At 37.5% G+C, this 288,358-nt stretch overlaps 2 protein-coding genes, 1 long non-coding RNA gene and 2 pseudogenes across 8 annotated transcripts; 2 read left to right on the top strand and 3 right to left on the bottom strand.

Moving 5' to 3' along the window:
* Positions 1-7,267: 7,267 nt before the first annotated feature.
* On the bottom strand, positions 7,268-17,903 carry LOC132013788 (uncharacterized). The gene is made up of 3 exons (XR_009403103.1): positions 17,673-17,903; positions 8,171-8,360; positions 7,268-7,860 (listed from the first exon to the last, which is right to left on the bottom strand). It is a non-coding gene; the product is annotated as an uncharacterized LOC132013788 (long non-coding RNA).
* DPP4 (dipeptidyl peptidase 4) lies at positions 17,145-96,381 on the top strand. Of its 2 annotated transcripts, none has more exons than XM_059394079.1 (26): positions 17,145-17,392; positions 17,920-18,007; positions 39,952-40,047; positions 40,452-40,543; positions 41,881-41,961; positions 48,505-48,557; positions 48,674-48,746; positions 49,781-49,901; positions 53,910-54,070; positions 55,529-55,641; positions 63,840-63,975; positions 65,755-65,799; positions 68,229-68,336; positions 68,604-68,671; positions 69,779-69,832; positions 70,207-70,328; positions 72,274-72,321; positions 72,589-72,687; positions 75,063-75,132; positions 77,492-77,686; positions 80,226-80,280; positions 80,866-80,965; positions 84,130-84,194; positions 93,266-93,338; positions 93,601-93,674; positions 95,247-96,381. In XM_059394079.1, exons 1-26 carry the CDS (start codon positions 17,387-17,389, stop codon positions 95,346-95,348), a joined length of 2,298 nt encoding a protein of 765 aa, XP_059250062.1. In that variant the 5' UTR covers positions 17,145-17,386; the 3' UTR covers positions 95,349-96,381. The 2 variants fall into 2 exon arrangements, with proteins under 2 accessions (XP_059250062.1, XP_059250061.1); XM_059394078.1 differs by having other exon boundaries at positions 17,920-18,031.
* A 5,388-nt stretch (positions 96,382-101,769) lies between these two features.
* On the bottom strand, positions 101,770-263,286 carry SLC4A10 (solute carrier family 4 member 10). 5 transcript variants are annotated; one of them, XM_059394075.1, is made up of 25 exons: positions 263,142-263,286; positions 246,531-246,669; positions 237,880-238,040; positions 222,450-222,638; positions 212,125-212,213; positions 211,056-211,145; positions 206,126-206,283; positions 202,596-202,683; positions 193,975-194,121; positions 185,320-185,420; positions 182,109-182,283; positions 181,358-181,491; positions 180,717-180,962; positions 145,369-145,474; positions 139,798-139,959; positions 137,879-137,992; positions 136,667-136,828; positions 129,106-129,357; positions 127,800-127,868; positions 122,175-122,348; positions 121,289-121,411; positions 112,155-112,222; positions 109,509-109,625; positions 108,650-108,688; positions 101,770-103,880 (listed from the first exon to the last, which is right to left on the bottom strand). In XM_059394075.1, the coding sequence occupies exons 3-24, from the start codon at positions 237,908-237,910 to the stop codon at positions 108,676-108,678; spliced, it is 2,808 nt and encodes a 935-aa protein (XP_059250058.1). In that variant the 5' UTR covers positions 237,911-238,040; positions 246,531-246,669; positions 263,142-263,286; the 3' UTR covers positions 101,770-103,880; positions 108,650-108,675. The 5 variants fall into 5 exon arrangements, with proteins under 5 accessions (XP_059250058.1, XP_059250059.1, XP_059250060.1 ...); XM_059394074.1 differs by having other exon boundaries at positions 101,771-103,880; positions 212,125-212,216; XM_059394076.1 differs by lacking the exon at positions 211,056-211,145 and having other exon boundaries at positions 212,125-212,216.
* On the top strand, positions 158,474-160,395 carry LOC132013329 (ribulose-phosphate 3-epimerase-like; annotated as a pseudogene).
* LOC132013328 (UBX domain-containing protein 8-like) lies at positions 192,263-193,315 on the bottom strand (annotated as a pseudogene).
* Positions 263,287-288,358: the final 25,072 nt, after the last annotated feature.

Raw genomic sequence — 288,358 nt, 5'->3', positions numbered from 1 at the left:
CTTCACAAGCAAGCAGGGGTCGTCTGGGTGCAGGAAACCAGGGATGCTACTGGAGAGAGGTCCCGGAGGAGCGTACTGAACAAGCAAAGGTCTGGAATGAAGAAAAGGGCCACACTGAGAAGGAGCAGGGTTGGCAGGGGGGTGGAGCGGTGTTACAAAGGAATTTATAGACAATGTTCAAAGGATTGGAAACAATGGGATCGCACTTGCATTTGAGGACAATCTCTCCGAGCAGAGTCTAGAGACCCAACAGAGGGGTGGGGGTGACGGGGTGAGGAGCTCGGAGGGACTAAGAGTTGGAGGAGGTGAAGGGTTGGGGGCCGGCCCTACCGAGTGGTGCTGGGGGCCGGGAAGTGGAAAGGCTGAGTCTGGAGACTGATGTGAGGGAGAAGAGCACACTCTGGACTGTCCACAAAGGTGTGTCCAGTTTCTCAAGAATACTGAGAACAAGCCTGAAAACAACGGATAGAGGTCAAATCGCATCACACAGAACTCCATGGGAAATGGCTATAATTGAATGCTCCCCGTTAATGAAAATGGAGACATCTACGAAATATTATGTAGTCATAAAGAATATGAGATGTTGCCATTTACAACACGGATGGACCTAGAGAATATAATGTTAAGTGAAACAAGTCAATCAGAGAAGAACAAATACCATATGATTTGACCCATATGTGGAATTTAAGAAACAAGACAACTGAACAAAGGGGGAAAAGAGAGACAAAAAACCAGTGTCTTCAATGCAGAGAACAAACTGGTGGTTGCCAGAGGGGAGGTGGGTAAGGGAAAGTAGATTAAGGAGATTAGGAGTACACTGACCTTCCTGAGCACTGAAAAATGTATAGCATTGTTGAATCATTATATTGCACACCTGAAACTGATATAACAGTGTATATAATTATACTTACATAAAAAAATAAATTTTAAAAAGAAGAGACTTCTCATGAGTTCTAAAGTATAACTATTCCTGGGTTGCTGGGGGGAGAAGGGTCGGGACAGGAAGGTGGGGTTATGGACATTGGGGAGGGTATGTTCTATGGTGAGTGCTGTGAAGTGTGTAAACCTGGCGATTCACAGACCTGTACCCCTGGGGATTAAAATACATTATATGTTTATTAAAAAATATATTTTTAATTAAAAAAAAAAGAAAAGAAATCTTTAAGGTTATCACAAGAAAACAAACAAAAAAAAGTCTTGAACTGCAGCATCCAGAGGGAATGGCTCTGGTAAAAAAAAAAAAAAAGTACTCAAGCATTTGAAGGTATTTATCTCTTATAAGATTAGAGGTCTTCATCTAACTTCCTGGAATTGATAGGAGAGAAGGGATTCTTTCCCTTGAGTCAAGATGCAATCATTCTATGATTTTGCATGTCCTTGCTTTCCATGGAAAAAGATTTGCTCCATGATTGGTGAGTCTATTATTTTCCTCCTTAAGTTTACGTGGCACAGTGCTGTCAGGTACAACTTCTTTATCAACACTGTCTAGTAGATGAAAAACGATGTAAATCTTTTTCCATGGAAAGCAAGGACATGCAAAATCATAGAATGACTGCATCTTGACTCAAGGGAAAAAATTCCTTTTCTCCTATCAAGACTGTCTATTATTAGATGCACACAAACTAAAAAAGAACATTTGATCTTTGGCATAATTTAGATTTTGAACTATTACTGTTAAAATACAAGGGAGGGGGTTATGTTTGGACCTAAGTCAGAATTTTTTCAATGCCAAAATGTTTCATATATTTCTTGGAATTATCATTATAATGGTGAATTAAAATTTTTACTGATCACTTTTTATTAATTTTGTGCTAGCACTGTTCATACAGAGTACTTAAAAAATGTCAAGCATTTCTTGTTGAACTACATAGTCTTCAGTGAGATAAAGGAATATTTCCTGCATCTCTTCAATACAACTCACCTCTGATTCAAAGAACACAATAAAGAGTCATTTCATAAAATGTTATTGACATTAGGGTTGACAGCAAATTAACATATTTTTGTAAACTGTAAGACTGATATTTAATTACAGGGTACAAAATAAAATAGTGTCTTCTCTTATCAAGTACTGGTTTATTATAGCGTGGAACATGGTATTATGTTTCTATTTTGCTACTATATTTAAAACAATATTTGGACTTATCTTCTTAAATTTTTCTTAATAACACTATGTTACTATTCCAATGTCAATTTTATATTTGACACAGTCTAGGATGTATTATTTTATGGATAGAGCTTAGACATATTGGGTAATAACAAATAACAAATTTGTTATTTGTTATACTGTAGATCACAAATAGTCAAGGATCAGCAATGCCACATGGCTCAAATCTAATCTTTACACACCTGTTTTTTTTATCCCTTTGCATCATCAGGAAGGATCAGCAATGGTCGCCCAATCATTAAGTGAATGCCTAAGAGAAATAACATCCATATGGCATCTATTCCATTAACTCTAGTTAAAAGTACTTCCCCCGTACACAAGCATTAACTTCCTACATGGGGGGTCTGCATAGAAAAGAGGTCCAGAAAACTGATCTTAACGTGTGTGTGAGTTAAGTTCATAATTTCCACTAAAATAAGAAGAGTCGTTTGTTTTTCCAGTAAATTCTGTGTTTGATTAAAACTTCAAAGGGAAGTTACTAAACAAATGACCTACTTACTTAGCATCGCCTTTCAGAACAACAGGGAGGATAGTCACTGAGCACTGTCCACCAGCAATGCTTTCAGTCGAGTATAGGAAAAAAACAGAGGCTCTTCTCGGGAAAACAGGAAGATCCATGGACTTTAATTGGAAAACCTGGTTTGTCTGGGCGGCTTTATTTCACTCCCCTCACAAGTGAGAATGCCTTGGTCACTCCTCTTTCAAAGCAGCTGTCTGGCCGAGAGAGGACGGCAGGACACTGGGGGCAGAGATGCAGACACCGTGCATTCTTGAGCCTCTGAGATCCAGCAAGGAGCAGACAGCTGTCAGGTGGAGGTCTCCGTAGGGCCAAGGACTGTCATGGTTTGCACCAGAACTAGCATGTCAGGAGTTGCACAAAATCATTGGGTAAAAAGAAACTTGCCACTTATACCTTTTATGAACTGTATTTATCTAAAATTCCACACATATTGAGTGATATAAGTATCTTAAATTTTTGCATGGGTTTTGTCCCCATGTACATTCTTAGTTCCTGAAAACCCTGAGAAAGAAATAGAAGGGTTATAAATAGCATTTCAAAGATATGTTCCCTGACTGTAAAGTTTGTGCATTCTTGGGCAGAAGAGATGAACCTGCGAGAAAGAATGAGAGATTACATCTCTGTGCACCGTCATCCTCTGGCCCCAGGCCATTCATCCCTACAACACACTTAGATAGCACCTCCCTTCCAAGTCCCCAGCACCGCCTGCGGGACAAACTGCCGAAAAGGACATTCCTCGAAGTCCCTCCTAGCCAGTGACTCCCACTGGCAAAGCAATCTAGTCCCTTCTTTCTAATCATCAGCTCCTCTGACTTTGGGATCTACTTTAACCTTTGTCATGGCAGGGTAATTCCCCAGAAATCCTAGAGGGAAAATTAAAATAATACTAGTGAAAAACAATTTTCTTAAGATTTACTTATTGGTTAGAGAGAGAGCACAAGTAGGGGAAGCAGCAGGCTGGCTGGGGGAGAAGCCGGCTCCCTGCTGAGCAAGGAGCAGGATGCGGGACTTGATCCCAGGACACTGGGATCATAGGCTGAGCTGAAGGCAGACACTTAACTGACTGAGCAACCCAGGCATTCTGTGAAGAATAATTTTAATGACAACTCCACTCCCATTTGTGGAGACTACCATGAGCTTTTTGGAAATATTTTACTTATTCCCCCTACCTCTTTAATCCTTAAATACTGGTTGTAAAATACTGCTTCAAAAAGACAATGAGGCTGAGCCTGAGTGGGCAACCCACCCACACTCTCTCTACTGTACCAATGTGTGTGTCTGTCCAGTGTTAGCTACCATAGAACCCCGCGATGGCAACAAAGAACGTTTGTTCGCATGACCACAAATTTCTGTCCTGCCCCCATCCTCCATCCTACCCAAAGTTTCCAAAGTTTCTAGAGAAATTCTGCAATGCATTGTAAAAATCTATTGGGATTTAAATCTAAGGGAAAAGAAAACTGCCAGATAGACTACTACCCGGAAAACACCATCATTACTCGTGGACCCCCTTCCCTTCTTCCTGGGTCACGTGCCACTCAAGGATATTCTTTAATAAGGGTTCGCTGAAGCCCAGGCTGTCTTTCCCCTAGAAAAGTTGTCCTCTCCCCTCTGTCTCAGATCCTCAAAGGGCAGCTAAGATTATTTCATGTGCATCATGTGCATTCCTTTCTTCCTGCGAACATCTGTTCAACATCCTTCAGACTGAAACCTGTTCACGCACGGATCTTTGGGGCACTGGAAGACTGACCCACAGCTTTTTCCTCTCACAACTATTTTTAACCTTGTAGACTGTGTTTTTCAACCTTTCAGTAATTTTCATGTCTCTGCTTATTCTCCTCATTTCTCCATGTTGTGTAATATTCCTTTGAGTTCTCTTTTTCCAAGGAACGCGAAGAACTCGATGATTCAGCCCTCTGCCCACATATCCGCTTGAGGCAGGAGGCTCTCCTCCCTGCTTATCTGAGCTACAGAATCGTTTGGCTCCAGTGCAGCTCTGTTTTTCCAGCTGTCAAGCAGCAGCTGACCAGATTTTTTTTTATACACACTGAAAACTGACATGCAGCAAAGTGTGTTATGGAGTGGTAGGCTGGATGCAGGGTCTCAAAAAAGCACAGAGGCAAAATAGCATCTTAGAACTCAGAGTGGCAATGAACCTACGCAGAAAGACAAGCTTGACAATTTCATTATGTGCCAGGTACCAGGCCAGCTGCTGAAAATAAACAGAATAAAACCCAGTCCCTGGCCCTTCAGAAGGGAGGGACAAAAATGAATTAGCATTTATTCATTCAGTGAGTCTGTAAACACATTATGAGCTGCTATTACGTGCCAGAATTTATTCTAGGCCCTGAGAGTATATCAGTGAACAACATAGACAAAATCCTTGGAGATCACTGGATACAAAAATGCATAGTAGATAATTATGTGGATTGGAGTTAAACCTCTTGGGTGCAAATGCTGGCTGTGTGATACTGAGAGGAATGTTTGCCTCTCTGTGTGTCACCTGTAAAGTAGAGATGGTCACAGTCCCTACTGCATAGGGTTGTTGGGAAGATTACATGAGTTAATACAAGTAAAGAACTTGGAAGAATCTCCAGTACATAACATGGGATCTGTAGCCTTAGCTGTTACTACATTAGATAATGTGAAAATTAATAAAAAGAAGTCTTATTTATTTTTTCTTTTTTAAATTTAATTTAATTTAATTTTTTCGGTGTTCCAAAAGCCATTATTTAGGCACCACACCCAGTGCTCCATGCAATACGTGCCCTCCTTAATACCTACCACCAGGCTCACCCAACCTCCCACTCCCCTCCCCTCCAAAACCCTCAGATTGTTTCTCAGAGTCCACAGTCTCCCACGGTTTGTCTCCTCCTTCAGTTTCCCCCAACTCACTTCTCCTCTCCATCTCCCAATGTTCTCCATGTTATTCTTATGCTCCACAAGTAAGTGAAACCATATGATAACTGACTCTCTCTGCTTGACTTATTTCACTCAGCATAATCTCCTCCAGTGCCATTAATGCTGATACCAAAGTTGGGTATTCATCCTTTCTGATGGAGGCATAACACTCCATTGTTTATGTGGACCATACCTTCTTTATTCATTCATCTGTTCAAGGGCACCTTGGCTCTTTCCACAGTTTGGTGACTGTGGCCATTGCTGCTATGAACATTGGGGTACACATGGCCCTTCTTTTCACTACATCTGTATCTTTGGGGTAAATACTCAGTAGTGCAATTACAGGGTCATAGGGTAGCTCTATTTGTAATTTCTTAGCATAATAATAGGAATCTCCTCTTACGAAGTCTTTTTGGATTGGAGTGGGAAGATTGGCGAGCTTCCATGAGCAGCATTCCTCATCACTAGCAGACAGAAAAGGAAGAGATGTACCCTGCACTTAGAGGGACACTACTTCACTATCCCAGCAAGAGGAAGAAAGTCTCCCGCCACACCCTCAACAGCCCAACCAATGAGAGACTGTTACAACTCAGCCAATAGAGGGCCACTGTACTTCCAACTCCCAGTTTACTCCAATAGATTTTTTTGTTTGTTCATTAAACCCCCTCATAATATTCCCCTTTCCTCTATAAAACAGTGTCTCCTTTGTTCTGAAGACTTGCCTATGGTTTTGCCATAGCTAGTGTGTCTCCAATGGCCATTCTCTGCTATTCCCAAAGAAACCCATTTTTGCTGGTGAAGTAACCAACAGGGTTTTGTATTTTTTTCTTAAGTTTAACAATAATTACATTACAGAGTAAATGCATTTCATTAAAAGAAGCGAGGCATGAGGTTTTCTCGGAGCACAGAGGCAGAGCCCCTCACCTGGCGGGGTGGTGGACAGAGCTTCTCAGAGGAGCTAAGACTGCAGTCCAGAAGGTTAAGTAGTATTTAGCCCGATTAAAAAATGGGGAATGGAGTACTGGGCAGAGGAAGCATCATGGCTGAAGATCTGGAAGGAAAGCAGAGAGCAGCAATGCTTAGAAGTGCCCCTAACTTAGCGTAGGTGGTGGAGGTGGGGAGAAGTGGTAAGAAGGAGGGTTAAGCAGAGATCAGACCGTGTAAAGGAACTCCAGCTTTGTCCTTCAGCAGGCGACGCCATTAACTGTAGACGGGAAGGTTTACAGAGGCTGCACTGGAGTGAAAGTGCAAGAGGAGAAGCCAGTCAGCGACTAGGATGGAAAGAGAAGGCCCGAGCTCACATGAAGGTCTTGAGCTTAGCGGGGTGTGGACAAATAACAGAGATATTAAAGAGGCTGATGTGTAAGGTCAGGAAAGAGCAGACGTCAGGGAGGACTCCTGGGTTTCTGGCTTGGGCAATGTGGCAGGAGATACCTCTCCCTGAGATGGGGCCCGATGGACAAGGATCGAGCTTGGCATCTGGGGGGGCCGTTGGGGAGTGAGTATGGGTGATGCCGGCAATAATGAATGATTAGCTTACTGCTGGCTACATTTTCTCTGATAGGCTCCTGAGTGACCCAGGCTGGGACATCCTAGAGCTCAGGACCCAGCAAGCAGATCCCAACTGGAGATATATGTGCAGCAATCATCAACATGGAAAGCTTCTGAGAGTAGCTGAAATTACTCATTTATTATCTCATTAAATCTCCACAACTCTGTGAAGTAGCTTTAAAAAAAAGACCCACGGGCATATAATAATTAGATGACAGACCCAGGCTTGTCTGACTTTCAAATCTTCACTCTTTCCTCTTCTTCACTCTGCCTTCTGGGTGGTATGTTTAGTGCTGGGAAGAAGGAGTTGTTTCCGTGTTCTCCTTCTGTTCTGCGTCTGTATCATTTCCATATAGTAAAGGCAGTGACAGAGGTATGCACGGGGTTTATGTACCACCAATTTTGAGATTCCAGAAGGACGCTGGCCTCAAAAGTCTTGTTAAAAGTGTAGGTCCAACCAGGTCTGTTCATCAGAATAAATGGAGTTTGAGAGTGGAGAGAGGGGTGGAGTAGTGGGGCCTTTGCCTGAGAGAACTCACTTGGAGGAAGATTACGCAAGGGGATACTTGGCACAGAAGGGACAAGGAGAAGAGAAGATAGCAAGGCCCGGGAGAGTGGGGGGATGGGAGGAAGGGCCCCCAGGGGACTGTCCCACTCTGACACATCAGACCGTAGCTCAGTGCCTTCACGTGGCCTCCGGAAAATCTAATATTCTTCCTCAGATTCCCTGCAAAAAAAAAAAAAAATGCTTTTGGGGGGCCAATAAAGCTCAGTCATCTCTGGAATTTGGTCTTGGATTTTGCTAGCAAGTTTGGATGGGTTAGCAATTGTAAACTCATTTATAAACATTGTGATCTCCGTGATGGGCCTCACTTGTTCACCATGAGATTCCCAGTATCTCATACTGCCTGGCAACGTAGCATTTCAGTAAGTACGAACCTTGATTGAGTTAAAGCTAAACGTAAATAAACAGTTATACAGAGAATGTTAAAAAGCTTTTCTAAAATACATATTGTAAATCTATATAGTAGATTCACCATGTTGAAGTTTTTTGGTCTTCCTAATAGAAGCCAGAACGCTGAGTTGCCCATTGAGGACCTCTGATGGCAGTACTCCTGGCCATCATCTAGTTTCTACCCAAAAGACTTCGGGTGGTCTTTGCAATGTTACTCATAACCACATGATCTGATTTAGAATCAATCTTCTGTTGAAAAGAACGCCACAGACCTAAAATGAAACCACATAAACCAAGTTACCAAGTTACCACATTAACCAAGACTTTGTATCTAATCTAATTGCTGTTCCAACCTCCTCCAGAAATGTAGTCTTCATGAGACAGTGGGGAATCTTCTGATCAGCACCAAGAAGGTAATCTGTCCCATGGACTCACCATCCTTGAAAGGAAAAAGAGGGGATCCACTTCAAAGACCCCCTACCCTTCCCTGTATGGGGAGGTTATCTTACCTGGAATAGTCCTCTCTTTTTCTTTTGTTAATAAATTCCTTGTCCCACCCTCCGTTCTAGAAAGACCCTTCATCATGTACAGTTTCTCAGAGCTTCCTTCTATCTGCTAGATGGGATGCTGCTGGATTGATGAATTAATTAATAAAGCCAATTAGATTTCCACTTTACTCAGTTGAATTTTATTTTTTAATACTTCTTATCAAGTTCATAATCCACTGTTTCTTGTGAAATATTTTATAGTTTGGCCACCAACATAATAATGCTAACACACTGGTGGATGTGACAGAAAGTCTTAACTAGAAAGAGATAAATGTTTGGTTTTTTGTTTTTGTTTTTGTTTTAAGAGAGAAATGTTTGTAATGGAATCCTCAAGAAGTACTCACTTGAGTCCTGAAACTTTTCCTGGGTGCCGTTCAAAGTCAAAGTCAAAGGTAAGTATTCAACAAACTCAGTAGTCAGGTATTTTTCTGTATAAGATTCCTGTCAAGTGACTTACATGTATTTTTTAGGTCTTGCCTCTATTTCCAAGCATCTTTGAATATTATATGGCCACAAAACTAAATGGTCACAAAATGCGGACATGTCATTTAAATTATTAAGATACTGTGGTGGATAGAGGACAAAACAAATGATGTTGTAACAGCCTTTGGGGTGCTCGAAGAAAACAAAGACCAATGAATAAGGTGTGCTTGCTGCTGAAATACTGGAATAGAGAAATGAGACGATTATTATTTATGGCGTCTTTTTAAACATGTAAGGTCTTCCATGACTACACCTTCATTCCATATTATGGAAATAAACAAAGACCACCCAAATAAGAACGATCAAAAGCTATTTTTTTAGAACTTAATATAGTAAGGGAATTAACCACCATCAGTTGGCATTTGGATTCAAAGGCAGACAGGGGAGTGGGAGTGCTTTATAGGTTAACAGAAAAAAAAAAAAAAAGAAGGCAGGGGGATTTCAAGTATGCTCTGATTAGAAATTATTGACATGGGAAAACAGTAGGCAGGCTAACTAGAAGTGAAATATTCTGCAAGATTGGATTGGGGAGCATATTAATCTTTTTTTGCTTAGTTCCAAGTCAGAACTGGCCACTCTGGGCAGGTTACTGTAAAGGTTGTGCATCAGAATCCAATTGTCATATATGGCATGGCCACTCTCTGTGTGCGTATGCAGCTTCTCAGAGTTGAGATTTCAGAGGTTAGCTTTCCTGGAAAGAGCCCAGTGTAACTAGCACATGCTGGAACCAGCGCTCTAAAGGAGTCATAACAGTCTGCTGATTCTGAGTATTTGCCACATTCGTCTTGGAACGGTGCATTAACCTTACAGCAAGCATTCTTCAGTATCACCCCAAAGGAGTGGTTCTTGGGGGCAAAAAAAAAAAATTGTTACTCTTCTTATATATAAAGCTCAGATATATAGAGAACATATAGTACATAAAGACATGTACAGTGTATCTGTGCTCTTCAAGTTTCCTAGGGAGTTCGTTAAAAAAAAAAAAAAACTAAAGTAGTAAAACCAGGGATGCCTGGGTGGCTCAGTCAGTTAGGCATCTGCCTTTGGCTCAGGTCATGATCCCAGGGTCCTGGGATCAAGTCCCACATCGGCTCCTTGCACAGCGGGGAGCCTGCTTCTCCCTCTGCCTGCTGCTGTTCCCGTTGGTTATGCTCTCCTTCTCTGACAAATAAATGAATAAAATCTTTTAAAAAAAAATAGTAAAACTGGTCTGGAGTGGGGAGGGTAAAGAAATATATATATTTTCCCAGTTGGTGTAGTTTCTGTCTGAAATACTACAACTACTGTCCATTCTTCTCTCAAAACATGGGGAATATCACCAGAATAAAGCTCTCTGCATACATCCATAGCAAAGACTCCATGTGGTATCCTTAAGAAGATCCAGTCTTCCTCGGAGTGTTATTTTCCATGCCATATTGCCTTTATTAAGAGCACTGAGCTCAAGTCACAGAAACCAGATGCCTGTCCAGAAAGTACATGATGAGAGGAATGAAGTTGAACTCCACCATCTTGGCAAGACCAAGGAGAGTCATAAATGAAGAATTTTAAGCTGTATGCTTAACCTGCTAAAATTACATGATAAATTAGGGCTCCTGGGTGAATCAATTGGTTAAGCCTCTGACTCTTGATTTCAGATGATGTCATGATCTCCAGGTCTTGGATTCCAGTCCCATGTTGGGCTCCTCTCAGCAGGGAGTCGGCTTCTCCCTGTCCCTCTGCCCCATCTCCCACTCACTCATGCAGAGGCACTCTCTCTCTCTCAATAAATAAATAAATAAAATCTTTAAAATAAATAAGTAAATAAAATTATATGATAAACTTTGAACTATTCTAGATGAAAATAAATGACTGTCCACTTAAAAACAGTTAAGATGATAAATTTTGTGTTATATATATTTTACCACAATTTAAAAAAAAAAAAAGAGATGATGTCTTATTTTCCATGCTAGTCCAATACAAGCATGAACTCTTTGCTCCCCACTTATTATTGTGATCTAGAAAACAATACACAACAAAATCAGGAAGCCTTCTGACATAGGACTTTCTGATTATGTGATTTACCACTCAGAAGAGAATAGGTGGTCTCTCCCATGGCCAATGACATCTCTCCTTTAGTTTACTGCTGTAAACAAAAATGATGTTCTACTGATCCTTGCTACTTCTTCCTTTCCATGACAGCAACCACGAACCCCTGGCCGCTCCACTCCACTGCTAACTCAGCAGCACCCTCACCACAGGTTTAAAGTTTGGGAAACCCTAAGGAGGAGAGGTCATCACAGCCACAGCCACTGAGTGAGAACACGGTTCTAAGGATCTTAAACACGTTTGCTCATAAAGTCATAGAATTATTTGTTAGGGACTAAAATAAGCAAATTCTCCAAATTAAAACAAGACAAAACAAACAAACAAAAGCACAGACTAGCCAAAGGACACCAACAAACAGAAGAGCACAGAAGTGTCCTCCTGTTTTGGCTGGTGTCTGGTCTAACAGGCAGCAAAAGGCCTTTCATGACCACCAAGTGGTCACCACCACCAAGAATGCCTTATTTAGCATTATTGATAACTGGGGCAAGGAAAACACACCAAACCACAGCTGAGAAACAGGTTTTAGAGAGTTACCGTTAAGTACAAATCAACATGATGAAATTCTTTCATGAGAAGCTTCACAAAGAGAAGCATCTGGCCAGTTCATTTTGCAACGTGGAGATAGTTGACCTTTATCCCTTCTCTAGCTGTTCTCTCTCTCACCCACCTAACATATAGTACTGCCTGATTCTCACAGCTGAAGTTCAAGTAGGAGCTGGTTCCTTTCCTTTTCCTTCGTGGCTCCCTAGTACATACAAAATATTGAATTTCAGACTGAAGAAAGTTCCACAGCTGACCTTTATCTCCAACACTCTTAAACACCCCCAGATTCTGGTTAAACTAACAAGCATGAACTCTTTGCTCCCCACTTATATAGATATTCCCTGAACATCCTCCCATTTTCTCATTCAACCTTTGCATGCAGTTATTCCTTTGGCCCCAAATTTCTTCTTTCCTTACATCTAAGTCCATAGAGTTACCCAACTAGCTATCTATTTTTTTTATATAACTCTTGGTAGATATTTTGTTGTAAATTTTGTTGCAAATAGGTTTCATCTAGAACACAAGCAGAATAATCTTCCAAACTGTAGTTGGTAGGAAAAGCAGAAAATTGAACAGAAACAGATGGGGTCAGTGTTGAAGGTAACTGGTAAAGTGAGTTTTAATCTGGATTTTAAAAGAGGTGAGATGTGAGATTTGGCTTGGGCAGCAGGAGTCCATCCCCAGATAAGTGGGGCAAATTATGGGGAGGGTAGGTGTCCACTGAGCAAAAGAACAAATAAAAACCTTTGAACTTGGGACACCTGGGTGGCTCAGTGGGTTAAGCCTTCACCTTCAGCTTGGGTCACAATCCCGGGGTCCTGGGTTCAAGTCCCACATCTGGCTCCCTGCTCACCAGGGAGCTGTCTCTCTGTCTGCTGCTCCTCCTGATTGTGCACAGGGTCTCTCTCTCCTTCTCTCTCTCTCTCTCTCTCTGACAAATAAATAATAAAATCTTTAAAAGAAAGGTTAAAAAAAAAACCCAAAACCTTAGTACTTACTTTACTTCTTCTCCAGAACCAAGGCCAAGGAAGAAAGTCTATTCCGTTCCCTTACCACTCCCTCTGCCCTCACTAACCTCCTTCTCTCCCTTCTTTCTACATGTGCGATCCCATTTCTTCCAGGCCTCTGGTTCCAACCCCCAAGAACACACAAAAAGATTTAAGACATTTTTTCTTCACTTATCATTTCTTGTTTTCATTTTTTTTCAACTCTTGGTCATTGGAAATGTCCCATTTATTCTTCTCATTTTCTTCCACCCTTCATTCTCCAGGGCCTAGGGAAATGGTCAGAACACATCGGTAGTCAATAAATGTTGAAACATTTGGATCTTAATGACCTAGCAGACACAACAGTTATTAGACATGTCTGTGGCAGCTGGAGATACTGCACAAAGTCTCTGGCAACCCCCAAGAAGAGAATCACAGAGTATATGCCTAGGAGTTTTAGCACAAAGTCATGTCCTCTTTGCCAATTGATTAGTTATCTATTCATGTATAATAAAATACCCCCAAAACTTTGGGGCCTATCTTAGACTTTGGCTACAGTAGTCTACAATTATTCACTATGTGAAAATCAACTCCTCTCTTTCTAGAGGGTCCTGGTAGAGACAGAAAGCATGATCATGGAACTCCAAGCATATTAGTGTGCTAGGGCTGCTGCTGTACCAAAGTAAGACAAACTGGCTATTTACACAACAGCAGTGTATTGTCTCACGGTTCTGGAGGCTGCAAGTCCCAGATTGAGGGACCAGCACGGTTGGCCCCTTCTGAGCTTGTGAGAGAAGAACTTCGTCTGAGTTTCTTTCCTTGGCTTGGAGATGATCATGAACTTGTGTCTTTTTACCTCCTCTTCTTTGTGTGAATGTCTGTCTCTGTGTTCAAATTTCCCCTTCTTATAACCTCTCATGTTAGATTAGAGCCCCCCCCCAACAAGTACTTCTTTTTAACCCCATGACTTTTGTGAAGACCCTATTTCCAAATAAGACCACTTTCTGAAATACTGGGGATTAGGACTCCAACATGACTTTTCACTTCATCCCATTATGAAATGAAAATAGTATTTTATAAGATATGGCAGCAGAGGGGCGCCTGGGTGGCTCAGTAGGTTAAAGCCTCTGCCTTTGGCTCAGGTCATGATCCTGGGGTCCTGGGATCGAGCCCTGCATTGGCCTCTCCGCTCAGCGGGGAGCCTGCTTCTCTCTCTCTCTCTCTCTGCCTGCCTCTCTGCCTACTTGTGATCTGTCTGTAAAAAAAAAAAAAAAAAAATCTAAAAAAAAAAAAAAAAAAAAGATATGTCAGGAGAGCCTGAATGGTAGAGCAAGCACAAGAGAAACACATGAGCAGAGAGCTTAGTCTTCATGATGGCTTTCTGGATGCTTCCATGTCTCTTATGACACACCTGAAGCTTCACGGGAAGTGCTGGAGGGCCAGGTAACAGTAGGGAAGAGCAAGCCTTGTGCGAAATGAGCTGGCACCAGTCCTAAGTGGATGGCTGCTCCCATCACAGCCCCACCCAGGGATGCCCAGAAATACAATAGAAGAGAAATCTTCCTAAGGGACGAACTTTTATTACAGCTGTTTTTCCATTTTGTCTGGGAAGAGAGATGGCCTGATAGAACATCAACACTGACTCACATGTGGTAGCGAATGTGGTGGCCAGCTGGCTCCTTAGGGACTTGAAAAAACAAGACTGGAAGACTGGTGATAGAGAAGTTGGGGTAGGGGAGATTTGGGAAAGAATACCTTGAAATGGGAAGAGTGGGAAGGTACTTGTGTCTCATCCGAGTCTCCCCTCCAGAGAACAAGTTTACCTGTCCCGTGGATGTCAGCCTTCCTCCCTCCAGCTTCCCCTTGCTGAACGTACAGTGTGCTGGGACAGTCATGGAGGTTAAGCAAGGGCTCAGCTATATTGCCTTCCCTCCCCAAGGCTGGTATGACTTGTGGCTTTCCTCCCCCACTGCTTTGTGTACAAACCGGCGAGAGAGCAGAGGTGAACACTGAGCTCCCAACATGGCACCATTCCCTGTAGTCTTTGCTGAACTTTTTTTTTTTTTTTAAAGAGTCTTAAATATCGGTGATACCTTATTTGCTTCCACTTTCGCCTTTAAGAGAAAACTGGAGAAAGCAACAGTGTTTTGTGTTTACAAAGATAAACGGCCTCTTTACCCAGAGAAGATCAAAACCTCAAACAACAGAGAAGACAAGAGGACCATCCCCACATCTCTTGAGCTGCCCTTGTCATCTTAGACAAAGTCTTCAGTCCACTGGCCTAGGACTCTGGGTGTGGCCAATTCAAGATTGAGGGCCAAGAAATCAGACCAATCTGTTCCTGTGATATAAAGTTGAACAGAAGCTACACCAAGGGTCAAGTGCCTGTATTTCACAGGACTCAGGAACCAGGCAGCTACTTATAAAACAACAACAACAACAAACAAAATTCATTTCAGGCACAACTTTTTTTGTTTGTTTTGTTTTTAAATCAGTGAAAGAAAATGGGCCTTAGAAGCTGTGGTGATCTGTGCAGCAGCAAGTGTGTGCATTAGTCTTTGTTTTGTTTTGGTTTTGTTTAAATTACCACAATGCTGGCACATCTCATTTGCATGAAATTCTACACCATACATACTCATTGTAGTAAAATTACCCCCCTCCCCAGTCCCAGGAGAAAAGAAACTACTCAGTAGGAAAATTTTCACTGAAATCTAACCACACTTCATTAAGTGGACTGTGACAAGATTATAAATGGTATGAAAAATAACATTTTAACATTTGGCCATCAACTTAAGGGCACACGTTTATACAGATTTTTATGATTTTTGTAGTTTTACTATATTCTACCTTCAAAGGTCCTCAGAATTAGCATAATTACCAGGAGAGACAAAGAAAAGAACACCACTGAGGGCGAAGGCAGTCCTTGCTGGACGGCTCTTTTCACAGCGCCAGCTCACAGGTTCCAGAAGCCGTTGTGACTCACCTTGTGAGCAGGTAGGAAAGCGAAGAGTGGATGGATTTGAGACACACTTGTAAAGGCAGATTTGAGAAGAAGTGGTAGCCGGGTGAATGTAGTAGAATAGAGAAGAAAACCTGAGGTGACTGAAGTTTTCAGTTTTTGTGAATGGTGAACAGGAACGCTTTTAATGAAGACCCAGATGACTCCAGAAGGGCAGGGAGAAACTGACACAGGAGTTCAGTTTGAGCCTCTGGAGGTGGGTGTGGGCGAGCCTAGGTATCTGTGGTGAGCAGCCAGTGGTCAAAACAGGAAAAGATCCCTGAGATGGAAAGCAAAGTCCGCACTTGAGATAAAGGATGAAAACTTGAATGTATTCATAAACCTGTGTTAATGTCCCACAGGACTTTGCATGTTTAATCTTTTACCTCTATGGGGACAGAAGCTTTGCTTTTCCAGTGCAGTGAACCCAAGCTGAAGAGGCCCTTAAAGGGTGGGAGTACTTATCCTCAAGAAAGGAAGTAAGCCTCACGAGACCCTAAAGGCAAATGTTTACCAGAGTATTTTATCCTGAAAGTGCCAAATGCACAGGCCTCATGTATCTTGTTCCACTTCTCTCTCCAGCAACTAGAAGAGGGTCTGGCACCCAGCAGCCGCTCCAGTATTTGGGGGAGTGGGCAGAATAAATAATAATAAATGCCACAGAGGATAGGAGGGAAGGAAGGAAGGAAGGGAGGAATCCAGGAAGGAAGGGAGGAATCCACAGGGCATAGTGGGAACTGAGGAAGGGAGAAGCCACGTGCAACCACTTTCTCCTCCCTAAACTCTCCTTGCAAGACCGAAAGATGGGAAGCCTTGTGAAGCGACGGTTAACAACCCCGGACTCTGTATTTAGGCTCCACGAAGTCCTAGCTGAGTGCCTCGGACTGGAGTGACTTAACCTTTCTGTGCCTAGGCTTTCTCCCTGTAAAATAAACACAGTAAATCCTTAGAGTAGCTCCCAGGGGGGAAAGTAAGTTCCACATAAGTGTTATTGTTATTTTTGGCATCTTATGAGAAGGTAAACCTGTAAGACAAGCTGGAAATACCCTACGGAGGGCGAATTCAGCTACTTAGCCTTTAAGCGCCATTCACAAAGGAACAATCACCTTTCTCTCCCTTTGCCTTCCAGAAGGTTGGAACACCCCCACTACCTCCCAACAGACTTTCACTAGCACAAGACAGAGACCTGGGTTTTAGCTGGGCTGCCAGCAGTGAGCCCTGAGTTTGCAGACCCCATGGGAGGGCAGCGCCAAGGTCCCTTTCTGCTCGGGCGGACCACCTTGTGCGCGCCGGCGGCAGGCGCTGGCTCTCCCCGGCTCCGGCTCTCGCAGCCCCGCCCGCGCGTCCCGGGGGCCCTGCACCCTGCGCGCCCCGGCTGCCGCCCCGCGCCCGGCACACGGGGGAGGCGCCTCTCGGGCGCCCTCCGGCCGGGATGCCAGTGCCCCGCGCCCGGCGCGCCTTCGCCCGCAGCCTGCCCGCGCGCGGCCTTTATACCGAGCGGGCGGGACGCTCACTAATGTTTAACTCGGGGCAGAAACTTGGGAGCGCCGAGTGACTCCGCGGCCCGGAGCGGCGGAGCTGGACGCGCGTCCCTGCGGGTCGCCTGACTTCTGCCTGCGCTCCTGCTCCCGGCACTCAGTTCCGGGCACACGCCGACGATGAAGGTGAGTGAACAGCGCCTTTCCTAACCCCAGGGTTGAATCGTAGGGGCTTCCTCACCAGAGTCTCCCCAAATGGACCCCGAAGCTGGAGGAACGCGACCAGGAGCTCCTCTTCGGTGGAAGCTCCAGGGCCGCCCCCTGTCAGGTGAAGGGACGTCTCAGAGCCCCCGCCTGGCGCTCGGCCCCCCGGGGTTTCTGCTAGAACCAGGCAGCCGAGCCTGGGAGGACGCTGAGAGCCGCCCATAAATCGCCCGCTCGCACCCTCACTTGGCTTCTCTCTTACTTGGCTTCTGACATGCAGGAGGCCGTAGAGAAGCAAACGCCAATGGACTCAGCTGCCACAAGTTCAGGGGCAGCCACTCTTGCAACCTCCGCACTCCAAACCCCTCTCAACCACTGTGCCCCTCTTCCGATGTTAGCCCATGGGCAAATCCCGCTGCCTAAGGTGCAGCGCGGGCCCCGAGCCTCTACCTCTACCAGACTGGGGCAGAGGGCTCGCTCTAACTGGGTATGATCTGACCGGCTTGCAGACGCCGTGGAAGGTGCTCCTGGGACTGCTGGGGCTTGCTGCGCTTGTCACCGTCATCACCGTGCCAGCGGTTCTGCTGAACAAAGGCAGTAAGTTTGAAACATTTGCAAATGGTAAGAGAGTCGAGACCAGTATAGGTTCTATCTTACCACGCTAAGCACACGGAGGAGAGCTAAGGATCTCGCTAGAGGCTTGTACGAGTGCACCAGGTTGTAACTGAGGCTTCCCTGTTGTTGTGGCTGCTTCTATGGAGTGGCTAGATGCCCTTGTTGGGGTCTTCAGTGTTTAGGCTGGGACAGCTTTGTATCATAAATACATACTTCCTGAAATCAAGGAGAAGTCTTAAGATTTCTTTTTATTAAATTCAAGTTTAAATTTTAAATTTAATATGATTTAAAGTAGAAAAAACCCAAACCTTTGTAGTTGTGATCTTCAAGGGAAAAGATACGGTGTTTAAAGTTTTCAAACAGTAGTAAAGATATCATAAGAGGAGGGAAAAAATAACAGAAGGAAAAGCCCCAAAAGACAGTTTTGAGAAGACACTTCGTGGGGAACCCAGTTTCTTTTCCTTCCAGGATGATGAAAATCCGTTAATCAGAGAGTTAAGATGCAAAGAAATAACTGCTTCACCATTTACAGGAATATGTCACAGTAAATCATAAAGCCGGTGTACACAGTAATATTCAGAGGTGGGTGGGATCAGTGATGTTTGGTGGATTCTTTCATTTAAAGCTGCCTTCATTTTTTTTTTTTTTAGCTTGCCTGATGCAGTTCAGCTCTAGCTCTTACTATAAAACCTTCATGTAATGGGATACACATTATTGGATGCAAACAAGTTGAGAACATCTAGTTTGGGTTTCTTCTGGCCTTACTTTCCTTTTAAGTAAATATTTACTTTCGTTTCAGTATTACACATTCTAGTCAGCCAACTGAAGCATTCTCTCTGGATGGTCTAGTCAGCCAGGAAATGTGCAGACAGTGCTCACATACTGAGGGGTCTTCTGTGAATTGCAAGGGGACGGTTCAGAATTAGTTTGTGAAGCTGTCAAGAGCTGTTTGCCTGGCAGTTTCAGGGCCAGGCAAAGATGCCAAAGGTTAAGTACCTGAGAGTGCTGACCTACTGATAATGACTTTTAGTTAAGAAAGCAATGGTTAGCATCTGCGTTCAGCTCAGGTCATGATTCCAGGGTTCTGGGATCGAGTCCCGTATCAGGCTCCCTGCTCAGCAGAGAGCCTGCGTCTCCCTTTCTCTCTGCTGCTGCCCCTGCTGGTACTCTCTCTGTGTCTGTCTGTCTGTCTCTCTCTCTGTCAAATACATTAAAAACAAAAAAAAATCCTTAAAGAAAGCAATGGTTGCCACCATTTAAGACAATTCAATGGCAGACATTAGTTCCCTTACATTTGACTTTGTTGTGTTAAAATGTAACTGTTTTCATAAAGTGATACTTCGTATTTTGAAACAACCACATACACAAAGCTTAGTTGTAAGAATGAGTCATTCAGGGTGCCTGGGTGGCTCAGTTGGTTAAACATCTGCCTTTGGCTCAGGTCATGATCTCAGGGTCCTGGGATTGAGTCCCATGTCAGACTCCCTACTTAGTGGGGAGTCTCCTCCCTCTACACCCCACCCTTGCTCATGATCTCTCTCTCTCAAATAAAGAAATAAAATCTTTTTTAAAAAGGGGTCATCCATACCATCAACAAATATTCACAGGACTGACAGTACGTGCCAGGCACTGTGCTACTTGTTGCAAATACAAAGATTAAAGTTTATAAAGATTATAAAGATCTCTGACCTCAAGAAGTTTATATCTACTGGGAGACAAATATGCAAAAACAAACAAACAAACAACAAAGTAACCTGGATAGTGCATTTTTCTCCAGACCATCACTGAGGCAGCACAGCGTCACAAGGAAGGATGGGTATAAAACTGTAATTATCAGCACGTTCCTTAGGGAAAGTTGGAAGGAACACTGACCTTCAATAAGCCACTTGAAATAGGCAGTGAAATGTTCTAGGGGCCTGAGTCATACAACTGCCTTCTAGGGGGTTTGGTCAAGTTGACTCCGGAGGGATTTTGCTTTACCAGGTGGGGTATGCAGACTGGGGAGGGGCTGTTTTGCCATTTCCCTTAAACACCTAGTCTCTTCCCTAAATGAAATTTGGACAGATATTTCAAGAACATTCTTTTGATGAGGATTTCTCCAGAGATTCATGTGTCTCCATCTAAGCATCGGGATTCAATAAAATAATTTAGAGAGACTTGAGCAAACTTACCTGTAGATTAGAAGGATTACTTCTGGGAATGTCAAGGAAGTCTTCTCAGGGAAGTTTCTTCTGTGGGGATACTCAAATAGTTAATGTCAGTGTCTGGAGATAAGATTTTCCAGAAAATGTAAATGCCTTATAAGTCAAAGAGACACAGATCATTATCTATCCTCTAATTGGATCATAAAAGGACTCCTGGCAGAAGAGCAGGGTGGGCAGCAGCTAAAAGAGTTGATTTTAACTTGCAGATAATGAGAACTACTCAGAATTTTGCATATGCCTGGACTGTTGGGCATGACGATGGGAATGTGGGTTTAGGGGGAGGCAAAGCTAGAGAGGAAACAGGGAAGTATCCCAGAAGACTGGTGCAGAGCAGAATTTAGAGGCTATCATGCTTCTCAGAAATGTGAACAATTAGGCTTCAGTAATTGATTAAACATAAAAGGAATGGGAAGGCAGCTCAGGGTGCTTCTTGGGCAACTGGGTGAATATGTGGTTTCATTGTGTGCTTTCTTTACGCTTAAAAAATAACACCCAAGTTATTTTTTTCTCATATTTCTTAGTTTATATATATATATATATATATATATATATATATATATATATATATTTTAGCAGAAAAGAGAAAAGAGAAATCATCTTATTTCAACTGTTGCTTTATTGTAGATGAAAACTTAGGAATGTGGCATTTTCACTAAATCAACAACCTCATTCCTGGGCTGTGTCACAACGAAGGACAGCATTCTTACAAAGAATCCAGAGTCACCACCCAAGAAATGTTCTCCATATTGTCCATCTATGTTTGAAGTTAAAAAAAAAAAAACACACGAAGGAAAGGAGAATAGGAGGTGGGAGAAAGGAAAGCTGAATGGAAAGAAAAGGAAGGAAGAAAAGAAGGGGAGGGAGGGAAGACGAGTTTGATAGAAAAGCAAAGTCCATGATCCAGTGGAGAGCTAAGAAATAAACAGCCAGAAGGAAAGAGGAAGAAATGAGCAAACCCAAGTTCATATCCCTGAGAGGTTGGTTTAAGAGAAGGTTAAGTGTTTCCATATGAAACAATGTCTTAAGCAGAACTAAACACACCCAGAAGAGAGAGAGAGGAGAGAGAACCGGCAGAGAACCATGAGCTCAATACTACTGTTTTTTGGGGTTTTTTTTTTGTTTGTTTTTTTTTAGAATAAAAACTCCCTGAGGTCAAGAATTATGCATTTTGTCCAGCAAAATTAAAAGTTCACCCCTTTCCGTGTGTATAATAAAAGATGGTATGTTTGTTTTGAAATCTTCAGATATCCTATTATAGAAGGATATTAAATTTAAACATTCAATTTCCTAGTCATCAGTAAAATAGATAAATACACTTTACTTTTAATGAAAGTATAGCAGTCCTAATGGTTTGCAGGTAATAAAACCTCTGACTCAGTATTTGTGATCCCTTTACTTCCCGTTTCATCTCATATTACAGTGTATGCTTTTGAAATATTTGTCAGATAATTTTATTATTGAGCTGTCATTCATCAAATAGTTTTATTATTGAGCTGTTATTTGTCAAATAGTTTTATTATTGAGTTTTATTATGGGACAAAAACGTCTCTGGTTCTTTTGTTCTTTTCACCGCTTTAGCAGTAAATTTCCTCTGCATCATTTTTTCAGTTAATAGGAAATTTGACTGCTCACCCATCCAGCAGTAATAAAAGGAAACCCAAATGTGAAGGAGACAGGAATAATCAGAGAAAGAAAAGATAGCATCTATGAAGTTTGCCTGATCTATTCTAGGTTTAAAAGCCCATAAGTGAGGCTGAATGAAAGCTTTGTGTATTTCAGAGGTCAGTTTCTAAGCAGTGAGCTCTGTAAAAGCTCAAGTTGACTTCAGCTGGCTCAGCTGACTATTGTCTACCTTTGTCAAGTGCTCATGAGGTCAGTGGGTTGGTCTTCTTCAGGTCAGCGATTGTGGTTCCCTAGCCCCAGTATGTGCCTTAAATTTCTCTCGTAAGCATCTCGCATCTCATCCCAAAAGGGATCAGAGAGGAAAAAGGGAAGACTGTTTGCCTGGTTGATGGATAAAGAAAGACAGTGTAAAATGACTGACTAGAGCCAGATCTGTGTACTTAACAAAGTGCTGGGGAAAAAAGCCCTTGGGAAAAGTAACTGGAAGCACATGCAGGACCACTTGCTTATGGAAAACAAGGCATGTGGACCTGTAATAACAGTTAACATGTGTTCACTCTGTGCCAGGTACTGGGCTGAGGGCTTTCAATGTAATTCTCCTTTGATCCCTAAGACAACCCTTTGAGAGAGGTTCTATTATCATCTCCATTTGTACAGAAATGTAAATTTTACTTTGAGAGGCTGCTTTTGGGATTTACTACTACATCATGAATTCCCCCAATACCTGAAACGACAGACATTTGTCATCTCACACTTTCTTCCAGTCAGGAATTAGGCGGTGGCTTAGCTGGGAGGTTCTAGCTCTAGGTTTCTCATGAGGTTTTAATCAAGATGTCATCTGAAAGTTTGACTGGGGCTGGTGGATCCAAGTCCAAGCTCCGTCCTGTGGCTGTTAGCTAGACATCTCGGTTCCCCACTGTGTGGGCCTTTCCATGGGGTGGAAAGAAGGAGCCAAGAGAGCGACCAGGTAGAAAGCCACAGAGCCTTTTGTGACCCAGCTTCAGGAGCGATACACCATCACTTCTGCTGTATTCTGTTGCTCACCCAAGCCAGCCTTGATACCATGCGAGAGGGCATGACACAAGGGCATGAGTGCTGGTAGCTGAGATCCCTGGGGATCCCTCGGGATCTTCGTAGAAGCTGGCCACCCAAGAAGTTAAGGAACTTGCTCAAAGCTCCACAGAGTTGAGATTCACATGCAGGCAATGTGACTCTAGAGCTGGTGCTCTTAAACTCCAAATCATTCTGCTGGTTTTGATCAAGTATAAATTTATGTGGCTATATTAGCATAAAGTTACAATTTCCCATGTATCTGCCGAGATATCCTGAAGATGCCAACAGTCCTGAAGAAAAATTCCTGCTGCTTTTGACTCCATTCCTGTATAAAGCTGTAGACAGGGAGTGACTTCCTGCTCAGGGCTGATATCCCATTCTTTGGACTGGTCTTACTACATATTTTTCATAGGTAGTAGGTCCAGATTTGCTTCTTGAGCTCAGTTACACCACTTTGTTTCTAATGCATATTATAGTATTTTATTTTACCTTCACAGAACAACCCATTAAGGTATTAATATCTTGACTTGTTACATTGAAGAAATGGAGGCATAGAAGTTTAGGGCTTTGTGAGTAAGTCCTACAACTTGGAAATCCAAACCTTTTGACTTTTAGCCTTTCCTGAGTCTGCTAATTTCCATCCATAGCTGTTTTAAAGAAGTGCTTTGGTGGAAATTTTTGTAAGTCAATGATTAATCATAGCTTTATGGTTTGACGCTAACCCATCATTGTTATAAATCAATTATCTTGTAAATATTTTTACCTTTAGTCTACATAGCTCCACTATGACCTTCAAAGGAGGGTGTGTCTCTCAATCTAAGAGTAAACTGAAATGACAAAATCAAACTCCTGAGTTAGCTGTATTATTTTTGCCAAGTACCGTTTTCAGCTTTATATTTTACTTCAAAATTCTAACTTCCTATGAAGTTTTTTAAACTTAATGATAAACTCTTGGCTCTAGTTACCTGTATCCATTCATGTGCACGTTTCTTCATTATTTGGTTCACGGGGGAAGCAAGTGGATGCATGAGCTTGGGACACATATTTCAGCATCGAAGTCCCTAGAAGCACAGTAATTCCAGGCAGAGCCAAAGCCTGTTGTGACCTTGTTCCTTGCACCCTGAGGACTATGGAAGGAAGAGGGAGCAGGAGGGGTATCAAGTGGGAACCCCCACATACCCCATCCCTGACTTTACACTGGGTCCTCCAAAACTGGTTGGGAGGCCCCAGTGGCCTTGACAGCATCTCTGTGGGGCTGAGACTGCCTCTTCTTATCGTCCCCAATTTTTTTAAAGCCTGACCTGCTCAAGCTCAGGTCCATGAATTTCACGGATGGCTCTATTCCCCTGTTTTTTTCCTTTTTTCTTTTATTTTGGATAGAAAACTTGTACTATAAGACTTAAAACCTCATCAGAGCTGTGGTCCTGTGGTGGCCAGATTCAGGATTTGATAACTCACCAAAATGTCTGGAACAGTTACTGCATGTCGGGGGTTATCGTGGGTCTGGGGAGCTGGCCCTAAACAGTAGAAGGGAGCTGCCTGCTTCCATAGACCATTACCATCTGTGGGGAAGCAGGGGGGAGGCAAGCACCTGACTGACTTTAAACAAGAATAGTACTAGAACAAAAATGAAGGGTGACAGAGAAGGCAGAGGGACACAGAAAGGAGTTTCTCTTTATTCCATGCAAGAATGTGGATGATCTCAATTCTACTTTTAAAACATGTCTCTGACTTTCTTCATACATAATAGAAGCAGGTTGGGAAGGAGCATTTGTGAGATGACAGCAGACTGGAGAGGGGGGTAGTATTGGAGAAGTTAAAAAAAAGAGAGAGAGAGAGAGAGAGAAAAAAAAAAACAACAACAACAGGATGGACTTTGGAGGTAGAGTGTGGTGGAAAGCAAAGAGGGAAGGAAGGCACCCAGATAAGGATGATTCTTGAATTGTTGTCTGCGTAGTCCAAGTGGAGAACTTTCTTGTGCTCTCAGGGCTCTGTCTTTCCCACGAGAGCTAATCTGCAGTGGTTCCTCTGAACTAATTCCTTTGTCCTGGTGCCTTTGCTTCAGGGATCAGGAGGAAGTGCTCAGGGACGCCTTCTCCACTGTGCACCAAGCACATACTTGGCAACAGATGGTGATTCTCCAGTTCAGCAAATATTTATGGAACATCTTCTACATACCAGGCACTTTGTTACCCACAAGAGATATAAAAATGATAGGTACGGCCCTTATCCTCGAGCAATTCCCAATATTAAAGGAAGCATAAACAGTAACTATAGTAAAAAGGGCTCAGTATCCTTCTAGTAAAAGATCAAAGTACTAGGGAAGCACTAAAGGGCAGTGATAAATGTTGTCCGGGGAAGTCTGTGTAAAAACTAACCAGGCATAACCGTTTAATAATTAATGGGCCCAAATACACTCTTTCCAATACCGGAGCCACCAGACCAAGTCCCAGGTACACCGTTCACCACCGTGTTTTGCCCTCAGCAATTACGGCCCCTGATTCTGTAGGAGGACTATGTCAGAGTGTTTCTGGCTGCAGGTAACAGAGTACCTGCCCAAAACTTGTTTAAACTATAAAGTTTCAGGGCGCCTGGGTGGCTCAGTGGGTTAAGCATCTGCCTTCAGCTCAGGTCATGATCTCAGGGTCCTGGAATGGAGCCCTGCCTCCAGCTGGCTCCCTGCTCAGTGGGGAGTCTACTTCTCCCTTTCCGTCTGCCCCTGGGGCTTTCCCCCACCAATGCATACTGGCTCTCTCTCAAATAAAATCTTAAAAAAAAAAAAAAATTGTTAACTATAGAGTGTTACTATTGTCCTATTGTTAGCCTCTAACATAACTGGATGCGTAGAAGTGGGGCAGTTCTTGAGTTTAACGTAGTGGTCCAACAACGTCCTCAAGGGCCTGGCATCTTTCTGTCTTTTTAGCTGCACCCCTCCTCAGACTGTTGGCTGATCTTCTCAAGCTTGCCTCTCAGGGTCGAGTATGGGTGTCACAGAAGCGCATCATTTGTTCACACAACTATTTCCCAGGACAGAAGATGATACTTCCTCATTCACAGTCTGTACTATCAGGGAGAGATAGCCTTTCCAGAAGTCCCTAGGCCTAAGGCAGACCTTCCCTCACATCTCATTGGCCAGCTTTGTGTCACTCATCCATTCTAATCTAGTCACCAGCATGGGGAAGGAAGGTTGGTCTCTGGATTTGTGTGTGTGTGTGTGTGTGTGTGTGTGTGTGTGTGTGTACTGGATTAATCGAGACTCATATTTCTGGGATGAGGAGGAAACTTCTTCCTTAACACATGGAAGGGGAAGGAGAATTACCTAAGGAGCTGGGAATTCCAAAAGAAAGAAATGGGTGGGGCAGAGGGTTTATGCAGGCATATCGTATATTTTATCATTGTTTTCTTTTCATTAGATTGAAAGATTTAATTAGCTAAAAAAGAAAATATATGCCAAGTGCACTCTGATCTCTGAAGTATCTGATCATATAACTTTCCTTCCCCCTTTCCCACTTGCTTTCCTAATCACCTAAATTTATTGCAGAGCATACTGTTTCGATGTTGTTTTCTATCCTAAAGGCATTTTGGGCCCCGTACCCGCTCTAATTTAGCATCTAACATGATTAAGAACAGGGAGGAATTGATTTGAAATATTTAAGATACAAGTCTGAGACAGTAGAGCAGATCAGAAATATCTGAGGGGAGTTACTCTCAATTTTTTCATTAAAAACCCATATAAATTGTCACATTTTATCCAATTAATAATGCGAAAAGGTAGTAGAAACAGTCAACAAAAAATAAAAAGAGGATTGTTTTAAAATACATGGTAAGCATTAGACCTGCAACAGTTGACCCGGGAAAGTAGGATTTGAAATAACTAATGGCCATAAAAACAAAATACAATCAGTAAATAAAAGCAAACAAAATAAATTCACTGGGTCTGGATTTGATGACCCAAATCTTTATTGTTAAATCTCTGGGTTTGGTGGGGGCATCATTACTACATGGTAATGATTTTTTGCAGATGAAAGTGGTTTGACTGTGCTGAAAAGAAAATCTAGAACCTGGTATCAGTGGCTTCTCGTGAGGCCTGGCAATCCCAGGCTCCCTACCTGCTCCCTTACTCATGCTGCTAGTGGGCTGTCATACGTCTTCCTGCCCCAAGCCCCCAGCATCCCCTCAGCTGACAATCTGGCTTCCTATTTTAATGAGAAAAGAAAGGCCCTCCCAAGAGAGACTAGCCTCCATTCCCACCAGCCCCTCTGAGCCCTCACCTGCCTTGGCCCCTCCTAGGGCATTAGGCAACTTTTCCAGCACCTGCTAGAGGCCAGATCCTCCTTTGAGCGCGGGTTCTACCCTTTATGCTTTGCATAGAGATAGGGCTCTGGCTATTTCTCCTGCTGTCTGCATCATCAATTTCTCCTCTCCATCTAATTGTGCTATAACCTCTCACGAAAGGAAAGGAAAAGAGGGAGCAGGGAGGAAAGGAGAATCCTCTCAGAATCGCACATCCTGCCAACATCTCAGTCCTTCTCCCTGCTCTTTCTACCACAGAACTCCTCAAAGAGCTTTGTCTTATCTCTGTCTACAGTTCCTCTTCCCATTCTCTCTTAAACCCACTAGAATGAGGCTGACCCCCACCCCGCCACTGAAACAGCTCAGTTCTCCTCAAGCTCCCTAACCTGTGTGTGGCTAAGTTCAAAGCCCAGTTCTCTCTCTGTGACTCACTGTCCTGTCACTTGGTCTTCCTTCCTTTCCCCCTCCCTCTGGGTTTCTACTCTTCTCCTGGTGTTCCTTTTACCTCACTGCATGCCCCCCCTCCCCATTCTCCTTAGAAGTTTCTCTTCACGTCTGACTTCTAACCTTGAACCCAGCAGGGCTGCACTCTGGAACTTCTTCCTTCCTTCTTCCTTCCTTCCACTGGGTGATCTCAGGGAATCCCATGGCCTTAAACACTATCTATAACCCGACAAAGCCCCAATCATCAGACCAGACCTCTTTCCAAAACTCTACATGTATATCTGAGCAGGCATCTCCATTTGGATGTTACTGGCATCTCAAAGCAACATCTCCCCAAAGTCCTGTCAAACCTATTCCTCCCTTATGGCACCTTGTCTCAGCACATAGCAATGCCGTTTCTCTAGTTGCCAAGCCCAAGATCCGTGAAGCTTTTCTCAATTCCACAGACTCATTTATATTCAATATCCAGTTGGTCAGCAAAATCCCATCACTTCTGTTCGCATGTTCTTTGAAAATTTGACCATATCTCACCACCTCCATTGCAACGCCCCAGTCCCAGGTGCCCATCACCTTTTCCTTGAATTCTTGCAAAAAACCTCCCAATTTCCTTAAGCTTCCACAGTGTGTTCTCACCACAACAGGAAGGTGACCAAGGGGACCAGAATTCTAAAATGACTCCCCAGGGATGCCTGAATGCTTCAGTTGATTAAGTGGTTAAGCGTCTGACTTCAGCTCAGGTCATGATCTCAGGTTCCTGGGATCATACCCCAACACTGGACTTCATGCTTCACAAGGAGTCTGCTTGCCCCTCTCCCTCTGCCCCTCCCCCTGCTCATGCGCGCTCGTGCTCTCTCTCTCTCTCTCTCAAATAAACAAATAAAATCTTTAAAATAAAATAAAATAAAATGACTCTCCAAATTTCCTCCTTTCCCCCACGTACAAGCTATGAGATCATGGATATGATGGATTTAATTATGGTCATTAGGTTGTGTTCTGTGACACAGTCCACTTCAAGAAAGGGAGATTACCTACATGGGCCCGACTTGATCACATGAGCCTTAAAAAAAAAAAAAAAAAAAAAGTAGAGTTTTTCTGGCTGCTCACAGAAGGGGTAGTCAGAGATTTTTGAGGCACAAAAAAGATTTTTCACACCATTGCTGATTTGGAGGGGCCCATGTGACAAGGGATGTGAGAGGCCTCTCCGAAGTGATAGCAGACTTTGGCTGGTAGCCAGCAAGGAAACAGTGACATCGCTCCTACAACCGTGCAAAACTGAATTCTGCCAACAACCTGCATGAGCTGGGAAGCAGCTTCCCCCTCACCATACCCTTCCCACCCCCACCCCCAAACCTGGAGCCTCCAAATCAGGGTGAGGGCTCAGTGTGGCCAAAGCCTGGATTTCTGCCTTGGGAGACCCTGGGCGGGGAAGCCAGCCATGCCAGGCTACAAGTCCCACCCACTGAACTCTGAGCTAATAGGAGGTGTTGTATTAAACTACTGTGTGTGTGTCATTTGTGAAGCAGCAACAGAAAACTGATACAGTGACCACTTTGAAACAGAGGTCTGATCACATTTTTCTCTGCTCCGAAGCATTCGATGACTCCCCATCTTTCAGAGCAAAAACCACAATCCCCACAAGGGCCTAAAAGGCCCCTGTGACCTGACCCTCCTCGCTGCCCCTCTGAGTTCCTCCCCTGCTCCTTCCTCATCATTGTTCACCCATCCGGCCTCTGAGGTTCCAAACCTGCAGATATTCTGCCAGGATCCCTCTTCCCTGGGACTGTCTGTTGCTTACCCCCTTACCTCCTTCAGGTCTCTGCTAAAATACCACCTTATGCTTAGGGCCTCGCCTCACCAAATTACTGAATACAGCCCTCTCTCCAAACCTGACACTCCTTTCCCCCCTCCTAGCTTTACTTTCTCCACGGCACCTATGACCACCTAACCTATGGCATTAGGTACTTAGACTTTGTTCCTGTACCTCCCACCGTTGGAATGTAGGCTTCCTGGGAGTAAAAGGTTTCTTGTTTTGTTCATGTTTTCCATATTTTGTGTCTCTAGGGCCCAAGAATATTTTTTGATTAACATTTTAATGTTGCCCGAATCTGATTAAAATAATTATATTCATAAATATGGAGTCAAGTCACCCATTTGTCTAGTACTTCCTGTGTGTAGAGTCCAATGCTGGCTGCTGTCTAATGAAGATAAAATAAGTCATCCTTCCAGCTAGCTTACAACTTGTTTAGTTAAGACATGATTGTCCAGATTAAATATTCAAATAATGATATAAAATTACCTGATTAATTGGCCAAACATATTGTCCAGAAAATAAACCCCCATAAAGACCAGGAAGGAGAAATGGGTGTGTTGTAAGTAGCGAGGGCTAGACCCAGAGACATGAGGAGGAACAGTGACAAGATGAAGACCACAGATGTGGATTGGCGATTTCAGACTTTGCTGATAAGATAAACACAGGCAGAGAAATGAGGAGATGGCAGCACAGTCAGATAAACCTTTTGTTCTGATCGCTGCACCCTGTGTCTGCTTAAGGGCAGGGCAGAGGGAGCAGCAAAAAGACACTGGATCCTGAGGGAGGAGAAAAGAAAACATGTCCCTTAGGATGAAGAAGACAAGGATTGGAGGCGCAGGTTGGGCCCACTTCTACCTCCAAGTGTCGAGGAAAGGGTGGAGGCGTGGTGGGAGGGGCATGGCACAGACGCGGGGAGCGTGGTGGGGAAGAAGCTCCTCAGGGTGGCTTTCGCTGTAAAGGAAATATCATTGTATCTTTTTATTGGATGACTTCATACTCATGAAAATGGTCACTGCAGGGCCCAAGTTATTCAGGATTGTGTTATGTCTTACATCTGGAAACCATGAAAAGAAAGGAAGAAAAGAAATTTATTGAAGTTCCTACCTTTGGAAGAGAGAGTGGGGGTGGTCCAACCTCCTTTCCAGGAAGTCACAAAGTTGCCTTTTTTTTTTTTTTTTTTTTTTTAAGATTTATTTATTCATTTTAGGGAGGTGGGGAGGGGTAGGAGAGGGACAGAGATTCCTCAGGCAGACTCCCTGCTGAGCATGGAGCCAGACTCAGGGCTAGGTCCCATGACCCTGAGATCATGACCTGAGCCTGAAATAAGAATCAGACGCTAAACCAACTGAGCTCCGTGGACACCTCACAAAGTGGCCATTTTTAATAACGGTCTGGAGAGAAAACACTGGGGTTTTCTAAAAAATAAATGGTACCCCTTAGATTTTGCAGCACTAGGACCAATGATGTTCTGATACAACCTACCAACCCCACAAGTCCAAATGATACCCCCAACCCATCTGTCTGGATTCATTGTGAACATTGATTTTGAACACTTCCCTAATGCCTAATGTATCCACAGCAGTTCACAGAAACTGCCTGGACAGCTTCTACCATGTGCAGCGACCCTCCCAAACACTCGGGTTGATTAGAAGAGTGGTTGTAACCACAGGGTTCTGAGCAATGCTGCTTCTTCAGGTGTAGCTTCTTGGGGCTTAGTAGTCACGGACTTGAGTTTGCTTACCCTCTAGGCCTGTCTGCACCTCAGTTTCCTTACTTGTAAAACTGAGATGAGAATAACTTACTAAGTGTACAATGCCTGGAACAACCCAGCACCCCGGAATAAGTCTGTAGTTATGATTCTTTATGTATTTTTAACTTTTTTGTTCCTTTAACAGTCCAGAGACTAGCACTCTAATTACACTTGTCTCACACTCTTGAAAGTTTTGCCTGAAGAATTCTGGGAAGGGCAATTTTTGTGGCAGTTTTGTTTTCCATTGAGCATCTTTCCTCGTATCCTAGAAGACAAGCACTTATCACAGAGTCACCTTGTTGATTATGCCCATAAATCTTTCTGAAAAGTTCTTCAGCGATTCAGTATTAGAGCTTGCAGCATCACCAAAGGCTGATGTCCTTTAATCGGTTTTTCTTTCTAGCACAAACTAGTCATTCTCGGTTTACATGGTAATACCTTTTTTTGATGTCCCACTACAACTACTTCTAAGTATTTTTCAAGGGAAAACAGCCCTTTGCTACAAGGGCTGAATGTTTCATGGGCTTGTGAATCATTTATCCACGTAGTTCATAGATTTTCACCTTTCACCTCTTTCTCGTCACTTGGGATTACACTGGCTTAATGTCAGTCAACATCTTGGGACGTAAAAGCCTTTATAAATATGAATGTCGGCCATTATCCTACCTGTCTTATTTATTCCCAGAAAAATCCTAACAGGGAGAGAGGAAGTGACTATAGATAATAAACAAACAAATAAATAAATAAATCCCTTTCCATTTCAAAGAGGAATAAAGCCACTCAGATGTTCTGTTTGGTTCAGGCTTCCGGTGTGGGCTATACTTCCTGACTCATTCCTGGGGTCAAGGCAGAGTGAGTAGGGCAGTGTAAGCTGGGTTTAGACCAGGAAGTCCCTCTGACCTTGCACTTCTTGCACAGTGGCTGCAAATCTTTTCACCTCGTCCTGAATTTTGCAGCATGAATATTCTGCCCACTTTTGCTTTTCTGCATATATATTGGAGTCTTATGCTGATGTTCTTACTGTTTCAAGGCAATTAGAGTTTCAACCTCAATCTTTCAAAATCAATCTTGGGAGCAGTTATGTTTTGTATTTTTTTTTCTTACAATTCCTGAGGAATGTCTACCCGGTGTCATCAAAGAAAAGCTAAGTGTGGCCACTGTTGTTTCTAAATAAAGTTTTATTGGAACATAGCCATGTCCATTCAATTACATGTTGTCTGTGGCTATTTTCAAGCTACAGGCAGACTAGAGTAGTTGCAACAAAGATGCATAACCCACAAAACCTGAAACATTTACGGTCCGGCTCCTTAAGGAGAGGTTGCCAAACCAAGGTCTAGATATTGGATATTTGGAGCCAGAGAAGACCATATTTGATAGGCAAAATGTGTAAGGTTTTATATTGCTAAATTATGGTGGTGTGAAAAAATACAGAAACCACACTCGGTTTCTCGGAAGAGGGATTTAATATAAAAAGCGGTTGCACAGGGGTGCCTGGGTGGCTCAGTGAGTTAAGTCTCTGCCTTCGGGACAGGTCATGATCTTGGGGTCCTGGGATCGAGCCCCGCATCAGGCTCTCTGCTCAGCGGGGAGCCTGCTTCCCCCACTCTCTCTATCTGCCTCTCTGTCTACTTGTGATCTCTGTCAAATAAATAAACAAAATCTTAAAAAAAAAAAAAAGGCGGTTGCACAGAGTAGAGAGCAGAAGAGAAATTCTGAAGTAACTCAGAGACAGAAGCTGCAGCAATGGCTTATCTTTGGGGTTGGGAACAAAGATGAAGGACACAGAGCGTCTGGGCTCAAAAAACTGAGGGGTGTGAGGCACCCAGCTGCTTTTGCCACCACTGGGAGGCATGATGAGGAAGGTTTGGGTACTCCAAAGGAGCTAGAGGCTGAGCCAGGTGCTACTTCTGGGCACATGCTAAATGGATCAGCAGGAGGAACAAAGTTCTTTTTCTTCTACTGGCCAGTCCTCTAACTAGACCTGCCTGACCAGTGCACTGCTCTTCCTACTACCACAGTCACTTGGAGTTCACAGTGTTGGTATTTGGAACCATGTTCCTGTGCTAGTAGTATCTGTTTTTTATTTTTTCTTTCAACAAATACTTAGGAATCATCTTTATATGCTGAGCACTGTTCTAAGCTGTGGTGTTATAATAGTAAATGAAACCAAACACAACAAAATTAGTGCCCCTGTGGAGTTTACATTCAATCAAATGAGGCAAGCAGTAAACAAGATAAAGTAAAATATAGATAGATAGTATCACTGTTAAGGGGAAAAAAAAATATATATATGTATATATATGTGTGTGTGTGTGTATGTATGAATAAAGTAAGAAGGGTTCTAGAGAATGCCATGGGGGATCAGGTCTCAAAAAAAGACCTGGAGATGGTAAGGAAAAATAAGCCTTGGGCATATTCGAGGTCAAGAACTTTCCAGAAGTAGGATACAGAAAACTCAAAGTCCCTGAGGCAGCAGTGGGAGGAATGTGTCTAGTGAACAGCCCGAAGGCCATTATGGAAAGAGAGGAGAGATACAAGGGGAAGAGGAGGAGGTGAGCCTAGAGTTGTGACAGACAGCCTTCTACTCTGTTGTTCCATTTATCCCAAACTGTTGCTGTTCTGGGAGATATGCATGGTACCATTTGGTTGGCCTTTCAAAGTAGACTTTTGGGAAAGACAGCAGAGTGATTCTGTCTCTAACAAAAGTTTGGTCATCTGACACTCTGACCTTACAAGTAAGTGCATGGAGGAAGCAGTCCCAGGCTCCCTGGGCTCCAGCTTTGCAGGCATGCATTTATCAGGCGTCATCACTTGATGGACATGGGGTGGTCCTCTTCTTGAGGTGAATCTGGCAATCGTGATTATGGTCTAATGCCTCCTGCGTTGATAATCAGAAAAACATCCCTCCTCACAAATCCTATCTAAGTCCACCAAGTTCAGCGTTTTCCCTCCATGCTACGAACTGCTGATGCCCGCTGTGGATGGGAGGGAGGGCATGAGAGACCCGTTCAAGGGAGAGAGTGCCACTCACTGGCACTGAGCAAATGACTAGACTGTGCTTATCCTAGATGTTTTCTCAGCGTAATGTTCCTATGCTCTCTTATTAGGATCATTTGGGATATGAACAACCTGAAACTTGTTGTTTTAATCATTATTTTATTGCAAATCAATCTTAATCTCAACATTCCTGCTCAGTACTTGAGAGGAGAGACTCCTCTGTTCATGTTTGTAACCTGATTGCCTAGCACACGCTTGGAACAAAACAACAATAAATAGTGTGACATATCAGGCGCCTGGGTGGCTCAGTGGGTTAAGCTGCTGCCTTCAGCTCAGGTCATGATCTCAGAGTCCTGGGATCGAGTCCCACATCAGGCTCTCTGCTCAGCTCTCAGCTCTCTCTCTCTGCCTGCCTCTCCATCTACTTGTGATTTCTCTCTGTGAAATAAATAAATAAATAAAATCTTTAAAAAAAAAATAGTGTGACATATCTGGAGAGCTTTCTGAATTCTATGTCCTAAGCTAAGCATTTTACATGCTTTATCCCACTTAACTATGGCAAGTCCCCATAGGCTACGTAATGCTATATTCTGGTTTTATAGATGAAAAAGTTGAAGTTTTGAAAGATTCAGAAATTTTCCCAAGGCTTCACTGCAAGAATTAGACCTAGGCTGAAATCCAGACTCTCTGATTTCAAAGCCACCAGGGACCCAACACTTTATTGGTATTTGTTGGATCAATTCAGATGGGTGGTAGCCTGCCCACATACGCTACTGGGCGATACAGGGTATGCAGTGTCTTCCAGTCAATTTCTTCTTCTGCCTTCTTGATTTTGCTTCTTCTGTCCCCATGTCAAGGCTGCTATTTTGCTGTGGCAAATTCTGAAGCAACACACATTTCATTTCTTTAGCATCAGTACAAAATGTTAACTAATTACCATATGGAAACCAAGAGCTCTATAACCAGATATCTTTTTTCTGTGTTTAACAACTTAATAAGTTTATGAGCCATAAAGAGCACATTTCTTTTTAGTGGCATTTCATTAGCTACTTATTTACCAAAACAATTTATTTTTGTGAAGTAGAAATATTACATATCCCAGCCCAACACAGACAAAAAAGTGTATCATTGGGCTGCCTGGGCAGCTCAGTTGGTTAAGCGACTGCCTTCGGCTCCGGTCATGATCCCAGAGTCCCAGGATTGAGTCCCACATTGGGCTCCCAGCTCTATGGGGAATCTGCTTCTCCCTCTGACCTTCTTGTCTTTCATGCTCTCTCTCACTCTCTCTCTCTCAAATAAATAAATAAAATCTTCTTTAAAAAAAGGTTATTATTAATGTATACAAAATAGTCAAAATATTCTGCAATCATAAGGTAACAAGTGGTCAAGGCAAGATGATTCCATGAAACTACACTACGTCTTTAATTGGATCTTACTATTTTGGAAATACTTTTATTCAGAAATTATTTTGATCCTACAAAAAGAAGGCTTTGAGATCCCATACACTTTGATAAGAATCTATTATTAGGTTAAATCATTTTAAATACTGCTATTCTACCATTTTTAACTGAAAAAAATGACATTTTCAGATGGTCCAACCCAATAGCTATTCTCAACAGAAAAGTAAAATCTAAAGTTGTTAACATTTTCTTTTCTTTTTTGATTTTGAAATTCAAGAAGACAGGAATCTAAGAGTTTCTATAAAAGCTGATGGGTAACATATGATTAACTGCTTTACTTGGCGAGCACAATGCTTTGAACCGATAAGTCAAATGAACGACATGTCCCAGGCCCACCAGGAAAACCACACGAGCAGCCAAAGACCTTCATCTGTTGCCACAGCAGTGCCCTGTCAGTGAGCAAGGAGACAAGGGGAAAGAAACATGAGCGTGTCCTGTAAGTGTTTGACAGAATAGGTTGTAACTTGGCAACAAACTAGGAACTTGCTAAAGGTCAAAACCTGGACTTGGCACTCAACGTTTTACAGAGCTCGCTTATCTAGATGTTTCAAACGTATCTTCCAGTGTGCACTGCTTATCAAATGGCAAGGCAAAAAACAAGGAACATTTGTTGCTTGGTTTGCTCCAATTCAGCAGCGTTGTTCTGGGACCGGGTAGCCAGGATATGGAAGGGAGCTCGCGGGGTCATCGTTGAGTGGGTGAGCGAGCCTGACACAAACCAGAGGCACCCCGGGGTCTTCATAGATGTCCTGCGCCATAGCAGGAGTAGTAGCACCAGTGTTGATATCTGGTACATCAACGGATGGAATAAAATTATCCTGGGCTCATTACAAGCAAACATGGTAGGAGCCCAAATATGGTAGACTTGATGGGTCTATGAACACTATGGTCTGAGGAGAGAATGAGCTCAGCCTTGTCTGAGATGGGGGAGAGATTAAGTGCTCAGTGAATCATGCATCATGAATGTGAAGGGTGGTGCCATGGGCAGCAGGTGACGTCACAGGGAATTTTGCCTCAATGATTTTAATAGTCCAGATTTTAGTGTGTTATCCTAATAGTCCAGATTTAAGTGTGTTATCCTAAAAAGCCAGGGTGAATACCCTTACATGAGATAGCGTTTAAAGGAGATAACAATGTATGTTATCTGTTATAAGTACTCGGTTAATTCTCTCCTTACAAAATCAAGAGGCTGTGGGAGATGTTCTAAGTTGATATGTCTGTTTTATTAGAGATATATGTTTTAGGTTGTTCAGGCAATGCTGCATTTAAAAAAACACCATAGACTGAGTGGCTTAAACAACAAGTGTTTTTATCTCACAGTTTTGGAGTCTGGGAAGTCTCAGTCACTGGCAGATTATGTGTCTGGCATCTAGTGAGGGCCAGTTTCCTGTGTCCTCGCACGGAAAGGACAAGAGATCCTTCTGGGCACTAATTCATAAGGGTAATAATTTCATTTATGAGTGCTCTACCTCCATGACCTAATCACCTCCCAAAAGCCCCATCTCCTAATACCATCACATTGTGGGTTAGGATTTCAACATATGAATTTTGGAGGACATAAACATTTAGGTCATTGCAATGAAGTGTGTTTGCATGTGTATGTGTAAATTTTCAATATCAATAGGTCTATCCAGACATTGATATCAGCAGGTGATACAGGACTATGAATGTCTATAACCATTTATATCTTGAGTTGTACTAATTTTGGAATGTCTTTTGTGTCCATTTTAGACAATAGCTCTTGATAACATCTTGATATTATATATAGATAGATAAATAGATATCTGCAACAGTATTTTTCAAATAGTACTTACTGTTCAGTGCATCAAAGAACAATTAGATGAATATAAACAACTAAGGGTATTTAGTGAATAAATCTACAGATATGTAGAGTTTCAAATATTTTCTGTAGCATAGGGCTTGACAATTGGCAAGTTCAAGGGCTGGTTTTACCCATTTGCTCTATCTCTGCTAACAAATAGAAATATCTTTCTAATTTTCTGGGGTGAAATGCAGGCCTGAATGGAAAAAAAAAAAAAAAAACAGGTTGGGTTTTTTTGGTTTTGTTTTGTTTTCAACTTATTTAGCAAACTAGGCTTAAACAAAATCAATAAATTAATAACATGTAACAATTTATCTACTGAAGCTGAAAGTTTTATAGGCAGAACCAAGGCTATTTATCAGATAAGATCCAAAGAAATAAAATCTTGAGAACATCTCCTGAAAGAGCATTTCCTGTGAGAGAATCACCTTTCTACAGACCGTAAAAAATTAACAAGAGAAGCTGCTATTGACTTTTCAATCTCTGAAAGAGTAAGAACAGTTCTTGAAAACTTACAATGGTGCTGCTTTTATGCGCGTATGTTTGCAAGTAGGTGGAAAGAATATAGTATATGGAAGATCTTTCTAGGCTGCTTGTCACCAGTGGGGGTTCTGTGATTGGGGAATCACGCTGGCCTCATCAGCCTTGGAGAATGATATCCCATGTCATCAACAAAAGCTGTGTGTACCTACTATGGCATAGAACTGGGCTAGGTACTAAGTTGATGAAAAAGAAACAATCAACCATCCCAAGACCCTTTCTTCAATGAATAGATAGCCTAGCTCAGTCCACCACAGTGGTAGGCATGGAAAAATAGCTATCACCAGAAGTTCTTAATTAGAAAAACCAAATGAGTAGTCTGGGGGCAAAAGTCAGAGAAGGCAGCACTGACGTCTTGATGAGAGAAGAGGGAGCTGGCAGGTGGAGGACTGTGACAGCCCGGGAAGCAGTTGGAGATGCTGCAGGGGAGAGGCTTAGGACAAGGAGCAAAGTCAGAAAAGCCAAAAAAGAGGGCTTACTGGGTCCAGTAGGCAATCAGTGTGAATGGGTTAGAGGGTTCGTACATGAAGTGAGTGTAAATGAGCCTGGAGAGTCTCATGCCAGACTGTGGAGGCCATGCTTGTGGCGCTGAGGAGTTGGAATCTTTCTGTAGGCAATGGTGAATCAGGGGAGGCTTTTGAGGAAAAGGTCACTGGGATGAAAGTGGCATTTTGGAAAAATCTTTCCAGGGGTTGTACAGTGGAGGGATTGGACTGGGGAAAGACTAAGGGCAAGATACCCAGAGGAACGATGTCATAGGAAGAATCAAACGGGGTTAACCAGATATCGGTGGTAGTAAAAGAGAGGAAGACATCAGAAATGATTTTTAGACTTTGAATATGGATTTCTGGTAACAGAATCTAAAACCACACAAATTCGCTAAGGAAAAGTATTTTGGAAGGAAGGCGTTAATTTAGATACGGGAAGTCTAGGGTTAATATGGGGCAAGTCAACTAAGAAGGGCCAAGTCAGCACTAGAAATATGAGTTTGAGGTGTGAAAGGCTAAGGTAATGAGTATAGGTTTTGTCATGAATTTAAATGGAAAATACGCCTGACTTCTCTGGAGTCCTGTAGGAGGAAAAATGAAGGGAGACAAGAGCAAAAAGCTGAAGATTGAGTATTAGGGCATTACTGCCTTGGAGGTCAATAGAGAAAAATAAAGAGATAGAAAATGAATGATCAGAGGTTAGAAGGAGAAGTGAGGTGTCACTGAGTCCATGGGAGGGTTTCATGAAACCCTCCCCCAAATGCAAGGAAAGGTCACCATAGAAACAAAGATCAATGCATTAGACAATCACCCTGTCTTAAAGGTCCATGCAAAGCAAGAGAGTGTGGAAAGGCACCTTCAGGCCTCTAAAAAAGACAGCCTAGCCTTGTGCCATCTGCTGCATGACCACCGATAGCTACTGACCAGGAATGTGTCTAGTCAAATTGGGACATGCTGTAATCATAGACGACATACTGGATTTCAAAGAAGTAGTATAAAAACAAAGAATGTGAAAGATCTCCTTAATAAAATTTAAATATTGATTCCATGTTGAAATGATAATATTTTGAATATATTGGGCTAAATAAAATATGCTACTAAAATTATTTTCACCTTACCAATCTTTGCATATGGCTACTAGAAAATGGACTCACGTCATATTTCCCTTGGATTTGGGGGATCTGGACCTTCATGAGGAATTTCACTAACGTGGGCACTAATACAGCTCAGGGAGACACACCACTCACTTGTGCTCTACCAATTAAGTGGATTTCCACTCCATCCATCCAGCCTGAAATCCTTCAGAATGTGTTTTGCATTTTGTGAGTGTAATTCCTATAGTTTGCGACCAGTGTGTTTTGCAGTGATCCATTTGTTTATTTTATCCCAAACTTAGGTTATTACATCTTACTGAACATTTGGCTCTTTTCTTTAATCAACAGATGATGCTACAGCTGACAGTCGCAGAACTTACACTCTAACTGATTATTTAAAAAATACTTTTAGGATGAAATTCTATTCCTTGAGTTGGATTTCAGGTAAGAACTTTTCTGGGGGAGGGGACAGATTTTTAAGCCTGTGCTCTTTCTAATTAGGTTGTGGGACACTTTTGTGGCCCTGAGAAGATACCCTTGTTTTGTTAAGCCATATGGGAAAATATTTTTCTCTATTTACAGGTACAAAGGAAAATAAACCTATATTTCTTTGTTACGGGCTATGAAAACTTAAAAGTGAATTGAAACTTTGACAATAATGATGGAAAAATGGATGCATACTAGTGTAATATTCATCACTTAATGTTTTTCCAACTTCAAAATGCTTATTTAGTACTAGTGTGAGCTTAAACCTTCAGTTTTGTTTTTTTTTTTTCTGTTTCATTTTTAGCTTATGGAGATTTTTAATTGCAACTTGAAATACTGATCCAGCCATTTTCTTTCTTTAGATCAGGAGTACCTCTACAAACAAGAAAATAATATCTTGCTATTCAATGCTGAATACGGAAACAGCTCCATTTTCTTGGAAAACAGTACATTTGTATGTTTGATTGCATAATTCATTTATACTTTAAGGAAATTCTGAGGATTTTTTTTTTCATAACCTTTCAAATCATGAGTACTATCATTTCTCATCCTGTTGAACTCTCTCTGCAGCATATGGCACAGTGGATCTTTCTCTCCTTCTTGGAATGCTCCCTGCCTTGGCTACCTTTTAGTCTCCCTTGACGATTCCTCCTCCTCTGCCCATACTCCTAAGCGTAAGTGCCCATCAGGGCTCTGTCTTCCCTTGCTGGCCTCTCTCCACAGTTTGCCTGCTCTCCTTCAGTGAATTTCATGCCCTTCCCCAGCAAGGGGGCTCTCCTGTCTGGCCTTGACTCTCGAATGCACATTTTCAACACTAACCTTCTGCCAAGATCAAAGTCTCTATTTCTCATAGCTGGCTTGCTCCTGCCCACCCTTGACCTGCAGGTATTTTAAGCTCAGTATCCCAAGCTCAACTCATTATTTCCCCTTCACTCTGCTCTCAAGCTGAAAGCACCTTATTCCTTTTCCTGAGCTCCCAATCTTGGTAAATTATGCTCCCCTCCAAGTCACGTAGGCTAAAAAGTGAAATTCTACTCCCTGAATCCTCAGAATCTTCCTTGATTCCTCTGCCATCCCTTGTATTTGGCCATTTAACAAACCCTATCACTTCTTTCTCTACAATGTCGTGTCCCTCGGATTCCTATCTCCACCATAGAGCCCTGGCTCAAGGCCTTTTTAATCTGTGTTAGTACTCCAGTCTTGTGTCCCTGTCTCCATTCCGTAGATGAGACCATTGCATTGCCCAAGGCCAGGGCTGATGCAGACCCTCTCATCTCATGTCTGCCACCATGTCCTAGAGCATCTCTGTAAAGAGAGATAAGACTCTATCACATCCATGTATAAAAAGCGGCTTAGAGTTCCACTTCTTATATTTGAGGCCCTGCTGCTTTTCTAATTCTATGTCTTCTTTTATATGTTGTCTGATGTACCCTATACTGTACTCAGTTTACACCAAACCTCTGGGCACTCTTAACATGCATGCTCTCTCCTACATTTGGTTTTTTGCTCATGCTCTTCCCCCTGCTGGGAAATTTCTCTCTCTCTTCCTGATCCTTACCCTCATGGCGGTCTTCCCTTGGTTAGATTAAATTCTTCCCTGCCTGGTTCTCTAACCCTGATCACCATACACCTTGCATCATGATCATTTGTGGGGGGGATTGTGCCATTTCTAAGAGCTCCCAAGGCATGAGCTACATGTCTGTCTAGAACTATACCCTCTATGTAGTAAGTGCTCAGTAATGATTGTTAAGTGCAATTGTTCAATTGTTCTTTTTTCAACTTGTTTGACAGGAGGAATTTGAACATACTATAAATGATTATTTGGTATCTCCTGATGGACAGTTTATTCTCTTAGAGTACAACTATATGAAGGTAAAAGAAATGCTTTCTTACTGTGACATTTAAAGAATCTTATGGGTATGTTATTTTATAACTGATTCCCAGTCTGTGAATATTTAAGGTTGACGCCTAAGTACAGAGAACAAACTGAGGGTTGATTGGAGGGAGGTGGGTGATGTGCATTAAGGAGGTACTTATGATGGGCACTGGGTGTTGCATATAGGTGATGAATACCTGACTTCTGCTCCAGGAACTAATATAGTACTATATGCTGACTCACAACATTTAAATTAAAAAAAAGAGATTGACACCTAGGTAATATAATAGGCACTAAAACCTCACTAATTCAGTATCAAAAGAAGAAATAGCCATTCTCATTCATAAAAGGTAGGTCCAACAACTATTTTAAAAGAAATTCATTTTAGTGTTTTTAAATGCTAAGAAGTATAAATAATGTATTATAGATACTAAAAGCATAAGTTAACAAAGGAAACTTGTAATTTAAAAGCAAGCTTCCATGTCTGATTTGCACAGCCAGTAATAGAACCCCTTATTTCCTTTGTCTCAACTTTACATAAAGTAAAACTCTCAATAAGTATTTACCTCAAAAAGAGTTGTACTTCTTATCCTCCAGAAGAGACTGTGCAAGGTGACTCAGACCACCTTGCAGCCTTCAGGTGCCACCATATACAAACCATTCTCAAGGGGGAGCCTCAGCCCAACATCAGATTCTCCCATGTCAGGAAAGTTTAATCACGTATCCTCTTCATGGTCAGGCTGGCTGCAGATCGCCAGTACCTTTAACTGCAGCTTTTTAGTTATTCCTGAATTTGACAACTGTCACCAAATACAGGAAGTTTTGAGATTTGTAGGAAACATTAAGGCAGTGGGGGGAGGTTGTTGGATGTAGGCAAGGAAATAATGAAACAAGATGGGATCAGGAGGGAGACAAATCATAAGAGACTCTTAATCTCAGGAAAAAAATTGAGGGTTTCGGGGGGGGGGGGAGGGAGGGGGGAGGGGGAGGGGGGAAAGGTAGAGGGTGGGGGGGAGAGGGTGGGAGGGTGGTTGGATGATGGACATTGGGGAGGGTGTGTGCTATGGTGAGTGCTGTGAAATGTGTAAGCTTGATGATTCATAGACTGTACCCCTGGGCCAAATAATATATCATATGTTAATAAAAATAATTTAAAAAAATTTTTAAAAACCCTGTAGGGATATTCTGCTTTGAAAACAAAATACAACGCTGGGAATCCCCACCTTTGCCCTTCTATTCTAGAATAAATAACAAATACTGAGAGGCTTTATCTCATACCCCAATGCTTCTTTACTCAGGCAAAGCAAACCATTTCCTACTCCATTTCCCATTCCAATGTGGTAACTTTGAATCATAGTATTTACCCTGAGCTCACAGTGTCTTGCTCCATTTCCTGGACATGAAGACTCTCGGATTATACTACTAACCCTATCAGCTGGGAGCCGATCAGAATCCTAGGCCAACTTCAACACATCTGTTTCCAATTAATGGATTATTTATTTAATTCAGTGGTTTTTATTGGTGTCTGAAGATTAAAATAACTTGATTAGCTTCTAAAAATTCCCAGTGGGCAGGTCCAATCCCCAGATTAATAAATTATAACCTCTGGAGTGAAGCGGACATCATTTTTTTTTTTTTTTAATGGGTAGATTCTGAATGAGCAACCAGGGTGGAGAACCACTGAATAGCCATTGCCCATGTTCAGGACAAACATATAAAGACAATGAGGTGAAGGTAGAAACAGAAAGGTAAATACCAGCTCAATTTACTGTTTAGCCAAGTTCAGTAAGTGTCATATGTTGCATTTCACTGGTAGACCTCAGTTGGAGAACCATCACTGGTAGTTTGTATTTATGGAATCACTGGAGTTTCCATGTGCATTTAGCTGCTTTTGCTGTTTTTCTCATCCCACGTTGCTATATTCCTTCATCCCACTGCCATGCATGCATTTCAGGCAGTCCCTACGTGCTCCTTTTAAAACCTACGGTGGGTTATGTCATGCCTGTGCCTAACCCCTCATGACCAGTGGTTTCCCATCACTTTCAGAATAAAACACAAACTCTAACCACAGCATCCTCAGAAGCCTGTGTGACTGGACCTCATTCCGCCCTTGCTAACCCATCATCTGTTACCCTCTCTAGACTCACCGTGGTTGGCCAGTGCTTCTCACCCCTGTCTGAACCTTGCAGTCACCTCTAGAGGTTTTTAAAAATGCAAATGCCTGCAACCTACCCCACACCAACTAGTTCAGTGTGGTGATGGGGGGCAACAGCAGACAAGGGTTCTCCTATGACTTAAGGGCTCCCAGGTGATTTAGTGGTCCGAGAACCTTTAGGGGCACTCTTCAATTTTCTCAAGCATCATTCATTCCCATCTAAGGGCCAAAGTATTTGCTATTGTTTCCTCCTGGAGCCTCCTTCTGCTGATTATCTAACAGTGATTCCTTTTTTAGTAATTCAGGTTTAGGCTTTCTTAGACTGCTACACCTAACTTTGCCCCCTGCCACTCTGTTCTCCCACACTCCACCATTCACTCTCTATCACATTAGCTTATTTTACTCTCTATATACCTTTGATTGCAGAGCACTAAATTGTAAGATTATTGAAAGTAGAGCACTCTATCTTCTATTTTATTTCTTAAAATATCCACTAGAGTTTTCTGTACAGCATGCATGTGCAACTTAGAATAATTTCCAGTCATTGCCTCATGCTCCAGAATGAGTCACAGTTGCAACCCCTAGCGCATGCGGACAATATTCCAGTTGACTAATCAGTTCTCAATAAATTTACCCAAAATAAAGAAAAGTCAGTTTTATGCTCTTTCCTTGGAGGTCTGCTGTGCAAAGTTCTTTAGATTCTACTCCATGGCTTTTCCATGATAGAGTTAGTGCATTCAGAAAGAGCAGTATTGCTTCTATGTTGTACCCTACAGCCTGCTATGGATGTTCCCCCAGCATCTCCATTCACTGCTGAGTGCTCCAGAGGTAATAGTTGCAACAACTATGATATGTTGACAATATTCTAAGGCTCTACTCAGACTTCACATGTATTCTTACGACCCTCTCATGAGATTGTGGCTGACATCACCCGCATTTTCCTAGAGAGAACATTGAAGCTTAGAAAAAAATTTGCCTGATATTACACAGCAGAGGCTGGCCTTGGTCCATTTAAGCTGCTCTAACAGAGTACCATATACTGGGTGGGTTAATAACCCATCTATTTCTCATAGTTCGGAAGTTAAGAAAGAAGTCCAAGGTCAAGGTGCTAGCCATTTCAGTGTCTGGTGACATCTCACTTGATGGAACATAGTTGACCGTCTTCTCCATGTCCTCAAATGGAGAAAGGGCATGAAATATTTTTGGAGTCTCTTTTATAAAGGAACTAATCCCATACATGAGGGACCTACCCTCATGAGCTTGTTACTTCCCAAAGGCTCACTTCCAACATCATCACACGTGGCGGGGGGGTTTAGGATCAACATATGAATGACAGAGGGTGGGCAACAAACATTCAGTGTATAGACAGACTTGAATCCAGATTAGAAGCTCCAAATCTTGAACTCTTAAACGTAATCTTTCCCAACTTTGTGCTTCAACATCTTTCTGCTACGATGCTTTTTTAACCCCTTCCCTTTGTGGCAGTTCTCTGTTTTGAGACTCAGTCTAAGGATCAACTTTTCTTTCTCTCCAAGGCCTGATTTATGATTCTGCTTCTCCCCACCTACCTCTGTTAGATGTCCTGTGGTTCTTTCCTTGTGTTTACTTGCCCATATGTATCCCCCATTCAACTAGGAGCTCCTCAAGGAGATTGAGCCTGTCTTATCCAGTAATGCCTGATAGAGGAGAATTGCCAAAGTTTCTAACCTTAATAGAAGGATGAGTCTGTTTCAAAAGATGAAGTGAACATTCCAAACTTTTTGGGTTTCCTTTTGCATCTCATGATGGATCTGTCATCCTGAGTGATCTCAAACCTTCTTAAACCTCTTCATATTTTTAGCCTGTAATATACACCTTTTGGCTCTTTTAAGTAGAGTATTCAAAGGTTTCCCAGGAACAAGCATGGATTGTGTCAAAATAATCCAGGATTTTTAAAAAAGTATGACTTGCAAAAAGTAAGGTCTTAATACATAATTGTTGACATGAGAGGATAGAAGGATGATAAATGATAAGTGGGAAATACTCTTCAAGGTTAGAACCTTTGGCTTGTATCGGCCCTGTCTTATACAAGCTGGGTATCCATGGAATACTCATTTCTTTGACTTCATTTTCATGGGTAAAATTTTATTTTTTTGTTAGTTTAGCTTATTTTTTGAACAGAGACTATGTGACTTGCACTAGATGAGACTTCAGATTTAAAGATGAATAAGACACAATTTCTTACATCTAGGATTATGGTAGGGCAGACAGACATAAAGCCATGTTATTTCTTTTAAAATATCTTTAATGTATAAATGCATCCACATATAAATATAATTTTTCATAAATGCAAATCTGTGTGCATGTGTATGTGTATGTGTGTGTATATATACATTATCTATATATATATTCTTCAGTCTTATCTTTTTTCCTCTTATGTCTGTCTCCTTACTCCTCATCTCTCCCCCACCTTTTCTCCAAGTACCACATGGTAAGAACCTAGTATATCTCTATCTCCATATTTTATATTTTCCCCTTATTCAAATAATTCTATGAAGATAGATATTATTTTAGTCATTGCTTATTCTATAAAAAATAAAATCCTATTTTCCATACTTTTCTGTAATTTGCATTTCTCAATGATTCTGTGTGGAACTTCTTCCAAGTTATCTGGCGTAGCTCGAATTCGTTTATTTTTAAATTAATAGACTTAATTCTTTTAGAACAGCTATAGGCTTAGAGAATATGAGTGGAAAATACAGAGTTCCCACATACGTCCTCATCATCTCCCCCCAACCTCTGTCCCAGTTTCCGATATCATTAACATTTTGCATTAGTATGATACATTCATTACAATTGATGAGCCATTATTGATACATTATAACCAACTAAAGTCCATAGTTCTCATTAGGGTTCATTATGTTGTACATTCTATAGGTTTTGGCAGATCTATAAGTTATAATGACATGTATTCACCATCCTGGTATCATAGAGGATATTTTGCTTCAGCTCTTCATCCCTCCTTTCCTCCAAACCCTTAGCAACAACTGATCTTTTGATTGTCTCCATAATTTTGCCTTTTCCAAAATGTCATATGGTTGGAATCATACAATATGTAATGTTTTCAGATTGGTTTTTCTCACAGGAAAATATGCATTTGAGTTTCTTCCATGGCTTTTTGTGATGTAATAGCCCATTTCTTTTTGTTGGTAAATAATATTCCAATGTCTGGATGGACCATAGTTTGTTTACCCATCACTTATTGAAGGACATCTTGGTTCTTCTAAGTTTTGGCAATTATGAACAAAACTAAAAATTTGTGTGGAGGGTTTTTGTATATGTGTAAGTTTTTAATTCCTTTGGTTAAATAACAAGGAGTTTGCTGCTAAAGGTATTTGGGTTTGGAGTTTTTTTTGTGCACATGTTTTTACTTATTGATTCAATATTTTTTTAGGTATTAGACTATACAGATTTTCCATTTTTTGTCTCAGTTTTGATAACTTGTTTTCCAAGGAATTTGTCCCTTTCTAAACTTCTACATTTATTGGCAAAACAATGTTTATAAAAGGTCTTAATCCCATTTTAATCCCATTTTAAAATTTAAGAATTTTAATTCTTGAGATGGCAGTTTAAAATATCAATGGTATATATGTTTCAATGTTAACAGATACTGCCAGGTGGCTTTCCCGCCCCCCCCCCAGGTGACTTTCAAAAAATCTGTAGCCTTTTATATTTTCATGATCAAAGTAGGAAAGTATTTCTCCACATCACCAGCAATAGGATTATAGATCTTTTAAGTATTTTGTCAGTAAGATGGTTGAAAAGTAAAACTATTGGGGCGCCTGGGTGGCTCAGTGGGTTAAAATCTCTGCCTTAGGCTCAGGTCATGATCCCAGGGTTCTGCGATTGAGCCCTGCATTGGGCTCTCTGCTCGGTAGGGAAACTGTCCCCCCACAAGCCTGCTTCCCCCTCTTTCTCTGCCTGCTTCTCTGCCTACTTGTGATCTCTGTCTGCCAAATAAATAAATAAATAAATCTTAAAAAAAAAAAAAGGTAAAAACTTGTATTTTCTTGGACAGGTAGACTTCCCATGCTATGGTTAATGTTAGGAGTGATGTTTGCCGTGAAGCAATACTTCAGCCCACTGTGATCTTGAGAAGTTTCCTTGGCAGGGGTGATGCCAGAGCTAGGTTACAGATGCAGTCCAGAGGAATTTATACTAGATGTTTTCTAAGAATCTCTTCCTAATTCCAAAATTGTAAGGATTGAGCTAGGAATTATAAGACATGATAAAATGTGAGATTTATCCAATGTCATATTACTTTACATGTCATCTTATGCTCGTATAGCAAGTGGCTGAACTGTCAAGAATCACAGAAGTCTGAGATGTCTGTTTTCTTTTGTAGCAATGGAGGCATTCTTACACGGCTTCATATGACATCTATGACTTAGCTAAAAGGTCAGTGACTTCCTTACAAAATCTGTAAGCTTCTTTAGTGCAATAACATTTTTTTAAAAAAGGAAATCCCACTGTGATTTATTCATTTGGTAATGTTGCCTTTTCTCTTTTTTCAGGAGGCTGATTACAGAAGATAAAATTCCAGACAACACACAGTGGATCACATGGTCACCAGAGGGTCATAAATTGGTTAGTGAGTCTCTTCTGTTTTCGGGAAAAAATAATGACTCAACGCTCTCATATGCAGAAGCTACATAACCTGACACAGAGCAGACACTTAGGAAGCAAATACTTCAACATCAAAGATAGTGTTATTGCCTAAAATAGCATTTTACTAGTCTAACACAGTAAATAGGATTCCTGAAAGTTTCTGAACTACTACTGGAGAATTTATTATTGACTGGGAAAATACCCATTAAAATTTTAATTTCTCTTGTATTCAGTTTGCTGTTGTTTGCTTATTTGTTTGTTTTGGGGGGTGTACCTCCTTCCTGCTGGTTCTGTGACCTTCTCTGTGTCCCTATAGATATACTTTCATGTTCTTAATGCTAGGAGAATGTCAGAAGTGCAAAAGAATTTGAATAGGAAGACAGGATGTTCATTTGTAGACAGAATTCTCCCTCCCAACATCGAATACACTCCCTCAACTCACCTCTCCCAGAATGCAATGGGAAGCCGACATTATTCTGTAGAAATGATCAGGCTCCTGAGTCTTCACAGGCACTCCAGCATTCAAACAGTGGGGTTTGTGAGCTGAGCTGCTTCTTTTTAATATATTGAGTGTCCTTAGAATTATTTGGAGTTATAGCTTGTATACTTAATGATTTTTAAAATGTGAAGGGTGGGTCATCTGGGTGGCTCATTCAGTTAAGCGTCTGCCTTTGGCTTACGTGGTGATCCTAGGGTCCTAGGATCCAGTCCCGCACCAGACTCCCTGCTAGGTGGGGAGCCTGCTCCTCCCTCTCCTTCTTCTCCTCCCCGTGCTTGTGCTCTCTCTCTCTCTAATAAATAAATAAGTAAAATCTTTTAAAGAAATAAATTAATTAAATAAATAAATGTGAGGGGGTAGTGAATGACTTTATCTTGCTGAAATTGACTAACCCAAGGTAATCATTACATTGACATGTCAATATTATTTGAGGATAAAACAGTTGATAGATATCTTTTAACTCCAGAATAAGATATGTTATAACAGGTTATTACTCACCAATCTGTTTTTCTAGGCATACGTTTGGAACAATGATATTTATGTTAAAAATGAACCAAATTCAACAAGTCAGAGGATCACATGGACTGGAGAAGAAAATGTAATATCCAATGGAATAACTGACTGGGTTTATGAAGGTAGAGATTTTAAAGCTTTTTCAAATTAGAAAATTTGTAAGTTTTTTTTTAATAGTTAAACATTTCTCTTAAAATGGAGAAATTCAATGGCATTCAAAATAAGTTGCATTTTTTAAAAATGTCATCAAATCTCTTTAGCACTCACAATACCAGGTGTCTCCCAGAACAAGGATTTCTTAACAGTGGCTAGTTTCCCTGATGTCCTCATTGTCTCTCAATGCCTCTATTGTCTTTAGTCTCCTCCTACAAAGGGCCTTTCTGTATAGGTAGCTTTTCTGCTTTACTGGGGCATAAAAGCTTGCAGATTAACATCAGATGTTTCTCTAACTGGGCCTACCTAACCCAGAGTTACTAAGGAAAGCTAAATACTCCCACAGCATTCCAAGAGCTGACAAAATATTGTCTGGAGGCTGGGGAATAGAGGGGGAAGAAAGCATCTGTTTTACAGAGAATTTGTGTTCATTTGAACTTGGACAAATCATAATTTCCTGTTTTTAAAGCAGGAAAAAATAATTAGAAAGTCTTCTGAGGGAAAATCAGTAAAAATAAAAAGAACTAAAATTATTAAAAAGGATTTTCTCTTTTAGGATAGAGTTTAAGACAATATTAGAAAAACATTTTTCGCATCTATAGCTGCCAAGGTAAAAGGCATTTTGAGGCTATTCCAGACTGTTCACAAAGTTGCCTAATGCTTATTAAGTTCTCATCCTATTTCATCTTCTTATTTCTTCCTCATAGTTTAAAAAAGAAAAAAAAGAGTTTTTCTTCATGACTTAATTTTGGCTCTTACCCAGTGCAAGTCAAGTTCAGTTAAATGACTAATATTATAACAACAACAACAACAACAATCACTTTAAAAGAAAGATAAATCCCCATGACCCAGAAAAAATTTATAATGAAATTTGCTAGCACTTGTCACTTAGCAATTAAAAAACACTTGCTGGACAGCACAGCACAACCTGCAGGACCCCCAAAACAACCTGGATAAGGCTTCTTCCCAAAGCTGCAACTAGACCCTTCCTCGAAACATCTGAGTATCTCTAGGATGAGAACACACCTAACACTATTAGTCCTTTCTTAGGTAGATAAGAGCTGGAAAGATCTCATTTTGTGTGTTGATGACAAACAGAAGAATGGCTTCCCAGTTCCAGTGTGGGTCTGTTGCTAAAAAAATATAGGACTTTGGTTCCTCTGGGGAACTTCCTATAATTGGTTTTATATACTTATGAATGATCCATATTTGGAAAGAGCACACTTGTGTCTCCATATATGAGTTCTATCTTCCCATGGAGCATCTCCACTGCAGCCATGAATACTTGTTGAGTATAAGCTGAATGAGTAGATTTTGAGAAATTATAGGTTCATAAGTAAAAGAAGAAAGAAAGTTGCAAAGGCCAGATGGGGCTTTCTGCCACATCCTGGAAGGACACTCACACAGCAGCCTACCCTCTGGGACATGTGTCCCCTGCCCTGCCCCAGAATCCCAAATTACTTTCTTTCTCAGTGTCTTAACATTTTCTTTGTTTTCTTTCATGATTTTTAAATTATTACTTTAGTTAACAAGTGTCTTCTTTTGTAAAAAATAAGAATACTTTATCTCCTGGTTTGAAGTGAATCCCATGACATTCACTCGAAAGTATGAGTATAGTTTATCTAACAAGAAATGAGAATGAGAATTTTGAGAGGGAGGATGAGGAGGGTTAGAGAAAGAAATAAGCTTGGAAGATGGAGCACTCCTCGCCCTATGGTAGCTGGGCTGACAGTGGGGGTGTGGGTAATTCAGAGGGTGCCAACTACCTATGAAGGTGCTATGTCAGGTTCTAGAGACACAGGGAAAAAAAGCTATCCAATAGCTGCTCTCAGGGAATTCAGCCCCGAGCGGGAGACACAGAGGTCAATGGGTAATTCTCATAGAGTGAATCAAGGGACCTATTCAAGGGCAGACACTAAGTCCAAGGGAAGGTCAGAATAGCCGGACTGGCAGGTATCACAGGCTATCGCAGGTGAGGGAGGATCAGGGTGTGGGGGAGGGGGTGCCACAGACACTTGTGCTCACAACCAGCTTTGTATCAGAAAGCACTGGAAATCTCTTCCCCCCCTTTGTTTTTCTCCCTTCTCCCTACTATTCGTTCTCGGAATTTGGAGTTTGACTAGAAGTACTTTTATAATAATGGTTTTAATACATTCCTGTATGGAAGGATATGTTCTATGTATAATTATAAAACAATATGTTCTATATTACCATTACCAATCAAAACATAGATATTACCTGCTACCTTTACTTAGAAGCAATTTTAAAAACCATAATCTTGCTGTAATTGTATTCATTTTATGTAATTTGCATCTTGATCTTAGACTGGAAACCAATGGGTAGAAGCCACAGGAAAGAGACATCCACTCATTATCTGAAGAAGTTCTCGGTAGAAACCCCTAGACTCAGAGTCATGGGCCTGTGTCATGTCTTATCTCTGGCAATTCATTCTCTTTCTCTCTAAGCCCGTCAGTTGCCTTGTCTGTAAAATGGGATATAAATAGAATAGACTCATCTAGGCATCTTTGTAAAGACTAAATTAGATAAGTGTTTTGTAAATTCTAAATTACTACACAGATGAAACTATGACATAGGTAGAAAACAGATAAAGCCAGAACAGGCTGCCTTTCCCAGTAGGTTTTCTGTTACCGGAAGAACTAAAATAGGCATGGAAAGACGTAGAGCATGGAGGTGAGAAGCATGGATTCAAACCAGACAAGTCTAGATTCATTCTTGAGTCAGTCAATTATTGGCCATGTGACTCTGGGCAATGACTTCTCCTTAAGCCCACTGCCCCTTTCTCACCAGAGGATTACCAGAGATCATAGATGTTGGTTGCATATCAAATCTACCTCATGGTGGTTAGCACTCTTTAAATGTTGGGTGCTCATCATAGTAATTATTACGCTGTGTTACTGTTGTTATCATTGTTACTGTTACTGCCACTACAATTACCGTTATCATTATTATTATTGAAAACCAGCATTTGGAAGACACTTGTAAAGAGGCCTCAGGAATCAGAAAAGTGATGGGGACAGATGATTTCCTAACTCTAAGACTCAAGTTTCTTTACTTCTGCTTCTACCTTCCCCCCTCCTCCCCGACAACAGAACATGAGGTTCTGTAGATTAAATCTGCATAAAGGACTAGGAGTATCCATTTGGTCTGCCTGAACCCTCCATGAAAGAGATTTTGGCATTTTAAGAGCCAAAAAATGGAAGTCCCATGAGGAGATGCCATAATAAACATGGGAAAGAACTACATTTGCCAGAGAATGAGAACGAGTCCAACACCCTTCTGGAGAGCAAGACCTCTCCTTCCATTTGCCTCTCTCTTTGACCCTCTTCCCTCACTGTCACTGTAGGCAGCAGAGGAGTACGCTAACCCGCTAGAGTCTTTAGTTTCAAGGCTAAGCGAAGGAGATGTTTTTCAATTGGGGTCTCACGGAGTGCCTTGTCATTCTAAATCCATCCTTCCCACACCCTGTTTGTGCCAAGAGTAGTAAACTGTGGGCACCATATTAGTTCGATAGTCTGGAACCACACACCACCCACCAGTACCCTGTGGGCACAGTACAAACGGAGCCCAGTTGGGGAGAGTATGCTGGCATGTTGACTGTTTGAAAATTAGAAAGGAGAATCAGCCCCTTGTGTGAAATTTACTTTTAGTATGTTTTGCGGCATAAATTTAGAGGATTATAAGATAAAGAAAAAAATGTAGAGCTTATATTAAATATTGTGTGCTAAAATATTCTAAAATGGTCCAACGGGTTACTTATTTTTACAATCCAGATCTATCCTTGAAGATTTTATTTTTATTCATTTGTATTACTCTGAATTTGGAAGCCCAGCAAATGCAAAATGGTTCATTAGTTGAACTCTACTGTAATTACTAAAGCTAATGAGAACAATATTTTGAATGCCAAAGCCAATTTATCAGCTACTTCTTGTAACAGAACAATTTATGTCTTTTTTCAGAGGAAATCTTCAGTGCCTACTCTGCTCTGTGGTGGTCTCCAAAAGGCACTTTTTTAGCATATGCCCAATTTAACGACACAGAAGTCCCACTTATTGAATACTCCTTCTACTCTGACGAGTCGCTGCAGTACCCAAAGACTGTGCGGATTCCATACCCTAAGGTCTGTGCTCCTGTTCACGTAGTGGTTCCGTGATTTGATAGGAAGAGAATGGTTTCATTTAATCCTTTCCTGCTAATGAAAATATTGTCAGTCTCTCTTCAACAGCTTGCTATGATTACTCTTGCTGAAGTCAACAGCATCTGGCAATTTTAAAGTATTTTTATTATCCCAGGAAAGAGTGTGATTTAAGGTTTTGTAATTTCTCCAAAAACTTTGAGGAATGACAAGCCGAAAAAGATGGGGAAAATGCTTTTGAAAGAGGTAGGGGAATAAGAATGTTTCAGTGGAGGAAAAGAGAAGCTGTCCTTGAATCACAAGCTCCTCTTATTTGTAGAAGTTGGAATGTACCCTGGATGAGGTTGAAAAGCTCGGTTACATATCCGGTTGTATTGCTAATTAACCGATTCATAACTAGTTTCAGGGATTCTGGTATAGATTTGGCACCAATGTGAATTTCACACGTCCTGCGTTTGGAATAATGGTCTCACATCTTGGTTTGCAAGGCTGTTCTCCCCCTACGGGATGCATATTTATGAAAATCCAACAGCTTTGTTAAGCAGTATAAACCGAGGAAGAGGGGGATTTAGAAGGCAACCGGGATTCTTCACTAGTATCATAATATTAATGGCCACAGAATCATCTATAGGAAAATCTAATAGTAAATGTTTCTGCTGTAAGCAACTTGGGAAAAGGGATTTTTATTTTTACCAACTCACTCAATTTGCCTCATGGAAGAGCTGCCATTTTAGGAAGACAGAGGAAGTAAAAAGAAAAAAAAGGATCCGAGACTAAATATAGAGATGTATTTTCAGTGGAATGTTATTTTTTGATGAGTGAAACTGGCAAAAAAAAAAAAAAAAAACATGAAATGCTCTCCCTAAAAATATATTATTTCTAACTAATTTGTCAATTGAAGGTCTGTGTGTATATATAAAAAAGTTTTGTAGATTTCTGTCATCATATTGATTGTAAAGCTCAAATGTAGTGAACTTGAATTTGGAGTGCAAATGATGGCTTCCTAATTAGCGTTATTGGCTCTTGGCTCAGGTAAACTCATTTTCCTGGTGGATTGTGTCTTTGGCTGAACCCAGCGTATTCTTCCTAGTTGTCAGCCATTAGACTTTTTGCCTTCTGGAGTCAGAGTATATTTGCAAAATAATAAAATTGATTTTTTAAAAGTTTGTCCTTGTTTGCACAAAACACATTGAGTTATGAACATTCATGATTTAAACAGGAGTGCTAGGAGCTGACATGTTTCTGCCTGAACATGAAAAAGTTGCATTTCATTACTCTCTTTTATGTTCATTTTATCTGTGTTAGATTTATCTATATAGATTTTTAATGTGTCTTGTGATTATAATTTTATTGCTCTAATGCAGACACTTTTGTACAATTGTAAACCTGTGCAAAGATGTGGTATTTTTTGTTCATATCAATTCTGTTACTGTTTTTTCCTAGGCAGGAGCTGTAAATCCAACCGTAAAGCTCTTTGTTGTAAAAATCAACAATCTCGACCCAAACACCAATGCAACTTCAGTAGAAATCACTCCTCCTGATGCTATTTCAACAGGGTAAGTGTCTTGATCAGAACGTGTGGGTTGTACAGTTTCACAGATCTCAGGGAGAACATTTTAAAAATGAATGGCAGAATCAGGGGTAGTGTCCCGTGGTGTCCCCCCGCGCCCAGAAGCCCTTCATCAGCCACTCTTTGGTGAGCCCTCACTTTGTGTCTTCATGCTAAGCACAGTTACCATGATGGGGTCGCACAGTGACTAGAGCTGCCAGAGTCCCGGGAATCATGGAGCCTGCATTCAAGGTGGGGGAGGCAGACAACAACCAGGTGGACAGAAAATTGTGAAAACCATCAAAGCAGGCAAGGGGTTAGTGATGGTGGCGGGAGGACAGGCAAGGAAGCCTTCTCTCACAGGATGGCCTGTGGGCAGTGACATAAGACAGAGGGCCAGCTAGCCACCTCAGTAGCTGGGGGTTCGGCATCCATGCAGAGGAAGAGCAGGTGCAAAGGCCCCACAGGGAGGCTGGGTCTGGTGTGTGAGAGGACCTGCAGGAGGCCAAGCAAACAGAGCAGTGTGAGTGAAGCGGTGAGTGATAGGAATGAGGTCAGATCACAAGGGCTGTGCAGGTCCCCATGAGAACCGGAGAAATTTAGGGATCCTCATGACACTGACATGCCTCAGGATGTCACTTGCTTAAATAATCGTTGGTGGTTTGAAAGTCTGCCACCGCACACCCTCAGCCCCCTGTGCTTTTCCTGTAAAGATAACCACCTGGCATTGCATGCAATTTATGGCTGTGAGTTGCTTTCTATTCATTTCTGTTCATTATGTTGGTTTTCTTGTTGCTTTAAAATAATAACTAGTAGATACTGAGCACTCACTATGTGCCAGACTCGGGGCATTACTACAGGCTTTGTATTAGTCTTAGTCTTTAAAGTAACTCTTTCCAACAACTATAATTATATGCCTCTTTTACAAATAAGGAAATGAGGCCTAGAAGTTAAGAAAATGACCAAGTAGGAGTCTGTATTCAAACCTGTCTGACTTAGAAACAAGAGCTTACAAGTACTCTGCTAGCTGCCCTTCTCTGTGTGAATTCAACCGCTGCCCTCAGCTTCCTGGAGTTACCATCAGAGCAACATGGAAGCAGCCTTGTCAGGGTTGAATGCACCACATCCCGAATGCTGTAGGCTCTGCTCTGTAGTCATTACTTCATTGACTTGATTAGAAATATCTTTTTAACCTAATCATTTGGAGGAAAAAAATAAATTATCAGTAAATTTTTAAAAATTGCTTTTTCTGAGTTTGTCCAAAGGTATAAACATTTACCTGAAGGTTTTAAAATCTGCTGTGTGGCACCATCCATTCATCTCGTCTATCAATATTGACTGAGCACCTGCTGTTTACGTAACAGATGTCCATAGGGCTGAGCTACTATCTTTTTAGCACTTATGACCAAGCAGAGGATAGAATATATTCCGATAAATGACCCCAAAGGCAAATACTTCGGAGGCGTAAACAGAAGGGCAGAAACATTTTGAGGAGGGGGAGATGGGTTTTGATGACCCCAGGGATGAGAGAAAGTATCCTGGGGCATATGTGGCTTGAGCAGGAAAGAACCACAGGGCACAGCCCAGGGGGATGGCCCTGAAGGGGAAGGTAACCCATGTGTGGGGAGTACAGGCTGTCCAGGGAAAGAGCAGCAGGGCCTGGAGGGAATTCTTGGTCTAAGACCAACATCTCTCTGCTGGGAGAATGAGCCATAAGCCCCTACTCTAAAGAACCTTAGATCTGGAAGGGGCTTTAGACCTCACTCGTGGTCTACAAACTTTTGTAAGGATCCAAAGGCTTTTTTTCAAGTGAGACAGTACACAGGAGTGCAGGTCCAGAAACCAACCAGACCATTACCACTCAGGTTGCAGGCACAGGCCTTCTCCCCATCTGCTTCCTCCAGGAGTCAGGATCTTAGACAGAACCTGCAGGCTTCTAGAACACACTGAGAACAGTGCTGTGGGACACAGATAAGCTAACTAAGGCTTAGAGAGGGAAACTCTTTTGCTCAAGGTTTCACGCAGTCAGCATGGGATCTGGGAATAGGACAGAGGTCTGCACCTGCCAGACCAGACTCATCAAATAATGGGGTTTCTATGCATCGAGTGTTTCCTGTGGGTGGCGACTATGCCTGATGTCCCGCTCACATCTCACTCAATACACCGCCTACCGTGTCATTGTCATGGCCATTTCACAGGTCTCCATCTGTGGGCTCTACCCTCCTTAGAAGCCTCATCCAGGAGCTGAGCTTAGGAAACGTGCGCAAGTTCACGGACTTCATTTTGGCCCCGTACAAATGAACCCTTAAGTCATTGTTTGCGGTTCTTTATGCTGCATTCCTGGTGAGAACTGCCTCACTCACTGGGGATATTTTGTGTGAGATGTACTTTACTGAGGAGTCGTTTCTGGAAATGCCTCAGGAATGTGTTATATAGGGAATTATAAATCCAGCTCTGGTCTCTATTAACACCAGGGAGGCCGCAGTTTATGTAAAACCAGGTTCGAGCTCCTCTCTGGGGAAAATCTTCTAGCAGGCGGTGATGCCCCACTTTCTGGCCTCACGCAAACCTCCAGCGGGGCCAGGTTAATGCAAGCAAATTGTGCCTCTTCAGAAACGGCCCAGCACCTTCTGCCGTGTTTTCTAGCCATCCACGAGCTCCTGGAGTGTAGGATCGCCTGGAGTGTAGCCCCAGGAGAGTGGGGCGTGTATCTCCCCTCCTCTGCCCCCATGTGCCCATCACTCATTTTCCTCTGAGGCCACGTCCTTGCTCCACACAGCTTTGAGCAGGTAAAGTCCTACCAGAGGCAGGGAGCCTCGCGGCTGCCGTCCCTGAGTTAGAGGTCAAGAGGTCAAGATTGATTGGGCCGCTCATTTGTCTTGATGACTATGAGAGGAATTGGTGAGCTCAAAATCCTTGAGAGAAAACAACATATATTATAAAATCATAAACTCCCTACCTGCTTTATTTAGAGCCTGGCTTCACAATATTTATATTTATATTCATATTTATATTTTATATCTGGTGCCTCTCGTGCAGGACCTGAGACACAGCAAGTGCTCAATGAATATGTGTAGAATCAATGAATAAGCTTCTGTGCGGAGGGATGAGGGTGACTTTATGTGTGTGGAATGGTTTACACAGCCAGGACTGAAGACGACCCTCCAAGTGACCCTGCCTAGCAGTCCCTCTTTTCTGCCTCCTCCCAGCCATCTGCACATTCCCTGGCCTGAGCTAGAGGACTGGGAAGGGCACGTTCTACTGAGGTGACCCCACCCAACATCTGCTGATCGGCTCCGGGGACCCATCACACCCAGCGCATGACCTGCCCCACCCTATTTTTTCTGCTCCTGAGTGATGTGATAGATTAATGCCTCCTCCGAACAGTTGATAATCCTTGATCTATAAAGTAGAGATGTCAGGGTGTGGGCTTGTCCTACAGGAGATGAAGGAACCGGACTGAAACAGCCAGGAAACTAGAGACACCTCAAGACAGGAAGCCCTTCAGGACCCCATGTGCTATGGGTGCTGCCCTCTGTGACGGGCTCCCCCTCACCCCACCTATCCTTCTCCTCAGCGATCTGCAGCAGCCCCAGGAGGGCTGGCATCCCCATCAGAGCAGAGAGTGGCATGGAGCCCGGGGCCAGTACTGGCAGAACGCCCGCTTCCTTGGGTGATTCACCGAATTAATCACTCCACCGTCTGCGGTTGCTCTGAGGAGCGATTTCTCTCCAATATTCTTCTCAGTCAGTAATGCCGACCTGATGTTAAGTACCCTTAACACACCAAAAGAAACATTTACACAAATTAGGGGAATTAATGCAACGCAACAGACATTTATTACACGCCTACTGTTTACAAGGCAACGGTCACTTTGCAAAAAGAGTCTCTGAAATATGCTTGAAATATGCTTCAAGAGCAGGTCTGTCCCAGCACTATCACATATAATTTGCTTTATAGAATTCAGCTATTTAGTTTACACACATGCTGTGGGAATACATAGACCTCATAGAGTAAGGAATTTTACCCTAAAAAAAAGGCAAGAGGGTGAAGCTAGCCGACCGCATTTCCCAGAGGGACGGGTGGAGGTTCTGTATAGAAGGAGCTACTAGGAACAGAAAATCCAAAGCCAACTGGCTTAGTTTGAATCATGCCTCCCAACACTTCCCAGTGTGTGACCTTGGGCAAGTTACTTAACCTCTCTACACTTCCCTTTCCTTGTCTGCAAAACACGAACCCTAGCATTCCGACCATGTAGGGTGCCACAAGCTTTATGGTTTTATGTCGAGCACATGGTACAGTTTCTGGCACATAGTAAACTGCTCATGGGTGTGAACTCTGGTTATTATGTCCAGAAATCACTCCATTGCTTTAGTATTAAAGTCAACCTCACTCTCCTTAAAAACAACATTGTCCCAGAAATTAGAAGAGCTTATTGAATCGCTATGCCTGTCAGGAGAGGCGGTCTCTGGCTCAAGGAAGGCCAGGCTGCCTGACATTCCCTCTTCCACCCCTTCCCACCATTACATAACAATCTGTTCAGTAGAGCCTCTCTGTTTTTACAGAATAAAATCAGCATGGAGGGGCACCTGGGTGGCTCAGCTCCTGATCTCAGGGTCATGAGATCCAGCCCCAGCTGGGCTTGGCCTCCAGGCTGGGTAAGGAGTCAGCGGACTTGAGATTCTCTGCCCCTCCCCCACTTGCTCCTGCATGCATTCTTTTTAAAAAATCGGCATATAGTGCAAAGTATAGTTGATAAACCTGCTTGTTGGATTTTTCTGGTCCTAAGTAGGACTTAATTAAACCTTTCAATAAAAAGTACAATTGGGCCATTGGTTCCCTTATATAGTTTTTATGATTCACTGACATCTTAGACCGGCACGATCTTGGCTCAGGGTGGTGTCTGCAGCGCCGCTCTGTCTCCCTTTAATTCCAAACCCTAAAGAGAAGCTGTGATTAAACAGGGGTGTGTTTACACGAGGATGCAAAATGTCCTGTCCGCGGGCTGGCGAGCAGCCCATACGGAGGGTGCAGAGTACACCTGGGGCTACAGAGAGTGACAGAGAGTGTGGAAGACACAGGCTCGTGAACCTTTGATCTAGAAATGGGCAGAGCAAGTGCCAGATGCATGTGAGTTCCCTGGCAGGCTTCCCAAATTCCATTACTCTATAATTTCGAATGGGAAAGAAGTTACTTTTCTACTGCTGATTTCTGAACCTGGAGTATTGTGTATGGTTTTTATAGATAAAGCCCTTAGTAAAGGTGACCCACTAATTGTGCTAATGAGTTTTCTTCTCCCTTTGCCTGTCCTTTCCCCTGACCATGCCACTTTAGAAAAGTTTCCCATTTCTGGAGCCTGTGATCCTAATCGAGGCCATGGAGCTCTGGGCAATGTGTGCACGTATGTAAGGAGACTCCCCCCACCCCCACCCGGGAGAGAGGTACCTGATTTCCATCTGATTTACAAAGGAATTTGATCTGTGAATAAGAACCACGGGCATAGAGCAGGGATCAGCACACCAGGGCCCACTGGCAAATCCAGCCCCAGGCCTGTTTTTGTATGATCTACAACTAAGAAAGATTTTTTTTTTTTAAGATTTTATTTATTTATTTGACAGAGAGAAAGAGATCACAAGTAGGCGGAGAGGCAGGCAGAGAGAGAGGGGGAAGCAGGCTCCCTGCTGAGCAGAGAGCCCGATGCGGGACTCGATCCCAGGACCCTGAGATCATGACCTGAGCCGAAGGCAGAGGCTTAACCCACTGAGCCACCCAGGCGCCCCAAGAAAGATTGTTACAATTTTGAGTGGTTGGGAAGGAAAATCACCAGAAGAATAACATTTTGTGACATGTGAAAATTATGTGAACTTCAGATCTCCGGGTTTTGCTGGAACTCATCTACAGATGTTCGTTGATGATATATTGCCTCTGGCTGCTTTTGTGCTGCAAAGGTGGAGATAAGTAATTGTCACAGAGCACATGTGACCCGCAAAACTTAAAATATTTACTATCTGGCTCTTGACTGAAAAAGTCTTCAGACCCCTAGTCAAGAAAGTTAATCTCAAAAAGTTTTGTTTTCTCCCTTGCATGTCATAGTTCCATCCACTTTTGCAATGATTTATTCCTATCCCCAGCAAGATTCGTTAATGCCTGTGGCTTGGGCACAGGGCAGAAGCATTGAACTCTGAGAGGCACCGTTGGTCCTGTGCGTGCAAAGAGGGGTTTGCACTCTTAGGCCCTGCAGCGTGGTGGTCGTTAGAGATGAGCACCTTAAGAATGCTGATGTTGGTGCTGAAGGAGAGACTTTCCAAGAAGGCATAGTGGATATTTGAGGAAGACCTAAGGAAGTTAGAGTATAGCAGTGGTTTTAGACTGAGGGCAGGTTGAACAAACTGGGGGCAGGGTGAACAAAGTGAGGGCAGCTGGGAAATCTCAGAAGGTGTTCATGGAATACCAGACACGCAGACTGGATGGTATACAGGTTTCTCCTTTCCTCCTCCTCCTCCACCTCCTCCTCCTCCTTCTTTTTTAATATTCTATTTATTTACTTGAGAGAGAGAGCACAAGCCGGAGGCTGTGGGGGAGAGAAAGGAGCAGAGGGAGAGGGAGAAGCAGGCTCCCCGCTGAGCAGGGAGGCTAACACAGGCTCTATTCCAGAACCCTGGGATCATGACCTGAGCCGAAGGCAGACGCTTAAATGACTGAGCCACCCAGATGCCCCAGTGTATGGGTTCTTACTAAGCAAGAGAAAGGCCTGAAACGGCGAGGAGACCTTTTTATGGGAAGGTGGTTCTTTGCTGCTGGGTGAAGGGGTTTGAATCTTCTTTCAGTACTTGCCACCGGCAACGGGGACAGCCAGGAGGGGACCCTGGAGGACCCAGGAGGGGACCTTAACACAGGAGGTATCCCCACCTATAGAAGGGCGATAGTGAAGCGGTGATCCATCCTAAGTGCTCAATAAATATTAGCCGTTTGGTTTCGTGTCTGTGGAGGGAGTGCAGACAGGACGGGGTCTGTGAATGCCAAGGAAGGACAGAGCTGTTCAGGCCACAGAGAACACAACAGGACTTTCCCCTTCCACAGAATTTCAGTGTCGATTTGGTGCCGGTTACTCATTCCATTGGAGCCCGGGACGCCCTGTGAACAAGAAAGCTGCGGCCGGTGCCTCAGAGAGCTTGTGGTCAAGCAAGGAGAGCCAAGAGACAGAGGAGGGGTTGGGCACAGCCTGTGAAGAGAAGAGAGAAGGAGCATTTTAGAGCATTCAGCGTTGATGAGGAGGCTACGGCCATGGGGCCAGTCAGAAAGAAAGAGGAGAAAAGAGTCTCTTGGAATTTTTCTGACAAAAGGAAACAAAGCTTTGATCAGACAGTGGGAAAAAAAGGATTTAAGAATGATCACTCAAGATCATCGCACGGGGGGTGGGGGACTAGAGGAGCAAATCAAATAAAATAGACAATCCAGAGCAAATATTTAGGTAGGCTAGCAGAAAAGTAAATTGAGAATTCCATGCATCTCACTATAAATCAAAAGGTAGCTCCAAAAATGTTTAAAGGTATGTGTTGGAGGAAGACATACTGCTAGTGATATCTCCGTTAACATGAATTTCGTGTTAAGGTTCCTTGATTTTTTTCACATGGTTCATGTTTTGACTTTTGAGAAAAGATTTTTACAGTATAATTATTTGATTTTCAAAATTCATAGAGATGTGAGTCAGTTTTTTTCTCCTTTGAAAAACGAAGTTGAGAAAAGGGTCAGTTATAATTTCACCAGAAATTACCAGAAAATATTCGAATCTCAGCCAGTGTGTCTGGCCTCACTGTAATGTTCTCTCAATACAGCAGAAAAGAGATGGGAAAAATGTCACCCTTGACTTCCTGGCACCACCAAAGGCCAAATTAAGGACTTGAAAAAATCCTGAGCGGTGGTGTGAGTCACGTTTGCTAAGCCACTATATAATGTTAGCTGCTGTTTTTCCTGTCAGGTATATTTTAATTTCCATTCAAAACTAAATTACACTTCAAGCTTTCAGAAAAAGGTAAAATATTGTGGTATTAAATGGTTTCAACAACCATTTAAAATTATATGCCTATTAAGATTGATTTCACTGAGTAAAATATCTCTCTGTACCAAGGTCTGGAAATAGTTATTCTCTCTCTCTCTCTCTTCTTCCTTCCTTCCTTCCTTCCTTCCTTCCTTCCTTCCTTCCAGGGATTACTACTTGTGTGACGTGACATGGGTAAATGAAGAAAGGATTTCTTTGCAGTGGCTCCGAAGGATTCAGAACTATTCAGTCATGAATATCTGTGACTATAATAATGACACCAACAGTTGGAGAAAACCAGAGGTAAGGTTTAATGGTGATGCTCTGCTTCTAAAGCTACATGTGATCCAAGGATTCCACAAAAACGGGGAGAGTGAATGGTTGGGAATCAGCAAATAAAGTTTGAGCTTCTTGTCTTTCTGAGTCTGTCAGATCCTGAGGCAGTGAGTGAGTCTTGACTAACTTTTAGAGAGAATCTGATATTTGATGGTACTTCCATTTCATCTCTGCTCACTAGTCATACGGTTTCAGTTATGGATATTATCACTTAGGGAGGGGATGGTGATTGGAAACCCAAAAGATAGAATTTGATGTCAAAATTCAGACAGCCCAAGAAGGCCAGCAGCTGCAAGGTCAACAGAGAAAATATGGGGAGCAGAGAATGACTGACTGAGAATATGTGAAACAAAACTAGTATCAAAAGGCCACAAATCTCCTACCACCCTGTGACTATACTTCAGCAGTCAACAACTTTAGACTATAAATAGATAACAACCAGGCAGAGAGGGTGGCAACATTAAGACAAAGGCAAGTGTTATTTCATCCTTGAGGTGCTGGGGACGGGGGCAGGGCATTCCCCACAAGAAACCACAAGGTTCAGCCAAGCTAGTGAATCCGGATTAAAGCCCCTTTGGGAACGGCAGCCTCAGGAGGGGCAATGTCCAGGGAAGGGTTAGTGACATATGTGAAGGGCACCTCTCCAAACCCTTTTCTGGTAATGGGTTCTGTGCCAAGTGCCTCCCCCTCTACACACTTCCCACCTGGTTGGGCATAGTGAAGATTCTTGCTTCAGAAAGCTTGGGCACCCCTTGTCTTGATTTGTCAATTCATTTATTTATACAGCAAACAATGGATACCTACGCCCCAAGTTCTGTGCACAGCTCTGGATTTAAAACAAACAGAAACAAACCAATGAGACAACATGCTGGTCCCTAAAACGTGGTTATTTTAGTAGGGAATACCATTAGGATAATCCATAATAATAGTCTCCGTTTCTTGAACACTCAGGGTAGCCAGACACTGTGGAGACAGGGGTTCTGAGAGGTTCAGAAGGTCACGTGACAGCCGGACTCCAAACTAGGAAACCTAAGCTCTTTGCTGGTGAGAACTGAGGGTGGAGGTAGGCTGAGGCTCAGGTGCCGCTCTGAGGGGTTCGGACTTACTTGTAAGACACGGAGAGCTATTTCTAGGTGTTAAATAGGACAGGATCCTAATGAGCTAGAACTGTCGTCTGTGGCCACTAGAGGTCAGTGGGGGTTGAGCAGACTGGAAGAGGAGAAGAGAGGCAGGGTCTCTCCAACTGGGAGGTCAGGGCAGTGGACCAAGGGAAACCTGATGAGAACAGAAGCTAAGGCAGTAACGGTGGAGAAGGATGAGGGGAGTCAAAGAACCAGGAGGCAGGGGCTGAGGAGGTGGCTCTGAGGAGAGGAGGCATCTAGAGTGACTCCCAAGTCTCTGGCTCGGGTGAGCAGTGGCACCAAACAGAAGAACAAAGGCATCAGAACAAGCCGGTGGGAATGAGGCAAGATAAAGGACATCATCTTCTGTGCCGTGCGTGTTGAATTGAAAATGCCAGGGGAGCTTCCAGGGCCACATATGGAAGACAGAGCTCTAGGCAAGAGAGGGAACGGTCCTGATGCAATCCTATAAACAATCTGAGCACAAATACAATTATATAAATGGAGATAGTTTTCAATTATTTTAAGTACAATTTTGCTTCTGTTACCACGAGTTGCAGATAAAAAATAGAATTAATACCTCACTTCTCTCTGAAATGCTGCCCTTGTATTTTTCCCTCTCTAGGCACAAGAACACACTGAAATGAGTACCACTGGCTGGGTTGGAAGAGTAAGTGCTTTGAGTTATTTGTTTTTTGTGGTCTGGATCAGATACTCAGAGCTATTTGATACGCATATATTCCAAAGTAGGGCCCTGTGTTATTTGCTATTAATAGAGATATTACCTGACCCATTTCTCAAAATATTTAAATGCTCCCTGCGGAGATGTCTTTTCTTTTCTTTTCTTTTTTTTTTAAGATTTTATTTATTTATTTGACAGAGAGAGAGACCACAAGTAGACAGAGAGAGGGGGAAGCAGAGAGCACGATGCGGGGCTCTATCCCAGGACCCTGAGATCATGACCTGAGCCGAAGGCAGAGGCTTAACCCACTGAGCCACCCAGGTGCCCCAGAGATGTCTTTTCATGGGGAATACAGATCACACTCAGTGGGAAAAAGGAACAGGACAGATGAAAAGTTGAGAGCAGACAAAACAGAAGACATACTCTAGGCAGACGGTAGCTCCTGAAAAGTTAAAAAGCAACCACTGCTGAAAAGCAGCTAAGATGCTGAAGATGCCCACTGAGCTCACCTCTAAAGGCCTGTGCTCTGGAGGCAGCAAACATGGCTTCCACCCACAGTCTACACAGATGAGGAAGAAGCCATGGCTCTATGTGGCGGCAACTCAGCAGCGACTGCATCCATCCAGCAACCCTGCTGTGCACACCCCTTTGGAGGAACTCATACTCATGTGGCTTCACGCTTTACTAGGCCCCAGATGCAGAGTGGTATCCAAGAAATCACAGTGACCTGCAGAGACTTGTCACGCTTCTCATTTGTGCTGCGAGCGCTATGCCTTGGGCAGAATCACCAACCGTGAGGCCACCGGACCAGGGAAGCAAACACGTTATGGAAGGATCTCTAGCCGTTGTGGGCCCTCACAGAAAGACGATGAATAAATCTCACCTAATTCTTGTGACCACTTCTATTAAGCCCCCTTTAAGAGAGAAACAAAGGGACCGAAAGAAAAAGAAAATGTGAAGATTTCCTTCACATCTCTTGGGGCAGAGAGGGGAGGCCCGTGGTCCAGAAACAGGACCCCTTCCAGCTGGGCTCAGAGCTCCGATAGCATTCACACGTCCCTTTTCTTCAGGCTTTGATTGGGCAGAGGGGAGAGGTTTGCCAACATGAAAAGTGGTTTCCTCCATGGCAAGAGACACGCTACACTTCCTCACGACTCTTTGAAAAAAATATGTTTTTTCCTCTCTGTATTTAACCAGACAGATGCCACTTTTCACACATTTCTACTAGGCACAACTCCATCCAGGGGAAACAGGGAAATGTATTAAAAAGATAAGGCTGTGAACACAGGTCTAGAGAGGGGAATGTGTTTCAGAGCTCTGTAATGAGAACACCAAGTGTACTGCACGCTTCAGTTTGCTCCATAAATGAATCCACTTTGAATCACTAAATAGAAGAGGGAAGCATTTTTCTTCCTTTCCAAAATGGGAGCTGATAAGAGAGGAAACATCGAGGGTAAAGTGAACCAACAATTTTAAAAGACCATCTCCTACCTGCTCGCAAATGTAGTAAGGAAATCGAAGTCGTAAAGCGACATATTCCTTTCAGGCTGGGGTAGATATTCTTCTGCTGAAACTACATTATGTTCTGAGAACGATCTTTTATTGAACCGTGAAAAATGGAAATTTTATACTGTATTTCCATACAACTACTTTTTTGGTAAATTGTTGATCCTATTTAACAAAATGAAAAGGCATACAATAAAAATGGTAACTATAAGAATGTTTCCACGTGAAATACACAACAGACATTCCTTACAGTATCCAGTCCAGAAATGGTTAAAGAGATTTTGGCTTTCAAAAAGAAATATGTATTTAAAAAGGAGGAAACGAATCCCTCAAATTAAAAACCACCTCTTATCTGAAACAGTAAAAATAATAGTCTGTTTGAAACAAACAAACCAAACAGAAAGCAATCGCTCACGGATGCCAGGAGGGAAGGGGCGAGGGGAATGGGCAAAATAGGTGAGGGAAATTAAGATGTACGAACTCCCAGTTATAACAGAAATAATAATAGTCTGTTTCAAGAAAGCACATCTGTGACACTGAGGAAATTTACTTCTTAAAAATGAAAGACAAATGCTAAGTTTTGCACATTTATAGCCAGAAGTCATAGAGTCATCCTTCACAGAGAGATGTCCAGAGATAACAATACCACAGCTACGTGCGTAAGCCTCTTTATGTGCTTTATGTGCTTTCTCTCGTTTACTCCACGTAAAGAATTCTCTGAGAGATCTTTTTGTCTGCATTTTCTAGAGTGTCTTTTGAGACACTCTGGTTTCACTTGGCAAGTAAATGAAGCATGGGTTTTGGGCAGGGGTGTTGAGAGGACTTTCAAAAACTAAAGTTGGTGCTGAGATGAGACTGATGTGCCCTCATCTGTTTTTTTGTTTGTTTGTTTGTTTTCTATTATTCTGTAGTTCAGGCCTTCAGAACCTCATTTTACCTCTGATGGGAAGAGCTTCTACAAGATCATCAGCAACCAAGATGGCTACAAACACATTTGCCTATTCCAAATAGATAAGCAAGTAAGTATTCTTACATAATTTATTTCGGGTTGATCTCTTTTTTAATGAGACTAAGTTGAAGGGGAAATCATTTAGTAAAGTCAGTCAGTATGTATCAATAATCCAGCTGGTTGAACTTCTGGAGTGGTGTCTGGAGGATGATGGGATAGTGAGGAGAAACCCAAGGAGAGTAAGATCATCTAAATTGCTGCTATAAAAGATTCAACCCTCCACTTCAATTAGAGAGTTTAATAAACATCTTTTCTTAAAAAAAAAAAATCCCATCAGGATTGCACGTTCATTACAAAAGGAGCTTGGGAAGTCATCGGAATAGAAGCTCTCACCAGTGATTACCTGTGAGTATTCTAATAATGGATAGGAGGCAAACATACTCGTTGCAATCACACCCTCTATGCCCAGAAATAGGGGAAAATCTCCTACAAATAAAGAATAGTCTATTTGGAATGTGTTCAGTACTTTTTTCTTTTAACATACGGAAGCCTTAATGATTTTCACATATGCTTAGCAGACTTGATACCCTGCCACCAAGCAGCTCTACCTCTTGCTCTTACCTGCTTTACATTAGCAGAGCTGCAGCCTCTTTTTCTTAAGCGTCTTGCAGCACCGCACCAGCATAGGGGCATTTCGTTACATTTTAACTGGCACTGGATTTTTGGAAGGCTTAGAGAGGCTATTTCATTTTATCTGTCCACATCTCGGCCTTTCTCTGGAAAACGGAAAGCTTTGCCGAGGCTGTCAACTACCATGCACGAGTTGGTGGAAAGGGACTGTTATTTTCCATTAGAATCTAAGGCATTTCTAGAATTCATTATCGGGTCTCACTAGGGACTATTGATGCCACTGCCCAAAGCAGTTTTTGAAAGACATCCTTAGAAGGGGCTCTGCTCCTGTCAGAAAGATGGGGTTCCTGCCTTCCAGTAGCTTGGGCTAGAAAAACAGAAAATACGGAAAACAATGTAGGTACGTGGTTGTCCAGCCTTACTTTTCTCACAAAAGACCTTTTTTGAGTTTTTACTTGCCACTTGAATGACGGGATCAATCCCTGCATCCAGATATTTTAGTCTGCTTTAAAAATGGAATCTCTGGGGGCACCTGTGTGGCTTGGTGGGTTAAAGCCTCTGTCTTCATCGGCTCAGGTCCTGGGATCGAGCCCCGCATCAGGCTCTCTGCTCAGCGGGAAGCCTGCTTCCTCCTCTCTCTCTGCCTGCCTCTCCGCTTACTTATGATCTCTCTTTCTGTCAAATAAATAAATAAAATTTTTTAAAACAAAAAGTGAAATCTCTTATTTAGAGATGACGGGAAACATGACTTCTGGGGCAGAGCGGGCAGGGAAAAATGATATGATAAGGGCCAGCATGAATGTTTGGTGTTGAGTCAAATAGAGTGTACTTGACTTTTTTAAAAAACATAATTAATATATATTTCATTTGTTTTCTTTCCAGATACTACATTAGTAATGAATATAAAGGAATGCCAGGAGGAAGAAATCTTTATAAGTAAGAACTGAATCAAATTGTTGACTTGAGTCTTTCTAGCTGAAGAGCAATTTCTGATTTTGTTTTTGTTTTTGCTTTTTTCCGTGCCTTAAGTAACTGAAGTTGTAACTGAGCACTTTCATTCCCTTATAAATCAAACTCTGGGTGTCAACAAAAGAGAATGACTTTATTAGATGTTTTGTGTTATTCCCAAACAATGGAAAGTTTGAGGTTATTATGAATTAATTCATGTATTTGTTGCACATTAAAAAAGAAAATGTTTTGAGCATTGCCTTAGCATTCTGGTACCTTTAAAACTAAAATATGGCATTATTCAATTCTGTCTTTTCGTTTATTCTTTCATCAAACACTTAATTTCCACCATTGGTTTACAGAATCCAACTGAGCAACTACACAAAGGTGACATGCCTGAGTTGTGAACTGAATCCAGAAAGATGTCAGTACTATTCTGTATCATTTAGTAAAGAGGCAAAGTACTATCAGCTGAGGTGTTCGGGTAAGTGTGAACTGCCAAGGGGAGAGCAGCACAGGTACTACCATGTCTGTCTGTCTATCTGAAGTGGTTCCTTGCATTCCCTGCATGCTTTTCCCGCTTTCCAAAGGCAACCAACTGAGCCACCCAGGCATCCCTCTCCTGGCTCATCCTGCCCATCTTTCCCTTTCTGTGTCCAGTCTGGGAAACACTCTTTCTGCCCTGCTTAGTTTTCTCCTCTTGAATCTGAGGAGCTTTTGAAATCACCTGCCTCCTTCTCTTCAAGCACATCTAAGTGGTACGTTAACCACCTTTCCTCCCATTCTAACCAAGAGAGTTGCATGGCTTGCTTTTGACTGAACATACAACAAATATACACACACTGGAGACTATGTAGAGCTGAGGTACTTCACTTTACACACACACACACACAAACACACATTTTTATTGTATTTTTTTCATTATTATTTTGTGTACTTGCCCCTTTAGATGAGAAAAATGTATGTGAGTAGTGTCTATCACCCATCCTGCTCATGGCTCCATCTTCTGTTGCTTTTTTATTATTGTTTTCTTTATTGTTAATGAAGAACTTGGCAAGGACGGACCACGGCACCTCCACAGGTCACACAGCTAATAAGAGGCACAACAGGATTCAAGCACAGGTCTCTACCTCCTGAGCCCTCCTGAGCCCTCCAATAAGCCCTCTGCTAGATGACTTCTCAAAGTGAAAGAATCTGGGTATTCTGAAAAAGAATTATCCCTTACGGGAAAGAGACCTCCAAACCACCTATCGGAACCTTTATGTACAAGCACATTTTCTTTATTATTACATCTTTCTCTCTCTCTCTTTCTTTCTTTCTTTTTTTTTTTTTCCTATGATTGTTTTTAGTCACCATTTTTTGGGCAGACACTTTATACTAGGAACTGTGCTAAAAGTTTTATATTTGTAGTCTTGTTTGATTCTTAAGAAAACTCTATAAAGTAGATATTATTCTCCTTTTATATGTAAAAAGATCAAAACATAGATATATTGTCATACAGCAGGTAAGCCAGGGTTCAAACCCAGGTCTTTCTAATGCCTTCACTGTGGTTCTGATCAAGAGTAAAACATTAATATTATCTAAATGCATCAAAATTAAATAGCTCACCAAATAGCTTTTCTATACATTACCTTCTAGTCTGCAACTACCACAGTTGGGATAAATAGTGAAGATATGTTCATGCGAGAAAAACACTTTTGCATGCCAGAAAGGAATCGCTTATCCAAGTGAGGCACTGTGCAGATGTGCCCCCTGGCTCACGACTCCGTGGGGTGGAGGCAGTGGGAGGGAAATCCGCCCCTCCCCCTGGCTGAGGCTGGCTCCAGAGCTCCGCCCTAAAGGGGCGGGGCCGGAGAGCAGCGTGGTCATCGCCAGACTGTCCCTTTAGGGCTGGGAAAGAAAAATAGCAGTGTCAAGGGTCCTTTGGCTTAGTTCACAGTTGAGGAAACGGAGGCAGCATGCCCAAGGCACTCAACCCGGCCAGAGGTTCATTTTCTGCTTCATTCTACTGAGCCCTGTAGCTTTTCGGTAATCCTTCTTAATCTCAAATTGCATCTATTTTGGGCCCCTGGGTGGCTCAGTTGGTTAAGTGATTGTCTTCGGCTCAGGTCATGTTCCTGGGGTCACAGGATCGAGTTCCGTTCTGCCATGCAGGGAGCCTGCTTCTCCCTCTGACCCTTCCTCTTCTCATGGGCTCTCTCAAATAAATAAATAAAATCTTAAAAAAAAAAAAACCTGCCCCTATTTCAAAGAATAGGAAAAACAGCTAACTTAGTAAGTCCCTCTTCTACAGTGATATTTATTCTATCACAGTTATTTGGTATTAAAATCATATCAAAGTTAAGTGGTATCAAATGGCCATTTTTGAAAAAAATATGTTATTTTCTTTTCTTAAAAAGCCTCACCTAAAACATTTTTCCTGTTAACAGGCCCTGGTCTGCCCCTCTATACTCTGCATAGGAGCAGTGACGATAAAGGTATTTTCTAGCATTTTACTTTTCCTTTGCTTCTTAGTGTGTGTGAATAGGATCAACATGTACTTAGAATAGTGAGGTGTGTGTTCTGTGTTTTTGTTTTGTTTTATTTTGTTTTTTGCTTTTAGTGTTTAAACAATGATTTGAACTCAAGGTTTATAATCTAATGTATAGTCCCATCAGTGAATTGCCACTTGTTCATTAGCTCTTTGCACAATCCGATTTCTTCACATTGTTAATGAATTACTGCCGTCTGAAATATTTGTTTAGAATTGAGAGTCCTGGAAGACAATTCAGCTTTGAATAAAATGCTGCAGGATGTCCAGATGCCCTCAAAAAAACTGGATTTCATTATTTTGAATCAAACAAGTAAGTTGAATTTCTTTAGGAATAGAACTGTTCCTGGAAACACCAATAAAAATATAACTAAATGTGATAATTTGATCTGAAAATACACATTTTATGTTATATGTACTTCTAATTTGAGGTTATTTTTCCTATGAAAAATTTTGTTATGAGAACTGCTAGTTTTTCATTCTTTTTGTTTTAAAATAGAATACCACTCTATGTAAAAGTTATTCTGTTAAAAGGAAAACATTTGGAAAAAAAAAATACACACTATTGCTACTTTGGTTTCATTCTGTTAGTAACTCGGTTCTACTATAAAGTATTAATTGAGTGTTTAACTTAGTGTTATCCTGATATATTTTACCTACAACCCAAAGAGTTAAAAAAAAATCTGAAGTGATTGTATAAAAAAATTAAGGTTGGCTGTAAAATGTTAAAACTTCAATCTCAGGAGAGAAATCTTGAATTTTTCCTGACCTTCTCCCTGCCACAGTTAGCCTGGTCCCTGTGCTGGATGCCTGAACAGGAATGGTGTGCAGGAACCACTGAGAAAGGGGGTGAAGAGAGGTGATCTTTGAGTAGGAAAGTTTGTAGTTTATTCATTTGTATTTGTTTGCTGTTTTTCCCATTAAGAGCTAATTACTCATGGGAGATGGGGGGATCCTTCAAGATTGATTTAAGGTTTTTTTTTGTTTTGTTTTGTTTTTTAATATAGGATAATAATAAAAAAGATGCAAAAAGATCCAGTAGTAAAGATCCATCCAATTTTAAATGGCAGGAAAAGCGCTGAGGAGTAGAGGGTACTTGGGAAGAAGAGCTTAGAGCAGGGCTACTCAAACTCAACATGTGTATGAATCACCGGGAGCCTTTTTAAGGATCTGTGATCCAACAAGGCAGGGTGAGCCCAGGGTTTGTAATTCGCTCGTAGGTGATGCCGGTGATGCTGGCATGATGGCCAAGGACTTAGAGTTCGGGAGAGCCACCTGGGCTGCTAGGACAGAAGGTGCTGCTTACTGAGATTTGAAAGACAGTGGGGGACCCGGGAGGTTTTGGCTCAGGGAAACCAGGGTTGGATGGACAAACTGATAGAGAGGAGAGTGAGGTTGGGTCTGCCGGAGCTGGACAGTCCAGCTGGGGGGTGGTTGTACGTTCAAACTCCAGGAAGTGGGGTAGGGGGTCGTTGAGGAGGGGCAGAAGGAGGTGAAACTGGGGATTATAGAGAACCTCGCACCCCACCCAAAGCAGGGTGGGGACAGTATCTTCAGAGAGATGGAACTAAAACCCTTCTAATCAACTAGGACAAATTCAAAAGAGAGAGCAAATGGTGGGTTTGGCATATTTATTTAAAACATCATGATCAACACATAGTTTGACATTCTACTGCAAAAGAAGAAAGACTTAAATTTTTGTTCTTATAAGCACATTTAGTCAGAAGGGATATATTTAAAATATAAAATCCAAATTGAAGAGAAATCTATCTATTGAAGAGAAATCTGTCTATATAAAGATCTTACTCTTAAACCTTTCTTTTTTCCTCAACTAAAATAATTTTAACAACAACAAAAAAAAAATAAAAGAAAGAAAGAAAAGAAAGATAAACATAAAGAAGAAGCAGCTCTAGAGATATGAATTTTTTTCCCCTATAGGTTAAATCTACTGAAGCTAGAAATAATCTGATTAAAATATAGGACATCTCTCGATCTCTCTCTAAGATTTATTAATCTAACTCATCATCTTAACTTGGGAGCAAAGGAAACCAATTCATTATTTATGGACAAATTTTATTAAACTGATGCTAAATCAAGCACAGAGAATTAAACAGATCTGCAGATCATACAGAACGTACACAGCAGTCTGCTCCATGTAAACCTGATTTCATCTGTGAAACACAGAGCTGAAAATGGGAACTCAGCTTTGCGGTCTGGGATGGCAATAAGAATTACAAAAATGTTATTAAATCAGAATTTTAAAATAGAATTAGGGCCAACTAAAAATCCTAAACATCTTCAAGGAAATTCAAGAAGAGGAAAACATTTTGGAGGAAAACTTAGAACATAAGCCATAAACAAACTAGATAAGTAGATCAGATGCCAAAGAACAGAATCATAAAAACAAAACATTAGCAATTCTAAGATGCACTTTTATTTTACAAGGCACCAATATATTTAATATATATATTAAAAACAACTTTATTGCTTTCATCTTAACTAGTATTCTAACCTGAAAGAGAGTATTTTCATATTTTAAAGACATACTGAATCCAAGCAGTTCATTTTCTTTTTCTATCATAATTTAACAAATTGTTGAATACTAGCTATGATTTATTACCGCACAGACACTAGATCATGTGCTAATAATTACTCATAATTTACTAATGAATCTTTCTGTTTGTTTAGAATTCTGGTATCAGATGATCTTGCCTCCTCATTTTGATACATCCAAGAAATATCCTCTACTAATAGATGTGTAAGTATTCAAGAGGAGGGAATACATTAGAAGTTAACTATTAGACATCTTTTACTCAGTGCAGCCTACAGAAAATTAAAGCCAAATGCATCCTTTGTCTCTTCCTGAATCGCTGTGAAGCAATTTGACTATGTCCTTCCATTTTGCAATCACATACCCAAACCTTTGTTTTCTACCATCTTTCGAATGAAGAAAGACACCCTTCTGTCGTAATGACATATGGTTCTTTAGTTTTGATTTTTTTCTCTGAACTACAAGGGAATTCCAAAGGAATTTTCAGGTCACCAGTTTTATCTTTACCTTATAAACATTTTAACATGAGAGATGGGTATTAATAGCCTTCACAACTTTTTTACCCCTAAACTTGCCCAAATGTCACCATTAGTGGCTTTTGATGCATTAAGACATCAAGTTTCTCTGCCTTTAGTTCCTGAAATACCACTGCCTGGTAGCTTTCATTCCCCTCCTTGGTGAAGATATGATGTGATATAGGAAATTGTTCATTACAATCCAGACTTCTTCAAGTCTCAGAAAAAGTTCTGAAGTCACACATCTTTGAACAGTAAATGTAAACTCATGCAAACTCTAAATGTGGCATCTTCGTAAAATGTTTTTGATAATGACTGGGAATACATTTTACTTTAATCCTTCTAATATTGCCCAGACCTCACACATAATGCCACAACACTGCTCCTCCTGCCCTAGATTGTCTCATTTCCTTATATAAAAATAAGACAAAAACAAACCCAACAAATGTGCCCGCTGTGGGCTGCCTGCCAGGTGATTTGCAAACAGATGTGAGGAGTTCTGTTGGGCCCATTATACAGAAAAGGAAACTGAGACTCGAGAACATCACTTTTCCGTGTAACCACCACCACCAAAAACAGAAGAGAGGTGTTAGCATCCAACACAGCCTTGTTGTCCTGTATTTACAGTTCCATGTAAACAAAACATAAAACCTCAGAGAAAGAGAAAAAGGTATTTTAAACTTCCAGATGTGCTGTTTGATTTTCAGTAAGCCTAGCTTTGACTACAGTGACATTAATTTGCTTTGGGTGTTAGCCCCAATAAAGGAAACCGATATTTTAGGAAAGAGTGAGACTTTTATCCTCTTCAGCTCCCCAGTGAGGAAAAAACATGGCAAATTTACTGCCTGTTTCTTTTTAATTGTTTTCCTCTTACCATCCTTAGATGTCCAAATCTTTGTTTTCTGTTTTTAAAAATAATGTTGTTTAATCTTAGGGGGTAGAGTAACTTGACACATAACTAATATTAAGGGAATTTATTACCCTACACAATCTAAAATCATTGAAAGGACCAAGGCATTTCACACGTTGTTAAACAATGTTTACTCTCCCAAGAAATGCATGAATGCATTCTTCTTTTTAAATTTAGAATGTTACAATATTTAGTTTACAGTGAAAGTAATACAATGTTTGTTTAAAACCAAAGTTCTTTTGGCTTCCATCCCTAAGAAGAACAAAGGCATGCAAATGGAGGGGACAGTGAGCAGACCAGTAGGAGAGTTGGGGTGGGAGGAAGAGGTACTGGAGAAGGTCTGCGTCCAGGAGCCCCAGAGATCATGCAAACGTGACATGTTTAAGTGAGATGCAAGGAGCTATTGGGAAATTGTCTTGATTAACACATGGCAATGACAGGGCTTGTTGGAGATTGTGCACCCAGCTGTGTGGGAGTGGGGTCTAACCTGTCCAGATTGCAGATAGCAGGGAGTTAAGCTCGTTGATAAATAGAATGCAGTTGTCAATATCGCCTACTTCTTTCTGCTTTGAAGTTTTGAGGAATAGTGGTCATTCATACCTTGGCTCAGTCCACAGTGATTTGTGAAGCCTTGGTGTGCAACCTCGTGCTGGAACTTGATGGGGGTGGTATGCAGTGCATATCACGCAGCAGTCAAGCCCTCTTTTGGGAAGTTCCAGCCTAGGAAATACACATGTAGTGTAGGAGTGCTTGCAAGCCAGGGGGGAAAGGATATAGTCAAAGCTGCATTTATTGTCATCCTCATTAATTTTTCATAACACATCCCTATCCCAATTATTAAGTATTTATTTCTTTGATTTCTAAGAAATATATGACTTAGAAAATGTTGGTCTATGAAGTCTGTGTTTGATACTGATCTTCAAAGGTAAAACTGATGGGCATCTTTGAAGGAAACACACAGCCATTATAGTCATGTTGCCAAGTTTTAGAGGAACCATGTTGAACACCCTGGTGGCTGGCACAATTTCAGCCTCATGGTCGGGAAAGACGCATACTTCTTGTCCACAGGGACTAGAAACACAGGCACTCCTCATTTGATTCAGAAAAACCACAAAGGCTAACAATTTGGGATTTTTCACAGATATGCAGGCCCGTGTAGTCAAAAAGCAGACGCTATCTTCAGACTCAACTGGGCTACTTACCTTGCAAGCACAGAAAACATTATCATAGCTAGCTTTGATGGCAGAGGAAGTGGTTACCAAGGAGATAAGATCATGCATGCAGTCAACAGAAGACTGGGAACATTTGAAGTTGAAGATCAAATTGAAGCAGCCAGGTGAGTGACTAGGAGATGAATCCGAAGGTCATCTGATTCTTCCCTCTCAATTTATATTTTAAAGTTGTAAAGTGGAAAGAATGTCAGGTGTCCTAGGGGAAGTCATTTGTGTTTGGTGTACATTTTTAGTGAAGATATAACACTTAGATAAAAATATATGTCATTAGAGACTTATATAAAGGTTAAAAAAGACTTATTTCTTAAATTCCTCTCTGTGACTCTAGAAAGGAGTTGGTGTACGTGTTAGCACCTTCTGGGAACAGAGACTCAAAATTCATCAAGCACATGGGCAAACTGAGGAATAAATGCTTCCCTGGGGTAAAAATCTAACTAAACAAGTGGACCATCCCTGTAGTCAATGGCAAGTGAAGGAGTCCAGTGTACTTGCACAGCATAGGAAGCTACATTACATGTGACAGCTATCTGTCCTAGGAGTGGCTCCTACAGTCGGGATGAAGGTTACTCTGCCACTTGGGGAGAATTGTGGGGCACCGCCATCTTTGCTCACAATTATGAGAGCTTCAGTAAGTATGAGTCACATCTCATTCTGGTGCTTTCTAGTCATGAGTTCACAGATAAATGTTGTGGTCTGGCTTGGGAGAGATGTTACTGATGAATAATGGTTCCCACGTAGCACACGTGTACATGGGCAGTGTTTTACCTGTATTGTCATGGGAACTGCACAGCACCCCTAGGAGGTGGGGATCTGTGTCCCATGCTTCAAGAAGAAAATGCAGGCTCTTAGTTTTGGTAATTTGCCAGGGGAAGTCATAATCTAAATCAAGGTCTCCCAACTCAACTCAGAATGCTTTCTCCAGTTCAACCGTGCTCAACTGGCAAATAGGAAATGCAGTCTTTGAGTTTCTATAACCAAGTGCCTGGATGTCTGGGGAAGCATGACAAGTGGTTGATTTAAAATAATGTTAAGAAATCATAAACTAGGAAATGCAGAAAAATTATGAATGGTGAGATGGGTGGAGGAAAATGCCTTTAAAAACCAGAAACAACCAAAGAGAAGAGAAGAGGACAACTGATTTAAGTGTCCCTAAGTCTCTTACACCATCGTTGACGATGAGATATTTTCCTTCAAAGCCAAATAGAGAAGTTTAGATTCAAGAGAGACGATAAACGGTTCAGGAGTAGGGCTGTCATATTTTAAAACTAAAATTGTATTTATCCAGACTGATCCTCTCTGAGAGAGGGTGGAGTGTCGGGGCTTCTCAAATCCAAAATTACATAATTGGGTATCCACAATATACATCTCCAGTTTAAAAAGTTAATGAGATGTAGTGTATTTATACAGTAGAATGCTAATTCAGCAACTAAAGAGAGGTGTATACTGCAGTGTAGATGAATCTTACAGGCTGTTGAATGAGAGAAGCCAGGCATGAAAGTGTATCTCCTGTATGACCTATTTTATATAAAGTCCAAAACCAAGCACAAATTGGAATCATATAAAAGGAAAACATTTCTTTTTTTTTTTTTCTTTTTTCTTTTTGCAAAGGGAAAATGACCCAGAGGCTTCTGGGGCATGATAGTGCACTCTCTCTCAGTTCAAGGATATGCTTGTTCTGTAAGGTTTATCAACTTGTACACTCCTGCTTTGGTGCACATTTCTATACATATATGTATACTAAGTTTTGAAAGTTTACAGGGAGAAGATAATGAGTTGAAAATGACGTACTTCTAATACTGTTTAACTTGGGGCCGCCTAAGCCATATCTATAATTGAGAACACAAAAATTCCCAAAGTCACGTATAGGTCAATGCAAGGGTCCTCACCCCCCATCAGTACTACAAAGGTTAAAGGGCCGCATTTGCTAGATTGCTTCTTAAAGCAAACAAATTACCTTTTGATGTAAAAGATTTTAAAATGTGCGTGCACAAAACATTTTTCTTATTTCTTTAACGGGGTACAAATCCTGAGCACAGTTTAATGGCAAAAAGACTTCTTAATCCATCAAGGAAAGATTGGTTTCTACTTAACGGTGCTCAGCTAACTAATCAACACCCAGCAGAAGAAGGGATTTATTTAGAGAATGGTGTTTAAGTTCTCAGGTAGGGGGCCCAGAGACCTTCCTAAGCCCTGCCCAGATGTTCTCTGTGCCCCTCTACTTCTCCATTGCGGGGGCAGCCTCTCTTCAACTGAAAAACATCTGGAGAGATTTAAATTCAATTATGTAAAGAAAAGTGCATCTGGGCTGCAAATTTTTATATAAAGCTGTGAAAAAAACTGCCAGGATTTGTTTTCTGCGAATGATACACACACACACACACACACACACACACACAGTCACACAGTCAAAATTTTTATGGACTCCAACAAAAGTAAACCTTGTTCATCTGGCTCTTAAGTTAAAAAAAAAAAAAGTAGACATCCATCTCAAGTGCTTATTTGATTGTTGGCCATAATTAATCTTAGGTTCCATCAGGAACAAACAGCAAATGGCAGGGTTTCACATTTGTGTCTTTATGTACTTATGCTAGTTTTCTATATACAATGCAATACTAATTCGTGGACTTTTTGCATGTATTTTAGACAATTTTCAAAAATGGGATTTGTGGATGACAAGCGGATTGCAATTTGGGGCTGGGTGAGTATTTGTTTGGCTATGAATCTGTGTCCATATAGTTAGTGATTATAACCCAGAGCATGATAATGTATCTTTGGCATGTAAATATTTAGAGATGAAAATCAGGCGTTTTTAATCTAAGAAGTCCCCGATAAAATGTCTTAGAACTCTAGGTGGTGAGTCCCTGCTAGTCAGGTGTGTATCTCCGCTTACTATGATTAAGGAGGAGGGTTTGGGAGGTAAGGAAGGTAGAGAAAGAGGGAGAGAGGTTGGAAAGGTGAGCAGGAGAGAGTGAAGGAGGGGGATTTTCTCGTGAGTCAAAGTCAGTAAAGATCTAGTGTAGACTGATCTTTTCTCTTTAAGTACTGCCCGGCAATTTTTTGATGCTTTTCCCACTTAGACCTATCAAGCAAAGGGACCAGGGCTCTGAAAGTGTAGTCTTTAGATATTGTCCAATTAAGGCCAATTTAAGCCCTTCTCTACCATGCTTTCTATCTCTAAAGAGGCACAGTATATAAAGATGTGAGAAATATGGAAACTGCGACTCGCTTACCATATGTCCTGAATTCCTTTACCTCTATAAAAATAACCATTTCCATTCCTTAGTCATATGGAGGGTACGTAACCTCCATGGTCCTGGGAGCCGGCAGTGGCGTGTTCAAGTGTGGAATAGCTGTGGCACCTGTCTCACGGTGGGAGTACTATGGTATGTCATTACTTTCAGGTACAAAAAGATACAGAGTGTTGACCTTAAAGTTTCAAGGACAAAACCATTCCTTTTTGAGTTTCACTGTTTCTATAGGAAATAAGCTTATTCATTGTAGATGCGCCTTCTAGATATCTATAATCAAATGATCTCTCTTATTCTGCTATTGTGAAAGTCTAGGTGGTATTGTTATCTATTACTTAGTTATCAACAAATTCTGTTTTCTAAACGTCAAAATATCCATAATGCTACATTTCGGCAGATAAGCCCTTCCTTATCTTATTTTAGTTTGGGTTTTGGGGCTTCATATATTAACTGAATAAAAGAAGCATGTATTTTTTTTTTTTCTTCCAGTAAAGGTCAAATAAAGAAGGGTTTGGATGGAAAGACGGGAGTAAGGATTGGGGCAATTCCTGGGCTGTCTGTTTTATTTCCCCCACTGTCTCTAAGTTAGTGAAAACCACTCTAGGATCTCTTCTTCATCACTGAGAAATAATTCTATAAGGCATCATACACACATAAGACTTTAATTCCCCAGGGAGAGAGAGTAAACATTGGAACACTAGGTAGGGGTAAAGAGTCAGAAGTGGTGAGAAGATGAATTATTTTCCTGTATCTTTTCAGAACCCATCTCAAGTACTTTATGTGATAGACTCATTGAAACAAATATGCTCATTACATAGTTTCCCCCCATTGTATGGCAGTACCAATCTTGTAGGAAACCCTTTCTTAAAGGCCAAGAACATCCAATGTAATAAATAAATAAATAAATAAATAAATAAATATTTCTATCTTTCTGTTAAAAAAAAAATGGAAATCATACTTCTGATTCAGTCCACACAGGATGGATTTGTTTTCGTAATACTTTCCTGCTTCCTACTAATTATGCTGTTGGATAGCTTGTTTTTGGAGACCTCTGGTGGTCAATAAAATAATAGAAGCCATCTTTGTGAGTTTAGAAGTGTAATGATTAAAAAAAAAAGATAAAATTATGGGGCGCCTGGGTGGCTCAGTGGGTTAAAAAAAAAAAAGATAAAATTTTAAAAAGAAGTGTAATGATAAAAGAACTTCATAAAATATATTTAGATCAAGTTAACTTTCTAGACATAAGCACTTTCTAGAGATCTTACATATGTATTAATTTGAGAAATTTTACTCACAGATCAGATAGAAGGAATACATAACTGGTATTTCAAAGGTGCATTTGTAATTATAGCACCTATATTATGTATTTTTAAAATACTCTTATTAAAATTTCGGGGGTGCCTGGGTGGCTCAGCCATTAGGCATTTGATTTCAGTTTAGGGTTGTGAGATCTAGCCCTGCGCTGGTCTGGGGTGGAGACTGCTTAAGAGTCTCTCTTTCCTTCTCCCTCCGCCTCCTCCTCCCCTCGTCACTCATGCACATACACTTGCGTGCTCTCTCTCTCTCTCTCTCGCTCTCTCTAAAAAAGAAAAAATATATTTCAGCTCTTCTCACAAATGTAAACCTGATTAACATAATAAAAAAGAGGTATAATGTTCTAGGACAAGAACTGAAGTCTGCTGTTGTTTCAGGAAAAATTTATTCTGCCCTTAAAGGCTATTTTCAAACCTCCTTTCACATGTCCAACCTATATTATTCATATTTAAATGTTGAAAGATATGAACATTTTATGAAGATCTTGTATTTTTAAATGTCCCTTAAAATATTGTATTTTCTGTATTAGTGTCCTCTAGATATGTAAAATTACATATATTCTGTATTCCTTTTAATCAAAAGGATAAAATGTTGAGGTTACTCATTTTGAAAGATGTATTTTGATTTCCATAGAACAGGCATAAAGGATACATACATTTGAGATAACTAACACTCATTATCAGTGTAGTTCTTAATGATGCCAGTCGTTCAGAAAGGGTTACAGTGTTGCTTAAGGTTGTTGTTTAGATGATATATTCATTTAAAGAATTAATGAGATCAGTACTGAACTACCTGTACAATTTGCAGTGAAATTCATCATTAACATAAACAGCACAATGACAGCATATTATTTTATATTTAATCTGTTTACTATAATCTGGTCACTGGAGGGGGCACCTTTCAAAGCAATTACTTCAGATTTTTAAAGTTATTTTGGAATTCAGCCACAGAAAATCATAAAATTTTCTCATGTATATTTTAGGATATATCTATAAAATTTTTAAAAATAGGGCAAAAACATGTTTCATTATCCAAAATAACCAAACCAATTATGTATCTTGTTTTTAGCCATACTTATAGATAAAAGAGCTTACTTCATTTCAGCAGATATTAGTGTGATTTATTTCATAATACAAAATTGTTATAATCCCAAAATTGAGGGCTTGCCACAAAATGGGCAAAACAAATGTTTGACTTGCACTGTGATGGAGTAACTGAGCTAATACGGGGATCTTCAGTGAATAAGTGATAACTTAACTCTTTGTTTTCATTATAATGAATTTTAAACTGCCAAAAAAATATGATTTAAATAAGCAACTAGTAATTGAACATTAAGGGATTTCCAAAAGAAAATTAGGGTATATGCTTGTGTCAGGACCAAAAATTCAAGAAAGTTGAGGCATTAAGTGACTTCCTAATTAAGATTCTTGGAAAGGATCAGATGATAATGGTAAAAGCCCTTACGTTTCAGCTCTTAACATATGAATTTTCTGCAGATGGATTTTTTTTTAAAGATTTATTTATTTATCTATTTGAGACAGTGCCATGAGTGAGAGAGCAGAGCAAGGGGAAGAGGGAGGGACCAAGGGGGAGGGAGAAGCTGACTCCCTGCTGAGCCCAAAGTGGGGCTTGATCCCAGAATCCCCGGATCCTGACCTGAGATGCTTAACCAACTGAGCCGCCCAGATACCCTCAGTAGATGGATTATTGACTGGGTTTAAATCATCTAGTTTGATCTCCCTCTACTTTCATTCATTCCAGCTGAGCATGGAAAGGCATGAGTCTGAGCTGGTGTCCAGCTGCATTCACAAGCCAAAACAAACAAACAAACAAACAAAAAAACCTGATCTTGAGGAGACACTCCTGAGGGAGATGCTACAAAACCACACAAAAGTAATGACATATGAAAGCACATAAAGTCACCCAGTAAGAAAAAGAAAAGTTTATTATATGAATTAACTATTTTTACATTTTTTTCGTCACAGACTCAGTATATACAGAACGTTACATGGGGCTCCCAACTCCCGAGGACAATCTTGACTATTACAGGGTAAGAGATAAGAAACTAGATCTATTTTATAACCTATTTATAAGTTTGTTTAAGAACATTTTTAAGTGTATCTATTCTAGAATATATATATTTTTTATTTCCAACAAAATTCTTGTTAAAAAGAAATAACACAGGTGGTTTAGAGATACTCCACTAGCTTCCCCTACTATATTCTGCATTAATTAAAGACTTTATCGTATGCTATATAGGTCACAATATGCATTCATTTGGAAATACAAAGCAACACCAGATAATTACTTTAATTATAAAAATTTCATTTAGAAAACATGTCAAATTCGACATATTCCTTTAAAGCCCAGAAGACTCCTTAAACCTTTAGCTATATATGAGATTTTCTATGGTATTATAATTAAGATGTATGTACAAGCTTTTAATTTTCCAATTCATAGCCAACTATGTAGTTTGCTCAAACAAGATTGGAGTAAAGCAGGTGAAGAGTATGGTTGGGCAGTGCCCTGAAGAGCTCTGGAAGCCACAGTGCATAACCTCCAGCAGGGTTGGCTGACGGGGAACCCGTGGCAGGTTGTTCTCAGGCTACAGCTTTTGAAATGTGGCCTGGAAGTCACCATGGTTGGCAGCCACGTGTGCTAGTGTGGAGGCCACTGCTGAGCCAGAGCACGGTCTCTGGTGTCACACTGAGGTAGCCGCAAGTGCCAGCCTAACTCTTAGAGACCCTTGTAGCACTTTGGCCCTTCCAGAACTTTCCCGAGTTGCTCTGTCATGGTTGTCGAAAACAACGAGGTCAGTCGTCTCGTGGTTTACATTCTCCAATGGAAAGTTAAAACGCTTTTTGGGACAATGAATTAAAAAGTAAGAAAAACAAGAATAAGTTAACACAATTTCTTATCTGGGCCACAACTCTCAATACACGGGCTTCGTATGAGTGCCTTGCTTTGAGCAGTATGGGTGCATTTTCCTAAGATGCCACCATTCCTATAGATTCTGAAGCTATTTGATCAAAACCCAGTAAAACTCAAAATTTCTAGCTTTCCAATGTAAGTATACACAGTTTGATTTTATTTCTCCTAGTTTTGTTTAGGAAGGCTTAGGCAGAGGGGTGCGGGGAGGAGTACTTGGCTTGGTCCGTGTCTGCCTGTGTGTTTTCCAGTCAAGATAGAAAAGCAGCTCACTTTAAAGTGAGATGCACCGATCAACTTCTGCTACCATGCAGCCCCGAATCAGGTTGTCCCCATTTCTGCCAGTTGTCCTCCATAATACTTTGGACTCAATTCTTCCCATTCTTTCTCTTCCACGTCCAGTAAGCTTGCCTTAAACGGCTAGTTTGTTCTTCATCAGTCTCTGCATTACCACTGTCGCATGACTGTGTGCTTTTCTAATAATAACCCCGTTGGTGTCCCCTTAGCTTGTCTTTCTCTGCCCCCGTCTTTACCACAACGGGGCATGAGATCAATCCCCACGGCTCCACATACAACGCTTTCATGGATCTTCCCTGTGACTACTGGAATTCTTTGACCAGAGGCTTAGCATCCCTCTTACAACAGTCCAGTCTGCTTATAATATAGTCACTGTCCTCTGACTGTTTCTGGGCCTTTCCCTTTTATGCCCTTGTCTTCTGTTCCCGCTGCCTGCAATGTCATTTCCCCTATATCTCCATTTAATAGCAAATTGGTGCTGCTCTTCTGGAGGGCTGGCATCCCCTCTCAACTCTCATGACATTCTCCTGTATCTTAATCTTCAGTTTCTCTTTCTTGGACCCATGGTTCTTTTGAACCCCCATTTCTCTTCTGCGTGATGATTAGCTGTTCACATCTCTACTCAACACTGAATTCTTTAGATGACCCAGTATGAAGTATAACTCTTAAAAACCTTTCATGGTTGAATTTTTTAAGGAAAATGTTGTTTTAAAAATTGCCTGTCTCCCTCAATTCTCTCATCTTACATCTAGAATTTTCTTGTCCCTAACCTGACCAGGATGCTGATCTTTGAAAGCCATCCCTCTTGTGGTATGCTGTATTTGCTGAGTTGCTGAAGGGCTTTCTCAAGTACCCCAAATCCTAAAATTCTCAAATCAGAGATGTACTTACTGTCCAGGACCCCAGCCCTGGCTCTAGAACAGAGTGGATGTCGAGTCAAAAGTTCATTTCTAAAATCCCATCCCGAAAAGTCTTTGAACCTAGAGGCACAGGGTCAGGTCCAAGCCCTGACATCGAGGGATGTCCACAGCACCTGCCCTGATTCTCTACTTCTCTCGGTGCACATCAGCAGACAGCCAGCAAGGTCTTTCCTTTTCAGACGGCCCTTCCCTCTGTAGGATGATTCGTTCTAATCTACCCTTTCATCCTGAGTCTTTTTCCAGATTTCCCCAGAGGCTCCTCATCCCTGCATTGAGCCCCCCCCCCCCCCCCCCCCCCGCCCCAATCCCCACCCGCCCGGAGGTGGCCATGTTCGTCTCTCCCCTTAGGTGTTCGCTGCATGAGGTAGTCATGTAAATAGAAGTCACTTCCCACTGCCAATGGCAACACACGCACACTGGGTGCACCGAGTCACTCTTCCACTTCACTGCACAGATGGCACCCGAGGACTGTTTAATCCTTCCACGCCAGGAGTCGAGTTTTCTTGGCACCAGATTCAGTGCTGGCAATGGACACATTAAAACTGCCAGTACCAGGGAGCTAAAGGTTCCCAATGTGTTACTCGGAGGAACGATTTGGGCGGGCGAGAGTTAAGGTGTGGAGGGAGAGGGCGGCGACGAAGGCTCATTGAATTGTTTCCACCCTGGTAAGTTGCTTCCTCCGAGTGTGGAGAGCCGAATCTAAGTGCCTATATTTGGTGCACAGCAGGCTTTAGAATAAAGCTGCCCTCCTTTGTTTTTTAAATAAGCCTGTGCTTTTGTCTCTGGCAAGAATACATTCAAAGATTCTATTTTCCTCCAAGGCCCCAGCTGCCCCTCTGGACCCCATCTTTTACTTTTCTTTCCCAGGTTGTTTTTATTTCTCTCTCTCTCTCCTTCTCTCCCTCTCTCCCCCCCTCCTCCCACCCTTTTGGAAAAGACAAAGAAGACAATTCCTGAGAGGCTTTCAGTACCCTGTGCCTGTCTGTGGGTCAGAAGGAAATATTTTGAAAATGATTCCCATTTCATTTGGCCCACTGACTCTCTGCAGGACATCCAGGACAGGAAGGACCAAAACGTAGAATAAGCAAGGCCCTGATCTTTGTCTACATTTGCAGCTAATGAATCGTCGATACCAGAATTATAGCCTTTCTAAGAAAAGACAGTCTTTAATTTAAAAAAAAAAAAAAAATGAGAAAAACGATTCATTATTAGGTCATTGATGACCCAGATTTGGAAGAATTTGGAGAAACCCACATCATCAAACGAAGCACATTTTAGGAAAGAGAGGTCCTACTTATGATTTAGGAAAGAAATTCCAGAAACCATTTGTATACACCAGTGGAACAGGGAGGGATGCCATGTATAGTTGTTCAGCTTGTGCACTGCTGAAAACTAGTCCATGTTTCACTCACTAAGGCATGGAAGTCTGAGGCTGCACACAACCAAAAGGAATGCTTTTTCCTATTCTTACAAAGATACCATATAGATTAGCAGACCCAGGATTAAGGCTCAGACCCAGTGCAGTGACATGAGCAGTGACCCTATGAGATCCTTTGTAGATAATCACCCCCCACTGCCAAGTGAAAGAAACACTTTCAAAGGCAATGGAGCTCTGTGGAAACATCTTTTCTGCAGTGAGTCTCAGCCCACAGCAGACCAAAATGGCAGCACAGGTTTAAGCAAAGGAATTAGATAGGCTACGAGAAAACCCTTACCCCCAATAGCAAAAAGCAAATAACAACCGCAGCTACACCTTGATTTAGTGGTACTCACTAACATTGACACGTGGTCCTTCGTGTGGTCAACCGTAGGTCTTTTAGTCAAACCTATTTGAAAAATGAACAAATAGTAAACTGACACTCACCTATTCAAGGTGCCTGGTATTTTCATTGTTCAAAAGTTGATTGCCTTGTTGGTGAGCGAAGACATGCATGCAAAATTATCGAAGAGAAATAAAAGAGAGTAGGTAGGGAAGCACAAACTCAGATATGACAGAGTGCCCCCTATGTATGGAAAAGAGAAGTTGTTCCCTAATTCTGACAAGCCTCAGGGATTTTGTCCTTTGGGAGCATGTAGGACAGGGTAGGGAAGTGGCCAAGAAGTCTGTGTTTCACCTCCCTCCACCCCCCCCCCCCAGCTCCTCTCAACTCCTGGCGGGGAGGAATCCAGTTTCATTTATTTCATTCATTTTTTTTTTCATTTATTCCTTAAGTGCTTGCTTCTACGGGCAGACATGATTCTAAGCTATTTACTCAGATTATTAGGTTCGGTTCTCCCTCAGATTCTCTGGGATAAGTGCTCTAATGATCTTCATTTTATTGACACTGAAACTGAGGCACAAAAATGTTACATAACATGTAGACGCTGAGGGGTAGGAGTGGGAGGGGCACTTGTGTGAAGCCAATAAAGAAAGACTTCGGAAATAAAGAGGGAGAGCGTAGACACTCTCCGTGGGTTGCAGAGAGGGGCAAGGCAGAGCAGCACAACCACACATGAGTAGCAGGTACAGCTGGTTTTCTGGGGATCTGTGAAGCAGGTTGGATGAACCGACGGATAACATGGAAGCGAGGCTGTGGGAAGAGCAGGCCAAATGGTGGCCTATAAGGCAGGACGTAGACTGGGCTGGGAATGGATTTATGGATCCGCGGAGAAGCAGAAGATCAAGGGCAGGAGAAATGGGGCCCAAGTCCTGAGCCTTGTTGCCAAGAGAAGAGGGCAGCCTGGAACACACAGAAGGGACTGATTTAACTTGTAGAGGAGATTTATTTTGCATTTTGCTCAAAATTTGATAGGCTTTTGGCAAGTGTATGAAACAGTCATAGATTTGGCAGTCTTCTGCTAGCAGATTTGAAATGTTCAATCCTTAAGAACTGCTGCATCGTTAGGTTATGCAAAACAGGGTGCAATTTTGTAAATATGCCATCTTGTACTGATTTGACATTTGTTCTATTATCCCAGAATATGCCAAAGGGAGAGAGACCTTCAGATTTAAGCCAAACCTTAACTTGTTTGTTGAGTGCTGATAAAATGTTGACTGCTGTGTGATCTTTAAAGAAGCCAGTGTTGCTTGGTGAGGACTGAGGTAGAGCCCCCTGTCGGGTTGACGGGCTCTCTCTTCCCTTGGCATCTCCCGGATACAGTTGTTTGATAGATGTAAACAAGGAAAACATCCGATATATTGGGTTGAAATAATTTTTTTCTTAAAAATGTTCTCTGGCCTCTGTTTTCTGCAGCATTAATGGTGCTTCCCAAAATAGCATCACTTAATGCTGTTTGTGAGGTTTTGGTTGCAAGCGGGAGACGGCACAGAGGAAGTCAGCGCACCCGTGGTATCTCACTGACGTGCTGGGTTGTCCGTTAGACCAGTGGCCGTTTGCCGTTTCCATGAAAGCCTGGAAATGGTGATGAGTTAGTTGTTGGCTGGGCCGTGAAGGGACACAGGGACGTAAGGTTAAGGGGAACGGACGTCGGAGCTGGACCTCTACTCAAATTTGGTTTCCACCATTGACTAGCAGTGTGAGCTCGGGGAAGTGACCTAAGCTCTCTGAACCTCAGTCTCCTCTTCTGGATAACGGGGATCATCAAGCTGACCTCACAGGTTATTGAAAGGATTAAATGGGACCCCTGTGCCTGCCCTGAGAGAAGCTTTCGAAACCCGGCACCTGCCGCCATCATCGTCCTCAGGAAGCCGGTTGTCCTTACGGTTCCTCGATGGCACAGGGGTGGCTTAAAAATTGTTAGAACTTCTGTTCCTTACAGTACTTCCCCGCTCTTATCAGCTCTCTCTTTATTTCAAAAATACAAAGATTTATTTGCTGGAAGGTAACTGAGGAACCAGCGTGATCCAACAAGCAGCTACAGATGGTTCTTCTCAGGGCTTGAAGGAAAAGCTCCTCACAGAGATGCTGTGGAATCGGCACTGCCACTGGACCAATCCTTCCCACTTCGTTTTGCCAGACTGTTGCTGACAGCGGGGCTCTCCGGAAGTTTCTAGCCTCGGGAGAGTGCCAACTGCACCACCATTGCATCCTTGCCCATTTATCACTCTGAGCTTCCTTTTTAGTAGCTGGTGATAGACTATTCGGCTTCTAACTTAGTCATCCATTTCCTTTTCTATTTCTGTTTCCATCGATAGGCAAATGGGGATTATCCTATTTTCCTGGGTTAAAATAGCATGGTGATATTATTTCCGATTATTAACCACATCTTCAGTTAAGGCACGCATCTCTTTCTCTGGCTCCGGGGGTCGCCTTCCACACCGCAGACCACCGAGGGTCTCTCTTGATGGAGAAGCCAGGATTCTCGGTCCAGTAGGGAATGATGGGTGGTGCCAGACACACGGTGCCACAGCCGCATCTTTGGGGTAGTGGGGGGATGCTGCCTGCCGCCTGAGAGCCCAAGAGCGGGTGTGCACCTCCAGGCTGCCCATCCGCCTGGCCACCTTGTGCCAGGAGGCCCCTCTGGAAGCTTCTCCCGGGGAGCAGGGGGAAGCGTGCATGGAAAGGGCACACCTAGCTCACCATTGCAGGGGAGGCTTTTGTTTTATTTTTCTCGTGCTGCATTAAAGTATTTGTCTTTCTTTCTTTGTAGTGTAATATTGTTAATGTAAAACAATTTGCATCATGACACTTTTATCACAGTTTTCGTCTTTTTCTCAGTATGTTGCATTTCTCACCATGTCTAGTTCATCACAGCTACAGTGTGTACATCACAACATTTATCTTAGGCTCAGGGTTTTACTTGTTTATAAAAATTGTCTTCTTTCAGCCTGTATTCACTCCATTTAAGAAAAAAAAAAGGCAGCCAGAAACTGTTTTGGTCCAAACTCCAGTAGTTATCACATTCCTTGCTAACTGTCCTGCGTATTTATATGTCTCCTAACTATTACTCTATGTTTCAATGACATTTCTCAGTTTTATGGCTCGTGGAGGTTGTAGGAGCAGCTTTCGCTGTTCAAGCTGCCAAGCCAGGAAGGCCCGTGGGGCTTCTGGAGGTGAGGCGTCGGGACAGAGCTGCCCGCATGGGTCGGGTCTCCGTGTGGTAGTTGTGTATGTTGGGGGAGCAGAGCGCTAGGTTCAGGGTTGGGGGGGACAACGGCAGAGCGAGTGGCAGTTGGGGGGCAAGGCTGTGAGCAGGACTGGCCAGAGGATGGCCGGGGTGGGGGGCCTGTGGCTCACATGATGGGTGTTTGCTGGCGGTGGGGGAGCCCCAGCGTCTGGCAGCTCAAGCTCAAAATCCTCCTCTCTGTCTTTGGGGGAGATTGATTTTGACCCTTTCCTCTCTGGAGAGCAGACACTGCTCAAGGTTCTGGCTGCTGCATTGGGGTCTGCGGAAGCTGTACAATGGGAAAAACCTGCCTTGCAAATCTCGGGGGCTGGGGGGCCTTGCAGACTCGCTCTCTTTTGATTCGTTCAGTCTACGCAGGCATGGGAACCCTGCACAGGGATACCCAGAGTACTCGTGCGGGGCAGATTCTGGGCCCGTTAAGTTACTTCTCACTGTTCCTTTGCTGGAAGATCACATCATGAGCAGTTTGGAATTTTCGTGGCCTCGGGGCAACATAGGAAGTAAAAAGAGGTTCTGCCATCAGACGTTGTGTCCAGCTCTGACACTTCCTACAGATGTAACCTAGTGTGAGTTCCTGCTTCTGAATCTTGGGGTCTCCATGGAGAAAGCAGGATTGCTGTAGACCTACCTCAGAGGAATATTGGCAGGGTGAAACAGAGCAGTGCTTCTTACAAACACTCCTGTTCTACAGAAGACCAGACTCAGGGAGCAGCATGCCTCCGGGCGCACAGCTCACCGATGTTGAAGCTGGGGCTAGACTCCACATCCACACCTTAGCCCTGTCCCCTTCCTGCCAGACCATCCGTGTTCCCATCAAAAAACACCAAGCTGGTGTTAGCTACAAAGGAATCTGTAAAATACATACCTTGGCACTTGTAAAGTTGACTTTGATTTACCGAGGTGCTAAAGGATTAATCGCTGGATGAACTTTAAACCTATAGGAAAACTGCTGGGCCCTCCTTCTGCCCAAACCCTAAGAAGACTACAGGAGCGAACTCCAGCTTGCCCCCTCCCAAAGGCCCTACGATGCCTCTGTGACACTTTTGCCTTCCTCCCAACTTGATAAACATCCCCAAATCAAGATCAGATGACCAGTTCCGTGTTTCCAAGTTTCCAACGGCTTTCTCATCCAAGGCCCCACCCCGGTTCTAGAAGTCCTGCCTCCCTGAGGCCAGTCTTTCGAAAAGCTTATCTCCCAATTTGTTGCCCTATTCTCTGGTTGATTTGGAAATGACTTGATCCAATCACAAGATTTTCCCTGATACGGAATGAGGCAGACAACAACCCACCGATTTTCTAAGGCCATGCTTGATCTTTTGCTCCCCTTTCCCCTCCCATATGTTACATTTGCCTGGGTTTTAAACATCTGTTCCAAAAGAGGTAATACTTGCTTCTCATTCATTGCCTAGCAATGTGGACCAAAGTTCATATGACATATTGCAGAGTATGTTTAGTTGCAAATGCTATGTACAGGCTCTTTGAAATGTAGCATGTATGGCACCATGTGACACACGGTTGCCATGGCAATACACTTTTTGGCTGAACTACAGCATAAGCCCATGGAACATACATTGCTAATATGAGACTCTGCCCTGTGCTAATGCATAGGACACAGCCAATCTGGGATCTGGGACTCAAGGGGCTTTGCGTGCAGCCCTGGTGGCAGGTGCCCTCTGCCTGCGTGTGCAAAGAAGATGTGGCATCCTCCCTTTGCAGTCCTGTCTCCCAGGCACAGGGCATGCTGTGCATTCTGCCATGCATGGAGACAGCATTTGCTTAAATATCGGTTTGCTATATTTTGTATCAAAGGGGGCCCCAGCTGAAAACATTTTATTTTGTAAACTGAAGTGAAAAATCAGTTTATGGCAGATCTTTTTTTGAATAATGACATTCTTTTTCCCAATTCCAGAATTCAACAGTCATGAGCAGAGCTGAAAATTTTAAACAAGTTGAGTACCTCCTTATTCATGGAACAGCAGATGGTGAGTTTCAGTTAATTAGACTTTTTAGTATCACAGACAGGTTTGCAATTTCACTACTGACAAAACAAAAGCATGAGGGGCAAGACTGTTACATTTACTTCAATAAAACAGTGTTGCTTTCCACAACTCACTTGTCTTGGGCTAAATGGGATGCTAAGTCCTAGAACTTCAAATAGTCCCTTTCTTCTTGTGCCTTTCCCACCCTTCCCATCAGAAAAGGAGCGGCTATTAGTTACTTTGTGTTTCCTTTCTCTCCTTGCAGATAACGTTCACTTTCAGCAGTCAGCTCAGATCTCCAAAGCCCTGGTGGATGCTGGAGTGGATTTCCAAGCAATGGTATCACAAAACTTGGTGCCAAAGGGAGAACTTGCTGGTGGGGTCTTGGTTTCCCCTGTCCCGGCTCCTTCTCGTCAAACAGTGCCAGGAGACAGGGACAGAATTGAAAGGGGTTTTATTTGTCCAATGAGAAGTCAGAAGTGGTATCCTTAAGCCATAGGCAGAGTAATGTTCAAAACGATTAGAGAACTGGGGGTTGAGAAGCACAATATTGCATATCTTGGGAGTGTCAAAACAGTGCTCTCCTACCCATGTGGTTCTTCAGTCTCTTCCTATTTGGATTCAAAAGTAATCATTTACTCAGTAAATGTGTGGCAGAGTAATTCTAAAGTGAAACCAGCATGATAATAGCTCAGCTCCAATATGAAAATCCATTTTTGTCTAGTATGTATTACTAGCCATTCTAACAACAGTGGGACATTAATAATTGGCATGCTTCAGTTTTTGCAATTGCAACATTATCTTTTGTTGAACAACCACAGGCAATAGACAATTAGGCTTGTTTTATAGAGTTGGAAATAGAGCTATTGTTGCCTATAGAGTAAGCTGTTTCTAGGTATTAAGTCAGATTCATTTTCAGATCAAGAAGAAAAAAGAAAAGATGTTTTGTGTGTGTGTGTGTGTGTATAACATATATATAAATGTGTGTTTGTATATTTATATATATATACGCGTGTGTGTGGTGCACTAAATATTTTTGTATAAAATGCTTTCTTGCCATTATTAGGTAGAAAACCTGTTTTTCCTCACTCCTTTCTCTCTCTCTCTCTCACACACACACACAGACACACACACACACACACACCTCTTTACTCTGTGATCAGTTCAAATGGTGCCCACTGAATCAGAGTGGGGCAGTTAATACGAAAAAAACAAAACAAAACAAAAAACAAAACCCACCCGTTTATATGTCTTTTGGGGTCAGATTCTTCTAAGAGGTCGAGGTTTCATTTTCTACAACTCAAAGAAAAGATGATACTTTAATTCGGCAATTTTTTATAAAAGTTTATTTATGTCTCCATAATATATGTTTGCCTGGCAGTGACCTCCCACTTGTTTAATGTGGGACTGATGCATTGATAAATTTTTGTCTCAGATCATCCACTCTTTCATAAATGTCAGACATCCAGATAGCTAATTCGAGTGAAAAATCAAAGTGTTTGCAAATAATACATTTGACTTTTGACCTTATGTTAAACATATATATGAAACATTGGAATAGATTTTTCTAGTTCCTTGGTAACCTACATTAGGAAAAAGTGCTTTTGAAAAACTCATTTCTCTTCCTGCAGTGTAGGAGAAATCTGACACTTGATAACACTTAATTAAAACTAGTGTGCTTAATGGGATAAACATTCTCTTCTATGCATGATGTGGTTCTAAGTGTCCTTTAATCAAATCTGAAAATACACTTGGATAGTTTCATTAGAAGATGTACACACACACACACACGCACACACACCCTTAAAACAATGTTTTAATTCTATGTATGCTTGTGAGAGCTTATTTGAATTATTTTTTAAAAAAGAAGACAACTGACTTCCTTCTTCTGACCTTTGTCTTTCTCTGCAGTGGTATACAGATGAAGACCACGGAATTGCTAGCAGCACAGCCCACCAGCATATATACACCCACATGAGTCACTTCATAAAACAATGCTTCTCTTTACCTTAGCGCCCTGGAACAGCATGCCTGACCTATTGAAAGCCATTTTTGTTCTGTCTGAAAACTGCACTGTTAAGATGATGATCTTTAAAAAAAAAAAAAAAAAAAAAAAAAACACTCAAATCAAGAAATTCAAGGTTACCTTTGTTCCCAAAATTCATGTCTGTAACCTTAAGTTGGGACTTCTGTCTTCGCACCAGATTATTACCTTACTGAAGTTTGAATTATTCCGTCTGGTTTTGTTTATTATTTAAAATCATTTCCACATCCGTTGCTGAAACAACAAATATGAATTGTTTTTATGGGAGCTCTGCATAGGTTCCCTGGGAAGCATTTCATTCTTTTCTAACTGGACCAGTACAAATCTTGTTCTCTTCTTTAAAGGGATGGCAAGATGTGGGTGGTGATGTCACTGAGGCAGGGGTAAGGAGGGAAGGGGTAGGGGAAGAAGCGAGGAGGCCTGGCTGGGAACCCACGGCCGAGCACAATGACCTGACCAGGCTCCTGTCAGCAACTCTTGGAGAAGAGCTGTTCACAGCCAGACTGGCACGGTTTTCTGAGAAAGACTATTCAGTCTCAGGAAATCATATATGCAAAAAGCACTGACTTCTGAGTAAAACCACAGTAGTTGAATAGACTCCAAAGAAATGAGAGGGAATCTGCCAACAATGCAAGGCCCCCAGGTGCCAACTATGGCTATAGGTGCTACAAACACACAGTGAGGGGGAGGGGAAAGCACTGTAAATGTGCCTTAAAAACCACTGATGTTTCCTAGTGAAAGAGGCAGTTTGGAACTGAGATGTGAACACATCAGCTTGCCCTGTTAAAAGATGAAAATATTTGTATCACAAATTCGAACTTGAAGGAGTCCTTGCATCAATTTTTCTTAGTTCATTTCTTTGAGCATCTTAATGAAAAGAATATTTTAACTTCCTTGGACTTGTTTTTAAAAATAAAAATAAACTACAAAGTTGTGTATTGTTATTCCCATACTGTGGAATTTCTCCCGGTCATTTAATAAATGTTCCTTCATTTTTTCGGAGGTAATGCGTTTTGTGTCTTGAATGAGACCTAAACCACATTGGCATATGGACACGCTTATCCAGAAAGGCTCTTGTTTATTTTGCTCGCTACCCCAGACTGCCTCGTAAACATGGAGAGAGTTCAGTTTTTGTTAAAAAAAAAAAAAAAATACATAAAAATGTGTTAAATTAAGCAGTTCGTATGGGTTTTTATGTAATAACATACACAATTTGTTATCACACACATATATAGCTTTTGAAACACCCAAATAATTTTTATTTTTTATGTAATACATAATTTATAATTTTATTTCAGGAAAACTGTGATGAGGTTCATGTTATAAGAACAAATAATATCAACAACATCATCTCAGTCTAAGTCAAGAAAAAAAATCAGTTACTCAAGTGTTTGACTATTTTTGGCTGGCATATCTATATTAACGGAAGCATAGATTTCAGATGCTGAATTTAGTCTAGCAAACAACAGAGGAAACATGATTTTTTTGTTCAATTGTTTGTAAAATGGCCTCATTTTTTTTTTTTAAATTGATTCTCTGTAACTCAAACTTAGCTTCCAGCCATTTACTGGAAAAAGTTATCACAGAGTGAGCTCCAGCACAAAAATCTAAAAATAGAAGAAATGAAAAAAATCTATCAATTCAATATGAGACTGGTGAGTCATGCATAGGAATGGACAGAGCGTTGTGAAATTCAGCTTTGATTGTAATTTGCAAGCATGCCATTGAGTAGCTTCATCTTACACCCCAAACTCCACTCATCCATTGGAGCTATAAATCGACCTGCAAACCGGTAGGGCTCTTGTCATAATTCTATTCCTTATAATAGAGTTCAGTCATCGTGAGTAACTGGACAATCTTTGCCGAGTTCTATATCCAGGAACAGTAGTCATAGATCATATGTACACATCCTGGACTGAGTTAATAGTCATAAGAGCAAATTAAATAGAAATTCTTCTTTTATTTTAGTTGGAACCAAATATTGTGCGATATCAGATGCTCTACAGATATTAAAACCATTTGGCAATATCAGATGTTACCAATATCAGACATTGCACAATACCAGCTATTTCACAGATATCAATAAGATGATTGTACAATAGTAGATACTGCACAATATCCAATACTATATAGATATTAAGACCATCGTATAATAGCTGGTATTGTAAAACTATTGTACAATATCAAAACTATACAATTCATTGTTCCTTTGATTTCTAAACATGTTTTTCTGGAATCCAGAGGTTAAAAGAAAAAAAAATCCTAGCACCTCACGTAGTGAGAGTTACAAATGGTAACGATGTGGTTGAATGTTTCATTCAACCCTCACAGGACAAGTTTTCTTCTCCAATAGGAATATGAAATTGGCTGATTGGAAAAGGAAGGGCAAGACGTTAACAACCTTGAGAGACACTTAGTCTGAGGCTAAGCTGGAAACACACAGAAATGAATCCTAGCATGAAGATGGGCAGACATGCCCACCATTGACAGTCACAGCCTCAGCAGGCCCAGAGATGGGAAGGTTCCCATCAGATACAACTTGTGGGAGAGCATGGCAAAGAGGGGGATGGTGCAGAGACACACACGCCAATGGAGCGATGTTCACATCTCTTCTATGGATGCAGAGCTTCAGTTTGGCTCAAGATCTTTAGAACATCACTTTAAAAGTTATTTTTGAACATGTTTTTTGGAAATCTTGCTAAAAATGATTCCATACCTCCACATTTCCTTAAATAGAAGGCATAAAACACAATTCAGTACATCCTTAATGACTCAAAGCCACCACCACAAAGATCAATGATCACATCAGGCTGTGTGTCGTTTCGGGTGTTTTCCTTCTTGTTCCCATGTGGTCACTGAAGCTACCAGTTCTACGACATGGTATTTGCCGTTTGCTCTAAGATGGTGTGAGAATCCCAGTTTATAAAACTACTAGATTTGTACAATCTAGTACTGAATCTAGTTCTAAATGAAAAACATACCAAAACACCAGGATGGCTTTTTTCATAAAGTCAGAGAACTTGTTCTGCCAGTTCTGAGCAGTTCTTTCGGCAGTGTCCAAGAACCTTTTTACGTATATCCTGAATGATCCAGCGTGTGCATTCAGGATGGCTGAAGGATCCATGATCATGGATCATCTCATTCTCATGGATTGAGAATAATAAAGCATAATGTCACTGCCCACCAGAAAAGTTCAGAGAATGATATTATTAATAAGACCAATTCCATGCTCAATAGAAACATCATCTTTCTGCATGTTACCTTCCTGTGACAGTATGAACATTTAAACTTGAGAATTTGAATTAACAAAAGGAAAGTTCATTTCCTTACTGCTAAAGCAACAGGGGTATATTTCTAGTGTTACAGACTTTAATTTCAACCAACCCAATTAAGTTTTTTTGTTGTGGTTCTTCATAATCTTTCATCTGAACAATTCACCCCAAGTTTGTCAGATCACTTAAAACACATATTTGGTGAAAAGAGTGACCCATCAAATGACCAAAACCCTGATTATTTCAGGAAGTTTCTTCTATCCAGAGTCATGATACTTGTGACTTGTGAGCAAAGTATTTCCTTGGCTAAGTCTAGTTTCCAATCTTGATCACAGAAATATGAGTCACGGAGAAAATGTAACATCCTGAGAAGAAACATTATTCATCATAACCTGATTGTGGTTGTATGACCCAGAATGAGGAGCCTGTTAAGAACGAAGCCAGTCATACATCGCCTCCTGTGGGAGACTCCGTGCACTGCAGCCTAGATAAGGGCAACATGGGTCAGAATCTCACCATCATCACTCACAGTGAGAAACATTTTAAAGAACATTTACTCAGCCTCTTTGAGCCTCAGTTTCTTAACTTGAAAGAAGTACAAAAACACCTACTTCAAAGAGTTGTGCCATTTCTGTGAAGATTAGTGTATATACTCTGCCGGCATCATATCTGCCTTCCTCTCTCCCTTCTCCCCCTATTTACAGCTACTTAACTTTTTATCCGGGTGTGATGACTCCACTGATGACTCCATAGCTTGCATAGGTCCCCACCTTAGGTGTCTGTGTCTACCTCCAGGAGTTGGGCACATGAAGTTCTCAAGAAGCATTTGCTTTTGTTTCCATTTTAACATGCAAGTGAGAATTCTTTTTGGATCTTTCATCATTCTTCATAAACTGAAAAGCAGCATCTTGTGATATATTTTACTTAGGGTTCTATCCACGACTTTCTCAGCTGGATAAATAGCCAAGCACAGACCTAGGCTCTGAAGAGTTACAAAGAAGGGATAAAACACTATTCCTATCTTTAAGAAGCTTATAAACAAATAGGAGAAATAAGTCACATGGCAGAAATCTGTAATCTCTAACTACACACACCTGAAGGCAAGAAGTCTATGGTAAGAATGAGGAGATGAGCAGGGTGAAAATGTGGGTGACGGAAGGTGCTTTCTGGATTCCTAAGTGCTTCCATTGGCTGAATTTGGTCCTACGTTTAGATTTCTTTAATAGTCTCAGGATTACTGTTGATACCATGCTTTTCAGAACACTTTTTTTTTTTCAAATACAACTCAAAACATACTATCTATCTATCCATCTGTCTTGTTCTACATGAAATTATTTATAATAAAGCTATTTGTGTCTGGAGTTATTTAAGTACCTAAGGAGCAGGCTCAAGCCTATTTGGTTTCAGAAACAATAAAAGTTTATAGACCATTCACAGAGAATTTGGTTTAAGCCTCAGAGTCATCCTGCTCAGGATCTCTAAGGAAATGATTCCACTTTTTTGCCACTATATTCTCTACTGTGCTGCTAGACTAATCTTTCCAAAATTCATGTCTCTCCGCTCCTCAAAACTTTTAAGGCAGGAAGTTCAAATACCCTAATATAGACTTCAACATCATTTATAATATGATTGACTCGTATTTCTACCTTTTCTTACAGGTCTTCAGAGCTCTCCTAACAGTCCAACACAATGGGCTGTTTGCTTGGTTCCAAACATGCCATACCTCCATTATGTCAGGCTCCAGTTACACCATATATCTTTACTTTTTTATTTCATTTTTATTTCAATACAGGCATGTGTTTGAGAATCTTTGCAGCTCTTGGAGTAGGCTTCCTTCCCCACTTCCATCCTAATTCATATGCTACCTCTTATATAACATTATCCTCAAACTCCACCCTACTCAAAAATCCATCTTTGGGTTATTCACTGCTTTTCTTATACAGCCAACCCAGTACATATCACATTGTGTTGTGGTTATGTGTCTACCGTGCTCTTAGGAGCAAGGACCGCAGTTCTATTTTCAATGTTCCAGCTCAAAAGGTAATGGCCCTACACCAACAGAAGCTGAAGCGGAGTGACGGTTCTATCAGTGAGTTGCAGCTTTCTGTGGAAAACATCCCAGGAGATCTAGAAAATAAAGCATTACCAGTAACCTTTGAATATCAGGCTTCTTCAAGGGGATGATGGCAAGTACCCTTTCCAAATAGATAGTTAGAGAACCATTATATCCAAATTACTCTCATCAAATCTTCAAGTGCTTGTAAATTTTATTTCATTTCAATGAATGAATGTACAAGACACTTATTAGAACATTTGGGTATCAATCTTGAAATAATCATAAAATGGTCAAGTGACCAGGAGTGAACAGCTAAAGTTAAACAGGAATGGAGGTCCAGACAGGAAAAAGGAAGGAAGGAAGGAGCCACACTTTTAAGAGCCAAGAAAAATCCTAACAGATCTAGGGATAGCGTTGAAAGACAAGTTGCTTGTGAATTGTCAGTGGCAAGTTTCTATTAAGCTGTGGATTTTAAAAATACCAAGGAGATATTCAGATTAAATTTAGGAAGAAGCTTCCCAATATCAAAGGCTGTTAAATGGTAGGAATTATAAAGCAAACACATGGGGCAAAAGAAAAAATTCTAACCTGTACATTAGAGTTCTGAATGTAATTACCTCCATAACGTACTGCTAGATGTCTATAAAAGAATATTTATGGGTCCCATGTGACCCAGAGTAACAAAGAAGGAGTAGAAAAATTTTAGGAAATGCTTTTCCCATGATGGGTGATGGGGTAGGGCAGTAAAACAAAAGTCTAAGGAGTTCTACTTATGGGAAATCCTACTAATGACCTTGGAAGATTTTGCTAGTCTTAGGAGCAATGCCATTTGCACCCAAGTCGCTAATTTCCTGAGAAAATGAAGAGATATATACTACTATACCTCTCATAATATTCTTTTCATAAACTTCAAATTGTCTGAGTACTCTTGAAACATTACATCACCAAATTTTCGTAACAGGGGTGTTTAAATATAAATATTACGTTCAGTTAAAATGTTCTACATTGACTTACTGATTAACACTAAAGAGAAGAAAGACAAGACACTTTGCATCACAATTTAAAATGTGCAAGGAAATTAATTAGGATAAATATTTATTTCCACATAACATTTCTTAGTTGTGAAAAACACAATATCCTAGTCACATTTACACATTACTTGAACTTTGCAATAAATTACATTCAAGATATTCAGTAATTTTGACCAGGAATCTGAAATTAGGAGGAAATATATAACACTACATTTTTTTCTTATATTTTATATGATTTCAAAATATTAGGATTAACATAGAGATAGCATTAAAATTCACACAAGAACAAAATGACTATAAAAATACTCAGAAATACAGAATTTCATTGGGTATGATTGCTTATTCAAATAAGTGATCATGTGAAGGTTTTAATTCACTATGATCATTTGTAACAGAACAGTTATTAATATATTAAAACACTAGGAGGCTGCTTTGGGGACTGACTGGCTGTACAGCTAGTCTAAATCATACAACAATGGAGTTGTCTACAATATGGTATCTGTATTATAAAACACACAAAGGCAACACACTTGGAATGGAAAGCTTCTGTATTTTTCCTTGGCATTTATAAACACAAACTATATTAGCTGCAAATTATTATATAGTTTTTAGGTTTACATTCCATGAAAGAAATGGCTCCTTAAAAGATTGTCAGGGGAGTTTTCAGAAATATCAAAATATGAGTCTAATGGAGGCTTTGTTGGGGTTTTTTATTTCCCTCATAAGCTTGATCACAAGAGAATTTTTTTTTCACTTTTCATGTGCACTTACACACAAAATAGGTACTTAATAGTTTAGAGAAGCCATGGGGCTCTGAATCATTGTAAAATTGGACACTGCAGATCATAAGATCGATGATCACCGGTCATACTTAGGAAATGAGAGCACTACAAGATTCCATCTTTATTAACTTCACATTATCTAAAATGAAATGAAATACCATATTTTTAGTAATGCCCAAAAATTCTTAACTTTCCTTCCTCTTGTGCAAGCTTAGTAAAAATGGATGTTTTCATATGGACTGAAATATCTACAGAATCTTCTCGAACAGAATCTGAAATATTCATTGAAAAGACTATTTTTCTACAACATGCATTCAATTAAAAAGTGGAAAAGAGCTTTGCAGAAGAGAAAAATATAGTTGGAGACCTGTCAGCCTAACGTTAGAACATGATTCAGAAGCAGCATTAAGCAGTACTGGACCTTGAGCAGCAGAAAAACTACACAGAAGTGAAATTTCATGTACAAAGACTCCCCATGTGGCCTTCCACAGCTGTGTATAGATTAAGTTTATTTGGGAAACATTTGTTTTAAATGGGAGAGAAATTTAACGGGATATTTCTGATAAAGGTTTATAATGAAAATCTCACAAAACTTACAAAGGTTTCCTGAAGCATTTCCTACGAGCCTAGTGTTTGATGGTATAAATCACAACTTGAATTGTTAAGCAGACACTACCTGACTCTGCGTTAGTTTCTGATTCTTTTCAACAAATTGTGAACAGGTTTCTATATATTTTTTTCAAATGACTTTAAGTTTTAGTTACATATAAACTCTTAAGTATTAAATGTATCATAGTAAATCAAGGATATGCATAAATACAATTATTAAAAAATATTTCCAAACTAACTTTTTGATTTGGGTCTTTTGAAATAAGTCACTAATGCTAAGCTATAAAAAATAAAAAGGAGTAAGTCTACCTTTCAAAATTCTTCTGAATGAAATTATCAGGTAGCTTCAGGTCACTAAAGTAGGAAAATACAAACTAGGTAAATATGACATCTCTTTAAGAAAGCTATTGCTCTCATAAAACTAACCATGAGAATCCAGTGTTGACAAATGTCTAACATACAGCAAGGAACACAGAGATTCTTGCATTAACTAGTGTATATGCTCACGAGGGTGTCTCACTGTTCAGAAGTTTAAACACAGAAATGAAACAAGTATTGCACTACTTACAGTATGAAGGCGGATTTGGGATGAGAGACAGAATTTACAATACATGATCAAAGCAGTTTTATTAATAATTGTGGCACTCTTCTCATATATATGTAAAAAATAAATTGAAGATCAAGTCATAGACAAGTCTCCCTGTCAACACCTTTCCCTGAGTCAGCTTTCTTCTCTTTTCGGCTTTCAAGGCTACAGTGGGGGAGAAAAGGAGACATTTATTACTGCAATCCTGCGCGGCTACTGTGAGATCTGCTTGCTCACACACAAAACCCATCAACCCCAAAGCACCACACGGGCCCTTAGCATTGCACTTTCATGCTGCGAAGCGTGGATAGATAGCAACAATTAAAAACCTCTGCACTCCGTGAGGTAGAAACCAAGAACTGCAGGAAGGGGGAAATTCAAAATAAAGCAAAACAAAAAAACCAGGAACTAAGAAACAAAAACCAGACATTTTAAAACAGTTCCAGAAGCATGCAGAATCGATGCCATCGTCCTCATTTGGCCAGAAGAATTAGTGATGGTGGCTGAAAATGCCAGTGCGGAAATGAGAAAGCACTGACCATGGGAACACCAATGAGATGCTGTGGGACGAAGCTCAGGGCTCGCTGCGAGGGGTTCATTCTTTGTGCCCACGCTGGGTCCTGATCTCTGGTGAACTCTGTGTTGTGGTCAGCAGGACAGACATATCTCCGCTGCTTGAGAGGACGTGCCCGTCCCCACACCCCACCCTCCAAACACCTGCGCAGACTAACCCTCATCCTGGCCTCCCTCATCACCTCACTCCCTCCAGAATCAACTCGTTCCCAAGTGACTTCCGTTTTGTCTGTTCTCCAATTAACCTTAGGGGATGGGTAAGCTGGTGATAAGACCCTACCATCTTTGTCTATGCTTTTTTTCAATAGCTGTCCAATGAACACTCTTCTTACTCTCGTGTTAACACTTTTCGTGGAGAAGTCTAATAACATGCTCACAAGCGAGAAGCTCCCAGCAAGAAATACACGCTTCCCGAGGGGCAGACCCGCTCACTCCCCAATGACTCCCAGCACCCGGCAGAGCCCGCCATGCCTGCGGCCTCCTGTGTCCCTCCCTGCCACCTAGAGCCCTGAGCCAGAAGAGCCCACCCGTTTTTACCGCTAACTTTGTCCCTAAATATAAATTTATGAAATAGTTGGTGGTGGGGAAACCCTCGGTTTTCTAACTCTTCTCAAAGTAATCAAGTGACAGTTAAAACCTTTTTTTTTTTTTCCACGCGGCCTCCTGCACAGCTTTCTTAGTGGTCAATAACTTAGACACATTCTACGAGTGTGTTTTTAAAATTGTTTTTCCTCCAATTCAAGCTAGAAACAGCCCTTCTCAGTTGTCACCGCCACCCGGCACCATCAGGTAAGACGTGCCCGAGCTTCTGCCATCTGTGGCACGCCGCCAGCGCTGAGAGCTGGTGTGAGCGAGTGTCTATGGCACCCGCGTGTACGCCTGCCACACTTCTCAGCACACACTACTTACAGGTCAGAGCAAAGCAACTTTTCTCCCTTTTCTTTTCTCCTTCCACGAGAAGAGATGACAGTGTGCACATGATGTGTTGAGAGCCTTAACTCTGTATTTTTAACTCCCCTATCTGCATGACTCACTTTCTTCTACTTTAAGTGCCTTTCATATGACAAGTGTCTGCTACCCTACTTTCCAAATTAACTTTCCCTTGGGCTTTACCTGGCTCCCACACAAAGCTAGCGAGAAAGGGCAGCATGGGGGCAGCTGAGGAAGCCCGAAATGGAAACTGGTAGGTTCCGTTCAGGTCCCAGAAGCCAAGGAAGAGCTGTGGGACCTTGGACTGGTTATTTAATCTCTCTGGGACTTGGTTTCCTCATCTGTAAATTAGTTTGGGACTATGTGGTCCCTAAATTCTCTTACATCTCAAATGCCAGAATTCTGAGGCTGGTGTTCTCAATTATAATGAAAATAGAATAAAAGATCATCTCTGTAGGAGACTGTAGAGATGGAGACATACAGGACTCTCCACACAGACACGGCTCCTGTGAGCACGATGTTCTGCTCCAACACTTTTTTAGAAACCAGCACATTCCCAATGGCACTCACTATTAGTCACCGAGCAGTGAGAAAAGATTCAGAATGTTGACTTAATTCACAGATTTGCTTTGTCCCGATGTCCTGCTTTGGTCATGCTGGTTATTTGGTTATAAAACAATAATCAATGAAATGATCAGCGTGGGGGTTTTCCCCCCTCTTTAAAACCAGTGGTTTGGGTATCAGATTAGATTTCAACAAACTACCAAGCAGAAATTTTATAGCCAGGTCAAGATTTCCATGAAAAATATGATTGACTTGAATCTACCTTCTTACTGTATGCCTATTCCTCTCTTTATTTCTAGTGATGTTCATTTTTCAGGATTCCAATCCATTCTAAATTTTCATTGTAACAAACATACTACTTCTTTTTATCAACTTTGTGTCATATCTATGATAGCTATGACAATAGACATATATAACATATCTATTACATACTAGCTCCTCTGCAAAACCTAGGGATAAAAGGTAGATGAGACAGTGCCCTGCCCTTCAAGGAGTTACAATTTAAAATATAAGGAAATAATATTTCAGGAGACAGCAGAACATGACCTGTTACCTTCATGTTGCCAAGCATCCATGAAACTGTTATGTTTCAATCACACCAAAATAGATGAACAACATTTACCAAGCAGTCACGAGAGGGCATCAGCCTAGGAAATCAGAGCAAAGAAGGAGAATCTGGGATATAAGAAGTGGGTAGCTAGAGGAGAGCAGAAAAGGTGGCCGCAGAGCCTAGCCTCAGCCTCCGCCAGGGCAAAAATCAAGGGCTGTTTTTCCCAATGTTGCCGGCTACCTTCCCAAGAAATGTCAATCTTGTGTGTCAGTTTTATAAAACATAGCAATTCTATTCTCATGCAATGTGGTTTTTAATGAGACCTATTTCTGCCAATCCAATTCAATAAGCCACAGAGGAGCTTGTCACATGTATGCATTACACTGTTGAACAAGGATCAAATTAGACATCCTACAGATGTGGTCAAATTTGCAATTAGTTCTTAGATCCTTCTTTCGGTCAGAGTGGATAAGACATTTTTAGCAGTGAGAAGTGAATGAAATGATGGAGAAAATACAACTGCTGTTCCAAACTCCACTAAGGAAAAATACCTAGGCTTCTCTGATGCTCTGACAGGCATGCAGGACCAATAGCAAGGGACAGGATGGATTACGGGGTGGGGGTCAGGAGCCAAAAACTGTCAGGTTTCTGAGCTTAGGTCTCAAGAGATACAGACCCTGGTAACCTGGTCTTTAGGTTTTTGTTTTGTTTTTATTTTGTTTGCCAACAGATACTCTAGCAGGCAGAAAATTTTTAGAGTTCCTGGTCATCACATTTCAATGCATTCAACAAACACACTATGAGAAAGCAATGGCTTTGGGAGGGTATTGTCATTAGTGTGGGTGGTTTTAGGATTTGTGGAAGCCACACTTTTTCTGCCAGCTTCCACTGTCACGAAGATAAAAGACATTAGCCATGAACCAATAGATATTTTCACATGGAAAGCTACAGATTTCATCACATCTAAGGTAAACATCCATGCACAATAGTTTGAGTCTCATGTTAATGGTAACATATGTTCAAAGAGTAAGAAACGAATGATTATATCAAATTATAAACGATGGTCTTAACAAAACTGGACCTGCTTAAGGCATATTGTGTTTCTTAAAAACAGCTAAGGATTTCTGATGAAAAGCATCACTTGACTTTACTATTTACTTTAAGGAGTACCTAAAATATCATGACATAAAATTTTTTGCTTGAAACAACAGAAAACCAAGAAAGTGTTTGTACTCTGGATCCATTTAGTGCAGGAAGAACAGTATCTGTAAGTTTGGTTTTCTCAAACTGTCCACATATTCCCATGGCTGGCTGACAGTTTATTTGGAGCTCATAAACCTGGATTTCCCATTTTTTAAAGAATCAGAGAAATGCCCTATCTTTAACGTGAAAGAGTCCACAAACACATATTCCAATGGGTTTGAGAAATTACCCTTCTCCTAACTCTGATTTTCTTCCAAGACTTCTACCAAAACAGAGTTACTGTGAGGATGACTCTATCAGACTGTGGAAAGGATCTTTGGGAAAGTAATATAAAGAATGATTTAGAATAAAATATTATTTCTGCTTGAACCAAGCAAAGAAATACACGAAGAATTTAAAGCCCTGTTAAAGATAGAAGACATCGATCAAAAGTCCGAGGGAGCCTACTAACTTTAACTAACCTCTGGTGTGTTAGAGGTAGTTGTCTATGGGGTCGGGGCGGGGGGTGGGAAGAAGAGAAGAAGAGAGAGAGAGAGAGAGATGACTAATTCCCAGCTTTCTGAAGACTCTGCACGTCTACTGTTTGTCTTTTTGGGACAGAGATGACACTGAAACAGCATGCCATTTTGGGGTGACAAAAATCAGCAACAAGAGATTCTGTAAGTCTAATGTAATATCTTTTCTGAGCCCTCATTTCCAAATATTTCTCGTGAAGCCAGATAAGGTTTAAAGGTTTGGAAGCATGGGGTGCAGAGATGGAAGCTCCCAGCTTTGCAATTTCTTAATTCAAAGGATAAATTTTCTTTTTTCCAATATAGAAATTTGATGTCATTACTAATATAGTTCTATGAGATTTGTTGATTTATATAGGATGCATTTGTATAAATCATGTGGGGAAAAAAGTTCACTCAAGTTTCAAACTTTCTTAGAGAGTTGAGTAGTTCTAGGAATACCATAAACACTCAGTCTGATACTAGATCTAAGCCCAAGACTCTCCATGCCTTTTGCCTCCCCAAAACTCACATAGAGAACATAGGCTGACCAGGTTTCCAGGAAACACCATTTAACATAAGGAAATACAACCAAGGAATAGGTATGAGGGAGAGGGTCTTACCTTTGGGGAATCAGCTTCTAGAGTGATTAGGAAGGGGAGCTTATGACAAAAATGTAATATAAAAATTAAGTAGAAAAAGTTAATTTAAGGTCATGAAAATAAAGGAAGTTAATAGTTAAACACTGTCCCAAATCCCTCAATCACTCTTATGCTATTAACATAACACAGAGATTTTTCTTCAGATCAGCAACTAAGAAGCCTGGGTGGTTTGAACCCTTATTTACTAATTCTGGAAAATTCCATGGAAATCATGTGATGACTCTTGATATTTAAGGACACACTCCTCCCCCAGCATGCATTTAAAACTTAGCATCTACAACTATGGGAGTTGCTTGTATACAGAGAAATAAGAATCCATAGAACTTTCTGGAGCTGAAAGTTTCAGAATAAGGAATTTAGGCAAGATTTTCAGGGGGTTGGAATAGGGGCCTGGAAATATACTAAATAAGAAATAACCATTCACATGCACATAGGGTTTCAGAAAGGACAAGGGGGAGTGCAAAATGAGGTCAGACATCTAAGAGGGTCCTGGAAGGTGGGTGATGAAGGAATGTAATGGAATCTTACTGCAAAAGAGTAGACCAACTGAATGTCCAAAAATGCCATGCATTGGGAGTCATTTATAACATTGTTTTCCCCACTGTCATAGTTTTGGAGTGAGCTTTTAATTTGAAAGGGAGATGTTGAAAAACAAACTAACAAATGTACCTATTATAATTTTTGCCTACTTTTAAAAAAGAACTTCCTGAAATATATTAGACCTGAATTCAATGTTAACAATTACTATTCTTTTGCTAATGGATTCATGTCATAAAAGGGTTGGGATCAATACAAATTCACATCACTTTGGAATCCAAACCTTTTAGAAGGAAAGCTTGACTCCTTATCTTTCGAGTTATCAGCTGTCATCAGAAGGTTCCTCCACAAGGCAGTCTTTGACATTTCATCAGAAATATTGATCACAGATGGATCATCTCTAGATAGTTTACCCAAAATGAAATTTAAAAAATTAAATAAGTAACTGCAGTTGTCTAGAAACAGATACTATATATAGGACAGTCTTGTGCCTTAGTACAGTGTTTTTTGATAGTTAAAAAGATAAGGAATATTCTCATAATTACTTTTAAAAATCTATGAAAAATCAAAATCAAATCAACAGTGCCTCTCACTCACTCAGAAAGAGCCTAGTAGATGGACCATAGGCTCTGACCCCGTCCTCACCGTCCAACTCCATCTCCTGCCATCACAACCCTGCTCCTTCCTCTCCAGCCACAATGCAAAGGTCTCCTGACTGTTCTGGAATACTACAGGCTAGCTACTGCCTCAGGGCCTTGTACTTGTTCTTCCTTCTACTCATGACGATCCTTTACATGGTACAACTCTTTCTCTCCTTTGTTTAAATGTCACTTACTCAGAGAGGTCTTTGCTGACGACTCTATTTAAAATTTCTATTTCTATCCCCTCAGAATACACTTACCCTTTTTTGCTTTTTGTTTTCACTGCACTTTTCACCATCTAAAGTACCGTACTCTATTCCTTGTTCATTTGGTCATTTTCTGCCTCCCCTATCTCCATCTATTCCACTTGAACATAAGTCTTATGAGAAAAGGTTTCTTGACCATTCATCTGTGACTGTTTGCCTAAGACTCAAACAGGGCCTGACACTTGGTACCCACTCAACAAGTATTTGTTGAATAAATGAAGGCAGTCTGTGTATTTGGCAGAAGTCTTTCCAAATGACTAGGGGAGCCTACAATATCAGGACATGTACAATGTCGGGTGCTTTTCTTGCATTTTAAAATGACACCAATTATAGGTGACATTCAGAACTCTCTAAAATATTCCCAGGGCTAGAAACACAACCAAATAGCAGCAGAGATAAATCACAGGCCAAGTCGAAAAAAGTTTCTAGTGAGAAAACAGCACTCTTCTTACTACACGTGGAAAAGATAGCCTGCTATGAAGGGGGGAAAAAAATACATGTTCTAGAGAAATCCTAGGCTGACCTCACATGACCCTCACTGGTGGCTGTTCACAGAGGGAAACAAGTAAGACTTTTAAGAGGGACACCAAAGGTCTGGAGCAAACCCTAGCATCTCACAGGCTCCCTCCCTTTCCAGTCTAGAAATACATTCTTTAGTTCCTCAAATCCAGCAGCCCTTAGTGACTCAAAGCATGAGATCAACCAGTTTCCCAAAAATGTTGTATGAACACATGTTTTTCATGATATTATATGACAATGAGTCTTGTAAGCAAAAGAGTTTAGAAAGTTATAGACTCTGAAAAACAATCTGAGGGTTTTGAAGGGGCAAGGGGTGGGAAGTTGGGTGAGCATGGTGGTGGGTATTATGGAAGGCACGTACTGCATGGAACATTGGGTGTGGTACATAGACAATGAATACTGGCACATTGAAAAGAAATTTAAAAAAAATTTTTTTTAGAAAGAAAGTGCTGGATTAAATAAAATTACACTTTAAAAAAATGCAGCACCCCTTAGATTCTTTAATATGGCAGCATGTAGTGTGAGCCTCCACACTGGAATGCAGGATGGAAATACATCTAACCAAAACATCTTTCCAAGAGGGGTACCACATAAGACTAAGTTTCTACAACATACATGTGGGAATATATTGATTCGACAAAACAATCAACAGGATTTTAAAACTTGAGTATGGCTTGAAAAAAGATAAAATGACTTTCCATGATTATGTGATAGATAATTATATTTTAAAAACCTAGGGAATGTGGTTTTACAGCACACCCTGAAGATCTAGAAGATTCTAATTTTTTGGTCAATAGTATGGTAAATTTTCTCCTCAGAGAAAAATTTTCTCTCCTTTTTTACTGGCATGGCCTTAAATTATCCTTAAGCACTTTGAGACTGTATATTAGTCTCATATGCATACAGACAACTTTTGGCCAAATACTTTCATAGGTCTTTATTATAATGCATAGGAGTTTGGATTCTTTTGCATGTTGTTGTGTCTAAAGAAGAATAACATATTTTGGAGAGTTACATAAATATTTACTAAAATGACTGGTAAAACTGAATCTTCTAACTCAAGAAATAGATAATCTCTTTGGCAATGCCATATTTTAGGGGCAACCTTCCAGAGTTCAAACATTTACCTGGGATCAATTTAGTGAATACCTACCTAGCTCATGTATTCTGGCATCAAATCTCAACCCATCTTCAACTGCTACTTTTCAAGGTTAAGAAAGAGAACAATACAATGTTCTTGTATCCATTATAAAATATGAGAAGAAAAGACTACAAACAAGGTTTCCTGCTGCCCCTCCCCCTTCATTTTAAGCTACTGGGTTATACTCACACAGTTATTAGGGTCAGAACTTAGTACTAGGACAGGGTAATCTAACTCCTAGTTTCAGTTCTTTCTACTCTAACACAGCTTCAACAAATCTTTGCAGGAATCCACACAGTAGGAAATTCTTAAGCATATAAGAACACATTCCATGACTTAAAGCTTTTATGTGTATATCTTACCTATAGTGCCCTTCCAACGGGAGCTGCACCGTGCCCTCCTCTTCCATAGCTAGCATACTTTGTTCTTCCTGGAAAGACAAATGTAAAATATATAAAGTGAACCTGATGAGTCTCCATTTTACATTAAAGAAGAAACACAGATTAATGTTTCACTATCTCATTAACCTCAGGACCTTCCACTTTGTTTGCATTTATTAATGCTAGCACAGGTCCTTTCAATAAAGCACCAGCTACCAAGAACATAAGTAATTAATGAGAGTCTCATACCACAAAGTAATTTAAATGCTAACAACAATCTCCTTCATGTCACTCAATGTAAAACGTGGTTAATTTCCAAGCACATTTTTTTTTTAAATAATCCAAATTTTAAAAGGAAAAACATATGGACAGTGTAATTGTTTTCATTGTTATAAGATTTAAATTACAATCCCAGAATGCTCTGTCAGAAGGGAATGAGAGATATATTTAGCACTGTGGTTCTCAAGCTTTATTTTACATCAGAATCACCTAGAGAGCTTTGAAAAAAATACAGATTGTGAGGCCCCACCTCCAGAATCTCTGATTCAGTAGGTCTGGAGTAGGGCCCAAGAATTTATGTTTCTAGTAAGTTTCCAGGTGATGCTGATTATGCTGGTCTAAAGATTACACTTTGAGAACAACTGCTCTAGAGATTTTTTCTGAGATGTCACCTTTCTGTATGGACAAAAACACAGGTGTGCTTTCCACCAGACACATTTTGGGCTTTTGTTTTATGCCTCAGATTTCTTCTTACAACCACAATATCCTACCCATCCCCAAGAGGTAGAAATACTTCATATATTCATTTCTTCATATAGAACACTTTAAAGCCATATCTTTAAGATACAGATAATCTTTTCCTACCATATTGAAATGTCCTGGTTTAGTTTTCAATAATGTTATCAACTTTTTTCCATGCACCAAAAAATTTTAGTTATCTATAGATTATAGCTCTTATATAAAGCATTTATTTTCAAATGGGTCAATTAGCAACACTCAAGTTCAGAGAATGATTTGGGGCCATTTAAAAATGTTAGAATCATTAGTTCTATCTCCAGAAATGGACTTTTATTTATTTAATGTATTCTTTTAGTGTAACTGACACACAAGGTATACACATAGTGATTCAACATCTCTATACGCTTTGCTCTGCCCACAAGTGTAGCTACCCCCTATCACCATACAACACTATGACAATCCCATTGACTATGTTCCCTCTGTGGTGCCTTTTATTCTGTGACTTATTCATTCCATAACCAAGAGCCTGTATCTTCCACTCCCTGTCTTAGATTTTGCCCATCCCCCAACACCATTTCCCTCTGGCAACCATTAGTTTGTTCTTTGTATTTATAGTTCTGATTCTGCTTTTTGTTTGTTTATTCATTTGTCTTGCTTTTTAGATTCCATGTATGAGTAAAATCATCAGAATCAATCAGAATTTATGGCATCTGTCTTAGTCTGACATTTCACTTAGCATACTACCCTCTAGGTGCATCTGTATTGTCACTGATGGCAAGATTCTATTCCTTGTGTAATATCAAAAATGGAACCTGAATTTAGAGATGAAGAGCTAGAGAAAATAGGATGACCCTGGAGGCTCATTTGTCTTTTAGGAGCTTAACCATAGCTTGACTGATTTAAATCAGCTTCCAGAAAGACATGACCTTTGGCTGATGTCATTTCTGACAGGAAAGGCCATTCTTACCACCATCCAGGCATTGGCCTTAACTTGCATGCCGCCTCTGAAGAGTCCTTGCTGTATTTCTTGTTACTTAGAGAAACAGTATTTTCTAGAGCCTGTTGGCTAACCTATGAATATAAAATGTAATGTGGGGGCAGGTCTCATTTTCACTCTTGGAGTGCTCTCTGTCCACATCCAACCTACTGACCAAAGCAGGCTTCCCTCTGCCGGGACTTTAACCATGCTGCCTACAGTTATCTATGGCCAGACTGTGCTGTGTAATAATGGAAAGTTCAGGGAACTGCATGACTCTGCTGCTCTTTTCTTGTAAGTTCCTGCCCTGGTCAAACACAAACACTTTGTTACATTTATATGCTGTGGTAAGAATGGCACCTGTTAGTTAGCACTTTATATTATAGGAACTAATCCTATTCTTTTTATCTGTTGTCCTTCAAAAATATTTTTCCTTTTATGAAATAAAATAAAATAAAAGTGTCAAAAAACATACATGTAGTTATAGATATCAGATGATATACTTTATTAACATGTATTTCATGTATATTAAGACTATTTCTCATATCATTGGCAGTACTATTAAAACTAATTCAAAATGAGTAGACAGTATCACTGGTTTTAAATTACACATTTTAGCATTTGAGCAGAGCTCATCTGCATCCTGGAATAAGGCATGCCTTGCAAATGGGTTAGTCACTATATATGGAACATAATACATATGTCATATTGACTTATAAGCACAACATTGAGGCCATGGACTGAGCATATGTATTCTTTCAGGTAAAAAACTTTACTTTTTCTACTGAAAACATTACCTTAATACACATGAAGGGACATAAAGAGAAAACATTCAGTGATCCCAAATGCTATTTAGGTAAAACCAAGATACAAGCAAAAGGCATTGCTTTTCTTGGTAGTCCACTGGAAAGTAAGATTGGTATATAGTATCTTTCTGACCAACTTGGAATAAAATGTCAAGAAGGCAAGTCAAAAGGTTCAATAAAGAGTAAAATTTAAAAAAATAAATAAATAAGAGTGATTGAGAGAGAGAGAAGAACACTGCCATCAGTGCTGAGGTGACCCGGCAGCGGAAAATGAAGGCTCAAGATTCAACGTAACAGCAGAAAATTGGACCAAAGCTTTGGGAACAATTTTGTTTTTTCCTCAGATGATTTTCCACTTTTCTCTCAAATTGCTTTCAATAATTATTTTGCACTCTGTGGCTTGTTAGCATGTGTGGGCTTTATACTAGTCATAATTCTATCCAAACAAAAACTCATCACCTCTAAAGATAGCATTTCCAAGCCATGCTTATCTGAAGAGAAGGGTGGCGGAGCAGCCGCTGCCTTCAGTGCCAGAAGGAAGCTGGGTGGGCCCCAGAGCTCAGGGATGGAGGGCCGGCTGCATCCCAGGCAGCACTGTGAGGAAGCCAAAAATCTGAGACTTTCTGGGGAGGAACAGTCAAATCAGGCATTGGCCGTCACGACAATGACAACCTAGTTTATCTCAATCATACAGGAAAAACAGTGAGAGCACAAAGCTAACTGGGTATCCATCAGTTTATAAGTCAGAAGGACCTGAAAATGAGCTCCATGTAGCACTTCATTTACACGGGGTCCATCGAAAATACACTGAGTTCTACAGTGTGGTGAAGATGTTAAAGAATGATGATCCAAGTTTACCCAAGAACATTTGAAGGATTTCACCAATTTGACTAGAAGACTACTCATGCTGTGATTTGAATGCCATCTTTTAATTAAGACAGCCAAAGAATTTTTCAGATACTACATAAGTGAAGGATAGTTAATGTTATATCTAGTAAAAGGCAGGAAAACTGAGGCTTAAAAAAAAGAAATCAAATCAATGGCACTCAAAACACTCAGCACACATTATGGGCTAGGCGCACAGTGAATTGTCCAGGAGCCTACTCACGAACCCATTTATCAAATATGTATTGAGCATGATAGTAGTCCACCAGGTACTGATGACATAGCAATGAAAAGACATACACTATTCTCTCAGAGGATAGACAAGAAGGATCACTGCACAAAATACAGGAAGAGAGGAAGTAGTATCTGAGCCAGTCTTATTTGATCAGTTTGGTAGAAGACAGGAAGAAACTCTAGAAACAATGTAGGCTAAGAATAAAAAGTAGAAACAAATAGGACAATAACAACTAGCCCAGCTAGAGACAAAGCCCTGTGCTCAGTGAAAAATAAAATTGGAGTTACATTGTGGTGTGTTTTGGGGCACCTGGTTGGCTCAACCAGCTAAGTGTCTGTCTTCCAGCTCAGGTCATGATCCCAGGATCCTGGGATGAGCCTTGTGTCCTTACATTGTGTTGGGCTCCCTGCTCAGGGGGGAGTCTGTTTCTCCCTCTCCTGCTGCCCCTCCCCCCACTGCTCTCTCTTACACACATGTTCACACTCTCAAGTAAATAAACGTGGTCTTTTTAAAAAAAATTGTGGTGTGTTTTGATTAGTAGGAAGTATGGATCTGAATTATAATTTGTGACAGCATAAAAGATCATTCATCTATCATGACAAATGCTCTACCTTTAGTGAAATAGGTAGCGTCTATTACTATACCCACTTCTCAGGTAAAATCTGTATCTATGTAGGAACTCTCAAATAGCTCAAGGTCTGAACAACAGCAGAAAGCCAATGTTCACAAAGACGGTTAAAGTATTACAGAAAATATTCAGGAATTTTAGAATTCATGAATCTTAAAAAAATGAAAGGGACTTCAGCAATCAAGTTTGACCCATTTATTTTATCCAAGAGGAAAACAAAGTCCAAAGAACTCAGACCACTTTCTTCTTTGATTATTGGTATAAAAGATAATGCTGCAAACGTTAAACACACCCCACCCCCGCACACACACAGTACTCTGGAAGCCATAAAATGTGATGTGTCTAAGAGGGATGTATTAAAATTTCCAGGAGATAGAAGAACCAGTACGTACAACTAATCACTTTAACAATGAAAGCTAAACAAGGAAAAATGGAGAGAAGGAGGAGTCTACCTAGAATTCAAATAAATAACTGGATGTGGCATGTTTTTATCAGAACATTTGATTCGATATCTCCAAGTGACTTAACAAAATTATTATAAGACACAGAACTTTTGATAGAGTAGCTTGGATTTAGAAGATTATATTCTGGAGATACAGATACTGTGGTTTTAGAAAAGGTCTTATTTCAAATTTTAGCATGTGTCAAAAGGAGTTGGAGGTCTCGTTAACACTGATTTCTAGGTCTAGCCACAGAGTTTTGATTCAATAAGTCTGGAATGTGGTATAAGAATTTGCATTTCTAACAAGTTGCCAGGTGTTGACTGATGCAACAAAGGTCCTAGAACTACACTTTGAAAATCACCGCTTAATGAAGATTACGCTCGCCTTACTCTAAGATTCAGTTAGAAATAGCGTTTGCCTCTGTAGTAATTAGACCATGCTTCCCCAATCCATAACTAATTCTCATCTTTCTTAGCAGTAAGACCTCTGTAATTTAATTGCATTAATTGCACTTATTCTTAGTTTACTTTTGCATCTTCTTGCCTTACTCGTGATCCTTCTTCATACAGATCATAAGTCTCTTTTGCTTCTTTTTGTTTTCTCCCATAGCATATATGTTGAAGTGAACCTCCGTAAACCAGAAAGTGTCAATATCATGATCACTGTCCAGGGCTCAATTTCCAGGATTTATCTAACATTAACTGCCTTCTACCCCCACCCACCCAGGAGCAAACATTCTGCTGGGGCTTTCTGCTTTTAACAGCAGCCCTTTTGTCAAATGTGTACAATGTCCTAGAGAATATTTAAGTAGGAAGGAAAGCATGTTGGTACTCTGAGCACATTTGGACATCCAGAATTTGATTCTGCAGTCTTCCCTTTACACAGAGCAATGTGCAAAATGTCAGGGTTCCAATATTCATTTCTATCCTGATTATAATCCTTTCTTTCTAAAAACTGAAGCATATGCATATGCATATGCATGAAGTACATGAAAATTTGGAACAGAAGCTCTGCGACCTTGGACTGGCCTGTGTAGCTATTTATTCTGCTTAACTCATTATTGAATTTTAAGGTCAAACTAATGTTTTCTCAATGCCATAAGACCAGAAGTGGGCTACTGATAAGAAAACCCAGGAGGATAAAGGTACAAGCTTATAACTATCATCGAAAGGACAAGAGGTGAGCCTACTTTAAATTCGAGTCTCAGGGAGCTGAACATTTTCTGCTATTTACCATCTTTCCAGATCACAATCAAAGTTACTCAATTAATCTGAGCAATTGCAGAAATGCAGCATTTCTGGAGAACTTGTCCATTTACCACCTGAATGCACAATTTCATAGAAGACCGGGCCTTCATATAAGATGCTACAGTCACAAGATCACATCCATCACTGGAGTCCAGAGCCTCAAGATAATGAAATACTGAGATCTGGGTGACCAAATAAAAAACCAACAAGGATTTAAGATCTAGTACAATCTTTCTTAAATCATTCCATTCGCTATACTGATCATGCGCTTTTAGTAACTAATTCCAAGTTAGAAAGTGAACATCTTTAAACTTTTTCTTTCTCTAGTTGTCAGAAGGAGAATTATCTTTCTTTGCACTGGTCAGAACTATATTTAAATGTTCAATAATGAATTGTGTCCACATTTTATTATTGATTCTCTTGTTTCTTTCCACATGCTGGGATTCACACGCGGGCGTCATCACATTAATCTATCACAGATTTTTAAAGCTGCCTGATTGAGGTATTGCAAGGGATTTCCCCCTACTTTTTCTTAGACTCAACTTTGAAGGACACGGTGGTGAATTTGCCTCTATAAATTTTTAATCTATGCTTGCATCCTTTTGGAAAACATGAATTCTAGGAAATTTAGTAGTATTTGATTACTTCTAAAATATATATCTTCATAATCAAAAAACAGTAAACACCCATTGGAGTACAGTGGATCTATGACATAAAAAAGTTAGAAGCTTATTGAATAGGGTCTCTGCCTATCTAAGATTAATAAATTTCAAAATGGAACATCTGGGACACACGCATGTACCATACATACACAACCTCAGAAGTGCTTCTGGGCAATGGAAATGAGAGATGTGAATAAATTTATGATTACTATCAAATTTGTTCTCTCATATTTCATAGACATATAAAGGGAGAATCTAAAATTTTTCTTATAAGGGAAGAATATTAAACATAGTATGTTATATATACACACCATTTTTCATTTTATGAAATTCTGGAAGGGAAAGAGTGTTCCATGGTATGGATATGACCTAAGGAGAATGCTGTGAAAGGGACGATTATACAGCTGGGGCTCTTGCTAACTTATTCTAGGGAAGTAGTAGAGACATTTAAACAGGGAATCAAAGCATGAAAATAAAGCGAGATAACATTTATAAGTTACTGCCTTAGTACACTTAAAGTATTCTCATTATCAGAAAGACTGAAGGGACATGGTCAATGAGTTTTATATTCAAAATTGTCTCCCTTGGAATTTCAACTTTCTTGAGGATTTCTTAACCTGCATAATTTTAATTACATCAAGCATGGATAACTTAAACCTGCAGAATTTTTATTCCACTGTCCATCTTATACATCCATACATTATTTACATTTAATGTATGCCAAATTCTGCCATATTCTTCTTAAATGGTATCAGAGGAGGAGATAAAACCTTTACTAAAGCCCTAAAAAGAAATACCCTAGTTAAGATATTTTTTAAAATATTATTTTAAAATTTTTAAAATATTTATTTAAAATATTTTTAAATATAAATATTTATATTTATATTAATATAAAATATTTTTAAAATTTATTTTAAAATATTTATTTTTTAAAATATCTCATACTTAAGTATGTCAAACAGAAAAATAAAGAAGTAATGATAATTTTATGATATCATATTTTTAATGTAATAATATTACTAAAAATATGTTTCTAATTATTTCTTCATTATTTTGGAAAATTGAAATAATTATGCAAAATTAAGATACAGCATTATGATCAATACATCATCATGATGTAAACATGTATATATAAAATACACTATCATGATCATCTCTAACGTGGGAATCCTCTGTCAGTGATGGGTCACCACTGAAAAGTAAAAGAATGCCAGCCAGTCATGTATTAGATAGCCATATTTGTAAAAACATCTGAGGAGAAATTTCATTAGACTTTGTGGCCTAACCTGACTTCACCTAATGACTGAGTAAAAGCTAGAACCATTGAAGAGTTTGCAAACGAATTCCCCTAAGGAGAGAGGAATATATCCACAATTTGAGAAACTGTGCTGTAGACAGGAAATAGCATATGTACAGACCACCTTGTAGATTAAGGAAAAGTAGAAAGAATTTTCACCAAATATTTTCTTTCATCTTCATTTCTATTCACATGGAAATGTTGTTCTTATATGTTACAACCTATGGACTCAATTGTTTCAGTAAACAGTATACAGGTCTTTTTTTTTTCCAGTTAGACTCTTCATAGTTTTTATAGAAACTTTTAAGCACTTCTTTAAAATATTATGGTTACTAGCCTTCAAAGGAGACCTAGACTTACACACGAACTTTAAATATGCCATAAAACTTAAAACAAATCATCTTAATGCATAAAATAGAATAGGATAGATCAGGAATTCACGGAAGTAATTAAATCCCCAAATTTTCTCAAACTACATTTACTCAATCTTGAAGCACTTTGAAAGCAGATCAGATCATAACCATTTCCTCTATTTCAAAAATAACTAATTTTATCTTTTTTTTAAAAGATTTTATTCATTTATTTGACACACAGAGAGAGAAATCACAAGTAGGCAGAGAGGCAGGCAGAGTGGGGGAAGCAGGCTCCCTGCTGAGCAGAGAGCCTGATGCAGGACGCAATCCCAGGACTCTATCCCAGGACTCTGAGATCATGACCTGAGCCAACCAGGTGCCCTAATTTAATCTTTTGATTAGAATTAGAATCTTGCCATTAAAACTTTGTTCTCTAAAAAATACCAATAAGAATACGGTCTCTTTCCTTCCTTCTCACATATTCAATCAAAAAGCAACCATTGTGGGACCATAACTTGGAAATACGTAAGCATCAATAAGGTTCTGCTATCCACAAGGGAGGGAACAGAAAAGTAAACCTCACAATTTGGATAATGAAGTACAAAGTGTTTGCATACTTCACAAGGGTTTGGTTTTCTCACATAAGACCTGTGTTCTCTCTGTGTTCAAGTTTCAAATTTATGATTTTAAGCATTAATCTTCCAAACATGAATAGTCCACCTGTGGTTTTTAGTAACCATTAACCATCTAAAGATAAACACAACGATTTGGTTTTGCAAGGAGTGGTTACTATGCGAGTGTTCCATTTGCTTCTCTTTGTAAGATACTGATTTTGTTCTGACTTACTTCTTTTTCAGCATCTTCTAGTTTCTTTTTCTTACTCTCAGGCATTAAATCATCCAACCAGCTGAGTTCCCGTTTCGTAAACAAAAAGTCCATCAGTTTTCTTACAAATACCAGAGCTAACACCTAGAGCAAAGAATAAAATAATTTATAACAGGGAAAAAATAAAAATGGGAGAGGTGAGAGGTAGCTCTGTTGCTTTTTTTTTTTTTTGTGGAAACAAGTCAATTTCAATTAAGACTGAGATCAAAGTGACACTTGAAGACATGTGTGTATAATAAACATTGTCTTTTTGCAACCTTCATTTCCTTTTCTTACCACATCCCCAGAATAATAGCTCTCATTTCATCCAGTAAAGGAGTCATTTAAAGAAACTGTCTCAGAAAAAAAGAAAAACCTACAAAATATATTGACTGTTTCTTCAATAGATGTAGTTAATAGTTTGCATTATTTTAGATGAACATTAAACTATTCGTAGCTATGCTGATAGTATTTTAATTTATAGTCATTCAAATTTGCAATACTTTTGGAAGTATTTGAAATTTATCTGAAATATTTAATAAAATTTAATTTTAGAAAATCCCCCTTGTTTTTCGGATTTGCTAGTATATCTTTAATGTTACCTTTTGAAATTTTACATTCTTCTACACAACTTCAGTTAATTCAAACCACTACGAATATTTAGTATGATAGAGACAAAACTAATATACATCCCTGAAATTCATATATAATCTTAAATCCTATCTTAGTCACTAGCTTTAGCAGCTAAAGTTTACATCATGGCTTCCCATAATTGTTCAAAATGACTTGTTCCAATTTCAGTTATTTGTGTTTCCAAAGAGAACAGAAAGTCAGGAGAAGAAAAAAAGTTGACTTAGAAGTTTCATACCATCATGGGAAAGACAATAGCGGCTCTTGAAACTTTTATTATCCACAAAAGGCCAAGGCAGCTCATCTGAATCACTGTGAAGAGATGGACTTTTCGAAGTGGTACATGCCTTAGATATATGAAATCTGGCTGGTGTTTTGCAGGCATCCAGAAGAGCTTTATTCTATCAAAGAACTAAAAGATAAACAGACTAAATTGCTTTTTACAGGCAATAAAAGTAAGACAAGTAGATGTTTAATATGGTCCAAAATATCATACATCAAGACCACACTTAAGCTGACATCTGGGCATCAGGACAATAGGATTGTTATGCATATACTCTGAAATGCACAATTTCAGTTTCATAATTTCCCATGTTTATTGCATATGGAGACAGGCTATAACTTAGAAGAGTTTAAAAATATTAAAGCCAGTGCTAAATATTGCTACCTGGGAGAGTGTAACCTTGAAAGACAAAATGTAATCATCATCTTCTTTTTCATTATCACATCCCAAAGCTCTACCTTTTATTTGCCCACTAAGCACTAGGGTCCAATCTCTGTCCTCTTCTTGCCTGAAAGAGCTCATCCATTCCCATGGCTTTAATTTTTACATGCTTGTTAGAGACTCCCAGACTTGGGTCTCTACTTCAGCATGCGCTCGCTCGCTCTCTCTCTCTCTCTCTCTCTTGCCAGAGCTCTCCACCCACATCTTGCTGTTAAGTGGGTTGTGTTGACTCTGCTGTTTTGGCCTCACCACACTGACCCCCAACGGGGTTTTGAGGCTGTCTCTACAAATAACCTTAGCCACAAAGATTTAACCTAGATGAATTACTGTTAATCAAGTATTTCCCAGAGCAAAGTTTGTTAACTGATTTCTAGTTCAGTTTCTTCTAGTGCACTGTCGAGCCATTTATAATTTTTCAATTGTATTTTATTTAAATTATTTTCATTTGGAACAGTTACTTCTGTTTTAAATTTTACCATGAAGACAGTACAATTATTTTTGGACTATAAAGATATTGTTATACTTTCGATTTTGAGTTTTCTCTACCAAAGCAAATTTTCTCGATTCAAACTTTATAGATTAAATCTTTACAAGAACCTTAAACCTTCAGTCACATTTTACTCACTAATAAATTGTGCTGCTACATGTTAGTTTTATTTTACATGGACCATTTTGTTTAATTTTTCTCAGGCAGATTTTTACAGTTTCCAATGTTTCCAACAAGAAGTGATTATTTATAAATGATGGTTTCAAGCACTGTCAGTTCTAGTTCATGCCATTCCTACAGTAATATCTATTATGCATCTTCAAAAGAATGATATTTGATTTTACTTCTTGTCTAAATTATTAAAAAAACTGTAAGCAATTCTCATCAAATATTCCAGAATTACTCTAATAAACCAAGGGACAAGTATCCATGGAGTTAAATGTTAGCATTGAACAACTTTTTTTTTTTTTAAAGCAAACCATATATATTTAAATATACATGCAAAAAGGGTGTTAATATATAATTAATAATAAAATGAAACAAAAATATAAAATATATACAAATATTTAAAATTTAAGTATTAAAATATTAAAATAAATAACAAAAATGATGTAACATAATATGTAATATATTGGTAATATATTTAACTATATAATAGGAACCTCAAATTTAACATAAATCCCTCTTTTCTTCTGTATTCCTTGACTTATGGCACAGCCTGGCTGATATTTCTTCCCTCAGTCATCTAAACCAGAATCATATGTAGCTTAGTTCATCCACTGTTCATATACTTAATGAATTTATGTTTATATTCATTAATGCCTTCCAAAATCATTTATTGAAATGTACCTCTATGCAAGTACCAAGTGCTAAATTTCTTTTTCTTGGTTCATCCTTCTCCATATTGCCTCCAAAAATTTCTTTAGGTCTTCTTATTTTTATCTCCTAAGTATCTCTTTAAATTACATGTCATTAAACAAACCAAATTCGGTGACTGGTGGAGGTGAGAATAGGGAAGAAATAAAGCAAAATCCTCTGGCTTGCAGCTGCGTGTTTCAGTTTCTATAGAACTCATTTCTCCCAGCCACCATTTCTCCATTTGTGAAGCTGCTATTGCATAAGTGTACTTCAGTGTGTGGGTGCTTCAATTGTTATTGTTTAAATGGCACATTTGCTTTACTTTGGATTCCTGAAGTGTTGGAATGAATATAGATGTGGTTATATATCTGAGTACAGAAACAGCATTCATAAGAACACTGTGATCTGTTTTTTCTGCCATGTTGCACAGTGAGAAACCTAGATACTATGTTTCATAATATTGCCAAACAATCAGGTAGTATATAAGTTCCTTCAACATAGAAGGTAACTAATTAACTAACATGCTCCTTGAACTGTTGGGATTCAGTACATGCATATTACTACTCAAGTAATGATGATCATGGTATATGTATCCTGAGTTCTGCACTTGGCTTTTACCTTGTCCTAATATCAACAATACTCCATTCCCCCACACAGTTAGCCACAAAATCCCATTTAGGAATTTCGACTTCATGAGTTTGGTGTTCACTTAAATTTTCACTAGCCTTGTTTCTCAGTGTGAGACCCTGCTTACTGTTTCATTTGTGCTATTTAAATGCATTATACTTTTCTCATAGGCCTTTAATAATGTTTTCCTCAATTTTCATTTGAGAGATTCACACCCCAAATAATTCCAAAACTTGACATTCTTGTTTAGTTCTAAACCTCATGGGTATAAAATCATGTGAGTGGAATTAGGGGGAAAAATCTGTTGAAACCTATCAAAATGATTTTACTTTGTTTCTTAAACTTCTGCTGCTGTATTTATGTGAGCCTGGGGCCTAATAATAAATACTTTTCACTTACAGATGAAATTAGTACTCGTGGAACTTTTGCCAAAGGCAAAAAACAGTAAAACAAATAAACAAAACCTCTTCAGTACTCTTCTCTATCTGCCTTACCAAACCAAGTCTTTCAAAATATACTTTTCATACGTGAAATTATAAATGAGCAAATTAAATTTAATTAGAGTAAAATTTAAATGCATAACACACTTCTCAGCCATTTCCCTCTCCCAAGTAAATTCTACCCGAGTGTCAGGAAGAACAGTCAAAATACCTAATTCGGGTGTCCAGTGATCTTTCAATGACTTCAAACTGAAATTTTGCCTCAGTTCTGATATCTAGTACTTCCCTAAGGCTGAAATGCTTTTTCTTCTCCCAAAGTCAGAAACTCATTGGTTGTTCATTCAGGAAGAGAGTTTCTGTGCTGCCTGTTCCTCAGCGTAAAGACTTTAGCTAAGCGACCCATGGTTTTGTTGCTCGGAATCCATTTTGTTTGGCTAAGCAGCCTGCAGTCACCTGGATCAACACTAGCTCCTCATGCAGGCACATGCCCTAGGTAACTGCCAGCAGAGTCACAAGTAAATGTAAGCTCCTGAGATGACTCCCTCAAATGTCCTTGCAGTCAACAGTCTCCCTTAACTCCCAGAGCCTTTTTCCCTTACATGCTCCTTAGGTAAGAACCCCCCACCCCGGGGCTTACCAAAACCCTGCTTTTTATTTGAATTGATCAATCAGACTTAGACCAATAACCCCAAAGCACTCCACCCACAAATCTTAATAAAGTCATGTGCCACAGGTCTTGATTCTTTCTCTTGATTTTTTTCCCATTACAGACCCTTAAGGTGCACCAGGTACTTCCTCCAGGACCAGTGAGTAATAAATTACCTATTTCAATTTCTCTTCTAGTCTATCCTTGAACCACAGCATGCCATCCAGCGCCCTGTGCTCCACTTCACATGGGTTAATTTTACAAATTCATAGTAGTCGGGTGACTTTTCTTTCACATCTTTGAACAGCAATGAGACTAGCTGTGTCTTAGAAAAAGCAGCAGTTTGTTTTCCCTTTGGTCAACAAAAAATAAACTATACTTCACAATAAATAACGCTTAAAATTAGTCCCCTTTGAAGAAAACTCGAGTGTTTTAGATCAATGATGTTAAGTCATAAGACAAGATTTTTCCAAGGCAAATTTAAGTAGAAATCTCCCTCTTTCTTCATGTGGCTTTCTTCCCTGAGTCTTCTCTTCTTGTAAGGATCCTTGTCATTGGATTTAGGGTTCACCCCAAATGTTGGATGATGGGCTCATATTGAGCCTCATAACTAATCCATCCTCAGAAGCCCTTTTTCCAAATAATGTCACATACTGAGATTGCAGGTGGACATGACTGGGGAAACACTATTCAAACCACTGTGATATCGCGAGCATGAATAATTTTCCAACTTCCTCTGCAAAAAACTAGAATACAATTGTGGTCATTTTAAAATGTATACACAAATTCTTCAGTAATATTCTCTTCCAGAGATGGAGTCTAACTTCCCTCTATGTGTGCAAGCTGGACATAATGACTCACTTCAAACAAACAAACAAACAAACAAACAAACGGAAGTGACCATATGTAACTTTGGAGACTAAGTCAAAAGGCACAGTGACTTCACCTTCACTCTTCTCACATTGCTCACTCTGATGGAAGTCAGCTTCCTGGTCATGAGAGCACTTAAGTGTCCTATGAAGAGCCTATCTAGCAAAAAACTGAGGCCTCCTACCAACAGCCACAGAGGAATCAATGCCTTTTCCCAGGGCTGTGTGGTAAGCCATCTTGGACAGAGGTCCTCTAGTCCTAGTCAAGCTTTCCGATGCCTGCAGCCCCACATCCCAACAGCAACTACAAGAGACATCTTGAGCCAGAACCACCCGGCTAATCTGTTCCCAAATTCATGGCCCACACAAACTGTGAAATAATAAATGTTCATTGTTTAAAAGTCACTAAGTTAATTGTAGTTTGTTATAAATTGTCATATAATTTGCTAATAGAAAATTAATACAACTGTATGCAACTAATACTTATCTAAACAAGTAATAAGCTTCCCTTTACATCTTGAAATTGCCTTACCCTATATATTTTTAATTTAATTTTAAAAAAGAATTCTGTAAATATAATCATTCTAGTAATAGAAAAACAAACATAAAAGGAAGAAAATCACCCGGGATCTCACTACTTTAATAACTGTTTTTATTTCTCTACCTTCCCTTTTGATTCATTCACACTCACAGCTTTATAAACCTATAGGGTAGGTACAGCATGTTTTCCTATTTTTTTGCTCTGCATTAAGCCATAAGCCTTTTTACCATGTTCCTTTTATGGCCATCATAATTACCAATCTTAAGTGACTGTAACATAGAGACCACTTAATTATTTTACTGCTGATGGATAATTGGGTTATTTCCAATATTTTGATAGTATGTGTTACAATGAACATCTTTGTACATACAGTTCTTCTTTTCTGTCCCATACACATGATTACAGTATCAAAGATTAAAAGCATTTGGATATTTTTGAAATGTACTATTATTAGTTTTCTAAGAGGTTTGTACGTCTAAACCTTATACAGTTTAATATAACTTATGGTAATCAAAAGTACCTTAAAATTATGAACCATTGTGAAGAAATTTAATGGCGGTGTGAAAGCTGCTCCTCAGATGATGTCATTTTCTTAGCTATCACATGATTTAGCATCAATAGACTTAAGATAGGTCATCACAGATGTGAATGGTTTACTGCAAGCAATTTACCTGAATTCCCTTTAGAGATGAAGCACCCATATAAAGAAACACTCCATATAGCACTGGCATGGGAATAAACTGTAAAAGAACAATTGGAGAAACGATACAAGTTATTTTCATATAACTGGTCATGCTATTTTTCACTTACCAAAGAAAAACACAGAAAAATAAATATTTTAAAGGCAACATAAGGCAGAGCCAGAAGTCCCAGGTTCAAATCCTAGCTCTAACACTTTTTAGCTGCATAACCTTAGGTAAGTTACCTAAGCTCTTTGTGCCTTAGTTTTCCTGTGTGTATCTAAAAAAGGATGGTAATAATAAGGTTGTTATGAGTATTTAATAGGTCATAACCTATAAAAGGGCATATAAAATACATAATAAAGAATAAATATTAACTATTACTATTATACTACTTAAGGGAAATTTGAATTTTGTTCCACAATGGTAAGATATTTGGATTAAAGATGAATAATGGAGCTAACATCTAGATGTTCTGATATTATGCAAGACATTTGCAAACGTCGACTGTTCAGTTTTTCTCTTTTTATTGGAATAGTTCGGCATAATTGTAGCTCTGTACTTATATAACCTAGAAATAAGTTCTTGAAAACGTACTTACATAAATGATTAATTTTAAGTTAACCTATATAACTGATTAAATCATTCCATTAGGACTTTCAAATTATAGACAACTAAAATGAGTTATAAGTTAGAATACAATTGACATAACCTTGGTAATACCTGTCAAAATTCTATGACAAATAACTACTCTTTAATGCTCTTCAAAATGGACTCAATTATTTTAAATGTAAAGAAAATAAGGATATACAATGGTGATATCCATGCAGTAGTTTCATGAAACATTTAATATACAAAACTGCATATGTGGCCATGACTATTACATGGCTCATCTCTGCACCTCTATCTTATACTAGGTAATGTTAATTGCAAATACATCTGACACGAAAATGGAGACTTTATTTCATATGGGCCCGCAGTGAATTCAGGTCAAGAATGAGTTAGAAATAATGAGTGACTTCTCCCCATAACCTAGTAACTATTTCAAAATTACAGTAATAATTTACACATCACATTTACTTTGCCAAGCCAAATTTCTTCGGTATTTAAGGTTTCCAAAACACAGCACATAACTTCCCCTGTTAAGAAGTTATATAAACATGGTAAAGAAATTCATCACTTTTGTCACATGCCATACAGTATTTGCAAATTGATGGCTTTGATTCAAATGAAATTTATTAAACAATAATAAATATATTCCGCCTTCTCTTAACTTCATAAAGGCAGATTTCATTACCTTCAGAATACTGGTCATAAAGACTGATGAACCCATAAGAATGAAAATCATAAGCCCAGTAACCCTTTGCTCCCGAATGCCAAGAAACTTGGGCTGTTCTCCTGGAGCTGAACATTCTGATTCCAGTTTTAAGCTGTTGACATGAGTGATGGACAGGACAGTGGCAGCCACAAACCACGGCAGGCCCATGATGGAGCACACCCCGAGCATGACAGCCACCATCAATAGATCCAGATGGTACCCACAACCTTTCTGTTAAAAGAAAGAAAAGAGGATTCTCATAGGAACTGAATTTAGTATAGAGACAAATGACACCACCACCATGGAACAGTAAGAATAGAAAAGAGATACTATCTTGAGGCTTAGACAACTGATTCTAAAATGCAAAATAAATTAAAGATAAAAAAGTAACAGTCTGAAAATATATAATCCACTTAAGGAAAAGTTGCAGATGTTCCTATTACAATTATGATTATAGTAACTTCAACCTACTTTAATAGGTTTAATGTACGTCTGGGTTCAGATTACATTAGTTTCCATTCTATTTCTGTTGGATAATTAAAGTCATTATTAAATACAGTCACTTTGCTTGGTTTCCTTAAATGGGCAAGTTAACTTACAATTCATATAGCTACTCATTCATCCTTTATTCATACAAAAAATTACTGAACACCATGTACCAGGCATCAGGGAGAAAACAAAGTAAGGACCATATCCACGACAGTACTCAGATGGTCTGAGTGTGAATAGAAACCACTTCCTGACAATACTCAAGAAGCCCTTCATATCAGACCTAAAGAGAAACTCTTCTCAAACACGGTGTTTCCAATTGCCCTCTTTTGTGTCAATGGTGGGTGTCTCAATGTCTTACTGGGAAAAATAATACCATGGAATCTAAGCTTCCTTATACACACCTGTTTTTATCCTGATACAGCTCTTTCTCTCTATCTAGCTCTCATTTGTTTCAGTTTCAACACTAGAAAAATTTGGCCTCTCCCTAAAATGAAAGTTTTTGTGTTTTCTGTCTCTCCGTGATCCTACTCCACTATCACTGACTTCAGGGCTTTCTAGGACCAGGCAAGAAACATAATTGAGAAAAAACAGGTGCAGAGGGCATGTGGAGTGGAGATGCAAGGAAGGGAGACACGGTGAGTGGCCGAGGGCTCCCAGGAAAGAAGCTGAAGGGCAAACAGCGTGTGCCTCTCCCTTCACCATCCTTCCCCCCATAGGAAATCATCAGTGGAAAGCCTCCAGGGTAGCAAATGGCTTGGCCGGTTTTACATTTCAACTCTTAATGACTGACTTCATGAGAGGTAGTATATAACACAGTGGTTAAGGGCTTAGGTTCTGGAGATAGGTGGCCTGGGATCAAATGCTGGCTCAACCAATGACCTTGAGCAAATCATGTGACCTCTTGTGCCTCTGTTTCCCTATCTGAAAAAGGATGATGGTGATAACAGGTGTCACTTCACTGGGTTGTTGTGAGAATTAAATAATTTAATTTTGAAAATTATTCAGAACAATGTCTGATATATACCAAGCACTCAGTAAATGTTAGGGACTATTATATTCTGGCAATTGAACAATAAATTCTTATTTGTTCTCATTTGTCTCAAGACTCCTCAATAAAAAGATGCATTTCTTAAGGGCAGGTAACGTATCATATAATGTCTCAGTATTTCCAATAGTTTTTAACGCAATCATTGGCACACAATAAGCAATCAATAAGGTACAGATCGGCTTTTTTAGAGCGGAATAAGCTTCATTAAAACACCTTTCAGAATCAGATTTAATAAGTATAATTTAAAATAAATATAGCCGTTACATTTGTTATTATGAATATGAGCAGAAATTACCAATCCTTCTAAAGGAATAATAATTCTGATTTTTTTTTTTTTACAGGCTGTTCTATCAAACTGCAAGAATTTCCTAGTTACTATGACTCTCATAAAGCCTAGAATGTGAAACATCCTGAGCATTTGTCGCATATTTGTCATGGTAGTGTTTTCTTTCTGTTATTTTGTTTCGTTAATTGTTTGATTAAGAAAAACACTCTTAAAGTCAGCGTACTTCCTGTCCTTTCGGCATTTACCCCTGCCGAATGACAGAAGCACAGGAGACAACGAAGACAAAATAGCAGATATGCACAACAGGACCTTTTCCTCCTGTGTTGTCACCAATTCAGTAGTGGCCTTCCTCGGCTTGGCTTCGCCAGCATGACTAACTGCAAATTCCCTCGTCAATAGGACTCTAGAAACTCCTTTTTGCAAGTAACTCGGCAAAGATTTTTATTACTAAGAGCTGGAGAGTGGGACGAGAAAGCCAGCAAAATGGCTTAAGAAGAAGCTTCACGAGGTCTACACTGCGACCATCTAGTCCTTTCAAATAAACAATTTGGAAGATGTGGCTGCATAGAATAGAATACAAATTTTGGTCCCTTTAAAGGAGCTATCTTAACCAGTGATGTGAATGGTGCCCCCTGGGCTGTTTTGCAAAGTTATGGTATTGCTAAGAAAGAATGGAAGACTAGCTAACAGCCATGTGATAAGCATCAGGGGAAGGCAGAGGACAAGGGGCTTGGAGGGTCTGGCTTGTCCTTTTAGCACACCCTGGACTTTCCCAGGATCCATGCTCACTAGGGCTTAATAATAGAAGGAAGGCCTTCTTCATGATAGTGATTTCCTACGGCTCTTATCTAATGTTTAAAAAAGACAATAAAATATAAACAGTGAGCTTCTGGATTGCAGGAAGCAGACAAAATAATGGTTTCCGAGTAAATAATTTCATTTTTAAATTTAGAAAGCTAGCTTCGTACAATACACGCATCTAATAAAAACAAAAACACAATTTCCCCCTGATTACGTTGGACAGCAATGGGAGCATCTTAATTTCATGTGAATCAAAGGAAATAAAGCAGTTCTGGCACTTCCACTAATTAATCATCATCATCCTTCTTGCCTTTCATTAAATATCTTAAAATTTGGTCTTTGTACCCAAATTATTAGCTGATAGGCATGACAGCCAAGGGGAAGTATCCCTTTGTCAGAGAGAGAACTCTGTACCTTCGAACATATTTCTGTAGATTTTTTTTCTGAAATAAAGACAGAATCAGAGCTTTTATTCTCACTTTCATCCATGAATCACAGGAAATGGACATATGGGAGGAAAAGGGAGCATAGCAACAGGTGATACTACACCAGACCCCACTAAAACCAACATGCAGCAAGACAAGAGGCCAGCCAAGAGGACCATCTGATACCCAGATGCCACTGCTGAAAAAATTCATTTCAAAGCTTGGCAGCAATTTCCTGCATCTGTCAAGTTAACCACATAAAAGACTATAGATTGACATGAAGAACCAGGCTGACAAAGAGGGCAAAAAAGAACATATCAAATGCCATAATCATCAAGAGAATGTGGTGCCAAATGAATGTTGCAAACGCATTCATTTACTCAAGTGATCTGAGATTGTATTGCTGTTTATTAAAAATGATGTCAAAAGAAGCCTGAACTGTCTACAGAAACATGTAGAAAAGCCCACAGTTGTAGTTTAACAGAAACTTTCTTTTCTGTAAGATAGTATCTTTCTTTCTACTTTTGGAGAATGTGCTTTTTAAAAAAAAAAAAAAAAAGCAGTTATTTCTAATGCTTTTCAAAGGGAGTCAAGTAACCTATGCCTATCAAACTTCTTGAGATAAGAAAACAAAAAATGCTAGAGTACAGATCTATACCTATATACAATATAGATGAGAACTTGCTTTCTCAAATTTTTGTATTTACAGCTTCTTTCACTCTTGAATGACCCAAAAGATCATGAGGTGCAGTGAACTGGAATTTTGCTAATTTGAGCTTCTTCATTCTGAGGGAGGAGAAAGTCACTTGGCGAGTTGGGCCAACTTCTTCAGCTCAATACAGCTTTACTGTGTATGTAGTAACACCCTCAAATGATTAAAAAAAAAAAAACATTTTTAATGGCATGAAAAAATGCTCTACAGGAAAACAAGTACTGCTTTGGTAAAAATAAAAAGTGAAGAAAAAAGGAAAATGTAAGTTTGGAAGACATCAAAATGATGAATTCCAAGGTGACTTGGATGTACAATACAGACTAAGATACATGATGTAGGGTCATCTACAGAAACCAGAAAACACAATTCATTGAACTATTTCAAGTCATGATCCAAACAAGGCAAAAATGGGTTTTTAAGTGACTAAAAAAAAAAAAAAAGCTGAAAATGTGGTTAACTTGTGGTCTGGGGATATACTCAAGAAACACGTATCTTTTCCTGACAATGTGGTTCAAGTCAAAGCCAGGGGACTATGCAAACATTTCAGTGAAGCAACAGGTGGGGAGAGCGGCTATGGAACAAACCGTTACTTAAGCCAAGACTGTTCTGAGAAGGTGATCTTTTGTTGTTGTTAGCAGGAAAAACAGCAGCAGCAGAATGCACTATACTGAAGCTTACAGAGGACAATGGTTATAGGCAAAAAAATTTTAAAAGTGTTTGGTGTAGATAAAATATGTCTTCACTGGAAAGAATTTGCTTTGCCAATATCCACATCTAAGGAGGAGGATGGAGTGTTCAGATTTACAGTGACCAAGGAAAGATTAATTCTTGGGGCACCTGGGTGGCACAGTTGATTGAGTGTCCGACTTTTGGTTTTGGCTCGGGTCATGATCTCAGAGTCATAAGATCAAGACCCTCGGGACCCCCTGTCCCAGTCAGGCTCAATGGGGAGTCTGCTTAAAACTCTCTCTCCCTTTCCCTCTGCCCCTCCATCCTCCATCCCTCAAATAAATAAATAAACCTTTTTTAAAAAAGATTAATTCTGGGACGCCTGGGTGGCTCAGTGGGTTAAAGCCTCTGCCTTTGGCTCAGGTCATGATCCCAGGGTCCTGGGATGGAGCCCAGCATCAGGCTCTCTGCTCAGCAGGGAGCCTGCTTCCTCCTCTCTCTCTGCCTGCCTCTCTGCCTACTTGTGATCTTTCTCTCTGTCAAATAAATAAATAAAAATCTTTTTAAAAAAATTAATTCTACTCATGGCAATATAGCAGAACTAATGATTAAATCACTTGCTCTATTATTTACTAGATCCAGCCTATTAAGGGACAAAATATAAATCTTTTGATTGCCCATTTATTTGTACAACAAAAAATTAATTACAAATCATGTAATATATTTTAGTTATACAAACTCAAGTTTATTTCAGTGACAAAAATATTAAATGCTTTAATGCTACATTTAATTCTACAAATGCAAGTACTTGAAAAGACCACTTTTAGATGTTTTATGGTATTTTAGCTATTCTACATGATATGTAAAGGGAGAAATATGGCATATTTGTTGACTTAGAACTTTGGAAAGGCTGTGAATATTTTTAAATAATTGTTATTAAATAAGTGGGCTATTAAACTTGGGAATCTGAATTTCTTGTTTCGAGGGCTGTACATCACTCTAAGTTTCCAGTATTAAATGGGTAGTTTTAAATTCAACTCATATAGGCTTATAAGAACCAATTATTTACTTTTCAAAATTTTTCCCTGCCAATTGATATCACATTGGTAACATGAAATGGTCCATGGTGGGAATATTCACACTACGAAAATCAGCAAACATTATAAATTATAAATCAGGGTCCCTCTCCTTTAAATGCAGAGAACTGGTTGTTAACCATATACTAGTACACCACTTATCTACTTACTATGACTTTTTTAGATATTTTTTTAAAGCTACCTTTTTAAAAAAGTTTTTATTTAAATCTCAGCTTGTTAACATACAGTGTCACATTAGTTGCAGGTATACAATTTAGTGATTCCACACTTCCGTACAACACCCTGTGCTCATCGCAAGAAGTGCCCTCCTTAATCCCCATCACCTAGTTCACCCAACTCCCACCCATCTCCCCTCTGGTAACCAACAGTTTGTTCTCTACAGTTAAAAGTATGTCTCTTGGTTTGGTGCTCTCGCTCTCTCTCTCTCTCTCTTTTTTTTTTTTTTTTTTTTTGGACAGGGAGAGAGAGAGAGAGAGAGCACAAGCAGGTGCAAGGCGAATGGCAGGCAGAGAGAGAAGCAGGCTCCCCGCTGAGCAGGGAGCCCAGTGCAGGACTCGATCCCAAGACCCTGAGATCATGACCAGAGCCAAAGGCAGATACTTAACCGACTGAGCCACCCAGGCGCCCCCTTCTCTCTTTCCCTTTACTCATTTGTTTTGTTTCTTAAATTCTACATAATTAAGAATTATTTAATAAAAGCAAAAGTGAATTGAACTAATCCTTTTAGAAAACGTTCTGAGCACTTGAAGTACTTTCTACAAAGAGAATGAAGAACACAGCTTTCGTATAGACACACATTCTCCTCCCATATTTACATAAAATTCCTTTTTAGTAAGATTTATTAGAAATAATTGTGCTTTCTTATGATAATGCCATTAGTGTTTTCCACCAAATAGTTCAATCAGAGATTGTTTAATGCTTCTGACAAACATACTTATAAAATTCTATAAAGCATGATTTCTGTTGCTCTGACAAGGAGCCTTTTCCTAGAGTTTGAAGAGTATATGAAGATAGCTGGGAATTATCTCATGATACCAGAACAAAACAATTTGATTAATTGTGCATGTTTACAAGGTTTGATTTGGATTATTTTTAAAAGATTTTATTTATTTATTTGTCAGAGAGAGAGCACAAGCAGGGAGAGTGGCAGGCAGAGGGAGAAGCAGGCTCCCTGCTGAGCAGGGATCCCAAAGTGGAACTTCATCCCAAGACCCGGGGATCATGACCTGGTCCACTCAGATGTCCCTGATTTAGATTATTTTTGACCATTCATTGATATCATTGATTTCATTTAACGTATTCCTGTGATAATGCTCACACTAAATATCTCAGAAATGTTGCACACCTGTGAACAACTTTGATTATTCACAATTGCAAAATGGCAGGGTCAGAGTACAACAAGTAAGATACATCCATATTCATTCTCTTAGCTTATAAAAATGGTCATTGAAATCTGTAATAAAACTCAACAAAGATATCACCTACAAACTATAACATCTATGGCTGGTTTTTGTTGTCATAGACATTATGGACAGATGAGTAACTACATCAAATGAGAAATACCTGAAGATGTAATTTATTCCAATAATGAATGCAATCTAAGAGGCATACTTAGGGTCAAATAGAGAAGTAGAGGAATCACATATGCAAGACAAATTGGTAAAGCTGCCCTTCACCAGAACAGACTGTTATTTCATTAAAATATTTTAAATATGGTAAAGAAAGTTACAATCTCAGCAAAGTGTATTATTTTAAGCCATGGAAATAAGATTTCAGAGTTTAGGCTCAGCCAAGTGCAATAAATACATTAATTAAAAAGTAAAAATTTAGTTCATTTTAAGCTCAATGCGAGACAAACATCTTGATTATAGACAATAAAAATTACAACTTGAAAACATTATCTTAATGTTTGCCTGTACAAACGACTACAGTACAGGTGAAGTAAAATAAACATCAATCAATGTTGGTTAGGGCACAATGATTTACATTAAAATAGATGTTAAAATATACCTTTAGTTTATGCTCTTTTCTGTTGATGATGACAGCTGTAATCTGTTGGTCCATAAAAATAAGAATAGTACAAAGCAGAGCTGGGATTATGGCAGCTATTACTGTCCACCATGGATTTGGACCTAAAGGTGTAACAAACCAGCCACGATCATCTCTGGTAGGCTGCAAGAAATAAAATGATGTATATCATTAGTAACTGGATTAATGAATACCTAATTGAATTAAATCCTACAGATGCTACTAGGAAAGCCTTAATTATAAATTGATATGCTAAGTGAGCTACATCTAACAATAATAGTCATATTTATAAACCATTTATAAGGTACAAGGCACCAGTCTGAGTACTTTAAATATTTTAACTCATTTTTTTTTCTTCACAACTCTCTAGGAAAGGTCCAGATAATAAAACTAAGGCAGAGCGAGGTCCAGTAAATTGCCCAAGGTCCCAAGGGTAGTAAGAGGTGGAAACAGAATTTAAACTCTGACAGATTGGCCCCCAAATCTATGTTTTCGATCAATACCTATAGTATATAAAATAATATTAATATTTACCATTTACAGTTGGCAAATTTATTTACATTTATAAACAGCACATTGACAACTATGTATAACTCTTATTTTAGATGGGTTCACAGGCCATTATGGGAAAATGGCAAAAAGACACTTGGTGATATCAGGAGCTCTGGGAATGGTTCTAAACATTGCTGGTGTCTGAGATGAGCCCCGGAGGAATTCATTTTGACATTCTCTGAGAACCTCCTGGCCCTTTTTGACAGGTGAGAAAACAAGGCTCAAAGAGGTTAAGTAACCGACCCAAGGTTACATACTTCGTAACATGGTCAGAATACTATTCCAGACCTAATTTTATCTCTTTTTCAAAGCCTCATCCGCTGTGCAATTTTGCATCAAGATAATGCATTTTCCTTAAGTTTCAAAATGTTTCCTTATCTTTCAGGAGTGTTGTATACGGATATTCCTACTGGAAAAATTGACAGAAATTTTTTTCAAGTGGTGTCTAGATTCCATTTTCATTTTTTTCCTTTTTAATATAAGACCAAAATTTTAGTCATATGGGCATTTTACTGAATGTCCATCAATCTGTATTCCTTGTATTTTCATGAAAACCTCAAGTACTAGGATTATAGCCATCATCTAAATGAAGATAAGGCCTAGAGATGGTGAAATAGATTATATATGCTATGATAACTTCACCTTGAAAACACTTGGTACTTGTAGTTTTGGAGACGGGATCCCAATGGCATAGTCAATTAAAACCATACACAGAATTGTAAGAAAGACAGCAAAGTCACTCACTATGGATCGAACCTAAAAATAATGAAAATGCTTGTCACTTAAAGAACTATAAATAGTAAGAAATACTTAAGAACATAATCCAGAATCACAATTTATAGTCACTTTATGACATAATATCTTAATATGATATTTTATACTTACTATAATATTACCATTAGCTCTGTCAGACCCTGAATATCTATTTATGTATTCTGTTACTAAGATGGATATGCACTTAAGCTTTCTGGAATGAGGCAGTATATAATAGCTACAATGGTGATTGAGCTATTTTCAGTATTTAAAATGTAAGTTTACTATGAGCTCAAGTGTGTGAGTATTTACAACACAGAATAAGATTACATGGCTAGAATCTGGCTGAATTTTAGTATTCTTTCTTCCGCAGGTAATATTTTAATATGATAAACCTAAAGCACAATAAAAGTATCTATTTATAGTGAAGAAGCATAATATTTCGGCTAGTTTATCTGGGAAGTTGAGTAGGGCAGCAGAGACTGTGTACAACAGAGTGGGAAAATTTAAAAGTTATTCTGTGTAAGCCAGTATTTTTTCCCTCTTTACAAATTTTAATTCCAGTGTAGTTAACATATAGTGTTATATTAGTTTCAGGCATACAATATAGTGGTTCAGCAATTCTGTGCATTACTCAGTGCTCATCAAGATAAGTGTGTGCCACATTGGGGAGGGTATGTGCTATGGTGAGTGCTGTGAAGTGTGTAAGCCTGACGATTCACAGATCTGTACTCCTGGTGCTAATAATACATTATACGTTAATAAAAATTAAAAAAATTGAAAAGTGTATACCAGTTTTTAAAGCCATTTTCCATTTATAAAGCCATCTTCAAGAAAAAAATCCTTATTACGATCAACAACAAGGTATGGCTTCTTATTAGGATGACTTTATGACACATACACCCACACAAAATGCAGGAGATTATTGTTTCAACTTACCAAAAAAAAAAAAATTGTATCAAACAAACTGAGCTTTGCAGGGGAAGGAATTAATCTTTCACCTTAGGGAAGGGAGAGGTGACAAAAACAGAAGTTTCCTCTAGAAGAAACAGTTCTTACAACATTTTCTTAGAGTAGAATTTTGATCATAATCTTTAGCTCATCCCTAAAAAGCTTGTTTTCTTGTTTTTTTTCTTTTTCTTTTTTTTCTTTTCTTTTTTCTTTTTTTTTTTTTTTGGCTGAGTAAGACATTATAGGTGTTACTTTGCAGTGTTAAATATTGAACTAAGCTGTTTCTCTGTTTACTTTCCTCTCCAAATATGCAGATGCAAACGTGGTGGGTTAGGGGGAGGGACTGACACTTTAAAAACGAAAAAGAGAATAGTGTTCCAATGAGTCTTGCAGGGGCTTTCCCAATTAGAGAATGTAACAGTGGCTCCTATGAGGTATCTGTCAGGCTGGAATAGTTCCCACTGTTCACTGGGCAAAAAAGTGACAGTCAGTCATGCAGTGTGTGCTTCTGATTTCCCAAAGTGTACGTGGGAGAGTGGGAGTTTTTTGCAGGGATCTGAAGTTAGCGTAAAAGCCCAGAGGGCATGTGCTGTCCTAGCACCTGTATCACAAAATGCTTTCTCTTCACCTCTCCCCGCCGTACCTCACTCCTAAGCTGGCAGCTCCTTCTCTCTCCCTCTCTCTCTCTCTCTCTCTCTCTCTCTCACACACACACACACACACACACACACACACGGCCTGTTAGTAGCTCTTCTGATGGCAGCAATTGCAGTTTCTTTTGTTTTAACACACATATGACTCTATAACATGCTTTATGTGGGTTTATGTTTGGATCAGGAATATTCTAGTCAAAGTACCTTGGTTGGAAAATAGCGGCTAGTCTTGAACTGCTTCAGGGTGGCTGACAGAGTAACTGTGGAGAAGAACAGGATCACTGACCAAAACAGGACATCCGGTACATAGGGGTGATCGTGGCCACAAGCTCGTCCAACATATTCTCCGTGCAATGAATTGCATTCCTGCCAGAGGAAATAAAACAAATGGAGCTAGTTGAGAAAGAAAAGGACATATTTCTTTTGGAAACTAATGTCTGAAGATCATCTCTAGTTGACATGTGAAGCTCTTCATCTATGGCTCTTAATGATTTAATAGACATCCAAGTGAGTTTTATGAATTCCATTTGGATAGGTAGAGAGCAATACTGGAGATTTATATTACGTTAAAATTGAACATAAATGCTTTTAGAATTTTTGCTCTTCTCAAGTTAAATTTAAATCTATAAAACTAATTGATCTGGGATGCCTGTGTGGCTCAGTTGTTAGGCATCTGCCTTCGGCTTAGGTCACAATCTCCGGGTCCTGGGATGGAGACCCGCATCAGGCTCCCTGTTCGGTAGGGAGCCTGTTTCTCCCTCTCTCACTCTCCCTGCTTGTGTTCCCTCTCTTGCTGTGTCTCTCTGTCAAATAAATTTAAAAATATTTTTTAAAAAAACCCACCTAATTGATCTACCAATCAATGTATATCTAACCCCATATCCATTAAGTTCCTAACACTAGATTTATTGAAAATATGACATATGTGATAGTGAGTGGTTGCTAGGGTCAACAACAAGACATTTAAATATATCATCTTAATTAATTTCCACATCAACCCTAGGAAATAGGGAGAGGTCATTATTTCTATTTCATGTTTGAGGAAACAGAGACATGGGGAAGTTAAGTAATTTGCTGTAGCCTCATAGCTGCTGGGCAGCAGAGCTTTGGTATAAACATGGTGCCTATGGTGGGAGTATTATTGCACATTAAAAAAGAACAGTGATATCATAGAATTATCTAGTTCAAAAGCTATTAAGAAAGGTGAAAAAGGCAACAAAAAAACCATGATGTATTCCTACTAGAATAAAATTGGGAGTCAAAGATACAGCTTAAAATTAGATTACAGAACAAAAGAGAGGAAGTTACTACACAAGTAAAACAAAGCTCATATTTAGTGTGACTTCTCATTTTTTACTTTTTTTCCCCCTCATATATATTTTTATAAGCCCCTTAAGTATCATTCTAATTACTACCTTAACCATGAGGTGGCAGCAAAGGCAAAAAAATTTCTTTCTCCAAGAAAAACTGAACATTTTAAACATTAATATTTTGGAATGAAATTTAAACTTTGGTTTCTCTTATTTTATACTAAAGATTAGATTACTGAAATTTTACTTTTTTTCTTTTCTTTTTTTTTTTTCAAAACAAAAAATCATTATCTAAGTGATCTGGTGACCTCATTAGTAGTACCTGAGATATTCTGGACATAAATAGAAAGTAAATTTATTGATAATCCTCCTGTACCTTCAGAAGATTTTAGAATAGATCACAGATAGCCACATTTTTATCTAAAAACAAACCAACAACCAGTAAAATCTGTTTGGGGCAACTACCCCTAAGAGTAGGATTCTTGAAAAAATAATGTTAGCTTACCTTATAATTATCTAAAAGAATTGTCCCCTTTTCTAATCTAGCCCCAAATATCTTCCTTGCAAGGTAAAGTTGAGTTCCAATTATCCATATTAAGCTAAGACAGAGCACAATAACTTGGTTAATTAAAAGACCAAAGAAATCAAAGAAACCTTCACAGCCGTAATTATGGTTTTGGTTTTCTTTCACTCAAAACTCTTAAAAAATAAAGTATCCAAAGTGAATTTTTGCATTCTTAGTCTTTTCTCTCTCCTCTGTCCAGAGATGCCAGAAGAGCAATCATTAAGCAAAGTAATGGTTAGGTAGAATGGCAAAACACAAAGAGGAACTAGAAGCTCCAAGGCAAACATTATCTGCAGACTTATGTCCATCTTTGGTCTTTTGGGTAGATATGAAAGTCTTCTAAATATTCCTTGGACTTGGCTGGGTCTTGTTCTGAATTCTTAAGAACATAGATGTCACTTAAAGGATCATTTAACAGTTATATAATTAATAATAAATTGCCAGTGCTTGCCTTACTACTTGAATTCAAAGCAAATTTCAAAACAAATTTGTTTTGTTTTGTTTTGTTTTATTCCTGGGGTGGGGGAGGGCAGTATGTTATTTAAAAAGAAAAACTGTGACCTACAAAACCCTACATCTATTTTCTGGTTTATACTCCGAACACACACACACACACACACACACACACACGCACATGGACACCGGTCCTGAGATTCAGGAGTGAAAACCAAATCTAAATCCTGTTCCCCTTTTTGAATCTGACATATGGTTTCACTTATAAAAATTTAAAAATTGTGTTGACAATTATCTACTAATTATTCTTCAAACACATTCTAAGTTTCAAATTTATAAGTTTATAAAAATTTAGTTTGATAAGACATACACTTATTTTGTTAATAAGAATAAGAAATCAAATTTGGCATTAGTATTTTCCCCCTCATGTATGTAAAAGCTAACTATGTAATTCTGAGACAACTGCTAGTTAATTGCATGTGAATATTTTAAACCTTGCCTAGGAGTTCCTTATAATGACTGATTCTGAGATACTTTTAAATATATTTATTTATAAAAATCTAGATTTATATAAAAAACTTACATAGTCTAGCTTGCCATAAAAGACCTCAGTTAAACATTATTCATAATATGAAAATAACTTATGTGTCTGTAGATGGATGAATGGATTAAGAAAATGTGGTATAAATATACAATAGAATATCAGTTACCCTTAAAAAAGAAGAGAATCCTGTCATTTGCAAAAAACATGAATGAACTTGAAAGACATTGTGCTAAGTGAAAAAAGGAAGACATGGAAAGACAAATACTTCATGATTTTACTTATATGTGGAATCTAAAAAGTCAACCTCATAGAAGGAAAGAGCAGAGTGGTGTTTACCAAGGGCTGGTGGGGATGAAGAAGAGAAAATAGAGAAATATTGGTCAAAGGGCCCAAAGCTTTAGTCATGTGTAATGAATAAATCTGAAGAGCTATTATATAACATGATGATTATGAATAATAATACTGTGTTATATGGTTGGAATTTGCTAGGACAGTAGATCTTAATGGTTCTCACCAAAAAAAAAAAAAAAAAAAAAAAAAGAGAGAGAGAGAGAGAGAAGAAAAAGAATGGGGAAAAAAGGAAAATGTTAACTGTGAGGTGATGGGTATGTTAACTAGTTTACTTGCGGTGATCATTTCACAGTGTATACATACATCAAAACATCATGTTTTACATCTCAAATAGATATAAATTTTATTTGTCAAACATACCTCAATAAAACCAGAAAACAAAATGAACCAAAACAAAACATTTGCATTAAACAGTAAATTTGTGATATAAAACTCTTTCAAAATAATCATTAAATGTTTATTGAATGTTTACTATGCATATAGCAGTGTGGGAGAATTAAAGAAAACTAAAATTCTTCACCTTTGTTGAGTTAGCAAGATGTAAATTATAATTCATGAGATATGTAACAATTCAATGAAAACTTTTCAAATGAATAATATGTAAGGTAAATGTTCTATCACCAGTTTTATAAAACAAGTTATAATAGCCATTAGCACAGTGTTTCATTAATAAAATGCTGGTGATTATGCTGGGGAAAAAACCCAGCATAATAACTGAGACATAAATTTAATGGTCTTCATCGACTTAAAAATTACAAGATTTTTTCATTATGTAGCATTCCCTTTGGTGATAAAGGCTATTTCTGGTCAAGATTAGCAATTATCCATTGCAAAAACTGCTTTTAGCTTATGAAAAATAATATGAAAATTTCTGCCAGAATGTTAACACCTACTACAGAACTTAAAAAAACAAAACGTGCAAGATTTGCTTTGATTGCAAAATATTTTTTACTGTACTTCGCTTGACCCTAAAACTTTTAACATCTAAAAATTAAGTCATGACTAGCCAGATCAATTGTGCTATTAGTCTCCTAGAAGTTTATTATTCAGGATTTGCCACATTGAATGAATACTATTATTTAAGAGTAAATTATTAAGAGACTATACAACACATAGAAAAAATTGTCATTTTAAATGATCTAGAGATAGGATTATTGGGTTTCTGCATTGAAGAGGACACACAAGATGTGGTGCACAGGCAAGAGGCTCTTTAGGCATATTATCTTTACAGTTTACACAAAGGGAATATAAATGGAAGATACACTGCAGAATAGATGAACCATGATCCCCTGCCTAAATTCTGAGCAACTGTAGCATTCTTTCTTGCTCAACATTTCTTTTGTTGGTCCATTTAAAAAGCTCTCTGAAAGGAAACGGTCTGTTAATATCATTTTTCCAGGTAAAAATAGATGGAAAAGAATAAATATTAATAATAACAGAAAACATAAATAAATGAAAACTTATTCCAGAGAAAATGATTAAGATAAAAAATTTCATAAAATATAGGTCAAGAAAGGATTTTAAACCAAGGGCAAGTAATTTGATTTTGATTCTGAAAGAAAATATTTAATGGAGAAAATTGAGAAAATGAGCAATAGGTCAAATGCTCTTATAGGAATCATACTTAGAGTTTCGTGATATTTGTACAACATAAGAAGATTTCTGTGTTCCATTAACTGACTCATTTGCTAAAATAATATGTGTTTCACAAAATGAACTGGAATTCATTTAATGTTATACTGATGGTTAAAATAGGATTTGAGCATATAGAGGTAAGTAAAGTGACAGGAGTCTGGATTGTAATGTTTATAACTAGAAGAGTCAAATCCTAATACTACTAAAATCAGAACATTCAATTTCTACAATTATGAGATTAGATTGAACAGAAGAATGCAAATAGAAATGGAGAAAGAGGTGTACTATAAGAGATTAGGAAGAATTGAGAAATGCAGCTGTGAGGAGGGAGAAAAATGAAATCACAAAACAGAGGAAGCCAAAATTTTTAAAAGGTACAGGATTTAACCCTGATAGGTGAAAAATCATTACCATTCATTTTTTTGAATGGAAGATAAAAAGAAAATGTAAGTTAAGAATGCTCTTCCTGAGGAAGTTACCAGAATTTTTTAATAGTGAATTTTTTTCCTTCCATGGACTTCAATATTTACACTGAAATATTAACAAACATCCCCTCCCCCTCAGCATATTCTGAACAGCTGGAGCAGCATTACAGAGTGAAATAAAAGTGTTCTGGGTTCTTTACACTGAAGACCGACTTAGTTCTGCCATATGGTTTCATTTAGGTCAACACCAATTATTTAATGTGCTTTCAGTTAATCTTGTCATATTATGATTGTTTTTCGAGTAATTGAGGCCTACTAACTACTAGTAAAACTTAATAATGAAAGAAAACCCCAGTTTACTAATGAAAACCTAAAAATGAAATTAAAATTAAGACAAAACCACTACTTTTATAATAAACAGCCATTAAAAATATTATTGCCTTAGTAATAATTCATTCAAAATGTCAACATAAGCCTGTATGTTTCACTTACCGATACAGTTAGGTTCTCCCAAATTATGTCAGAGGCAGAAATATTGGACTCCCTCCATTCCTTCAATGTATCATTGCTAGGATTATGTGGTTCTACACAGTTACACCTGAAAAAGCAAAACAGTGTCTTCTGTGAACTAACTATCTTTTTGTCACTTTACTCAAAATCAATATGTGATGGGTTCTTCTTTCCCAGTCATAACTTTACCCTAAACTCCAAGACACAGTATTTCCAGAAAGCAGAACAGATATATTCTCAGGACATTAGACTACTCTATAGTATTTTCTCTAAGGAAAGAGGTCATTCCTCTTCTGTTCCAATGACAGAAAATGTCCCAATGACAGAAGAGTGTCCCAATGACACTCTTAAGAAAAGTGTGGGTTAGAGCCCAGGGCTTTTGGGGCCTTTGAAACCAGGATGCCTTCTAGCTTTTACCATGACAATTTGCACCTAAATTATAAATTCTATGGAAAAAATGAAAAACATCCAAACCTATTATTATAATTTATTTATTTTTATTAATATTATACAACTATATCAATTAAAGTTGTAGTTACTTAATCTGTATTCTAAAGGTCATTTATAATTTTTCAAATCCTGGATATCTCAGGATATACTACTTTTTGTGATGAATGACAGTGTTATTAAAAAAATCAACACATAAAACTTTTTTGAGTACCTACCACATAGAAGGTAACATAATGAATGCTGGATGGGCATAAAAGCAGAGACAAAATGCAAGAGTTGGGCAGAGTGGTATTATTACGTAACAGAAAGCAGTTTTTGCACTCATGGTTCTTTATAACTTTATAAATAAGTCAGAAGAAGACATCAGCAAAGATGACCAAAAGATTAATGTTCTCAGATGTTAACCTCAATTTACAGTTTCCAAAAATTCATTCATAAACTATTTGTCCTTCAGAAAGCATTTTCTTACAGAAGCATTTTATAAAAATCATGGTTGGGCTCCCAGATTAGCCCATATACAATGCATAACTTGAAAGTTAGGTGGACTGCTGTTTTAGTGGTATTCTTCAAACCGTAGGTTCTAACTACCATTACTAACATTATTTCTATAGGAAAATACCATACAGTTTCTACTTGGTAAATCCCTCTGCTTAAGCAATACTCTCTTGTGTCTTCTACCTCAGGAATTTGGTCAGCTCTTCCTTACACTATTCATTCATGCTTCAAAGAATATTGAGGTTCTATTACTGCAAGAAACTCTATGTTACTTGGGCAACACAAACAAGCATCCTTCCTTCTCTTACTAAGGAAGATTAGAAGATTCTTTAGCTGGGCTCACTTGGGACTGTGCCTCTAGTAAGGAAAAGGGTTCAAGTGAGAAAGCTGGTGATAAGGGTTTTAAGAGATAGGATATGGAAGCATTAGCTACTATGGGCAGCTACAGTAACCTCCACAGTAGCAGAGAGAGAAGCCATAGAAAAAGGAAAACAGAGGAACTTGAGATAAGTAATAGACATACATTAATGCAATTTCCTTAAAACTATGGGTTCCTAAATCCCAAACTGACTATACATAAAGCTCTGTTCTTTCCTGGCTGCCTGGCCATGGGAAGATCATTCAATCACTCTAAATATTGGTTTTCAACTGCAGTAAAAGATTGTTCATTAGAATCCCAAAGAGGGTCTGGACTAAGACAAGGGCTCCTACTAAACAAAGAAGTGTAGTAAGAGATGAAGCTGAAAATGTGGAAACTAATTAAGAGTCTGACTATATACACTTGATCCCAGAAATCCTCCTTCTACTACTACATATAATTCATCCCTTCTCCAGAAAAGTTACATTTCCTTCAACAGAAAGAAGGCGAGAGTCCTCCAGAATCTCCAGTCAGGCTGATTAATAAGGTCTTCTGCTGTACAAAGCCAGTTCATAAAGACTAGGACAGTGGCTGTTATTTCAGATGTGTCAATCCCACCACAAACTAACGAGACACATGAAGAAACAGGGAAACATGGCCTAAACAAAAGAACAAAATAAATCTCCCAAAACTCATCTTAAAGAAGTGGAGGTATATGCATTACCTGACATAAAATTAAAATAACCATCATAAAGATACTCAAAGAGCTTAAAAAGACAATGCACAAATAAAACAAGAATATGAACAAAGAAATAGAAAATACTAAAAAGAACCAAACAGAAATTTTGGAGCTGAAAATACAATAACTAGATGGACAAATTCTCCAGAGCCGTTCAACATTAGGTTCACTCAAGAAGAAGAAAGAATCAGTGGACTCAGAGACAAGTCATTTGAAACTGTCCAGTCAGAAAAACAAAAAGAAGAAAGAATGAAAAAGAATGAAGAAAGCCTAAGAAATGAACCTAATACCATTAAGCAGACCAATCTAGATATTATGGAAGTCCCAGAAAAAAAAAGAAAAAAAGAAAAAAAAGAAAGAGAATAAGGAACAAAAAAGCACACTTAAAGAAAGGGAAAGGAAACTGACATTCAGATTTAAGAAGCCCATAGAGTTCTAACCATAGTGAATTCAAAGAACTCCACACTGAGACACATTATAAGTAAACTCTCTAAAATCAAAGACAGAGAATTCAGAAAGCAGCAAGAGAAAAACAATTCACCATGTGTAAGAGAACCCCCATAAGAGTTTCAGTGGATTTTTCAGGAAGACTCTGCAGGCCAAAAGGGAGTAGGATGACCTACTCAAAAGTGCTGAAAGAAATAACTACTAACCAAGAATGCTATGTCTGGCAAAACTGTTATTCAAAAATAAGGAGAAATAAAACCTTTCCAGATCTGGGGAGCAACAACAGCAAAACACACACACACACAAACAAAACAAAACAAAACAAAACAAATAACTGAGGGACCACCACTAGACCTGCTTTGTAAGAAATGCTAAAAGAAATCCTTCAAGTTGAAACTAGCAGACCCTGAACAGCAAAATGAGAGTATAAAGCTTGCTAGTAAAGGTAAAATACAGACAAAAAAGAACACTGTAACTGAGGTGTGTAAAAAGTCACTTTTAATTCTGGTATAAAATTCTGGAATAAAACAATTAAAAATTATTATAAAATATGCTAATTGGTACACAATATAAAAAACATGATTTGTGACATCAGTAATATAAAGTGTGTAAAGGGGAGAAAGTAAAAGCAAAAAATATTTATGTGCAACTGAATTTGTTATCAGTTTGTTAATAGATTGTTATAACTATAAGATGCTTTAGTAAGCGCAATGGTGCCACAAAGAAAATACCTGTAGAACAAACATGAAAGAAAATTATGAAGGAATCAATGTCACTACAAATACTCACCCCCCAAAAAAGCAAAGACAGACAGAAAAAGAGGAAAAGAGGGACAAAAACTGTGAGAAAGCAAATAATAAAATGGAGTAGTAAATCCTTCCCTATCAAGAACTACTTAAATGCAAACGGATTCAGCTCCCCAGGCAAAAGGCACAGAGTGGCTGAATAGGTAAAGAACAAGATCCAGCAAATGTGTCTAGAAGAAACTTTGCATTTAAAGATACACATAGGGTGAAAGTTAAAGATATTCAATGCAAATGGTAACCTAAAGACAGCAGGGAGCGGGGCATAATTATAACAGATAAAATAGACTTTAACTCAATTATTGTAAAAAGAGACAAAGAAGGATATTATATAATGATAAAAGGGTCAATCCACCAAAAATACATAACAATTAAAAATGTATATGGACCTAACAGAAGAGCACTAAAATATAGAAAGGAAATATTGACAGAATTAAAGGAAAAGATAAACAGTAATAATATTAGGAGATTTCAATACTTCACTTTATTTATTTATTTATAATTATATTTATTTTTTAATTAAAATTTTAATTTTAATTCCAGTATAGTTAACATAAAGTTTTATATTAGTTTCAGGTGTACAATATAGTTACTCAACAATTCTATACATTACTCATTGCTCACCATGATAAGTATACTCTTTAATTCCTATCACCTATTTCACCCATCCCCCATCCACCTTCCCTCTGATAAACCATCAGTGTATTCTCTATATTCAGAGACTATTTCTTGGTTTGTCTCTCTCGTGTTTTCTCCCTTTCCTCATTTGTTTTATTTCTTAAATTCTCAATACTTCACTTTAAATAATGAATTGCATCCAGACAGTAGAGAAATAAGGAAACAGAGGACTTGAACAACAATATAGACCAAATGAATGTAACAGTATATACAGAACATTTCAGTCAACAGTAGCAGAAGACAGTTTTCTCAAACACATAAAGGATATTCTCAAGAACAGATCATATGTTAGGTCACAAAAACTAGTCCTAACAAATTTAAAAAGAATTAAATCATACTAAATATATTTTCCAAATATAATGTAATGAAACCAGAGAAGAGTAAGAGAAGGAAAATTGGAAATTTCACAAATACATGGAAATGAAACAACACACCCTTGAACAACTAGTGTGTCAAAGATACCAAAAGCAAATTAGAAAACATCTTGAGACAAATGAAAATGAAAACACAATATAAGAAAGTTTATCAAGTGCAGAAAAGCAGTACTAAGAGGGAAATTTATAGCAATAAATGCCTACATTAAAAATGAGGAAAAGTCTCAAATCAAAAACCGAATTTTAAACCACAAGGAACTAGAGAAAGAAGAATAAACTAAGCCTGAAGTTGGCAGAAGAAATAATAAAAATCAGAGCAGAAGTAAATGAAAGGAACTAGAAAAACAATAGAAAAGAGCAATGAAATGGAGTTTGTGTTTTGAAGGTCAATAAAATTGACAAACTTTAAGCTAGACTAAGAAAAAAACAGAGAAGACTCATAATTGGAAATGAAGGAGGAGGCATTGCAATTGATGCCACTGAAATTAAAAGTTATTAAGAGATTACTATGAGCAATTATACACCAACAAATTGGATAACCTAGAAGAAATGGAAAAATTTTTAGAAAAGGCAATCTACCAAAACTGAGACATAAAGAAATAGAAATTCTGAACAGACCTATAACTAGCAAAGAGATTGAATCAATAATTTAAAAATTTCCAAAAAAGGAAAAACCCATGACTAGGTGAATTCTATCAAACATTTAGAGAAGAATTGATATTATTCCTTTTCAAACTCTTTCACAATGCCAATGAGGAAGGAGCATTTCCAAATTCATTTTATGAGCCCAGCATTACCCTGATACCAATGCCAGAAAAATATATTATAAGGAAAGAAAACTGCAAGCTCATATCTCTGGTATATATTTACACAGAAATCCCCACCAAAATACTAGCAAATCAATTTCAACAGTGCATTAAAAGGTTCATACATCAAGACCAAGTGAAATTTATCCTTGGAATGCAAGGGTGGTTCAACATACAGATATCAACCAGTGTGATATACCACATTAATAGAACAAAAGATAAAAACCATATGATCATCTTATTAGATGCATAAAAAATATCTGATAAACTCAACACCTTTTCATAATAAAAGAACTTATCAAAGAATAGAATGAAATTATCTCAACATAAAAGCCATATATGACAAGCTCACAGCTAAAATCTTAGTCAATAGGGATAAACCAAAAACTTTTTCTCTAAGATCAAGAACAAGACAAGGATGCTCATTCTTGCCACTTTAATTAAATATAGCATTTAAATCCTAGCTGGAATAGTTAGATAAGAAAGAGAAATAAAACTCATCCAAACTGGAAGAAAAAAGGAAAATTATTTCTGTTTGCATATGACTATAATCTTATATGTAGAAAACGCTAAAGATTCTACACATAAAAAAACTGTTAGAATAAATGAATTAAGCAATATTGTAGGATAAAAAATCAACATATAAAACTCAGTTGAGTTTCTACAAACTAACAATGAACAATCCAAAAAAAAAATTAAGGAAACAATTGTATTTACAATAGCACCAAAAGGATAAAATACTTGGAATAAATACAACCAAAGACATGAAGGACCTGCACATTTAAAACTACAAAGCACTGTTGAAAGAAGTTAAGGACATTAATGACAAGCTACACATATGTTCATGGATTGAAAGACTTAATGCTTTTCACATGCCCACATTACCTTAAGTGCACTATAAATGTAATGCAATTCCTATCAAAATCCAAATGGCATTTTTTACAGAAATAGAAAAATATAATCCTAAAATTCATATGAATCCACAAAGGATTCTAAATAGTCAAAACAATGTTGATAGAAAAGAATAAAGTTGGAAGATTTATACTTCCTGATTTCAAAACATATTATGAAGCTGGAATAATCAAACAGTATGGTACTGGCATAAAGACAGAGTATAGACCAATAGAACTGAATAGAAAGCCCTGAAATAGACCCTCACTTTTGCAGTCAAATGATCTTCAACAGGATAACAATACTAAAAATGGGAAAAGGAAAGTTTCTTTAAAAATGGTGCTAGGAAAACTGGATATCCACATACAAAAGAATGAAATTGGACCTCTGTCTTATACTATATACAAAAACCAATTTGAAATGGATAAAGACTTAAAAGTAAGACCAGAAACTATAAAACTCCTAGAAGAAAACAGGAGAACAGCTTTATGACTTTGGGCTTAGCAATGATTTCTTGAGTATAAAACAAAAATCACAGGCAACAAAACCAAAAATTGGCAGTGGAACTGCATCAAACCAGAAAGATTCTACATATCAGAGGAAATAATCAACAGAATGAACAGGCAAACTAGGGAATAGGAGAAAATGTCTGCAAATCTATTTGATAAGTTGTTAATATCCAAAATATATAAGGAGTTCCTACAACTCTTTATATATAAATAAAATATATATACATAAAACAAGTAACTTGATTTTTTAAAAAAATGGGCAGGGGCACCTTGGTGGCTTAGTTAGTTGAGTATCTGATTCTTGATCTCAGTTCAGGTCTTGATATCAGTATGGTGAGTTCAAGCCCTATTTGGAGCCTACTTTAAAAAAAAAAAAAATGGGCAAAGGACTTGAATAGACTTTTTTTTTTTTCCAAAGAAGACCTACGATTGGTCAACAGCTATGTAAAAAAAAATACTAAACATCATTAATCATCAGGGAAATGCAAATCAAAACTACAATGAAGTATCTCCTCACACCTGTTAGGATGACCATGATAAAACAAACAAAACATCAGAAAAGAACAAGTGTTGGTGAGGATATGGACAAGTTGGAACCCTTCTGCCAATGTTGCTGTGCGGAATGTAAAATGGTGCAGCCATTACAGAAAACACTATGCAGTTTCTTCAAAAAATTAAAAATAGAACTACCCTGAGTATTTATCCAAAAGAATCAAAGCCAGGATCATGAAGAGATATTTGCATTTCCATATTTATTGTAGAATTGTTCTCAATAGCCAAAAGGTGGAGACAATTTAAAAGTCCATCTACAGATGAAGAAAGAAAATGTGGAATGTACATTCAATAAAATATTATTCAGCCATTGAAAAAAGAAGAAAATCCTGTCGATATGCTATCAGATGGATAAACACTGAGGAAATTATGCTTAATGACTAAACAGAGTAGAACAAATACCTCATGATTCCTCTTATGAGATATCTAAAGTAGTGAAACTTATAGAAACAGAAAGTAGCTTAGTGGGATTTTAGGGGTGGGGGAGGAGAAAATGGGGAGTTGTTCAATGGATACAGAGTTTTAATTATGCAATACAAAAAATTTCTAGGGATGCCTGGGTGACTCAATCAGTTAAGCATTTGTCTTCAACCCAGGTCATAATCCTGGGGTCCTGGGATCGAGTCCTGTGCTGGACTCCCTACTCAGTGGGGAGTCTGCTTATCTCTCTCCCTCTGCCTGCCACTACCCCTGCTTGTGCTCTCTCTCTCCCTCTCCCTCAAATGAATAAATAAAAATTCTATTAAAAAATTTCTAGGAATGCCTTGGTGACTCAGTTACTTAAGCATCTGCCTTTGGCTCAGGTCATGATAGCAGAGTTCTGGGATCGAGTCTCACATCAGGTTCCTTGCTCAGCAGGGAGCCTGCTTCTCACTCTGCCTGTTCTGCCTGCAGCTCTCTCTGACAAAAAAAAAAAAAAAAAAAAATCTTTAAAATTTTTTTTCTAGAGATTTACTGTGCAACACCTGCTGTACCATATACTTAAAATCTTAATAAGATTCAACAGGATAGAATTATTGAATTATTGGAAAGCTTGAATACATTTCAGCACAGAAGCAAGAGAAAAAGAAGGCAGTCAACAATTCCAGGAAAGATAAAAGGTTTTATAAGCAAAGCATATTCCTAAGAGGAAGAAACTAAAATATGGAATGATTTTGAGCAGCTTATGAAATGTTAAAAAGAAGAATTCATTTGACCATGATGTTAACAGCATTGCTGGTTTTTATCCTTCACTATATATCTGGGTTATTTTATTTGTGGTAGTCCTAAGGCTTAACACATACACCCAGCTATTGGGCTCCACTAATTGCTGGCTGATTGCTCTATTGTTTTTGACAATAACCTGAGGGCATACATTGCTCTGGTGATCTGATTCAATTAAATTTTAGCTCCTCTGCAGTTGAGGTTATTGTTTGAAATTTTCCTGACCCTGGAAGGGCTCTTTTAGCTGTCTAATTCCCTGGTTTTCTCTGGTACATAAGGCGGCCTATAGTTTAGCTTGTATCTCATATACAGCTACCTATTACCTCTTAATTGCTTTCCACCAAAACTTCCATTATTTTTGACAGTACATTTAAGCTGTGCTTCAAATAAAACCAGTCCTTTTTGAGAGAATGTTAGGATCCTTCCTGGGCAAAATCTCTAAGGTTTGGCTCCAGAGCTAGGGACAGGGAAAATGATATGCTTTTTTCCGGAGAGATTTCCTTGCTTTAGGAGCAGGGACTGGGCAGCGGCAGCAATCAGGGTCTATGCCTGGAGGTGGTACTTCTACCCTTTGGGTGGGTCTGGGTGAATGAAGAAAGTCCCAAACTCTTGGATGCTCCAACTCAGTACTTAGCTTTCATAACACATGCAGGGGGCGGGGAATGGAATGATAGCGCTGGCAACCTACTCTTCTTGAGAAGATATCATTGCCCCCACCTGGAGGCTAGGAGGAGAAGGAGCCCCATAGTCTTGGCTATATTTGCCTAGAATAAGCTTCCGTCATATTGAGCTGGGATGGACTTAAGGAGGAAGAAGGTTGTGGCTCAAGTTCTGCAGACTTGCTGTTCTTACCAAGATATAGTAGATTTTCTTTAATAAGTGTTTCTTAAATAAAAAATAAATAAATAAATAAGTGTTTCTTTGCTGTATACTCTTAAGACATTTTCCACAGATTTTCCATTATTGTTTTTAAAAAAATAAAAGATTTATTTACTTATTTAAGAGAGAGAGAGAGAGCGAGCATGAATGGGGGGAGGGGCAAAGGGAGGGGAAGAAATCCCAAGCAGATATCCCACTAAGTGTGGAACCCCATGTGGCTCCATCCAAAGACCATAACATCATGACTAGAGTCAAAACCAGCAGTCAATCACCCAACCAATCGAGCCACCCAGGAGCCTCCATTATTGCTTTTTGAAATGTTTTTCACCAGTATCGTTGTTCCACCAGAGCTGCTTATACCCCTGTTCTGGAAGTATCTACTCAGAACATTGTTTTTTAATGGGATAGGAATCATGATAACATAGGAGCTATAGAGAAGGATATGTAATTATTGCACATTACTTAGCTCTAGAGTGAATAATATATGGAAACAACCTAAATGTCCATCAATAGATGAATGGATAAAGAAGATGTGGTACATATATACAATGAAATATTACTCAGTCATAAAAAGAATGAGATCTTGCCATTTGTAACAACATGGATGCACATAGAGAATACTGAGCTAAATAAAATAAGTTGGAAAAAAAAATACCATGTATTTTCACTTATATGTGGGATCAAAAAAAGAAAACAAACAAGCAAACAAATAAATAAAAAGCAGAAACAGATCCATAAATACAGGCAACAAACTGATAGTTGTCAGAGGAGAACAGGTTGGGGGATGAGCAAAATAGGTGAAGGGGAGTGGGAGATACAGGCTTCCAGTTATGGAATGAATAAGTCCTGGCAATAAAAGGCACAGCATAGAAAATATAGTCAATGGTATTATAATAACGTTGTATGGTGACGTATGGTAGCTACACTTGTGGTGAGACAGCATAACATTCAGATGTTAAATCACTATGTTGCTTACCTGAATCCAATGTAACATTGTATGTCAACTATACATCAATTAAAAAAATAATAATTTGTGAAATGTACTATAAAGAATTTTAGCTTCTGAAGAAGGTAAATAAAAGCCATACCTTGAATCTGGGTGCTTAAAAAAAAACTTTAAGAAAATGATGTTTGAGCTGAGATCTACTAAAAAATGAACAAAATTAAGTAAGAAATGGTATGGTTAGGGTGGTAGGGGTTGTGGACCAGAGAGAGCAAATAGCAGGTGGGAAGGCCTGAGTCAGGGAGCAGACACAAGCATAGAAAGCTTAGTGCAACTGAAGCATAAGGGGGAAGGGAGAAGAGATTGAAGCAAGACTATGGGATAAGTTAGGCCCAGACTGTGTAGCCTGAGTGCTGAGGACGCTCACAGGTACTCTGGATGTTAAAATGAGAATAAGAAGCTTTTGAAGGAGTTTTTGAAAGAATTCTTATTCCTCTATTGCTGTGGTTTTTGGTTAATGTTGGTTATGCCGTCCTCGTATAAAGCCCATATCATTAGTTGAAAAGATCAGATCTAGGCATATCTAGAACAGTAGCTCAGGCTCTCACAAAATGGCATTAAAGGAAAGTACTTGGTTCACTGTTAGGTCTTGAGGAAGAGTCAGTCCATGGACATAGTAGAGAACTGTGGTAGAAAAGACCTTGCATTTAGCACCCACTAAAGGGACGTGTAGGGGCAGATCAGGTGATCCTACAGTTCTGGAGCCACCGCAGATATCTATGTTATCATGCATATAAGAGCTGCATGTTACTATAAGACATCATTTCTTAACCCCAAGAAGAAATTCTATGACATCCGAAGACAAATTTTTTTTAATTTAATTTCTTTTCAGTTTGTTTATGCACCACACCCAGTGCTCCATGCAATACACGCCCTCCATAATACCCACCACCAGGCTTCCCCAACCTCCCACCTTCCGCCCCTTCAAAACCATCAGATTGTTTTTCAGAGTCCATACTCTCTCATGGTTCATCTCTCTCTCCAATTTCCCTCAACTCCCTTCTCCTCTCCATCTCCCCATGTCCTCTGTGTTATTTCTTATGCTCCACAAATAAGTGAAATCATATGATAATTGACTCTCTCTGCTTGACTTCCAGTCCCGTCCATGTTGCTACAAAAGTTGGGTATTCATCCTTTCTGATGGAGGCATAATACTCCATAGTGTATATGGACCACATCTTCCTTATCCATTCGTCCATTGAAGGGCATCTTGGTTCTTTCCACAGTTTGGTGACCACGGCCATTGCTGTTTTGAACATTGGGGTACAGATGGCCCTTCTTTTCACTACCTCTGTATCTTTGGGGTAAATACCCAGATCGGAAGAATAAACATTGTTAAAATGTCTATACTGCCTAGAGCAATCTATACTTTTAATGCCATTCTGATCAAAATTCCACCGGTATTTTTCAAAGAGCTGGAGCAAATAATCCTAAAATTTGTATGGAATCAGAAGACACCCCGAATTGTTAAGGAAATGTTGAAAAACAAAAATAAAACTGGGGGGCATCATGTTACCTGATTTCAAGCTTTACTACAAAGCTGTGATCACCAAGACAGCATGGTACTGGCATAAAAACAGACACATCGACCAGTGGAACAGAGCAGAGAGCCCAGATATGGACCCTCAGTTCTATGGGAAAATAATCTTCGACAAAACAGGAAAAAATATACAGTGGAAAAAAGTTTCTTCAACAAATGGTGCTGGGAAAACTGGACAGCTATATGTAGAAGAATGAAACTCGGCCATTCTCTTACACCGTACATAAAGATAAACTCAAAATGGATAAAAGACCTCAACATGAGACAGGAGTCCATCAGAATCCTAGAGAAGAACATAGGCAGTAACCTCTTCGATATCAGCCACAGCAACTTCTTTCAAGATATGTCTCCAAAGGCAAAGGAAACAAAAGTGAAAATAAACTTTTGAAACTTCATCAAGATCAAGAGCTTCTGCACAGCAAAGGAAACAGTCAACAAAACAAAGAGACAACCCACAGAATGTGAGAAGATATTTGCAAATGACAGTACAGACAAAAGGTTGAAATCCACGATCTATAAAGAACTCCTCCAACTCAACACACACAAAATAGATAATCATATAAAAAAATGGGCAGAAGATATGAACAGGCACATCTCCAATGAAGACATACAAATGGCTATCAGACACATGGAAAAATGTTCATCATCACTAGCCATCAGGGAGATTCAAATTAAAACCACATTGAGATACCACCTTACACAAGTTAGAATGGCCAAAATTAGCAAGACAGGAAACAACATGTGTTGGTGGGAATGCAAGTTGGTGCAGCCACTTTGGAAAACAGTGTGGAGATTCCTCAAGAAATTAAAAATAAAGCTTCCCTATGACCCTGCAATTGCACTACTGGGTATATACCCCAAAGATACAGATGTAGTAAAAGAAGGGCCATCTGCATCCCAATGTTTATAGCAGCAATGGCCACGGTTGCCAAACTGTGGAAAGAATCCAGGGACAAATTTTATTTTATTTTTTATTAAAGATTTTATTTTTATTTATTTGACAGAGAGAGAGAGAGAGAAAGAGAGCACAAGCAGGGGGAGTAGCAAAGGGAGAAGTAGAAGCAGACTCCCTGCCGAGCAGGGAGCCCCATGTGGGGCTTGATTCCAGGACCCTGAGACCATGACCTGAGCCCAAGGCAGATGTTTAACTGACTGAGCCACTCAAGTGCCTCCAGGGCCAAATTTTAACATGACTGACTGTTCCATATTTAATGGAGATACTCAGACACTGGTGTAGGGACTAAAAGTTTACAGTAGAGCTGCCGGTAGCATGTCTGAAATAAGATCACTACCTATTTTTTTAAAGTTAAGAACCTAAAGTATCAAAGGGGAGATGGGGGGAGGGAGGGTTAAATGGGTGATGGGTATTAAGGAGGACACTTGTCCTGATAAGTGCTGGGTATTATATGTAAGTGATGAATCACTAAATCCTACACTTGAAAGTAATATTACACCGTATGTTAACTAACTGGAATTTAAATAAAAATTTGAGGGAAAAGAAAGTAGAACCTAAAGTAGTCGCACTGACCGTGGATCCTCCAAATGCAAATTTAGAGATTACCCCTATGGTAGCCTTCAAAATATCCAGTTTTGTCTACAATGCTGTGTTCAGAATCTCTGGTTCCAACTTCACAATTGTACCAGGATTAGATGAAAAAGCAATAGTGGAAAAGCAAGGATTATGGGCCTTCAAATGTCTTGCTACTGTTTTGCTCATACATATATGAACCTGCCAAACTCTGTCTATAAATCAGTTTAGTGGTAAGGGGGAGTGTCTTCCCATGATGGGAAATCCCCCAAGTTGAACTTTCTGTTACTCTGCATTGGGAAAAAAAAAAAAAAAAGCCCAACACCATAGGAATTTGATAGGAAAACATTTTCATACTCTGAACGTTTGTTAAATTTATTGATGATAAAAGGAAAACTATAATGCCAAATAGGAAAAAAATACCAAATTTCTTGGAGGAATAACATAATAAGAGAGAATTAACATTATAGTAGATGTATACATTTACGGGGAAAATATATATGTATGTGCGCACACAAACATATATTGAATTTCATCTGAAAGGAAGAATTTTATTTAAAAGGAAGTTTGGAACAAAAACATTTACTAGCCCTTTGATCCAGTTAAATTACTAATGAAAGGGCACATCAGTGGAGATCTGAGGTTATTCATTTGCATATGTTAGTGAAGTCACTGAACAAGCCAGCTCTTCTGGTATCTTACTTCACCTAAGTAAAAAAAACAAAGCAAATTGCTAGTTCTGACTCATGTGAATAATAGGCAAGTAAACTTAAGACATAACTGATTCTAAAATAAATTCTTCAAAGCTATCACTCATGGCTTTACTTTGGTTTACACTGAGAAAATTAATCATTTCAAAAGAAAAATTAGTCACTGCTTACAATTAAAGTACCAACATTTTTTAAAAAGGGCAAACTACAATGATGCCCTCATTTTCCTAGGGGACTTGTGGAATAACTTGGTGTTTGGGAACCAGTACCATAGTGTCCAGCTATAAGACTGACCCATCCATCCTCCACAAAATCCTGGCCAAATTTGGGTGCTGAGTGCCTCCCGGGATTGACCTCCAAGCCCAATTATCTGCATCTGGATGTAACAGATGGGCATTTTGTTCACATCACCTTTGGTGACCCTGTGGTTGAGTTTCTAAAAGCAGCTAGGCCAGGATCCTTTCTTTGACATGCCGAGGATGGTGTCCAGAATGGAACACTGGGACAAAGCCAGTGGTTGCAGTAGCCAATTAACCTACCTTGAGGACACAAAGAACCCTGGTGCTTTGATTAAAGACACTTGGGAGAATGAGATGAAGGTTAGACTTGCCATCAAACTGGGAACTACAGTGGAATGTTTAGCACCATGGGCTAATCAGATAGATCCAATCTCTTATGCCAGTGAAACCTGAATTTGGAGGGCAGAAATGTATGGGAGGTACAATGTCAAGGATTCATCAATGGAGGACCCAGTGTCCATCTTTAGAAAGAGGTCAGTGCTGAAGTGGGTATGATACAATCCATGACTATCCAGACACAGGTGCTAACATGATGGTGTCTGGCAGTGCTATCATGAGGAGTGAACACCCCAGGTCTGTGATTGACCTGTTAAGATACATTGGCTCAGAAGTGGCTCAGAAACATTCTCTTCATCAGTGCAAACTCAAGGAGCCAGATGTTTCTGCTCATGAAATTTCCCTTTTACTGGAAAACAAGAATGGTGACCACCAAATCATATTGCGTGAGGCAGTACTGCTCTCCTGAGCAACTCTTTTTTATTTTATTTTATTTATTTCAGAGAGAGAGAGCGCACAAACAAGGAGGGTAGCGGGCAGAAGGAGAGGGAGAAGCAAACTTCCCACTAAGCCAGGAGCCTGGCATGGCACTCAATCCTAGGACCCTGGGATCATGACCTGAGCTGAAGGCAATTGCTCAGCCCACTGAGCCACCCAGATGCCCCTCCTGAGCAACTCTTTATTCTAATGTCTAAAACCTATTCTGCAAAATGCTCTAGGGGGTTAGAAATTAGTGTGTATACCTATGTTTTTAGTGATGGACTTCAAAGATTACTGTGGTAAAATACACTGCTTTTACTAAGAGACTTGATTTTATTCTAAAGAATAAAAATATAGCTATATTAAGATTATAAACAGAAATGCAATGTATCTCTTCTATTGTCTAAAGAAGCTTTATTAGCTATTATGAAAAAATAATTTCATGCATTTTTTAAAAGAATTTTCTGTTGTTTACCATCTGTTTTCCAAAAGCAAAGGAAGTCATTATGTTTTTCCTGTTTCATGTCACTTGTGATTGTGTATATGATTGATAATATGAGTAAAATGGAACTTATGAAAAATCTAAGTTTGGATCTGGCTAGGTAGTATACCATAGTCTTCTTACATCTAAAACATCTATTTTTCCCTTTTTACTCAATACTTAGTACATAAAAATGTACTGAAGCCCAGGGCTTTTCAGGTGGTCTCTAAAAAATAAGCATTGCTTTTTATCAGGGTGATTTCTCAGCTTTGCTCAAGGGACAGATTTTTCAGTATTTTTCTTCCCCTTGTCTTTCTTAATGGCACCTACCATTCTTAACGGCATTAAGTAATGTTGTTGCCTGAGTTCTAAGTAGAAAGAAAATTAAACCTCCATTTGAAAATATTGAGTTGGTCCCTTTTGACCTATTTGACTTAGAAAATCACATAACCTGTGACTTTCTATTAACTCATTATACATCCAATGTAATTATAACAATTGTGTGGGGTTGTGTTGAGACTTGGAAGAGGTACCATAATATATGCAAAGCTTCCAGTACCATTCCTAGAATTTAGCACTCAATATAAAATACCTGTCATTATATAAGCTTGCTATGTGGGTTATAAAGTACTTTGATAAAATATTTAGCCTACAGATCATGGCTATGACTAGAAGAACAGGTATCTTTGTCCTCATTTAAAAGTGAGAAACTAAAGCTCAGCTGTAGGCTGGCACCAAGAAAAGGATCTAACAGGGCACAGGATTTCTGGTCTGTACTTCTTTTACAAATGGAGCCTTTGGGAGGTGGGGTAGGCAAAGGAAGCTTCTTTTATTTACCATTGTCTTATTTCCAGTCTAAGTTTACTCTGTAGCAGAGCAAGATGTCTGAGAATATTCTGGAAATATGGATACAGGCCCCAAGGATATCTATTTTGCAACTCCACGAAAGACCAGGTAGGTTAGGGGATGACAAGGTAGAACATTAATCCACAAACTAAAATATTTATAACTACACTCGAAGTTATATTAGAAAAACATATATGTACCAAAGATTTTATTCTTCTAAAAATTCTTGTTATGTAAGTATGGTAAGAAATTTTGTAAAAAAGACAGGTATCTTCAGTTTATTTTTTTCTCTGTATAAATTGTCAGAGTTTTTTTAAAAATGTAAAAATAAATCTTTAAATAATCAGGTCCGAGGCCTCCAAACCTGTGAGGAGAAGATCTTTTTTGTATTCCTGAAATCTTTTAGATCCCTTGGGATGGTTCTGAAAATAAACTGAAGGCAGTGAGGGGAGGAACAAACATGCTATCTGCCTTTGCCCTTCCCACCTCTCCCCTCCATCCGCCACTGGGATTCCCGGCTAACTAAGCATGTGGGAGTGTGGAGGCAAATGGCCTGGAGAGCTACTTGGAGATTGCCAGGTAAGACTTCAGGGTCCTCCTGATAGATGGTATCTAATCCATTAATCAGGGATCCCTAACTTAGGGCCTTGGGAACAACATATGCCTAGCTTTAGAGTAGCCTATGTTCCCTAAAGCCTCCTTCTTAGAATCATAAAAAAGTATTTAAACTGCTAAAGAGATTAATTATATTTGCCTAGGTAATATATATGCTGTGATTCAGATATCATCTGAACATACAGAAGACTGCCTCAAATCCTTACAGAACTTTATCACAAATTTCAAATAATAACATAAAGGACTATTGCACAGTAGTGCTGCCAAAAAGAAAATGGTTAGTATTCATTAGGAGCAGTAGTCTCTTTCTTGTTAGAGTAAATTAGTATATATTGTCTGAATCTGTTATATCATGTTGATGAAGTGTTAGAATATAAGTGAGGTTCAGTGGGGTGAGGTCCGGAGTTGATGATGAAGAAAGAATTCTTGAGACATCTTTGGTGCAAAATGGTGGTTTATTAAAGTGTGGGGACAGGACCCGTGGGCAGAAAAAGCTGCTGTCCGGGTTGTGAGGAGTGGTCCATTATATGCTTGCAAGTTGGGAGGAGGTCAGGGATGGCATAAGTCTCTTAAGGAATTTTGGAAGCAAGGTTTCCAGGACCTTGAGGGGCTAGCTATTGTTGGGAAAAAGGTTATTCATTAATGGTAATAAAACCTTTGAGACCCTTTAGATGTATATCAGTGGGTCATATGCTTGGGAATGATTGTCAGCACGTATCTTGGAGGGTTTAGAGATAAAGTTTCCAAAGGAATTGTGAAAGTAGACTTCAGGATCCTGGTACATGGTACAGGTTAGGGGTGGGTCAGGCTAGGATTGTCCTTTGCCCTTAGCCAGTGTTAAGGTGGAGGTAGTTGAGTCCCTAGAGCAATGTCAATCTGCCTTTTTTAAGGGCTTGTCTGTGGGTAAGGAAATTAAATAATTTTTTGCCTGCCTCCGTTTCCCACATCAATGTAGCCAACATTCTACTTTTTAGGTAGCTAATAATCAGAATTTTCTAAGTTGGTCATTTTGTTAATTTACCGCACAAGAACAAAAAGGGCCCCAAACCCTAGTTTAATAGGAAGCAATCTGAATATTCTGAAAATTTAGTGAAAGTAAATTTATATATGACAAAAGGAAATGAAAATGTGAACTAAAGGATACATGGTAAGTTTCTTGCAGAAGTAGTGTAACAAGGGAGAAAGGTAACACTACAACAGGTGAATGAATGCATCTATGTTTAAAGTGTGTATATACACACACATGTGATGCTGTCTCTAGCTACTGTGTATTATGCATATGGATATGACATACATACAGCTACCATTGCATGACAGGAGGCACTTTGTTTCATAGTATCATTGCTTGATTTCTACATTTTATAGGTGGAGGAAACTGAGTGGTAACTTGTTTGTTCAAGGCCATACTGATTAGATTTGAATCCAGGTCTGCTTGACCCTGAAACTTCTGTTCTTTTTTGCTACATTATGCTTCCTCCAGCTGTAGCTTTGTGCCCTTTCTATCAGAACAGCTGGAAGAGTGAGAAGACTCCAGAAGAAATTTAGTAATTTACATGACACTCTATGATCCTCTCAGTTTCCCCTTTTCAGACACGCTTCCTTTAAGATATTCCCCTCCCCCACAATACCCTGCAGGCCTGCCTTCATACCCCCACAGCTCTACTACCACCACCTCCTTTGGCCCGACTGTCCAGATTCCTGCTTCTCATGGTGTAGTCTAAACCCGGCTGCTGGGCTGGTATCACATCTCCATTTACTTTGCCTGCTGTGGGCACCATTCCCTCAGAAGGTCTCTGTTTTCCAAAGGGTTTGTATTGTGTTAGTGAGGGCAATAGTGTACTGTAATGTGTTACTCAGTACCTGGGAGGGTATTTACATGTCAACAGTGAAATGACTACATCTTTAGAAAGTACTTAAATTTGTTGTCAAAGTCATAAGCAATTTGGTGTAAAAAATATCAAGCTCATGGGAGAGACTTTTTTTTTGGAGAGTCAGGTCTCTAAGTGGACCTTAGCCATGTTTGCCTCGTTGTCAGGCCTATGTCTAGTTAATAATATTGCTCATCCACGAATCAATTCTAAAAAGAAATGATATATTTATCAACCTAAAAGACTTAGGTTATATATCACAGATATCGGCTATTGCCAATAGAATCATTGTTTTTTCCTGAGTCTGCGCCTCTTATGTTTGAAATCTCAGCAGTTAGTTCTCAGAGTCTGTATGCCTGCACAGGAAGTTTAAAAAAGGTATCTGTAGCAACTCTTGGTAGCTCAAAGAAGGCTCTGAATATTTAGATTTTATGTTCTTAAATGTCAAAAGCAGATATTCTAAATAACTAAATCAGGATAAAATAAGAAAAACCCGGCTTTTCTGTTCTTCACCTACACCAATGAACTCAGTCCAAATAACTAATCCAAAACTACCAAAGGAAAGGAAGAAGAAAGAAAACTAGAGACAGCAACATGAAGAGATGGAATACGAGTTTGGAATAAGTTCTGTTGTTAATTTTGTCCAAAATAATTTTTAGTAACTCTGGCCAAAGATGGAAGTATTTATGAAAATAAAAAATTCTTTAGGTGAATAAGATAGCCTGGTGCCTAGGACATTGGACGTCAGACTCTCCAGCCAAAAATCCTGTATCATTCAAATCCAAGCCCTTTGTGGAGCAACCTTGGACAAGGTACTTAACCTCTCTATATTTCTGTTTTCTTAAAGTGGGAACAATGAGAGCAATCAACCACATGAGGGTATTACAAGGGTAAAATGAGTTAATATAGATAAAAGCACCTAGAACTGAGTCTGGCACAAATAAATACTAATCAGGTGTTACTGACAACATCACTGCTGTTTTTGTTACACAATTGTCGCTACCACAGCTCAGAGCCTGGGAAACTCAACAATCCAAAAGTCAAAAAAAAAAGGGCAGTACCTGCACTTTTTAACATTTTTTAATGAGGCCCGTATAAAATGCCAATAATTTTGACTTGTGATGTGGGATTTTTGGCTTAAGATACAGTCCACCAAACACATCTTCTACTTACTTTCCCCAAAGAAAAGCATGTGCTCCAAGCTGTCTTATTTATATAAATGGCTACAGAGTGATTAGATAAACATTATAATTAAATGCCCCCTTCCAGAAATCTTTGCTTTTGTTTCAAGGCTAATGGAGGTGATCAGTCCTTCTTACATGAGAAGAGCCTGTGGCTGTCTTGTGGAAAACATAATTTGGTAGAACTCCCTTCAACATTATTACTAATTTTAGTTTCTGGGTTGCAGATGCTCTCCTTTTGTCTTTGTAGTTATTATTAGTACCTTCCTGTGTGTACTGAACAATAATGGTTTGTGATTCATTTTTTTGAAGTTTCCTTATTGACTAAATTAGCCCCCAGAGTGCTGTATATCCAGTTAGGTTTTGATATAAGGCATAAAATGAGAGAACTATGATCTCTCTGTAGAAGTCAAACACATTTTTATGCCTATTCTTTTTCCAAAAGTATTTTAGGTTACCAAAATGATAAAATCACACTACAGAATATTTATAGAATAAAAAATTAAAAAGAAATCTCTTAACAGTATTTCCACCAGTTACTGTAATATTTTTGGCATATTTCTGTTAGTAGTTCTTACATATATTTTCAACATATATGTAAGCATGCAATGTCTTTAATCTTTTCTTTTCTTTCTTAAGGTGGTGGGGGAGGAGAAGAGTGAGAGAAAATTCCAAGCAGGCTCCATGCTCAGCACAGAGTCCCACACAGGGCTTGATCTCAGGACTCCAAGATCATGACCTGAGCTGAAATCAAGAGTCAGACACATAACTGAAGGAACCACCCAGGTGGCCCTTTAATCTTTTCTATACAGCACCGTAATGAAAACATTTTCCATGCGGCTACGTTATTCTTCACAACTGTAATTGTTAACGGATGCGACAAGGTTTGCCTACTCACTCCCTATTATTAAACATTTAATTTGTTTCTATTAAGATGACTATTTAAATAACACAATGGGAAGTCTTTTATGAATATATTTTTTTCCATATTTTGGAATTTATTCTTAGAAGAGATTGTCTAAGTACTTACAACTCTCTCTCTAGGAAATTATCTAAACTTATAGCTATATTATGAAGAAAAAATCTTTTCAAAAGTATGCAAAATAACTCTATAAAACACTATGACTGCTAACTAATGCCAAAAACAAGACTCTCTCCGTTAAATTCTTATACTGGTTATCATCTGAATTTCATTTCCATTCAAATAGCCATATCCTCTCCTTGGCCTCTAAATACATAACTTTGGAAGTATTTCTCACTCTCATGACATTCTGCCTCTTTATATGTTGGCACTTGTGTCAACTATAATTAAGCACTTATTTGAGTAATGTTTAATGTCTAACTTTGTCAATAGATAATATGCTATGGAAGAGCAGAGACCACAACTATTTGGTCACCTTTACACCCAAATGTCAAGCACACAGCAGGCAATCTTATTTATTCATTCATTGATATATAATGGTTTAAAATTTTGTGCAGAATATTTTGCTAACTGCTATGGGGAAATAAATAGAAATACATGACAGTCCTTGCCTTTAAGGAGTTGTAATAATAATAATAATCCTTTACTATTATTTTTATTTTAATATGCTGTAGGAGAAAGTTCATGGACTTTAAAACCTGATGGGTTAGGGGCGCCTGGGTGGCTCAGTCATTAAGTGTCTGCCTTCAGCTTAGGCATGATCCCAGGATCCTGGGATGGAACCTTGAATCTGGCTCCCTGCTCAGCAGGAAGCCAGCTTCTTCCTCTCCCACTCCCCCTGCTTGTGTTCCCTCTCTCACTGTGTCTCTCTCTATCAAATAAATGAATAAAATCTTGGGGAAAAAAAGAGATGGATTTGATTTTGACTCTCATTTATCATCCATTGGCTATATGATATTGGACAAATTAGTTAACTTGTTGGAACCTCACATAGTTAATCATCTGCAAAGCAGGGGTAATACTTGTTTCACAAATTATTGTAAGGTTAAATAAAGTCATGGATGCAAAATTTTGTTACAGCTCTTATAAATTAGAGAGTAATCCATTGTTTTTTTGTTGAATGAATGAATAAAGCCTTGTCAATTTTGGATTTTCTTCCTTTTTGCCGCTGGTTTATTCACTTTCTTCCCATTATCATTGTCTGATCAACAGTAAAGACAAACATTTCACACCTAGGCTGGTGATTCTTGCTCCCATTTCTATGATCACCTTCTAATCTATTATCACATAATTCTTCCCAGAGCTTTGTCATTATCCCCAACTTTTTACCAGAAAAAACTTACTACAATTTTTAAGGATCCTTGACAGTTGGTCCCAGGAGTCCATTCTATCTCAGTGCCCTCACCTCTAATTATGACCTGCTCATACAGAAGATACAGATATAATAAAGAGAGAGAAAAACATGGATACGCTGTATAAAATAAACTCAGATGACAGGTACAACAGAGACAGCATGACAACTTAGGTTTTATTTCTTCTACAAATATTTTCCAACTCCCCAGGGTAATTTCTTACTTCTTCCTCCAGGCTATTATGCATATATCTAGCACAAATACTACACTATGCTGCAATTATTTGAGTAGGCATTGTCTCTAGCTCCCTCCTCACTTATTAATTCGACAAATATTCAAATGTGCAGCACAATGTACAAAGTGCCCCTCTTGGCTCTTCCTAATAATCACCGAGCTCCTTGACAGTGAAAACCATATCGTAGTCATTTTCATACTCTCAATGCAAATACAATACAGAAATCACCAATGGATACTGATGGAATAAGCCAATGAGTGAGTAAGAAAATGCATGAACAAAATGGCAAATCTATTTATTATACTTGAAACATTTTGCTCTATTCTACCCTTGAGTTTTGTAGGCTGTATTTTCTTGAAATGGGAAATAAATTTGGTTATTATAGGGAACTTATTTGATGAGTACCACCTGGCTCATCTTTTATTCTTGCCATAAGATGAATTTCCCATCATAAGACTTATTCTTAGAAAGAAATTATAAAATAATGCATGCACACGATGCCAATTGAACACTTTAAAATATGCAGAGAAAACAAGCCTTTTTTTCCTCACGATCCTATCTTCCACTTGCCCCAAATATTATAGGTTTTGTAAGTACGCTTCCAGATCTATTTCCTGTGTATTTCAAATATACTTCCTATGCATTTTTGAGAGTTAAGACATTGTCTCTAGAAGGCTGCTCTCAGGGGCTTACCTAAGGCCCTAAAATAGGATATTGGTGCAGATTCCTATCCCAATCTTTTAAGTCAAGTTATTACCAAGCTTCTTAAAAATAACAAGGTGATGTAGGGTTTCAATGGGATGCAGCAAAACTCATCTCTATCCAAGATTTCTCTCCCTCCTTGTCACATGCCTATTTATGGCTAATCAAAATAAGTACTTTTATGTTCTAACAAGCTTTAAAATTAGAATCCATTTTACCTCTACTATTATTTTTTATCCCTCTGTTTTCAGATTTTTTATTTCCTATTACAAATTAGAAACTGGCCGAAGATAATATAAAAGACCTAAATACAATAAAAATTTATCTAAACTCTTTTATATTCTAAATGCTAATCATAAAAATTCCTTTGGCAAATAAGTGGCTTATAATGTAGTATGGTGTCAAAAGTGTTCAACTAGACATTAGATGTCTTGGGTTTTATTTTTATTTTATAAAGATTTTATTTGTTTCCTTGTTTGTTTACTTGAGAGAGAGAGGGCGATAGAGAGAGCACACGAGTGAGGGCAGGGGAGCAGAGAGGCAGAAGGACAGGGAGAAACAGACTTCCTACTGAGCAGGGAGCCCAACATGAGGCTCAGCTTGATCCCAGAACCCTGGGATCATGATCTGAGCCAAAGGTAGATGCTTAACTGACTGAACTACCCGGGGCTCAAGATATCTTGGACTATAGACCCAGTTCTTCCACTTGGATAAGTCATAAACCCTCTGAGTCTTGGGGGTTTTTTGTGTTTTGCTTGTTTCAGGGTTTTTTGTTGTTGTTGTTATTGTTTTTGTTTTTGTTTTTAGCCTTAAATAGAGATAATATTCATTCAACACTTTTTCATTTATGCAACAAATATTCATTGAGTATCTATTTTGTGCCAGGAGCTGATTCAAGACACTGGAAAAGCCATAGTCAAAACAGACTAAATTCCCTCCCTTCGTGAACTGTTCACTCTAAAAGGGGAAGAGACAATAAATTAGACTGACTAATAAAGGTATCACTATACATATGCACAAAACTACATGCTGGTGAGGAGGTAGATTGGTGGGAACTCTCATACATTGCTGGTAAGGATACAAAATGGTGCAACCACATTGGCAGAGTCTTATAAAGTTACACTTTTTAACACAGCAATCCTGTTTCTAGGTATTTATCTAAGAGAAAATGAAAACATGGCCCAAATAAAGACCTGCAGATGAAGAAATATAACCCCAGAGCAGAAAGAACCCAAAAGACAATCAGTACATTTATACAGTGGAATACTACCCAGTAATAAACAGTAATAAACTGATGCAGACAACAATATGAGTAAATCTCAATAGCATTATAATAAGTGGGGAAGGGGGGAAGCAGGTACAGAAGGTTCAATACTCTATAATTCAATTTATGTGAAATTCTAGAAAATGTAAAACTTCAGAGACAGAAATCATATCAGTAATTTTCAGAGATTGTGGTTTGGGGTGAGAGATTGACTTCAAAAGGGCATAAAGAAACATTCTGGGAAATGTCCTATGATGTTTCAATTATGCTGTCATTCATTTGTCAAGACTCATTTGAGGATATACTTAAAGGGGTATATTTTATTGTGTGTAAAAATAATGCCTCGATAACTCTTACTTTTAAAAAGATATGTAAATTATGTAATATTTTAGATAGAGGCAAGAGAGAGAGAAGGGAGTTGACATTTTAGTTAGAAAGTCCTTGAGTAGATAATTTTGAAGGAAGTAAAGGAGCAAACTAAATAGATATCTGGAGAAGGACATTCAGGCAAAAAGAACTGCAAATGTGAAAACTGAGAAGCAGAAACGTGCCAAGTGTGTTTACAGAAGAGCAAGCAGATCAGTGTGGCTATAGAGCAGGGGGTTGAGGAAGCAGGAGATACGAGAGAACAGATCACACAACACTTGACGATAAAGGGAAGCTACCAGTGGGCTTTGAGAAGCAGAGTGACATGAGGGGACTTGAAGTTTAAGAGAAAATTCCAGATGCTTCATACAGAACAGTCTATGAAAAAACAAGTATAAAATCAGGAACACCAGTTGAAAGATAAACTAATAATTTAGACAAGGGATTATGGGGTGGAGAGGGTGGCAAACAGGATTTATATTCTACATAAAGCCACTTGATTTACTGAGAAATCTAGGTGTGTGACAAAGAGAATTAAGAAAAAACCCATGGTTTTTTAGTCTGAACTGCTGAAAGGATGGGATTGCCATCATTAGGAGAGACTTGAGAGAATTTGCACTTACAACTGCAAACAGAGATAGGACTAACCTATAAGCATCTACCCAGTATATGAGTTTACTAGGGCTGCCATACCAAAATATCACAGACTGTGTGGCTTAAACACCAGAAAGTTACTCTCTCACAGTTCTGGAGACAGAAAGTCCATGATCAAAGCGCCAGCAGGGTTGGTTTCCTCTGAGGTCTCTCTCTCTTGACTTGGAGATGGCTGCCCTCTTGCTATGTCTTCCCATGATCTTTTCACCATGTGTGTGCCTCCCAGTGTCTCTGTGTGTCCAAATATTTTCTTCTTATAAGCACACAGTCAGATTTTATTAGGACCCACCCCTATAACCTCACTTAACCTAAATCACCTCTTTAAAAGCCCTGTCTTCAAATGTAGCCGCATTTGGAGCTCCTGGGGATTTGGGCTTCTACATACAAACTTTGAGAGAACATAATTCAGCTTGTAAACATCCCATTTATCCTCTAAAAACTAGGTATTATAATTTAAAAAATTCTACTGTGGGTGCTTCATTCTTTTAGGTATCAAATTTTTTTTTTTAAATGGAAGAAATAAATTAGGCTCCAGCTAATTATCTTTAGAGCATGTTCTAATTGACCAAGAAGACACCAGGTACATATGTAATGAAGAGATGAGCAACACAGTGGAGTTGAGTGGAAGTAGTAGAACTGGCCTGGACACACAATGAGAACTCATATACACAACATATTTCCTAACACTTCACATATTTAAACAGTCCTGAGGAGACATTGTTTATAAAAATAGCTTTTGGGGGGGTATATAAAAACTGAGAACTATAACTATAGAATTTTTTTTAAAGATTATTTATTTATTTATTTATTTATGTATTTGACAGACAAGATCAGAAGCAGGCAGAGAGGCAGGCAGAGAGGGGAGCGGGGGAAGCAGGCTCCCAGCTGAGCAGAGAGCCCAACACGGGGCTCGCTCCCAGGACCCTGAGATCATGACCTAAGCCGAAGGCAGAGGCTTAACCCACTGAGCCACCCAGGTGCCCCACTATAGAACATTTTTGCAAAGTAAATTCTTCCTTTCCAGAGTCATGTTGAAATTTTCCTGTTTGTTAAAAAATAAAAATAAAGTGTATAAGCTGAACTTTTAATGTTATCAAGAATTTCAAGTATAAAAAATACCCTACGCTAACTGAATCTGGTTGGTTTTATAAAATATCTAGTAGGAACAGTATTCAGAGCAATTAACGTATTAATTTCAATAGTTAAAGGGAAGTGTTTCTTCCTCCAAAACAAGTTATTAACAATGTCTCTAAGCATTTTATTCAGTGTGACAAATACTATAAAGTATGTAGCAGTGGCACTTAAAATATTCAGCAAACTGGAGATGAATGAATAAATAATGTAGCAGCATTTTACTTGAACAAGAATAATTTCCTCAAAATTTCCCAATAGGAATGGCAGACACCTCGAGTAAAATTATCAAATCATATACAAAGTGCCAACACTGGCATTATACTCATCACATAAAGAATTCATGGCAATGTGCCCAGCAGGTGAAATACTCCATAAGCAGGAATCTGGTCCTGTTTAAGTCTGTCATCAGGTACCAAAAATGGCTGGACACTGAATCGGTTAGGAATTAAGCCTCAAGTGCCATCTCTAGCAGTTGAGGGTCATGATTCACTTGCTAAATTCCAATATAATAGATCTTCATTTCTTTAATTTTTTAAATAGACTTTATTTTTTAAAGTAGTTTTAGCTTCACAGGGATATTAAGCAGAAGATACAGACATTTCCCATATACCCCCTGCCTGGATGCATGTATCACTTCCCCCATTATCAACATTCTCCGGCAGAGTGGAACATTTGTTGTAACCCATTAACCACATTAACACATCATTATCATTCCAAGTCTATTGTTCAGGATTCACTCTTGGTGTTGGACATTCTATGGGACTGAACACGTTTATAATGTCATGTATCCACCATTATAGTAGCATACAGAGTAGTTTCACTGCTCTAAAAATCCTGTTTTATTAATGTTGAGTTTTAGATGTTCTTTGGATGCTTTAGATAACAGTTCTTTATTAGATATGTCTTTTGCAAATATATTCTCCCAGTCTGTGGCTTGTCTTTTCCTTCTTTTAAAATTATCTTTCAAAGAGTAGAAAATTTTAATTTTAATGAGGCCCAGCTTTAATTCTTTCTTCATATATCATACCTTTGATGTTGTATCTCAAAAGTACTAACTAAACCCAAGGTCATCTAGAGTTTCTCTTATGTTATTTTCTAGGATTGTTATAGTTTTGCATTTTACATTCAGGAATATGATTCACTTTCAGTCAATTTTTATGAAGGGCATAATGTCTGTGTCAAGATTCATTTTTTTGCATGTGGATGTCCAGTTGTTCAGCACCATTTGTTAAAAAGACTATCTTTGCTCCATTTGCTCCTTTGTCAAAGTTAGTTGACTGTATTTCTGGGCTCCTATTCTGTTCCATTGATCTGTTTGTCCATTATTTTGCCAATACCTCACTGTCTGGACTACTGTAGCTTCATAGTAAATGTAGAAGTCAGGTAGCTCCAGTCCTCCCACTTAGTTTCTCCTTCATTATTCTGGGTCTTTGGCTCTCCATACAAACTCTAGAATCAGTTTGTTGATATCCATAAAACAACTTTCTAGGATTTTATTTGGGATTGTGTTGCATCTATAGATCAAATTGGGAAGAATTGACGTCTTGACAATATTGAGTCTTCCTACCAATGACCATGTACTATCTCTCCATTTATTTGGGTTTTTTTATTTGTTTCATTAGAGTTTTGTCATTTTCCCATATAGATCTTATACCTATTGTGTTAGATTTATACTTCAATTTTTTTTTGGTGTAAATGGTATTGTGTTTTTAATTTCAAATTCTACTTGTTCATTGCTGGTTATAGAAAAGTGATTGACTTTTGTATATCAACCTTGTATCCTGAAGCCTTGCTATAATTCCGTGTTAGTTTCAGGAGTGTTTTGTTGATTCTTCCAGACTTTCCACATAAACAATCATATCATTTATAAACAAAGACAGTTTATTTTTCCTTTTCAATCTGTATACCTTTCATTTGTTTTTCTTTTCATACTACATTTGCTCGAACTTCCAATACAATGGTGAAAAGGAGTGGTGAGAGGGGACACCCTTGACTTATTCCTGATCTCAGTGGGAAAACTTCTAGTTTCTCATCATTAAGCATGGTGTTAGCTGTAGGTTTTTCTGCATTCTTTATCATATTGAGGAAATTTCCTTCTATTCCTAGTTTGCCAAAAGTTTTATCATGAATGCTTTTACTGTTTTTATTGATATGATCATGGAATTTATCAGCTTTAGTCTGTTGGTGGAATTCCTTGTATTACTTGATTTTTGAATGTTGAAGCAGCCTTGCATACTTGAAAAAAATCCCACTTCATTGTGGTGTAATTTTTTTTTACACATTGTTGAAGTTGAGTTGCTAATGTTTTATTGAGGATTTTTGCATATTTGGTTATGACAAATATTGGTCTGTAGTTTCCTTTTCTTATATCTTTCTATGGTTTTGATATTAGGCTAATGCTAGCCTTGTAAAAATGAATTAGGGAGTATCCTCTCTGCTTCTATCCTCTGAAAGAGATTGTAGAGAATTGATATAATGTTTTCCTTAAGCGTTTGGAAGAATACAACAGTGAATTCAACTCGGTCTGATGTTTTCTTTCTTGGAAGATTATTAATTTTTTATTCAGTTTCTTTAATAGATATAGACCTATTCAGTTTATCTATTTCTTGTGTGAGTTTTGGCAGTCTGTCTTATTCAAGGAATTAGTCCATTTTATCTAGGTTATCAATTTTGTGGGTTTATAGTATCACTTTATATTCTTTTTAGTGCTGATGGGATCCTTAGTGATGTCCCCATCTCTCATTTAGAGATGTCCCCTCTCTCTAATATCATTCTGACATTAGCAATTTGTGTACATTCTCTTTTTTCTTTGTTAGCCCAGGTAGAGGCTTGCCAGTTTTATTGATCTTTTCAAAGAACCAGACTTTGGTCCTTTAATTTTCTTTATTGGTTTCCCATTTTAAATTTCATTGATTTCTACTTTGATTTTTATTATTTCTTTCCTTTGGCTAATTTTTAAAATTAAATTTGCTTTTTTTTTTTTTTTTTTTTTTTCTTTTGGTTTTTTTTAAATTTTTTTTTTTTTTTTTTTTTTTTTTTTTAGTTTCCTAAGGTTGAAGCTGAGATCTTTGATTTGAGACACTTCTTTTTTAATCCACACATTCAATGTTATAAATTTCCATCTAAGAATTGCTTTAATTGCATCTCACAAATTTTTAAAAGCTGTGTTTTCATTTTCATTTAGTTCAAAATGATTACCTTTAATTACATTACTACTGTTCATTACACTGATTAACAAACTAGTACTTTCACCAATGAAAATCCATTTCTGACATTCAGCAAAGCCTTAGTGTTGACTGAGATGTGACTAGTAGATAGGTTTGTGGTAATTTTTTCTGGAGTTTAGGCTCTCTGCTTTAATCTTAGTTGAACACTGCTGGAGTTTAGACTCCTGATTAAAATACCAGCTACCAATGGTTGTGGGTTAACCTACATACACAGATTACTGCAGTATCTGTGCTATTTTACTATAAATTGAAACATCATTATATTCCATTTCAAATATTTCAGATTATATCCTTAAATCTAGGTCAATTCAGGAAGTGAAATAAGGTCAGTACTTTAAAGATTGTAAACTCTCTGAGAATGTTCATCACATCTCAACTAAGTGAAATGCTGTGTATTTGATACACAGTCACATGACTGGAGGCCATTCTGTGTATCTTACGAGAAGAAACCAACAGTTTTACTTGTCACTCTCCCTCTAATGTCGGATGTTCATGTAAATTTCTGTCCTTTCACAGCCCTTCGACAAGAAAGCATGAAAAATAATCACTTAATATCTGCAAACCTACAGATAAGAAAAGGAAAATAGTAACTAAAGGTGACTCTGAAAAGTAAAATAGTTGCAAGACAGTTAAGAAGGCTTTCTCCTATCTACCAACCCTCTTGGCCCCTGGAGGAAGAAAGATGAAGACACATTGATCTAGCACTCAAGAAGGCTCATAACCCATTAGAAACAATGAAGATAAAAGAGGCAAATGATAAACTTACATTGGATGCTACTGCTAGTGAAGTTAAGACTTTATCATTAAAATAAGAATTTAGTTCAAAGCGAGAAGGAAAAACAAAGATAGCAAGTGTTTGGATTAAAAATCAAGAATGGGATGGGTTGCCAGAAGTTTCTTTACTGAATAGTCATTTATTGAGTGCCTATAATTATATTTATTTGATTCTAAGATGTCAGATAATCTATCAGCTTTTTAAAAGAGAAAAAACTCTATGTTAAATGTGTCTATCAGTTCTAAGGGGCCTTCCCAAAAATATAAAAATGTGAACATGCTCATTTTAGGACACATGCAGAGCACTTCATAAAGGCAGCAGGTTCAGAGAGTGCCTATTAGTCATGGACCTGGCATTACAGAGATTAACCTGGTGGAGTTATACATACATTACAGAAATAAATACATAAAAGTATAATTATAAACTAATGTTGCAAGAAATCTGGCTAAGTTTGTATATGAAGTAAAAATCTGATTTTAGAAAGTTGAAACACGGGGGTTTCTCTAAAGCCGAGTTTTATTCTTTATTCTTTGACTAGTGAACACTATAAAGTCAATGAGTTATGAAAGCTTCCCTTTCATTTTCTTTCTCCCTACATCGCTGAGAAATTTTCAGCCTCTGCTAAATGTTGCAATCATATCCCTTGTTCTTCCAGATGATTTATCCACCATATTGGCACCATGTGTAAATCTTCAGTCAGAACTAATTTTACAGATCCAGATTTGTACATCTTTATCCCACATTAAGATATTCATAGCATCTCAAGTTTACTCAAAACTTCTAGCTGAAGTCTTTGAGAGTCATGTTAAAGTTACTGTCCAAGAGCACATTGTCTTGCCAAACAAGATTGGCCAGGTGATGTCAATTATTTTACATGTTCAGTTAATCAGTATGTATCACTTTCTATAGTTTATAGTTACAGTATTATGTTGGGATTGGAAGGATAAGATTAGTGTATGTTTTCTACTTTAAAGAAGGCTCAAATCTAGTTGAGGAGATAAGAAAAATAATATTCTTCTATGAGTATAATGTCACTCAATAAATAATATTTATCCAGAATAGTCCTGGTTTATGTAGAGGGCTGGAACTGGAAAAGACAAAAAACAGAGGGGGGGGGGTACCAAAACTAAACAAACAAAAAAACAAAATCTTTTCACAACCTAGCAGTAAAATCACCCCTCCTAATGGTTTGGTAATTGTTGAATATTATTTAACTCTAGTCTGCTAGTATATTGGACCTGCTCTTTGCTTTGACCCAACCAACTGCAAAGAATTATACCACCCCAATTTTTCTTTAGCTAGCCATCTTTGAGAGCTTTAGATTATTACTATATATTGAAGGAACATTCCATCTTACATAAGCAGAATGTTTTATTCTATTTTTGCCATTTCTTAAAATCAAAGCAACCTAGAAAAAGTTATTCCCACTCATTACTTATTGCTAACTTGACATATTCAGCTTGATCATCTGGTGTAATGTATATATTCTTGAAACTAAATTGATTATCTTGACACTTGCTCTTGGCAAAATGAAAAGAAAGCTTATAGCTTCAAATATAAGGTCTACTATTACCACATTATAAGGTTAGGGTGCCAGAGAAACTAGGAAAGCCTTTTTTAAAAAAAATCAAAGACTTTTTGTTATTTGGTTGGTAAAACTATGAATTTAAGAAAATTTGAATATAGGCGGCCTAAGTATAAAGAGTATCTGAAACTCAGGTCCTAAATACGATGCCTTTTTCAATATTTTGCACCTAAACAAAATATGTGAAAGCAGAGGCATATTAATTTTGCAAAGATTGCAATCTCAGATATACAGCATCCTAGCTATGACATTTTCTAAGATTTTTTTCTCATAAAAACTGTGAAAGCATGAGGCCAACAACATCAAGAAAATTTTAGGTGAGCATGAGTATAATGGCACTTATAAACTGATTGGTGTGAAAAGGTCACAGTGGCAAGAACAAGAAAACACACCAGAAGTCATATGGAATCCATGAAACAAAAAATGCTTTCAAGCACACGTATGAGACTACACAATGCATTTGCCATTATTGTTAGCAATACTTTTACTTACTTTTTTAAACACACATGACTAAAAGTACATTGATAAATATATGTTATATGCATAGCAAAGTACTGGCTTTGCTTCTCCAAAGACCAGGTGATGGCAATCCTGATCAAATTCATGAGTGCAATGTGGGTGGTACTGGGAGCCTGGGAATCACAATGTGAAAATCTAAGTGAGGATGGTACTGTACAGATATCTGATCAGCACATTTCCCAGAGAAATCGTCAAGCTCCCTGTTTCTCTTATACCCATTCCAGCACCAAATTGTACTAAAACCTCAGCACCCAGCAGGAGGAGCCAGTCTTCCCTAACTGTGGTCCAAGAGAACTTGGACAATGGGACACAGTGATTAGTACACATTCTTGCTCAGTCTTCAGAAGATTAGGTTTTGGATGCATACCCTGTGATAAAGCATAACTTAAACTTGTGGGGATCTGTTTTTAGAAAAGCAGAGATGGAAACATTGAGGGTCAGGACCCATGCAACTCTCCTCCTGATTGCCCTGAAAAGCAGGAATCATGGACAAACAAAGCTATTTTTGCTCTCCAATTATCGTCTGAGCATTTGTTTTACTGAACCCCACAATTTGTCTCGATCTCATCGTTTTTAGGGAGGTTGCAATCCCACATTTATCTGCTCTCTCACCATCATCTCTAATCTCTCTCTTTCCTCTGCCTCTATGTCCTCATTTCCAAACACACATAGCTCTTTTCTGTCACAAATTACCATTCGCAGGAATTCACTGGCCTGTCCAATGGGCACTGTTTTTCAGTTTCTTTGATAGCCAAAAGGCCTGTGCATACTTTCTCCATGTTGTTACCGCCTACTCCCTTCTTCATCTTTTGCAAACTAGCATGTAGTTCTGCCGCCCCTCCCCACCCAATACTGTTTCTTACGTTAATGATGATCGCTCTAATGGTCTCTTGGCACAGCCTCGTCCCTTGCCTTTGATAACCTGACATTTATGGTTTTTTTTTCTTTTTCTGATCCTTCTCTCTTATTTTTTCTTCTACCTTCAAGCTATGACCATTATTCAGCCTTTGCTTCTCTGATCTTTTTCCTTTTTAAATCCAGAGAGATACTAAGTGGTATTCCTCGGTCTGAAGTACTTAAAAGTGGCCACTGAAGGTTCAGGAACAACTAGAAGGGTGGACAGATGGTGCCTCCCACCACTTCAAATGGGAAAGTCCTGCTTTTACCTGATTTACTTGTTCTATGTTGTTTCTTTTGGCAAGCTTATTTGGAATCTAATTTCTTGTTTTACCACTATCTCTATGACTTTTGCCAATATTTCAAAGTATTAATATGTTTCTTATATCTAGACCTGTGCCATTCCTTCCATCTAGACCTCTCTCCTACACTATTCCTCTCCTACACTATTCCTCAGCATCTTCCTAATTCCCACCAATATTTTGGTCTTCTATGTCCTCCTTCCTGGAGGAATCCAGGAAGTCCTTTATGAACCCCAAATCTGGGTAGGATGTTCTGTGTGGTACCATTGCATTCTGTATCAATCTCTTAACACAGCACTTTATTTCATTGTGTTTTCTGTTTGTCTACACTCCCTACTAAACTGGAAACTCACTGGGGACAGAATATTACATCTTTAGTGTAGTGCCTGGCATGTAATAGCTTTGAAAAATCCAAGCAGATAAATATATAGTCCAGCAAGGAGATACAAATTAGGTGACACTGCTCTCTAAAGAGAAATGAAAGGGTTATCCCTCATTCTGATCAAACTGTCCTGATTTGCCTGCTTCCTGAGTGTCCTTGGCACCTCCTTCATCCAATTCTGAGTCCTGTTCACAGCACCCACACTATTTGCTTTTTGGGGAAGTTATTTTATATTTCCACTCTGATTTTTCTTGTCTGAAAGAGACATATACTGTTAAAGATACTTACGATGACCAAGAAAAATTTAAAGTACTAAAAATGATACTATTTTCAATGCTATCATTACATCATTCTCAACAAAATTCTAACATTACACTATTTTGGCCTAATTTCAACAATTCCAATGTCTTCCATAAAGGTAATAAACCTTCAAAGGATTTGATGCCATGTCTAAGAAGTTTATAGGAAAATGTTGGTGGTTAACTGACTTATAAAGGATATATTGCTTCAAATATTTGCTATACAAAAATGTATCTATATAAATGCAACCAAAAAGCCCTAAAATTAAATCAAAGAAAGGAGCAACGTAATATCCACATACACTCTGCAAAAACAGGCTTAGAAAAATTCCAAACTGCTGGCGTACTAAAACTAGAAAGTGCAGTAGGTATAGACCCATGTTGAAATATAAACGGTAATATTACCTTCAACAGGCAAAGCCTGAGTACCTCCATCATAAATGCTGTAAGTTCTGAAAGCAAAAATCACATTTAAATTCAGTGAGTTTTGTTTGTGTTTGTATAATGAGAACTCAAGGATCAGTTGGGTAGCTGAAGAGAGGACTTCTAAAATCCTGTTGAACTCTGAGAGTCTGGTCAGAGATTTAGATCATGAATCAATTTAACTCACTTTATCTGCAGGACAAATTTTCTCATATTTCTTAAAACAATAGCAATTTTTGTAAAGAGGAAAGCCCACAGCCAACAGGGAAAATGTTACTTACGAGTATTGTGTCAGCAGTTCCAAATCATTATGCATGTTGATTGGATATGCTTCACTGAGTTCAAACAACTTCTCCAGGGCCTCATAAATGAAAATGATGCAAATAAGAGAAGCAAAAGCTTCTTCGGTAAACCGGGTGATATAGCAGACGAGGGAACTTGCATCAGTGGCCACGAGTATGATACACAGAGTTGCTGTCCAAAGGCCAATACTAGCTCTCAGAGATAGGTATGACAGCCCATATTCTCTAGAAGGAGGAAAAGAACAGTGGGAATAAGGTCATTTAACAGCTTGCCACCATTTGAAAAAGATGGAAATAAGTCTAATTCAGGAAGTGAAAGGAAATAAGTTTCACATCCCATGAGTATCTAAATTCAAGACTGTCTAAAGGGAACATCTAAGGAGACAAAAATAAAAGGGGTTTCTCAGTGTTTAAAGAGTATTACCTTTTAGGAATTTTACTTAACATATTACACAAATCTTTTATTTTCCCTTTCTTTCCATGGAGAGACAAGATGGCAAACTGAATCGAATCAACCACTTCTGCCTCTCCCAGCAGACCCCTAATGTGATGTTGAGAGAAGTATAAACACAGTGGAAAAATAGAGAGGGGGTAAGAGGCCAAAAGTATTTGACACTTACTTGCAAAATTTAAACAAAATCTTTTCAAACACCAAAACTGGTCCTGTACTGCCTAATATGGTAAGAGGCTGTCCACCAAAGAGAGAATAGGCTATTCCAGTCATAGATGCTCCAAAGAGAGATTCGATTGCACTCTGTGTAGAGATAGAAATAAGTCCATTACCTAAGTTGTACAGGCAACCATTATAACTAGTGGGACAATGTTTAAAATACATGAGTATATCCTTTCTCCTTTGCTATGAAAAGTCTAGCGACCCTGGGCAGGATGTGGAGTAGGAGGATAAGAAAAGGGACAAGCGGTCAGCAGAATATGAGTGGTACTCAGTGGGGAAATGTCCTCACCACATTCCTTATCTTGCTTTTTTGGGGGGGTGGGGAGGGGTTGCCCTGTAACAGCTTACATGTGTTCGTGGTAAGTCTCAGGACAGAAGCATGGCCTGTATAAACAGGAAAAGGTGTAAGTAGGAAAAGGACTCCCTGTGAGCTGAAAACTAGAGCAGAAAGCTAGCTAAGGATCGGGGTCAGGGATGAGACCAGAACCTTGTGTGAGACTGAGAACTTGTTCTGAGGTATTCCACTCTCAGATTACCAGTTCTACTAGCCATCCAGGAAACTCGTATGAAGAGTACAGGTACGACCACACATCAAATCTCTCCTCATGACAGACTCCAAAAGCAAATGGACACTTATCTAACTATGAATCTTAAGCACTGACTGAGCTTTAAAAATCCAAGGAGAGCATAATACATACTATACGACCTTCAGTTGCTTCTCCCAACAGTCCTCCAAACGTGATGACGGGAGACATGCAGGCGCAGTAGAGGAACAGAAAAGATGCTAAACACTGCAGGCTGAATGCGTCTCTGAAGTCACTCCAGAAGTATGGAGCTTTTCTTTTGATATCTAAAATAAGTCCCCCAAAAATCCTAAGACAGGGGGAAGAAACACAATAGTGAAATCCAAATATAAAAAAAACCCGCACAAATCAAAACCCTCATTTACTGTGTTGCCAGGTCACAGTATATGTTTTCCATCAGCAGAGATGAGACCCATCTTAACCTGCTGCATTGTATTCTTGTGATCTACAGAGATGGCTTGTACCACTATGTTACTTTCAGTCCTAACCAAATATTGGGCCAGCAACCCCAAAACCCCAGGTTCTCTCAGACAAGGTTCAGAGCGGTTCTTCCATCAAAACTCAAATAATGAAATTTAAGGATTTCTCTAACCTCTGTGCCATTTCTATCTTCATCAACTCCTCCTACACTCAGGCCTACTACTCTCGATCACTGGCAGTATTTTCTAATCATTTACATTTCATTTAGCATAGCAGAACGTGAAGGTTGGGAGAGTAAACTGGCCTTCATAGTCTCCACTAGTGGGCATTACCCTGGAGAGAAGATGGAGTGTTTAACCATGGCTCCAGTTATCTGCTTTCTCTGCCAAAATATTTCTCACCCGGTATCATTTCCAACAGGCATCTAACTGGCCTTAGGGACGACAGTAATATCTAGTAAAGACAGATTGCTTCCATTATTGTTTTCATTTTTAGGAAATTAGGAAGGGGACCTTAAAATAACTAATCTAGAAAAATGTAATTTTGATCCACTGTTGTTTAAATATATCCCAACATCTATCATTCACAAGACAATAATGGCCTTCCCTAGTATAAACACACTTATTCTAAATGTACCCAAAACCCACACTGAAACACTTGAAGGAGGATTAGGGGGCAGGGGTGCAGGGGTGAATAGCATTAAATTGTAAAATGCTCCTTAAAACTTGAGGACTAAGATGTTTTCAATCTACTAGAAACGAGAGTATTAATGTACAGGTATTCTCATTCTTGGAACATTTGGTAAAAATACGTGGATTTAACACTTGGCTACTAAGAGCTCTTTGTGCTCCATGGAATAAAGATGTCATATTAAAATGAATAAGACTATGATTAAGTTCCTGCAGGGAGGTTAAAAAAATCTACTATGTTCCAGTACAGTGCCAGTATGCTGAATATATTTGGATTATGCAAAAATATTAAGTTTTGTTATTTATTTTCTACATAGAAATATTCACTGGCAATCTTAGAATCACCTCAAAAATTACTGTTCTCTTGAGATACAAATTCTGGTTTGGGTTGAAATATGTATATCTTCAGGATAACAGAAAATTATGACTATTATTTTTAAGTGCCCTGATCTGACTGACATAGACACAATAGTACCATGTTAGTAACTATCTTACTATTACACAAGCGATAGAATCACTATGATTTCCTAGTGATTGCTTCCATCAGCAAGACAGGGAGTAGGAGAAACTGAATAGGATGAAATTCTAATTGAAAAGAGGACATTTAAACTAAAAGAAGCTTACAGTGAACTTGTGACACTCACACACACAAAGAGCACCTTAGTTTCCCCTAGGTGTGTTTGTTAAACATGTGCATAGTTTTTATTTGGGGAGGATCATTTCTGAATGGTGTATTAACTTATCAAAGTCACAATTCAAAATAGATTTAATCTACTATTTATTCATTCATTTATAATTTATATCCCACCTAATCCCCAAGATATTTTGAGGTGGTTATAAACTATTACTTAGTAGTTAACATTTATAGGTTTGATAGTACTTCCTATTAGACCATTGTTTTCTAATTAATTACTTATTAGGGCATACATTAGTCTAAATAGCTATTATATTACTGCGTAATAAACGTGCTGTTAGCAGCAAAAATCTAAATCCGGAAGTGAGAGGTCATTGCAGAGAACAGTGCAAGAGCAGCCCAGATGTACACCAGCAACTCCAGGAGAGCAGATGAGTAATGGATACTTCAAGTCATGTCAGCAACAGAATCTGTGGAAGAACTCTGGAGAAGCGAAGATACCGGATATTGGTGACCTGGGAGGATTTAGGAAGCAGTAAGGAAAAGTGAACTTCGAAAAAAATCTAAGCTATGTGGCATGTTACACCTGAGAGAGAGAGAGAGAGAAAAAGAGAGAAAAAAAGAACCACCCAAAATAAAAAGACAGCATTTGAAAATATGAAAGCCAACAGAAGAAGTAACCGCGCTTCCAGTAAAGGGAAAAGGAAAAAATTGCTTGAATCATCTCAAATTATATGGAGCCCGAGGAAGACGTTCAAGGACATTTCCTCAGAGACAAAACGTAAATAAAGGGAAAGAACAGAGGAGAATTAAAATGCACAGAGTTGTCAGAAACCGGAAAGTCGGCTTAGAGGACACAGTGAAAGCAGTCCCGGAAATGGCCTTGAGAGGAGGGGAGTACCAATCCTGCAAAGCCTTTGCCATTGCCTTCAATTACAATGGAGGCTGTGTGCACATATTCCCTGAAGACAGACCCTCCCAAGCTTTTCTGATTTTCTGCTCACACATTGCTTGAAGAGAGACAAGCTGTCAAAAAACGATAAAGAACCATTTTAAGAAATAAATTGAAGCTTTCATCTCTTCAAAGATGTGTGATTAGAAAAATAAATCATATAGCTCTTTCAAATTACAACCGCAAAAATAAAAAATACTATTATATACATCCTACTTGCATGTAATGAGATAGGGTCTATAAGAGTAAGTTCTTGGTATTTATTTTTATTTCCATCTTGAACTTGAAGCTTTCAACAGGCTCTTTTAGAAGGGGCAACTGACAGTTTTCTTATTCATTCTAAGAATCTGTGAATGCATTTTATGCACAGCAAAACGAAAGACTGGGTAAGATAAAATGGAATGAGGTATCCACTGTTCTGGTTTAATAGTAACAAAAATCATTAGCACATACTGGGAAATCAAACTAATTGACATTAAACAGGTATTCAAGTACTAGATACTCAAATAAATAGGCATTCTTTAAGTACTCAAAGTCTAAAAAAAATTACATCTCAAAACGGCAATTCCTGACACAAAGAACAGTATCCCATTTGGTCTGTGAAGTACCATACAGATGCTTTTCACTAACCTTCCAGTTCGCTGGAGTTCAGGTCCACTGTGTCCTCCGTGGGGCTCTGCTTCCCCATGAGCTGCTGTTCCATTCGGTACAGCAGGAATCTTCCTCTTCTCCTGCAGGAAGTTTTTTGTTTTTGTGTTTTAATTTCAGGTGCTAGTTGTAAATAACAAAAACAAATTTTTTTCCCTTGAGGCAATATGCAGAGTGGCTAAGAACCCAGGCTCTGTTACTTATTTGCTGCATGACTTCTAGCAAGTTATCTAGGCTTCCTAAAGCTTCAGTTTCTTCCTCTGTTTACTAGTAGTAATAGCATCTATCAGTGTGATTGAAAAAATTAAATGAAGTGATGGACATTTGTTCATTCTTTCAACTAATCTTTGTTGGGTGCCTCGTGGGCCATGCATTGTTAGGGATGCTAGAAAGGCAAAGATGAACAAGAAAAAGCATTCATACTGGAGACAAACAACAAATCTCTAATGTCAAGTAGAGATAGAGCTATGAAGACAAATGAAGAAAAGGAAGGGGGCAGAGAGACAAGGGCTGGGTAGATTGGAGTGAGGGGCACTAGGTATGGCGGTGTTACATGCCTAGCATAGCTCAACCCTTCCATAAATTTAAACTGCTATCGTTAGCTATTTTTGAGGGTAGTTCCCTCTTTTATTCTGGCTGATATCTTCCTACCCATGGAATGCTTGACAATATGGTTTTTTTTCTGACTCACAGAGATTTAAAAGATTATTACAAAAGGAGACTTCTAGTTGAGCCATTGAAAAATTAACTGAGGCTTATGTAAGTGCTCTCTTATTCACAAGTGTCTTCCACCCACTTTTGTCAGTAACGGAGGTTTTTAAAAAAATCGGAAAATCCTACCTATCAGCTATCTTAGAGCATGCCAATGTGTTCAAAAGGACTTAAAAGGATCATAAAAATGTTTTAAGTGGTGCAATTAAAATTTTTACTTAGCTGCCGTTCCAAAATAGTGTAACCACTCTCAAATGCTCTTGGGTACAATGGGACATTTAGGTAAAATGGCAGAGGTTTAAAACATGAGAAAAATAGGCCTTGAAATGCACAAAATATAGAAAAGTTCATTGTTTAATATTTTTATAATTTTCCAGGTACAGTGAATTAAAGTTCAATAAGAGAATGTGTGTCAATTGATGAAGGAACTGCCTTTACATATAAATAATTATCATCCATCATAAAGGGCTTTAAGAGTGGCCTCAGTACCTTCAACACCCAACAGTCACCCAGGAAACATTTCTTAGCTTCCACAAACCTCAGAAAACAAGTGATATTATTTGGTCTTCTGGATAATTATCCCTTATTGGCTATGTTAACTCACTCTCTTACAATGGGAAAAGCTATCCTTAGATAAGGCAAATGATAAACCATGAAAGATATTTACCATTCTAAAGCACCTGTTTCATCAAGGAGTGTTCATCTTATAGTAAGAGGAAAAGGTATGTGAAAAGAGATGTATGAACAGTATTGATAAATATTCCGAAAAAAATACAGGAAATATTTTTTGTTTAGAAACACAAGGATTTTCGTATTTTAAAACAAATCAATGAGTGAGTATATATTTGACTACTCAAACTATACAATTTATTTAGTCAATCAACAAAAACTTATTGAGAACCAATTTGTGTCAGGTTCTTGGCCCCACCACTAATATACAACAGTTGACAAATCAGGTCTGTGGAGCTCACATTCTAATGGGGAATGCCAACAATAAACAAATAAACCCATAAATAAATTAGTTCCATGGTGTGTTAGAAAGTTTAAAGCTATGTAAAAATAAAAATTTAGAATAGAGTAAGAGGTGGTCTGAGGTGTGGGTAGATAGGGAAGAAGGAATGGCAAATAGAACCATCCTAAGATCAGTGAGAAAATATCATTTGAGAAAAACCTGAGAAAGTTGAGGGAATAAACCATGAGAATAAGTGAGGGATATCTAGACAAAAAGAATTGCCAATGGGACAGTGTCATGGCAGGAATATGGCTGTAGGGTCTAAAGAACAAGAAGCAAAGAAGCCAAATGGCTGGGGAAGAGTGAGCAAGGCAGAAATTGGTAGGAGTTTACTTTGAAAAGGTAAAGGGATGCCAGGGTAGGTTTAGTAAACCGTTGTAAATATTTGACTTTTATTCTCAGTGAAATGAGGAAGTATTGTAGGGTTTTGAGGAAAGGAAAAGCATGATCTCATTTGGAGTTACTCTGGCTGCTATGTTGAGAACACACGGGCTAAGGACAGAAACAAGGAGACCAGTTAAAAACTATTTCAATAATCCAGGAGGAAAACTATGGAAGCTTGAACTAGGATGGTAGCAGTGGCATCAATGAGAAATGGTGTAAATCTGGATAAATATTAAAGGCAAAACCAAAAGTATTTCCTGGAAGAATGGAAATCTAAGAATAAACTAAAAATTAGTGATTTGGGCTTGGTCAACAGTAAGATTGGAATTAGGACCTATCAATATAGGAAGGTGTAGATGGAACAGACTTTGCAAAAAGATCAGTTTCTTGTACACTTCGGGAAGCATCATATTGCCTTTTCTAACATAAATGCAAAGATGCATACAGGAGCAGAAATGAGACAATCTACAATTCAGTTCAAACTTTGGACTTGTCAAATTTTAGATATCTATAAGACACCAAAGTGAAGATATGGGACAGGCATTTGGATAAATAACTCTCAAGTTCAAAGTAAACATTTAATTTGGAAGAGAATTTAAAGCAGTAAGATTGGATGATATTATCACAAGAATGTATGTAGGTAGAAAAGAGAAGATGACTACAGAGTGAGCCTGAATCATTTCAAAATAAAGAAATCAAAGAAGAAAGAAGAAACCAGCATAGGAGACTGAGATGGGAGTAACCAGTGAGCTAGGGGGAAAATCAAGAATGTGGTGTTTTGGAAGCTAAGTGAAGAGCATGTATCAGGGAAAGGGGAGTCAAATGCCCTTCACTGACAGGCTAAATAAAATCCAGACTGAGAGTTGACTATGGGATTGAGCATTGTGGCGATCTTCGGTGACCTTCATGTAAGTAATTTTAGTGAAGTGATAGGGACAAAAGCCTTATTGGAGAAAGTTTAAGAGAGACTTGGAGGAGATGAACTGGAGCAGGTAGTACAGAGACCTTCTGTGCCATTTGGTTGCATTGAGGGAAAAAAAAAATGGATGAGTAGCTGACAGTGGCAGTATTGAGAATTCTTTTTTTTTTTTTTAAGAATTGCAAATTAATTAGATTGCATGCTAATAAAAATGATGTAATACAGAGCAAAAGAATTGATAGAGGAAAGAAAGAGGAGAATTGATGGTGTAATGTCTTTGAATAGGTTTGAAGAGATGGGATCTAGTGCAAAGGTAGAATTCTAACTTCGGATAATGCATAGGTAGTAATATATGGGAAGGCAGAGTACGTGGGCGCAGATGCCAGTAGGCAGATAGGCATGGTAATGAGAGTCTAGGGAGGTTCTCTGATCATTTCAAATTTCTTAGGGAAGTGTGAACCAAGTCAAATCTGAAAGTGAGGCTCAGGAAGGATGTGCTGAAGACTTGAGGACAGAAAATGGGTCTGAAATAGTCATCTAGGGAGAATTACTGGCCTAGGGAGTATAGTATGATTACTTGCAACATTAAGGTCCACTTGAGGTAGGTTGTCATGAATTAATGAGATCAGTCAGTATAGTTATGATTTCCTTCAGCTATGCTCAGCTGTATCAGTGCAGGTACAGATTAAAGAGTTGGATTCACATAAGGTTGTGGTTTCAACAAGCAAGTAAATGGCATGAAAGAAAAGCAAAGGAGTTTAGGGTATACACAAGGGAGTGATTATAATGCCCGACATGATGTTCTAACAAATATTTTCAAGGTTATCCTTTAGGGTAACTAGTTAGTCTTCTCTTAACTGAAAAGAAAAAGTGTTTACAGATCTGTGATTTATGGGGTGCCCAGGTCGCTCATTTGGTTAAGCTTCTGACTCTCAATTTTGGCTCACGTCACAATCTCAGGGTTGTGAGATCAAGCCCCGTATCTTCCTCTCCCTCTGCCCCCATCCCCACTGACATGTTTGTGCTTTCTCTTCAAAGGAAAAAAAAAAAAAAAAACCTGTGATTTAAACATTTCAAAAGAACATAAAAACCATAAAAATTATTCCATGGGGGAGAATAGTATTTGAATGAATATGAAGTCAGAGTGCTTAATATCTTTTAATTTATCCTGATTCATTTAATGAAAGAAAACATAGTTCATAGTATCTGTTATTCAATTACAACACACATTTAAGAAATACTATTGTAAAGAAGCATAGCAGAACCCAAATACCTTGATTCCTAATTCAATGTTATACTACCTAATTCAATGTACTACTGCCTCTTAATACTCAGAATCCAATAATTAATCCTGATTTTAAAGAGTCTCATAAAAATAATTTTAAAAATAGAGAGTTCCCAGAGTTCCCTCAAGTTGCTTCAAAAACATCATTCCTCAAAGGCAAGATGTTTTAAAAAATGCTTGACTTCAGTTTATTGTTTAAAAAACTAAATGGTGTTAACAAGTGACTTTTAAAGTCTCACTGTCAGTGTATTAATATTTTCACAGAATATTTCCAAATAACATCAATTGAAGAGTTTCTTTTTTTTTACTTCAGGAAGCATTATATTGACTTTTCTAATATTCTAAGTGTAAAAATGTTTACAAATACAAAAATAAGTCAATCTGTAACCTAGAAGTTACTCTTTAAGCAACTTTTTTTAGTAGTTTGAGATCAACGGAAATTATGTGGCTTGTAGTATAGAATTAGAAAACTGTCATTATTGAGAAAAGGAAACCAAATCATCTTTAATAATTATGAAATGACTTCAGAATGAAAATACAGAAATAAGACATCAGTACATATTTCTTAAATTGATAGTGAGACTGAGCTGACCTTTTTAAATACTCATGGATGAGTGGTACACTTGTTCATTTGCCCACCTGGCTAACCAGGAGAACCTCTGAGTCAACTAGAGCAGTAGAGTCCAACGGGTTGTACTCCACAGAGACAAGGGCACAAGACAAGGCTGAGTAAATGACAACTGGGAGGGTTTCAGGAGACATACTCAGTAAGAACAGAGTGGCAATATGAGGGGGCTTAACAAACATTTGGCCACCAATCTCGACAAAGTCAAGCCTGCAATTAAAAAATGACCCAAATAATAGCAACGGTTTTTATTTTTACCTTTCCGGATTATATCATGAGGGAACAGCACACTGGATTTTTATAGGCAAATTTTTTGTAATTTTTATACCATATGTCCACACAAAGGTAATACATAAGAATTATAATTTTAAAAATGTTCCTGATCATAAATATGATCATCAGTAATGGGGAATTTTCTATATAATACGATTAAGTCATGCCTTTGAATTTTCTTTTTTTAATATTTTCATTATTTTATTTTTAAATCTATTGGCCCACTTGGAACTTGTCAATGTTTCAACTTAATGCAAGGAAAAATTAAATAAATCTTGACATAAATTAGGTAAATAATACATACCTATCAAAAAGAACTTTATTTTTTTTTTACTTTATCAAAAGCTATTATTTTAATCACCTTATGCTTATCATGACAAGTATGTTCTTTAATCCCCATTACCTATTTCACCCATACTTCCACCCCACCTCTCCTCTGGTAACTATCAGTTTGTTCTCTATAGTTAAGAGTCTGTTTGTCTCACTCCTTCACTCCTTTTTTTTTCCCCCTTTACTCATTTGTTTTGTTTCTTAAATTCCACATATGAGTGAAGTCAAATGGTATTTGTCTTTCTCCAACTGGCTTATTTTGCTTAGCATTATACTGTCTAGTTCCATCCATGTTTTTGCAAATGGCAAGATTTCATTCCTTTTTACGGCTGAGTAATATTCCATAGTGTGTGTGTGTGTGTGTGTGTGTGTGTGTGTGTGTGTGTGTGTGTGACTTCTCTATCCATTCATCAATTGATGGACGCACTTAAGGCTGCTTCCATATCTTGGCTATTTAAACAATGCTACTATAAACATAGGGGTACATGTATCAGTTTGAATTAGTGTTCTTGTATTCTTTGGATAAATACACAGTAGCATGACCACTGAACCAAAGGATGGTTGTACTTTAACTTTTTGAGAAACCTCCATATTATTTCCCACAGCAGCTACACCAGTTTGCATTCCCACCAACAGTATAAGAGGGTCATTTTTCTCCACACCCTTGCCAACCTCTGTTGTTTCTTGTTTTTGATTTTAGCCATTCTGACAATTGTAAGATGAGATACCTCATTGTGTTTTGATTTGCATTTCCCTGACGATGAGTTAAGTTGAGTATCTTTTTATGTGTCTGTTGAGCATCTGTATGTCTTCTTTGGAAAAATGTCTGTTCATGTCTTCTGCCCACTTTTAATTGGATTATTGCGTTTTATAAGTTCTTTATATATTTTGGATACTAACACCTATGAAATATTGAAAAGAACTTTAAAGCATTAAAGAGTTTTGGAATGTCTTTAAAGTTTACTTTCTAGAAATACAGCAGAATAAACATTTCTATTCGGTAGAATTTAAAGAGTTTGACTGAGTAGTGAAATGTTCAATGTGGCAAGTTGGACTGAAGAGGAAGAAAACAAGGTCATATGACTTTGTGTTTCAACTTAGTGATAAATGATGTCAGCTAAGAAAAATAGAAATTATTGAGTGCCTTACTGTACACATTTTTATCTAGTTTTCATCTGGTACATTATAAGATGGCACATTCCACAAACCATTACATGCAGAGAACAATCCTTTTCCAATCTCTTAATGTCCATACTTTCCCATGGATATCAACTTTAGCGAGTTTATTGCCTTGAGCTCAATCAAGGTATTGCATGACTTTAATGTAAATCCTATAGTGTTCTGTAAGGTCATGGCAAAACTGATTTTATGTAGTATAGGTAGCTCTCATTTATTAATTAAGTTGCTCTGCTCCTTCTCTTTCACATTGAGTATAGTATCCACAGTTATTCCTATATCCTGCAGGGCCCAGGCTTCCTCCATATCCAGGGGCTCTCTGGGAAAGGAAGAAAAAGGTTGTATAGGGATGTGTGGTACCTGATTTTCATCATCCAGTCAAATAAGACCTGTGAACTGCAAGACTAAACAAACTTTCTTCTCAGGACCCACTTAGATGCTGGAGGGCAATAACTACTTTTTCAGCTGTTTCAGGAGATTCTTCAGGTAGGTCAAGAAGCTCCTTCTGAGTGGGCTCTTCAGCAGATGGTGAAACTTTGGTTGGGACACCTGGGTGGCTTAGTCAGTTAAGTAACCAGCTGTTGATTTCTGCTTGGGTCATGATCTCAGGGTCATGAGATCCAGCCCTACAATGGGCTTGGGGCCGGGCATGGAGCCCACTTAAGATCCTCTCTCTCCTCCTCCCTTTGCCCGTCTACCTTGTTCATGCAGGCACACTCTCTCCCTCTCTCTTGCTCGCTCACTCTCAAATAAATAAATAAATAAATAAATAAAGGATTAGGCAAATTGAGTCTTTGCTCCTTCTCTCTTTGATGCTTCAAAAAATGTCTTATTCATTTTCAAGCATTAAATCTTCCTCACCCCCAATTTTATGACCATTGCTTAACTTCAAGGTTTCACCCATCATCTGATAAAAGCACTCTTTCAGTTTTCTCAATTTCATTTCCTGATGGGGTCTTAGAACATTCTCTATGTATCTACTGGCCTTTATACCCTGTGCTGCTGCTTTTTCTCTGACAAGTTTTTGCCTTTTCTCATTCTTCTCTTCTTCTTCTTTCAGATACACTTGGAAAGATTTAAATGAATTAAGCCATGAGGTAGTCACAGAAATAATTAAAGTAAGAAGAGCAGGCAGTAAGAAAATCTGGACATAGAGCAAAATTAGATCTTTAATTCTTAGATCAGGGATCCCACACTGAGCTCCAGACATGAGAAGGGAAGAGTGGAGAGGAGGAAAATGCCAATAACCCCACGAGAAGCCATAGTGGCAGAAGCCCTACATCTGGGCAAGAGGCTGAATTTTCTTAATACTTGCCAATTTCAAAGAACTATATCAAAACATGGAAAGATGGCAATGGGATTTTTCTCAAGCCATATTTAACATTTTTATTAAAATTTTAATTTTCCTCTAGTATAATATGTTTTAAAGTAGATTTAAAATCTTCCCAGGCATATGGGACCATTCAAGTTAGTGGCATATCATCAATATACCAAATTTCTCAGGGAGGTGTGTTGGATAACCACAAGAAGTGACCTTCAGTCACTGGAGGTGCAAGGGTGGGACTGAAAATTCCACTCTCTAATACATGATTGGCTCTGCTGGACACCAACCCCCATCCCTTTGGGAGTTCTAAAAGTCACCTCATTAACATAACAAAAGACACCTTTGTTGTTTGCCTCACTTAGGGAATTTCAAGGGGTTTAGGAGCTCTGTGCCAAAAAGGGGAATGAATGCCAAATATATCTTTGTTATTATAAATCATAACATCTCCAAAAAATAAATAAATAAATAAATCACAACATCACAGAGGTTATCATTCAAGTCGTTCTGAATCTTTTGAATGAGTTATACTGTTTCAGTACATGTATTTAAAAGACCACAAAATGATGGGATTTGTAAGAGTATTTTCAAATAAACATACCTGGGAAGGAACATTTTTGGGAGGCTCTATACGAATGCTTGGATCCCATTCTCCAGGAGGGAGAACAGTAACCTGATCCAAAAATTCATCGATTCCTGATACCAAGTCATTGCGATCTCTAGCTTTGTAAGCAACATCATGAAATACCTATAGGAGGAAAAGATAAAAACAATAAATAAAAGATAAAAAAGTAATTATAAAATCTTAAGGCATTCAGTGTTTTCATTTCCCAGTTATCTTACATATGATTATCACAATTTAAAGAAATAGGCAGCTCTAAATAAAGAAATTTTTAATGTAAACAATTATAATTTAGTTTATTCTATGAATGCACATAGATATATATTTTTCTTAGAATGTAGAATAAATGTTGAAATTTCTGGAGACAAGAGTAAGAGAAAGGAAAAGGAGTAAGAAAGGAAGCTCATGAAACTAGAATTAAGGATTCAAGTTTGCCAGAGGTTATTTATATGTGGGTAAACAACACTTTCAGAAAGAAGCCCCTGCTTAAAAATAGAGATAAGATCTATAGACTATATTAAAAATTTTAACAATAGTTATATGCTGGAACATATAAATCAATTAAGAAGGTTTATTTTGTTTTAATTTTTAAATAATGATAAAGTTATAAATTAGTAGCTTCTGGATATATATCATTTCTATAGAGTGCAGCGAGCATATTTCCATTCAAGATGAGTTCCATTCACGCATACACACATGCACACTGTGGTAGTCCCTTAGGCTATGATGGACACTGGAGATCTCCTAGAAACAGGGGAAGATTTCACTCTTTGCCTTCTTCGATACTGGAGTTAGGTGTGTCCAATTCAGGTATACATATGTCACTTTCTAGTCGAGGTAATGATAATCAGTGTGTAAGTTAACACATTGCCTTTTGTGTGCCCTAGTGACTGAGAAAAAGCAAGTCGAGATGGAGCATTTATGGGCCTGGGTGCCTGAGGGACCATGATGAGCAGAGAGAGCCCCGCTACCAACCCATGACAGACGCAGAGCATGAAGGAAATCCTCATTGTTTTAAACCACTGAGGTTGAAGGTGGTTATTCCTGCAGCGTAGCGGAATCTCTTCTGACCAACACACCCACCGAGGGCAGATATACTTAACATAACAAATGAGGAAAGTAAAAATAAAGATAAATTGGAAAAATTTATCTATGCCAAACATAATATAAATATTTCTGATACTTTTCATATTTCATATAATATGAAATGGAGCAAATATTTCAGGCTTGGCACTAGTAAATTATTCTTTATGCTGAGCTACATAGTACAGTGACCACATACTCCAAAATTTCCAGGGAAATTGTGCTTTCAGATATTTTATCTACTTTTAAAAGTAGATATATATACTTTCAGATATTTTATCTATCATTTGTTTAAGTTTCTGGTTTGATGCTCAATCTAAACTTCTTCAGCAGAAGAGGTAATGATTATTTTCAAAGGCTTTCTCCTTACTTTCCAAACAAGAACTTTTCACAGAAGATCATTGGTGTGATAAATATACAGTCACTGCTTAGGATAAAATGAAGACACCAAAGATAGAGTTAATGGTTTAGTTGTATTTGGGAAAAGATATATTTTGTTAAATATTGACAATACTGATTTCCCTGCCACAACACACTGAGTTAATAGCTCAGGATATCTACCTTCTAAAGAGTTTTATATGGCCATGAGACCTAATCTGGACATTAAAGAATTACAAATGTTTTTAATCCCAAGGAGAGTTTAGCTACTTTACTCTTTCCCTGCTAGTAGCAACTCTCTTGAAATCTTTCTTGAGTTGATCTCTTAATTTAAAAATTGTTTCAAGGGATCGCACAATCTCACACCTGTTTTAGATAAATGAATGTCCAAATTCATCCAAGACAGCTGATTTCCTATTATCTTAAAATTCCTCAGAGATATAGATACCACAACTTGTTTGATTTTAAATTAAAAACATTGTTTAGTATTGATTTCCTATCATCAGTTTCCCCAATAACTCATTTATTTTAAACGACTCCTCTCCCTTTTCTTTATGTAGCGAGCCTAACATTCTGATATCAACGTTCATTTGACTTTTCTTTTTATTTTTTTTTTCAATTTCTTTTTCTTCATTTGACTTTTAAGAGAAGCCTTCCCTGAAAGCCTCTCAAACACCTCCTAACATCTTCTTTTTCTTAATAGTTTTCATTACAATTATTTATTGTAATTAATTGTTAATTACATAATTTGTTGTTTAATGCTTATTTTCCCTGCTAAAACATGAGCTCTGAGCATTCATTTATATTTATCAAACTATTCATATGCTAAGGATACCGCAGTGAGTAAAATCAACAAAAGTCCATCCCTCGTGAGCTTTCATTCTAGTGGGAGGGGAGAGAGAGAAAACAGGCAATATAATGAGTATATATTTTGTCGGAGGGTGTTAAGTTCTATGCAGAAAAATGAAGCAGGAAAGAGGAATAAGGGTATGACTAGGGGATGCTGTAATTTTAAATAGGGTGATTAAGGAAGGCCTCAGTGAGACATTTCAGCAAAAAAAAACAAGGTATTGGAAGTAAGAGCTCTTCAGGCAGAGGGGATAGCCATGCAAAGTCTCAGGTGAGAGCATGCGTCGTATTTGAGAAATAGCTAGGAGGCCAGATAGAAGTAAGCTAGAGGGAGAACAACAGGAAATGAGGTCTGAGAGGAAAGGTCAGAGGGGCAGAAAGTCATCCTGTAGGATATTGTAGATCACTGTAAGAATTATAAGAGGCCATTAAGGCCCCTGAGCAGAAGAGTAGCTCTAGCTGTGTATTGAGAACAGAATGAAATAGGTAAGGGCAGAGAGAACAAGTAGGAGTCTATTGCAATAATAGAGTAACAACGGTGGCAGGGACAGATGAAAAGAGTAAGAACCAGGTAATAACAGTTCAGAAAGTCAAAAGTAGTAGGATTCCAGATATATTGTGTAAGTGGAGCCAGGAATATTTACTGAGAGACCAGATTTGAGTGTGAAAGAGAATACAGGAATCAAGGATGACTTCATAAGACCAGTGACCAGGGCTTTATTTTTTTTTTAATTTTTAAAAAATATTTTATTTTTTCATTTGAGAGGGAGAGAGACAGATTGAGAGTGAGAAAGCGCACAAGTCAGGAGGAGGGACAGAAGGAGAGGAAGAAGCAGAATCCTCACTGAACAGGACACAAAGCTCAATTCCTGGACCCTGGGATCATGACCTGAGCTGAAGGCAGGTGCTTAACCAACTGAATCACCCAGGTGCCTCCATAGTTTTAATTTCCATTGCACAACCGGGAACTGTCCCTTCTTTAGTTCCTTCTTCCTCCTTCCCATCCTTCCTCCCTTCCATCCATCCACCCATTTTTTCCCTCCATCCCTGCCTCTCTTCCTTCCTCCCTTCCTTTCTCTTCTTTCTAAAAGACAGGAGATTCCAGGTCATCTTTTGTAAGATGACAGAAATGATACAGTAGGGGGGAGAAACTGATAATGTAGGAACCAGAGTGGATAATTAAGAAACAAAGTTCTCATCAATGCAGTAGGTGAGAAGGATCCAGAAAAGGAGACTGAGAAAAAAAACAGCAATGAATTAGGAGGAAACCTCAGTATATGTATTTGTTTCCTTCAAGCCTGCTTTTACTATTTTTGGACCTTTGTTCTTCCACGTATTTCTTAGAATAAGCTTATCGAGCTCCTCAGTAAGTACCAATGGGATTTTAAGTGGAATTGCCTTGATGTCTCTCTCTTCACCATTGCTTGCAATCCTTCTTAAGTGGCGTCTCTGCTTTTCCCCCTTGTTCTCCCACAAGCCAAGTGATGCTTTTAAGATGTGAGATAAATCGTCATTTCTCTACTCTAAACCTTCCATTTGCTTTCCAAATCAAAGTCCTAATATGATGTACAAATACCCTACACAGACCGGCCCACTGTCTCTTTGACCTCATTGCCTACTGCCCTCTCCCCTTCTCCCTCCTGCCCAGCCTTGCTGTCCTTTTTGCTGCTCCCCAGATATTCCTGGCATCTCCTGTCTGAAAGCATTTTCCCTTGTTTATCCTTTTGCTTGGGAAGCTCCTTCTTCAGATATTTGAATAGCTTGCTCCCTCTCCTCTTTTAGGTTCCTGATTTTCACTTGCAACTCTCCCTTCCCTGCTTGGGTAGTTTCCTCCATAGCATTTATGACCACATACCGTATACTTTACTTACTTATGTGTTAGTACATCTTATCACTAGACTATTAGCTCAATGAAAGAAAAAGCTTTTGTCTATTTTGTTCACTGATAGAATCCCAGAACTGCAAGAGTACCTGATGAATAGTTCAAATTCAATAAATATTTATTGAATGAATTAATAAAGAACAAAGGGAAGGAGTAATTTGTCCTACTAGAGACCCAGGCTTATTACAGTAAAGATACTGTAATTAAAATAGTGATGACACAGAGATGGGTAGGGTTTTTTGTTTGTTTTTTTGAAAAGCACTCATTGCTAACAATTGAATAAATGATAGACTAGCCAGTAAATGGTGCCAAGCCAAGTGATTATTTAATAAAAATGAAACTGGATCTTTACCCACCTGCCACATGAAAAGAAATTCCGGGTATATTAAAAACTTATATAAAAAATTGATATATGAGAGAAAAAGTATAAAACTCATTGAACATAAAATAAAAGACTATTACCTTGGGATAAGCAATAGTATACATTTCAAGGTTTTAGTTTCAAAACAAAGCACACAATTAATTTTAGTTGCTCTTTGTGGAAAAAAAAATAAAGAAGAGATGTTCAATAACGTGAGATGCCAATAGAAGATTAAGAGACATGAGTGCTATAAACATTCGGGTGCACGTGCCCCTTTGGATCACTACGTTTGTATCTTTAGGGTAAATACCCAATAGTGCAATTGCTGGGTCATAGGGCAGTTCTATTTTCAACATTTTGAGGAACCTCCATGCTGTTTTCCAGAGTGGCTGCACCAGCTGAAGTGTGTAAACCTGGTGATTCACAGACCTGTACCCCTGGGGATAAAAATATATGTTTATAAAAAATAAAAAATTAATTAAAAAAAAAAAAGAGACATGAGTGCTGAAAACAGAATAGCATATTACAGGGACCTTACTGAAAGCAGTTTGAGTAGAGTGGTAGTGACAAAAATCGGGCTGTAATACATTGAGATGTATGAAGCTAAAATAACCAGGTCCAGGAAGATTCTACTCCTTCAAAGCTTTTGAAATTCACATTCAGTCAACAGTTCTTCAATGGTAGATGCTATGTGAAGCCGTGAGGAATTTTCTTATAAGGATGGGGAAAACCTGGACATTTATTGAATATGTACTTCCTAAATAATTACTATATTTGGGCATGTTTGCTGATTGAACAGAAAGAGTCAGTGTTGACTTAAAATCTGGGTAAGAGAAAATTCTTGGCAAAAAATTCTAGATCAAGAAGAAAAAAAACAATGCCACTCTTAGTAATTTTTTTGTTTTCATATTCCTTTTGTTTTCATAAAACTGCCATTTATGTTAATATATACTCATTTTATTATTTTTAAATGAATTATATAAATACATATTTTTTTAAATTCTCAGTTTTAAGTTCTATTATGAAAAATATCAGCATACTATTTATATAAACAGAAGTGATTTGGCTTGCTTAATAATATTTAAGAATGTTAAGGGATAAATACATTGGCAGTAGTGCCAATAAGCAAAATCATATGATTTATCGCTAGCAACGCTTAACAGAAAGGAAGAAAATAGTTTACCGAATTGATTCAATGTGAGGTATTTCTTTTTTTTTTTTTTAAGATTTTATTTATTTGACAGAGAGAGATCACAAGTAGAGAGAGAAAGGAGGGAGCAGACCCCCCGCCTAGCAGAGAGCCTGATGTGGGACTCGGTCCCAGGACCCTGAGATCATGACCTGAGCTGCAGGCAGAGGCCCAACCCACTGAGCCACCCAGGCAGCCCAGTGCAAGTATGTCTAAGCTGACTAGCACATTCAGTCATTAATTCATTAAAAAAAAGAAAGATTAAACTCTGTCATGACCAGACACTATGCTAGGTCTAAAGATACAAAGGAAAAGACAGACTGGACACCTACAAGAAATTTCTAGGATGGAGAGGAGAAAAACCACCAGAGTTCAGTCAACAAATATTTGAGCACCTGACAAAATCAGGGAACAAAAATGAGTAAGTGGTAACTGATAACATGGAATTTACAGTTTGATACCATAGTCTGATTCACCACTTTCTTAACTAAACTCTATGAATTAATATATTGCATTTTACTCTTAATGAATTAAGTATTCATTGTCTTCAAAGCAATTAGATAAGCAGAACAACTTCTCTACTTGGGTTTTGAACAACAAAAAAAATTTCTTTCTCTTTTAAAAGCATTTAAACATTTTTTTTTTTTAATATACTCAGTGGGTCTATTATTATAACCAATTGCTCTCATCTTTTGGAGTAACTTTCTGGCTATTTCTGCTTCTCTATCCCGCTGCTCACAGAGACTTACAAATCGCCCCAAAACGAACCTCGAAACTTTCAAGTTGAAGAAATTTATGTTTGAGCCTGCGTTTAGATGGCTAATGCATGCTCTCAAATTGGGTAGTTCTTATTAGTCAAGCAAATAGATGGAAATCCTTTCTCTGCTCTCACTCTAAATCTATACTTTAAAAAACACAGATGCTTCCTTGTTGTTCCGTGGCCACTTGATTAGTCAAAAAAACTTTGGAACTGACATCTTTCTGTTAAGAAAATCTTGACTTCTAATTAAGAAAGAGAAGAATTAGGAAGAGAGATGCCATAAGTATATGTGAACCTCCCATGACGCAGCATGCTCCTCTCACCATATGCTATACCCCATCCCCCCAGAAATATCTTATTTCCTAATGTGGTAGATACGGAAACATAACATAACGTGAAATATACGTGCATGAAAGTGACAATATTTAAATTGTGGACTGCAAATCACGGTGTCATATATTTGGCAAAACTGTAATAACTGCAAAATATTAAGCAATATGGAAAAACTAAAAGCAAAGATACCATGGGTGTCTTCTCAAGAGAATTCTACTAGAGTAGGTTTGTGGTCCTCGTGAAGCCCTTTTCCAATTTCTCTGTTTTCTTCCTCAATAATGTGATACTGTGGAGAACTGAGTAGGGACCTCTCAAAACATGGCCACCTGAACCTTAGAATGTGACCTTATTTGGAATAAGGGTCTTTGCAGGTGTAATGAAGGTAAGGATCTAAAGTTAAAATCATCCTAGATTAGGGTGGGCCCTGTACCCAATGACGAGTATCCTTATAAGACCAGAAAGGGAGGAGACACACAGAGGCACAAGGAAGAAGACCTTGTAAAGATGGAGGTAGGGATAAGAATTTTGCCACCACAAGTCAAGAAACCCCAGGAACCACCAGAAGGTGGAGAGACAAGGAAACATTCACCCCTAGAGCCTTCAGAGAGAATGTGGCTCTCCCGCTGACACCCTGACTTCACACTTCCGGTGCTCCAAAATGTGAGAAAATAAATTTCTTGTTTTAATCACCCACTTTGTGGTAAGTTTCTATGGCAGCCATAGGAAATGAAAACACTCATTAAGTTGATTCTTTCTCAAATTGATAAAAAATGTGTTTTTCTTCTAGCTTTTGGTTTCCTATGTGTAAATACAATAACGGATCCATACAAAACCATAAAACATAATTTGGGCAGATATAATAGAATTTATATCACCAAGACAAGTTCATATTTTTCAGATTTCATAAACTTAGGAAAAGTCATATACAATAGTAATCCACTCTTTTTGCAGATTTTCAAGTATCCAAAGCCAAAGTATTTCAATAAATACATTAAATTATTTAGATGAGATTCTAAAAAACGCATAACCTGTTTGTTATTTACTACTGAATTTTGAATATATGACCCTTCTGTGATCTTTTACATCCACTCTTTAACAACAGATTTCCATAAGGTACTGGGGAATACAGGAAATCAGTTATATGTTATTTTTATGTTTTTATTTTTACAATAATACACCTCTTTGAGAAGCTGATAAAAGCTTTTTCCAGTCCAAAAAAATTACATACAATTTTTTTACATAGAAGAATTTGTATGCTGTATCAAAGAGATCACAGGTCCCTTGAAGTTCATCTATAGCTCCTCTAATGGTTCAAAGACTCTCAGGTTAAGAACATTCAGGCAACTGTAAAGAGAGTTGATAGATATTGCATAGCTTTTGGTGTTGTATGTACTATTCAGATAAACTACCATTGTTTTTTCAGGTCCTAAAATTATTTTGCCAAAAACAAGATTTCTAATGATATTAAAAATGGGGCTCACTTTAGCAGCACATACTCTATAGGAGAATATTAGTAAATACATTCTAAGTGTCACTAAATCATTTTCTTTAGAATATGAGGTTTTAAAGCATTATACTCATGTGTGTGAATTTGTTACCCCTTTCAAACAAATTTTTCCAAAGGAAATTTTATAGTGGAAGCATAGAAGGATGGGGGTTCCATGGAGAGAAATCTGATTCACAACAGATAGTCATGAATACAGGAACTCCAAAAGTTAAGTGTACCTAGTAGGGGAAAATGTTCCCAATGAACTTGAATAAATACCTCATCTGTCATTAGGGTTGCAATTGATCTGCCAATCTCATGGTACTGTTGACCCTTTCCCAGGGGTCCCAGAAGAATGAACAAAAATCTGTAATTAAGAAGAAAAAATACAAAAAGTTTCATGGTAGAAATACAAAAAACAACTCCAGTAGTTACAGAATGACTCAGCGCAAAAGAATTGTTTAAGATGAGGACTTCAGTATAAAATACATATTTTTTCACAGTTTATTACTATTTTAAAGCATTTTTATAATGATTGACTTTTATTCTTAAGGTTCTTGAGCAAGGGAAATCCATGGTTATTTTGAACTCAGTGTTTTCCCATTTAATTACCTGTAGAGCCTACATGGTAGGTAGTGAAAAAATCCTTAGAGGAGGAAGGTGAGAAAAGTAAAGTATGATTAAACCTTTCTGAATTACAAGGAAGAACTCACTAATATACAAATTATAGAATGAGGTAAGGAAGAAAAAGGTAATATAATATTATAAACAAAACAAGAACATACAATAAAAACAGTAGGTATATGTAACATCTACATTAAATTGAAAAAAATATTGTCAAGAATCAAAGATCAGTTAGTAAGAAAAGATAGAGAGTTAATGATCTACTAATTCTGACTATGGGGGAATTAAAATACAGGCTGCATTGCAGTATTCCATCTAAATTAGACTGAAAGCCTAGTAAAGTCACCAGCACAACTGGAGATTTTGAAGAAATCAGTACATGCTTTAACTTTGGAGGACCGGTAATTGTCTTGTCTCTGAAAAGGTCAATGCTACAGTGAAATCGTGAAAAATTTCAAATGCCATATATTCTGCAATACAATTCAGTGGTATTAATTTGTTGAATGGTTTATCCTCTTAAATGTGAAGACTCATAGTTTCATAAGCTTTAAAGAAACATATACTATAACCTTACCCTTCATTTAGTTATAAACTTTAGCAATTGTGCATGATTTTATGTAAAGCATATATTACACAGTCTTAGAAAGTCTGGCATTAATTTTTTGTCAGCGGTACCTGATTTCAAGTCAATTTCTACTACACCGAAATGCCCATTATAAATTTAAAACAGGAATAGCTTAATGTGGTGGCAGGGGCTTTATCAACTGTAATACTTTCAAGAAATTTTGTAACCTATGTACATCTTGCCATTTTTCAGTTTTCTGCTCCATGAGCTATTATAAAGTCCTAAAAATTTATTTTCTGACATTTTTACTATGTGTTACTATTATATTCATGGTGTGCCCTTTTGTCCCCCTAAGAGAGAATAATTAGGAACCTCGGACAGCTAGCTTTATTCTATTTGTCTAACTAATCTTCTTCCATTTTTCACCTTTCTGAACTAAATAGTCTAGTCTTTTTAATCTCTCCTTATACGGTGGCTCTCCTGTGCCCCTAATTTCTCCTCCATTGTTCTCTACACATATTTTACTATGTCAGTATGAAATGAGGTCACCTAAATCTTGACAGTTTTCAAAGTGAGGGTATATAACCCTATTAAGGCTTTTCTGTACTCCTGGGAATTTTTCTTTTCTTTCCTTTGAAACACAGGAGCTATCCTTGTCATACAGAGCCATCATTGATGCAGAATTTCATCAGACACCTTCCTAAATGGTGGAAAGGGAATGCGCTGCTTGGAAGACTGAAAAGGAATTTTAAACTACTAAAATACTACCTCTAGAATTAGTAAGTCTGACATCTTAAATCCAATTCCCAAATTCCCAGAAACTCTGAACAGGTCACAAGTTGTATAAAGAAAATGCAATCTAATCATAGTCAAATGCCACTTTAATGTGCTCAGGACATCGTCACTCTTTTTTAATAAAAGTTGGCATATATCAGAACTCTGGGTAGCCCTCCAACAGAATGGACAGACACTTCTTTCTATAACCTGAGTGGTAACCAGGGTCCTGCTTCAAATCTGTTCCTGTCACAGATTCACGAATAGGTACTTTGTGTGAGTGTTGCGGGGGTGGGGTGCAAGTGGAGGGTGGGAGAGAATCTTAAGCAGGTAACACACCCAGCATGGAGTCTGACATACAGGGCTCAGTCTCACAACCCTGAGATCACGACCTGAGCAGAAATCAAAAGTTGGTCACTTAAGCACCTGAGCCCCCCATGCAGACCCAGGGATAGGTACTTGAACACCAAATCCAGTATTCATTAGCTGAGCTCTAATGAAATGAGGCCTCTCCTGGGAAACTGTTCCATATTTTTGGAATATCTTGCCCATAATCAAAGTACAGAGTGATATAATCTTCTGTGTTTTTAGTTAAGGCCAAAGGTCCATAAGAGGAAACTTTTTTACAAACCCAGTACGATAGCACCTGAACTTTGCCTCATTTTAAATTGGCAGAGGCATTCAGTGTTTGGAAGGGGAAGCATACTAATAGGACCTGAAACAGTCATAGCATCAACCAAAGGGCACCAATGGCGAGGGAAATGGAGTAGATGCTGCTATGGGAATACAAATGGCTGTCTATATATAGAAATCCCATTTAATAGAGGGAAAAAGGAAGGAAGCAAGATCCCCTGGATGAACTACTAGGAACATAACATGCTAAAGTCAAGAGTCTTCTTTTTCATCACAATTTTGCCCATGGACATATATTTTATCTATGAAATAGAGATAAGTGATAAACAATGTAATTTGGTTTGTATTATCCCTAAGTTGTTAGTTTTTATGTGTAGTTAAATGGAAAATAAGTTTAGGTAATCAAATTAAATTTGTACTTTTTTATAAAGATTATTTATTTATTTATTTGAAAGAGAGAATGAGAAAGAGAGAGAGCATGAAGGGGGGAGGGTGAGAGAGAGAAGCAAGCTCCCTGCTGAGCAGGGATTACCAATGCGGGACTTCATCCTCAGACTCCAGGATCATGACCTGAGCTGAAGGCAGTCACTCAACCAACTGAGCCACCTGGGCCCCCTAAATTTGTACTTTTGACTTGAATTCAACCACAATACCACAATGCTGTTACCAACGATTTTCAGATTCTGGGTATGGGAAGCATACTGTGCCTGAGATGGAAAATACACAGTATATTAGATAGACATCTCTTAAGAATGGCACTCACATGTACTCGGAAGGCTGACTCATTCGAGCGTAAGCTAAGCCTTCAAAACATTTACCTTTCTGAGTCTGACCAGCCTATAGTCTCATGCAATCTTTGAGGCAATCCTAACACTTTACCGTTTTTACCAACCTTATAAGAAATGACTTATGTGGTGATATAGACCAGGGTATTCAGAGTTGACGAGCAAGCCTGAAAGAAAACACTGGAGTTTGAGAAGAGGGAGGAAAGAACAGAGTAATTTTTGAAATATTTTTTCTCCTCTTCCACCAATAAGAAGAAATGATTTTGTGAATGACACATTAGTTTCTAGAAAAAAACTTTCAAAGGAAATTATATTTACTCCTTGTTTTTCCATTTTGTTTGGTTTGGTTTGGTTTTGGTTTGAGGGGGGATTTATTAAAAGAAAAAATTGTTTAAGAAAAATGCAGATGATGCTCTGATACTTTTTACCTGGTCGGAATTGGGACTTCAGCCAGTCCTTGAAGCAACACAGCAGGAGACAACCTGACAAACGCAACTACAGTTCGATCCAAGAACTCCAACTCCCCTACTAGGATGTTTGAAGCCTCAGCACCTGGAGGAATCTTTTTCATAAAATGCAGATCAACCTGAGAGTATCACAAAGTAATATAAATCAAAATTAGCTAAATCATATCCTAGCACAGCACTTCATACAGGGTAATCCATCAATAAACGTAGGTGATATAAATACAGTTTTTATAAATATAACGTAAATAAAGTTTTAAAATAGTTTAACATCTCATTTGCCCTTTAAAAATAACAACTTTTTTCTCGTGTATTTTTCTATGTTCTCATAAATAAGCTGAATACTCGAGTTTCTCTATTTCATGTTTTTAAAAGACACTTCTTTGCATCAGCAATCTTGAAATTTTCAGGGAGAAAAACGTATGTGTTCCAGTAAATGAATATTCTTTAATCATAATTTAATCTGTATTTACCAACAAATTTAGAAGATTTATACTATATTATCTTAATTTTGTGCATATTTCAATTAATACTCAAAATATGCCTATTTCAAAAGAAATGTGACCATTTTTCTCCTTAGAGCATAAATAATGACTTTTGTCTCCATCTTTCTTCTAGTTTTTCTATATCCTTTACACTCTATATTTGGCCTGATTATTCTTCAATTTCAATTTCTCATCAGAAATTAGAATTTAGATATAGCAGAGTAAAGAAAACAATAAAGTTATTAACATTTGAAGTTGCTGAAGAACCATAGTTGAATTTCTGATATGAGATGTCTGTGATTGAAATGAATGCACACAAAACAAAGGTGATCACTAATAAGAAGAAATGCTTAAAAGGTGAATTCTGAAAAATGACTGTAAAACAATCTTAAGAGTAAAAATCAATTTTTATGCACAGGTCCTCAGTGACAACCAAGCAGTGACTCTAAAGTCAATTTCACAAGGCCTATTTCTTGTTTCTAATTCATTTGAGCTGCTCTTTATGAGTATCTGTTTGTAGGGAAAATAAGAGTTTATCTGCCTTAGTAATTGGTTTTATGCTCTCCTGTTAATGAAATGGGGGCCCAAGGTCAAAGTCGGGATAGCCAAGAGAAAGAGAAAAGAGCTCTGGCAAACACAGGTGAGGGTAAGAAGATTTTTTTCTTTTGCAAATTTAATGATTTGAGAAGATTTTTCCAAGAAGTTTAACATGAAAAAAATTTAAGGATGAGTACCTTAGGAAGTCCATAGCCAGAATGTAGTGACTACATTAAATATGTTACTTTCTGAAATCAAGACCTCAGCATAGCTAGTTAGAGGTTTATAACTACTTAATTTTTCTGTAAGATAAGGGTGCCATGAAACATAAATCCTGTTATATGAAGTACACATTTTATCACAAGGATTGAACATAAAAATAATCTATAATACTCCACTAAAAACATTAAATAGAACCCAGGTTCTATTTTAAAGAAAAAAATTATTTAACAAAGCAAAACTGCCTATAAAAAATTATGACAAATATTATAAATTCCAAAGTTTTTATTCTACAAATATATTTCCAAATATAAATTTGTAAACTCATAAAACATATGCATTGGGATATTACATGGTAAATATTTTCCTTTAATGGAATCTCACTTTTTAATTTATAAATACAAAGTATTTATTTACCTTAATAATAGAAGGTTAAATTTCAGGGGAATTATTATCATATTTTCATTTTTGTAGCTAGAAGAGATGCACATATTGAAAATGCTTTAAAGTAGTAATGCTTTACAATTTTACAATAATGCATAAATTTTCAAGAAGGGAATAAAAGATTACCTATACACTATTAGCCCTTTGACAAAAGCACAATATATCTTCATAGGTGTTTTAGGGACTTAGAAAGTAAACAACTAAGTTTTTTCCTCTTGACGGAAAAAACAATTATACATGTTAACACACTGGAATAAAATTTAAAGTGAGAAAACGGCTTTTTAAGAAAATGTGTAGTTGATAAATATGAATTATATTGACAATACCTATTATAACTTTACTGAGAAATTTAAGTTCTACCCAAAATGAGTTTCTATAAACTCATTTCTTGCTAGACAAATGCCAAAGCCTCTATCACTGAAGTCTGTGCCTCAGGCTGGTGGCAATCATACAAATAAATGTCTTAAGATCCAATTTAATTAAATCAAGGACTATACAGTGTGCTAAAATAGTCCAATTTTACAAAAGGAAATATATGATCCTAGCATTTGAATTTTTTTGCATTACATAATACCTAATATATCATCAATTTTTATCTGTTATTTAGAAAAAGCATAATTTCAGGTTTAGCAAATTTTGATTTAAAATGTAATAATTTATAGCTAAATAATATATATCTGGAATAGCCATTATATTATATGTATTACATTATATTACTCTTGGGATAGTCATATATTTGGGAGTGATAGATTATATAATACATTATCTAATTTATTATTATATTATGCAATTATATATTGTTATTCTTACATTAGCCCTATATTTTTGTATTTGGGTTATTATATTATTCAGAAGAACCCTGACAATCTAGCTACCTTTTAATATAATAGAGATCATATTTAAGAAACATAATTTAACCTTTTATAAAATTACAAATACCTAAAACTGCTCTGAAGAACTAGGCTGAAATATCTCTAAGGCAATCCTTAAGTGGAGTCAAACAGTTGGAATGAATTTTCTGGTTCTCTGAATAAGACTTCGAAGTAATCAAGGTATATACTCTAATGAATATGGATTCACACCCATGCTTCTGGGCTCTTTAGACCTTTATGCTAAGAAGGGGAAGATGTTTTATTCTGCATTTGGTACTTAAGCTGCAGGTGAGAAACAGGTATATCTCTAGGGAACAAGGTTGGACAGAAGATCATGGCAGAACAAGAAGTGTCTGGACAAGCCATGTGCTAAGATGTGAAGGAAACAGTGACGGGACTTTAAGGAGAAAGTTTAAGTCTTAAGCCCATTATAGAAAGTACAAGAAAATTAATAGCAATTCTCTGAGGAGAAATGGTGTTGTGACCCTAACCAGCTAGTGATCTTGAGCAGCTCTCTAACTCTCTCTGGAATTCAGCTTTCTCACTTCCTAAATGAGAAGATTTCTAAGGTTTCCTACAGTTCAAGGAATTGAAAATCCATTTATTGTAATATGTTTCACATACTAAAGATAGATGCAGAAGAAAGTTCCTTCTACATAGAAAATAATGTGAAGTTCTCTTTGGGTCATTTGAAATAAACACCACCAACATCCTGGGAAACACTAAAATAGCCATCTTCTACATGTCAGTTTAAAAAACAAAAAGCAATAGACTTTTGACACATCTGCTTTTTAAAAGCACTTTTGGAAGCAAAAACATGACAACCTCAGCTTATATTCAAAAACATTCTCCAAATTAATAAATTTGATAAGCTTATCCATTGGAAGGGTTAAAAACATGTAGATTGAATGTACCTAGGATACAGTATTAAGTCACATAAAATGAATAAAGACTTTTTTCCCCCTTAACATCTCAAAATTCTACTGGGTTTTGCAACCTACCTAATAAAGCTTAAATATTAACATAGCCAAAGTAACCTAGAGACTAGCTGAACTTTCATTAAATTCACTACCAAACTGAAATCATCAGGGCTAAAAATGCTTAATTCATATACCTGTAAAATCTGGCACTAAAATTTGTTTCTGTAATGATAGATCATATTTGTTCTTTCCAAACCCTATTACTCTTCCCTCCCAGGTTATAAGGTAAGAAGTATTACTTGGAAAAAGTTCCAGAACTAAAGGCTTGAATTACATTAAATCTCATAGGATTCATTCAACAGGTACATTCCAAGCACCATTCAAGGCACCAGATATCCAGGGGAGACCAAAACATATTAAATTTTTGGTCTAGTAGTTGTTTTTTGTGCTATTTCAACTAAAATTAAAACAACAACAATGACAATAATAAAACCACTTTTTATTGATGATCTGCTATATGCTCAGCACTCTGCCAGGCTCTGTATATTACCTTCTTTCGTTTCTACAGCAAAATTAGAAATAAGCAATATTGTTCTTAGTTTACATATGAGAAAGCTGAACTTCAGAGAACTTCTCCAAGATCAGATTGCTTATAAATGTTAGAGTTAGGATTCAAGATCTGATGTTCTTTCTCAAAAGCCATGTTCTTTACAATGTGCCATGATATGGACAAGAGACAGGAATAGAGATGGTTGGCACTGAGTAGAGGGCTGTAGAAATTTCACTTGCCTGTTAAAAGATGAAATGGACCACTGATTGGAAATGCAATAAGGAAGACAAGGATTAAAGGAAAGATTATGTATTTTTCTCTCCTCTGTAGTTCTAATTGTTGGGCGGGGGGGGGGGGGGGGGGAAGACCTGAAGATAAGACTACTCTCTCCGATTGACAGTATCCATTTTCTTTCAGATGTGAAAAAGCATTTGTGAAGGCTGCAAAGATAGGTCAGAGAACTAAAAGCAAAATGATATGGAGTTGTAAAATTCAGTGTCAAGGGGTTATATCCTTTAAAAAAGTTAAAAGGTGGTTTATTTCAAAGGATGTGATACATTATCATTGTTTTTGAGAGTGTTAAATGTGCGCCTGTTACACTGTTAGTGCCTGCATAAATAAGTAAGCAACTTTTTATGTCATTGATATTAAGATATTGTTTCAAATGAAGAATTTCAGAAATTAAATGTATGGCAGTTTGTGACAATTTTATTCAACTTGCAGATGAATGAAGATGTAATGCTTTAAGAAGATATGTTATTTGGAGCGGAGATGGAATAATACATTTTTAATATTTGAATCACATGCCTCCATATGGTGAAATGAGCTTGGAACCACTGTAGAAAGATAGCCCGAGTAAGCCCTCACCTCTCTCTCTTGCTGGTGTGGAGGTCCTTTTTCATGCCTTTGTTTCATCCCACAGGGACTAGTATGCCCCTTTTGTTGGCCTCCCAGTCCCTGCACGCATAATTAACAGACTTAAGCTGGTACACCATGCTCCCATGGAGACTCCACCAGGCACCAGAGGGAGAACATGCACATGACTAGACCTAGACCGTTTAGGCACTGGCAGAGGCATTCTGAAACAGCAACAAGGAGCTGATCGCCATTCATCTTCAGAAGCTCGATGCAGACAACTTCTACTCTGCCTCTTATTCCCACCTCCTCCCACTGTTACAGTCATTGCCAGTGCTAAGTACTTTCAGGGGAAAAAAAAATCACTCTGGGTTATTACTGTTTCAGCCACTCAGATAAAAAGAATCATTGACCCTCTTTATTTTTCATCCATATGGAAACTCCTTTTTCCTGGTCAAGTGTTAGTTTGCCATAGCCTACAATAGCACAGATACGCTGTCGGGAATTTGCTAACCCAAATCACATGTACTCTATTTTCTTAGAATATGTTCAAGTCAATGATTTCATTTGAATTGTCTCTCTGTAGATGTATCCCTCAACGGAGTCAGTTGTTACTATGTTTTTATTCAAACCTCTGTTCAGTCTTACTAGGTTCTAGTGTTTCCTTACACTAAGGCCTTCCTCGATCACCACAGTGAAGTTTATATCATATGGTTTGTTTTTCCACAAATAGGAGAAAAACAATTTTGAAAAGAAATAACCAGCAATAGTTTTGAGCAATAAACTTCTGTTAAATTCTCTGTGAAGTCCAGCTCTGCTTTTTTTCTATAAGAGAAACATTATACCAAGTGGCTGAAACCTGAACTCTATACATAAACTTACACATTTGGTTTTGTGAATAAGCAAAATGTTACATGTGAACTTGAATGCTAACATCATCTATAACAGTGTCAAGCTTTGGCTAAGAAACAAACAAACAAAAAAAAAAGTGCATGCAAAAAGTTGTGTCCACGCCTCTTAAAATGAGTAGTAATTTCTAGTAATAACTCAGTGGCTTATTAAATGAGAGAGAAAAGCTTACCTTGCTAAAGTCAACAGTGCTGTTTTCTCTGCTCACATCGTTTTTATTTTCCACACAGGCTGGAGCAGACTGAGGAGAAACAACCTGACCTGCTAAAAGAAATTGTTATTACAGAATACAAACAATTACTTATATAATTCTAGACACATTGAGTGAAATATGAATTAATCTAGGCTAACATAGGTTTCTTAATGAGTTTATGAGGTAAGCATGAAGAGTCAATATAAATAGGTCTATATCAATACAAATAGTATTATTTGTCTGTTACAGATAGAAATGGGAGAATTCAGTCAAGAAAAAGAAAGCCAATTCTCAGGTTAAAACTCCATAGCTGAACAGTTATTCTCTATGAAGAAGACTGTCTTCAAAATATTTAAATCTAATCATGGTTTTGAAACATCATTGAGTTCTAAATTTGTCCATAACTAATGACACACATATAAATGACATATATATATATGACAAGATAGACATCTATGATTTAAGCTCAACCTAAAGAATTTAAAATGTAATTTTTTTAAAAGGGGAAATATTTTTCTATTTATTCAGATATATCTGAATACACAGCATATCCATAGCTTCTATTCCACCTGAAGAAAACAATGAGAAAAAAATGCTTTGATGAAAACAGCTAGAGATTTCTGTATGACAGGGGTAGTTAGAAATACCTTTCCCTTACACAGTACAGACCCTGTGAATATGATTTTATCTTTGTTACTATTCAATTATGTAAGTATCCTGATATTGCCCTACATGAGAAAAGACCAATAAACTTGAACTGTGTTAGTTTTCCATTAACACTAACCAGCAACTTAATTACTTTGTAGTTTTTTCCCATTATAGGGAAGCTTATGTTAGTTACATGGACAGTAGAGGTGGGGATGTGACAATTGGTAATTAAATTCCACTATTCATGAAAGACATCTTTTTCAATCACAGCTTATCTGAAATCTGTCCATCTTCAACAATTAAATGGTAAAGATTAACAAGTTCTGCTTACTTTCACTTGCATCTTTCTTTTTCCCTAACCTCCCCCCACCCTCACTTACGACTTTTGCTGTGAAATGAGTAATGGCAACACAGCTTTGAAGCCTTGACTATATTTATGACCATAACTCAGTGACTCCACTTAACTGCTCCTATTCCCCTCAGCCTTCAACAGGAATACTCTCTGCTCTCTCTGCCTGCCTCTTCTCTGCACCCTACCTAAATTTCAATTTTATTCAAAGTTCACCTTTAGTCTCATCTTCTCCACCTACTAGAATCTCTACTTATCCAACCTTCTCTAAAGTACTAGTGTATATACGAACAGAACCTTTTCTTCGAATTCTTTCCTGATATCCCACTTACTCTTTGTTACCTAGAAATTACCAAGAATGACTTAAAATCTAACAATTTGCTTTCAAATATTAACTGTAATTTTGCTTTTGGACTGATTAAGCCTCTCAAGCAGGGGTCATTCATTAATATGTACAATTTTGTTATGTTTTAAAATTGCTATATTGCCAGAAATAATGAACTTACGATTCTTCCAAAAACTTCAGTATTTCTCTGCTATCACTACACAAAGTAAAATAATACATTTGGTGAAGATTTTAAAATTGAACTTTTATTGTTTTTTTAATTTTTGTTTTTATTATTATTATTATGTTCCATTAGCCAGCATATTAAAAATGAGTTTTTAAAACAAATTTACCTCCAGCCATGTGCAGAAATTCTGATTATCATACTCTAAGAGATACATGAACTTCAGAGAAATGACAGACATAAACTGCAACAATTATTTGCATTCTCCCATTTCTAACTGCCATGTGCGGCTATGACTGTGAACTGTTCATTAGCAGCCATTTCATTTATCATTCTCAAAATAATAACTGTAATTTTAAAAAAACCTTTTACATAATGCATTTGTGCTACTAACAGATGTCTTCAATCACCAGTTTCACATCATTTCACCATATTTTCATGAATTAGAACATTAGATATATTTAAACCTAAATTTACTGAATGTTCCGTATAGTTGAGAGATGAAATTCAAGGCATGGGAAAATGAGATAAACATATATTGGCTTTCTTATAATAATTTATTTCATGTGATCTAAAACTGCATAAAGGGACAATTATTTATTTCGATCAGCAAATACATACAAAAAGAGAGTTAACCCAATGCAAAATCACCCACTTTGAAGAGATTTAATTGGATAGAAAATATGCCATAACTTAAAATCTGAATAAATTGGATAGCTTGTGTTTTCATATATATACTTTAAAAGCAGAATATTTTATAAATTACCATCAGCTCATGTGATATCTTTAAAACATCGGCACTTGTATTTCTTCTTATAAATACTAACACTTTGAGATTTATTGTTCTATTTTATTTTTGTTCTCAGATGATGAAAATTTTACAAAATATTACCTTATAAAGGTGATAATCAGAAAGAGATCTGAAGTGTATCTCTATGACTATTTTCAGTGGTATGAATAAGGACCTAGTGGAGGGTACTTAACTAGCAGAAGATACTGGAGATGATAGGGAATTTCTTGTAAGTTCTAAATTCTAGAGGTGTGAATAGAATATAGGAAAAAGGCATTCAAACCACCAACCTATGCTAGAAATATAAACCACAAATTTGATATGTTTTACACTTCAGAGGTAATAGTTAAATAAAGTAGTAAATGTAATAAATATACTTAATCACATCAAGAGTCCTGCAAAGTTTAAAGGGAACTCCAAGTTTTATTTCTTGATATGTTTATTAATTTGTTAAAATGAAACAATAGACATTAAAAGTTTATATCTTTAAAGTAGTATCTGAAAACTTGGCAGGATGCAGAAAAACACATAGATATTATCATTTAAAAATTAAACTGACAAGTTTGGTTTGGGTTATTTTGAGAAAAAAAAGAAGCCTTTAAGGGACATAAATTGTATTTGTTATATATCTAGATCTATCTATATATTAGTATATGTATATAACGGAAATCATGAAGTATAGTCTGTTGGATGGCCAAAAATTCCATAAATTAAAATAAATTTTATGACTATAGTCTTTGTCCTTGTAAACACTGATCTCTTTAGTTTATTCCAAAAATTACTGCCTTTCAGAGGAAGGGGATGGGCTTGGATTTCAAAACAACTTTTATTAACTTAAATACTATTATGAAAGAAGAATCATAAATATAGATTCTGAAAGGGCATCCTTTATTTTCTCTGATGTTTAAAACAATAATAATTCTCAGAATGCCAATTTTCAGGTATAGGATTTTACTTTCAACAAAAATGAGAGTATGCTTTCTAATAAAATAACAAAGAATTTGTTGGGATATTTTTCCCTCCAGGACAAAATCGCATAAGATTAGGATTTAGCACTCACATATATGTGTGGAAGTTTAATGAATGCTAATTTTTCTGATACTCTTTTGAATCATGATGCCACAATGCTTTTGAACATACATATCTTTATTTCTTTATATTACCTTCATTTTACCCATTGATCACTACCCATATTAATATATACTATAAATAAATGTCATTTCAATGTTTAATCACATCTGTTATTATAATATCTAAATAATTTTGAGGCATGAATATGGCTATCCAAAAAAAGAGAGAGAGAGAGAGAGAAAGTGACATTTATTAACTCAGTAGCCTAATTATATTTAGAGTAGATTATTCAAAAACAAATGAAAAGTGGACACCACTAGTATTAACTGGGAAATGATCATGAGTATAAATATAAACATTTAAGAAAACTAACATCATCCTACATATGTTTAATTTTCCAGGGTTTTATAAATTTATTTATTTTTTTTAAAGACGTTTCTATACCCAACATGGGGCTTGAACTTGTGACCTCAGGGACAAGTATCACATGCTTTACCAAATGCCCCTATTTTTCCAGGCTTTTAAACTCAACTAGTTCACTATCTTAAATCCAAAACTCTAATATTTTTCATGTGTCTTATTAATCAAAGTGCATAATATATAGTATTCATATTAGTATTCATATAGTATAATTATTGGATTAATTTTCCTTTGAGTTATGAATTCATTTTTTTCTCTGGATTTTCATGAGGGAGCATCTATCAGTTAGATAAAAAAGTTATTATAGACCATGGATTTTTTCCAGGGCAAATTATAAAAGATGTGGGGCAAGCATAGGAGAAAACTGAGAGCAATTTAAGTAACTGATAATCAGAAAAGGAAAGTTCTGTCATTCTACTTGTTACTTCATAAATTTTTCATTAAGTCCATTGTGAGACTGGCATAGCCATTTCCCTCTTCATAAAGTTGTGGGGAAGGAACATGAAATTATGTCAAAGTACTATTTTTTTTATTTTAAGTAATGTCAGTATATTAAAGCATCTCATTATAGAAACGCAACTGTAAAATACAGTCTCAAAATGTCGGTAAAGTATCATATTAACTAATTTTCAGCTCTTACCTATAGTTTTCTTCTTCTTTAAATAAATTACGTACATTAAGTATTGTAAAACAGCAGATTTTAACATCTATTTGGCCAAATTCAAATCAATAGAATAATACATCGCTTAAGTATAGCATTATTCGCTACTGTTTAATACACTGAAGCTCATGCGTATTGAAGGAAACTGGGATGAAGACATAAAGGTACATTACTATTAACCTTGAGACCAAGCTGATTTACACTACCTCAGAAACCTTCAACGCATTTAGAGTACCCAAAGAGTAGGAGATGAGGGAGGTACAGAGATGAGATGAGCCTGTTAGAGACAGACACAAGACAGAGCAAAATAAAGAAATATAAAGATGAATGACAAGGTTACATACATGTGTAACAATACATTTATTCATGGGAGTAGAAAACATGAAGAAAGAAAGGCTAAGTATTTAGAAAATGTTGATTAGGTGAGCTACATTTTAAAAACATAAAAGGTATGCACATAATTAAACTTGGAGAAAAATTAGTATGCCTGAAAATAATGTAATATAAGAAACAACAAATTTAAACACATCATATTAGATCTATTTTTGTTGTTAATGTCTAGTCTCGATATTCCAAAACTCAGTAACACCAATATAGCCTCTGAACAGAACTGTCAGTTTTGTTAACAAGTCACCTTGATTTTTTTTGAAACAATGGAAAGTACCTTTATTGAATAACAATGTTTACTTCTGACATCTACATGAATCTTTTAACATGTTTTCTCTCAAGTAATTCTAAGAATTATAAGTTTAAGTTTTCTTCTTCAAAAGTAGAACATGATGTGGAATAATTTTTAAACTCTTTGGTACCTTACTTATGAAACAACAGTATTTAAAAAAACATAAAAGCATATAGGTATCTCAACACATAAAAACACTACACATCTGAAAATAAAAAGTACAGCGTTGTAAAAGAAGTGCTTATAAAGCGATAAAACTGATTTCCGAAAGCCACAAATAAAAGTCATTCACAATACACATGTGTACATTATTTTAAGGGCTGGAATCTATGCAGGCCTATAGAATCAACTCATATCCCATCCTTCTAAATCTAAATGTTCTCCAGTAACCTGTGGTTTTGAAAGTAAGTTAGAGACCTTCAGCTCTGCAACTCCTTTTGCGATCCTAAATAAAAGTTGCCACTGGAAAGTATTTGTAACAGGAAGGAGAAAAGATATGTGGAGGAAAAGAAATAGAGTTAGAATTATCAGTGGAACACAGTGGAATGAGAAGAACGTACACCTGAGCAAACACCTGAGTCTTAAATTACTTTTAAAATATATAAATGTTATCAGTTGGTTAATAAAATTTTACATTAGATTTGTAATCCAAATGTCTCAAGGCATAATCAAATGCATGAACTGAATGATAAATAAAAATAATGATACATTTTCTTTTCAGATCATTTAATACAAGTGTTATTTTTATCTCAAGAAAGTCCTTCTAGTTTCAAAGAATTATTGACTATTCTTGATATATTTATTCTGAATACTTTCCACCCATATCTTTTTCAAAGTTTTAATGTTAAAGAAGATACTATTTTTCTATTATTTTTTGCTGTTGTTTTGCCAAATTTAACTGTCACTTTTTATTGAAACATCAGAATCAGACATTTAATTCTCACAGTTTTGATGCTTAATGAAAAGTGAAAGTTAAACACAGCATGGCGGCATTCAAATGCATGGTGAAGCCATAGCATCCCGCAACTTAGCCCTTAAGAGAATGTGCAAACACCAAGAAAAAAAAATTATACAAAGAAATAAAGCTAACATATTTAGAGGTGAGACTGACAAATTATCACAAATCACTAAAGAAAAGTTACAAACAAAATAGTGCAGACTTGGGGAGAAGAGGAGCAAGGAAATCACTATCGTGCATATCAAATCTATAAAATGGGGAATATCCACATTTGAGACTTAGAATGAAATATGTGAATTTAGTTAACTCATGGGATTACTACTAAAGTAATAATGCTCAAGGAAAAGTCAGTTAAGGAAGTAGAATCTTTATTCTATGTCACTCTTTTAAACTTCTTTACATAAATATCAGTTCATTGTTAAGGGAATTTTGATAGTTTTGCCCCAAAAGTGAAAGTATATTAAAAACAAGAGGGGGCTTATTTTTATCCCTATGCTGGGGAAGGAAAATATTTTCTGGTTTCAACTTTCTAGAAGATCCTCATCCCATTCAATTCCCATTATATAATCTTAAAAGAGAAAGTCCATTTTTACATGAAATACTCTGCTGAAAACATTTTTTTGTAAATGATAAGAATATTATTTTCACCTTTTTTGGATTTCTTAAAATCCTTTTGTATCTCTCTGTACTACTGCACAGAATAAATAAAAAATAAATAAAAAATAAATCTCCATTGCATATGTTGTAACAATGTCAGATCTATATTTATGGGTATGAATTTTGATTTGTTTGTTTATGTAGAATTTGTCAGTTTTTAGAGTTCCTAAGTAGATTGAGAACCTTAGTAATAAAGGTCTTTCACACTTTTTTTCACTTCTGGATAGGAGATTTATCTCTAAATTGGTGAAGTCTATACATATTTTCAGAATTCTCAACACACATAATTATGCAAAGTGTATGAAGAAGCAAAACAGAGTCACGAGGAGGTGTTATAAGCCTAGGCTTAGAAAACCATTTCTGACAGCATACTCTACAACAATACTTAATTGGGTATATGAATCTTATTAGAAATGTTTCCAAGTCTTTATTACCCTAATATGTGCCTCAAAAAGATCTCTACATGTTTAGATATAGGCTGATTATACAGATGGTGACAGAATCACTTCAGAACTACTCACATTCCAGTTTCAGAAAAACTAAGCATTTGCCTCAGTAAGGCAGAAAGTAGCCTTTCAGAAAACTTTATATCTCTATGTGTCTAGATGTAGACTTGTGATTCAAGGCTATAATTCTGTCATTTCTTCTCATGTCTACCAGAAGTTGTATCTAAGTCTACATGATATTACAATAAATTAGTCACCCCATAAATTCATTACCTTCTTCCCTCCACAAACAAAATGTAATAAAGTAATTTTATGGTAAACATTATTCCCAGTGAAATTTAAAATACAAATTATGGCTAGTTCACAATCCACAAGCCTTGCATTTTTTTTCAAAAATTTTATTTATTTATTGGATAGAAATCACATGTAGGCAGAGAGGCTGGCAGAGAGAGAAGCGGGAAAGCAGGCTCCCTGCCTAGCAGAGAGCCCGATGCAGGGCTTGATCCCAAGATCCTGAAATCATGACCTGAGCTGAAGGCAGAGGCTTAATCTACTGAGCCACCCAGGCGCCCCCAGGCCTTGCATTTTTAAGATAAGCATATATCCTTCTTATAGACATACATTTTATTATATGATTTCTATTAAAAGTAATCAAATGAAGGCAGAATTTTTTTAAATGTGCTTACATTTATACAGAGAAATATTTTAATAAGGTCCTCAGAATCATATAGACATAAGCCCAATATCAAAATTAATAAATATCTGAATCTGTTGTTTTAATATCATCATAACCAAGTAAGTTCTAGTATCATAGCTTAATAAAAGTACTACATTTAGATTAGGTCTCAGAATATAAAAGCTTCACCTTGTCATTTTTTTTTTTTTAAGATTTTGTTTATTTATTTATTTGACAGAGAGAGACACAGCGAGAGAGGGAACACAAGCAGAGGGAATAGGAGAGAGAGAAGCAATCCTCCCGTGGAGCAGGGAGTCAGATATGGGACTTGATCCCAGGGCCCTGGGATCATGACCTGAGCAGAACGCAGATACTTAATGACTGAGCCACCCAAGCATCCCTATTCTGTCATTTTTATGTATAGCATATTTTAAAGCAATTTGTGATTTAGAACATGAATATATATTGAATATATGATGTGATTTAAAGCAAAGCATAAATTCTCAAAATGCTCAGTGGAATCTATAAATACAAGTTGGTATATGTTACAAAGTACTTAATTGAACTTCCTAAAGCTCCCCTTGCTACACAAAGATAATGTTCCTATGAAACCCTTCTTTCTGAAAGTTTGCCTTGTACCACTTCATTTTTAAGACCTACAGGAGTATAATAACAGCTTTTTTTTTTCATAAAAGCAAAATCCTCTCTGGATTTCTTTTGGTTAATGAAAATAGGTACTAATGCAGGTCTTTCATAAAAGTGAAGTTGCGTGGGGCTCCTGGGTGGCTCAGTGGGTTAAGCAACAAACTCGATTTTAGCCTAGGTCATGATCTCAGGGGCATGGGTTTGAGCCCAGAATTGCACTCCATGCTCAGAAGGGAGTTTACTGGAGATTCCCTCTCTCTCTCTCCCACAGCCCCTCCCCCGACATGCACACATACATGCGTGCCCTCTCTTTCTCAAATAAATAAGTCTTTAAAAAGAACCAAAGTGGGGGCACCTGGGTGGCTCAGTGGGTTAAAACAGCCTCTGCCTTCAGCTCAGGTCATGATCCCAGGGTCCTGGGATGGAGCCCCGCATCGGGCTCTCTGCTCAGCAGGGAGCCTGCTTCCCTTTCTCTCTCTCTGCCTGTCTCTCGGCCTACTTGTGATCTCTCTCTGTCAAATAAATAAATAAAATTTTTAAAAAAAGAAGAAGAACCAAAGTGAAGTGGCATAACGTGAATTTTCAGAAAGAAGGGGACACCTGTGTATGCACAACTACAGACTGCTATATGACAACAATGATTTAAAAAATCAGAAAGTATTTCAAAAATCATTTTGCCATTAAGAACTATTTCTGTGCTCTGAAACAATAATACATCTAATCATCTTTGTTGATTTATCAAAGCATTTCTTCTACACGCATATATTTGATTTAGTAGTAGTTATTTTAAAATCCCATTTAAAGCACAATGTGGAGAAAACTCATTTTCATGCATTTGTATTTAAGGCATCACTACAGCTATTGAAAGTAGGAGTGAAATGACATAAAATAGTCCATGCTGAAATATACATGCTTTAAAGCTTTTGTGCAAGTCAGAGTCTTTCTAGTACATTTGAGATTACTTTTCATTAAATTTTTATCTTTTAAAACTGGGACTTTGTGTAGCTGATGAAAGTCTAACAAATTCCTATCATCCTCATGATAAGTTTATCTTTCTTCACAATAAAGGATAGATTCCTAAGCAACTTCTTTAGCATAAACGATGAAGGTTCAAAGAGATGCAAGGAGAGAACAAAATACAAAAGAAGGATAAAACAGTCTGAATGCACAAGCCATAAGGAGTAAGTCGTAAGTGCCAAAAAACAGTGATTGGTGTCATCTGTGTTGGTGTGTGAAGACAGTAAGTACACTGTGGCTCCATGGGCATTGAAGATGTAGCACTGCAAACACCAATGAGCCTATGAACTGGAAATCAGGCTTAATGTGCATTAGAGCCACAAGCAATGTTCTAGTTGGTCTTTTGGATCATAGCCCCTCATTGAATTTGTTGACTATGATTAACATGAAAACATTAGCTCTTTTCCACAAACAGTAACTGGTGACCATTATTCATTTTAACTTTAAAAAGCCATAATTCAAAGCATTATATTACATTCTCAGGTTGTGGGGTGGAGACGATGGGGTTGCATCTGAGTGTGTAACTGGTTATTAAATAAAAGTTTTCTCTTCATTCTTTCACGAGCATTTCAGGAAATTTAAATTCTTCATTAAAATTTCTACAATTTGATACTTGAAAATCAGACTATATATGTATAAAAAAGAAATAACTCTACTACAACGATCTGTATTACAATAGATCATTTTCAAATAAAATATATTTTAAAGAATTTGGAAGCACTTTGAAATTCCAGATATCTCTAATAAACATAAAAGAGTACAATAAAGAAACATTTACCATTTTTATCCATGGAATTTGGTTCTGATTGTTTCTTGCCAATATCAGCAAAGGAACGAACTATGGGAATTCTATTGGTGAGTTTTTTCTGATTCTGGTGATGATGCTGTTTCATCAGTGCCTCATGAACCCTGTGGCGTACATCCTCATTGAGCTGACCTGAGCTCACTTGTTGGTCAAGGACCATATCTGAAGAAGGAAGGCAAAAAAAGATTAGCACAATAGGTTAACAAAGTATGCAAGCAGCAAACCATTGAGTCCAAATATACATGTTCCAGATAACATGATTCATCTTAAAATAGGATGAATTCCTTTAAAAATCTCAAATAGTTGTGACTTTTTGTTAAAACGTTGCACAAAAAAGATGGGAAAATTTTTACTATAAATCATTCAACTTTAAATAATAACTTCATGAAGTATTATTTTTTAAATGGACATAGTTGCATTGTGAACAAGTTCTTTATATTCTCTATTATTTACATTGATGGGAGAAAACAGTGGCAGGGGTAATATTAATATAATTAGTATGTTTAAGATTGTAAAGTGGTTTATGTTTATATTTTAATATGGTTTTTTCCCTTTTTCCAGTAGAAAATAATTTCTGTGTTTTCTCTTTAAGTGAACAAAAGTCCATCTGTAAAAATCTGATTCAAGGAGACTTAGGCATTTGGTTGCATTTGGAGAATAAACAACTCTTATACTCATATAAAGTCAGCCGCCTCAAAACATCCTTGAAAATGTATTTATATTAAAGAGTTCTCCTAGAACTATAAAACAAAGAATAAAGGTGAGATTTCAGAGGGCTATAATTAAGCAGATTGATATTTACCATATGCAGTGTCAGAAATGCCTATAAAATAAATAGGTGAATAAAGGAATTTTAAGTTTCTTGGTAATACAAAACCACTTCAATAAACGTCATTGTAGGAAGAAAGAGGGTAGATGGTGAAGTAGGAGGATCCTGAGCTTACCTTGTCCCACAGAGTCATTGTAACAATAGCTACATTTACACAACTAACTCTGAAAATGACCTGAAGACTGGCAGAACAGATCTTCCACAGCTAGGCATAGAGAGAAGGCCACAATCAAAAGGGTAAGCAATCAAGGGGTTTGTGGTTGGGAACCAAACCCCTGGAAGAATGAATCACAAATAGGAGGGACATCACAAACATGGAAAGGCAAGAGGATCAGACCCCACACCTGGCAATACTAGGACTGAGGACCCACATTGCGAGGATTAACCCCTTAACATCTCCCTTTAAAAACCAGCAGGACTTAACTCCAGGACCTTTAAAATTAGCAGGCTTAACTTCAGAGGAGCCTGAGGGCAAGAGGAAACTTGAGTTCCCACTCCTAAAAAGAGAGCATTCTAAATAATTCAGCTGAAGACACATCAGTTTAAAAAGTGCCTGAGATACAGGTGAAGGAAACTTATTGACTAATCTTAGAAAGTATACCAGAGAGGCAGGAGATTTCTCTGAGAGCAAAAGCACTAGCAGGTGACATTCCTCTTCCCTTCCTCCAGCCTCGACAGCAGGACATTGATGGGAGCCAATTCTACACTCTCCATCTACCCTGATAGTACTCTGTGCCTCACCTGAGCATTCTCATGTGGATCTACCCCACCCAACCTCTTGTCTCTGCAGGCATCCCTTCAAAGCAACTCCTGACTGGATCTGACTCCAGAAACAATGACAACAAATATAAAAATGACAACAATATAAAAAGCTTCTGCACAGCAAAGGAAAGCACCAACAAAATAAAGACAACCTCCCAAATGGTAGAAGATATTTGCAAATCATATATCTGATAAGGGGCCAATACCCAAAATACATAAAGAGCTCGTACAAGTCAACACCAAAATAAATAAATGAACAACCTGATTACACAGAACCTGAAGAGACATTTTTTTTTAAAGAAAAGAATACAGGTGGCCAATAAGCACAGGGAAAAATGTTCAGCATCACTAATCATCAGGAGATGTAAATCAAAACTACGATGAGATATCTCCTTACGCCTGTCAGAATGGCTAGTATCAAAAAAGACAAGAAACATCAAGTGATAGAGAGAATGAGGAGGAAAGGGAACCCTTGTTACCGCTGCTGGTGTGATTGTAAATTGGTGCAACCACTGTGGAAAACAGTATGGAGGTTCCTCAAAAAATTAAAATAAAATTACTATATGATCCAGTAAGTCCACTAATGGGTAATAACCCAAAGAAAATGTAAAAATTAATTTAAAAAGACAAATGGCAAATGCTGGGATGCCTGGGTGGCTCAGTTGGTTAAGCATCTACCTTCAGCTCAGGTCATGATCCCAGGGTACTGAGTTTGAGTCCTACATTGGGCTCCTTGCTCAGCAGGGAGCCTGCTTCTCCCTCCTGCCTGTGTGCTCACTCTCTCTCTCTGACAAATAAATAAATAAAATCTTCAAAAAAAAAAAAGATAAATGCTTCCCCATGCTTATTGCAACATAATTTACAACCAGCAAGATATGGAAGCCACCCAAGTATCCATTGATAGATGAATGGATAAAGATGTGGTATATATATAATATATATACCACATTTTATATATATATATATATACACACATATATATACACACACGTATATATATATTTATAAAAGACATATATATCACATTATATATATATATATACCACATTATATATATATAGGAATATATATTATATATATAAGAATATTAGCAATAAAAAAGAGGAAAGGCTTGACATTTGTGATAACATTGATGGTCCTAAAGGATATTATGCTAAGTGAAGTAAGTCAGACAAAGACAAATACCATATAGATTCCTCTTACATATGAAATCTAAATAACAAAAGAAATGAACAAACAAACAAATAGACTCTTAAATATAGAGAACAAACTGCTGGCTGCCAGCACAGAGGTAGGTAGAGAGATGAATGAAATAGATAAAGGAAATTAAGAGGTATAACTTCCACTTATAAAGTAAATAAGTCATGGAGATGAAAGGTACAATGTGGGGAATAGAGTCAATAATATTGTAATAGCATAGTATGGGAACAGATTGTGACTATACTTACTAAGGTGAACACTGAGTAATGTATAGAATTGCTGAATCAATAAGTTGTACACCTGAAACTAATATATACAACTGAATCAATAAGTTGTACACCTGAAACTAATATATACAACTGAATCAATAAGTTGTACACCTAAAACTAATACATACATATAGTTATATGCCAACTATACTTCAATAAAAATTTTTTATACTTCAATAATAATTTTTAGATTTTTTTAATTTAATAAGCAGCCAATTCTGATTTTAGAAAAATAATCAAAGTTGCAAAATAACTTATACTGTATAATTCCATTTATGGCATATACGCACATCCAGAGAAAGGACACCGTAATGATACATTCCAAATTGTGTAAGAATGGGTAGGAGTAGGAGTAAAGAGAAACTTTAAAGTTTTACCTTAGAATTAGATTGACCCATATAAAACTACCATTTTTGAAAGTCAAAAATGGTTATCAGCAGTTTCATAACATTTTAATTTTTTGCATAAGGAGATTTGTGTAATAAAAAATATTAAAGTACACTAACCAATCACAAAAGTATCTCCTTTTTCAAAATGAGGGGATTTGGAAGAAAGAAATAAATGACACAGGATTTTTAGGGCAGTGAAAATACTCATGATATCAAACTATTGGATACATGTCATTATACTTTTGTCCAAACCCAAAGAAACTATATAACACTCAGAGTGAATCCTGATGTTAATCATGAACATTATGTGATAGTGATGTGTCAATGTAAGTTCATCAGTTGTAACCAACATAACATTCTGGTGGGAGCTGTTGATAATGAGGGAGGCTATGCATGTGCAAAATCAACTTTTCCCTTAACTTTTCTGTGAAACTGAAGCTGCTCTAAAATCTAAATTCATAATTTAAAAACAACCTCAGTACAATTAATCTGCCCTAAAATGATCAAATATTAACTCTACTTAATTTTTTTGAAGCTCTAACTCCTTATATAAACAAGCATATCAAAGTGAATTGCCTTCCACAGTCCTACTTAGTGCAACAAAAAATTGAGTATTAGCAGAATTTTCCCATACAAACAATGTTTACATCAGTGTAAAAGGGAAGGACTAGGGAAACAGACTTGGGTCACTGTACCACATTCTAGCTGTGCGATCTTGTAAAGTTGGATAACCTGAGGGTTCTTATTTATAAAATGGAGGTAGTATCTATCTCATATGCTGTAGGCCTAAGGACATAAAGCGTTTAATGGACGGATTAGAATATTGAGACCTTGAGTAAATATTTCCCAGTACAAGATTTCCTTTGCATTTCCATTAAGTAGGTTATGGGTCCCTGGTTTTGATTTTGTGGTGGTTTTAATGCTTTCATATTTATTCATAACTGTATATCAAGTGGAGGCAAAGTAGAGTATATCAATAATGGAAACCTCAGAAGAGGTAGTTCAGGATGGTGGTGTAGGAAGATATGAATTCACTTCTTCCCATGGACAAAACAAATATACAGCTACATATGGAAAAAATGGCCCCTAAAAGGCCCTGAGAACTACCTGAACACCTGATCCACAACAAAGGATAAAAGGACTACATCAAGACTGGTAAGAGAGGCAGAGACATGCTCTCACCAAAAACCCCACCCTCAGAGGGGCAACCCACAATCAGGAGGTAGCTCAAAAAATACGTGTGTGTGTGTGTGTGTGTGTGTGTGTGTGTGTGTGTGTGTATACTTATATATACTTATATATACACACACATGTATAAAACATTATAAAAAATTTAGATATAGATCATTTATCACTAAGGGAAAGAAGTATGTACCCCACACAAGATACCCCTAGGCCTGCACCAGAGAAAGAAGTTCCAAAATGCCCAGCTTTAAAAATCAGTGGGGATTATGTTCAGAAGAAACACAGGGCATAGAGAATGAAGGTTCTGCTCTTAAAGGACTTATGTGTAGAACAACACTCCATAGGACCCAGCATAAAAAACACATTTTGAAAAGAGCCTAGATTATAAGTGAAGGATATTTACTTGCTAAAATTAAAGCTACCAGAGAAGCAGAAGTCTTTTGGGACTCTCTCCAGGGATGGTATGCTGGCAGATGTCACTGTTAGTGACTCCTTCTAGCTTACTGACACCAACAGTGGTAGGTGGCATTTTGGTACCCTCACTCTAATGACCTAACAGCAGAGGTAAGCATCTCTGACCCCCTCAACATCCCCCAGCTGTTCATCCAGCACCACCAGAGCGAAGAGGCATACTCAGCCTACACAAGGGATATCCCTTGAGCAGCAGACTCAAGTGTCCAGGAGGGACTAAATTTCTGAATCACAAAGTTCTAAAACAATCCAAGAGATAGCCTGAGAGTAAACCAAGAATTAGGGTAAGGTTAAGTGACAAGGTTCAACTCCTACACAGAGCCACTCCTTCAAGACAGCTAGAGATAACTGTTCCACATAGCACCAGAAACAAACACAAAAAATCAAGCAAAATGAGAAAACAGAGGAACACATGTTCCATAAAGTAACAAGATAAAAACCCCAGGAAAAAAATTAATGAAACAGAAGTAATTTACTGAATAAAAAGTTCAAATTAATGGCCATAAAGATATTCACCAAAATCGGGGGAAATATGAGTGAACACACCTAGACCTCCACCGAAGAGATAGAAAATAAAAGAAATTACCAAATAGAACTCATAGAGCTGAAGAATATAATAACCAATCTGAAAAATTTACTAGAGGGAATCAAAAGTAGACCAGATAACACTGAAAAACAGATCAGTGACCTAGAAGACAGGATAGTGGAAACTGTTGAAACAAAACAGCAAAAAGAAAAAAAGGACAATTTAAAATGTGATGATAGCTTAAGGGACCCATGAGACAACAGCAAGCATACTAACATTCATATTACAGGGGTCCTAGGAGAGAAGAGAGAAAAGAAAGGAAACAAAAACAAGTTATTTGAAAAGACAATGGTTGAAAAGTTCCCTAACTTGGGAGAGGAAACAAACACCTAAGTCCAAGAATACAAAAAGTCCCAAAAAAGATTAATCCAAGAAAGATCCACACCAAGATGCATTGTAATTAAAATGCTGAAAGCTAAACATAAACAGAGAATCCTAAAAGAGCAAGAGAAAAATAACTAGTTACATTCAAGGGAAACCCCATAAGACAATGTGCTGATTTTTTAGCAGAAACTTTGCAGGCCAGATGATAGTGGCATGATATATTCAAAATGCAGATAGGAGAAAACTTTCAACCAAGAATGCTTGACCTGTCAAAGTTATAATTCAGAATTGGAAAAAAAAGAAAAAAAAAAGGAGTTTCTCACACAAGCAAAAGCTAAGGGAATTCATCACTACTAACCTGACCTTAGAAGCAATATCAAAGGGACTTCTTTAAGCTAAAGAGTAAAGGCCATAACCTGAAATAATATATAAAATAAAATCTCACTAGTAGAAAAAAATATCTAGTAAAGGTACTGTATAAACTACTCATAAAGCTAGTATGAATGTTTAAAAAAAAAGTAGTAAAATCAACTACTATCTACAATAGGTTAGGATTACACAAAAAATGATGTAAAATATGACTTCAAAATGATAAAACACATTGGGGGAAGCATATTTAGAGTACTTTTAGAAGGCAGCCAAAATCAAGTGACTATCAATTTAAAATAGACCACAATATAGGTGTTATTATATATGAATCTCACAGTGACCACAAACCAAAAACCTATACTAGACTAGAGATACCAAAAAAAAAAGGAACATAAACAGAACACTAAAGAAAAGGGGGAATCAAATCAAATCAAATCAAAAGGGGAAAAGGAAAAAAAAAAAGAGAAAAGAAACAGAGAATAATTGCAGAATAGGGCAGGCAGGGAATGTGATAAGAAGGTACACCAATGACTTTAAAAGATATTTTTTCCAGGAATGAAATAATGGTTGAACATCTGCAAATCAATCAATGTGACATACATTAGCAAAAGGAAAGATAAAAATCATACAATCATCTCAATAGATGCAGAAAAAGTATTTGATAAAATACACAATTTATAATAAAAACCTTCAACAAAGTCAGTATAGGGAAATGTACTTTGACATAATAAAGACCATATATGACAATCCTACAGCCAACATCATATGCAATGGTGAAAATCTGAAAGCTTGTCCTCCAAGATCAGGAATGGGACAAAGAGGCTCATTCTTGTCACTCTTAGTCAACTTAATATTGGAAGTTCTAGCCATAACAATTAGGCAAGAAAAAGAAATAAAACGCATTCAAATTGGTAAGAAAGGATTAAAATTGTCCTGAAACTCTATGTAGAAAACCCTAAAGACACCAAAAACTATTGTTAATAAATGAGTTCAATAAAGTAGCAGGATACAGAACTCTGCTGCATTTCTATAAACTAATAATAAACTATCAGAAAAAGAAATATAAAAAAAATCTCACTCACAACTGCATCCAAAAGAGTAAAATACTTAGAAATAAATTTAACCAAGGAGGTACAGATCTATATTCTGAAAACCATACAATATTAATGGAAAAAAGAACAAGAAAACACAAATAAATTGGAAGTTATACAATTCTCATGGATTGAAAGAATTAATATTGTCAAAATTTCCATTCTACCCAAAGCAGTCTACAGATTTGATGTTATCCCTATCAAAATAAAGTGGCCTCACAAAACTAAAACAAATATTTTTAAATTTGTATGGAACCACAAAAGACCCCAAAAGCCAAAGCTATCTTGAGAAAGAATAAAGCTGAAGGTATCATCATCCCTAATTTCAAATAACACTACAAAGCTATAGTATTCAAAAACAGCATGGTACTAGTACAAAAACAGACACATAGATCAATGAAACAGAATAGAGCCCAGAAATAAACCCATGTGTCTACATGGCTTTGCATCTACAACAAATGAGGCAAAAAAATACAATAGGGAAAAATAATGTCTTCAATAAATTGTATTGAGAAAACTACATGCAGAAGAATGAAACTTGATCACTATCTTACACCATACACAAAAATTAACTCAAAATGGATTAAAGACTTGACCGTAAGACCTAAAACCTTAGAACTCCTAGAAGAAACTTATGCAACTTAGACAGTAATTTCTTTGACATTAGATGTAGGAACATTTTTCTAGATTTGTCTCCTCAGGCAAGTGCAATAAAAGTAAAAATGAATGAGACTTCTTCATCAAACTAAAAAGCTTTCACACAGCAAAGGAAATTACCAGCAAAATGAAAAGGCAACCTGTTGAATGAGAAAAAATATTTGCAAATCAAATATCTAGTAAAGGGCTAATATCCAAAATAAATAAGGAACTCCTACAACTCAGTAGCAAAAGGCAAAAAATTCAATTAAAAATGGGAAGAAAGACCTGAATAGACATTTTCCCACAGACATATGGATGGCTAGCGGGCAAATGAAAACATACTTATCACTAATCTTCAAGAAATACAAAACAGAACCACAGTGAGATATCACCTCACATCTGTTAGAATGACTAGTACCAAAAACATAAGTAATAACAAGTGTTAGTAAGGATATGAAGAAAAGGGAACCTTTGTGCACTGTTGGTAGGAATGCAAATTGGTGTAGCCACTATGGAAAACAGTATTTTTTTTTTAAATTTTTAAAACTAAGAGTCACTTATGGTTTGTCTCCCTCCCAATCCCATCTTGTTTCATTTATTCTTAAAACTATCATTTGATTCAGCAATTCCTTTTCTGGCTATGCATCTAAAGAAAATGAAAACACTAACTCGGAAAGGTATATTCAGTCCTATGTTTACTGTAGCATAATTTACAACAGCAAAGATACAGAAGCAAATTAAGCGACCATTTACAGATGAATGAATACAGAAGATATGGTTTCTATCTATCTATCGATCGATTGATCGATCAATCTATCTAGAATGATAGAATATTATTCAGCCATAAAAAGAATAAACTCTTGTTATTTGTGACAAGATGGATGAATCTGGAGGGTATTATGTTAAGTGAAATAAGTCAGACAGAGAAAGACAAATACTATAAGATTTCATTTATATGTGTAATCTAAAAAATATTTATTCTTCTCCTACCCACTTAAGCCCCCATGTTGCATCACCACTTCAAACAAATGAACACACAAAACAAACAAATAAACAAAAAAAAACAGACTCACAGATATAGAGAACAAACTGATAGTTCTCTCGGAGAATGCAAGTTAGGGGAAGGCAAAATCTGTGAAGGAGATAAAGAGGTACAAACTTCCAGATATAAAATAAAGAAGTCATGGAGATGTGATACATAGCACAAGGAACATGGATAATATTATATTAACTTTATATAGAGACAGGTGGTAACTGGACTTACGTGGTGATCATTTCAAAATGTATATAAATGTCAAACTACTCTGTTGTACACCTGAAACTAATATATTATGTGTGCCAATTATACTTCAATTTAAAAAGCCAGAAACCCCAATGAAACTATAAAACAATTAATTTCATTGCCTCACATAACAGAAAATCAAAATTGGGCTGGATTTAATTCTATTCCTCTGACTCTCTCAGCCTCCCCCTCAATCCCTTGGTATGAGTTTAACCTAAGGCTGATTTTCCTTATGGTCATAAAGTAAGTGTCAATAGTAACAAAGAAATACGTATCTTTGTTGATACCCATATATTCTTTGACTTCTTGTGACTTTCTCTTAAAAGGAAGTTCTTTCTCTTCTTCCCAGGAAAAACTCTCAATTCCAACTGACATAGCCTTGTCCAGGCTGAGACCATCCCTGGCTAAGGAAACAGCACCCCTATGACTGGGTGAGGCTAATCAAGAACTACCCTTCATTCTGGAATCAGTTCTCTAAACCACAGGTAAACAAACGTTTTCTGTAATAGGTCAAATAAAAATTTTAGGCTTTGTAAACCATGGAATCTCTGTAACCACTACTGAATTCTGCTGTTATTACATGAAAGTAACCATAAAGAACACGTACACAAATGAGCATGGCTATGTTTCAATAAAACCTTATATGGACAGTAGAATTTGAACTTCATATAATTTTCATGTTGAAAAATATTAGTCTTCTCTTTATTATTTTTCAATTGTGTAAAATGTAATAACTGTTCTTAGATCAAAGGCCTGACAAAATCAGACAGTGGGTGAGTATAATTTTCCAACTTTTCTCTATTATTTTGCTGCTTACAATGGAAAGAGGTAGAATGTACATTTAGGAATCAGCCATAATCACTATAATTACCTCTAAAGTTCCTTTCAATTTGGAAAATATATGATAGTATAGAATATTTAAATCTATACCTCACTTCTTTGGAGAGGAGTAGTTATAATATCCTTGAATTAATTTGAAATAAAAGAAATGATAAATTGCCAACATACGTAACTTTACACTGAAACCTTGCTAAGAGGGAAAAATGTATATAAAATATGCCACATAAACTTCATAATGGGAGTTATAAAGTAGGTTATTAAAACACCAGAAGGGCACCACTGTACCACAGCTTCATCTCTAAGCCATAATGTGTATCCCCAGTTCAATATTCTAATCAGAATTAAATGAAGCATATAAAATCCTATGTACACGGTTATGATTTTTAGTTCTTATCAAAGTACAGTCTTTTTGGGCTTAAGCACTACAAAAACCCCTAAGTCACTAGCTTCACAGTCTTTCAGAAATAAGGTCTTTATCTGAAACAGTTACATAAGAGAAAGTAAATAGAAAAAAAAAAAAAAAAAACTGCTCGTCTGCTCATTAGCCACACAGAAATACACAGTAAACTCCTCTGAGGTATAACTGCATCAAATATATCTTAATGAACTAGAAAATTTAATCATCTTGCTTAGGAATATAACATACTGAGGTGAGATTTAAGTACCAATGGGAGTCTGGTTCACTAATCACCCTCATTGTTCTCTTCACCACTATAATATATATTGTTATTAACCTTGAAAAGTAGGAAAGGATAACAAGCCATAATGGCTTAGGGCCCAAAGTCAAGTCCTACAATCTCAGCTGGCAATGATGTCTAAATGACACAGTCTAGCCTGTCAAAGCACAAGGCCAGGATCTGGCTGATATCTGGAGAAGTGAGAACGAAAAGGATAAATAGGTCACACTTCTCTAGCACTAAGCAGGCTCTAGGAACACTAGTAGCATTTCTGTAAAAAGGTCTCAGAAAGCGAAAAATTGTTTTTCATTCTTATCAGGCAGTTAGTTTATTGTGATCAATCCATCTTAACCACTGAATGAAAACCTCCAGAGATCATGAGATTTACAGATTCTACGGAAATCTCTGCCCCTTAGAAGATAATCATATAAATTCTTTGCCTTAAAAATCCATTGTCTTAAGAGGCTGGGAGTGGGGAGGAGTAAGAAATAGGAAGGGTCTAAATTCAGCAGTTTGGTTGTCAGGAGTGTATATATACGTATATATTAAAATTGTAAACTACCCAAAGAATGTTTATTTTCCAGAACAAGGATGGTAATAGTATGGACATGTTAAACAATATGTGACTATTCCCATACTACCAAACCTGCAGACTATACTCAGTGAAGCAAACTTCAATTTTTTCCTTCAATAGAACATTTTAAACAACAAAAGTTGTTTTAGGGGAACCTGGGTGGCTCAGTTGGTTAAGCAGCCACGTTCAGATCAGGTTATGATCTCAGGCTCCTGGGATCAAGTCCCATGTCAGGCTCCCTACTCAGCAGAGAGTCTGCTTCTCCCTCTCCCTCTGTGCTCTTTCTCCCTCCCTCTCTCTCTTTCAAATAAATAAATAAATAAATAAAATCTTTTTTTTAAAAGTTGTTTTAATGAATGGAGAGCTATGATTGATAATCTGTCTGTGGTCCTAACTTTGGTTTGGTTTTCATTTCTTACTCCCATTGACAGAATTAGGGTAAAGCATAAAAATACAGAGAGAATTTTTCCATTACTAATCTTTATAGAGCTGAATTTCAAAGAGATTGACATAGACCATAAAATCGCCTGTGATTTATATAAATATAATTAAGAAGCATTTTATGTTTATAAAAAATAAAAAAATTATATTAAAAAAAAAAGAAGCATTTTAAATACAATTAATCTCCATCAGACTAAATCACAGTAAGAAAGCATATCTGAAGAATACTGGATTCTAAAAGGTTAAATAATATTTTGAAGGAAGAAGTTAAAATTTATTCCAAGTTCCCTGAAACATTGGGAAATAGACATTTTTAAATTAACTTTGTCCAAAAGAAAATCCTACTTTAATTATACCAGGCATTCTTGACAGAACTGCCAGATACAAATGGGATTTTCTCCTGCTAAGTCTACAAAAATCTCTTTAAAGAATTATCTAAGACTATTAAAAACATATCAGAAGACTGATAAAAAAAATTCTTGATTATTCTAAAACAATATCTGGGTCATATTTCTCTATTAGAAAATACTAGAACCTGTGCATTCACAAAGTTTAAGAGTTTAGAGCCCTTAAAGATAAATATTATATCTAACTTTCGGAAAACTGAAACTAGTAACTAATATGTTAGTAACTTCCTAACGCAATAAAAAAAAAACAACATGATAAGTAGGAGGTGAAGAAGAGCTCCAGGTCCTATTGTTAATCATTATGGTCATAAGTTATCATAAAATAGAATAAAACAAAACATAATTATAGGTTAATAAAAGAAATTATTCCCATCGCTGCAAGTACCACCTATGATATATCACTTCCTGTTTATCTGTTTATAAAATGGGGATGTAGCCTCCTCTCTATTTCATAAGGTTACAGTGATAATAAATGTGAAAATACTTTACAAATTTAGAAGTCTTAAAAATGTATAGTTAATGCATACTTAGTAATACAATTGTCACAAAGCAAAAGTAGCAAAAAGTAAACAGAAAATAATTACAAACTATAGGGAGAAAATGTCTTAGTAAGATTTTATTGAGGGCAGAAACAAATACCTTTGGATTAAATAAGTCAAATTGCAATTACTTAAAGAGAGGACATCTCTTCTCATTAATGAGTGAAAAGAAATTTAAGGTAATAATGATCAACAAGTATTTTTAATCATTTTTTTAAATGTAGTATTAGCTCTAAACCACTGACATCTTCTGAATGGCATTTTACAGACTGCTCTGAACTGAAAATGGGACATTCAAGTTGAGCTACTTTGGAGACATAAAGATACAGACTAATTAGACGAGAAGAAAGAATAGAAGCTATTTGGGGTATCAAGACTTCCATTGAACTACTTTCCTTTGTAAGGACAGACTCAGAAAATGTAGTTTGCTTTCAAAAGCAAGAATTAACACAGCTAACAATCCTCCCATATTCTACAGAACAGAGCTTGGGGAAGGGGACAGCAGGAGGGAAAGGAAACATAAATTTAGACCAAAAAACTGATTGAAGGTGATAAGATGAACAGGGTTTCTGTCAAATTCATGGGAGACTTTCTGGTAGAAGTAAATTTCTCACGAAAGCATTAGAATATGCATGCTTTAAGTAATGAAGGGTATTTTCTGAGGTTAATTTTGGCAGGTTGAGGAATCTGACAGTCTCATTAGATATAGCCAGTCCTAAAGTTATTTGGATTAATCCATTTTCAAAGGTAATGCCATCACTGACATAAATAAACTCCTTATATTGGGCAACCTCCTGCCTCTCATTTCTCCATTTATGAAGTAAGATAAACAATCATAATACTAAGCCCCAATTTTGTTTTGAGTATCAAAAAGATAATGGAGAATTACTACAAAGAGCTTCCTAAACTGCAAAGGACCATGAAAATGTCATTTGGTTCCTAATTAAAACACAAAAATGTTATGGGCTATCAGCAAGACCCCATAACGTAAAGCTAAGAAATTACATTGGATAGCTACTTTTCCAGCATTCACAAGAAGTTTGCTAATTCCTAACTTAACCATTTTTCTCTAAGTCTTCAGGTAGTGCTATCCATGACTGTACCCTGTGTTTTTCCAAAAAATATAACTTAACCATATGGTTAAGTACAGTTATGTATTTTAAAGGGAAAGCTCTTTATAGGTGTCTATGAAACTCCAGGAAAGAAGGAAAAGAAGGCTTATCTAAATCATTTTTTTCTGTTCTGATTGTTTTTGCTTAATATTGTAGGCCAAGATGTCTTTCCACACTTACTTTTCTTTTCATAAATATTGCAATGTATGCATGTCTATCAGCTCCAATGACCAAATAAATAATTTTTAAAGGAATTAAACTATCATTAAAATGTGGGCAACATCCACTTCAAGCCATGCTTCTTCTTCAGACAGTGGTTGTACTGTAATACAAGGAACACACAGCTTACAGTCAGAGGCCTTTAGATGGAAAAAGGGCCCTGAAAGTCTCAGAGTTTCTATTTTCTTATTGAAAAATGGGAATAACACTTAATTCATGAGACTATTCTGAAGAATAAATTATATATATTTTTTGTATAATATTCTTTCATTTATGTAATAAAAAAAACATTCACAGAGTTTTGGAAGTTTGTTTTTTCCATTTCTACAATATAATTTAGACATTAAAGACTCCCTTAAGTCTTTCTACTTTACAAATAAATTCTACATGGAACTGCTTTTATTTCTTTTTTTCCACACTAGAAATTTTAAAAACTGCCTGAGTTATTGCTTTATTTTTATTTTTAAAATCTCCATTAACTATTTCATTTATACTCTTTCAAAACTCTTTTTGTATTATTTTGTTTTTTGCTAAAGTGTATTTGTCTTCCAAATCGAAAGACACAGGAGTTCTTTCCTCTATTTCTAGAGTAACAGTAAAATGCTTCCTAAACATAACAACTTGTGTTATATAGACATAATAGGTTTCTAATACAAATCTTTCATTCTAGGGACTAGTCATAATATTAAATTTCAAACTAATCTCAACTGCATTGCTTGGCATCCTCTGGAATTCATGAGTTTTAAATCAGTTTAAAATAAATGGCCATACCTTTCCCTGTTTTGTTCTAAATTAACATTTTCCCTATCTGCGGATTTTTTTTAATCATTTCCTGCATTGGAATGAAATGCATTCCATTATTGGAAACAATCCATCTCTAGCTTTATGGGTTTTTTCCCTTCAATTTCCCAATGGTGACAGTTAATTAAGCATGATAGTGAAAAACAATATATATTAAGTGTGAGTCAGGATATCTAGGTTCTTGTTCTAGACTTGCCACTGACAAGTTAGACCACATTCCTCTGAGATTCAACTTCTTCCATCTTAAATAAGGGAGGAGAAAGTTATATTTAAAGTCTCATATGCTTATTATAAGAATTAATTTTCCAAAGGTTTACATATAATTATAAGGAAAAGGGAATAACAAAAATCAACTATACCGAGATAGTGAACTAGACTAAGAGAAAAAAAGATATACCTGCAATTTCTTCTAAAGTGTTGGCATGCATGTCCAATAACACAGTTCCATTCAGAATACAACTTCTCAGCTCAAACAAGCTGTGCAATGAAAGAGTAGCCACATAGGGTTTGCTCCACCTTTCTCCTCCATCCTCCACATCTTCTTCAAACTTCAACCACCTACACAAATAAACATTATCAGCACATGGAATATTACATTGTAAATGAAATGATCCTTTGTTCCAAGAATAAAAAGTAGAAACAGAAAGATATTCACATTGCTTCTTGGTTTTGTGGGTTCAAAAGTAAAAACTAGTCCAAGTAATTTGGTTTATTTCACTTTAATGTCATTTAACAAGCATTCTTTATGTCATTGGAAGTTGTATAGAAGACAAAGAAAATCAAATGTTATTTTATTAGTTTGTTGAACTCTTAAAAAGTATGTAAGTGTTTATTCAGTAGTCACAGTGAATCTGTTGTGGAATTAATAGAAGGCACTTCATAGAAGGAAAATGGTAATTGAAAAAGATGCAAAAGGAAATGGAAGAATACTCCTTTTTCTTCAGTAGGAGATCTTAAAATGGAATATTTGAGTCTCAATAATTTTTCCACTTGATTTTTAGGGGTGCTAGTATAATTTGGGGCATATTTTACAAGAAAAATACATATTAGTCCTGCGTGGATGAAATCTAGTGATTGCAGTCATTACCTAGGGACTACAGAAACCTATGAGAATGGAGCTTAGCCTCAAATCCCTGGGCCTTCCTGCCCAGATTGAGAACAGGAGAACGTTGATGTCAAGATGCCAAATCAGAGACCACTGCCTTCTTAGAGTGAAATGAATAATATCTGAGCTTGTTTAACTGGGATAAATGGAAGGAATAAAGAGAAACCAGTGACTCCACTGTCTTGCACACCACTAAATCTCATTTTTAAGGGACTTGTTCTCTAATCCTAATAGATGACTAGTTTAATTCCACCATTTTTAATGAACCCTAAATAAAGCCTAAATTGCTTTTTCTCCCTTTCTTTCCACCATTTTCCTCATTTCACCTCTCCTTAGTCATTTTTGTTCCAACATATGATACACCTATCATAAGTTTATAAGACACTTGAAGGTTGAAAAAACTTACATTTAAGCCCCAAATCACTGACAGTATTTCTTCAATGCTGACAATTTTATAGAATATTTTTGTGTATATGGTTGGGAATTTTTCATTTTAGTGATTCTTAATGATTTTCAGGCCTTGATAGGGCCATAATACTTCACAAAGCATGTGATTGTCCTTAGTACTGTTCATCAACTAGTTGTCCCTATCTAGTAAAGAATAGCCACTTCCTGGCTCCCTTTTGACTAGGTGAGACCATATGATTATTGACTAGTTCTGCACAAGAAATTGTGAGCAGAAATTATGTGTGTCACTTCCAGACTATGCTTTTGCTCATTTTTCTAATTGATTTATTTTCATATTGTTGAAATTGGGAGTTCTTTGCAATTTTTTTATATAATATTCTTGTCAGATACATGATTTGTAACTTGTCTATTACCTTGTTCTTATCCTCTTAACAGGCTCTTTCACAGCACAAAGGTTTCTAATTTTGGTGACATCCAATTTATGAATATTTTCTTTTGTGGTTTGTACTTTTGATATCATGTATAAAAATTCATCATGTAGGTTCTAGGTCCTCCTAGGATTTTTGCCTATATTTTTCTCTCAATTTTGTATAGCTTTACATTTTACATTTAGATTTATGTTTGAATTTTGAATTTATTTTGAATTAATTTTGTATACACTACAAGGTATTTTTTACCTATAGATCTCTAACTGTTCCAGTACCATTGATGAAAAGACAATTCTTTTTCCACTAAATAGCTTTTACTCTTTGTCAAAAATCAAATAGCTCTACTTTGGGTTGGTCTTTCTCAGTTCTCTATTCTATTCCATTGATCTATGTGTGTCTCTGAAAAGAAATTTTAAAAACAAATCTAAAGGTATCTTTCTCCTTTTGGTATAACGTCCTTCAGATTGGAGGCTTGGTCCTTTAGAAAAGAAGAATGGAATCTCCAGGAATTCCAGTTTGGTAGTTAAGATAACCAAATATTTAGATGTTAGTTTGATTCAGCCATAGATTTTATGAATATTACAGGAAGAAGCGTAAGATACTTTCCATAAAAAGAAACCCACAAGTTACAAATATCAAGTTTCTAAACATTTCAAGATTCAGTGTTTTAGGCCAACTCCAGAATTATGCCAAAAGTGATAAAAAGCTGTTTAAATAATTATTTTTAAAAGACTATATTAAAAATTATATATATGTATATATACACACATATGCATATATATATATATCCTTTACACGCATTCTCTCTCTCTCTCTACCCACACACACACCAAACCCTGCTTAAAGATTTGTAGTCATTGAATAGACAGTCAGTTGCAAAACGCCTGATTGCAGTTAATGACCTAAAGTGCTGCAATTTATTCCAGTTTTCAAATAAACTCAACTGACATTTATTTGAACAGCAAGCAAGAGTCTCACAAGCATGAATGAGATGTAATGAACAATGAAAAAAATCAAAACTGCAGGCCAATTGTATGACACTTTCGGGAGGGAGGGGCAGATTTAAACTCTGAAATTATTCGATTTTCCTACAGTGTGTCTGGATCTGTTTTCATCCATGATTAACACCTTGGAATCTCTTTCTACTAAGCTGCAAAAAAAAACCCTGAAATAAAATAAGTGTTTCATGAATTCTTTGAGGATTAAGAGATGAAAGTCTCTTCTACAATACTCATATTAAAAACCTCCAAAATAAAATTCTTCTGCAAATTAGAAATAGATGCTCTCCTTAGAAATTAACTCCTTCTGTTTATTCGATGCCTACTAATTCCTTTTAACTTTTCTAGGATTTTTTATTCTCTGGTTCTACCCAAATAGAAAGTAAAATATTTTCCAAAATTATAGCCTTAGGCCAAGTTATGGATTCTTAAGAGAAAAGACTTGCGGCTACAGATAAGGGAGGCGGGTGCCCACGCCCATGCACCCTTGAGTAGGGGGTGGGGGCGGGGCAGAGAGCCAAGACGACTCCACACTGAGAGGGGAGCCAGACACAGGGCTCTAGCCCTGAGATTCTGACCTGAGCCAACGTCAGGTGTTTAACCCACTGAACTACCCAAGTGCCCCTAGCTGTTCTTAATCCATACTATCTTCATATCTCACATCTTCACATTCACAACACATCTCAATCTTAATGACGACTTAAATCTTTCCCAATTTTGAATACCAAATGCCTTCACAGCATCAATAAAATTGTTTTGATGCAATAATCTTTTTTGACACTGCCTTGTATGTATCAGAGGCCAACTGCTACCCCCTGCTTTGCCTCTTCTGAGCTCATTTGTGGGTAGGACTTTTAAAGGGCAACCACAGTGAGTCAAACATGTTGTCTTCATAACTGCACAGCTGTGGTATCTTTGCATGCTTTTCTATTAATAACATTATATGTTATTTATAAGCAGGACATTGTAATTGTGTTGATTTCATTAGCCCTTGTCATATGGCTTCTCTTAGGGTTTTTAAAAGTGAACAGCTGGCTTTCACAAACATTTATTAAATTATGATTCAAAAATTTAGCTTCAAAATCTAAAACTTTGCTTAAGTTTTACTTGGCAACAACAGTGGGCATGAATTATTCAAGATGTGATATGTGACAGGTGCAATGTGCTGATAAAGTGTCCTTTTTATTTCTACTATTAGGGTAGAAAATTATTAATCTCCCCTGGAATACTAATCAAAAGAAAGAAGTGCTTCAACTAGTTATGCTAATGATTTATTAGAATTAAATTGCATTTGGAAAATCAGATGGAGCCTTAAATTAACTAAAATTAGTCTTTCTAGATGAACTAGGGCAACCAGAATAAAATTACTTCTGCCACTTTAAAACTCACTACATTTCTAAGTCCTCAATAAATACGCTCTGTTCTTCCCTGACGTACTGTGTCTCGCCAAAATTCACCCTCCTCTTCGAGTCTGTTACTATTTTGACTGCTCATCAGATGTCTCCTTGAACCTCAATTAGCTGTACCACGCATAGGGTTACAGAAGCATGGCTAAGAACACAGGTCCTATTTAATAACTAATAATTGACACATCAACTCTTCTGTTCTGTATAAATGAAAGGGAATACATTTTGGTGGTTTAGGATAAACATGTTGTTCAGGTTAATACATGAGAGCATGATAAAATCCTACCTGTTCAACTATGATTAAGTGAAAGCTGTAGATTCTAGTCTTATTCTGCTTCAGGAGAGTGAGCAAGTCACAAGGAAGTTACTGCTTAAGAGGAACAGGTGGGTGGCTCAGTGGGTTTAGCCTCTACCTGCGGCTCCGGTCATGATCTCAGGGTCCTGGGATCAAGCCCCGGATCGGGCTCTCTGCTCAGTGAGGAGCTTGCTTCCCGCCCCGCCCCCCACCTGCCTCTCTGCCTACTTGTGATCTCTCTCTCTGTGTCAAATAAATAAATAAAATCTTTAAAAAAAAAAAAAAAGAACAGATCACTATTTGATCTCGAAGATGAAAAATCACCAGCCATTTTAAGAATAAAGGAGTTACTCCTGACAAAATACACATTCCAATTGTACTTCTCAGTTCTATCATGTACGATGACAGTGAAGAAAGGAATATAAAAGAAATGCTTCCAAAAAGTACCTTTCAGCAATAAAGAGATTCAAACTAACCAGAGCTTGGTAATCATCATACCCACCAGATAGATAGCCTTTCTTCAGGCCGTCCGGGAATACCTAGTATTTCTTCTAACCAGTTGAGGAGAGATGTTTCCAGCCTTAAACAGGGAGGTTTGCACTTTAAATTTCTTATCAATAATTCTTTAGTTATGAGAGAGCAAAAGTCATAATGCTAATCAGTGAAGATTATCATACATTGTTCCTCTGTCACCAAATAAAAAAGATGAGCATTCAGATTATATACATGAAAAAGTCCAAAGCACTTAGTTTTGAAGCAGTTGGGAGAAAAAAAAACACAGAATAGATAGTTAAAATATACCAAGTCATATAAAAACTACTTCAAATTTGGTTTTATATTTAATGTATTATAAGAGAAAACTTTAGAAAATAAATGATTAACTAACGTGATTTTTTATTCACTAAAAAGGGGAATTCAGACAGAACAACATATCACTAATTTAAAATATTAAAAAGGCAAATCTAGAAAATGATTTGACATAAAATAGGTAAAGGAAAGGAACACTTAGTTCACAGGGAAAAAATTAAAGCATATTTTTGGAAAGATGTTCAATCTTACCAATAATTTTGAAAAATAAGATTTATTTTTCATCTATAAAATTAGAAAAAATGGGGGCGCCTGGGTGACTCAATGGGTTAAAGCGTCTGCCTTCAGCTCAGGTCATGATCCCAACGTACTGGGATCATTGCTACATCAGGATTTCTGCTCAGCGGGCAGTCTGCTTCCTCCTCTCTCTCTCTCTCTCTCTGCCTACTTGTGATCTCTGTCAAATAAATAAAATCTTTTTTAAAAATTAGCAAAAGATGTAAAATTTTGATGATTTAGTCTTGCAAGGGTTTGAGGAAAATAAACACTCTCGTACACTGTTCATAGAAATATGAATTACTGAAACATTTTATAAAGATGATTTTGCAAATATCTATAAAAATTTAAAAGCCTGCTCTCATTGGTAAATAAGTTCAACTGTTAAAAATTCACCTTACCTAAACACCTACAAAATAACACCAAAATTATACATGTGAATGATCACTACAGCAATGTTTGTAGCAAACGTATAAAACAACCTAGAACCTTATCAAGAGAGGCTAAATAAAGTTCATTCGTATTGTTAAATGTAATGCAATTATTAAGAAGATTGAGTGCCCTGTACTGATAATAATGGAAAATGGTCCAAATATATTATTAAATGAAAAAATGAGGCATGGACTTTGTTTGTAATCCCTAGTGTATAAATCTTCAAAGGACATACATTTTCATGCAGATCTAGGTCTGAAATTTTTGAGAAGAGACACAAGAGCAGTGATTACCTTTGAAGAGAGGTAATGTGAACAAGAGTAGAGGATACTTTTGCTTTTTTAATCCTTCTGTACTTTGGTAATTTTATTTTATTTTTTTTTTTTTCTGGTTTGTTTGGGTCTTAAAGACAATGTATTTAGTATTGTCTTAAAGACAATGTATTTAGTATTTTATTATTTAGCAGAATGCTTGCTTTTAGTTTTTACAAAACAGTAACATTTCAAGAGTTTCCTTATATTCGATATTAACATGAGTTTTTAAAAAGTTGATAATGACTGCTTAATTTTACAAAATGCCTTCCTGCATATATTGATATAATTCTATGACAATGCACCTTTAATTAAATCATGGCCTTTTAAGACACCTTAAAGGTTTGCCTTGCTTTTTACTTTTAATTTTTTTATTTTTTATAAACATATATTTTTATCCCCAGGGGTACAGGTCTGTGAATCACCAGGTTTACACACTTCACAGCACTCACCAAAGCACATACCCTCCCCAATGTCCATAATCCCACCTCCTTCTCCCAAACCCCCTCCCCCCAGAAACCCTCAGTTTGTTTTGTGAGATTAAGAGTCACTTATGGTTTGTCTCCCTCCCAATCCATCTTCTTTCATTGATTCTTCTCGTACCCACTTAAGCCCCCATGTTGCATCACCACTTCCTCATATCAGGGAGATCATATGATAGTTGTCTTTCTCTGCTTGACTTATTTCGTTAAGCATGATACGCTCTAGTTCCATCCATGTTGTCGTGAATGGCAAGATTTCATTTCTTTTGATGGCTGCATAGTATTCCATTGTGTATATATACCACATCTTCTTGATCCATTCATCTGTTGATGGACATCTAGGTTCTTTCCATAGTTTGGCTATTGTGGACATTGCTGCTATAAACATTCGGGTGCACGTGCCCCTTTGGATCACTACGTTTGTATCTTTAGGGTAAATACCCAATAGTGCAATTGCTGGGTCATAAGGCAGTTCTATTTTCAACATTTTGAGGAACCTCCATGCTGTTTTCCAGAGTGGTACAGCAAATACTAGCAGTTCATTTTATTGTTTTTTTTTTTTTTAATGTTAACAGAGATGGAGTAGATAATAGACATTTTAATTTTCTTCTATTTACTTCTAGTACTTTTTAAATAAAAGGCACCTGCAAAGACTATTCAAAATTTATCAAACAAGAATTAACTAAGCCACTATTATTTATAATATCGTGACTGAACATTTAATTTCACGCTAACTCTGGGTAGAGTTAAGGCAATAATTAAATGCAACCAGAAATTTAATATGATCCAGTGGCTTACAGTGGCCTTCATAGGACTATTTAATCCCTGGGCCACTGAAAAATATGGCCAACAGAAAGAATTTCTAACACTGAGAGCTGTGTGACTATGGAAGGGATAACCTAACAAAGCAATCAAACCTGTGTCAATGGACATGTTCAAGCATATCCCACATCCTCTACCTAGAACAACGCCGCTTCACCTTTTCTTCCTAGCTAAGTCCAACTCAACCTTCAAGAGCCAGCTCAGGAATCACCTCCTCTAGGAAAGCTATCTTGATCCCTTCTCCTTCACCTTTGTGGTTTAGATCCTTGCTACACAAAATGTGATCCTCAAACCAAAAACATTAGAGTCGCATCAGCTGGAAGGTTATTAGAAATGCAGGATCTGAGATTCCATGCCTGAGGCATACAGAGTCTACTTTTCAGCAAGAAAAGTAGGTGATTTATATTCATATTAAAATTTGGAAAGCAGTGGTTAAAGGACAACACTTGCTATGACCACAGTTCATTGTGCACAACTGTGTCACAGCATTCATTAAACAGTAAATACAACTTTGTTTACTTGTCTGAATCCCTCATTAAACTGTGAGATTGTTAAAGTCAAGTCTAAGATTTTGGTTGTTCTCTATCCCTTATACCTGGCACATTATAGATGTTCCATAATTGTTTGTTGAATAAATGAGCAAAAAAGCAAGAATGAATGAATGAAAAGTAAATGTAAAATTTAGCTTATTATTCTTTTACAGCAATTCATCAATTACATGGCAGTATAGAAATATTAATTACAGTTGACAGAAAAGTAATTTTTGAAAAGCAATTTTTGAAAAGTTATTTGAAAAAGATACTATGTTTAGATGTATATATATCCTAGAAATACACTACAAAATATTTTTACCCTCACCAAATAGTACATAAATAAATCCAGGACTATACCTAAAGCCTCTTATAATGTTTTTCCTTTCTTTAAAAAAGCCCCACACTCAGATTATCATATAATATCACTAGTTTGGGCATAGGCCAACAGTTGAAAAGATAGAAATAAATTACTTTTAGATTCCTATTGTTTTCCTGATGACACACAAATTACGCTACTGTTTATCTTTCAGCCTGCAGCTGTTGCTGGCTCTGCATAACTATTTACTATAATTGCTGCCTTCAGATTTCATTCTGACCCATATCCCATTGTAGGATATGCCCAGGCCAGATGAGCAATTTCAGAAATCAAAGCTCATGGATGTTTGCAAAATCGTGGCTTTACAAATCTCTTTTCCAATAACGAACATTGTTTATTATACCTTTACCCTTCAACAAAAATCCTCACCTGGCTGTTTCTCGCCATTCAGCATCCTCACCTTCACGCCAGCAAATCTCATCCAGTTCTGTGAAAAGGTCATGAGGAATGTGTTCTTCATCATCATCCTCAGTTCCAAGAATAAACTGTACTCTCTGTGATGGGGTGTCTACAGAAAGTGAGAGACGTGAACATGCATTACTATGACTTCAACCTTAAAATTGCCTCATCACCAACTTCAACACCACTCCAAACTCACACCTCCCTGCCCCTCCATGTGACAATCATCCAGAGTAGACTTGGGAAATTAAAACTAAATTCAGAGAAAAAAAAAACTGAACTAAATTTAGCATTACATGAAGTCTAGTATAATTTGGGAGATAATTATATAAAATGTAAATATAATATGTATAGATTATCAAAAACAATATTAAATGTTATGATTATTTTTTGATTATTTATAACACTCATCATAGAAACTATTTCTGTATCTCCCTTATATTCATACACATTTTTTCTCATCATCTATCCTATGCTTTATGATAATATTCAGAACAGACTATGATAAAATTCACTTATACTAAAATTATACAGAATGTAATTCACCATGAACTCCCTTGTAATGCTTTTTTATAGTCACACCTTTGCCCCATCACCAAGCCCTGACAACCACTAATCTGGTCTCCACTGCTATAGTTGTGCCTTTTCCAAAATGCTATATAAATGGAAACCAAACCCCAAATCACCTGCATGCTACATCATCTACTGTTGGTGTTTGCCTAAACATTCGAAGACTTCCTATGACCATGACTATGCCACAAGTCACTATGTTCTTGGCAGGGGAGCAAAATAATTTGTGATTTGGACACAAGACACACAATTTCAAGGGTATGCATGATGTTCCTAGAAAGAACATGTTGTTCACAATTTGGGGGTGTCTAAAGTGGGGACCTGTATAATTTGGGGACATAGATTGACTGTGTTTCCTACAAGGCTTCCAGTCCAGCTGGCTAGCCTTACAGTTTCCCGTTTAGTTAAGATAACTGGGTCCCATTTTTAGAGGGACTACTCAACGACAGTTAGTCCAATCTGACCTACTTGCCCATGCTACCCACAAGGTGGTATTCACTCATTGCACTGTGTATTGGCTACAGAAAAGAGGGTATGGAAGACATCCAAAGGTGTTAATAGGTTTTGTGTGTGTGTGTTGAAGACGAAGGCACTGAGGACATCCTTCATTTCTGATAAACTTCTTCAGGTTAAAAGTATTGGTGGTATGAGTCACCTAGCAGAGAAAAGCAAGCCAGCAGTCAATTAGATTTAAGGCACTTGTCACAACTTGAGAGCCACATCAAGGTATTTTCTTTTATGAGGAATACTCCAGGGCAAGTTCTGAAAGATCATTAAATTCACCTCGATTCACTTCAGCAAGTATACTCCATTCCAGTAACTATAACTTCATCTCCTTTCCAATTATCCCCTACTCTAAATATCTCCAACTTTATTTGTCCATTCTTTAATTCACTTTCTGAGAATTAAAAAAAAAAAAAAGAAAGCATGCCTGGGGATTTCATCTTCATTATTTCTTCTTTGGTTTATATTTTTAAAAGATTATCTGATTGTTTACCTAGAAATCTTTACTAGGTAGATGGACACAAAAAACAAAATCCATTCTACCCTTATAATATAGTAAAAGTTATTTTAAAACCTAGTAGGAAAAAAAATCCATTTATTTTAGAAGCAAAACTACAAGGCTATCTAAGAATAAATTTTTTAAACTATACAATACATTTGTGATGAAGATTATAAAACTTTCTTAAACAATATGAAAGTAGACCTAAATAAATGAATGAATGTATACTAATGGAAAGGCTCAATAGTGAAAAACTCATATATTCAATGTTATTCCAACTAAACATTTGGTATTCTCAAGTATTTTTTAAAACACAGAAGAGGGGTGCTGGGTGGCTCAGTTGGTTAAGCGTTGGTCTTTGGCTTAAGTCATGATGCCAGGGTCCTGGGATCAAACCCAGTGTCAGGCTCCCTGCTCAGCAGGGAGTCTGCTTGTCCCTCTCCTTCTGCGCTTCTCCCTGCTCTTGTGCTCTTTCTCACTCCCCCTGTCAACTAAATAAACAGACTCTTTTTTAAATAGATTAATAAATAAATAAAATATGAAAGAATGAGTAAATCTGTAGCAAACATATAGTGATTATGGAATTCTATAATATTAAATATATTTTGTGAAAATAAACCAATTAATCAGTTATTTAAAAGATTAGGTTATCATAGGCACAAATGAGAGGATTTCAGAAGTCAAAAGTGAACAACATATAATTAATATAAAATATACTATAGCATCATACTTTCTGTATAAATAAATGTTTGCAGTGAGGCTCTAGACCCTGCCTATCTCATTAGCCTTATCTTCTGCCACTCTGTCCCTTGTTATTCCATTCAGGGATCATTAGTTTTCTTATGGGTTCTTAAAAATACCATGTTCCTTTCCATGTCAGGGTCACTCTATGCACTGTTTCCTCTACCTCTCCCATATGTCTTTCAGCATCTACTTCAATGTAATACACTTCAGCAAGCCTATCCAATCAGCCTTGCAAAATACACACACAAACACACATAGAAGCACATTCATATGCAAACAATTAAGTTAGGCATCTGTTATCCCAATTCACAGCACTCTGTACTTCTCCTTGTTACAGTTAACTTGATTGTAATTTTAAATTTATTGCACAATAGTAAATCAAATATTTTAAATAGTCAAAAACTAGTCTCTTGGAAAAAGATAGGAATAAGTTCTAAGACAAAACGTTATGGATGCAAAAATACTTTTCAGATTATAAAGCATTATATAAATATTACTGATGATGATTGATGCTAATGCCAGTGGTACTGGTGATGGTTAAAATGAAAATATAGGCCTGCCAAAAGAGATCTAGAATTTGAAGTAGGGAGAATGAGAAAATAATAGTGCCATTGATTAAAATAGAGTTGTAACATGGATGGAACTTGAAAGCCTTATGCTAAGTGAAGTAAGTCAGAGAAAGAGAAATACTATGTGATCTCACTTATCTATGGAATCAAAACAAAGAAACAGACACACACACACACACACACACTAAAGAGCCCCCACTAAACTCATAGAAAAAGAGATTTGTGGTTATCAGGGGCAGTGGGTGGAGGCTGTGAGAATGGGAAGGTGGTTGAAAGGTATAAATTTCCAGTTATAAGATGAATAAGTACCAGGCATGTAATGTAAACATGATGCCCACAGCTGACACTGCTGTATGATATATAGGAAAGCTGTTAGCAGAGTACATCTTATGAGTTCTTATCATAAGGAGAATTTTTTCCCTCTTTTCTTTTTATTGTATCTATATGAGATAATGGAGGGTGGATGTTGGCTAACCTATTGTGGTCATCATTTCACAATATATGTAATACATCAAGCTGTACTCCTTAAACCTACACAGTGATGTATGTCACTTATTTCTCAAAAAAAAAAAAAAAAAACTGGAGAAAGAAAAGGGTCATCAGAATGAGAATCACTATTACAGACTAAGAACTCAAAAGACAACTTTTAGATATGCTAAATTTGAGGTGACTTTGGGACAAACATATAAAGATAGTCACAGGAAAGCTGGAGATTTCACTCTGGAAAAGACGACAGGGTCAGTGATAGAGACATGGGTGGCATTTAGAGAAGTCATATGATTATAATGCATGAGGGCTCAAAAATGAAGAAGTAGGGAGAGAAAAAGACTCAACATTGGGGAAATAATCAGCTTTAAGATTTGGGAGAAGGAAGAGGAGTTAACAAAAGAATGAGAAAAGGAATAGACAGATAGGAAAAAGGATCGATACATTAAATATTTAATGAGTACCTTCATAGGCCAGGTACTATTCTAGGCAGTGAATTAGACTGATGTAAACAGGAAAAAAAATCTCTGTCCTTATAGATTGTAGAGCTGATGGAGACAGTAGCATAACAGGGGCCGTGTTTGGAAAGAATTTCAAAAGGACAAGAAGCTAATCAGATGCTTTAGAATCAATGACAGAACTGGGTAAGAACTACAGGATTTGGCTAGTCTAATGTTCAATAGCACTGGAAGTCCAGGGAATATGTATTATTTTACAATCAGAAAGAAAGAAATAAACTGTTTCCATTTGGAATATAGACAATATTTTCATAAACGGATAGTTAAGAAAATCAAACTACCAGAAGAAAACCCCTAATAGAATCATAATTGCAAATAAGCAAATTTCCTAGCAAAGTTTCATCTTTTCATTATTAGCTTTGTTACTTATATTGTTATAATTACATATTAATACCAGGTTTTTAAGTACATTTTTCCTAACAATAAGTGAAAATCCCCTGTCGGCTCTGTCCCAAAGTTCTCTATTTTTTAGGCCCTTTCTGGAGAAGAGTCAACAATTATGTTGAGAAATAGATTTTTCATAACAAGTACAATGACAGAAGTGACCTGGGAAATTTGCATTTACATATGTGATCTTACTGTCATGAAGACAGGAAGCCTCTTGCACTATGACATTTAGCTCAAGGGAGCAGATTCACAATACGAAATATTTATCATTATGCATTTCTGAATTACTGTATCCTTGTTTCTTCCTCTTTTTTTTTTAAAGATTCCATTTATTTATTTGACAGAGAGAGATCACAAGTAGGCAGAGAGGCTGGCAGAGAGAGAGAGAGAGGAGGAGGAAGCAGACTCCCTGCCGAGCAGAGAGCCCGATGCGGGACTCGATTCCAGGACCCTGAGATCATGACCTGAGCCGAAGGCAGCGGCTTAACCCACTGAGCCACCCAGGCGCCCTGTTTCTTCTTCTTTATCCTTGTTGTACTTTGGTAAATCAATATTCAGATAATCTATCATATGAAATTGTTAAATAATGATTATTTTGATGGTTCTGTTTCAAATTCATGTCTGCAGCCTCTACAAATCAATATCTTCCAACTTCATTTGAACTTTAAAATTTGCTCCTATTTTTTGGAGTTATATAGTCTGTTCCTTTAGAGTCCTACATTTAACTCATTTACATAATTTAAATAATATATTTATTGCTATTAATGCTAATTAGCTCATTCTGTCATAAGATAACAGATTAATTAAATATTTCAGCAGAAGCACCAGGAACTAATACATATTTCTCTCCAAAATGGACATAAGACTACATACAGAATTTACAAATCCTATTCCTGAAAACCTAGTTATCTAACTCATCACCCAAACGAAGGCTATAAAAGGGTCATAAGTGGAAAACTGTAGACACATTTTGGAGAGGATTTTTTTCAGAGGAATCTATAATGTGAGTCCCAAGTCTCCTTGCTCTCCTATAAAGGCAGGGAAGAGGGGTGTCTGCCCCTCCCTCACGTCAAGCAAGTAGAGCTCCAAGAGCATTAGAAGGGCTTGATATGCCCTCCTGGAATGGACTTGGGTATGATTTCTGCCTGAGAAACACAAAGTCAGCCCCACTGCTAATCACTGAGATTGCTGCCTTAGATAACATACTCTTCTAGTATTTATCAAGGCAGTGAGAGTATGTGTATTTTCTGTAAATCATATATGGGCCACACAAGATAGAGACAGAGAACCAGAGGGAGAGAGACAGACTGTGGAATGTGGGTTTCTCTTTGATTCTGTCGCAAAAAGCTGCCATGCAGCATAGACAAGACTTCATCAGAAAGAATATGTCACTATAGCTGAATGCTTAGGGGATGAGGAGGAATAAACAATAAGGCAGAAAAGAGTGCAGGTGAGAGACACTGCAGAGGAGAATGAGTAAATTCAAATTCTTATTAAGCCTAGAGAGTGTGATCTCAGCTTGTGACAGTACTAGTTAAATCAAAACTTTCCTGCACCACCCCTTTTAGTTCTTTTCATTTCCTATGCTCCAAATCTGAAGGGATCAGAAACCAGAGTTAGGATAATGATGGAACATCCGGGAAAAGGAGAAGCTCAAGGTAGGAGGGAAAAAAAAAAAGGGAGCAACTACAGCCTCCTCTTTCCTCAGCTGCAGCAGGCCTGGGCGAGGGAAGGGAGAAAAGCCTTACAGTTAAAGCCAAATTCAAACTTTCACTATTACATGAGTCTAAATATTTTAATTACTGATTAGAGAACTTTGAGTTACCTAAAAAATGACTAGAAAAGCTGGGGAGACTTCCGGTGTTTTCATTCAAAAGCAGAATAACAATTAGACCCAATAAATAAGTACAAAGAGATGATATAAGACAGAAATAGTTATAATAGTTATGATTAAATCCCACAATTTATTCAATGTTACAGTTATAAGAACCTTACAAATGATCATAAATTCTTTTATATTCATAAATGAATCATTAACCTTTAAACTCTAGTTTATTGAAATAGTAGTTGACTATGGTGAGATTATAAAAAGAGAGAAAAAGACAAAATAAATTTTTAATTTATTAATATCTTCTATGGATCAGTTATTTTCATACACTATCTCTTCTATATCTTACAATAACCTAGTATTAACCTGGTATTAATCTTAAAATGCAGTGCAATTAATGAAGGAGCCTAAAAAACAGTACATCCATGTTCATAGATAGAAGGACTCAATATTGTCAAGATGTCAGTTCTTCCCAATGTGATTGGGATTCAATACAATTCAATTAAAATCCCAGGAAGTTATTTTATGAATATCAACAAACTTATTCTAAAGTTTATTTGGAAAGGCAAATGATCCAGACTAGGCAACATTAATATTGAAAAAGAGGAACAGGTAGAGGACCGATACTACCTGACTTCAATGTTAACTGTAAAATGACAGTACTCCAGACAGTGTGATATTGGCAAAAGAATAGACAAATAGATCAACAGAACAGACAGAATAGAGCCCAAAAATAACCCCCATAAATATAGTCGACTAATCTCTGACAAAGAAGCAAAGGCAATACAATGGAGCAAAGGTAGTCTTTCCAACAAATGGTGCTGGAACAATTGGACATGCAAATATAAAAAAATGAATCTAGACAGGGACCTTCTGCCCTTCATAAAAATTACCTGAAAATGGGTCATATTCCTAAATGCAAAACACAAATCTGTAAAATTCCTAAAAATTAACATAAGAAAAAACTTGATATTCAGTAAGGTGGTGCCCTTTATTTCTTTTCTCTTTTTTATTTTTATTTTTTCAGTGTTCCAAGATTCATTGTTCATGCACCACACCCAGTGCACCATGCAATACGTGCCCTCCTTAGTACCACTACCAGGCTCACCTAACCCCCCACGCTCCTCCCTTCCAAAACCCTCAGTTTGTTTCTCAAAGTCCACAGACTCTCATGGTTTGTCTCCCCCTCTGATTTCCCCCAACTCACTTCTCCTCTCCAACTTCCAATGTCCTCCGTGGTATTCCTTATGCTCCACATATGATAATTGACTCTCTCTGCTTGACTTATTTCACTCAGCAAAATCTCTTCCAGTCTCCATGTTGATACAAAAGTTGGGTATTCATCCTTTCTGATGGAGGCATAATACTCCATTGTATATATGGACCTTATCTTTTTTATCCATTTGTCCGTTGAAGGGGATCTTAGTTCTTTCCACAGTTTGGCGACTGTGGCCATTGCTGCTATGAACATTGGGGTACAGATGGCCCTTCTTTTCACTACATCAGTATCTTTGGGGTAAATAACCCACTAGTGCTATTGCAGGGTCATAGGGAAGCTCTATTTTTAATTTCTTAAGGAATCCCCACACTCTTTTCCAAAGTGGCTGCACAAGGTGATGTTTTTTTAGATACAACATCAAAGACACTATCCATGAAATAAAGAACCGATAAGCTGGAATTCATTAAAATTAAAAATTTCTTAAGCAATAATTTAAAAATTAAATTAAAAATCTGTGCTCCGTAAAAAATAATGTCTAGATAATAAAAAGATAAGTTATAGATTAGAAAAAAATATTTGCAGAAGACATAACTGATAAAGGGCTATGATCCAAAATATACAAAGAACATCTAAAACCCAAAAATCAGGGGAAAAAAAGCTCATTTTTAAAAATGGGCCAAAGACAGAAGACACAAACAGACACTTCTCTTAAGACATTCAGATGGTGAACAGACACATGAAAAGATATGCAACATCACTCATCATTACAAGAATGCCAATCAAAACTATAATGAGATATCACCTCACACCTGTCAAAATGGCTAATAAAAAAAAAAAAAAAAAAAAACAAGAAACAAAAGGTGTTGGCGAGGGTGTGGAGAAAAAAGAAACTTCTTGCACCATTAGTGGAAATGCAAACTGCTATAGCCACTGTGGAAAACAGTACAGAGTTTCCTCAGAAAGTTAAAAATAGAACTAACTTATGATCCACAAAATGCACTACTGGATATTTACTCAAAAAATACAAAAACAATAATTCAAATGGATACATGCACCCCTATGTTTATAGCAGTATTATTTATAATACCAAATTATGGAAACATCCCAAGTATCCAATGATAGATAAATGGATGAAGAAGGGAGATATAAATATATATTTCACTCATATGTGGAATTCAAGAAACAAAACAAATGAGCAAAGGGGAAAAAAAAAGAGAGAGAGAGAGAGAGAGCCAAACCAAGAAACACTCTTAACCACAGAGAACAAACTGATGGTTACTAAATGGGTGGGGGGGGATGGGGGAAATAGGTGATGGGGATTAAGGGGCACACTTGTCATAATGAGCATCAGGTAGCGTATGGAATTGTTGAATCGATGTATCGTAGTATGCCTGAAACTAATATAACACTAAATATTTACTGTGCTGTAAATAAAATAAAAACTTAGTAAAGAAGAATATAATAAATGAATGAATGAATAAACAAATAAATATGAGCCAAAGACCTTAATAGACATGCCACAAACAGATGGCAAATAGGCATACGAAGAAACTGTCCACATTGTATGTCATCAGGGAAGTGCAAATTAAAACAAGACTCCATTGTGCATCTATTAAAATGGCCAAAACACCAACCAAATCAAATGCTAGCAACTATCGTATGTGGAGTAATAGGAACTCTCATACATTGTCAGTGGGACTGCAAAATGGCACGAGCATTTAGAAGTGGTTTCTTACAAAACTAAATAATTTTTAACATATTATCCGTAATCACACTCCTTAGTATTTATTCAAAGAAATTAGAAATTTAAACCTGTACACAGATGTTTTTAGCAGCTTTACTCATAAGTGCCCAAACTGGGAAGAAATCAATAAGTTGCTCAGTAGGTGAATGGGTAAATAAACTGTGGTATATCCAGACAATGAAATAGGATTCAGTGCAAAAAATAATGATAGTAATCTATCAAGATAGGAAAAGACATGAAGGAATCTCAAATGCATATTATTAAGTGAAATAAGTCAATCTGAAAAGACTACCTTAGTGTATAATTCCAACTACATGACATTCTGGAAAAAGCAAAACTGTGGAGAGAGTAAAATGTTCAGTGTTTGGCAAAGGATATGAGGGGGAACGAATAGGCTGAGCACAGAGGATTTTTAGGGCATTGAAATATCCTGTATGATATTGTAATGATGATACATGCCATTACACATTTGTCCAAACCTACAGAATTTATAACACCAAGAATGATCCCTAAAGTAAATTAATGGACTCTGGGTAATCATGATGTGTTCATGCAGGCCTATCCTTGGTAAAAAAATAGACCATTCCAGTGGGCGATGCTGATACTGGGGGAGGCTCTGCTTATGTGGAGGCAGGAGGTACATGAGAAATCCCTATTCCTTCCTCTCAATTTTGTTTTAAAACTAAAATGGCTCTAAAAGATAAAGTCTTAAAAAACAGGATGCCTCAGTTTTTAGATGTTATTGTTCACACTAATATGCAGCCTATATCTTATACATGATTATATATATTCAAAAGAAGGAGAAAAAAATAAATTATATTTATGTAGCATATTTGTTTCAGGCATTATTTCTCTTTTAGAATGTTAATCATGTGAAGTTTGGTTTCATTACACAATATTTTAGGAAGTTTATTGAACTAAATTTTACAGCAGGAATTGAGTCCATAGCCAAGTCCTATGCTTCACTACCTCTTCAAAGTAAGATGCCAATTTCCTGAATGGAACATGAATATTTATTTGAAATGAGACTGATGAATTCCTATAAATATCAGATGTGCTTAAGAAATCAATAGCACAACATATACATTTCCAATCCAGTTTATCTTAAATAAGAACCTGGTACACTCTTTTTCCTAAAATTATACAATCTGGGTGATATTCATCTACTATCTACAAAACCAGATCTTATCTGAATCAAAAGAAATACTTCTAAATAGCCTGCTATTTTTGTGGTGGTTCTTTTGGACCAAAAAAAAAAAATCAGTACTTTGAAAAGCCATTAAAAAATAGCATAAATGGCAATTTCACTGTTACACTAAGAAATCAATTAAATCTTTCCATTAGACCTACCGAGAGTGAGGAGATATGTCCATTCGTGTTGCATGACACCTGTTCTAACTACTCACTTAACAGCAACCACAGCCCAGAGCAGCTATGCCTCAACACTGGTTGGTACTATGTTCCTCTTGCTTTTGAAACATTTTGTCTCATCACTGTTCTCAATGACTTTTTTCAGTTTACTCTGCATCAGTAACCTGGGGTTCTATTAATCTCATGCATCCAGCCCCCAAAACTCAATTGGGGTGGTCACATACATTTGAGACTTATTAGTATTTCCCTTCATAAAGCATGAGGACCACTCACCACACTCCTTTAAAATTCTAGTCATAAAAAAATAACGGCAGTTATGAATAAAGAGAATTTCAAAGTCTGAGATAGGGCACCAGGTATTTAAAAGACTTCTCTAAGACACACTGGATAACAGTAATAGTATAGGAAATTATGATTTATTAAAGTAAAATAATTTATTCATGGACAAGAGATATTTTGGGTGGGTTCAAATAACTTATGAGTTCCTGTATCTGGCTTTTCATTTTTTAAAGTAGAAATGATTTTATAGGTATTACGTTACACTCACAAAAGTCTTTTCATGATTATCCTACCAATATACTTTTAGCATCTTAAAGAGGTTAGAATTTTGGGGTGCCTCGGTGGCTCAATGGGTTAAAGTCTCTGCCTTTGGCTCAGGTCATGATTCTAGGGTCCTGGGACTGACCCCCGCATTGGGCTCTCTGCTCAGCAGGGAGCCTGCCTCCTTTTCTCTCTCTGCCTGCCTCTCTGCCTACTTGTGATCTCTGTCTGTCAAATAAACAAATAAAATCTTTTAAAAAAAAAAGGTTATAATTTTAATACAAAAAATGTTCAAATGTGTTACTTAATGACTATTTTTTTCATGTCTATGCCCCTTAAAATTGCATGACATAAATCATGAATTACAGTATTACCAAGATCAGAAAGAAGCTTCTAGGTATAAATATAAATATATGTTGATAGATATTGGATTTATTTTTAAGATGGTAACTGAGAACATAGAGCATTAAAATACAAACTCTAGCCAAGAATACGGTGGATCAAAATATGGATCTGTTTCTATATTTATTAAAATATATAATGGATATAAATAACAACATGAATAAAATAACATGAAGGAATAAAGTTCTCGGGCTCTTAGTAGTCTCTTCTGGAATATTCAAGAGACATCATTAAATGGTGAAAAGATAAGCCACAAATGTGAGAAGATATATGAAATATGTAAAAGCAACAAAGGACTTATAGCCCTAATACATAAAGAAACTCTACAAATCAGTAAGGAAAAAAAATCCAGTAAAAAAATTTTTCAATTTTGGGGCGCCTGGGTGGCTCAGTGGGTTAAGCCGCTGCCTTCGGCTCAGGTCATGATCTCAGGGTCCTGGGATCGAGTCCCGCGTCGGGCTCTCTGCTCAGCAGGGAGCCTGCTTCCTTCTCTCTCTCTCTCTCTGCCTGCCTCTCAGTGTACTTGTAATTTCCCTCTGTCAAATAAATAAATAAAATCTTTAAAAAAAAAAAAAAATTTTTCAATTTCAATTCAAAATTTATCAATTTAATTTTTAAAAATTTAAGGCTATTCAAATGGCCGAAGAGTATGCACAAAGTTGTTCAATCATATTCGTATTCAAGAAATGTAAATTAAAACAACATAGCATTATATACCTTACAATAATGGCCAATGTTAAGAGAATGCCAAATGCTGACAAGAGTGTAAAATGACATAAGCCCTCATACTTTTCTGGTGGAAGTATAAATATGTACTTCACTTTGGAAAATATTTGGCATTATCTGCTCAAATTGAAAATATGCATACCCTATCACTCAACAATAATTTCAAGGTGTGAGAATTACATGTGTGCACCAAGAGACATAAAAAGGCCCACAGCAACATCAATCATAGTGGCTTCAAAATGCAAATGATCCAAAGGCCCTTCAGTAGTAGAATGCACAGCATATACAAACAAATGAATATTATACAAAAATTACAATTAATAAACTAAAGCTATAACTGAAAACATTGGTGAATCCCACAAAAAACAACATTGAACAATAGAGAAAGATACAAACACCCCTATGAGTTCATTTATATAAAATTCAATAACTAGCAAAACACCCAGTGTAACAAGACAAGCTAGAAATCCTTTGGGGGAGCAATGGTAGATAGTGATTAGAAAGGAGCACTAAGAGGGATTTGTAGAATGTAACTACCAAGCTAGTAGTTATACACATGTTGATGATCATTCACTGAGTTGTACATTTGGGGAGGAAGGATGGTTCACGGCATCCAATAGTAACCGAAACATCAGAGAGAGAATCTGGGCCACCTGACTTATATCCAAGTTTCACCAAATAAAGAGGCAGAAGTTTCTCAGGTTCAATGGTTCTTGAGCCTAGTTGGATACTAAATCACTGGGATACTTATAAAAAAGATACCAGAATTCAAAGAAATACCCAATATTAATGAAAGTCTTTGAGGGTGGGGTCCAGCATAAATATTTTTTAAAGATTTTATGTATTTATGTATTTATTTATTTGAGAGAGAGAGAGTGGGAGGGAGGGGAAAGGGGGAGGAGAAGAGAGAGGGAGAGAATCTCAAGCAGAGTCTACTCTGAGCACAGTGCCCAATGTGGGGCTCCATCTGTGACCCCGAGATCACGACCCAAGCTGAAACCGAGAGCCATACGTTTAACTGACCGAGCCATGCATGCGTCCCCACGGATCAGTATTTTTTAAAGTTCCTCAGATGATTTTAATGTATAACAGGGCTTGACGGGGATTTCTAGAGCTTCATTTGTGGAAATTTTAGTATATATGTAAGTTACCTAAGTATTGTTAATGTACAGATTCTGATTCAAAAGGTCTGGGCTAGGGCCTGAGATTATGCATTTCTAATCCAATGGGATTGTTAATGTTGCTGGCTCATGCACTACACTATTTTTTTTTAATTATTTAAATTGTTTTAGGTAGGTTCCATGCCCAATGTGGAGCCCAATGTGGGCTCAGGACCTTGGGATCAGGACCTGAGCTGAGATCGAGTCAAATGTTTGACTGAGCCACCCAGGTGTCCTGGACCACACTTTATACAGCAAATTTTCTAGAACAATGGGTCTCAAGGTTGGCTGCACATTAGAATTATCTGGTGGTACTTAAAAAAAAAAAAAACACCTACAGGTTTAGGCCCTACACCCGAAGGGTCTGACTAGTGTGGGGTTAAGCCATCACCATGTTTTTAAAACTCACAAGTATAGTCAATGTTGAGAACCACTGTTCTGAAAAATTGACACACCGCATCCAGCTATAGGAAAAAAAAAAAGAAGAAACAGAGGGAACACGTTTATTTATGTTTGTTTACTAACCATTTGTAAGGTGATATGAACATAATTTTTCAAGTACTAGAAAATAACGAAAATTCAAAATACCCATTAAAGTTTAGTCCAACATATGTAGTCCATTCTCAGAATCTAAGAGGAAGTCTGGACTAACTGTAAGTAGATGAAGGATTGAATGAGAAAATCCACATAACTGTCTCTTTATTACATTCCCAGACTCCACTTCATGGAAAAAAAAAAAAAAAAAACCCTGAAAATGTCAAGGACACTTTTACACCTCCACTCTCGGTCTACCAACTCAGAGACAATCATCCTTTTATCACGCAGGTGAGGATACCCAACAGAATTTTCTTTACCAAGTCCCAACAATAGTTATTCTACCTCTGGCTGAAGTACCTGGTATTTGGAGAAGTTTAATGTTCTAACTATATACAGTGATTGAAACAAGGAGCATACTGAGGGCAGTGCATCTCTAAGAAAAATAATGGGGAAATTGTACAAATACTACAAATCAATGGAGAATCAAAAATAATCTCAATGGCCCAAAGGAAGATCATACCTCTAAAAATTATCTGATTCAGCAATGAAAGAAAATGCCCAGAATACCTGGGAATTATCAATAGACTATAAAAATGGACTCTGTCAAGAACAAGAAAAACTAATTAGGAAAGGACAGGAAGAAATAAAAGAAAGGGGCGCCTGGATGGTTCAGTCAGTTAAGCGTCTGCCTTTGGCTCAGGTCATGATCCCAGGGTCCTGGGACTGAGTCCTGAATGGGGCTCTCTGCTCAGCGGGGAGTCTGCTTCTCCCTCTGCCCCTTCCCCCACTCATTTTCTCAATCTCTCTCTCACTCGCGCGCTCTCTCTCAAATAAATAAAATCTTTAAAAGAAAGAAATATAAAGAAAATAGTATGAGATAAGCAAGAACTTTAATAAAACTAAAATGCAACCACAAAATCAAAACCAATAATAGAAATAGTAAAATGCAGAACTGATATTGCAGAGAATCAAGTGGATAATATGAGAAACTAACTTTAAACCACAAAGGGAAAAGACAACACACATCACTAATCCAACATGCAGATAATTAATGTTTACAAAGAAGATAACAAAGTGGAACAGAATCAGATAAAACAGGAAAATGTAATGTAAGCAGAAAAATATCAGTGTATGCATACTGGAAAGGATTTTTAATACACCCATCACTAGGCCTGTCTTAGCAATTTTCTTAATTAAAGGAATCCAGAAAAATGTCTATAAGCATTCAGGCTTAAAAGATATAATCTTTAAAAATGAGGGGGAAAAAAACAGAGACTACAGATTCCTCTGCAATGCTTACTGAAAACAGATACTGAATAAAGAAATATATATGGAATATTAAAAGTAAAAAAATTACCTCAAATGTGATATGCCACTAACTTCATATTTGAATACAAAGGAATGACTAAAGGGGTACCAAGGGTTTGAGAGAGATCAGGGACTGTTTAAAATGGCAGAGACTCAATCCTGTTTAAGAAATGGTGAGAACGATCCAGTTGAGAGGAAGAGGTCAACTAGATTATAAATTGTGTACATCTCCGATGGTAGGGAACAGGAAATAAACATAATTGAAAAGGAAACTCCCTTACTGCATCAAAAGAAAGTTGCAGATATAGACAGATAGATATGCTTAATAGGGAGAAGGTGAATGAGTTCATTCTGATGACAAATTGATCCTCCAAAGTAGAAAGCATCTGCTAAATGACAGTAAAGAAAGGGATGGTGGAGAATGATGAGAATTTTGAACAGTTAATTTAAAAATCAAAGAAATAGAATAGAACTGAATAGGCGCTGTTAAAGGTCAATTATATAATGAATTCAAGCAGTTATATTCTGCCCTCTTAAATGATTTCATCCAGCACAGTGTGCTCATTGGGGCTGCATAGAGAAAGCAGGAACACAGAGGGACCCCAATACAAGTATGATTAAGTGGGAGTGAAGGTATGAATAAAATTAAAACAGGGAACCTATGATATTTAGAATATTAGCAAAAGCATTACTAAAATTATAGGCTATGAAATCAGAGTAGGATAAGAAAATAATGAAAAAAAGATGACAGCACGGACAGGAAAAATGTAGAGAGGTCAAGCATTTGCACAGGCAGACAAGCAGGAGAGATGTGTGGTCAGAAAGCAAAGTGAATGCACTGATGACCTCAGTGGCAGAGTAGTTATGGATGAATACTTCAGCTAGGTGTAGTGGAAGGAAAGGGTCAGAGGAGATGGGAATGTCAAGAAACTGAAAGCTAGATTCTTGGTTATGCTATGTACACAGGCTTTCACAGCACTCAGAGATTGCTAACTACTACTGTATCACTATATTTTGATATTCTGTATCTACTTCCAGAGGAAGAAGAATCACAATAGTAGAATGTCCATGTCCTTAGAGGGAAATTTGGTCAGCATCAGCAGTAGTATGTGGGAACTTAACAAAGATATTTTCCCATCCCAGGGGGTTTAACTGTTTAGAGCAATGACTATTATTTGTATATATTGTCAAGAGTTTATACAACTAAGTTTTACAACTTATATGTATTTCCCCAATCACAAATCTAAACCAACTCTCACCTTCACGAAGCACAACCTGAGAAAAATAAAGATCAAGGTTTTTCTCTCTCACTTCTCCCCCATCAGACCAACTAACGTCTTTTGTAAAGTATAAACGATTTTATGAGCATGAGGTATGATTTCTAATTATGGATTTAAGCAAGTATAAGATTATTACCATTGCAAATTTAATAAAAAAACAAACAAACAAACAAGAAGACAGATTCTTACCAAAGGAAGGTGACTCCCTCCCATCCTCTAATCCTGAATCTCTTTCTCTGTCTCTCTTTCTGTGTTTATGACCACGATGCCTGTGACGTCGATGGCTTTTTCTTCCTCCCAGGGGCACGTGAACTCCAATAAATAGTGTCCGATGACCTTCAGCAGAAGCAAATGCATAATTAAACTCTAAATTATTCCAAACTGCCGAAGAGGATGATTTACACGTCAATAGAACTCAATTCAATTCAATCCAGCAAACCATTTTTGAGTGTTTATGGAATGTAAAGCTTGCGACTTGGCATGTATTTTGGCACTTAGACCTATTGAAATATACCATAGATCTATCAGAAACATTTACAATACTAATAGTTTGGTTATAGATCTTATAATAACCATTAGTTTATTAATTGCCTTAATCTCTCTGTGTCTTTTCCTTATAACTTATAATTATACACTTCTCATTAAGAAAATTTATTCTATTTTCTCCCTACCCTCAACTGTTATCTCACCAGTCCCCTTCCCTTCACAGTTAAGTGTGTGAAACAATTACTATCTCAAAAAACAGATTTCACCAATGTCCACAGTAATGCCAAATTCCATGGAGATTTTTTGGTTCTACTATTTTTGTCTGTGGCACTTGATACTATTGACCACTCTCTTCTTGATGACCACTTTCTCTTGGCACTCCTTCTCTGTTTTGTTCATATTAGTTTTTTTGTTTTGTTTTGTTTTGTTTTGCTGGTTCTTCTATTTATCCATTCAAGGTTGGAGATCCCCAAGCTCTATCTTTGACTTTATCATTTCAGCTGATACATATTTATTACAGGCTCTAAGACCTAAAACTTGATGATAGATTGCTCTCTTGGGCTGCCGTCCTATGCATACCTCCACTTATTAGACACATTACTTGCATATCCTTCCCAGAGGCATGTCAAACAACATGTCCATGGAACTCATCCTCTTCTCTATCTTCCAAGTATCAGCCATCTATCGTCTATGTTAGTAAGTACACCATCTATCCTGTCATCTCAGAGACCATCTAATTTATGACCAGGTCCTCCTTTACATCTCTAGAATCCATTCCCTCTTCAGTATCCCTAGTGTTGCTGTCTTAGTTGGACTCTGATCATTTCCTACCAGGACTACTAGAATATTCTCCTTCCTGCTGTTTTTTGTTTTGTTTTGTTTTGTTTTCCTTTCAAGCTACACTCTTGTCCCACTTTTTATCCATCCTGAATGCCAATGGCTTATTTTTTCCCCAAAAAATGCAAGTCTGACTACATTATTCCCCTACTTTAAACTCGTTGATCATTCTCTGTTGCCTATATGAGAAAGCTCTTAGTTCTCTTTAAGGCCAAATGAGATGAGATCTGCCCTCTGCCTATATCTCTAGCATACTTCTTTTTTTTTTTTAGATTTTATTTATTTGACAGACAGAGATCACAAGTAGGCAGACAGCTAGGCAGAGAGAAAGAGAGGAGGAAGCAGGCTCCCCGCAGAGCAGAGAGCCCGATGTGGGACTCAATCCCAGGACCCTGAGATCATGACCTGAGCTGAAGGCAGCGGCTTAACCCACTGAGCCACCCAGGCGCCCCTATCTCTGGCATACTTCTAAATACATTCTGCTTCACATACTAAAAGCCAATGTGAGTCCATTCATCCTTTTAGCCAAATGTCCTCGAGTCTCTGTTTTTACTTAATATTGTTCTTATTCTTCCAATTGTAGGAAATGTCTTTGTCTCTCCTAATTATCTGGTGAAAACCTACTCATCTTTCAAGTCTCAGTTCAAGGATTATGCGACCTATAAAATTTTCCATACCCTCTGATTCTAAATACAGTTGACCACTTTCTTCCTTAAGGACTCTCCAGTACTTAATGACACTTGATTGTAATTACTTACCTAAAAGTCATTTTTTTCTTATAAATCATCTCTGAGAAGGACACTATGTTAGTCAATTTGTATCTTTAGCAACTAAAACAGTGCCGGGCATACAGCAGAGGCCTAACAAATGTTTACTGAGATAACAAACATTTTATTGAGAGGTATTATGCCATGAATCAAGAATACAAATATAAAGAAGATATTATTTCATTCCTATAAGTTATCAGGTTTCAGGCCTTCCCAACTCACGAAAAAAGTGGAACTCACAAGTGTGATGTATTGCCCTGGGTATCCCTTCCCTGAACAAACATATCAGAATAAATGAAGAGAAGATGTGAACCCTAAAACAAACACACATTAATCTATGCATTCAATATAATTACAAATTTCTAGCATTATTATTTCAACATAACTAGATAAATAATGTAAAATGTATAAGGAAAAACTGAAAGCAAAATAACAAATAACATCTTGATAAAACTTCACCTTGTGAAATATCAAGCTATACCACAAAGTTGTATACTTAAAGTAATTCACAATTTTGGAATCTTAAATGTTAGTAATTTCAAATTACTTGGACCATCACTACATTGTTATTCTCTAATATGTTGAAGATTATTAATCAGGAGGAATGTGTTGAACATGAAAAAATTCAGACAGACCCTTGTGTAAAACTAGCATTTAAGAGTCAGAAAAAGAGGGCACCTGGGTGGTTCAGTTGGTTTAGCGACTGCCTTCAGCTCAGGTCATGATCCTGGAGTATCAGGATCAAGTCCTGCACTGGGCTCCCAGCTCCACCGGGAGTCTGCTTTTCTCTCTGACCTTCTCCCCTCTCATGTTCTCTCTCACTGTCTCTCTCTCTCAAATAAATAAATAAAATATTTTCTTTAAGTGTCAGAAAAAGAAATTAAATACTTAATAGTTAAAAAATAATGAAGTTATAGACTTTCAATTAAATATGGGAAATTAAATACCTGCTTTCTATCTCTATTGTTGCTGGACACTACATTCTTAATGCCAAATTAGGAAACAATTTTTAAAGAACACTAAAAAAGGAATGATTAATAAGTTTTGTTACAATTAAGTCAGAAACTTCTCTTTATCATAAGAGTTGGGAGTCTACAAGGCATTAAAAAATGTATTTCTGGGGCACCTGGGTGGCTCAGTGGGTTAAGCCTTTGCCTTCGCCTCAGGTCATGATCTCAGGGTCCTGGGATCGAACCCCGAGTCAGGCTCTCTGCTCTGCAGGGAGCCTGCTTCTCCCCAATCTCTCTCTGCCTATTTGTGATCTCTCTCTCTGTCAAATAAATAAATAAAATCTTTTAAAAAAATGTATTTCTAACACATATAACTGATAAAGGACTAACTAACAAGATATAGAAGGAAATCCTACAAATCCTAGGAAAAGATGAAAACCCAATGGGAACATAGACAAAAAACTTAAATAGGCATTTAATAAAAAAAAAAAAAAGAAAATACAAATTGCTAATAAATGTAAGAAGAGGTCCACTAGTTCTCAGAGTAATGGAAATTCAAATCATAATGAGGTATCTCTTTACTCCCACCATCTTGGCAAAAATTGAAATGGTTGACAATTCTATGTCTTGGTGTGGTCTCATATAGTACCAGTAGTATTATACAAAACTACTTTGAAACAATATAACATTCTTTATTAAAATTGAAAATATGCATACCATATAACCCAGCAATTTCCTTGGGCCCTAGAGAAGTACATGAAGGTGTATAAAAATATAAGAGACACATATAAGAATCTCTACAACTGCATTGCTTATAAAGACAAAGTGCTAGAAACAACCCCAAAATCCATTAACAGAATGTATTAAGTAGAAGATATTCACACATTGGGATATATAGAAAAATAATCCACAAGTATGCATAACAATATAGATGAATCTCACATATTATTGAGCAAAATATATATATATATATATATATAATTTCTTTTATAAGGCTTTAAAAATAGAAAAACTAAAATATACTGTTCAGAGATGCATACACAGGAAAAGATCAATACAAAAGTCAGAAAACTGGCATAAAGGTGAATAGGATCTGTGACTGGTGAGAGGAACATGAGGAGCTTCTGGGGTGTTAGAAATGTTCTGTTTCTTGATACAAGTTTTTGCTTCAATAATATTTAAAATTTATACATAGGCTTTATGTACTTTTCTGTATGTTTGTTTCATTTCAAAATTTAAAAAGTTAAAGAAACCAAAGAGGAAGAGTTTTAAAAAGGGGACAGCTATTAGTTTACATGCTATAAAAAAGTCAAACAAGATTAAAACTGAAAATTAGCCATTACTGTTGGAAATTGATGTTTATCTGTTATCTTCATAAAAGCAATTTCAGTGAATGAGGAAATGAATAAAACTGAGGAAATTTAGGCAATGAATATTTCCTAGACGTGAAAATAAAGACTTTACAGAGGGCAGTACTGGAACTAAATCTCTAGATTGCAAAGGTTTCTAATAATTACTGCTGAAGATAACCATTCCCCAGACAGACAAAAATAAGAGGCACCAGACACCTTAGGTGCAAGTCCAGAGGGCCTGGCTGGGTATAGTGAATATTGTCTTTGTTTATGAAATGTAGATTCGATGGGTCTATGCCAAAAGTAACATCCTAAAAAGTTGCCAAGTCAAGGCTAAAATAAACCATCTGAAACTATATCCAAGCATAATCAGATAAAAGGATGCCAAGACAGACAGCTGAACTGATGTCTTGAGGACATTAAATGCAAGGAAGACCAAACTGAAGGAGTTTCCTGAGGCAGAATCTTGCAGGCTGGTTAAAATATCAAAATTCACTTGGATAAATAACTATGATTGAATTGTTGGATCACATGGTAAGCTTATGTTTACCTATATGAGGAACTGCCAGACTGTCTTCCAAAGTGGCTGTACCATTTGCATTCCAACCAGCAATGAATGAAAGTTCCTGTTGCTCCACATTCTTGCCAACATTTGATGTTGTCAGTGTTTTGGATTTTAGCTATTCTAATGGGTATGTGGTGATATCTCACTTTTAATTTGCAATTCCCTAATAACATACAATATTGATCATCTTTTCATATGCTTATTTACTATCTGTATTTCTCCTTTGGTAAGGTGTCTGTTCAGATTTTTTTCCTATTTTTTAATTGGATTTTTGTCTTCTTATTGTTGAGTTTTAAGGGTACTTTGTATATTTTGGATATAAGTCCTTTACTGGATATGTCTTTTGCAAGAATCTTCTCTTTAGTTTGTCTTTTCATTGTAACATTGTAACAGTCTTTCATAAAGTATATGTTTTAATTTTAAGGAAGTTCAATTTATTGGGGTGGTACAGCCTGTTAAGCACCTGGCTTAACAGGGTCCTGGAATCAAGCTCCTCATCAGGCTCCCTGCTCCATAGAGAGCCTGCTTCTCCCTCTCTTTCCCTCTGTCTCCCATTGGAAGTATGTGAGTAGTAGAAAAGAAGCAAAGTTTTAGTTGTATAGAGCCAGAGCTCATCTCCAGAAAATTCTTCTAAATTCTACAGGTTATATATACAAGAAGCTTGACATAAGTTTTCTTAAATTTTAAGACAAACCTAAAATTTTTGTGAAATTATAAATAAGTTATAAGGATTGAAGCAACTTCTCTAGACTACATTAGTAAAAAATAAATTTTAATTAATAATGATAAAGATGGAGTTAATGTTCCATATCCTTAACAGAAAATTATATTTACAAATCCTTGACATTAAGGGTCAAAAATTTAGGGGGAAAATATTACACAGCTATGCCAGTTCATTTCTAAAAGTACGCTATTTCTCCAAATGTTACAACTTTGTGCTATTTTTTTTTCCTAAAGATTTTATTTATTTATTTGACAGACAGAGAGACAGCAAGAGAAGGAATACAAGCAGGGGGAGTGGGAGAAGAAGCAGGCTTCCAGCCTAGCAGGGAGCCCGATGCGGGGCTCAATCCCAGGACCCTAGGATCATGACCTGAGCCGGAGGAAGACCCTTAACAACTGAGCCTCCAGGTGCTCCTATTTATCACTTCTTAAGTGAGTATTTGTTGATTTTTTTCTCATTCTAAAGAAATATCCACCTTTGTACCTAATTTATATTCTAATGTTGTTTTTTCCCTAGAGAACATTCAAAAATGCTTAAGTGTCAGCCCTCACAAAACCTACATCTGCCCTTAGGCCACCTGTATGTGAATAGCCCACAGTTTTGTGTCTCCATCTCCAATCTCTTTCGCAAAGTGGAAACTGTCATATCCCAAGCACTCAGCTGACACTTCCATTGCATGTCTAAAAGACGACTCAAAATCAACACATACGGGACTAAACTCCTAGTCTTCTCCATCCCGACCCCTCCTATAAGTCTTCCCCCATAACTCTGTCTATCTCAATTGATGACAAAACAATTTCCTAGCTGCTGAGAACAATTATCTTGGAGTCATTATAGATTTCTCTCTTTTTCTTAAGCCTACAACCCATCCAACAGGAAACCTAAAGGAGCAAACGGCAAAATATGTCTGGAATTTGACAACTTATTATTTTACTTCACCACCCTGGTCAGGGACACATAATACCCACCCTGGATGACTGAAACAGTCTCCTGACAGTACTTCGTGAATCTACCTTTAGTCCCATGGTCTGCACCAAGCACACTAGCCAGTGGAGTCCTCTTAAAATGCAGGTTAGATCACGTCATTCATTTATCCTTGTAACATTACCCTCTTTTACTCAGAGAAAAGGAGATTTTTCTAGGCCTCTCCGAGGACTTCTGTGACCAGCACACCCCACTCCTATTATTTCTCTGATCTCTCCTCCTGCTGATCTCCTCCTCACCCCACTCACCTTAGCCACACTGGCCTCCTTGCTGTTCTCACTACCGCCCTGGGAACTTGTCTCTTTTTTCCCTGCCTGAAATATTCTTCCTACTTGGATAATTGATCACTTTTTTCAAGTCTTTTCTCATATTTCACCTTCTCAGTGAAACCTACACTAAACACCTACTTAATACTACACCCTACACTTTGACCTAACGTATGCTTCTCGGACTCTTCTATTTTTATTTTTTCTATAGCACTTACATACCATGTATTTAACTTATTATATTTAGTGTTTACTTTCTAGTTTCTTCCCAAATTTTCCCACATAAGAAGAGCAGAGATTTTTTATTTGTTCGATGATGTATCCCAAAAAGATCTAGAACAGTGTTTGATAGTTCTTGATGCTCAATAACTTTTTATTGATTATATATATATTTTGCATGAATAGAGATGATATTTTTAAGTAAAATATTTAGATAACAGACATGATAATGCACTGGCTACTAAACACATTAAAAAACTTAAGAATGGAAAAAAATGGTATGGCCACAAATTTCAAAGCAACAGTAATGAAAAGGCCACAATTTATGGCTATGAAACCATACAGAAAATACTTCCTGTTTCTGCATGGTTAGGGACTTCTGAAGCAAACGAAAACTGAAATCTGGAGTAAAGGACAAGCTTTGGAGATTAACGGTTGACTAAAAGGTAGAGACCTTCAAAGAAATGTAGACATTTATCTTCCAATGTCTTTACATTGCAAAAAATAATAAATCCCCATAGCTACTGGTTTATATTCCAAAGGGTTTAAACTAGGGATCTTCCTCTTTCTTTTTTTGAGATTTGATTATATAAGAGATAAAATCTCTCTCTCTCTCTCTCTCTCTCAGGAGGGAAAACGCAGCTGTAGAGAAATTTCTAGATAAGCTCCCAGATTCATAATCTTAGGGCTCCCCCCCCCCCGTGCATATAGCCACCTGGTTCTCACCACATCACCTTAAAGGGGAAGAAGGAGGCATGGAGAACCAATATGGTTATTGTTACAAGTAGTAAGAGCCAGCCTCTAATCCAGAAACCACCTCATGTTCACTTTTAAAACAAAATTAATAAATGTAGATATTAAAAACATCAATGGATTTAAGAGACTTTCTACAAAGATTATATGGGAATATAATAGATATAAAATATTAAACATGAGGCCTATTACATAGCAGACATGCATACTAAAGTTCCCTTTCCCCTTCATATGGCTCACCCCTCAGTGGCTCATAGGAATAAGAAGACAGAATAAAATTTACTTGTCCTATCTCATTATCTTTCTGTTTCCTTGTATATTTTCAGCTTTTCTAATCCCAACTATAATAATCCTGGATTAAACAACTAGAGAATCACATTAGATCCTGTGGAAAACAGTATACAAATAAAATTTCCAGATTAACATTTCCATAAATTTTTCCAAAAACTTTATATCCAAAATTGAATTTTCCATCCTAGTAAACATCACTTAAGAAGACAAAGAATCAAATAACTTACTGATAAATGTCATTGTTCAGAAATCACTTGAATATTATTAAGCCTAATTTAAACTATTTTTAAGATTTTTACAGGGAAAATTTTATTTTATGATGTAACAAGTCCAAAAATTTAGTTAAAAGAGGAAATCTCCTCAAATGAACATTTCTTTTTTTTTTTACTTTTTTTTTAAGATTTTTTTTTAAATTCATTTGAGAGAGATACAGAGATAGCACAAGTAGAGGGAGAGGAAGAAGCAGACTCCCCACTAAGCTGGGAGCCCAAGGTGGGTTCAATCCCAGGACCTGGAGATGAGCTGAGCCAAAGGCAGATGCTTTACCATCTGAGCCACCCAAGTGCCCCTCAAATGAACATTTCTTAAGTTAATCAAAATAGTCAATAATTAATTTCATATCAAGTCAAAACCCCAAAATTAATAAAAATGCAAAATCATTTAGATAAAAATATATTTCAAAAAATATTAGTAAGAATGGGACAGTGCTATTAAAAGATTTTTTGAGATAAGCACAGAACACTAGAATTTACTTAGAATTCACCTATATGTCACTTGAGAGAAAATAGTTTCCCCATTAGAAACATAAAGGTTCATTAAAGGTAACATTGTAACATTATTGGGTGCCTGGGTGGCTCAGTGGGTTGAGCCGCTGCCTTCCGCTCAGGTCATGATCTCAGGGTCCTGGGAATCCCGAATCCCACATTGGGCTCTCTGCTCAGGAGGGACCCTTTCTCTCTCTGCCTGCCTCTCTGTCTACTTGTGATCTCTCTCTGTTAAATAAATAAATAAAATCTTAAAAAAAAAAAAGTAACATTGTTTTCTGAGTAAAACAAGTCCTAGATTTTGGACACTTAAATTGTGTGCATACAATCTTGCTAAGCAGATACAGAATTATTATGGATTTTTGTTATGTAAGAGATACCAGTACTGAAAGAACTCAGTGTGGCTGTGGTCATAGTATTCTGACGGTTTACTAAATGCAGTGAGATTAGAGGCATATTTGAGGATGGAAAGGACTCCTAGTATAATTAATAATAATACTAATAAACTATTCTTTATTTAGCTAGGAGGGAAGGGGCCAAGCTTACCTACTCTTGAAGAGAACTATGGGTGTGTTTTGTTTTGTTTTGTTTTGTTTTTCAGTGAAATGAATACAACGCAGCTGGTGCATAATTACTGAGTTGCTACAGCCATTTAGATGTGTCAATCATAGGAAAAGGTCAAGTATATTAAGCTGAATAAGCATGTGATCTTTAATTCCATGGAGACTCTAACAGAGTCAGGAAACACAACAAGCCATCATTTATCATAATATATCAAAGAATTCTAATTCCAACAGCAATTCTCTGCTGAGGGAGAGTAATGGAAAGAGACCAAGAAGGTTGAGTGAGTGTGTGTGTATGGGCTATTGCACTGCTGTTTCTTGGGCTGCTTCACTGAAAAGAAAAAAATGTCAAACCAGTGTTGGTCACAGTCACCAGACCTCAGGGCTGGATTTGTAATCATTACAAAACAATGGGTCACATGATTGTCACTACTTTATAAAAAAAAAAAATTGGAATCTTGTAAGTGCTAATGTACTCATCAAAAAAGCCATAGTCTGAGATTTACTAGTTTACTAAGGTGACATTTAAAAAGAAAAACAAAACAAAAAACTTCTTTTTATAAGTTTACAACATAGTCTTGAGCAAGACACAGCAATTAAATAACTTTGTATCTTGAGATAGTGTTATTTTTCATCTTGGAACATGAAAAGCCTCAACATGTAAGCGTCAGCATTTTTCCAAAAAATGAATGAATCCTAATAATATGTATTTTCTAAGGAAAAAAAAAAAAGCCAGAAGAATTCCTAGTTCTGGTAGGTTGTAAAACAGCTTGATGTTGGATGTTTACAGTACTCAAAGAGAGGCTAGAATTTAAATCAGTTGAGAAATGGAATAATAAGGAATGCTTACAGAACATGATCCTTGCACTTAAAAGGTAACTATCCAATTGTAGAGGACTCAAGTCCAACGAAGAAAACAGCAGCAAATATACAAATTAGAATAGAAATAAAAAGCAGTAAGCAATACCAATCTGGATTAAAGCTAATGTTCTTATGTGGTATCAGCCATTAAATGCTGTAGGAACTTGTATTAGAGTAAAATCAATCATAACTTGAGCAATCAAGGAAAATTTCATGGAGAAGTTAGAACTTGACTTGAGTCTTACACAATAAGAACGAGGAGTGGGATAATGTGTGCAAAAGCAGAGGAGCATTCTGGGGGGATAATGTAAGGTACATGCTATGACAGGAGAAAAAATAAGGTAAGATAGAATACTTTTATGATCACAAAAGCTTGCAATTTCACTATTATTTTATTTATTTATTTTTCCAGAGAGAGTATGTGTGAAGAAAGGCGGAGGGATGCAGCAAAGAGAGAGGGAAAGGCAGAAAATCCTAACCAGTTTCCATTCATGCTCAGTGCTCACAGTGCTCAGCACAGGGTCCGACTTTGGGCTCAATCTCATGGCCCTGAGATCATGACCTGAGCTGAAATCAAGAATCAGTCACTCAACTAACTGAGCCACCCAGGAGTCCCATCAATTTCACTATTATTTTAAAATATTTATGTTTGGGGGCACCTGGGTGGCTCAGTGGGTTAAAGCCTCTGCCTTCTGCTCAGGTCATGATCCCAGGGTCCTGGGATTGAGCCCCACGTTGGGCTCTCTGCTCAGCAGGGAGCCTGCTTTCCTTCCTCTCTCTCTGTCTGCCTCTCTGCCTACTTGTGATCTCCGTCTGTCAAATAAATAAATAAAATCTTTTTTTAAAAAAATTAAAATTAAAAAAATAATATTTATGTTTGCTGTTTTATTTTGCAAGGAAGAGAGAGGAAATAGATCAACATATGTTCTGGGATACTTTTAAAAAAGAATGCAAAAGAGAAGGTGGTACTCCTCACCTTCCCAACCCATTTTAATTAATTTGTGATTTCTGAACAGCCCTGCCACTTTGCTTTAGGGAAATAGTTTAGAAAATGAGCAAAAATGTAAAACTGTAAAATATTCCAGATTTAGTTTTGTATTGTGTTAATCCAAAAGACATGTGCACATGTAAAAACTGGCTCATTCTGGGAATTATGGTAATTAAGGACAAAGAGGCTTGCTTGGGAAAACAAAGAGTTGTTGAGAAGACAAAGAGATTTCCATGAAGAAAGATGGTGGGGTTCAACTCTAGCACTGAAGGAATAAGACAAAACATCGGAAAGCAAAGATGAAAAAACCTGGCACTTCTGTATATTTACAAATAAGAGATAATATGATAGACTTTTTTTTTTTTTTAATGGCCACAAATATTTTAGCAGTTTCTCCCACCTGAGGTGAAGTCTATTCCTCCAACCCCTGAATCTCAGTTTGGATGTGTGACTTGTTTTGATGTCTGAGACATCAGCAAATGAGATACAAAGTCTTGGGGAGTACTCTCGTACACTGGTTTTTCCTGCTGTTGTTTCTGGGAACTCTTATGCAACCATGTAATCAGAGCTGCCTAATTTTATCACACAGAACTGCCAGAGTATACTCTCTTAACACCTTATACTTCCTTATAAAATTTTTCAAAATTTCAATTCAAGCAACTAATGTCATAATGTCATATTACTCTACTTGAAATTGCTCTCTTCCTCAAGAAAGGTATAAAATAAATTTCTGTGGTTTCAGATAATTTTTAGGACATTTGTAACCCCTTCATTTATACAGAATGAGGATTCCTTTTCAAATTTAAACTAATGAACTTTTTTAGTCAAAAAACTTAAAAACTTCAATGTATTTAAATACTAAGCAAAGTTAACAAGGAATTTATATTTTAAAGCATACTCTAAAAGTTCACTTTAAAGATCACAGAATTTAGAGCAGGAAAATTCTTCAGAAATCATCTGATTAAAATCTCTCATTTTAACATGTAAAATAAATAGGAATTGAAGCTAACTCAATATTTCTAAAACTAAACAATGTTAAGTAACCATATCCAATAGGGAAAGTTTAACAACTTAGTACATTTTTTTCTTATATGAAACTCTACTATTTCCATATAATATAAAATGATAATATATTTCATCTTCCATATAACAATCTTTTAAATACTTTCACTTAGCAGTCATGTTCCTTGTAAGTATTCTCTTAGCAATTTCCTCAACCAATATTTGTATGAGATGAGGTCATATGACTCATGAGGTCATATCCATCTTCTCCAGTGGGTCCACCATAGATGTAGTCAATGTATGAAGGTCCACAGGACACATCTGGAACATTTTGGTTATGCCCAGATAGACCCCTATAGCACCTATAAGTGGAAATAATATTCCAGGAAGTGAATCATCCAGGGAAAATATGAAGAATAAGAAGGAAAAAATAATAACCAAGAATAGATGTGGAAGAAAACCAACACTTCAAAGGTAGAGGAGAATTGTATTTGTCCAAAGTTTGAAGAAATAGATGAAACCTCTCACTTTATGTTAATGGGAGTGTATTTCAGTATAATCATGCTGAAAGCCAATATAAAAACATGTATCAAAATCTTAATTTAATACTTTTGAGGTAGTGATTCTGCTTCTGTGAATTAATCAGGAAGTCAAATATATAGAGATACCTATACAATAATGTTCATAGTCGGGGTGCCTGGGTGGCCCAGTGGGTTAAGCCTCTGCCTTTGGCTCAGGTCATGATCTCAGGGTCCTGGGATCAAGCCCTGCATCAGGCTGTATGCTCAGCAGGGAGCCTGCTTCCCCCTCTCTCTTTGCCTGCCTCTCTGCCTACTTGTGATCTTTCTCCCTGTCAAATAAATAAAATCTTAAAAAAAAAATGTTCATAGTCACTTTTTTAAAAAAGAAAAATGAGAAATAATAAGAATTTCCATTGATAAAGGATTAAATAGATCGTAGTACAATCATACAATAAAATGCCAGGTAGCAATTTAAATGACTAGTATCTATATAACATGAAAAGATCTTGATGTTTTTTAATGAAATGAGAGTAATTTAAAAGTTCACAGACCTGTACCCCTGGGGATAAAAATATATGTTTATAAAAAATAAAAAATTATTAAAAAAAAGTTAAAAAGGTACCATAATTCTGCTTATATATAATTAACTTATAATCATGTGTCTGTTTATGACACATAATTATATTAATATTCTGTTCATAACATTAATTCCATTATTATTCTGTTCAGATTATTAATAGTATTACTTTTAAGTGGTGGGTTTTCATGGTTGCTGTTTTGTTTGTCTGCTTGCTTTATACTTTTTGTATTTCTTGGATTTTTCTAATGGGATACATGTCATTTTAATAAATTTTTTTAATGTATTTTGGGAAGGAGAGGAGTGGGAGAGAGGTAGAGAGAGAACCTTAAGCAGGCTCCACACTCAACACAGAGCCCAGTGCAGGACTTGATCTCATGACTCTGAGATAGTGACCTGAGCCAAAATCAAGAATGGGATCCTTAACTGACTGAGCCATCCAGGAGCCTCTATTTTAATAATTTTTAAAACAATAAAACTAATATAATTTGGGGGAAAAAGGTTTAGAAATGTCAGATGGAGTAAGAGGGGCTAGTGGGTAAAACAGAAAAAATATCAGGCAAGACATGATCTGAGAAAATCATCAGCCAAGGGAAGAGAGATGAGAGAAGAGAGGTCTGATAAAACCAAGGCATAGTCAGAGTTCTAAAAGCAACAGAGAATTCAAAAGGAATGAGGACAGAGAGCCATTGTACTTGGCAATTAAGAACACTTTTTAATAGTTAGATAGGATACATTTAATAAATCTTAACATGAGAGAAATGATCCATTCATATAAACAGTCAGTATCTCAGCTTACTGGGCAAGACTTTTGTTTTCATGATCACCGTTATTAACTGCATTGGTGTTGCTGACACCACAGTTTTTTATTAATCACTGTGATGTCATAAAATGCTTATGTGTTATATTGTCCTCTAATTAAATCATGGCAATTGTCTTCATGAGAAAAAAAAACTGAGTTATGCAAAGGAAAAGTAAGCATAATTCTAAATAATTTGGCTAGAAATTAGAAATCCTTTTGCAAATAAAACTGTAATACTTTTATTACAAATGCTGCTTAGGTAATTTAGAAGCAGTATTGAAAGTAGTCAAAAGGAATGTTCATAATCTTGCGGCCTCAGAGGCAAAAGCTTAATTTACTAGCAGAAAACTAAAATTTTACTTTCTTTTAATCACAATTTCAATTATTTTGTTTCCTTTATCATTATCCCATCTGAAGCTCATTAAGGGGTAGAAATGATGTAGAAAGGAAGGAAAAAGAATCCAGGTTTTTTCATTGTGCGTTCAGCAATTCTGATACTAAAGAATCACTAAAGGCAGTAGGAACGACGGGCAGCCAGGAAAGGGGGAAGATAGAATGGGGAAGTAAATAAGGTTACTGGGAGAAAATATAAGAGAGCATTCAGAAAAATACTCAGCATACTGGCACCCAAATATAATTAATTCTATTAAGGTACCAGAAATATCAATACTATTAAATTATAGGTGTGCATTATCCAAAAATTAATAACATCACCTCCTTCAATTATTACTTAATATTTATTATATCCCTATTTATATCAATTTATATTTTAATATAAATATTTATGTGCTAAGTGGCCACTGACTTATTTTTCCAGAGGGTTGTAGAACTGAAGCACCCTATTGTGGCACTGGTATCTAAACATCCTTAGAGAACGAAGAGTATAAAATAGAAAATGGCTCAGTGTTCGCATGCCATGAGGACTTAATTAAATATTGGTGAATGATGACAACTTCCCTAGAAAGATCCTAACTGACCAGTGGCCTATCTCTGAATGTATTACTGTGAGACAATTCTGTAGAAACCTGAGGAGGCTGCAATAAAATGCAGCTGAGGAGTGTTAAAGCAGGATCACTCTATGGAGCACATGGGTGGCTCAGTCAGTTAAGCAGCCAGCTCTTGATTTTGGCTCAGGTCAGGATCTCAGGGTCTAGGCATGGAGCCGCCGGCCAGTTGGGACTCCATGCTCAGCAGGGAGTCTGCTTGAAGATTTTTTTTTTTTTTTTAAGAAACCAGGTTTAGTTTTGTTAAAGATTTTATTTATTTATTTATTTGACAGAGAGAGATCACAAGTAGGCAGAGAGGCAGGCAGAGAGAGAGAGGAGGAAGCAGGCTCACCGCTGAGCAGAGAGCCCGATGCGGGACTCAATCCCAGGACCCTGAGATCATGACCTGAGCCGAAGGCAGTGGCTTAACCCGCTCAGCCACCCAGGCGCCCCTTGAAGATTTTTTTTTACCTCTTTCTCTGCCCCTCCACTGCCCCACACTCTTTCTCTCTCTAAAATAAATAAATAAATAAATCTTAAAAAATAAATAAATTTGGATCCTTTTGAGGTAAGGATTAGCAGCTGAAATAGAGATTTAAGAATTTAATCAAGAGAGAGACGCCTGGGTGGCTCAGTGGGCTAAAGCCTCTGCCTTCAGCTCCGGTCATGATCCCAGGTTCCTGGGATGGAGCCTCACGTCAGGCTCTCTGCTTAGCGGGGAGCCTGCTTCCTCCTCTCTCTCTCTCTCTCTGCCTGCCTCTCTGCCTACTTGTGATCTCTGTCTGTCAAATAAATAAATAAAATATTTTTTAAAAAAATTAATCAAGAGGTAGACTAAGTTCATCTACTTCACAATGTCACCTTCATAGTACTACTCCCACACTATTAAATTGTGTAAGTAAATAATGAACATCCTTAAGTCTCAGATGTCTGGAAAATGCAAAAGTATAATATTAATATAAACCGATGTAGTATATACTAAGAAGCTTTGGTCATTTGTGGTCTGTCTTCAAAGTTTTCAATAGTTAAGGATTCAAATATTTAAGGATTAAAGGAATACTCTCTTTGTTGTAAAATTCCTTCTTTTAATATTTATAGGATTATATTTAATGTAATGAAAAGGAATTTCTTTTCATCTATTATATCTCTGAAATAGTAATTGATTGAAAATGTTACATATACACACAAACACACAATTCTACTCATTCACAAATAATATATTTAAGTCACATTAGAAAGCAAATTCTCCCTTTCCTCTCAAAAAAAAAAGCAAATACCCTAAATGCTGTACCATATCTTTGATAGAAAATCATATTAAACAAGGAATAATGAAGGGAGATTAACAAGGGGTTTTATTCTAAAATTAGCTAACTAAAAACTGACATCCTAAGCTAGGGATGCAAAAATATATAACCAGGACCCTTAAATTATGAAACCACAAATTTACAGGATTTCTTAGCCACATATACACATTAGAATATATGTTACTGCCCTTATGCAAACACATATCTATAACTGTTTACAAATGGTCAAATAAACCACAACCACATTTTTAGAAATACTCTAAGACCTTTTGAATTTACTTGGAATTATAAAATAGTATAAAAACAGATTATAAGTAAGAAGTTACCACTCAGTTCAAATAGACAAAATATCATGAATAAATTATGTATCAAAACATATTGATATGGGTCACATACACAAATTTTCTGGGAAATGCCTAAAATGAAGAACTATGGAAGATGGTTTATAGCTCACCTGAGAGTTAATTTTAGAAATAAAAGTATTTAAAACAACATTCTCTTATTTGTTTCTTATTCTTAGAATACCCAGGGCAAAACACAACAATTCATTATAAAATGTGCTCAGATGGCAAGGACTGTTCAATAAGGAAATGAAATTTAATATTGACTATTTTTTTTCTGAAATCTTCAATATTAGTTTGTGTGCCTAATTCCCATCCTCAACTATCGAAAGTGTTTGGCAAGCAAAATGTACAATTTCAGATGGATCCTGTGTAATTAACTAATTTCACTACTCATTACCAGTGGACCAAATACCACTTAGAACTGCCCCATCAAATGATATTGAGCCTATATCAACAATCCTAAATTGCACAAAAACTGATTAACCAATAATGGCAGGAAAGAAAATGAATCTTTTTTAAAGAAAAGACATTTGGAACAGGAAACAATAAGATTATTCATTTTGTGGTACAGAGAGATGAGAATTTAAAATAGGAGAACCCGAGGTTATAATAAAACTGGCTTCCAGTGGGAGAAAGGCCCTTCTATTTGTGGAAATGAATCTCTCTAATAGGAATTTACTAACTATAAACTTCTCAATTTTTTGCAAAATCATTTGGAAAACTATTGTGATATGGATACTAATTTTTTAATCCAATATTGCTTCATAATAGGACATAAAAGTCTTCACTTTTTTATATATAATCATGATCAAGTAAGGAAATATGCCCAAGTCTTTCAATTAACAATCACCTTGCCCCATTCGATCCCTGAAAACACAAAACTGAGCACCATCTTTAATTCTACAATATAGTTGTTAAAAGCCCAGACCCCGGGCAGGTTAATGTTCTGTGCTTTAGTTTCTTTAACTGTAAAATGGAGCTTACTTACTTAATGGAGCTACTTACCTCATTTGGTAGTTTCAACCATTAATTCATTCTCCGCTACCTCACGCAAATATTTAAACTTCATCTGCAGTCACTCTTTGCCCCCATGTACATAATCCCAGCACATTAGCCACACCATATTAACTAGTCCAGATTATAAAAGATCCTTCCTTCTTTGCCCTCAGCACACCCATTCATCTTTCAAAGCCCACCTCTGTCACCGTGAAGCCAACTTTGGTTTCTCCCAGCAGAATCCACTCTCCTTCTCTTGGAAATTTTTGGAGATAAAAGTTTAGAAAGAAAAGGTTGAGGCCTGGGGCGCCTGGGTGGCTCAGTGGGTTAAGCCGCTGCCTTCGGCTCAGGTCATGATCTCAGAGTGCTGGGATCGAGTCCCGCATCGGGCTCTCTGCTCAGCAGGGAGCCTGCTTCCCTCTCTCTCTCTCCGCCTCCCTCTCTGTCTACTTGTGATTTCTCTCTGTCAAATAAATAAATAAAATCTTAAAAAAAAAAAAAAAGAAAAGGTTGAGGCCTAATTTGCAGCTATTTCTTGCCTTCATTTTACTCAATTCTCTTTTTCATACTATGGTGGCAAAATACTGTGTCATAAATATAAGACCTTTAGTTTTTTAGAGGAAACTACTTTTGACATTATGATGATTATAGTCAGAAAACAATTTCAGTTACCAAAGAGCTCAGGATTGTGGTGAAAGGAAGAAAATGGGAGGTTACTACTATTGATAGAACTATGCTGTGTGATAGCTTTGTGTTGGGGCTTGTTGTACATTATCTTATCTTTGCATTTTGGGTCCCCCATCTATTAAGTGGTCACCAAAGTTAAAAAAAAAACAGTAAACCATTTTTTTTTCCTCAAATGGAATGAGAAAAAGACTGTCAAGATAGGGGCATAATTTTCTTCATTAAATCCTTGACTGAAAAGTATTTTACTATCTGGTAAAAACAATACAGGATAAAGAAAATGTCTCTTTGATTTAATTTGTAGGCCAAAATTTAAAGATGAGTTTAACTTTTCTATTAACGTTTTAAATTTATTAATTCCTGAAAATCACTGAAATATAACTAGATTGATTTATCTTGGGCAGTGCAACATAATTAGAAATCTCTGAGGAAGTGGTGATGCAACATGGGGGCTTAAGTGGGTAGGAGAAGAATAAATGAAACAAGAAGGGATTGGGAGGGAGACAAACCATAAGTGACTCTTAATCTCACAAAACAAACTGAGGGTTGCTGGGGGGGGGGGGTTTGGGAGAAGGGGGTGGGATTATGGACATTGGGGAGGGTATGTGCTTTGGTGAGTGCTGTGAAGTGTGTAAACCTGGTGATTCACAGACCTGTACCCCTGGGGATAAAAATATATGTTTATAAAAAATTAAAAAATTAAAAAGTAAATAAATAAACAGAAATACAAAAAAAATTTCTGTATTTACATGTAATTCAAAAATAATTAAATATTTGATGAGCGTTAATTATGCACTTATGTACATTACATAAATTTAACATCTTACATATTAGTGATATATTATTGAATGACATACAAATGAGATTCGATGCAATACATTTTTAATTCCTATTTAATTCAAGAAAAAGTCCTAGATAACATGGGAGAATGCAAATATGTATAAGATGACAATTTGTCCTTCAACAAGCTTACAATACAAAGATAAGAAATATATACATAGGGACACCTGAGTGGCTCATTTGGTTAAGTGGCTGACTCTTGATTTCAGTTCAGGTCCTGATCTCAGAGTCATGAGATCTAGTGCTGCATCGGGCTCACATGAAGCATGAAACCTGCTTAAGATTCTCTCTCTCCCTGGAGCACCTGGGTGGCTCAGTGGGTTAAGCCTCTGCTTTGGCTCAGGGCATGATCCCAGGGTCCTGGGATCGAGCCCCGCATCAGGCTCTGTTCAGCAGGGAGCCTGCTTCCCTCCCTCTCTCTGCCTGCCTCTCTGCCTACTTGTGATCTCTGTCTGTCAAATAAATAAATAAAATCTTAAGGAGAAAAAAAAAAAAAAAGATTCTCTCTCTCCCTATACCTTACCTCTCCCTACCAGTGCTCACATGCTAACTGTCTCTCTCAAAAAAATAAATATATAATATAATAATATAAATATAATATATATAATTATAATAAAAATAATATAAAAAAGATGTAGCTCAGAAATAGAAGAATGAAGGAAGAAAATAACTATTCTGTTAGGAGGGACAGGTAATACTAATGGATGGGAAGATGGGAATTCTATTTCTGTGTGGAAGGAAATCACTAGCAAATGGTGGAGAGGGGAACGCTCCAATTTGGGGTAATCTAAAAGGCCTTAAACAGAAAAATAGAAAAATATCCCTGAAGTTTTATTGCATCTTTTATGTTCTCAGACTATAGAAAAATAGAAATACTTGCTAAAAATAAGAAAAACAATAGTCTCTCACTAAATAGGCTCTTTATGTATCAGTGACTTAAAGAAATATTTAATTTGTGAGGAGCAATGTGAACTATAATAGGAATGATGTTAGGCAACAAAGAAATATGAAAAGTAGAAGGGCAAACATTCTACACTATACACAAATTATCTCAAAATGAATCAGAGACCTAAAGGTAAGACCCAAAACTATAAATTAGAAGGAAACATAGGGAAAAGTTTTATGACATTGGATTTGATGAGGATTTCCTGGATATGACACCAAAAGCACAGGAAACAAAAGTAAAATTAGACAATTTGGACTACATAAAAATTGAAATTTTCTGTATATTAAAGGACAAAATCAACAGAGTGAAAATGCAACCAAGGTAATGGGAGAAAATAATCCTAAATCATATATCTGATATGGGGTTAGTATCTAGAATATATAAAGAATTCATACAACTCAACAACAACAACAAAATACCCAATTAAACAATGGGCAAAGGACTTGAAGAGACATTTCTCTAGAAATGATGAACAAATGGTCAGCAAGCATATGAGAAGATGCTCAATATCACTAATTATTAGGAAAACGCAAGTCAAAACAACAATGAGATATCACCTCACACCCACGGGATAGCTCCTTATCAAAAACAAACGAATGAACAAACAGAAAATCATTAAGTTTTAGCAAGCATGTGGAGAAATTGCAACTCTTGTGCACCCTTGGTGAAACTGTAAAATTGTGAATTGCTATGGAAAACAGTACAGCAGTTCTTCGAAAAATTAAAAATGGAATCACTTCATGATCCAGCAATCCACTTATGGCTATATATTTTAAAAGATTTGAAAGCAGGATTTCAAAGAAATATTTGCATACCCATGTTCATAACAGCACCATTCGCCATAGCCAAGAGATAAAAGCAACCATGTCTATCAACAGATGAATGGATAAACAAAATGCAGTACATACATATAATGGAGTATTAAAACCTTAAAAAGGAAGGAAAGCCTAACATGCTACAACATGGATGAAAGTTGGAGACATTATGCTATGAAATAAACCAGTCACAAAAAGGCAAATATTGCATGGCTTCACTTACATGTGCTCTCTAGAGTAGTCATATTCACAGAAACAGAAGAGAGAATAGTGCTTGCTACAGGATAGGGTGAGGAGCAAATGGGAGAGTTGCTTAATGTATAAAGATTCCATTTTCCAAGATGAAAAAGTTTTGAATGTTGGTTATATAACAATGTGAATATACTTAACATTAGTGAATTATATACTTAAAAATGGTTAAAATGGTACATTCTATGTTGTGTTTTTTGTCTTTGTTTTTGTTTTTTAGCAAGAAAAAAGTATTCTAAACATTTGTGCAAAAAACAATCCAGTTGTTGGTAGTATTGCCTTGACTGGAAATTGATCAGTTCGGTCAAAATTACCAAAATAATAGCATGTCATCTGTAGCTCCTGAACTTTCTTCTCTTTATTATCATCTAGTTATTAATAGGACATGCTATTTTAAGAGGTTTACCATTAATTTATTCTTATACTTGCAGAAGATACATGGTCCTATCTGGAAAAAAAAATTATCAAATCTTTAAAAAGTACAGGAATAAATTGTGAAAAAGAGCATGACCAGGGTGGACCATGAAGAAAGAATCAAGGTGAGTAAAACTGAAAGAGCACTTGGTGCCTGTGGAAACTGACCCCACCTCTCCATCCATCCACCCATCATGGAGTTTCAGACTCAGCATAGTGCTGACACTCTCATACTGTCCTTTCCACAGGTTTGCTAGAAAACAGACTCTGGAACCCATTTGTCTTATCAAGGTCTCCAACATACCTGCTCCTTCTTGTTCATTCTGTTGATCGGCAGAATATTACTCAGTTCAAATCTTTTCAGACTCTATTATGACAAAAGGTAGGAGACTTAACACAGTCCTGGAGCAAGACCATACATGTTATACTTCTGGTAGTCCTTCTTGATAGTAATAGAAAAAAATGCATTTGCCAGATCAAGAGCTGCATCCCACAGGGCTTGGTATGTGGCCTTATCAACCTGCTCTGAGAAGATTCCAATTCTGACAGAGCAGTTGCAATTGATGCCTACCACTTGGCTGTGTTTGCAGTCATCCACTACCATTCTCTACAATTTGACAATTTCTGCAATGGCCAGACTGGTAAATACTTTAGGACTTTAAAAACGACACTAGGGGCACCTGGGTGGCACAATCATTTGGGTATCTGACTCTTGATTTCGACTCAGTCAAGATCTCAGAGTTGTGGGATCAAGCTCCACATGGGGCCCCGTGCTCAACAGGGAGTTTGCTTGGGAATCTCTCTTTCCCTTTGCCCCTCCCCTCGCTCATGCTCTCTCTTTCTCTCTCACATTAATTAATTAATTAGTTAATTAATTAAAGATGGCACTAATCTCTGGCATTTTCTGTCACATGCAATGTTGATTTTCATATACTCGCATGGTCAAGGCAAGTTAGTTTGGGAGCATTCTCTCCCACTATGACAGTTCTCAGCCTCATAGGCTAAGACACCAATGTGAAGGTTCTGCCAGTGACCAAGTAGGTACGTCTACTGGTACTGTTCAGGGTGCAGGAAAATGATGAATGAGTGAGTCAGATTCCTCAGCAAACAGACTCTGAAATAGAGATTTGTGTTCAGAGAGTTGACTGAGGAAAGCTGTCAGCAATAACACCTGTGCAGAAATATGGGCAGCAGCATTTGGTACAGAAAGAAGTTGAATTGTGGTACAGAGGCAATACAAGCCTCCACTGATTCCACAGGGGTGGGGGTAGTTTGAGGCTGAAACCACCCTTCAGAGCTGTAACACATTGAGGCAAAGGGGCAAGGCCTTTATACTCCTTCGCTGATCATTCATTGAATTCAATGTGCCACGGGGGAGGCAGCTCCCATAGCAAGAGACAGCTCCTTTCAGCAGAGGGTAATTTCTGGGGAAGAGCTTAGCTGTGGGGCAAGAGCAGGCAACATCGTAGCAACCAGGGAAATAAGCACCGCAACCCTTAAGAGGGGGTTTTGGTGGTTCCTGGTAACATCCACTACTAATTTCCAAATTTGGCAAGTAAAAAGCAACACATAAAAATACTGCATGGCATACCTACACTAAAAAGATATTCACGATTTATCTAAAATTCAAACATAACGGAGCATTGTCTATTTTATCTCGCTACTCTGTGCACCACCCATGTATTAAAAGGCCAGTAGAAGAAGGAATTTCAAGGGTATTAATGCATTTCTCTTTTTAAATCTTATACTTTGTACAGTACTAACCCCACATGGACAGGAGAGACCAAAAATAAGAATTGGTTAGCCTCGACAATTTTTGCTCCACTCACCAATCCTGACTTGGTCTAATTATAGGGATTCAAGGCTGCTCACTACATTTTACCATAGGAAACAGAAATAGGCTTAGGAAGAACACTAGCAGTTTTAAGGAGGGCGGATTGTGGGAAAGAGAGCACACAGTATACAGACAGGGAAAGAACTGGAGCAGTGGCAGTGGGAATGAAAGGGAAGATGTGAGAAGAGCCACCCCTGAGACAGGTTCAAAGAATTTACTAACTGTATGAGACAGAAATACAGGAGGTGAGTGGAATGTAACAAAATTGTATGTTCTTGATTTTAGATAATAGGGAAAAAAAGAGAGGATATGGTAAAGATATGCATAAAAAATATACAAATAGGTTTGAAAGGAGAATATTTATATTTGACACACTATTCACCCAAATGTATAATATATGTGAATCCATTAACTAATATACTATACCAAGGTGTTGATATTGATAAGTGATTATTTTCCATTAAACATATTTTACCTGAGACTTCATAGATATTTTTAAACACCTAGCATTTCTACAAGCTGTGCACAGGATGTTAAATTATACTGGGAATTCTATTAGCTATTAATAATTCTTACATATCCATAATTCCTGTAAACACTAATTTTCAAATTTAAAATCTCTTTCATCAGAAAGAGTTTATAAAATATGTGTTTTTCTTCCACAGCAATTCCTAACTTTATTTTATTTAAAATAAATATCTGTATAAATCTATATAAATATCTGTATGTTTTATTTACATTACTTAAGAGTTCTTAAAATGTGGAACTCTGGTCTTTTTCCTTAATTACAAAAAAGGAGAAACTACTGCCCATGGTACCTTCAGCAATGCTGTCTTTCTACCTGGCACTCTCCCCTCTACCCATTTATATTGTGCTGATTTTTCCAGTTCAGTTGATTTTTCCTGAATCACGATATTCAACACATTGTCCCCGCATTATTTTCTGAATCAGAGTAATCAATCCAGGAACCACTAACAGATCTATTAATTCTTTGTGTGCAACACAGCAGAATCCCATATAACATCCTCAGATGCTAGGATGTTTATCTACTTAACACGGCTGGGAGCAGAACAAATACTGAGAAAGTAAAATAAGTTTTTCTTATTTTAGTTCAAAATTCTAAAACGTAGAAATTCTAAATGTAATGTTACATTGCATTCTATGATGTTAATTTTAATCACCAGTGACTTAGCCACAATTATTCACTTCTGGGATTAAAATGCCCACTATAGACACCAAAAAACAAAACAAAATCTGACTTATCCATTTGTATTTGCCTATCAGAAATCTCTTTTAATATCCGTAATACACCCTCACCTGAACACCATCCCCAGTAAGAGAAAATTCATGTATACACATTGATACAATAATTAAAATAAACATATTAAATCCTATTTTTGTATTATGTATTTTCCATCCAAAGGAACAGTCAATATTTTATTATAATTATTTATAAGTTGTCCACTGTTCATTGGGGAGGGTATGTGCTTTGGTGAGTGCTGTGAAGTGTGTTAACCTGGCGATTCACAGACCTGTACCCCTGGGGATAAAAATATATTATATATTTATAAAAAATAAAAAATATAAGTTGTCCACTGTTAGCTTTCGATTATCTGTGTGCAGATTATCCATCACAACCTTTTTTTTTTAATATAATTTTTTATTTTTTATAAACATATATTTTTATCCCCAGGGGTACAGGTCTGTGAATCACCAGGTTTA

Source organism: Mustela nigripes, chromosome 3 (assembly GCF_022355385.1).
Source record: "Mustela nigripes isolate SB6536 chromosome 3, MUSNIG.SB6536, whole genome shotgun sequence".
NCBI classification, from domain to species: Eukaryota; Metazoa; Chordata; class Mammalia; order Carnivora; family Mustelidae; genus Mustela; species Mustela nigripes.
Note: the sequence above shows the minus strand (reverse complement) of the source record. Positions and strands in the feature narration are given on the sequence as shown.

Coding starts and splice junctions, on each gene's coding strand:
- SLC4A10 (XM_059394074.1), bottom strand. CDS start 237,910: ATGCATGCCAACACTTTAGAAGAAATTGCAG. Junction 185,421..193,974: donor CCAAAAATGTTCCTTCCCAG/GTATGTTTATTT, acceptor AACTTCCTGCAG/GAGAAGAGGAAGATTCCTGC. Junction 182,284..185,319: donor GAACTCCAGCGAACTGGAAG/GTTAGTGAAAAG, acceptor CCCCTGTCTTAG/GATTTTTGGGGGACTTATTT.
- DPP4 (XM_059394078.1), top strand. Junction 48,558..48,673: donor ATCTATGACTTAGCTAAAAG/GTCAGTGACTTC, acceptor CTCTTTTTTCAG/GAGGCTGATTACAGAAGATA. Junction 69,833..70,206: donor GGAGGAAGAAATCTTTATAA/GTAAGAACTGAA, acceptor ATTGGTTTACAG/AATCCAACTGAGCAACTACA.